This window comes from Ranitomeya variabilis, chromosome 1, assembly GCF_051348905.1.
Source record: "Ranitomeya variabilis isolate aRanVar5 chromosome 1, aRanVar5.hap1, whole genome shotgun sequence".
Taxonomy (NCBI): domain Eukaryota; kingdom Metazoa; phylum Chordata; class Amphibia; order Anura; family Dendrobatidae; genus Ranitomeya; species Ranitomeya variabilis.
In genome coordinates this window covers 854,879,497-855,123,289 of record NC_135232.1, presented here as the reverse complement: position 1 = coordinate 855,123,289, position 243,793 = coordinate 854,879,497, and the positions used below count along the sequence as shown (strand labels likewise).

General features: G+C 43.7%; 2 protein-coding genes across 2 annotated transcripts; one reads left to right on the top strand and one right to left on the bottom strand.

The window, feature by feature from the left end:
* The first annotated feature begins 22,665 nt into the window (after positions 1–22,665).
* RASSF6 (Ras association domain family member 6) lies at positions 22,666–128,463 on the top strand. The gene is made up of 11 exons (XM_077276997.1): positions 22,666–22,839; positions 39,665–39,754; positions 60,735–60,813; positions 69,813–69,961; positions 76,207–76,304; positions 96,315–96,505; positions 98,850–98,951; positions 119,625–119,676; positions 125,714–125,832; positions 125,919–126,016; positions 127,541–128,463. The coding sequence occupies exons 2-11, from the start codon at positions 39,690–39,692 to the stop codon at positions 127,614–127,616; spliced, it is 1,029 nt and encodes a 342-aa protein (XP_077133112.1). The 5' UTR covers positions 22,666–22,839; positions 39,665–39,689; the 3' UTR covers positions 127,617–128,463.
* A 42,801-nt stretch (positions 128,464–171,264) lies between these two features.
* Positions 171,265–235,800, bottom strand: LOC143787863 (albumin-like). The gene is made up of 15 exons (XM_077276985.1): positions 235,691–235,800; positions 234,805–234,868; positions 234,133–234,265; positions 231,599–231,804; positions 205,408–205,540; positions 204,961–205,061; positions 204,112–204,241; positions 202,716–202,930; positions 180,787–180,919; positions 177,474–177,571; positions 176,948–177,086; positions 174,255–174,484; positions 173,839–173,971; positions 171,821–171,875; positions 171,265–171,396 (listed from the first exon to the last, which is right to left on the bottom strand). Exons 1-14 carry the CDS (start codon positions 235,767–235,769, stop codon positions 171,831–171,833), a joined length of 1,839 nt encoding a protein of 612 aa, XP_077133100.1. The 5' UTR covers positions 235,770–235,800; the 3' UTR covers positions 171,265–171,396; positions 171,821–171,830.
* Positions 235,801–243,793: the final 7,993 nt, after the last annotated feature.

Sequence of the window (243,793 nt, the reverse complement as noted above, 5' to 3'; positions counted from 1 at the left end):
CTCAATCAGCACAGCAAAACGAGTTTCTGTGTTGGAGACCTGACCCCCCTCCCCCTTTCTGAGAGCCCAGACAGATGATCAAAACACAGAAAGCTTTACCAGAGATTTAGAGTCTGTATAATTATCGGACTTCAGTATCGCTGTAAGCTGCAGACTGCCCATTTGATAATAAATTGTTATCAAAGTGTCAGCAAAATGTATTAAATTGCTTACTGATACTCTTCCAACAAATTGATAATGATATCAAAAGTGTATTATTTTATTTATAGTCCCAATAATATTTATTCTCTTTTATTTATGTTTTCATACACCTATAGTACCAATAATATTTATTTGACCAGCAGATAATTAATTAAAATCGCATATAGTTCACTGATAATTGTTACAGTATTTTATTTTCCTGATGCTACTTTTGTTCGTGTATTATCGGCGTCTTCTTCAGTTGTGATTCTTACCTTTTCTATATAAATATGGGTAAATGAATTGTCCAGTGCCAGCATAATTTTTCAGCGTGTCCAGGGGTTGTGTTTAACTATCCTTTTAGAGTGTCTAGTAGTTTTATATTCTTTGTCTGATATATTTCTACACAAAGCTTCAAAACTATTTTGTAATTTATAATGTATCACAGTAGTTTCATATGAAGTTACATCTTAGGCTCTGTTCAGACTATTGTAATATTTGTAGCTTAAAATAGAGCCAAATAGCTACTTTCAAATCCGGACATACACCATTGATTTTAATGGGGTCTAAGGGGATTCTATCAAGCTTTTCCACATAATAGTTATGGAAAGAATAATGCTACAGAATTGGCCGCTCCAGTTATAAAACAAAAATGATGAAAATTATCCTTGATGATAATGTGAAAAAGGCTTATGCAGCGGGTTTATGGATCTCTACAATAAACACCATGTGTAGAAATTTGGTTCTAGAACTTGTTGGATTAGTGAATATAATAACGCTTGGCATATTTTATAACATTCAGCTAATGATTCTTGCTTTTAACTTGTATGTAACTGGTTAACGTTACTAATACCGTCTAACATGGGGTCATGGTTCTGCATTTTCTGAAGAGCTGAGCTTCATCTCCATCTTTCTTTAATTCTACATTATTTTATCACATATTAATTTCACAGCTGTCTGTGCTGGCTATTTACACACAGCCTTCTTGAATTCAATGTTTGTAGATTTTTCTGTCATGGAAAAAAAAAAAAAAAAACGTGTACAAAGTTAAAACATAATTAAAATAAAGAATAATGACCTAGCTGGTTGTTTGGATGATATTGTAAAATCACTTATTGTTTCTACTACTTGGCAATTGTTACACTCTGTTATTTTTATTTATTTATTTATTTATTTATTTTTATTTTTTTATTTTTTTTTTCCTTGGATTTTGTTAGTCATTACAATTATTTTTGCTCCCAAGATAGGGTTTTAGAGTCACCAAGTAACATAAACGTGCAGACTCCTGAATATTACAATTACAAAACATTCAAAGTTTGTTTCTCCACTTTTTGCAGATAATAAATCTTAATTTCTTTATAATTTGACTTTTAGTTATAGTTTGTTTCAGCTCTTTGTCGTTCTATGTATACCGTAAATTTTGCTTCCTTTCAGCGAATAATATAAGACAAATTATTTTTATACAAAGACATCTAACTTATGTATACTTTTAAAGCTTTGTTACATTTCTATCCAGTCTACACCATGCTGTGTAACATAAAAACATGTGGTCTTGTAGTATGGTTTTTGGTTTCTCTGAACTGCCGCAAACAAAACATATAAGGTAGTATGGCACAAGATGTGAGCGTACCCGCAGCTCACTGAGCATTACCGCTGCACTCATGGCCACTTCTCTTTGCAGCTTCTGAATGTACACTATTCTCACCCATGGAGAGTTTTCCTTTAAAAATATGAATATTATTGAATATAATGTTTTACATATGTTACAGTATTTTATTTTCCATGCAAAAATCCATCTTTGTGATTCTTGCGTTGTGTGTGTTCTGTATGTTGCGTGTGTATGTTTGTTGTGTGTGTTGCATGTGTTGTGCGTGTGTTCTGTATGTTGTGTGTGCATGTTTGTTGTGTGTGTTTGTGATTCTTGTGTTGTGTGTGTTCTGTATGTTGTGTGTGTATGTTTGTTGTGTGTGTGTTCTGTATGTTGTGTGTGTATGTTTGTTGTGTGTGTTGTATGTGTTGTGTGTGTTCTGTATGTTATGTGTGTTTGTTGTGCATGTGTTCTGTGTGTTGTGTGTGACTGCCTCCATCAGCACAAAGATGGATTTTTGCATGGAAAATAAAATACTGTAACATATGTAAAACATTATATTCAATAATATTCATATTTTTAAAGGAAAACTCTCCATGGGTGAGAATAGTGTACATTCAGAAGCTGCAAAGAGAAGTGGCCATGAGTGCAGCGGTAATGCTCAGTGAGCTGCGGGTACGCTCACATCTTGTGCCATACTACCTTATATGTTTTGTTTGCGGCAGTTCAGAGAAACCAAAAACCATACTACAAGACCACATGTATTTATGTTACACAGCATGGTGTAGCCTGGATAGAAATGTAACAAAGCTTTAAAAGTATACATAAGTTAGATGTCTTTGTATAAAAATAATTTGTCTTATATTATTCGCTGAAAGGAAGCAAAATTTACGGTATACATAGAACGACAAAGAGCTGAAACAAACTATAACTAAAAGTCAAATTATAAAGAAATTAAGATTTATTATCTGCAAAAAGTGGAGAAACAAACTTTGAATGTTTTGTAATTGTAATATTCAGGAGTCTGCACGTTTATGTTACTTGGTGACTCTAAAACCCTACCTTGGGAGCAAAAATAATTGTAATGACTAACAAAATCCAAGGAAAAAAAAAATAAAAAAATAAAAATAAATAAATAAAAATAACAGAGTGTAACAATTGCCAAGTAGTAGAAACAATAAATGATTTTACAATATCATCCAAACAACCAGCTAGGTCATTATTCTTTATTTTAATTATGTTTTAACTTTGTACACGTTTTTTTTTTTTTTTTCCATGACAGAAAAATCTACAAACATTGAATTCAAGAAGGCTGTGTGTAAATAGCCAGCACAGACAGCTGTGAAATTAATATGTGATAAAATAATGTAGAATTAAAGAAAGATGGAGATGAAGCTCAGCTCTTCAGAAAATGCAGAACCATGACCCCATGTTAGAGGGTATTAGTAACGTTAACCAGTTACATACAAGTTAAAAGCAAAAATCATTAGCTGAATGTTATAAAATATGCCAAGCGTTATTATATTCACTAATCCAACAAGTTCTAGAACCAAATTTCTACACATGGTGTTTATTGTAGAGATCCATAAACCCGCTGCATAAGCCTTTTTCACATTATCATCAAGGATAATTTTCATCATTTTTGTTTTATAACTGGAGTGGCCAATTCTGTAGCATTATTCTTTCCATAACTATTATGTGGAAAAGCTTGATAGAATCCCCTTAGACCCCATTAAAATCAACGGTGTGTGTCCGGATTTGAAAGTAGCTATTTGGCTCTATTTTAAGCTACAAATATTACAATAGTCTGAACAGAGCCTAAGATGTAACTTCATATGAAACTACTGTGATACATTATGAATTACAAAATAGTTTTGAAGCTTTGTGTAGAAATATATCAGACAAAGAATATAAAACTACTAGACACTCTAAAAGGATACTTAAACACAACCCCTGGACACGCTGAAAAATTATGCTGGCACTGGACAATTCATTTACCCATATTTATACAGAAAAGGTAAGAATCACAACTGAAGAAGACGCCGATAATACACGAACAAAAGTAGCATCAGGAAAATAAAATACTGTAACAATTATCAGTGAACTATATGCGATTTTAATTAATTATCTGCTGGTCAAATAAATATTATTGGTACTATAGGTGTATGAAAACGTAAATAAAAGAGAATAAATATTATTGGGACTATAAATAAAATAATACACTTTTGATATCATTATCAATTTGTTGGAAGAGTATCAGTAAGCAATTTAATACATTTTGCTGACACTTTGATAACAATTTATTATCAAATGGGCAGTCTGCAGCTTACAGCGATACTGAAGTCCGATAATTATACAGACTCTAAATCTCTGATAAAGCTTTCTGTGTTTTGATCATCTGTCTGGGCTCTCAGAAAGGGGGAGGGGGTTCAGGTCTCCAACACAGAAACTCGTTTTGCTGTGCTGATTGAGGAACCATGTGTGTGCTGATGAACTTCTTACACATTACATGTTGCAGACAGAAACACTGGGTCTAAAATACACTGCTCTGATTACGGGAGCAAATAATACACTTTGATACGATAATCTAGCAATTATAGTATCAGACTCATTCAATTCATACCGTATGATGTCTATTTAACACACTTTATGCGCTTTTATTTAATTAACTGCTGGTCAAATAAGTATTATTGGTACTATAGGTGTATGAAAATGTAAATAAAAGAGAATAAATATTATTGTGACTATAAATAAAAGGACTTATGTAATAATAGCTGTAATGATAGGTGTAATAATACACTTTGATACGATAATCTAGCAATTATAGTATCAGACTCATTCAATTCATACCATATGATGTCTATTTAACACACTTTATGCGCTTTTATTTAATTAACTGCTGGCCAAATAAATATTATTGGTACTATAGGTGTATGAAAACGTAAATAAAAGAGAATAAATATTATTGGGACTATAAATAAAATAATACACTTTTGATATCATTATCAATTTGTTGGAAGAGTATCAGTAAGCAATTTAATACATTTTGCTGACACTTTGATAACAATTTATTATCAAATGGGCAGTCTGCAGCTTACAGCGATACTGAAGTCCGATAATTATACAGACTCTAAATCTCTGATAAAGCTTTCTGTGTTTTGATCATCTGTCTGGGCTCTCAGAAAGGGGGAGGGGGGTCAGGTCTCCAACACAGAAACTCGTTTTGCTGTGCTGATTGAGGAACCATGTGTGTGCTGATGAACTTCTTACACATTACATGTTGCAGACAGAAACACTGGGTCTAAAATACACTGCTCTGATTACGGGAGCAAATAATACACTTTGATACGATAATCTAGCAATTATAGTATCAGACTCATTCAATTCATACCGTATGATGTCTATTTAACACACTTTATGCGCTTTTATTTAATTAACTGCTGGTCAAATAAGTATTATTGGGACTATAGGTGTATGAAAATGTAAATAAAGAGAATAAATATTATTGTGACTACAAATAAAAGGACTTATGTAATAATAGTTGTAATGATAGGTGAAATAATACACTTTGATACGATAATCTAGCAGTTATAGTATCAGACAGGGGCGGATTATAAGAGGGTCAATATGGGCGGTAGCCCAGGGCCCAGTGGTGTGGGGGGGGGCCCTGGGCTACCGCACAGATTGACCGCCCGAGTACTGTGAATGCCCGCCGCCGCCGGCATTTACGTGCCCCCAGACCCGGTGGGCAGAGAGAGGGGGCCGGCATCGGGCCCCTTCTCATCTGCTCACCAGGCCCCTTCCGGCGCTGCGGCGGTTAACAGCCGCCAGCCAATTGGAGACTGGCAGCTGAAGTCGGCCGCAGCGCACACGTCGCCGGCGTCTGACGTCATTGTCAGTCGCCGGCGAGTGTGCGCTGCTGGAGGGAGCTGCTCGCCGCTGGAGCGCTGGTCAGGTGAGGAGAACTCTTTTTTTTTTTTTTTTTGCGAACGGCAATGCTGAAGACACCGGGGGCAATGCTGGAGACACTGGGGGCAATGCTGGAGGCACTGGGGGCAATGCTGGAGGCACTGGGGGCAATGCTGGAGGCACTGGGGGCAATGCTGGAGGCACTGGGGGCAATGCTGGAGACACTGGGGGCAATGCTGGAGGCACTGGGGGCAATGCTGGAGGCACTGGGGGCAATGCTGGAGGCACTGGGGGCAATGCTGGAGGCACTGGGGCAATGCTGGAGACACTGGGGCAGATTGCTGGACACTGGGGGTAATGCTGGAGACACTGGGGCAGATTGCTGGACACTGGGGGCAATGCTGGAGACACTGGGGCAGATTGCTGGAGACTGGGGGCAATGCTGGAGACACTGGGGGCAATGCTGGAGACACTGGGGCAGATTGCTGGAGACACTGGGGGCAATGCTGGAGACACTGGGGCAGATTTCTGGAGACACTGGGGGCAATGCTGGAGACACTGGGGGCAATGCTGGATACACTGGGGGCAATGCTGGAGACACTGGGGCAATGCTGGAGACACTGGGGCAATGCTGGAGACACTGGGGCAGATTGCTGGAGACACTGGGGCAGATTGCTGGACACTGGGGGCAATGCTGGAGACTCTGGGGCAATGCTGGAGACACTGGGGCAGATTGCTGGACACTGGGGGAAGATTGCTGGAGACACTGGGGCAGATTGCTGGAGACACTGGGGCAGATTGCTGGAGACACTGGGGCAATGCTGGAGACACTGGGGCAGATTGCTGGACACTGGGGCAATCCTGGAGACGCTGGGGCAATGCTGGAGATGCTGGGGCAGATTGCTGGACACTGGGGGCAATGCTGGAGACACTGGGGCAGATTGCTGGAGACACTGGGGCAATGCTGGAGACACTGGGGCAGATTGCTGGAGACACTGGGGCAGATTGCTGGAGACACTGGGGCAGATTGCTGGAGACACTGGGGCAGATTGCTGGAGACACTGGGGCAGATTGCTGGACACTGGGGGCAATGCTGGAGACTCTGGGGCAATGCTGGAGACACTGGGGCAGATTGCTGGACACTGGGGGCAATGCTGGAGACACTGGGGCAGATTGCTGGAGACACTGGGGCAATGTTGGAGACACTGGGGCAGATTGCTGGACACTGGGGCAATCCTGGAGACACTGGGGCAATGCTGGAGATGCTGGGGCAGATTGCTGGACACTGGGGACAATGCTGAAGACACTGGGGGCAATGCTGGAGACACTGGGGCAGATTGCTGGAGACACTGGGGCAGATTGCTGGAGACACTGGGGCAGATTGCTGGAGACAGTGGGGCAGATTGCTGGAGACACTGCGGGCAATGCTGGAGACACTGGGGGCAATGCTGGAGACACTGGGGCAGATTGCTGGAGACACTGGGGCAGATTGCTGGAGACACTGGGGCAGATTGCTGGAGACACTGGGGCAGATTGCTGAAGACACTGGGGCAGATTTCTGGACACTGAGGGCAATGCTGGAGGCTCTGGGGCAATGCTGGAGACACTGGGGCAGATTGCTGGACACTGGGGGCAATGCTGGAGACACTGGGGCAGATTGCTGGAGACACTGGGGCAGATTGCTGGAGACTCTGGGGCAATGCTGGAGACACTGGGGCAGATTGCTGGAGACACTGGGGCAGATTGCTGGACACTGGGGGCAATGCTGGAGACTCTGGGGCAATGCTGGAGACACTGGGGCAGATTGCTGGACACTGGGGGCAATGCTGGAGACACTGGGGCAGATTTCTGGAGACACTGGGGCAATGCTGGAGACACTGGGGCAGATTGCTGGACACTGGGGCAATCCTGGAGACACTGGGGCAATGCTGGAGATGCTGGGGCAGATTGCTGGACACTGGGGGCAATGCTGGAGACACTGGGGCAGATTGCTGGAGACACTGGGGGTAATGCTGGAGACACTGGGGCAGATTGCTGGACACTGGGGGCAATGCTGGAGACACTGGGGCAGATTGCTGGAGACTGGGGGCAATGCTGGAGACACTGGGGGCAATGCTGGAGACACTGGGGCAGATTGCTGGAGACACTGGGGCAGATTGCTGGAGACACTGGGGCAGATTGCTGGAGACACTGGGGCAGATTGCTGGAGACACTGGGGCAATCCTGGAGACACTGGGGCAGATTGCTGGAGACACTGGGGCAGATTGCTGGACACTGGGGGCAATGCTGGAGACTCTGGGGCAATGCTGGAGACACTGGGGCAGATTGCTGGACACTGGGGGCAATGCTGGAGACACTGGGGCAGATTGCTGGAGACACTGGGGCAATGCTGGAGACACTGGGGCAGATTGCTGGACACTGGGGCAATCCTGGAGACACTGGGGCAATGCTGGAGATGCTGGGGCAGATTACTGGACACTGGGGGCAATGCTGGAGACACTGGGGGCAATGCTGGAGACACTGGGGCAGATTGCTGGAGACACTGGGGCAGATTGCTGGAGACACTGGGGCAGATTGCTGGAGACACTGGGGCAGATTGCTGGACACTGAGGGCAATGCTGGAGACTCTGGGGCAATGCTGGAGACACTGGGGCAGATTGCTGGACACTGGGGGCAATGCTGGAGACACTGGGGCAGATTGCTGGAGACACTGGGGCAGATTGCTGGAGACTCTGGGGCAATGCTGGAGACACTGGGGCAGATTGCTGGAGACACTGGGGCAGATTGCTGGACACTGGGGGCAATGCTGGAGACTCTGGGGCAATGCTGGAGACACTGGGGCAGATTGCTGGACACTGGGGGCAATGCTGGAGACACTGGGGCAGATTTCTGGAGACACTGGGGCAATGCTGGAGACACTGGGGCAGATTGCTGGACACTGGGGCAATCCTGGAGACTCTGGGGCAATGCTGGAGATGCTGGGGCAGATTGCTGGACACTGGGGGCAATGCTGGAGACACTGGGGCAGATTGCTGGAGACACTGGGGGTAATGCTGGAGACACTGGGGCAGATTGCTGGACACTGGGGGCAATGCTGGAGACACTGGGGCAGATTGCTGGAGACTGGGGGCAATGCTGGAGACACTGGGGGCAATGCTGGAGACACTGGGGCAGATTGCTGGAGACACTGGGGCAGATTGCTGGAGACACTGGGGCAGATTGCTGGAGACACTGGGGCAATCCTGGAGACACTGGGGCAGATTGCTGGAGACACTGGGGCAGATTGCTGGACACTGGGGGCAATGCTGGAGACTCTGGGGCAATGCTGGAGACACTGGGGCAGATTGCTGAACACTGGGGGCAATGCTGGAGACACTGGGGCAGATTGCTGGAGACACTGGGGCAATGCTGGAGACACTGGGGCAGATTGCTGGACACTGGGGCAATCCTGGAGACACTGGGGCAATGCTGGAGATGCTGGGGCAGATTACTGGACACTGGGGGCAATGCTGGAGACACTGGGGGCAATGCTGGAGACACTGGGGCAGATTGCTGGAGACACTGGGGCAGATTGCTGGAGACACTGGGGCAGATTGCTGGAGACACTGCGGGCAATGCTGGAGACACTGCGGGCAATGCTGGAGACACTGGGGCAGATTGCTGGATACTGGGGGCAATGCTGGAGACACTGGGGCAGATTGCTGGAGACACTGGGGCAGATTGCTGGAGACACTGGGGTAGATTGCTGGAGACACTGGGGCAGATTGCTGGAGACACTGGGGCAGATTGCTGGAGACACTGGGGCAGATTGCTGGAGACTCTGGGGCAATGCTGGAGACACTGGGGCAGATTGCTGGACACTGGGGGCAATGCTGGAGACACTGGGGCAGATTGCTGGAGACACTGGGGCAGATTGCTGGAGACACTGGGGCAATGTGTGGAGACACTGGGGCAATGTGTGGAGACACTGGGGCAATGTGTGGAGACACTGGGGCAATGCTGGACACACTGGGGCAGATTGCTGGACACACTGGGTGCAATGCTGGACACACTGGGGCAGATTGCTGGACACACTGGGGGTAATATGCTGGACACACTGGGGCAGATTGCTGGACACACTGGGGGCAGGACTGGAGGCATGGGCAGAATGTAGACACGCGGCATGATTGGAGACACGGGGCAGAATGAAAGACATGGGGCAGGATTGGATCATGGGGCAGGATGGATACGATGGAGACAGATGGGGCAGGATGGGGAGATCATATGGTGTAGAATGGACACTCATGAGGGCAGGATGGGAGAACATATGGCTGGAGCCAGGAATGAGACACACGGGGCCAGGGTGGGGAATATTATTACCATAGGGGCTAATTAAGGGATATTATTACTGCAGTGATGTATTTATTTTATTTATTGAGTATACTGTTTTAAATGGGAGGGGGGGCGGTCCTGTTACTGTGCAGAGTGACTCTATATCGCCTTTTTTTCTCCATGTGGTGTAATGTAGAAGTTGTGAAAAATTAAGTAATGTGTTCTGCGAGCGGAGCTCGAGATAACTGTGTTATTTCCTGCAGAAATGAGTCCTGGGTGGAAGAAATGATGGCGGTCTGTACTGGATGAAAGATGGAGGACTTCACCCAGAGACGTCACTGGTGAGTCAGTGTTACCTATACACTGACACTATACACTGTATACTATATACAGAGGTCCTGTGTACAATATCACCAGTGATCACTGTATTACCTGTACACAGACACTGCATGCTAAGTACAGATCTCCTGTGAATACTGGCACTTGTGATAGTATTGTGGTTTTTTGTTTTTTTAATTACTAATCAGTATTGTAGTATTCAGTCACTATGTGGTGGTAATATGTGGTCTGGAAATGGTGTGGTATTTGTCCCTTGAATGTGCTATTTGGTTACCAAGTGGTGGTAATATGTGGTCTTGACATGGTGCGGTGGTATTTGTTCCTTGTATGTGATATTATTCGATCACTGTGGTTGTAATTTGTGGTCTGGTCATGGCGCGGTGGTATTTGTTCCTTGTATGTGATATTATTGGTCAAAATATACCTAAATTGTATTGCAGATTTCAACAAATATTTAATAGGTTACAGTAGAGTAGGGCCATTTTTCCGGAATAATCTGGTTCGGGCGTCACATGACCCCCGTCACATGACCCCCGTCACGTGACCGGGGGGGCCCACAGTGTCTGAACAGCCCGGGGCCCTGGCTACCCTTAATCCACCCCTGGTATCAGACTCATTCAATTCATACCGTATGATGTCTATTTAACACACTTTATGCGCTTTTATTTAATTAACTGCTGGCCAAATAAATATTATTGGTACTATAGGTGTATGAAAACGTAAATAAAAGAGAATAAATATTATTGTGACTATAAATAAAAGGTGATAATAATCACAACATCAAATTATTTCTGTGTGGTTTAAGGAGTGCTTGTGTGGAATGTTTGTATCTCCAACACAGAAAGTCTGCCTGTCTAGTTAGTGGTCAGTACAGATACATTTTAACAGCTGCTAGCAAGTGGAATGTTTGTATCTCCATCACAGAAACTCTTAGGGTATGTTTCCACGGTACGTAAACGCTGCTTGTTTGACGCTGCAGCGTCAAACAAGCAGCGTCCAGATGTTCCAGCATAGTGGAGGGGATTTTATGAAATCCCGTCTCCACTATGCGTGGAAACCCGCACGCGGAGGCCCTGCGACTCCGGACATGCTGCGCGTCTTTTCAGAACGCAGCATGTCCGTACACCTTGCGGGGACGCAGCGTCCCCGCAAGGCATATCACAGGGCCCTATGGCGAGGGGTGCGATGATCCCGGATGTGTACTGTACACATCCGGCACCATCGCGTCCCATTAAGGGGGCGGGGCTTAGCGCCGAGCGGCTTCGCCGCTGCGGCGATCCCGCCGGCAAAACGGACCGTGGAGACGTACCCTTAGCCTGCTTGTCGTTTCTGCAATTAGAATGTGTTCAGTGATAATGAAGCACATCTTATAGTGGATAAATGACTTGTAACAACATATTATTTTGTAAGAAGTTTGTTGCTGTATATTCAAGCGATACTATTTATTTTGTACGATGCAGCATTGATATTTATTTTGTAAGAAGTGTGTTTACAATAAAAAATCAAAATCAGTGATACTATATCTTGTTAAACTCAGAAACTCTGTCTTGAATGTATGTCATGCAGACACACAGATGTTTTGTGTTTATTTAAGGAATAGAGGAGACTCACACATTTTTCTGACTGCATCCCTGCATCCTGTACACAGACTCATTCAGAATAGACAGCGAGTTGAGATAATCTATCAAATATAGTATCAGACTCAATAATCCCAAACCAGTAAACGAAAGATCTAATATAAAAAACACTTACTGTGATAATAATCACAGTCATACTTGCGGGTGTTGTAATATGCCCACATACATAATATGCGCATTATAAAACACATATAAATGAGAACACCACTAGCCATTAATACTACAGAAACACAGCCTCACTCTCCCTAACAGCGGATTATCAAATAAGACTACTCTTAATATAGCATATAATCAACTAATATAAAACAATTACTGGGATAACATTCACTGTATTAACAAATTAAACTATATCAAAAACTGACAGCCAGACAAGGAGGGACAGCTGGCTGACAGGGAGGGGAGGAGGGGTTACACACTTTTGATACACTTTGATAGGGGCGTGTCCACCTGTCAAATTGAGTTTGACGAAAGGGCCCTATGCTCTACTACTTATATATATATATATATATATATATCTTTTTTCCCACTTGTTATATGATTTTCTGACGCCCCTGATGAATCCCCCTTATTGGGGAAGAAACGCATAGGGAGAATACATTTTGGAGTGATGGTGGGTAACCCATAGCAGCACACACTTGGGGACTGTCCTTGTGAGGACAGGAGCACTACAGGGGCAAGACAGGGAATAATAGAAATATTTTCCTCTCCAAGAAAAATATTTTGTATTATACAGTGGGGAAAAAAGTATTTAGTCAGCCACCAATTGTGCAAGTTCTCCCAATTTAAATGATGAGAGAGGCCTGTAATTGACAACATAGGTAGAAGGCAACTATGAGAATCAAAATTGAGAAAACAAATCCAGAAAATCACCTTGTCTGATTTGGCAAGATTTATTTTGAAAATTATGGTGGAAAATAAGTATTTGGTCTTTAACAAAAATTCATCTCAATATTTTGTTATATAACTTTTGCCGGCAATGACAGAGGTCAAACATTTTCTGCAAGTCTTCACAAGGTTGGCACACACTGTTGGTGGTATGTTGGCCCATTCCTCCATGCAGATCTCCTCTAGAGCAGTGATGTTTTGGGCATGGCGCTGGGCAACACAGACATTCAACTCTCTCCAAAAGTTTTCTATGGGGTTGAGATCTGGCTAGGCCACTCCAGGACCTTCATATGCTTCTTACGAAGCCAATCCTTCATTGCCCTGGTGGTGTGCTTGGGATCATTATCGTGCTGAAAGACCCATTCACGTTTCATCTTCAATGCTCTTGCTGATGTAAGGAGGTTTGCACTCAAAATCTCACGATACATAGCCCAATTCATTCTTTCATTTACACTGATCAGTTGTCCTGGTTTCTTTGCAGAGAAAGTGTCCCAAAGCATGATGTTGCCACCCCCATGCTTCACAGTAGGTATGGTGTTCTTTCGATGCAACTCAGCATTCTGTCTCTTCCAAACACGACAAGTTTTGTTTCTATCAAACAGTTCTACTTTGGTTTCATCAGACCATATGACATTCTCCCAATACTCTTCTGGATAATCCAAATGCTCTCTAGCAAACTTCAGACAGGGCCGGACATGTAGTGGCTTAAGCAGGGGGATATGTCTGGCACTGCAGGATCTGAGTCCCTTGGCGGCATAGTGTGTTACTGATGGTAGCCTTTGTTATGGTGGTCCTAGCTCTATGCAGGTCATTCACTATGACCCCCCATGTGGTTCTGGGATTTTTGCTCACCGTTCTTGTGATCATTTTGACCCCATGTGGTGAGATCTTGCATGGAGCCCCAGATCAAGGGAGATTATCAATGGTCTTGTATGTCTTCCATTTTCTTATTATTGCTCCCATAGTTGGTTTCATCACACCAAGCTGCTTGCCTATTGCCGATTCAGTCTCCCCAGCCTGGTGCAGGGCTACAATTTTGTTTCTGGTGTCCTTCGACAGCTCTTTGGTCTTCACCATAGTGGATTTGGGGTGTGACTGTTTGAGGTTGTAGACAGCTGTCTTTTTTACTGATAACAAGTTCAAACAGGTGCCATTACTACAGGTAATGAGTGGAGGACAGAGGATCCTCTTAAAGACGAAGTTATAGGTCTGTGAGAGCCAGAAATCTTGCATGTTTTTAGGTGACCAAATACTTATTTTCCACCATAATATGCAAAATAATTCATATTTGTGGTCCACCTATGATGTCAATTACAGGCCTCTCTCATATTTTTAAGTGGGAGAACTTGCCCATTTGGTGGCTGACTAAATATTTTTTTCCCCACTGTATATCTTGCTCCTGACTATGGTGAACCTGCTACAGAAAACGTCTATTGGTGAGACTAAACCAATTTTTAATTGAGCACTGGTATGCACGAGCACTTTATATATGTGGTAATATTGTTTAGTGTCACTTGATCCACTGGCCCGGAGGAAATTTTAGAATTAATAAATAAAAGTTATATTTTATTTTATTAAAGGGGGACTCTCCTAGCTATACTTCTTTAGTACCATGAGGATAATAAAATAGTGGTTCAAAAATAAATCACTATAGCTGATCTTATACACCTGATCTGTCATAGATGTAGATGAAATATCAGATCGCTCACTTTGAGAGGAGATGGATGTATTAGAAGGTGCACGTTGTATATTTTGAGGCAACTTTATCCTCCACTGATACACTTGTTTTCGTTGGTAATCTCTTTGATCTCTTAAATTTGGATAATTGTGATTCATGAATTTGCTTGACAGTAGTGTCCATTAGCTTTCCTAAATCGGTGTCAAAGGTCTGAATCCTCTCCTTGGGACAACCAGCACGAATCTGTCTATGCTTTATCTATAAGCCCATCAAGCTCACCAAGATTCTTGGTATTCAGATTAATCAATAATTGTATGAGAGCAAAGGAACAGCTGCTGAATGCCTCCTCCCAATCAGCAAAAAATTGCTCATCCTCAACTAGGAATGTGGGGATGACCTGGACCCTTAGACCCCTAGGAATCATCTTGCATGTTAAATATTTCTTGAGGAATGCTCTGTTCCACCATAATTTTGTACGCTTAATAAGCATACTTTGAATGAAAAAAATAACTCATCCATTCTTTGGTCACCAGACTGCTGCGGAATAGCCCCGACCTCTCCAAAAACATGATCCATTTGACCGAGCCAGGATTTTTCTTTTGCCCTAAAGTCCATCTTGTCATAGACGAGACCTGTGCAGAACACAGTAATGCAGACAGCTGAATTCCAGCACCATTAAATGACAACGTGGGATATGGCATGCTGAATCACGTTTGTAATAGAAAAAAAAGTTTTTTTTAAATCTGCATGAGCTATGCAGACAGCTGAATTTCACTGCCACTAAATGACAAGGTGGAATATGGTGTACTGAATCATATTAGCAACAGCCCCCCAAAAATATTTTTTTTCTGTGCAACAGCTCTACACACAGAACAATTTCACTGCCACAAAATTACAACATAGGACATGGCTGGCTGTATCATGTTTAGCAACAGAAAATTTTATTTTTTAATGTGCATGAGCTATGCAAACAGCTGAATTTCAGCGCCACTGAATGACAAGCTGGGATATTGCGTGCTGACTCCCGTTTGTAACAGAATTTTTTTTTTCTAATCTGCATGAGCTATGCGGACATCTGAATTTCACTGCCACAAAATGACAAGGGGGATATGGCATGCTGAAATGCGCTTGCAACAGCCAAAAAAATATTGATAAATGTGCAGCAGCTCGACACACAGAACAATTTCACCGCCACATAATTACAGTGTGGCATATGGTGGGCTGTATCACATTTAGCAACAGAAAAAATTGTGTTTTTTCTAAATCTGCATGAGCTATGCAGACAGTTGAATTTCATGGCCATTAAATGACAAGGTGAAATATGGCGTGCTCAATCATGGTAGCAACTGCCAAAAAATTATTTTTTTCCTGGCCAACAGCTCAATCATAAAACAATGTCACCAACACTAAATGACAAGGTGTCATATACCTTGCTGTACCATATTTAGCAACTGAAAAAATAAGATTTAGAAAGGTTTGCTTGTGCATAGAGAACAATAGAAAGAGTGCACAACACACCTCTATAAGGCTATGTGCCCACATTGCAGAATGGCTGCAGAATTTTCCTGAGCAAAACCGGACTCCCTGCACAGGAAATCCGCTTGCGTTTTTTTCATGTTTTTTCCCGGACCTTCCCAGTGCAATATATATTATATATTATATTGCAGCAAAATCGTGAAAAATCCGCAAAATTAATGAACATGCTGCATTTTTTTTCGCTATGCGTTTTTTTCACGGAAAAAAACGCAGTATGGGCGCAAAAATTGCAGAATGCATTAAACTGATGTGATGCTTTTTTAAGCGCTTTTGCAGCAGAAAGCCGCTGCAAAAACGTGAAAAAAAACACTAAAAATCCGGAACGTGGGCACATAGCCTAAAATGTGTCCTGCTGTCTTTGTCTGCGGACCTCTGTAACGGCACAAAAAAAATATGCTGGAAGATCGATTTTACAGCCACACAGGACACTAGCTATCTAAACTATCTGACTTCGAAATAATCGCCTAGCTAACTACCTAAAATCTAGTAGCACCCAGGCCCAGCGTCACAAGTAGCCTCTCTGCACTGTTATAATTGAGAAAATTGTGCTAAAACAAAATGGCCGCTCTTTATATAGTGAGGGACATGCGGTTTCAGCAGCCAATGACAGAAGCCATTGTGTCTGGACATTGTGGTTGTTTCCTGCATCCTGATTGGCTAGCCGCAATGTGCATACATAATGTTAGAACACAAAAAAAGCAAGCACGCAGCTCCTCTGGGCTCTCCTCATCCCTGCCCCTCATCAAACACATGCCCCACGCCCATCATACACCACCACTATCCTAGCCAAAGTGCCCAAAATACTTTAGTGGCAGCGCAAATATTTTCCCGCACTTTTTGCCGAATGTTACCGATTTTTCCAGATTTGATAAAAATCTCCTTGGTCCGTGTCCATCCACTGGGAAGATGGATGAGGAAATGACCTGTGCTCCCAGTTCCTTTACTTTCCAGTCTAGGTCTTGAAAGTCTCTGCATATATTTTCTAGGTCCTTTTTTGCTGTGTCATTTGTTCCTACCTGTATTAGTAGACATGCATAGTCATCTGTAGCACTGAAGAGTCTTGATATACTATCAGACACATCTTTGATTTGGGCACCTGGAAGACAGCACACTTCTCGTGATGTAATGTCCAGTCGGCAGATAGTGGCTTATGTTCCTGTCAGTCAGGAATCCACCACGACCACCACTCTCCTTTTCTTCTTCACCACAGCACTTTTTTTTCTCCCTTCAAGAGGCTTCTGATTTCTTACTGGGGTGTCTTTGTGGCAAAGCACTTTTTTGATGTACATCTTACTTGTCCTGCATGAGAGTCATCCTTCTGCTTTCATTCACATTTCACATGCTTCCATTCCTCTTCTTCTGCAGGTACAGGCTCGGACTGGCCCACCGGGGAATCGGTGGATCCCTCGGTGGGCCCCTCCCCCGGTGGGCCCCTGCCTCCGACAGTCTCTCTGAGCATTGCTGCATGCTTAATTTAAGCTCCGCCTCTCCCCGCCCATCAGAAGAGGAGAGAAAAGCTGTGCTCCTGCATATGCCTGGTATAATGGTGGGGATCATTGCCTCAGACTTCAGCATTAGAGAGCAGTGTGGGGGCTGGATCTCTTCCCTCCCCGGAGTCTCTGGCTAGGATGGGAGGAGGGAGGCTCAGACAGCCACTTACCTGCACTCAGACACTGCTCCTGGAGCCTGACAGCAGTAAGCCCCGCCCACCAGCATGGACCGGGTCAGGCTGCTGCAACCTGCAGCCAGGAGAGCTGTGCAGCCGCTGAAGCTACTAGCTAGCAGTGATGAAAGTGCTAATGGAAGTGAAGAGGCGTCTGCGGCTCCTGCACTGCTCCAAGCTCTGAGCTCTGTCGTCGGTACAGGCAGGAGGGGGAGGGGAGGCCCCAGAGGAACACAGTGCTGACCTGAAGTGAGCACTGGAGCTTCCTGTTTATGTCTGTCCTGACTGTCTCCTGGCCTCCACACCAACAAAAGCTGTTTTTTTTTTCTGTTTGCCCCTCACAGCTGCACTCTTTCTGCCCCCTCTACCCTTTCTGCCTTCTAGTTGTTAATATTGCTTTACCTTCCCCCACTGCTCAGCTGTGATGGTGACAAGAGTGTCCCCATCATCTTCATGGCACTTGCCCGAAATCTTATTTCTGTGTGTGTATGAGGTGTGTACACAAATCATAATATGTACACTATCTAGAGATGTACAGTGTGTATGTCTGCAATGCATTTATGTCAATAAGTGAATGTGTGTGTACATGTGACATTAAAAAGCGCCGCAACAAAACACATGTACCTTTTAAAAAGATACCTGGCATTTTTATATGCAGAATGAACAATGAATATATTTATAATGTCATTTATCACAAAAATATAACAGTAAAAAAAAAATGCCATCTCTCCAGTTTGCATTGGGTGCTCTATAACAGTGATCAAAAGGAAAGAATAGGAAAAATGTCCTATTGTTGCTGGGTAGCGGCTGGCAGATCTTGGGGGCGATAACAGCAATCACATGATCGGACAGCAGAAAATCCGGCCCTGATCATGTTCTCCGGGGTCTCGGGTACCCCTGGTAGCCGAGACCCTGGAGATTTTCCGACTCTGGGGGGCGCTACAGCCTTATCCCTGATTGCCATTTTAAAACAGCGATGAGGAAATAAGTACACTTAGCTTAATGAGTATCGGCGGTTGCTAAAGGTTTAAATTAAGGCTACGATCATGCAATGAGTATTTGGTCAGTATTTATAAGCCAAAACCAGGAGAGGAACAGTCAGAGGGAAAGTAAAAGGCCGGGGTCATATTTGCGAGTGCAATGCAAGCGACTCGCTCGAGTCTCTCACCTCAGTACCCGGCACTGCCGCCGGCATTCGGGATCGGAGTGTGCGGCTGCATAGAAATACAGTGCCGGGTATTGAGGCGAGAGACTCGTGCGAGTCTCTCGCATTGCACTCAGAAGTGTGACCCCGGCCTAGGGCTAAGTTCACACTGGGCATTTTTGCTGTGTTTTAATGCATTTTTTATACTAATTTTCAGCTGCTTTTTACAGTACCAGCAAAGCTAATGAAATTTCAGAGATCTCATGCACACACATTGATTTATTTTTTATCAGTATTTTGTGCTTTGCATGTTTTTTTGGATGTAGAGCATGTCACTTTTTTCAGCGTTTTTTAGTGTTTTTCACCCATTGAATTGAATGGAAAAAAATGCATGAAGAAACGCACCAAAAATGCAGTGGAACCTGCCAAGCACTCAGGTTTTGCTGCAGAAACGTAAAATACTGATAGGCTGTGTGCACACGTTGCGGATTTCCTGCGGATCCGCAGCGTTTTTTCCGTGCAGAACCGCTGCAGAACCGTAAGTGATTTACAATACACTGTAAATCAATGGGAAAATAAAAGTGCTGTGCTAATGGTGCGGAAAAATCCGCACGGAATCCGCAGGGGATTAAAAAAAGGACCATGTCAATTCTTTGTGCGTTTCTGCACTCATTCCATTACAGAAATGCGCAGGGCTAAAAACGCATAAAATCTGCAAGAAAAACGCGCAGATTTTGACCTGCGTTTTCTGCCAAGAGATGCAGAACCGCACAGAAAATTCCAGAGGCAAATCCGCAACATGTGCACATAGCCATAGTGTGACCATAGCCTTAAAGAAATGGATCTGTCAAAAATAGACAAAAATGGCGATGGAGAGAACCAATTAAATACAGTAATCAGGTCTTTGTTGTTTCTGTTAGTGTTCATTTTTTTAGCAGAAAAAAATGTGCAGCATGTTGTACCTGTACTAGTGAATATGATGAATCTTACTGCTGAGCCTCCTAACACATACTACAACACAAAGGTGAACCTAGCCTGGGTATTGAAGTTTAGAGTGGGCCCCTGGAGTCAGTTACAATGGTGGGCCCTGGCCACCCCAGTCCGACACTGCGCAGGTACATTGAAAGTTGCTTCTCTTCGAATATTCTAAATAGTTATTTCTACTTTGTTATTAGTTTCTGCAGCAACACTGAAAAGTTATTCTCTTGCAACATTCTGAAGACATTCTTCTGCTCTGTCAAGAAAATTCTCATCTTTGGTGAGCTTCAGTGTAACTATTTTCTCCTGAACACTTTGCACCTTTTTCTCTAAGGCTAGTTTCACACTAGCGTTCGGCAGGGCTGCGGATGGCGGCCTTCTTCCTCTGTTAAGCTCCACCCACTGCAGCACCTCTTCCTTCAGCTCCGCCTATGTCTGCGTGCGTCCTGCGTACCCTATCTTTAACATTGGGTATGCAGGTCATGCGTATGTATGCAGATGCCTCCACATGCGTCGTTTTGACACTGCGCCAACCGCAACAAAATGCAACATGTTGCACTCGATGCAGGTCAGCGCAGCATCGAAACGACGCATGCGGACACATCCGCATACATACGCATGACCTGCATACCCAAAGTTAAAGATAGGGTACGCAGGACGCACGCAGACATAGGCAGGTCTGAAGAAAGTGGTGCGACGGTGGGCGGGGCTTAACAGAGGAAGAAGGCTGCCATCCGCATGCCCTGCCATCTGCAGCCCTGCTTGCATTTCTTGCACTTGCAGTTTGCCTTTTCCTCTGGCAAGTCTGTAAACATATAGCACACATTGCAACACACCATATGTTTAATCTCCTTCTCCATGTTGAACAAAACAAATTTCTGTTGAGTTGAGTGTTATGACCCCAATGGCGAGGGTCTCAGAGGAACGTAGAAGTCTGCAGAATACAAAAATCCAGCTCATAGGGCAGTGGTAACTGGGTTGACCATATAAGTCTTCCTGGGCAGTCTCCTGTTATGACCCCAATGGCGAGGGTCTCAGAGGAACGTAGAAGTCTGCAGAATACAAAAATCCAGCTCATAGGGCAGTGGTAACTGGATTGACCATATATCTACTCCTAACGCCAACACTAGAAGTAGCCGGGGATCATTCCTACGTTGATTCTAGATGACACGCTCCAGCCGGAGAATCTAGCTACCCCTAGTAGAGGAAAACAAAAGACCTTTCTTGCCTCCAGAGAAGGGGACCCCAAAGCTGGATAGAAGCCCCCCACAAATAATAACGGTGAGGTAAGAGGAAATGACAAACACAGAAATGAACCAGGTTTAGCACAGAGAGGCCCGCTAACTGATAGCAGAATAAAGAAAGGTAACTTATATGGTCCACAAAAACCCTATCAAAATCCACACTGGAAATTCAAGAACCCCCGAACCGTCTAACGGTCCGGGGGGAGAACACCAGCCCCCTAGAGCTTCCAGCAAAGGTCAGGATATAGATTTGGAACAAGCTGGACAAAAATACAAAACCAAAACAAATAGCAAAAAGCAAAAGGCAGACTTAGCTGATATAACTGGAACCAGGATCAGTAGACAAGAGCACAGCAGACTAGCTCTGATAACTACGTTGCCAGGCATAGAACTGAAGGTCCAGGAAGCTTATATAGCAACACCCCTAACTAACGACCCAGGTGCGGATAAAAGGAATGACAGAAAAACCAGAGTCAAAAAACTAGTAACCACTAGAGGGAGCAAAAAGCATATTCACAACAGTTGAGTTGAGACAAGGGAATGATTTTCTACTTCTCAGTGATCCAATTTTTGTGCTTTTTTGACCATTATAATCTTATATCTTTTCCTCAGGACCCATATAGAAATATGGTCTTAGCTGTTTGCTGCGATTTTGGTAAAACACTTTCATCTGCTGCAGATCTACTAGTTTTCCAAATGCTGAGGTCTGTATAACCCACCCACACCACTGATTGACAGCTTTTTGTGTATACTGTGCATAGACATAAAGCTGCCAATCAGCGGTTGCTGTAGGGTTATAACAAAAGCTCATGAACACGGAGGACTACATTGCAGCAGGTTTACTAGTCCTCTCGTGATAATCTCTTGGTCATAAAACAGTAATTTTAATAAAACTACAGCAAGCAGCCCAGTCATTTACACATCACTGAAATCGGGTTCTCTGCCTCTATATTATGTTGCTTTCAGATTAGTTGACAAAAACCTGGTGATAGATTTCCTTTAAAGTGGTTGAGATTTTAAGGAACTATAGGTGACAGCATGCTGGGAATTATAGTACCACAGTAGTTACGGAGCCACTGTTTGGCTTTCTTGGACATGCTAAAATGATGTAAAGTAATACTGGGATTTAGTAGTGAGTGATCTATGTGTGACAGCATTTATTATCACAGGTTTTTTTTCAGAGGAGTGATTATTTGGGGATTAATATATCTCTAGTTTTGGTTTCTACCACATGCTTCCATTAAAAATCCCCGCCATAAAGTTTCTCTTTCATTTTCTAACATAAGTAGAAGTAATTCCCAGTCTTGAGTAATTTTTTTTAGACCTGCCATAATTATTACTTTAATTAAGAAGAACATATGTTTCATTGCAAGGAGACATTAATGCTTTATATCTATTCAATTCAACTATAAGTAAAGCTACAAATCGTATGCAGTCTTTATGCCCTGCAGCGCTATATCTTTCCTTACAAGAGCAGGATCACACCCCTTCCTCAGGTATGGATGAATGTGCACAGAGGAGTGTTCCTGTCAGCTGTCAGGTCTGGTAAACACTCCCGAAATGCACTGAGGCTAAAAGGAGTGGCTACGATTTCTTATACCTGTACGGCTGGAGGAGTAATAATTAACTTTCCTTTGTCTCTTATAGACTACTCAGGTGAGCCGTCAGGTCATTCCAAGACTGTCATGTTTTCTTGGAGAAATAGCAGATCAGAAAGTGAAATGCCTGGCCATGTTCTTCAATCAAGGTAAGTAGGATCTGCTGATCTTTCATGGTTCACTCCTTCACCTTGACCAGGCAGTAGGCGTTCTCAGGATTGTCTTAAGCATGAAATAGTATATCTAGGACAAGTCTAAATAGATAATTTAGTTTACTAAAGGTTGTGTACGGTGATTTACTGATCCTAATGTACTGAGCAGAAGACATTTTGGTCATACGTGCCATAAGCAAAACCAGGATCTGAGGATAAATCCGTTTTTGCTTTATGTACTCATCGAAGAATTCCGCTTCAGTCCTATTGAATGTTTAACTAAGCGAGCCGTTCCAGAATAGAGATGAAAGTCTGTACTGTGTCTTTTGCCGTGAAGCCATGCGTAAAGTGTGCTGACTTACTGACTGTGCTCCACACTTTCACAGGATCCAATGTTTTGCCAACTGTAGCTTTGGTTGCAATGGAAAATGTACATTACAAAAACAAGCTTAAGTGTGGGGAGTGTTGGCACAATGTAATAATTTATGCTAAATAACTTTTTTATATTATGGTTTTTCAGTAGATATAAAAAAAAGTTTACATACCCTTGTTAACAACATTTCAGGTTTTTGTCATGTAAAACAATATCATACTAATAGAATCATTTCAAAACTTTTGTCACATTTAAGCTGCATAAATCAACTGAAAAAACAAAAAATATTTTTGGGTGTAAAAATAAATAAAAACTAAAATAACAGGGTTTAAAATAAATATGCACACCCTTAAACTAATATATTGCTTACATAGCCTTTAAAATATGACATAATTCAGTCTTTTTGGGTAGGAGTCTATCAACGTGGCACATTTAGAATTGTCAGTCTTTGCTTGCTCTTCCTCCGTCAGATTGCGATGGCATCTCTTGTCTAGAGTCCTATACGGGTCAACTTACTGGGCTTTGGTTGGGCTATTCCAAATCTGTGCTCTTATTATGGCAAAGCCATTCTTTTGTTGATTCGGAGTTATGTTTAAGGTTGTTGTGCTGAAGAGTGAAATTCCTCTTAATCTTCAGTTTTCAAAAGATGCAAAAACTGACTAATATTTGGATCATTTCATAATTCCCTCCACCTTGAATAAAGCCCAAATTCCAACTGCTGAAAATCCACCCCAAAGCATAATGCTACCTCCACCATGATTCAGTCTGAGGACGGTATTTTTTTGGTGATGCGCAATGTTGGTTTTGTGCAAAATATATATTTTTGAATTATGGTCAAAAAGTTTGCCTTGGTCTCATCAGACCATGGCATGTTTTCCACTTACCTTTATCAGGTTTGATGTGGTTTTTGTTCAAACACAGCCAGGCTTACATGTTTTTCCTTGTAAGAAAAGACTTCTATCTTCCTTCCCTACCCTACAGGCCAGAGATATAATGACTATGAGAAATTAATGCCACGTGCCGCACTCCAACAGTTCTTGGCAGAAATTCCTGCAGCTCCTTTCATGTTGCTGAAGGCCTCTTGGCAGCCTTCCGCACCAATTTTTTTTGTCTTTTCAACAATTTTTGAGGGATTTCCAATTCTAGGTAATGTCACTGTTGTGTCAAATGTAATCCACTTCTTGATGACCGTCTTCACAGTGTCCCATTGTATATATAATGCCTTGGAATTATTTTGTACTCTGCCTGACTGACACTTTTCAACAATGAGATCCCTTTGCTGTGTTGTAAAGTGTTTATGAGCCATGGCTTTTGCTGTAAAATGCAACTAAGAAAATGTTAGGAAAATTCTACTAAAATAGCTAAACTATTTATGAGGTTAATCAAAAATCACTTTAGATCATGGCAGCTGCGTACTGACTACTATTTATCGAGACTTTAAATGTGATAGGTTAATTTTGAATACAGTCACATGCTCAATTATGAGAGGTTGTCCACATATATGCAACCACATTATTTAGTTTTGTTATATTTATTTTCCCACTCAAAAAGAATTAAAATTGTCTCTCATTGGATGTGTATAGGAGGAAAAGTTCTGAAATTATTCATCTTGGTATGTTTTTTCTTTAATGCCAAAAACAGTCATTTTACCAGGGGTGAGTAGATTTTTTTTTATATCCACTGTATATACACGCCAATAATTAAATTTATTCACATTGATTTAAGAGGGTTTCATCATGGTTTAGTATGTGGTCTTTATGGTATTCTTGAAGACAACAATAATGGAAACCAATAGTGCAGTCTACATTTGCTATTCTTGCCATCAAAAATAGTGGAACTTTGATAAAACCCTGACTGAGCTCATTAAAAATCAATGGACAGCACAAGAAAAAGGATCCAGCACATTTGTCTTATCTCTGCTATAAATGGAGGACGGTGTAAACCGAGCTTTCCTATTTCCAAGTATCTACTGAAAACACTTTCTAGAATGATTCGGATAGAAGTAGATGACACTTCCTCAGGACGTATCGAGAACGATGCTTTTCTATGCGGTAAATGAAGGGGGGACTCACAGGCAGCCTCAAAAGGCTGTGGCCGATTCGTGCTAGACAGTGCTTCATCTGGTCTTACAATGTCATGTCACTTTTATGAGTGCCATAAAGGCTAAAGAATAGCAGGTTTCCAAAAATATGTTTAAAGGGGTTGTACAAGTTTGGAAGTTATCCCCTATCCCAAGAACTGGGGCTCTGAAAAGTTATCCCAAGTCAAACACAGGATAACTTGCAGAACACTGGGGCGATCCGACCACTGAGACTCCCACTGATCCCAGGAACTGGGCTTTGAAATACCTTGTTGGAATGGAGATGTTGCCGTACAGCACTCAATTATTTCCAAGAGTCCCAAAGTCAATTAATGGCCTACTAGTTCTCCATGCCTTCACGACATCTTAGATACCTGTTCTTTGTATTGATTGCACCTATAGCGATCAATGCATTTAGCCAATCTTGCAGATTGGTGAAAATTTGGCCAATAGGGAAGAATCCCTAAGAGGGATTCTCCATGCTTTAAATGAACTTCTGTAGTCACATTATGTGACTGCCCGATGCCCGAGCTTAACCAAGCACTGTGGGAAGAAAATGAACTTTCTTCTCCCCTGCAGTATTCTAGTTTCAGTCAAGGAAGCGGTGCCAGTGCAGGTTCAGTCATCGTTTTGAGGATACAGAGTGATGGCTGTACCCGTGCCCCTGTCCCTGACTGACACTAGCTCTGCATCTATCTTTCTATCGCACCACAGATTACAAAGGATGTGCATGTGAAAGCTGTCACCACATGTACACACTGACGTGTGAAGGAGGCCTCAAAGACTTTAAAAAAAAACAAAACAAAGCATGTTTTTGCATCGCCATATTTTGAAAGCTGTAATGTTTTTATATTTCTGCCATCATGTGAGACCTTGTTTTTTGTGGGACAAGATGATGTTTTCAGCTATACCATTTTTATTTACATTTGTTTTTATGATCATGTTTTATTCTACTTTTTGTTCTACGGTATTATGAATAAGCCTAGTTTCTTTTTTTTACGGTGTTCACTGAAGGACCTAACTAGTGGTACAGTTTTATAGATCTGGTCATTCTAGATGCAGCAATACCAAATATATTTACATTTTTTATTTTTGTTTATACATAAAAATACATATCTATGGGTTTTTTTTTTAATTTTTTTTTTACTATTTTATGATTTGTATAAAAAAAAATTTACAATTTTTTTTACTTAGTTATTAACTTTTATCACTCTGATCGCTGGTATAATGTATTTTTTTTTCACTTGAAAAAGACGCGGGTGCGGCATGGAAGCGAGTTGTGAATAAAAAGCCTTTTCCTCATCATCATTTCTGAAGAATTGATTCACTCTAGCAGCACAGTCCACCTACATGTTCATCCAACTGGATCTAGTGCTTTATACCTGTCAGTGTTAGGCCGGGGTCACACTCAGCGTAGGGAAATACGGTCCGTATTTTACATGCGTAATACGCAGAAATTATCCCAAAACAGTGATCCGTATGTCATCCGTAGGCAGGGTGTGGCAGCGTATTTTACGCATGTCATCCTCCGTATGTAATCCGTATGGCATCCGTACAGCGAGATTTTCTCACCGGCTTGCAAAATGGACATAGAATGGATCCACGGGCTCAAATATTCGTGAAAGCATATATACAGTATATATATATATATATATATATATATATATATATATATATATATATATATATATATATATATATATATATATTTTATACAGCGCTAGATAGCAGAAAAGCCGGTAATTCAATTGCCGGCTTTTGCTATCTCCTTCCTAAACCCGACATGATATGAGACATGGTTTACATACAGTAAACCTTTTCATATCCTTTTTTTTTTGCATATTCCTCACTACTAATGTTAGTAGTGTGTGTGTGTGCAAAATTTGGGGGCTCTAGCTGTTAAAATAAAGGGTTATATCGTGGAAAAAACTGGCATGAGCTCCCGTGCAATTTTCTCCGCCAGAGTGGGAAAGCCAGTGACTGAGGGCAAATATTAATAGCCTAGAGAGGGACCATGGTTATAGGACCCCCCCTGGCTAAAAACATCTGCCCCCAGCCACCCCAGAAAAGGCACATCTGGAAGATGCGCCTATTCTGGCACTTAGCCTCTCTCTTCCCACTTCCCTGTAGCGGTGGGATATGGGGTAATAAAGGGTTAATGTCACCTTGCTATTGTAAGGTGACATTAAGCCAGGTTAATAATGGAGAGATGTCAATAAGACACCTATGCATTATTAGTCCAATAGTAGTAACTGGTTAATAAAACACTCACACATTAAGAAAAAAGTATTTTAATGAAATAAAGAGACACAGGGTGTTGTAATAGTTTATTATACTCTGAATCCAAATGACGACCCTCGTTCTGTAAAAAAGGAAAAATAAAAAAACAACAATATCCCATACCTTTCCGGAGCTCAGTCATGTCCCACGCTGTAAATCCATCTGAAGGGGTTAAATAATTTTACAACCAGGAGCCTGCTAATGCAGCTGTACTCCTGACTGTAAAATCTGGGGAATGAATTGAAAGCAGGGGAACGTAGCTACCTAGACTTGCGGTGCTGCGCTCCCTGCTGGCATAACCTCATATGACCTCAAGCGTGGGAATTTTTAATAATGAAGTCTGCCCCCTGTACAGCTTCCCTATACACAGTATGATGCTCTTATACACAGTATAATGCCCCGTCACTGTATAGTACCACCCACACAGTATACTGACCCCTTAGTAGCCTCCAAACTGTTTGATGGCTCCAACACTGTATGATGGCCCCTTCACTGTAATCCCTACACTGTACGATGGCCCCCTCACTGTAATCTTCACACTGTATGATGCCCCCCTAGATAGCCTCCATATAGTATAATTCACCAGATAGTCCTCAATATAGTATAATGCACCATATAGTCCTCAATATAGTATAATGCACTACCCATAGGTCTACTCTATATTGTATAATGCACCCCACATTTTCAAACTCTATAGCACAAGGCAGCACCCATAAGCAGACTCTGTAGTATAAGGCAGCACTCCATAGGCAGACCCTGTACTATAAGGCAGCATCCCTATAGGCAGATCCTATACTATAAGGCAGCACCCCTATAGGCAGACCCTGTACTATAAGGCAGCATCCCTATAGGTAGACCCTGTACTATAAGGCAGCACCCCTATAGACAGATCCTGTAGTATAAGACAGTACCCCCATAGGCAGATCCTGTAGTATAAGGCAGACCCCCCTATAGGCAGACCCTGTACTATAAGGCAGCACCCCTATAGGCAGACCCTCTACTACAAGGCAGCACCCCTATAGGCAGATCCTGTAGTATAAGGCAGACCTCCCTATAGGCAGACCCTGTAGTATTAGGCAGCACCCCATAAAAAAAAATACTCACCTCTCTTCTTTCTGGTTCCTGCGCTGCTCTGAGCGCCTGCTCATCTCCTGACAGCTGGCGCCAGGCAGTGATGTCATCTCGCCCGCTGTCAGCGTCGGCGATGTCAGACGCTGACAGGGGGATGATGGGGGAATGAGCACAGTGCTCCTTCCCTCATCATTGTGGTCAGCTGTATCGGCTAAATGCTGGTACAGCTGACCTTGCGATGACAGGCGGGGGGCCCACTGCTGGCACCGGGCCCCCCGCCTGCTCAGGGGCCCCATAGCAGCCAGCGGCAGAGCAGGGAGATCGATTCTCCCTACTCTGCCCCAGAAGGTAACTGTATCATTACACTACTGTAAGGTTACAGTAGCATAGCTCTGGGTGGGCCCCCTCTGAGCGCCCGCACCCTCTGCCCCCCGGTAGCTATGCTACTGGGGTGAAGTGAAGACCACCATAACACAGCAGGAGAGTAGTAGGAGTCTGTAGATGTCAACCATGTTTCTGTGATGCACAGGAAGGATAGGTTGTGAGAAGCAAAGAGATTGTGAATGACCTGGAACTTATTGCAGATGAAATGGGCGTTCCAAGATGCTCCAGAGAGAGGCAGCAGGGAAGTGGGAGTCAAATCAATTGATTTTATGTTGGTGAGATTGCAGTAGTATGTAGCTAGAGAGTGCTAGAAGAGATGGAGGGGTATTATCTATGGAGGTCCGGGATTGGAAGATGCACTGCATTGCCGGCAGAGAAAGAAGAGAAGCAAAGTGTTGTGTTTTAGAAGGAGGGATAAAAGGTTTAGGAGCAAGTTGGCAGATGAGGTCAAAAGGTGGATAAGAGGAAAGGAGAAATAAATATGTGAGATGGGATTTGGGGATAGCAAAGGAGGGTAGGGATTAGTGGAGCAAGAACTGAAGGGGCATATGTAAGCACGTTGAAAAGTAATTGTGCAAAAATGGAAAGGCAGGTGCAGTACTAGCTCTTAACATCTGTTCATTGTGTCCGTCATTCTACCTAAGGTATCTTATCGCATAGATGAACTGAAATGTTTTTGTGCCTCCTGTTTTTTAGGCTAGGTGAACAAAAAATCGAATAGTATACGTGCACATGGCCTCTTTTATGCAGATGCTCCTGTTGAGGTTGTGTTCTCCAGAGAACAGACAGTAGTGCTCTAGGCCAGTGTGAGAAGTGCCCAATCGTGTGCTGATATTATTGTTTCTTTTCTGTTATTCCATAAGGAACAGTAGCGACCTTCACATACGCTTTTCCTTGAACTATAGTTACATCTGCAAAGCTATTGAAATGTAGAGTTGTCCTGGACATTGTACAAACCAGTTTTACCCTGGCGATGATTGGAGTAGACTGGGCAATATATGCATAATGACATTATATTGTGAGATATTTCATATTTGCTGTAGCTATGCTGATAACGTGCAGGAAATGGTGTAAGATGACAGGTCGTGCAAGCATGAAACAAACAATAGGATAACTGACAGAATTGGTGGGAATATCAGCGTAGACTAGACCAGAGATCCTGAACTTGTGGATTCTTGTACACACAATATATACAAACTATTCCTGGGATATATGACTGAAGTGAACACTGCTATATAATTGGTGATTTTAGCAGTTTTCCACATAGATTTGAATGACAGAGCCGCGGTTGTAGTCTCTATATTGCTCATTCGCCTCTTCCATGCTACTTATATCACACAAATGTGTGGAGGTAACTGTGACTTCCGGCATACTCTATACGGTGATCTGCCTATGTGCCACTGCCCTGGCGTCACACTGTACAGACCAATCACTTTTCTGTGTGATCTCACAGCAGATGTGATGCCCCCTGCCGTGTTACAATGCCAGGGTCGGACTGGGGTGTCTTGGGCTCACAGGTGGAATAGACTCTAGAGGCCCCACCTACAGCTATACTTAAATATCTGTTAGTCGTTATCCCCGATATAGTGGAGCGTTGATGGTAAAATGACAGGGCACTTTTATCCCAATTTGATCCCCATTTTAAAATGGAACAGCAGATGGGATGTCTGACCGCAGCTTCTAGAAAAAGCCAAGTGCAGCCTCTTAGGGAATGAATTGATCAGTGGTCGAGTATTACATGACGCTCCATACTAATGGGGATAAATGATGCACATTCTGCTGATCGCTGCAGGTCCCAGCAGTTGGACTCCCACCAATCAATAACTGATTATCACTTTATCCTTTGGCCACCTTCACACGTTCAGTATTTGGTCAGTATTTTACATCAGTATTTGTAAGCCAAAACCAGGAGTGGAACAAGTCTGAGGAAAAGTATTATAGAAACACGTCACCACTTCTGAATTTATCGCCCACTACTGGTTTTGACTTACAAATATTGAGACAACAAACTGACCAAATATTGAATGTGTGAACATGGCTTTAGAATAGGTGATTACTTGTTTTTACTGTAGAACTCCGGTAAGCTCATATTTGCTACTGTGTAATAGTCACAGGACAAGGAAAGATTAAACATCTAAGTATTTAATCTCTATTGGAAATTAAGAATCATTCCCTTATTGATATCAGAGAGAACAAGTGACCTCCATACACAACACAATCCACTATACCAAGACCAATAATACAAGGAACAAATACCGCCACACCATGACCAGACTACATATTATCACCACACAGTGACTGAATAATACCACATACAGGGGATAAATACCACCACACCATGACCAGATCACATATTACCACCACATAGTGACCAAATTACCATATTCAAGGAACAAATACCACCACACCATACTATCTATAGCTGATCACTTCTAGAGCACATTCTCCACTTCTTTCACCCCCTTCTACACTACGTCAGGTGAAGGAAAAAGCAACATAGTGCCGCCCTGCACAGTAACAGGACCCCCCTTTTGTCCCCCCTATGGAAGACAGTATCCTCAAAAGTAAATTAAATTACAGTAGTAATAATGTCCCTTGATTGGCTCCTACAGTAATTATGTCCCCAATTGCCACCATAAACCAATAATGTATGTTCCTCATCCTGATCTCCATACAGTAATTATGTCACCCCTTTATTTAATAAGGTCCCAGATCCTGGGCCTCTTTATTTAATGTCCCCATCCTGGGCACCTTTATTTACTGTCCCCATCCTAGGCCCTATGTTTCCTCCATCCTGGACCCCAATGTCTACTTTAATAAGGTCCCCATCCTGGGCCCCTTACAGTAATAATGTCCCCATCCTGGGCCCCTTTATTAATTTCTCCCATCCTAGTCCCCTATGTTACCCCGTCCTGGGCCCCTATGTCCACTTTAGTAATGTCTCCATCCTGGGCCCCTTTGTCAGTCCCAATGACCACAACCCTGCCCAGGGTGGCACATGTTAAGGAGCTGAAACTCCTAAACCCTTCATCCAATTTTAATGTGGATATCCTCAAATGAAAGCTGAAAGTCTGAACTTCAACTGCATCTGAATTGTTTTGTTTAAAATTAATTGTGGTAATGTCTATATATTATTATTATTATTTATTATAGCGCCATTTATTCCATGGCGCTTTACATGTGAGGAGAGGTATACATAATAAAAACAAGTACACAAATCTTAAACAATACAAGACACAGCTGGTACAGGAGGAGAGAGGACCCTGCCCACGAGGGCTCACAATCTACTATAACCAAAATTAGAAAAATGTTGTCTCTGTCCAAATATATATGGACCTAACTATATTGCTCCATACAGTATAATAAGCCCCATATATTGCTCAATACTGTGTAATGGGCCCTGTTTTTTATTGCATACCATCCTGTCTTGCTAGCTGTATAATGCAATGATGGCTGACAGAGCATGGGAAAGCTTCTTTTCCAATGGCGGAGCTGATGGACTGGTAGTCTGGTCACCGACTCATCAGTCAGCATTCATTTTATATCTAATAAGAGAGGGGGACTAGGTAATAAAAGAGGGAGCTGTGACTAACAAAAATAACAAGAATACACTATGTAAGAGACACCACTACATAATAGCAGAGGAAGCTATATAATAAGGGACGGCATCATGTATGTATGTCTAAAGGGGATGGTACGTAATAAGGCATGGTGTTATTCATAATAAAAGAGGAAACTTTGTAACTAAGGATGTTGTTATACATAATAAGTGAGTACACTATATACTAAGGGACTGTGCTATACATAATTGAGTACACTTTATACTAAGGGACTGTGCAATACAGAAAAAGTGACAACACTATATACTGAGAGATGGCGCTATACATAATAAGCGAGTACACTATATACTAAGGGACTGTACTATGTATAATAAGTGAGTACACTATATACTAAGGGACTGTGTTAGACATAGTAAGTGATAATAATGTCTTCCTCCACCTCCCCTGTTCCTAAATCCATTATAAATCCCCCTTCCTCCCATCAAAATCCCCCACACCCCTCAATGTCCTCCACTCCCCCATCCCATTATTGCTCTCTTCACCACCTCCATCATTGTCCTCTCCACCACCTCGTCATTGCCTTCTCTGCCACCACCCCATCATTGCCCTTTCCACCACATCTATCATTGCTTTCTCCCCCACCACCCCATTATTGCCCATTCCACCGCTTCCATCATTGCCTTCTCCCCCAACACCCCCATCATTGCCCATTCTACCACATCCATCATTTCCTCCTCCCCACCACCCCATCATTGCCCTTTCTACCATCACTGTTCTTTCCCCTACCACCATTATTGCCCATTCCACCATCATTGTTCTTTCCCCTATCACCATCATTACCTTTCCCCCACCACCCCTACTATTGCTCATTCCACCACCTCCATCATTTCCTCCTCCCCCACCACCCCCCATTATTGCCCTTTCCACCAGGACTATCATTGTCCTTTTCACCACCACCATCATTGCCTTTTCCCCTCCAACCCAATCATTGCCCATTCCACCACCTCCATCATTTCCTCCTCCCCTTCCACCACCACCATTGCCTTCTCCCCCACCACCGCATCATTGTCCTTTCCACCACTTCCAACATTGCTTTCTCCCCCACCACCCCATAATTGCCCTGTCAATCACCCTATCGTTGCCTTCTCCCCCACCACCCACAACATCATTGTCCATCCCACCACCTCCATCATTGCCTTCTCCCCAACACCCCCAGCATTGCCCATTCCACCATCATTGTCCTTTCCACTACCACCATCATTGCCTTTTCCACACCACCTCCATTATTGCCCTTTCCACCATGACCATCATTGTCCTTTCCACCACCACCATCATTGACAATTCTACCACCTCCATCATTTCCTCCTCCCCACCTCAAAGCCGCGACATGTCAGCTGTTTTAAACAGTTGATATGTGCCCGCAATAGGTGCCAGCGGAATCGTGATCTGCTTGTGCCTATTAACTAGGTCCGGAAATATGCACACCACTGACCCCCATCACGTGATCGGGGGTCATCAGTTCATTGCCATCACAATCACAGGTCTCCTCGAGACCTCTATGGTTGTTGATGACGGATTGCTATGAGCGCCACTCTGTTGTCGGCGCTCATAGCAATGCTGTAATTCAGCTACATAGAGGTCATCTGTGCATCACCTCTATGTAGCAGAAGCGATCGAGTTATGGCAGCTTCTAGCCTCCCATGGAGGCTATTGAAGCATGTCAAAAAATTTAAAAAATGTTTTTAAAAATATGAAAAAAAAATAAAAAAACATAAAAGTTCAAATCACCCCCCTTTCGTCCCAATCAAAATAAAAAAGTTAAAAAATCAAACCTACACATATTTGGTATGACCGCATTCAGAATCGCCCGATCTATCAATAAAAAAAAAGGATTAACCTAATCGCTAAATGGCGTAGCGAAAAAAAAATAAAAATGCCAGAATTATGTTTTTTAGGTCACCACGACATTGCATTAAAATGCAATAACGGGCGATCAATAAAATCCCAACAACCATGGATGACCATAAAATACCAGGCAAGATTGTACTGATAAAATATATGCCTTTATTAATATAAATAGCAGTAGAGATACTAATTTAAAAACATGCACACATAGGACATATTAAAATATATAAAAAAAAAATGACATGATTAAACAAGCCCTCACATGGCCATATTGACGGAAAAATAAAAAAAAGTTATGGCTCTGAAAAGAAGGAGTGAAAAACGAAAACAAAAAGCCGAAAAAAGCTCCGGGGGTTAAGCGCCCATATTCCAGTGCGTGGACTACTGGAGATCTTCAGCTGCTGCAGCTGCTGTGTGTGGAGAGTGCAGGGAGAGATCAGGAAATCCAGTGTTGTACTCTTTTCATTCTATCCCATCCCTGTTCATTAAACGTTAGTCCCTGTTGGACAACAGTTGCCTTATTGGACTCTATTTCGTCTAGCCTACCGTGGCCGGAGAGAGAACAAGGTAAACTGTGGGAAAAGCTGTGTCGGTCTTGTCTATTCATGTGCAAGTGGCCGGGGGTACTCACTGAATGTTTGCTCGGTGGACTCTGTCTGTGAACTGTGCCTTTAAATAACTCGGCCACAACTACCCCACCCCAATTGTCCTTGTTACACATGCGTAGTAGCCGCTGCCACCATGCATTTGTGTGATATAGGAAGCCAGGAGGTGGCATTGGGGCACTACAGGGACTATAACCACACGGTCCACACCTCTGTGGGTATAGTATCGGCTGGCTGGGCTGGACTGATCAGCACTAAATGCTCACCTTTCCGACTGGTCTAACTATTTACAATATGCTAGAAATCATCATGCAATGAGGAATGCAGAGCTATAGTTAGCTAAAACGCATAAATCCTGCTGTCAAATTCTTTTGAAAACATTTTTCAGTCAGTAGCACTATATAGCCCTAATATTTATGGCAGTGGTAAGTCGTCAAACACATTGTTGACTTATATAAACTTTTAGACATATTCTCCATGTTCCCTCTATAATGCCGTGGGGCGGGATGATTATTCTCTTAGTTTAAACATAATTCTCATGCTTTCGAACAGTAATAGGCCAGCAATTAAATATTTGCTCATTGGATCAGCTTGTGTTTTCTTAGTATTATCATCAGACAGAACAATATAGAAATACACATGCATCATTAGAGATACAGCTGCTTCTCAGTGAAGTCTCATATTTTTTGTAGCTGATATTTAGGTGAGAAAACTACTAATTTACATGTGATCATGAATAAAGATAATTTATTTTCTAATTTATACTGCCCTTCATATATTATTGGTCATATTTATTATGCAAGCATTTATGATCAGTTTTAAACTTTCTCATTCCTTTGATTTTTTTTTTTGTTTGCTTTCCTTTGCATTTGGTTTTCTCATTCAACACATATTCTTTGTTTTTTTATACAAAATTTTCTGTCATTTATTAAGTGAATTAAAACTTTAAACAAATTAATGTATAATCCAAGGGAAATTACTGCTAATACAGCGTAATTAACGTAAAACACATGCACGGGATATAAATATGATTGAGAAATACTGAGAAAATATAATAATAATCTTTTATTTATATAGCGCTAACATATTCCGCAGCGCTTTACAGTTTTTGCACACATTATCATCACTGTCCCCAATGGGGCTCACAATCTAAATTCCCTATCAGTATATCTTTGGAATGTGGGAGGAAACTGGAGAACCTGGAGGAAACCCACGCAAACACGGAGAGAACATACAAACTCCTTGCAGGTGTTGTACTTGGTGGGATTTGTACCCAGGACTCCAGCGCTGTAAGGCTGCAGTGCTAACCACTGGGATTCCAAGGATCAAAAACGTTCCTGATATCTTAAAAAATGCCTGCGCACTCCATACAAAATGCCTGAGTGGTGTGCAACAAAAATAGTGATCCTATGTGATAAAGTAGCATTAAGCGTGATATTGCCAACTACAGCCAGTAAAATTGTGTAAGAAGCAATGCGTGTAAATAGAGTAAAGATTAAAAATCAGTGATGAAAAAGTAAGATGTCGACGAATGTTGAAAAGTGAATTAAAAAAAAGGAGGAAATAACAAAAGGATTGTGCTTTATTGGTACTGCAGCCTCCCTTGTTTCGAAATTGATAACAGTTCCAGAGATTGCATGCTCTGGTCAGTAAATTATGGTATGACCTAACTACAGTATATGCTATAACCTGTTATCTTTGGAAAACACCAATAATTTAATAAAATACCCCCTCTTGCTCTCAGTATGAGGCATGATGCATACAGCAGAGTCCTCCAGAGCTGTTGGCATTACTTGTTCCAAAATCTCTTTAGAGGCAATACTGTAAGGACAAAATAAATTCTAACTATGACCTCCGATGAAGCACAAGTGAAAAAAAAACTTCCTGAGGCTATGTTCACACGATCCTTTTTTTGATCCTTTTTTTTCAGGTCCTGATTTGGAAAATCCGCAGTGCAAAACAGCACTGCTGATTTTCCGACTGTTTCTTCTGCGGATTCCTCTGCGGGTTTTCAACAGCACTTTCCTATTGGTGCATGTTGAAAACAGGAGCGGAATCCACAGAAAGAATAGACATGGTACTCCGCGCGGATTTGCCTGGGGAAAAAAGGATAGTGGGCACAGCGGATTTTGTTTTCCATAGGGTAACATTGTACTGTACCCTGCATGGAAAACGGCTGCGGATCCGCAGCTGAAAATCCGCTGCGGATCCGCAGCAAAAAAAGGATCGTGTGAACAAGCCCTTATGGCTCTAATGACTCCTTAAGAAGGTTTTAAAGATGCTTAAGAAGGTTTTGATGGTGCATGAAAGGGTGATCAGTTGGAGCTGGAAGTTCCAAAATATAGACATGCACATGAGAACTATTTGGATAATTACGTGAGGAGCAGACATGAGGAGCACAAAGAAGAAAGTCTTGTGAGGATCAGATATAACATGTGGGGAACTGGGACTTCCTGTCAGTGTAAATATTTTGAACAAGGCTCTCTGAACAATGGTTACCTATTGAAGGGATTGATAGAGAGAAGAGAGAGATTTGCAATGAGGGAAACAGGCAAAACAGAGGTCAGTTTGAATTTCTAGTTAGGAACAGTGTTAGAAGAGAGTCCATTGACAATTATTTTGGCTTAGTCTTTGAGGAAGATGATATGCACTAGAATTTTTGCTGACTCAAAGTTAAGAAAAAACATATTTGAGAAATGTGTTTGAGCTGGAGACGTTAGGAGTTGATAAGGGCTTGTGAGAGCTGTGGTTGAAAGGTCAAGTGAGAGGATGACAATGGTGGAAAGATGATGAATTCAGGTTACTCGATATTGAGTTCTAAAAATCAATATGAGAAGGACATACTTAACCCACAGCATGTAATTCTAGGTAGCAGAGAGGTAAAATTTGTCAAAGAAGGTAATTTGAGCATCATCATAGGAAAAGTGGTCCTGAAAGCCAAGGGATTCTATGAGGCTGCTGATGGAGGTGTGATAGAGAAGACTAAGGGTCAATGAAAAGAGATTTAAGAAACACAAATGTAAAGCAGGTGAAGAGGCGGTATGACAGCTGCGGATATTACATGTCTGCTTGGTGAGTTATGAGAAGATCCATGATATAGCTGTGACGCCCGGGAGACCGAGGTACCCAGCACCAGATCAAAGAGGTCCGTCTCTTGAGGGGGATTTCACTAGTGGCTTGACCCAGTGCTGTGGCCTCAGGCGATGCACAATGTAAGGGATATCATGAAGGAACAGACACTTACTTGATCAGCAGCAGGTCCTCTCAGCTGTGATGACCCCGATCCTGGATCGATGGCTATTGTCCAAATGAAAGACTGAGGCGCTGAAACGTTTAACCAGTTTACTTCAACAAAAAGGGATTTGCAACCAATACTGTCACCGGAGTCTGTTTAAGAACTCTGAATTACTTTGACCCTGTCAGGATTTCCACCTCTTATTATGCGCAGTTTCTGTATGGCCCTGCTGCTGTTTGTGAACTGGCTGCCGACCCAATCTGTCTCTTCTGTGCTCTGGTTCGACGGACAACCCGAGTCCTTTTTTTGTCGGCTTACCCCCTCTGGGAGTACCGCTGAACTCTGTGTCTGTTGCTGCGTCTTACCCTGGTGAAGCTGATGTCACCTCACTTCCTTCCGGTTGCTGTATTACATATAATGAATATAGCCACGGATCCGGTATCTGTCTCTGCACCTATTCTGGGTAGAGGTTATTGCTACCCGGTTCTCACAATGTCCTTTTTCTCTATTCCTCTTTTCCTACTATGGGTATCACGGGCCTATAATCCGTCATAGGGCTGTTAGGAGTTCAGTTATACGACCTCTCACTTTCAACTCCTCAGCCCAACTGCCAGTCCTTTTCTCAGACCAGAATAGATCAAGGGGAGTCTCTGGAGCTCCCCCTTCTGGCCGGAGATGGTAGTGCAGTCTTGCTATTTTAATATTTGTATTTGGTGTCAATAACTATTTTTATGGCAAATACCCCTAGGGGCGCCACATAGCCAAGTCTATCATCTTAATAGATAAGAGATCTTGTACAAGGAGAGAATTGATTGGACAGTGGACTGTGTTGGAGGCAGACAGTACTGTAAGTATTGCCAGTTACATCATTAGTGACTTTGATAAGGCTTTTTCAGTGGTGGCGGGGTCTGAAGCCAGACTGTAGTTGAATAAGAAGATGGAAAAGTTTTGAATGCAAGATTTTAATAATGTCTACCAGGCTGGCTGATATATACAACTATCAGGGCTACATGTTCTAAAATGAGGTATCAGATTTAAAAATCATGTTAGATGAGGTACAGATAAACATAAAGATGTAGTAAAATGTTTGCAAATGCGAATAATTTAGTCACTTTATTTCTAATATCTTTTAAGTTGACTTCAAGATGGAAGATTCTATGTAGACATTATCTAGAGAGAGTACCAGGACTTTACAGGTGGAACATTTGCTGTGAACTGTATATAAAATATATCATGGCTTATGATTTCATAGAAATAGAAAATGTATGCAGCTCTGTTACCAAACATCAAGGCTTATAACTAAATTTTTGCTTTTCTCTTTCTTTGTAGGATTGTAACTGACTTGTGAGTTACTATGGCCAAAAATTCTGGCTTGGAATCTCCATTAGCATTCATTAAAGGATCAAAGTCTGTCACTAGGTAAGTAATGGACTTGTATAGGAGAGACACAATGGGCCTTATTTATGGAAACTTTCTTTGTTGCCTATAACCAACAATAAGTTGAGGTCAATTTCCATTATTTCACAGAACGTAAAGGGTTGTCCAGCCTAAGATGAAAAGTATGGATTCACTTTGTGTGACGGCAGACTGCTGAATCGTGACAGTGTGCATATATTCCCCTGTATTCTCTGTGCAAATGGCAGTCACATGATCGCATATGTGAGATTTGCATACCTGCGGGTTACGTGCTGACTAAACTCTCCTTAACTAGAACATTGAGATGCAATACAGAGTCTAGTTGGCTTGTGACCGCACGTATGCAAATCACATTCAAGTGGCCACGTAACCACTCACTCATATTCAGCAGGCTGCAATCACACAGTGACTACAGACTTTTCTATATAGCTTGTCCACATTGTTTAATGATGGGTCAGGTGGTCCCCTCATTTACCTAGAACAATGATGGTTTTTCTAAGTCTATATATCCTAACTGTGATTACACAATTGGGGATTGCTTTCATGGTCAGTAATGCTAGATATATAGGATAAAGTTTCTCCCTTGCTCTATGTGGTCATATAGTTCATGCACTAGCCCTTTATAAACTGATCCATACGAAGTTTCTATGATATTGACCGCGTATATGGTGTCAATATATGTTGATATTTGACTTACATTTTCGCCTGAATTCCTCTTGATTTGATATAGTGACATTAGTACTTTAGGTTACATATATTGAGGGCCTACATTACCCTCGCCTGTAACGTTATTGTGGATCTGCAGACACAAACACCTGTGTCTTTGCAACCGACTTTCTTAAAGGGAACCTATCACCCCGTTTTTTTCGGTATGAGATAAAAATACTGTTAAATAGGGCCTGAGCTGTGCATTACAATAGTGTAGTTTGTGGACCCCGATTCCCCACCTATGCTGCCAAAATATGTTACCAAAGTAGTCGTTTTCGCCTGTCAATCAGGCTGGTCAGGTCGGATGGGCGTGGTTTCTTCCCCCAGATATTGCGTAGTTTTCCGTTGGTGGCGTAGTGGTGTGCGCATGTCCAAGGTCCCGAATCCTGCACAGGGGTGTAAAAATAGCAGCGATGTCCGTTATTCCATTGGTGATCGGTGGGCGCGGCCATCTTGCTTTGGCCGCGCGTGCGCAGAAGCTGCGCTCTGCTGGCCGCGGCTTCAGGAAAATGGCCGCGGGATTCCGCGCGTGCGCAGATGGATATCGCGGCGGCCATTTTCCTGAAGCCGCGGCCAGCAGAGCGCCGCTTCTGCGCACGCGCGGCCAAAGCAAGATGGCCACGCCCACCGATCACCAATGGAATAACGGACATCGCTGCTATTTTTACACCCATGTGCAGGATTCGGGACCTTGGACATGCGCACACCACTACGCCACCAACGGAAAACTACGCAATATCTGGGGGAAGAAACCACGCCCATCCGACCTGACCAGCCTGATTGACAGGCGAAAACGACTACTTTGGTAACGTATTTCGGCAGCATAGGTGGGGAATCGGGGTCCACAAACTACACTATTGTAATGCACAGCTCAGGCCCTATTTAACAGTATTTTTATCTCATACCGAAAAAAACGGGGTGATAGGTTCCCTTTAATATTGATATAATGTAATTTTGCCTGTTTTTTTTTTTTTTAACTTTCAATAAACTGTTCTGCATTTTACGTGCTGGGGGACTTTGACTCCAAGTCTATTGTAAGAAGTAGACTTTTCTACTTAGACTGGACAACCCCTTGAAAGGAATGAGAGCTGAAACCTGATTGCTTAGTGTGAGCAACAAACACAATTTTACTATTCATTTTAATAATGATGCCTTGATATTTGAAAATCTTCTTTTTGCTCAAGGATTTCTCTGACTTTCAAAGCATATTCAAGCTAAGACTGAGAATACACTTGCTTTCGGGAAAGTCAGAGAAATTGAATTAATGTCCAAAACAAATCCATTGCATTATGTATGCAAACTGAAGCCGAAGAAACCATTGACTAGTAATGGATCCATCTAGGTTCCATTATGTGTCAGTTTTAAGAAATTTTCAGCTTGCCCCTTATCGATCATCTCTTGAACTCTGGATTCACCACCTGTGCATGGATTTGCCTTGGGCTCCAGGTGAGAAGTCAATGACCCAGAAAAAAAAGTGGTATAAATTCAGCGACTATGGGCAGCAGAAGATAAGTAAAACTTTCAGTTTACTTTATAAATATTAAAATACAATGCAGCATGTTGCAGCCAAAGGGCTAAACTAAAGGAGCAACCATCCTACGCGTTTCAGCTATAGGAAGCCTTAACCATGAAACACGTAATGAATAAAGATTTACAATAGGAATAATTCATTCAGTGATATCTAGGATGTGGTATTTTAGTGTTCCCTTTATTTTTTTTTGAGCAGTGAAAGTATAAAACCACAAAAAATGCCTGTGTTGTATATCTTTGTAATTGCTACAGCCCATACAAATAAAGGTATAATATAATTTTTAAGTGTTTGAAGAACTACATAAACCCACAACAAAATGGTGGAATTTAACCTTTTCTATATTCTGCTTTTAAAAAAATTATATAAATGAAAAGCTAATTTTATGCACAAAAACATTACAACACTAAAAGTAACACTCTGAAATGAAAAATAATGGGTTATTAAGGAGTCAATCTTGTCAGTTTAAATTATGATTTCTCTTTCAATATTAATAAAGAGTAATCTAGTTCTAAAGTGTTCCTATTGTTGGGCTTGTGAATCGCTTACTGTTAAAGCAAATCAGTTGATTGTGGTGAGAGCTATTTACAATGCAAAGATGTTGCCATGGTTCATGCTTTGCATGCGATCCTGGTAACTACTCTATTTCTAAACACAAAAGAGTTTGCAGGGAACGTCCATGAAACTTATTTGGGTGTGGATTCATGTAAATAATCTGGGCTGGAGGTGACCAAATAAGCAGCAGGATCAGAGTTTATTTGTCGGGGGACGCATTGTATTCTTTCTTGTATACACAGCCCATACACTTTCCTACAGAGGGTTGTCCTCTGGTATTATCTGATTCAGCGCTCTGTCCTGTATGTGAAAGACAAATGAAACCTTATACTGTATGGAAACTGGAGCATGTGGATTTGAATACCAAACAGCATGCATTTCAGTCATTTAGTGGATGGCAATAGCAAAGCTTTTGGAGTACTTCCTGTGGATTCTGCAGAGACAAAGTCCTCAGTTCTAAGTCCTAAGTTCACATTAGCATTCGGAGGCTTTGCGGAGGGCTGCATACTTCCTCCGTTAAGCCCGCTGTCCGCACAAAACACAACTTGTTGCGTTCCTGTGCGGTCGATGAGCGTGTCAAAACAATACACCTGCATACATCCGCATGTCCTGCGTACCCAATGTTAAAGATAGGTATGCAGGACACATGCAGAAGTGTGTGGAAGTAGGTGGAGCTTAATGGAGGAAATACGCAGCCCTCCGCAAAGCCCCCGAATGCTAATGTGAACTTGGCCTAAAATTGTACAGATTTATCCAAGATTTTAACTGTTGTATTGCAAATGTGAACATCTGCAACATAAACTGAAATGCTGTAGATGTCAAAATAGAAGCTCTGAAAAAGCTTTGAAAAAAATACTCATATCCTGTGAACTTTTTGATTTTTTTTCCCACGTTACCCCCACAAACTTTAAATGTATTTTATTGAGATGTTATGTGATATATCAACACAAAGTAGCAAGTACTTGTGAAGTGTAAAGGAAATGATACATGATTTTCTAATTATTTAAAAAATATAAATTTGAAAATTGGGATGTGTATTTGTATTCAGTTCCCTATAGGTTGATATCCCTAAATAAAATCCTGAGTGACCAATGGCCTCCAGAAGTCACATAATTAGTAAATTTAGTAAATTTATTCTCAGTATAACTACAGTTGTTCTGTAAAGACCTCAGAGGTTTGTTTGAGAACATTAGGATTCAAACAGCATCAAGTGAGGACGGACTAGGCCGCAGGCCTTTAAGGGAGGACAACATGATAGGGTTGAGTGGGCCTATAGGGAGTGAGCAGAAAGGTGGGGGCGATAATGTGGAGGGAGGAGAGGATATTATTTGAATCGGGGCTTATGGATTGGTTGGTAGGCGAAATGGGCAGGAAGGAGGGGGCGACAGGGGGGGTTGACTATAAAAGGGGGCACCCATCTTAGAGGAGCAACCATTTTGGTGCCCCTCTGAACAAAATAGCAAGCTCTGTGGGTTTAGAGATAATGGAGGTAGAGGCAATTTTACAGCACCTCCGTGATGCAGCTAGAACCAGGGGTGCAGGCTGGCTGCAGGCGTCCCTACAAGGCCTACTTCCTGAAGGGGGATCCGGGTCATCTCCTTCCATGACTGAGGGCCGCCGGCCTTGGAGGTCTCGGCCTCCAGAGCGCTTGAGTCCTGAGGTCACCCCCAGGGCCCGGCGCCGTATGAGGAGCCCCTCAGGGGACCCTCCGGCTTCAGCAGCTGACCGCGGCTATAGCGGGCGCTGCCAAGGAGCCGGGAGGAATCCCACAAATCGGCGGGGCCTGCAGCGGGGGGAGGTGTCGGCCTCCCCTTCATCTGAGGGAACGTCTGCGCCACAGGATCCGGGTAGGGGAGTGGCCGGTGCCCAGCCAGGAACGGGCCCGGCTCAGCAGCGACGGTCGGTGCAGAGGAGCGGGCGGGGCCCTGCACGGTGGGCACCTCCACCAGCGGTGCAGCGTGGGAGGGCTGCACACTTACCGGGGACATCCGGTGAACAGGAGCCAGGTGCAGGAGCGGCGGTGAGCCCATCCATCCGGGCCGCCGCTCAGCGTGATGTGAGAGGCTCTCAGGCGGCAGCGGCACAGGCCCCAGAGCGCAGAGCGGTCAGTCATGGGCGACGGCTTAGCTCCGCCCACTCACTGGCTGCTGCTGCTATTAACTCTTACAGCACAGAAGGCGCTGTGGATTCTCCGGATTCCTGGGGATCTAGTCAGGGGGGGTACATACAGGGGTAATGTCGGCTGCAGAGGGGCTGAGGGCAATAGAGCATGGGGGGGTAATTCATCAAGCGGGGGCAGGTCGGCGGAGTAGGGTCGTCCTGCTGCGCGCCTTGAACTGCCGTGGGCCCCATCCGTGGAACGGGACCACTCCGTGGGTCCTATTAGTGCAACAGCATCACAGGACTGGCCCATGGAGGCTCGTGGAACAGCGAGCCCGCACTGACAAGGAGGACCACGAACAGACGGATCGCATCTGGATGCAGGATCAACGGCTGCTGGGAACACAGCACCCAGGCTGCCAGGTGAGAGTGCCGTTTTTTCTTCTTTATTGCCATCACTAGCTCATAATGTTGATTCGTGTAGAGGGGAGGTTTCTGTGGGGGGGGGGGGGTAGTTTTGGTGCGGGTATTTTAATGCAAGGGTTAAAATATTTGTTCCAAATGTGGGAGACGAGGGGTAGACAGATGGAACCGTCGCTGTTATTGGCGTGGCTGGGTAGCGTTGGGGAGAGAGGGGCCCTGGAGGCGGAGGGAGTCAGGGACTCGTTCAGGTCAGGATCTAGTATTTCACAAGGGGCTCCATTGGTGACTGGGATGGCATCGGTGGGAGGTAGTGAGGTATTGCAGCAGGTGAACACGGCAACGGCGGAAAGTGGGGATAAAGAAAAAGATGAGTCGGCAAGGGTAGATGATTCGGCTAGAGGGGAGGTGTACATGTGTTTTGAAGGGCCTTTAGGGGCACATTTGAAACCTGAAGTGAAAGAGAGAATTTGGAAAGGGGAGTACGTTGAAATATTTTCACTGCTCCCATTAGAGCGTTTCAATTTGGATAAAGCCCGTAGGGACGATTCCAAAAAAGAGGACGAGGAGAGGAGAAGGTTTAGGTTGATCCCACATACTTTTTCTAACTGGTTACAGGCTTTTGCAATTTTTGCCAGTGTAATAGGGGAAAAATCACTGGAGACTTATGCCCCCTTGTTTTGTTATTTAGACATCATCGGGGAGGCTTACAGGGTTTACGGGGCCAAGGGTGGATTAGATATGACGAGCAATTCCGCCAACGTAAAGCAGTACGTCCAAATATTCGGTGGGACCACAAGGATATTTCCTTGTGGATGAGGGTGACAGCACCGGTCAGGTCAAGTCAAGGACCGCAGTCATTTCTTGGAGGCACCGGGGGTTCAGGACAGTCGGGGCACTTGGTGGTCATGCAGAGGGGAGTGTGTTTCGCCTTTAACGAAGGGACCTGTAGGTTCGGGGCAAAGTGCAAATTTAAACATGAATGCTCATCATGTGGAGGTACTCACGGGGCAGCGAGATGTTTTAGGGGAGGGAAGCAGAAAGGGTCAGACAGAATTGACAAAAGGGGTGACGCCAGTGCGTCTAGCAGAGATGGAACGGTTCCTAAATAGATACCCTGACAAAGAGGCAGCGTCAACTTTAAAAAATGGTTTTAGGGATGGTTTTTCAATACCTTTTGTGGACGTTAAGGTGCAGTGGTCCAAAAAGAATTTAAAATTGGCCTACGAATTTCCGGAAGTGGTTACGGAAAAGTTGAACAAGGAGGTATCACTTGGGAGAATGGCCGGCCCATTTCAGTCTCTCCCTATGGAGGGCTTGAGAGTCTCTCCATTGGGGGTAGTGCCCAAAAAGGAGGCTAACAAATTTAGGCTAATTCACCATCTTTCGTTCCCAAAAGGTTTGTTGGTTAACGATGGAATTGACCCACAGCTGTGCTCGGTTCTTTATACATCATTTGACACAGCTATGGAGTGGGTTAGGCATTGTGGGCAGGGAGCTTTGTTGGCTAAAACCGATATTGAGGCCACGTTTCGTTTGCTTCCCGTCAATCCGGATAGTTTGCATTTGCTAGAGTGTTTCTGGAATGGGGGTTTCTATGTGGATCGTTGTTTGCCGATGGGCTGTTCTCTGTCGTGTGCATATTTTGAATTGTTCAGTACGTTTTTAGAATGGGCTGTGAAAGATGTATCTGGACTCCGGTCCTGCATCCATTATCTGGATGATTTTTTGTTTGTGGGCCCAGCGCATTCCGCAGACTGTTCAATTTTGCTTCACTCAATGGAGAGTGTGTCAAGAAGGTTCGGTGTTCTGTTGGCTGCTGAAAAGACGGTAGGTCCGATGACGTCTCTGAGTTTTTTGGGCATTGAGATCGATACGGTTGCAATGGAATGCCGGTTGCCTGATGACAAGTTAGTGGGCATGAGAATGGAGGTGAAGAGAGTCTATGAATTGAAAAAGGTAACGCTGCGTGAGATTCAATCACTGCTGGGGAAGTTGAATTTTGCATGCCGTATCATGCTGATGGGTAGGGCTTTTTGTCGCAGGTTGTCTTTGGCGACAGTGGGAGTTCGGTCCCCGTCTCATTTTATCAGGCTTCGGAAGGCCTTGAAAGATGATCTGAAGGTATGGATGCTTTTTCTGGACTCATATAATGGGAGGTCACTATGGATTGCACCGGTGGTGCCTGCGGAGGATATGGGATTTACGATCGGCCAGGTGGACGAGCACGGTTTTTGTTTGTTCTTTAAAGAGAGTTGGCTAGCGTGTCGGTGGCCACCGTTGTGGGTTGACAACGGTTTATCTTCTAATCGATTGCTGTGTTTGGTGTTCCCCATTGCAGTTGCTTTATCTTTATGGGGAACGGAGGTTCGTAACACGAAGATTTGTTTTGGTTGTGAATCTGAGGGTGCTGTGAGAGCGATAAATTCACTGACATCCGCAGATCCGGCATTGCTAAGAGTCTTGCAGCATGTGGTTTGGTTAGGTCTATGGTATAATTAATTTATGGGTCACTGCTGAATTCCACCCGTTTAACTACTCGATGGGTTTTGACCCTATTTCTCATTCACAGTTGGATCGGGTTCCGGATGTCGTGCGTCAAGTGGATCTCATGCGAGTGTTCTGCCCAGAGGACTTATGGAAGCTTCTGTTGGGGCAGTAAGAGGGTTATGATCCAGGTCACTGGCGCCAGGGACTTGGTCTCACTATGTTAAGGCATGGAATACTTGGGTGGATTGGGGGTCGGCAATGGAATCAGACGTGCACGATGATGAAAAATTGTTGTTGCTCCTGGGTCAGAAATGGAATTCAGGTTGGTCGGTATCTAAGGTTAATCGTTTTTTGGCTGGTTTGGCATTTGGATTTAAATTTAGGGGGTTACGTGACGTAACTAAATCGTTCATGGTCCTTCAGGTGATGAAAGGGTGGCGGAAGGGTTGGAAAAGTTTAGATGGACGACGCCCTGTCTCTTATGAGATTTTACTGTGGTTAGGCGAACAATTGCCGGGGGTTTGTTCTAACCAATCAGAGGTTATCCTGTTTAAGCTGGCATTTGCTCTAGCATTTTTTGGGGCTTTTCGTTTGGGTGAGTTGGTCAGCCCCTCCAGGCATAAAAAAGGGGGGCTGCTGGGCCGGGATGTGGTTTTGCACGGGGATAGGTTGGTGATCTGGCTGCGTCAATCGAAAACGGATTTGGTTGGGAAAGGATGTAAAATTGTGCTCTTTGAGGTTGCGGGTTCCCCGTTATACCCCGTATTATGTTTTAAGGAATTTTCAAAGGGAGAGGTCTGGGATGATGAGCCACTGTTGTTACACGGAGATGGGTCGTTTTTATCTCGGTATCAGTTCGTTACTATATTTAAGCGCTGCTTGATGTGAGGGGGCATTTTGGCAGAGAATTTTTCGGGGCATTCATTTAGGATAGGTGCAGCTACGGAAGCAGACAGACGAGGTTTAGGCGAGGACGTAGTGCGAAGGATTGGTCGTTGGGAATCTGTGAGGTTTAGGTCATATATTCGCCCGTCCTTGGTCTGAAGGGTGTTTTTTGTATTGGGAGATGATTTAAGCGGGTTGTGCTTTGCGGTTATTATGTTTTGGCTTGTTGTCTTTTTTCTTTTCAGGGAAGAGGCCTTTACTTGTATGGATCATGGGCCACTCATTCGTCTTTTGGGCGGCAGTGCGAGCGGACGTTCGCCCTGAAGGGAGACAGCTCGGTGTGGAGAAGTCTCCGGAAGTCATACGTTGGATCGGAAAACGTGGAATGTATTGAAAGCAGCTCCTGTCGGAATTTCACAAGTTTGGGCGTTTGGACCGGGCGCCGGATTTATTGGTGATCCATTTGGGGGGCAAAGATCTCGGTAAATGCCCTTGTAGAGAATTGATCAACGACATCAAGTTCGATGTTTTAAGGTTGTGGGCTATGTTCCCGTGCTTGTTGGTGATCTGGTCGGATATCGTTCCTAGGAAAGTTTGGTTCAGGGCACGGTCGGTGCAGGGTATCAACAGGGCCAGAATAAAAGTTAACAGGGCGGTTTCCCGTTTTATGGTGCGGAATGGGGCCCTTGTAATTCGCCATTTGGATCTAGAGTCGGGAACGGGTGAGTATTGGAGAAAGGATGGTGTCCACTTGAATGCCATCGGTTTGGACTTATGGTGTCTAGTGGTACAGGAGGGTATTGAAAAAGGGCTGCTGGTGTGGCGGGACACAAATGTCTGAGGTGTCAGGACATTGGTGTTGGTGGCGGGGGGGAAAGAGGTCCTCGAAGTTGGTGGTGCTAAGAAATGGCGGCTTGGAGGGGGGGGATTTGTGAGATCCTGGACTCCCCCTGGTGTGGCTTAGAGAATGAATTGGTAATTGGTGGTTATACAGTTGAGAAGACTGGGGCCGTGGGATTCTGGCGGATATTGGCCGGGCGAGTCTTTAAGTGTCTCTGAGCTGGTGCCTAGCAGCTAGAGGCAAGGACACGACCTGGAGGCCAAATTATGGAAATTGGATATGAGTTGTTGATTCTTGGGGCTTCGAGGACCGCCTTCCCTGGGGTTTTAATGTTAAGAAATTAAACTGTTATGTTTGAATGTTAATAAAAAGGCTGCTGTGGCCAATTTATCCGAACGATTGATGTGTAATTATTAGGGTACGGGTTAAAAGAGTGTGGGGAGCAAGTAGTCGGAAGAAATTAAGGTTAATGGTCAGTGGTAAGTGAAACTCACGGGCATCATGAATACCCAATGTCAAGTGAGGACGGACTAGGCCACAGGCCTTTAAGGGAGGACAGCATGACAGGGTTGAGTGGGCCTATAGGGAGTGAACAGAAAGGTGGGGGCGATAATGTGGAGGGAGGAGAGGATATTATTTGAATCGGGGCTTACGGATTGGTTGGTAGGTGAAATGGGCAGGAAGGAGGGGGCGACAGGGGGGGTTGACTATAAAAGGGGGCACCCATCTTAGAGGAGCAACCATTTTGGTGCCCCTCTGAACAAGATAGCAAGCTATCACACACCCTCCCTTTTTTTGAATGTGGTAATTACTGGGTTGGGACAAAGGTTGGGGACCTTAGTGTCAGGCTTTTTAGAGAGATTAGCAAGGGTTGGATTCGTTGCACTACAGGTGAGGTAGGTATGCTTCGTCGCGGCAGCAGGGCGGGGGGAAAGAGGTCCTCGAAGTTGGTGGTGCTAAGAAATGGCGGCTTGGAGGGGGGGGGATTTGTGAGATACTGGACTCCCCCTGGTGTGGCTTAGAGAATGAAATGGTAATTGGTGGTTATACAGTTGAGAAGACTGGGGCTGTGGGATTCTGGCGGATATTGGCCGGGCGAGTCTTTAAGCGTCTCTGAGCTGGTACCTAGCGGCTAGAGGCAAAGACATGACCTGGAGGCCAAATTATGGAAATTGGATATGAGTTGTTGATTCTTGGGGCTTCGAGGACCGGCTTCCCTGGGGTTTTAATGTTAAGAAATTAAACTGTTATGTTTGAATGTTAATAAAAAGGCTGCTGTGGCCAATTTATCCAAATGAACGATTGATGTGTAATTATTAGGGTACGGGTTAAAAGAGTGTGGGGAGCAAGTAGTCGGAAGAAATTAAGGTTAATGGTCAGTGGTAAGTGAAACTCATGGGCATCATGAATACACAATGTCATGAAAACTAAGGAATACACCAAACAAGTCATGGGTAAAGTTATGGAAAAGCGTAAAGCAGGGTTGAGTGATAAAAAAAATAGCCCAAGCTCTGAACATCTGACAAAGCACTGTTTGATCCAAAAATGGAAGTATGGCACAACTGCATACCTAGAAAAAGGAGAAAGAGTTCTAGCTTTTGGTAAAATATCAAATGTCTTTATTCCAAAAATCAAAGACAGGAAGGTCAGCAAGCAACCCCTTTTCAAACAGGGTTGTCGACAAAGAGCAACCATGTTTGAAACGCGTTGCTTGCCGACCTTCCTGTCTTTGATTTTTAAAATTCTGATGGAATAAAGACAACATTTGATATTTTACCAGAAGCTGGAACTCCTTCTTCTTTTTCTACATTGCCAACATGAGTGGTCGACTCGTGGTTCTGTGCACACTGGATCCTCATTTACTTCAATGGCGAGCTGGCATTACCTTCTTTTTGTTGCGTATAACTGCAAACTTATCAAGAAATGGCCATCCACCTAAACTGAACAAAACTAGGAGGAAAAAGACACTGCAATAGGGTTTTATCCAAGGTAGATAAAGGTGTTTAAATAAGGTTATGGTAACCTGATTTAGTTGTGTATACACATCATTTCAATCACTTATACATCCAGCGTCTGCAGGTCCAGCAGGTCATCAAAGTGGGAAAACACAGATAAGGAGGATTTGCAGATAATCTGCAAATCCAGACATGACCTGATGAAGTCTCTAGTACTTCAAAATGCGTTGACTACATAAAGAAAAACCGCATGTACTTTCTGTTTGGATTTGGATTTATTATATTGGATACCAGCAGTGCAGATTATCTTCAAATCCTCCTGACATCCCAAGCAAGGAGAGCACTAATTAAAGAAGCAGTCACTCTGGAGGAGCTGCCAAGTTTCACAGGAGGACAACTATTATTCGTATACTCCACAAATGTAATTGTGGCATAGCTAGCATGTGAAAGAAGGTGCTCTGGTCAGATGAGAACAGAGTAGAAAATTTGAGGCAAAATGCTATGCATAGTGGAAAACGAACACTTCTGAATCCCTCAATGTCTATCCACTATTTCATCCTTCTTCTCTGCTAGATTTCTGAAACTTAACATGGACAAAACAGAATTCATCTTTCCCCCATCTCACGCGACCCCTCCCAATGAGCCTATCCATTACAGTAAATGGCTGCCCACTCTCCCCAGTCCCACAAGCTTGCTGCCTCGGGGTAATCCTTGACGCTGATCTCTCCTTCAAACCACATATCCAAGTCCTTTCCACTTCCTGCTGACTTCAACTCAAAAATATTTCACGAATCCGTACATTCCTCAACCAAGAATCTGCAAAAACCCTAGTCCATGCCCTCATCATCTCTCGCCTTGACTACTGGAACCTCCTGCTCTGTGGCCTCCCCTCTAACACTCTCGCACCCCTCCAATCTATTCTAAACTCTGCTGCCCGACTAATCCACCTGTCCCCCCGCTATTCCCCGGCCTCTCCCCTCTTTCAATCCCTTCACTGGCTCCCCATTGCCCAGAGACTCCAGTACAAAACCCTATCCATAACGTACAAAGCCATCCACAACCTGTCTCCTCCATACATCTGTGACCTCGTCTCCCGGTACTTACCTACACGCAACCTCCGATCCTCACAAGATCTCCTTCTCTACTCCCCTCTTATCTCCTCTTCCCACAATCATATACAAGATTTCTCTCGCGTATCACCCCTACTCTGGAACCCTCTACCACAACACATCAGACTCTCGCCTACCATCGAAACCTTCAAAAAGAGCCTGAAGACCCACCTCTTCCGACAAGCCTACAACCTGCAGTAACCACCGATATACCAAACCGCTGCATGACCAGCTCTATCCTCGCCTACTGTATTCTCACCCTTCCCTTGTAAATTGTGAGCTTTCGCGGGCAGGGTCCTCTCTCCTCCTGTACCAGTTATGACTAGTGTTGAGCGATACCGTCCGATACTTGAAAGTATCGGTATCGGAAAGTATCGGCCGATACCGGCAAAGTATCGGATCCAATCCGATACCGATACCCGATACCAATACAAGTCAATGGGACTCAAGTATCGGACGGTATTCCTGATGGTTCCCAGGGTCTGAAGGAGAGGAAACTCTCCTTCAGGCCCTGGGATCCATATAAATGTGTAAAAGAAAGAATTAAAATAAAAAATATCGCTATACTCACCTGTCCGACGCAGCCTGGACCTCAGCGAGGGAACCGGCAGCGTTGTTTGTTTAAAATTCGCGCTTTTACTTGGTTACGTGAAGTCCCGGCTTGTGATTGGTCAGGGCGGCCATGTTGCCGGGACGCGGACCAATCACAGCAAGCCATGACGAAATTACGTCACGGCTTGCTGTGATTGGTCCGCGTCCCGGCAACATGGCCGCCATTAACCAATCACAAGCCGGGACGTCACGGGAGGCTGGACACGCGCCCATTTTAAAAAGCGCGCGTGTCCAGCCTCCAGTGACGTCCCGGCTTATGATTGGTCACGGCGCCATGTTGCCGGGACGCGGACCAATCACAGCAAGCCGTGACGAAATTACGTCACGGCTTGCTGTGATTGGTCCGCGTCCCGGCAACATGGCCGCCATTAACCAATCACAAGCCGTGACGTCACGGGAGGCTGGACACGCGCGCTTTTTAAAATGGGCGCGTGTCCAGCCTCCCGTGACGTCCCGGCTTGTGATTGGTTGACCGCGGCGCAACCAATCACAAGCCGGGACGTCACGGGAGGCTGGACACGCGCCCATTTTAAAATGCGCGCGTGTCCAGCCTCCCGTGACGTCACGGCTTGTGATTGGTTGCGTCTCCCATGTGACTGCGACGCAACCAATCACAAAGCCGGGACGTAATTTTAAAATCCTTAAGGACCTGAAATTACGTCACGGCTTGCTGTGATTGGTTGCGTCTCCCATGTGACTGCGACGCAACCAATCACAACGCCGGAACGTAATTTTAAAATCCTGAAGGACCTGAAATTACGTCACGGCTTGCTGTGATTGGTTGCGTCCCGGTCACATGGGCGGCACGCAACCAATCACAAGCCGGGACTCACGTAAAGGAAAGAAAAGCGCGAATTTTAAACAAAGAACGCTGCCGCTTCCCTCGGTAAGGTGCAGGCTGCGTCGGAGAGGTGAGTATAGCAATATTTTTTATTTTAATTCTCTCTTTTACACATTTTTACATTAATGTTGTTTCGATACCGATACCCGATATCACAAAAATATCGGATCTCGGTATCGGAATTCCGATACAGCAAGTATCGGCCGATACCCGATACTTGCAGTATCGGAATGCTCAACACTAGTTATGACTTGTATTGTTTAAGATTATTGTACTTGTTTTTATTATGTATACCCCTCCTTACATGTAAAGTGCCATGGAATAAATGGCGCTATAACAATAAATAATAATAATTCTGAAAAAAACGAAAAACGTCCCCACCGTCAAACATGGTGGTGGCAGTATTATACTTTGAGGATGCTTTTCTTCAGCATGGACAGGAAAGCATGTCAGAGTTTATGTGAAGTGTTGTGAATCCGCTTTTTGGGCTCCCTGGTGGTTGCTGGTGGTACTGGTGACTTGTGTGTGCTTTGCTGTCTCAGTTCACCTGCTCCCATCAGTGTTTGGGAGTTTCCTATTTAGCCTTGCTCTCCAGTCATTTCCTTGCCGGTCATCATTGTAACCAGAGCCTTCGGTTGCATGTTCCTGCTACTAGTCTGCTGATCAGCTAAGTGGACTTTGTCCTTTTGTTTTGTATCTTTTGTCCAGTTTGCAGTTTTTGTTATTCTCTGTAGCTGGAAGCTCTTGCGGGCTGAAATTGCCACTCCTGTGTCATGAGTTGACACAGGAGTCTTAAAGTAATTTCAGGATGGTTTTTTGAAAGGGTTTTCAGTTGACCGTGAAGTCCTCTTTTGTATCCTTCTGCTATCTAGTAAGTGGACCTCTCTTTGCTAAATCTACTTTCATACTGTGTATGTCTTTTCCTCTTAACTCACCGTTATTACATGTGGGGGGCTGCTATCATCTTTTGGGGTATTTCCCTAGAGGTAAGCCAGGTCTGTTACTTCCTCTACCAGGCGTAGTTAGTCCTCCGGCTGGCGCGCGGCATCTAGGAAGTCGTAGGTATGCTCCCTGGCTACTATTAGTTGTGTGGTAGATTTAGCTCACGGTCAGCTCGAGATTCCATCACCCAGAGCTCGTCCGTTATTTTTGTGTTCTGATGTTTCCTTGCCATTGGGAATCATGACAGTGCAGCCCCCCGTCCGGTCATACTGTCATGATTCCCAATGGCAAGGAAACATCAGAACACAAAAATAACGGACGAGCTCTGGGTGATGGAATCTCGAGCTGACCGTGAGCTAAATCTACCACACAACTAATAGTAGCCAGGGAGCATACCTACGACTTCCTAGATGCTGCGCGCCAGCCGGAGGACTAACTACGCCTGGTAGAGGAAGGAACAGACCTGGCTTACCTCTAGGGAAATACCCCAAAAGATGATAGCAGCCCCCCACATGTAATAACGGTGAGTTAAGAGGAAAAGACATACACAGTATGAAAGTAGATTTAGCAAAGAGAGGTCCACTTACTAGATAGCAGAAGGATACAAAAGAGGACTTCACGGTCAACTGAAAACCCTTTCAAAAAACCATCCTGAAATTACTTTAAGACTCCTGTGTCAACTCATGACACAGGAGTGGCAATTTCAGCCCGCAAGAGCTTCCAGCTACAGAGAATAACAAAAACTGCAAACTGGACAAAAGATACAAAACAAAAGGACAAAGTCCACTTAGCTGATCAGCAGACTAGTAGCAGGAACATGCAACCGAAGGCTCTGGTTACAATGATGACCGGCAAGGAAATGACTGGAGAGCAAGGCTAAATAGGAAACTCCCAAACACTGATGGGAGCAGGTGACCTGAGACAGCAAAGCACACACAAGTCACCAGTACCACCAGCAACCACCAGGGAGCCCAAAAAGCGGATTCACAACAGTGAAGATGGATGGAGCTAAATACAGGGCAATCCTGGAGGAAAACCAGTCAGAGGCTGCAAAAGACTTGAAACTAGAGTGTAGGTTCACCTTTCAGCAGGACAATGACCCTAAGATACTTCCAGAGCTACAATGGAATGGTCTAGAGCAGTGTTTCCCAAACCATATTCTCGCAGCCCCTAAGGCCGGCCTCACACTCAGCGTATGTAAATACGGTCTGTTTTTTACGGCCGTAATACGCAGAAAAGTCCCCAAAATAGTGATCCGTATGTCATCCGTAGGCAGGGTGTGTCAGCGTATTTTGCGCATGGCATCCTTCGTATGTAATCCGTATGGCATCCGTACTGCGATATTTTCTCGCAGGCTTGCAAAACCGACATCTAATGGATTTATGTGCTCAAATGTTCGTTAAAACATATATACAGTGTATATATATATATATATATATATATATATATATATATATATATATATATATATATATATATATATATGTCATTGAGACACATATATATATTCTGTATTTATATTTAATTCAGCGCGATATATGTGAAAAGCCGGTAATTCAATTGCCGGCTTTTCATTTCTCCTTCCCAAACCCGACAGGATATGAGACATGGTTTACATACAGTGAACCATCTCATATCCCCTTTTTTTTTGCATATTCCACACTACTAATGTTAGTAGTGTGTATGTGCAAAATTTGGGCGCTGTAGCTTGTAAAGTAAAGGGTTAAATGGCGGAAAAAATTGGCGTGGGCTCCCGCGCAGTTTTCTCCGCCAGAGTGGTAAAGCCAGTGACCGAGGGCAGATATTAATAGCCTAGAAGGGGTCCATGGTTATTGGCCCCCCCTGGCTACAAACATCTGCCCCAGCCACCCGAGAAAAGGAACATCTGGAAGATGCGCCTATTCTGGTACTTGGCCTCTCTCTTCCCATTCCCGTGTAGCGGTGGGATATGGGGTAATGAAGGGTTAATGTCACCTTGCTATTGTAAGGTGACATTAAGCCAGATTAATAATGGAGAGGCGTCAATTATGACACCTATCCATTATTAATCCAATAGTACTAAATGGTTAATAAAACACACACACATGATTACAAAGTATTTTTATGAAATAAAGACACCTGTTGTTGTAATATTTTATTAGACTCTTAATCCATCTGAAGACCATCGTCCTGAAACAAAGTTAAAAAAACAAACAACAATATTCCATACCTTCCGTTGTTATGCCCCACGAAGTAAATCCATCTGAAGGGGTTAAATCATTTTACAGCCAGGAGCTGTGCTAATGCACTCGCTCGTGCCTGTAAAACCCCAGGTACTGAATGGAAAGCTGGGTGATCTGTATTTACCTTGAGTTGCGGTGATGCGCCCTCTGCTGGATGTCCTCATATGAACTCGAGCGTGGGAACTTTTCCAAGGCTCCAGTTCATGAGGACATCCAGCAGAGGGCGCCTCACCGCAACTCAAGGTAACTACAGATCACCCAGCTTTCCTTTCAGCACCCGGGGGTTTACAGGCACGAGCGAGTGCAATAGCACAGCTCCTGGCTGTAAAATGATTTAACCCCTTCAGATGGATTTACTTCGTGGGACGTGACAGATCATTGGAAGGTATGTATATTGTTGGTTTATTATTTTTCAGAGCGAGGGTCTTCAGGTGGATTGAGAGAGCAATAAAATATTAAAACAACCTGTGTGTTTATTTCATTAAAATACTTTTTAATAATGTGTGTGTTTTTTTTTAACCCTTTCATACAAGTGGATTAATAATGGATAGGTGTCATAATTGACGCCTCTCCATTATTAATCTGGCTTAATGTCACCTTACAATAGCAAGGTGACATTAACCCTTCATTACCCCATATCCCACCGCTACACGGGAGTGGGAAGAGAGTGGCCAAGTGCCAGAATAGGCGCATCTTCCAGATGTGCCTTTTCTGGGGTGGCTGGGGCAGATGTTTGTAGCCAGGGGGGGGCCAATAACCATGGACCCTCTCTAGGCTATTAATATCTGCGCTCAGTCACTGGCTTTACCACTCTGGCGGAGAAAATTGCGCGGGAGCCCAACCCAATTTTTTCCGCAATTTAACCCTTTATTTTACAAGCTACAGCACCCAAATTTTGCACATACACACTACTAACATTAGTAGTGTGGAATATGCAAAAAAAAAGGGATATGAGATGGTTTACTGTATGTAAACCATGTCTCATATCATGCCGGGTTTGGGAAGGAGAAATGAAAAGCCGGCAATTGAATTACCGGCTTTTCACTAACACCGCTGCGTATTTCTCGCAAGTCACACTGCTGGTCCATGTGGAATCCGTATTTTTCTTGCCCCCATAGACATTCATTGGCGATTTTTTTGCGCAATACGGTGACAAACGCAGCATGCATACAAGACCGTATATTACGGATGCGTAATATACAGCAGATAGGAGCTGGGCCATAGAGAATCATTGGGCCATGTGTAATGCGTATTTTACGGACGTAGTTTATGCGCTCATACGTCCGTAAAACTCGCTAGTGTGAGGCCGGCCTTACACATCATGTTGTCAGGATTTCCTTAGTATTGCACAGGTGAGATAACCTGTGGCAGTTTCAGGTGCCTTACTAATAATTCCATCGCCTGTGTTATACTAAAAAAATCCTGAAAACATGAGGAGCTGCGAGGAGGACTGGAGTTTGGAAAACATTGATTTAGATCAAAGCATATTCATATGTTTGAATGGCCCAATCAAAGTCCTGACCTAAATCTCATTACGAATCTGTGTCAATACTTGAAAATTGCTTTTCACAGACGCTTACCATCCAAAGAGCTATTTTGCATAGAAAAATGGTCAAAAATGTCAGCCTCTAGATGTGGTGCAAAGTTGGTAGAGACATACCTCAAAAGACTTTCGGCAGTATTTGCAGCAAAAGGTGGTCCTACAAAGTATTCGCTCAGGGGGGCTGAGGGGCTGAATACAAATGCACAATTTTCAGATTTATATTTTAAAAACAATTAGAAAACCATACGTTATTTCCTTTACATTTCACAAATATTTGCTACTTTGTGTTAGTGCATCACATAAAATCCAAATAAAATACATTTAAGTTTGTGGGTGTAACATGAAAAAATGTGGCAAGGCACTGTATGCTGCAGATTGTTTGTATGCAGCATGTAGATAAAATTTGGTGAAATCTCATCCACAATCCTGCTACTGTAATACACATGGGTATAGATAGTTTGCCTATGTAACAAATCTCATCCTGAGCCGTCTGCAATGCAATATTCTGCTAAATCCATTTACCTCTTGCATACAGGTCTAATACATATTGAACATCTGTGGTGCATTTGGAAAAAAGTTTGACAGATGGATCATGATGCAAGGTTTAGCATGTTAAATTGGTCACATTATGTAATAGTGGCTGCAGAGCTGAATAAATCATAGTTTTTAATTTCTTATCTCCATTGCGGAGAAACTACCTTGTGAAGTTAAGGTTATAATTTTTAATAAATGATTAACAGTGCAGTATCAGAGATGTGTGCACTTTTCCCCCTGTATGAAGCAGCCCAATCACAAGCATGAGGCATCATGCAGGGAAAATTGAACACGCCCCCAGATACTTGGAAAGAATAAGCCTTCTCCTGTGAGACATGTAATGACACACAGCTCTTCTCTCAGTCCTGAGCTCTGCAGCTACTGTGTGGTATAGAGCAGAGCTGAGTATCATTACACCTATACAGATTTTGACTGCCCGTGCTATCTAACTTTTGACTGCCCATGCTATCTAACCCATGCCCTCTGATAAAAGCTCCCTCAATGTACACAAGAGCATCAAAAATGGAATATGAAACAGCAGAAGGTGGCCTGATTTGTTGAATCAAAATGGGGAATATATTTCTAAATAGTTTATTTCTTAGAAAATGCAAGAGGAGACTCATAAAATACGCCAAATTTATCAAAGTGGTTCATGCTATTTGATAAATCTGTCTAACTTTAAGACTGTCCATTCTTACAGTTTACATTAACTGTTAGCTGGCTTACTTTGTGTCAAAAATGGGTGCTACAATTTTGGTCCACTTATTTGCACATTGCGTTGTAACATTGTAACATAGTAACATAGTTATTAAGGTTGAAGGAAGACTTTAAGTCCATCTTGTTCAACCCATAGCCTAACCTAACATGCCCTAACATGTTGATCCAGAGGAAGGCAAAAAAAAACCCATGTGGCAAAGAGTAAGCTCCACATTGGGGGAAAAAATTCCTTCCCGACTCCACATACGACAATCAGACTAGTTCCCTGGATCAACGCCCTATCAAGGAAACTAGTGTATATAACCTGTAACAGTATGCTCTTCAAGATCTCTCCTTTCTTCAAAGTCAAGTCCCTAGTTAGACAAGTTGTAAAAAATGTCTGAAACACATCATAATTATGGTGCAAGTTATGAAAGACAGTTTTTGGCACAAATTACACCACAATTCTTACATATTTATCTGGATAAATACTTCCCATTTTCTTTTATGTAATGTGGATGGCCAGGTGTGTATGTTCCACTTACTTGGAATGGCACAAGAATGGGAAAACGGGCAAATAAGCGAAAATGGTGTGAATGTCCATCTGGTAAACCATGAAACCTGGCATTCAGGTGGATATTACTTTGTCATTTACCAAGTACCTGGTTATTACAATTACAACACTCTTACAGATACATTATACACCTTTATTGACAGTGGCATTTCCTACTGTCAGTGGCTTCTGTCTGCAGAATAGCCTGCAACAATTAATCAGGAATAGTTTGTATAACATGAAAGGTAATGACTTGATAGTCCAATTTCCTTGTATATCTCAAACTGATTGATCATCTTTGAGATGTGCTGGAAAATCAAGTCTGATGTCTTGACAGGTCAGAATTGTTTTGGTATCACTCTAGTGACCTACAAGATATGTTTTAATTAAGGATAATCGCTGTAAATACCATGTTCATATATATTTTGTTATTTTTGCTTGTATTTTAGAAGTCAGCTTAATTCACTTCTTAAGTCATATAACTGTTATTTCAAGGACAAAAAGAACCTACAAATAACATATCACCAGGTAAGTAAACAAATTGTCAGTACTAACACAAATTTACATTTTCATACATGTTTTTGTTGCAATTCTAGATAATTTAATTTGATATGGTGATAGCAATAAATAGAGATAAGCTGTGTCGTAGCATGTGAGGGGAGAGGGTAATCACATGGGCAGTTACCCAGGTGGCATATTCTCTGGGGATGCAAAATTTTGCCTCCTTCCCTGCCCCTACTGCCCACCTGACTGCTGACAAACTAGAACATTAAAGCAGCTAGAGGCTGCCTTGACATCTAGGTCAGTGCCACAGGTTCCTATGCAAACTTTTCACATTTACATTTTTATACTGTTTTTATAGTTGTAGTTCTATCTAGATAATTAAATCTGATGTGGTGAAGGCAATAAATAGGCGTAAGCTGTGGCATAGCCTGGAAGGGGAGGGGCATCGCAGGGGCAGTTACCCCGCTGTCACATTCTGTGGGGCCACAACATTTTTCTCCCTTCCTTGCCCATACTGCCGCCTCTTCTTAGAGCGTTACAGCGGCGCAGCGAGTGTTCACCCAGCTGCCAACAAACTAGTTGCTTACAGCATTTGACCTCTAGGTCAGTGCCTCACATTCCTATGTAGAAAGCAGCAGTTTAAATTAATTTGTCTTATAATGACCCCCAGGCCCTGCAACCATCTTTATAGACCACTTCACCGCTTGGCTTTTACACTTTTTCTTTGATATCCCCACCATCATCATGAGTGATTTAAACATTTCTATTGACACTCACCAGTCACCAGCCTGAAAGCTCTTGTTGATTTGCTTCATCTTTTGGTCTCACACAATAATTCTTTGAAGTTATCTGTAAAGACAAACATACTCTAAGATGTTATTTTCAGTATCTAACCTCATTAACTCACCACTCCCCCTATTTCAACACTATCTATTTATATTATCATCCCTGCTCTCATCAATGGCCCTCTAATGCCTCAACATTCACACACTCTCTTAACTTTCTTCTACCTCTGTCCACCATATCTTCACTCCACAGCTTAGCCACTGCTTTCTATAATGCCATACTTGAATCATCTCTTGACTTGGTCACACCTCTAGTACATACCAGAATGCAAAGATTCAATAGAAAACTCTGGCACACAAACCTCATAAAAAAGACTGCGATTGCAGAGCAGCACTGGAAGAAAACACCCTTATAGGAAGACTTTAACAAATTCTTTCAAGCGGTTTTCAAATCCAAGTCAACCCTCACCTCTGCTAAACAGGACTATTTCACTACCTCATATCTTCTCTCTCTCAAAATCATAAACAGTTATACAACATTTTTACTTGCCTTGTCCATCCCCCATTTTCTCCTCCCACTTCCCTCATTCGAGCAGAAGACTTTACCTCACATATCAAAAACAAAATTGACCAAATTAGAGAAGGCTTGAAAGTACAACTCCAACAGGTCAATGCTCTTCCTCCATAACCTTCTTCCCCACCAAGAAAAGCTTGTTAATTTTGTCTCCATGTCACACCTCACCATTCGTGTACTTGACCCTACCCTATCTCACCTCCTTATAACCTTACCACTATACTTTTCCAACCCAAAACACATCTCTTCAACCTTTCATTAACCATTGATGTCACCAGTTCCTCTTTCAACCATGCAACCACCACACCTATTCTGAAGAAACCATCCCTTGACTCCCATTATACTCGTTGCTCGAAATGAGCAATTGAGCATCAGGGATTGCTCGGTTCGAGTAACGAGAAATCAAGCATTTTAGTGGTCATTCATCTCTATTAAGTCTTAAATCTCTTAAACTCAACTTTATCTCCTTCCAAAATTACTTTAGTTCAGGGCAGAGCCAGAAAATATGGTAAAACAAACATCTATGGAAGTTGCGTCTACAGCAAAGGTTAGATTCTGTTAAAGGGAATCTGTCTGGTCATTTTTGCCTATCTAACTCTTATTGTTGTATATTATTTCTTTGTGTTGCTGTAAGAAAAATGTATGCAGAAAATTTATGGTCGCATGTTGGCTAGTCAAATGTATGTTAATGCCAAATGAATATTCACCATTTTCCCTGCCCATAATCCTGCCCATCTGTCTGCTGGTGCCAGTGATTCAGTTAGACTTCCCTATGACTGAGGATCTCATCGCAATCCTCAGACTTACTGTCTGCACTTCTGACCCGAGCATGACAGCTGCATGTAAATAAATACTGTCACGCTCATGTCCGAAGAGAAGACTGCCAGTCTGAGAATTGCAATGCAATCCTTGGGCGAGTAATACGGCAGTCCGACTGAATCGGTGACACCTAATCAACAAATATTGGCTCCACAGCACCTCATGGAAACAAAGGGTTAACGCACGTCATATCCAAGAAGTCCTTCTTGGAATACGTCCAAACACCAGATAATGAATAAGGACAGCGCCTCACAAGTTGGTGAATTTGCATCACATTTATTCTACCTCCTGTTGCGATGTTTCGATCAAAAGATCTCTTTATCATTATCTGGTGTTTGAATCAGTGACACCAGCGCAGAGGGGTTGACGGGGGGAGGGATAAATATTCATTTTACTAATCATTCTTGTCCAGTCCAATATATATTAAATAAAAAATATATATTTTATTTATACTATAATTATTTGGTCTTTACAGGATTCTTGTAGGTGTTTTCATGTTTTAGTATTTTCCAGCTGACTACTGGTAGTTTGTTTCATGCTTGAATACTACACTCTTATTAAATGTTAATACATCCCTTAGACTCTGTAGCCAACAGAGAAGTCGGCCCATTTCTCCAGGAACCAATAAAACCCCCACAAAAAAACTAATAAAATAATAAAAAGTAAAAACAACATAACAATGTATTACTTATATACTACAGTACAGTTCATGGGTGGTGGGGTAAAAATTACTTGCCTTGCCCCGTTCGGTGGCAATCCTGTTATGACCCCAATGGCGAGGGTCTCAGAGGAACGTGGAAGTCTGCAGAATACAAAAATCCAGCTCATAGGGCAGTGGTAACTGGGTTGACCATATATCTACTCCTAACGCCAACACTAGAAGTAGCCGGGGATCATTCCTACGTTGATTCTAGATGACACGCGCCAGCCGGAGAATCTAGCTACCCCTAGTAGAGGAAAAACAAAGACCTTTCTTGCCTCCAGAGAAGGGGACCCCAAAGCTGGATAGAAGCCCCCCACAAATAATGACGGTGAGGTAAGAGGAAATGACAAACACAGAAATGAACCAGGTTTAGCACAGAGAGGCCCGCTTACTGATAGCAGAATAAAGAAAGGTAACTTATATGGTCAACAAAAACCCTATCAAAATCCACACTGGAAATTCAAGAACCCCCGAACCGTCTAACGGTCCGGGGGGAGAACACCAGCCCCCTAGAGCTTCCAGCAAAGGTCAGGATATAAATTTGGAACAAGCTGGACAAAAATACAAAACCAAAACAAATAGCAAAAAGCAAAAGGCAGACTTAGCTGATATAACTGGAACCAGGATCAGTAGACAAGAGCACAGCAGACTAGCTCTGATAACTACGTTGCCAGGCATTGAACTGAAGGTCCAGGGAGCTTATATAGCAACACCCCTAACTAACGACCCAGGTGCGGATAAAAGGAATGACAGAAAAACCAGAGTCAAAAAACTAGTAACCACTAGAGGGAGCAAAAAGCAAATTCACAACAGTACCCCCCCCCTTAGTGAGGGGTCACCGAACCCTCACCACGACCACCAGGGCGATCAGGATGAGCGGCATGAAAGGCACGAACTAAATCGGCCGCATGAACATCAGAGGCGACCACCCAGGAATTATCCTCCTGACCATAGCCCTTCCACTTGACCAGGTACTGAAGCCTCCGCCTGGAGAGGCGAGAATCCAAGATCTTCTCCACCACGTACTCCAACTCGCCCTCAACCAACACCGGAGCAGGAGGCTCAGCAGAAGGAACTACAGGCACAATGTACCGCCGCAACAAGGACCTATGAAATACATTGTGAATAGCAAACGACACAGGAAGATCCAGACGAAAAGATACAGGATTAAGGATTTCCAATATCTTGTAAGGCCCAATAAAACGAGGTTTAAATTTGGGAGAGGAGACCTTCATAGGAACAAAGCGGGAGGAAAGCCACACCAAATCCCCAACGCGTAGTCGGGGACCCACACCGCGGCGGCGGTTGGCAAAGCGCTGAGCCTTCTCCTGTGACAACTTCAAGTTGTCCACCACATGATTCCAGATCTGCTGCAACCTATCCACCACAGAATCCACCCCAGGACAGTCAGAAGGCTCCACATGACCCGAAGAAAAGCGAGGATGGAAACCAGAGTTGCAGAAAAAAGGCGAAACCAAGGTGGCGGAACTAGCCCGATTATTAAGGGCAAACTCAGCCAACGGCAAGAATGTCACCCAATCGTCCTGATCAGCAGAGACAAAACACCTCAAATAAGCCTCCAAAGTCTGATTGGTTCGCTCCGTCTGTCCATTAGTCTGAGGATGGAAAGCAGACGAAAACGACAAATCAATGCCCATCCTACTACAAAAGGATCACCAGAACCTGGAAACGAACTGGGATCCTCTGTCTGACACAATATTCTCAGGGATGCCGTGCAAACGAACCACGTTCTGGAAAAACACAGGAACCAGATCGGAAGAGGAAGGCAGCTTAGGCAAAGGAACCAAATGGACCATCTTGGAGAAGCGATCACATATCACCCAGATAACGGACATGCCCTGAGATAGCGGAAGATCAGAAATGAAATCCATGGAGATATGTGTCCAAGGTCTCTTCGGGACAGGCAAGGGCAAGAGCAAACCGCTGGCACGAGAACAGCAAGGCTTAGCTCGAGCACAAGTCCCACAGGACTGCACAAATGACCGCACATCCTTTGACAAGGAAGGCCACCAAAAGGACCTGGCCACCAGATCTCTGGTGCCAAAAATTCCCGGGTGACCTGCCAACACCGAGGAATGAACCTCGGAAATGACTCTGCTGGTCCACTTATCCGGGACAAACAGTCTGTCAGGTGGACAAGACTCAGGCCTATCAGCCTGAAATCTCTGCAACACACGTCGCAGATCCGGAGAAATAGCTGACAAGATAACTCCATCTTTAAGAATACCAACAGGATCAGCGACTCCAGGAGCATCAGGCACAAAGCTCCTAGAAAGAGCATCGGCCTTCACATTCTTTGAACCTGGTAAATACGAGACAACAAAATCAAAGCGGGAGAAAAACAATGACCAGCGGGCCTGTCTCGGATTAAGGCGTTTAGCAGACTCGAGATACATCAGATTTTTGTGATCAGTCAAGACCACCACACGATGCTTAGCACCCTCGAGCCAATGACGCCACTCCTCAAATGCCCACTTCATGGCCAACAACTCCCGATTGCCCACATCATAATTTCGCTCGGCAGGCGAAAACTTCCTAGAGAAAAAGGCACAAGGTTTCATAACAGAGCAACCAGGGCCTCTCTGCGACAAAACGGCCCCTGCCCCAATCTCCGAAGCATCCACCTCAACCTGAAAGGGAAGTGAGACGTCAGGCTGGCACAAAACAGGCGCCGAAGTAAACCGGCGTTTCAACTCCTGGAAAGCCTCCACGGCAGCAGGAGCCCAGTTAGCTACATCGGAGCCCTTCTTGGTCATATCCGTCAAAGGTTTCACAATGCTAGAAAAATTAGCGATAAAACGACGGTAGAAGTTAGCGAAGCCCAAGAACTTCTGAAGACTCTTAACTGACGAGGGCTGAGTCCAATCAAGAATAGCTCGGACCTTGACTGGGTCCATCTCCACAGCAGAAGGGGAAAAAATGAACCCCAAAAAGGGAACCTTCTGTACACCAAAGAGACACTTTGAGCCCTTGACAAACAAAGAATTTTCACGCAAAATCTTAATGACCAACCTGACCTGCTCCACATGCGAATCCCAATTATCAGAAAAAACCAAAATATCATCCAGATAAACAATCAAAAATTTATCCAGATACTTCCGGAAAATGTCATGCATAAAGGACTGAAAAACTGAAGGCGCATTGGAGAGCCCAAAAGGCATCACCAAGTACTCAAAATGACCTTCGGGCGTATTGAATGCGGTTTTCCATTCATCACCTTGCTTAATGCGCACAAGGTTGTACGCACCACGAAGGTCTATCTTGGTGAACCACTTGGCACCCTTAATCCGGGCAAACAAGTCAGACAACAGCGGTAAAGGATACTGAAATTTGACAGTGATCTTATTCAAAAGCCGATAATCAATACAAGGTCTCAAAGATCCGTCCTTTTTTGCCACAAAAAAGAATCCCGCACCAAGAGGGGAAGAAGACGGACGAATATGTCCTTTTTCCAGAGACTCCTTGATATATGAACGCATAGCGGTATGTTCAGGTACCGACAGATTAAACAGTCTTCCCTTAGGAAATTTACTGCCTGGGATCAAATCTATAGCACAGTCACAGTCCCTATGAGGAGGCAGTGCACTGGACTCAGACTCACTGAAGACATCCTGATAATCAGACAAATACTCCGGAACTTCCGAAGGCGTAGAAGAAGCAATAGACACAGGCAGGGAATCCTCATGAATACCACGACAGCCCCAACTTGAGACTGACATAGCCTTCCAGTCCAGGACCGGATTATGGGTCTGTAACCATGGCAGCCCTAAAACAACCAAATCATGCATTTTATGTAAAACCAGGAAACGTATCACCTCGCGGTGTTCAGGAGTCATGCACATGGTAACCTGAGTCCAATACTGCGGTTTATTTGCTGCCAATGGTGTAGCATCAATACCCCTAAGAGGAATAGGATTTTCTAATGGTTCAAGAGTAAATCCACAGCGCTTAGCAAATGAGAGATCCATGAGACTCAGGGCAGCACCTGAATCTACAAACGCCATGACAGGATAAGATGACAGTGAGCAAATCAAAGTTACAGACAGAATAAATTTAGGTTGCAAATTACCAACGGTGACAGGACTAACAACCTTAGCTATACGTTTAGAGCATGCTGAGATAACATGTGTAGAATCACCACAGTAGTAGCACAAGCCATTCCGGCGTCTATGAATTTTCCGCTCATTTCTAGTCAGGATTCTATCACATTGCATTAAATCAGGTGTCTGTTCAGACAACACCATGAGGGAATTTGCGGTTTTGCGCTCCCGCAACCGCCGGTCAATTTGAATAGCCAGTGCCATAGTATCATTCAGACCTGTGGGAATGGGAAAACCCACCATAACATTCTTAATGGCTTCAGAAAGGCCATTTCTAAAATTAGCGGCCAGTGCACACTCGTTCCAATGTGTCAGCACGGACCATTTCCGAAATTTTTGGCAATACACTTCAGCCTCGTCCTGCCCCTGAGACATAGCCAGCAAGGCCTTTTCTGCCTGAATCTCAAGATTGGGTTCCTCATAAAGTAAACCGAGCGCCAGAAAAAACGCATCAAGATCAGCCAATGCCGGATCTCCTGGCGCCAGCGAAAAAGCCCAATCCTGAGGGTCGCCCCGTAAGAACGAAATCACAATTTTAACTTGCTGAGCAGAATCTCCAGATGAACAGGGTCTCAGGGACAAAAACAATTTACAATTATTCACGAAATTCCTAAACTTAAACCTGTCTCCGGAAAACAGTTCAGGAATCGGTATTTTAGGTTCTGACCTAGGATTTCTAATAACATAGTCTTGTATGCCCTGCACACGAGTAGCCAGCTGGTCCACACTTGTAATCAAGGTCTGGACATTCATGTCTGCAGCAAGCATAGCCACTCTGAGGTAAAGGGGAAGGAGAAAAAAAAAACTCAGAATCTTCTTTCTTATAATCCCTCTTCTGCAATGCATTAAACATTTAATACTGGCCTGGCAAACTGTTATGACCCCAATGGCGAGGGTCTCAGAGGAACGTGGAAGTCTGCAGAATACAAAAATCCAGCTCATAGGGCAGTGGTAACTGGGTTGACCATATATCTACTCCTAACGCCAACACTAGAAGTAGCCGGGGATCATTCCTACGTTGATTCTAGATGACACGCGCCAGCCGGAGAATCTAGCTACCCCTAGTAGAGGAAAAACAAAGACCTTTCTTGCCTCCAGAGAAGGGGACCCCAAAGCTGGATAGAAGCCCCCCACAAATAATGACGGTGAGGTAAGAGGAAATGACAAACACAGAAATGAACCAGGTTTAGCACAGAGAGGCCCGCTTACTGATAGCAGAATAAAGAAAGGTAACTTATATGGTCAACAAAAACCCTATCAAAATCCACACTGGAAATTCAAGAACCCCCGAACCGTCTAACGGTCCGGGGGGAGAACACCAGCCCCCTAGAGCTTCCAGCAAAGGTCAGGATATAAATTTGGAACAAGCTGGACAAAAATACAAAACCAAAACAAATAGCAAAAAGCAAAAGGCAGACTTAGCTGATATAACTGGAACCAGGATCAGTAGACAAGAGCACAGCAGACTAGCTCTGATAACTACGTTGCCAGGCATTGAACTGAAGGTCCAGGGAGCTTATATAGCAACACCCCTAACTAACGACCCAGGTGCGGATAAAAGGAATGACAGAAAAACCAGAGTCAAAAAACTAGTAACCACTAGAGGGAGCAAAAAGCAAATTCACAACACAATCCATGCTAAATCACTGAGCATTGAGACTGAAATGTGCACGAGTAAGTGTCTGCAGCATTTTGGGAACATTAAAGACAAAAATAGAGGCAGCAATAATACATAGGCTATGTGCACACGTCAGGATTTTGTCAGGATTTTGTCAGGATTTTGTCAGGCTTTTTCATCAGGTTTTGTAGCCAAAACCAGGAGTGGGTGATAAATGCAGAAGTGGTTCATATGTTTCTATTATACTTTTCCTTTAATTGTTCCACTCCTGGTTTTGGCTACAAATCCTGAGGAAAAATCCTGACAAAATCCTGACGTGTGCACATAGCCTTAGAATAAGCAAATAGATGGGTCTTTACTGCTTATGTGTCCGCTTAACGCAAAGCTCTTTATCTTATCACAGGATGATGGGAAACAGATTGTTTTATCTGGACTCATTGAGATATTCTGGGGAGTCCAACGACCCATTAGATTTCAAATGCAAGACGAAAAATGTGTTTCTTCAGAATGTATCCAACTGCCCGAAGTTATTGGATCAAGCATAACAAAGAGGTATTCTTCATGCGAAGCGACAACTTAGAACAAGCTGTATTTTCAGTGTTTCATTTTTTCATAATACTTTTTTTGCTAGTGGAATCTTCACAGTATATTCTAGTTGTGAGGATACTGGATTTCTAATTAATGTAATATCCATTAATATTAAAGGTTTCCAACTGATCATTTATAGGATCTTCTGCAACATGAGTCACATAAGTTACACAAGAGCTTACTCCCTAATTTACTTTAATGAGAAACTCCATACGTACAACCTCGAAAAAACAATGAAATTCATTGCTACAATGTTTTATTTCCTTCTAAATTATTTCTGCATGATCTAGTTCCATGTTCCCTACTAAAAGACTTTCATCATGGAGACATGCCCGGTCCATCTAAACCATTGGGGAGCCAGAACAAATACTGTAATTGCTATGTAAATCCAGTTCCCACAATAACAAACTTGAGCTTCCCATGTATATATGATCATTGACAGTTTGCTTGGGGTGCCGGGAATTGAACCTATCTATATTAAAATCTAAACTATCTACATTAAATAAAAATTAGCAATCTTGCAATTCTCACCCCAGATGCAAAGCTTACGACTAGCCTCATGGTTCTTGTTTTGTAAGATGAAGATGACTGTTCGACAGTCTCATCATCATTACTGTCAGAATTATAAAATAAAGTCTGTAACCTCTACACTCAGTAGGTAACACAGAATACACTATTCATAGGTGATGCTCTCCTCCAAACATAATGATTAGTGATGAGCGAATATACTCGGTACTCGAGATTTTCCGAGCACGCTTGGGTGTCCTCCGAGTATTTTTTAGTGCTTGAAGATTTAGTTTTCATCACAGCAGCTGAATGATTTACATCTGTTAGCCAGCATAAGTACATGTGGGGGTTCCCTAGCAACCAGGCAACCCCCACATGTACTTATGCTGGCTAAGAGATGTAAATCATTCAGCTGCGGCGCTGAAAACTAAATCTCCCAGTACTTACAAATACTCGGAGGTCACCTGAGCGTGCTCGGGAAATCTCGAGTAACGAGTATATTCGCTCAACACTAATAATGATCTTTCCTCGGAGCTTGCCTTGAAAGGTCTTATGTAGAAGTTAATGAACAAGAGCCAGTTTATTGCTGTCTATGTTCATGTGGCTTCCTATCCAGAATGGAAAGTATGAGTCTAGTATTAGGCTTAGGCTAGTTTCACACTAGCGTTAACTGCAATACGTCGCAAATGCGTCGTTTTGCCGAAAATACGCATCCAGCAAAAGTTCTTGCTGGATACGTTTTTTCGTCATAGACTAACATTAGCGACGCATTAGCGACGCATTGCAAAACGTCGCGTCCGTTTTGCGACGCTTGGGCGTGTGTTAGCGGACCGTCGGGAGAAAAAAACGTTACATGTAACGTTTTTTGCTCCCGACGGTCCGCTTTTTCCGACCGCGCATGCGCGGCCGGAACTCCGCCCCCACCTCCCCGCACTTCCCCGCACCTCACAATGGGGCAGCGGATGCGTGGGAAAAATGCATCCGCTGCCCCCGTTGTGCGGCGGAGACCACGCTAGCGTCGGGAACCTCGGCCCGACGCACAGCGACGGGTTGTTCCCGACGCTAGTGTGAAAGTAGCCTTAGTGATCATTGTAAAAAATTACAAGATTTTATTTATAATGTAGACTATAATATGAAAAATAAAAAAAGTTAGAGAAAACGTTTAAAAAAAATTTAAGCATAAAATCCTGGTTTAAACAATGGGTAATTTTCGAATGATACATTTCCTTTAATTCAGCATAAAAAGTGAAAACAAAAAGTGAAGGCAGTGGTATAAGTGCAATTGATGCAGACCATGATACTTATGTAGGAATATGTGATTTAAAGGGAATCTGTCACCAGATTTTTGCTACCTCATATGAGAGCAGCACAATGAAGGAAGAGACCTGACTCCAAATAGGGTGCAGCAGTTGTGACACATTCAGAGTTTGTAGATGTAGCATGTAGCAGAGCTAAGAATGCTAACCCCGCCTACACTGCAGCTCTCTGTACATTCTGTTGGGAGTGAGCTGCTTATCAAGGAAGGGGTGTGGTCCGTCTAGCAGGCGCATGAGCTGCAGTCCAGTAAGTAAACAGTATACAGTCAAAAAAGAGACACATCACTGAAACATGAATTTCATCCCCTATCTCGTGCTGTGCTCAGATTACATAGCAAAAACCTACTGACAGATTCCCTTTTAGTGTTCTTTGCTTTGTTATTTGGCCTGGTTGCCAATAAAACAAACAAACACACATACATAGATACCACAAAGATGTGTGGAATATCATATACACACGTGGTCAAAATTGTTGGTACCCCTCGTTTAATGACAAAAAACCCACAATGGTCACAGAAATAACTTGAATCTGACAAAAGTACCATATATACTGAGTATAAGCTGAGATTTTCAGCCCATTTTTTGGGGCTGAAAGTGCCCCTCTCGGCTTATACTCGAGTCATGGTCGGCGGGTGAGGGGTGTCACATACTCACCTGCTAATGGTGCTCCTGGCGTGGTCCCTGCATGTCCCATGGTCTCCGGCGCCCGCAGCTCTTTCTCTGTTCAGCAGTCACGTGGTACCTCTCATTAAAGTAATGAATATGAACCCCACTCCCATATGGGTGGAGCCGCATATTCATTACTGTAATGAGCGGTACCAGTGACCGCTGAACAGAGGAAGAAGCTGCCGGCGCCGGAGACCATCTGTCCAGGAGAAACTGCCAGGGACCGTGCCGGGAGCAGGTGAGTATTTCATTATTTCATATTCAACTTTCCCCGTTCCACCGCCGTTCCATCTTCCGCAGTGGCTGTTCAGGTCAGAGGGCGCGATGATGTATTAGTGTGCGTGCCACCCTCTGTCTGAACAGTCACTGTGGAGAGACGGGACGCTGAGGAGCAGCGGGCAGTAATGAGAGGTGAGTATGTCATTTTTTTTTATTGCAGCAGCATTATATGTGGCACATTTTTATATGGAGCATCTTATGGGGCCATAATGAACTGTATGGAGCATTAAATGTGGCACATTTTTATATGGATTATCTTATGGGGCCATAATGAACTGTATGGAGTATTATATGTGTCACATTTTTAAATCGAGCATCTTATGGGGCCATAATGAACTGCATGGAGCATTATATGTGGCACATTTTTTTATGGAGCATCTTATGGGGCCATAATGAACTGTATGGAGCATTATATGTGGAACATTTTAACACTTAACCTTCTGATGTCTCAATCAATTTTACTTTTATTGGTATCTATTTTTATTTTTGAAATTTTCCAGTAGCTGCTGCATTTCCTACCCTAGGCTTATACTCGAGTCAATAAGTTTTCCCAGTTTTTTGTGGCAAAATTAGGGGTCTCGGCTTATACTCGGGTCAGCTTATACTCGAGTATATACAGTAATAATAAATAAAAGATCCATGAAAATGAACAAATGAAAGTCAGACATTGCTTTTCAACTATGCTTCCACAGAATAAAAAAAAAAAAAAAAAGTCTGGACAGAAATTATGGTAAAAACTTGATTCCAGCTCACCTAGTAGCTCTGTGCTCATCCACCTGGGGCTCAGACACCAGCCTTGCCCTGGCCTCACATCAAGGAAAATAGGAAAAATTGGAGTCTGGCTCGACAGGACTGGATTTTCCTTTTATTTTTAATTTTTAAAAAGAAAATATAGTGCATACAAAAGAAAAATTTACATGGTCGACATGACCCAGTCGACAAGTTTTGACTGCACTAAGCAGCCTTACTCTTGAGTCATGAGTAAGACTGCTTAGTGCAGTCGAAACATGTCGACTGGGTCATGTCGACCATGTACATTTTTCTTTTGTATGCACTATATTTTCTTTCGAAATAGAAAAGGAAAATCCAGTCCTGTTGAGCTGGACTCCAATTTTTCCTATTTTCCTAGAAATTATGGTACCCCTGAAAATAATGTGACAAAAGGGACATGTTAAATCAAGGCGTGTCCACTAATTTGCAGCACAGGTGTCTACAATCTTGGAATCAGTGGGCCTGTATATAGGGCTACAGATACTCACTGTGCTGTTTGGTGACATGGTGTGTATCACACTCAAAATGGACCAGAGGAAGCGAAGGAAAGAGTTGTCTCAGGAGTAGTGTTGAGCGATACCGTCCGATACTTGAAAGTATCGGTATCGGATAGTATCGGCCGATACCCGAAAAGTATCGGATATCGCCGATACCGATACCCGATACCAATACAAGTCAATGGGACACCAAGTATCGGAAGGTATCCTGATGGTTCCCAGGGTCTGAAGGAGAGGAAACTCTCCTTCAGGCCCTGGGATCCATATTACTGTGTAAAATAAAGAATTAAAATAAAAAATATTGATATACTCACCTCTCCGGAGGCCCCTGGACATCACCGCTGGTAACCGGCAGCCTTCTTTGCTTAAAATGAGCGCGTTTAGGGCCTTCCATGACGTCACGGCTTCTGATTGGTTGCGTGCCGCTCATGTGACCGCCACGCGACCAATCACAAGCCGTGATGTCATTCTCAGGTCCTAAATTCCGAATTCTAGGAATTTAGGACCTGAGAATTACGTCACGGCTTGTGATTGGTCGCATGGCGGTCACATGAGCTGCACGTGACCAATCAGAAGCCGTGATGTCATGGAAGGTGCTGAACGCGCTCATTTTAAGCAAAGCAGGCTGCCGGTTACCAGCGGTGATGTCCAGGGGCCTCCGGAGAGGTGAGTATATCAATATTTTTTATTTTCATTCTTTATTTTTTACATGGATATGGATCCCAGGGCCTATAGAAGAGTTTCCTCTCCTTCAGACCCTGGGAACCATACACTGGGAACTTCCGATTCCGATTCCCGATACCACAAAAGTATCGGATCTCGGTATTGGAATTCCGATACCGCAAGTATCGGCCGATACCCGATACTTGCGGTATCGGAATGCTCAACACTACTCAGGAGATTAGAGAGAAAATTATAGACAAACATGTTAAAGGTAAAAGTTATAAGACCATCTCCAAGCAGCTTGATGTTCCTGTTACTGCAGTTGCACATATGATTCAGAAATGTAAGATCTATGGGACTGTAGCCAACCTCCCTGGACGTGGCTGCAGGAGAAAAATTGATGACAAATCAAAGAGATTTATAATACGAATGGTAACAAAAGAGCCTAGAAAAACTTCTACACAGATTATAGGTGAACTTCAAGCTCAAGCATCATCAGTGTCAGATCGCACTATACGTTGTTGTCTGAGTCAAAGTGGACTTCATAGGAGATGACCAAGGAGGCCACCATTATTGAAAAAAAAATTATAAAAAAAGCCAGACTGGAATTTGCCAAACTACATATTGACAAGCCACAAAGCTTCTGGGAGAAAATGGACAGATGACACAAAAATGGAACTTTTTGGCAAGGCACATCAGCTTTAAGCTCACAGATGGAAAAATGAAGCATATCAAAAAAAGAACACTGTCCCTACTGTGAAACATGGAGGAGGATCTGTTATGTTCTGGGGCTGCTTTTCTGCATCTGGCACAGGGTGTCTAGAATCTGTGCAGGGTACAATGAAATCTCAAGACTATCAAGGGATTTTAGAGAGAAATGTACTACCCAGTGTCAGAAAGCTTGGTTTCATACACCGATTATGGGTCTTGAAACAGGATAATGACCCAAAACACACAGCTAAAAACACCCAAGAATGGCTAAGAGGAAAACATTGGACTATTCTGAAGTGGCCTTCTATGAACTCTGACCTAAATCATATTGAGCATCTTTGGAAAGAGCTGAAACATGCCGTCTGGAAAAGGCAACCTTCAAGCATGAGAAAACTGGAGCAGTTTGCTCTTGAGGAGTGGGCCAAATACCTGTCAAGAGGAGCAGAAGTCTCATTGACAGTTACAGGTTTTGTTTGATTGCAGTGATAGCCTCAAAAGGATGTGCAACAAAATATTAAGTTAAGGGTACCATCATTTCTTTCCAGGCCTATTTCATGAGTTTTATAATTTTGTAAATTCTGTGGAAGCATGGTTGAAAAGCAATGTCTGACTCTCATTTGTTCATTTTTATAGATTTTTATTTATTATTACTTTTGTCAGATTCAAGTTATTTCTGTGATCATTGTGGGTTTTGTCATTAAACGAGGGGTACCAACAATTTTGACCACGTGTGTATAAATCTGTAACCCTCATTTTACTGTATTCAATGTCAAATATAGACACTTGCTTTTTTTTTTAGTGGAATGATGCGCTGGGGTGAATTTGATGATCTTTATCACATTGAAGAAATAGATGAGCCTGTCACAAATTCAGATTTTGAGTTGGACTCAAAAGACGGTAAAATTGTTTCAATATTTAACCCCATAATGCACTAAAAGACTTAATGGAAAGATGTAATGTCATTGTCTACATGGTAATAAAGTCATGGAGGGATTTATTATATAAAACATTATAAATATATACATTTGAAACCAGAAGTTTACATACACTATATAAAATGACACATAAGCTTGTTTTTCTGAATATCTGACATAAAATCAGAATAAATCTTTCCCGTTTCGGTCAATTAGGATTACCATTATTATTTGCCAAATGCCAGGATAATGAGAGAGAGAGAGAATGTTTTAAGGCATTTTTATTTACTACAAAGTCAAAAGTTTACATACACTAAGAATACCATGCCTTTAAACAATTCTGGACTTCCCATATGATGATGTCATGTGTTTGGAAGTTGTTTTGGCAACATTTGAGTTAATCAGAGACACACCTGTGGATGTATTTTAATGCAAACCTGAAACACACTGCTTCTTTGTGTAGCATCATGGGAAAGTCTAAAGAAATCAGCCAAGATATCAGGAAGAGAATTGTGGACTTGCACAAGTCTGGTTCAATTTTGGGTACAATTTCTAGATTCCTGAAGATGCCTCGTTCATCTGTACAAACAATTATATGCAAGTACAAACAAGATGGAAATGTCCAACCATCATACCGCTCAGGAAGGAGACTGGTTCTGTGTCCCAGACATGAACATGCTTTGGTCCTACATGTGCATATCATCCCAAGGACAATAGCAAAATACCTTCTGAAGATGATGGCAGAAGCTGGTAAGATTGCGTCAATATCCACAGTGAAATGAGTACTGTATCAACATGGGCTGAAAGGCCACTCTGCCAGGAAGAAGCCCTTACTCCAAAAGAAGCATAAAAGGCCAGATTAATGTTTGCAAATGCACACAGGAACAAAGATCTTAATTTTTGGAGATATATCCTGTGGTCTGATGAAACTAAAATTTTAATTTTTGGGCATAATAACCATCGTTACCTTTGGAGTAAAAAGGGAGACGCTTGTAAGCCTAAGAACACCATCCCAACTGTGAAACACGGGGGTGGCAGCATCATGTTATGGAGTTGTTTTGCTGCAGGAGGGACTGGTGCATTTCACAAAATAGATGGCATCATGAGAAAAGAAGATTATGTGGCAATACTGAAGCAACATCTCAAGATATCAGCCAGGAAGTTAAAACTTGGCAGGAAATAGGTTTCCAAATGGACAATGACCCTAAGCATACTCCCAAAATGGTGACAAATTGGCTTAAGGATAACAAAGTCAATGTTTTGGAGTGGCCATCCCAAAGCCCTGATCTCAAGCCTATTGAAAATTTATGGACAAAGCTGAAAAGGCAGGTGAGAGCAAGGCTACCAAAAACCAGTTACACCAGTTTTGTCAGTAGGAATGGGCCCAAATTCCGACTAATTAGTTGAAGAAGTTTGTGGAAAGATATCACAAACGTTTGACCCAAGTCATTCAGTTTAAGGGCAATGGTACCAAATACTAATGAAATGTATGTAAACTTTTGACTTTGCAGTAAGTAATAAAAATGCTTTAAACATTCTCTCTCGTTATTCTGGCATTTGGCAAATATTAATAATTATGGTAATCGTAATTGACCTAAAACAGGAAACGTTTATTCTGATTTAATTAACAACAACAAGCTATAGTATATAATGCCAATAAAAACAGAATTTATTTAATCATGATTAAAATTTATACATAACACCAATGTATTCAAGTTAACTGCATACCAAGTGGAGAGAGCCAGCACAATTTGTATAATACAGTGACAAGAGTGCCTGCAGACTGCAGTGTAATTAAAGCCACTAATACATAACATTTAATAGAGGGATATACTGTTCCCTGTAGAATTATTAGGCTAATGGTACAAGGGAAAGGGCAGCACTTAAATAAATGTAGGACTTGTGTGCGGCGTCCCCACTGCCCCAACGCATGTTTCGCTTGAAGATTTCATATCAGATATTGAGAAAAACATGCATATGTGTCTTTTTATATAGTGGATGTGAACTTCCGGTTTCAACCGTGTATATATATATATATATATATATATATATATATATATATATATATATATATATATATATATATATATTCCTCTCTGTCCATATAGAGAAACACAGTACATCTTACAGTTATATATACAGTACACTGCTCAAAAAAATAAACAGAACACTTTAACAACACAATGTAACTCCAAGTCAATCACACTTCTGTGAAATCAACCTGTCCGGTTCTAAAGCACCACCAATTGCGAATCAATTTCTCCTGCTGTGAGCGTACTAGTAATAGGTATGTGTACAATGGCAGAAGGCAGGCAGCAGAGTGCTTCACAGATAGTGTTGTGACTGGACTAGTAATAGGTATGTACAAATGGTACAAATGGAACAGACAACAGGTAAAAATGATAGGCAATTAGCTAGATAACCTCTATTAACCCCTTCATGACCCAGCCTATTTTGACCTTAATGACCTGGCCGTTTTTTGCAATTCTGACCAGTGTCCCTTTATGAGGTAATAACTCAGGAACGCTTCAACGGATCCTAGCGGTTCTGAGATTGTTTTTTTCGTGACATATTGTGCTTCATGTTAGTGGTATATTTAGGTCGATAATTTTTGCGTTTATTTGTGAAAAAAATGCAAATTTGGCTAAAATTTTGAAAATTTTGAAATTTTCAAATTTTGAATTTTTATTCTGTTAAACAAGAGAGTTATGTGACACAAAATAGTTAATAAATAACATTACCCACATGTCTACTTTACATCAGCACAATTTTGTAAACAAAATTTTTTTTTTGCTAGGAAGTTATAAGGGTTAAAATTTGACCAGCAATTTCTCATTTTTACAACGAAATTTACAAAACCATTTTTTTTAGTGACCACCTCACATTTGAAGTCAGTTTGAGGGGTCTACATGGCTGAAAATACCCAAAAGTGACATTCTAAAAACTGCACCCCTCAAGGTACTCAAAACCACATTCAAGAAGTTTATTAACCCTTCAGGGGCTTCACATCAGCAGAAGCAACATGGAAGGAAAAAATGAACATTTAACTTTTTAGTCACAAAAATGATCTTTTAGTAACAATTCTTTTATTTTCCCAAGAGTAAAAAGAGAAACTGGACCCCAAAAGTTATTGCACAATTTGTCCTGAGTACTCCGATACCCCATATGTGGGGGGGAACCACTGTTTGGGCGCATGACAGGGCTCGGAAGGGAAGGAGCGCCATTTGACTTTTTGAATGAAAAATTAGCTCCAATCTTTAGCGGATACCATGTCGCGTTTGGAGAGCCCCTGTGTGCCTAAACATTGGAACTCCCCCACACAGGACCCCATTTTGGAAACTAGACCCCCCAAGGAGCTCATCTAGATGCATAGTGAGCACTTTGAACCCCCAGGTGCTTCACAAATTGATCCGTAAAAATGAAAAAGTACTTTTTTTTCACAAAGCATTTCTTTTATCCTCAATTTTTTCATTTTCACATGGGCAACAGGATAAAATGGATCCTAAAATGTGTTGGGCAATTGCTCCTGAGTACGCCGATACCTCATATGTGGTCACAAACCACTGTTTGTGCACACGGCAGGGCTCGGAAGGGAAGGAGCGCCATTTTACTTTTGAATGAAAAATTAGCTCCAATCGCTAGCGGACACCATGTCGCATTTGGAGAGCCCCTGTGTGCCTAAACATTGGAGCTCCTCCACATGTGACCCCATTTTGGAAACTAGACCCCCCAAGGAACTTATCTAGATGCATAGTGAGTACTTTGAACCCCCAGGTGCTTCACAAATTGATCCGTAAAAATGAAAAAGTACTTTTTTTCACAAAAAATTTATTTTATCCTCAATTTTTTCATTTTCACATGGGCAACAGGATAAAATGGATCCTAAAATGTGTTGAGCAATTGCTCCTGAGTACGCCAATACCTCATATGTGGTCACAAACCACTGTTTGTACACACGGCAGGGCTCGGAAGGGAAGGAGCGCCATTTTACTTTTGAATGAAAAATTAGCTCCAATCGTTAGCGGACACCATGTCGCGTTTGGAGAGCCCCTGTGTGCCTAAACATTGGAGCTCCACCACATGTGACCCCATTTTGGAAACTAGACCTCCCATGGAACTAATCTAGATGTGTGGTGACCACTTTAAACCCCCAAGTGCTTCACAGAAGTTTATAACGCAGAGCTGTGAAAATAAAAAATCATTTTTCTTTCCTCAAAAATTATTATTTAGCCCGCAATTTTTTATTTTCACAAGAGTAACAGGAGAAATTGGACCCCAAAAGTTGTTGCCCAGTTTGTCCTGAGTACACTGATACCCCATATGTGGGGGTAAACCACTGTTTGGGCACACGTTGGGGCTCGGAAGGGAAGTAGTGACTTTTGAAATGCAGACTTGATGGAATGGTCTGCGGGCGTCATGTTGCGTTTGCAGAGCCACTGATGTGCCTAAACAGTAGAAACTCCCCACAAGGGACCCCATTTTGGAAACTAGACCATCCACGGAACTTATCTAGATATGTGGTGAGCACTTTGAACCCCCAAGTGCTTCACAGAAGTTTACAACGCAGAGCCATGAAAATAATAAAAAATAATTTTTAATTCCTCCAAAATTATGTTTTAGCAAGCAATTTTTTATTTTTGCAAGGGTAACAGGAGAAATTGGACCCCAGTAATTGTTGCCCAGTCTGTCCTGAGTATGCTGTTACCCCATATGTGGGGGTAAACCACTGATTGGGCGCATGTAGGGGCTCGGAAGGGAGGCAGCACCATTTGACTTTTTGAACGCAAGATTGGCTGGAATCAATGGTGGCGCCATGTTGCGTTTGGAGACCCCTGATGTGCCTAAAAAGTGGAAGCCCCTCAATTCTAACTCCAACACTCACCCCAACACACCCCTAATCCTAATCCCAACTCGAGCCATAACCCTAATCACAACCCTAACCCCAACACACCCCTAACCACAACCCTAACCCCGACACACCCATAACCCTAATCCCAACCCTAACCCTAATCCCAACTTTAACCACAACCCTAACCCCAACACACCCCTAACCCTAACCATAACCCTAACCACAGGCCTAATCTTAACCCTATTTCCAATCCTAGCCCTAATTCCAACCCTAACCCTAAGTGTTGTGAAATTGGATTCTGGGCTCCCCCGGTGGCCACTTGTGGAATTGTACTTGTGTGCATCATCCCCTCTGTTCACCTGCTCCTTTCAGGATGTGGGAGTCGCTATATAACCTTGCTCCTCTGTCAGTTTCATGCCGGTCAACAATGTAATCTGAAGCCTTTCTGTGCATGTTCCTGCTACTAGACAACTCCCAGCTAAGTTGGACTTTTGTCCTTGTGTGTTTTTGCATTTTGTTCCTGTTCACAGCTGCTGTTTCGTTACTGTGTCTGGAAAGCTCTTGTGAGCGGAAATTGCCACTCTGGTGTTATGAGTTAATGCTAGAGTCTTAAAGTAATTTCTGGATGGTGTTTTGATAGGGTTTTCTGCTTACCATGAAAGTGCCCTTTCTGTCTTCTTTCTATCTAGTAAGCGGACCTCGATTTTTGCTAAACCTATTTTCATACTACGTTTGTCATTTCATCTAAAATCACCGCCAATATATGTGGGGGCCTCTGTCTGCCTTTTGGGAAAATTTCTCTAGAGGTGAGCCAGGACTGTCTTTTCCTCTGCTAGGATTAGGTAGTTCTCCGGCTGGCGCTGGGCATCTAGGGATAAAAAAACGTAGGCATGCTACCCGGCCACTTCTAGTTGTGCGGCAGGTTTAGTTCATGGTCAGTATAGTTTCCATCTTCCAAGAGCTAGTTCTCATATATGCTGGGCTATGTTCTCTCGCCATTGAGAACCATGACAGTTTGACCGGCCCCAAAAAAAAGGGTTAAATTACTGGCTGAGAAAGGAGAGAAAAAAGAAGTCTGCTACAATTTTTTTTTTTTTTTTTCCCTCTAGTTCTGAGTGTGCTCTTAATTGAATCACTTGCTAGTCTGCCTATACTGCAGCCTTCCTCTCTTTCTCTCCTTCTTATCCTTGAATGGCTTTGTGTTCACCTGTTTCAAATGGATCTTCAGAGTGTAGCTACAGGTTTGAATAATCTCGCCACAAAGGTACAAAATTTGCAAGATTTCGTTGTTCATGCACCTATGTCTGAGCCTAGAATTCCTTTGCCTGAATTCTTCTCGGGGAATAGATCTCACTTTCAAAATTTTAAAAATAATTGCAAATTGTTTTTGTCCCTGAAGTCTCGCTCTGCCGGAGACCCTGCACAGCAGGTCAGGATTGTAATTTCCTTGCTCCGGGGCGACCCTCAAGACTGGGCTTTTGCATTGGCACCAGGGGATCCTGCGTTGCTCAATGTGGATGCGTTTTTTCTGGCCTTGGGGTTGCTTTATGAGGAACCTCATTTAGAGCTTCAGGCGGAAAAGGCCTTGATGTCCTTGTCTCAGGGGCAAGATGAAGCTGAAATATACTGCCAAAAATTCCGCAAATGGTCTGTGCTTACTCAGTGGAATGAGTGCGCCCTGGCGGCGATTTTCAGAGAAGGTCTCTCTGATGCCATTAAGGATGTTATGGTGGGGTTCCCTGTGCCTGCGAGTCTGAATGAGTCCATGACGATGGCTATTCAGATCGATAGGCGTCTGCGGGAGCGCAAACCTGTGCACCATTTGGCGGTGTCTACTGAGAAAACGCCAGAAAATATGCAATGTGATAGAATTCTGTCCAGAAGCGAGCGGCAGAATTTTAGACGAAAAAATGGGTTGTGCTTCTATTGTGGTGATTCAACTCATGTTATATCAGCATGCTTTAAGCGTACTAAGAAGCCTGACAAGTCTGTTTCAATTAGCACTTTACAGTCTAAGTTTATTCTATCTGTGACCCTGATTTGTTCTTTGTCATCTATTACCGCGGACGCCTATGTCGACTCTGGCGCTGCTTTGAGTCTTATGGATTGGTCCTTTGCCAAACGCTGTGGGTATGATTTGGAGCCATTGGAGGCTCCGATACCTCTGAAAGGGATTGACTCCACCCCATTGGCGAGTAATAAACCACAATACTGGACACAAGTGACTATGCGTGTTAATCCGGATCACCAGGAGGTTATTCGCTTTCTGGTGCTGTATAATCTACATGATGTTTTGGTGCTGGGATTGCCATGGCTGCAATCTCATAACCCAGTCCTCGACTGGAGATTCTTAACCCTGTGTCCTTCCGTTTGGACCTCCCTGCATCCTTTTCGATTCATAATGTTTTTCATCGGTCATTGTTGCGCAGGTATGAGGTACCGGCTGTGCCTTCCGTTGAGCCTCCTGCTCCGGTGTTGGTTGAGGGTGAGTTGGAGTACGTTGTGGAAAAGATCTTGGACTCTCGTGTTTCCAGACGGAAACTCCAGTATCTGGTCAAATGGAAGGGATACGGTCAGGAGGATAATTCTTGGGTCACTGCCTCTGATGTTCATGCCTCCGATCTTGTCCGTGCCTTTCATAGGGCTCATCCTGATCGCCCTGGTGGTTCTGGTGAGGGTTCGGTGCCCCCTCCTTGAGGGGGGGGTACTGTTGTGAAATTGGATTCTGGGCTCCCCCGGTGGCCACTTGTGGAATTGTACTTGTGTGCATCATCCCCTCTGTTCACCTGCTCCTTTCAGGATGTGGGAGTCGCTATATAACCTTGCTCCTCTGTCAGTTTCATGCCGGTCAACAATGTAATCTGAAGCCTTTCTGTGCATGTTCCTGCTACTAGACAACTCCCAGCTAAGTTGGACTTTTGTCCTTGTGTGTTTTTGCATTTTGTTCCTGTTCACAGCTGCTGTTTCGTTACTGTGTCTGGAAAGCTCTTGTGAGCGGAAATTGCCACTCTGGTGTTATGAGTTAATGCTAGAGTCTTAAAGTAATTTCTGGATGGTGTTTTGATAGGGTTTTCTGCTTACCATGAAAGTGCCCTTTCTGTCTTCTTTCTATCTAGTAAGCGGACCTCGATTTTTGCTAAACCTATTTTCATACTACGTTTGTCATTTCATCTAAAATCACCGCCAATATATGTGGGGGCCTCTGTCTGCCTTTTGGGAAAATTTCTCTAGAGGTGAGCCAGGACTGTCTTTTCCTCTGCTAGGATTAGGTAGTTCTCCGGCTGGCGCTGGGCATCTAGGGATAAAAAAACGTAGGCATGCTACCCGGCCACTTCTAGTTGTGCGGCAGGTTTAGTTCATGGTCAGTATAGTTTCCATCTTCCAAGAGCTAGTTCTCATATATGCTGGGCTATGTTCTCTCGCCATTGAGAACCATGACACCTAAGGCTATGTGCCCACGTTGCGGATTCGTGTGAGATTTTTCTGCACCATTTTCGAGAAATCCGCAGGTAAAAGGCACTGCATTTTACCTGCAGATTTACCGTGGATTTCCAGTGTTTTTTGTGCGGATTTCAGCTGCAGATTCCTATTGAAGAACAGGTGTAAAACGCTGCGGAATCCGCACAAAGAATTGACATGCTGCGGAAAATACAACACAGCGTTTCCGCGTGGTATTTTCCGCACCATGGGCACAGCGGATTTGGTTATCCATAGGTTTACATGGTACTGTAAACCTGATGGAAAACTGCTACGAATCCGCAGCGGCCAATCCGCTGTGGATCCGCAGCCAACTCCGCACCGTGTGCACATAGCCTAATTCTAACCCTAGCCCTAACCCTAGCCCTAACCCTAATGCTAACCCTAGCCCTAACCCTAACCCTAATGCTAACCCTAGCCCTAACCCTAACGCTAGTGCAGAAAAAATTTTTTTTCTTTATTTTATTATTGTCCCTACCTATGGGGGTGATAAAGGGGGGGTTCATTTACTATTTTTTTTATTTTGATCATTGTGATAAGTTTATCACAGTGATCAAAATATACCTGGAACGAATCGGCCGGCAGATTCGGCGGGTGCACTGCGCATGTGCCCGCCATCTTGGAAGATGGCGGCGCCCATGGAGAAGACGGACGGACTCCGGGAGGCTCGGTAAGTATGAGGGGGGTGGATTGGAGCACGGGGGGGGGGGTGGATCGGAGCACGACGGGGTGGATCGGAGCACGGGGGGAGCGGGCATGAGAACGGGGGAGCGGACAGGCGGACGGAGGGGACTACGGGACAGATCGGAGGACTGGGGAGGCGATCGGTGGCTGTGGGGGGGCACATCAGGGTTTCCAGCAATGGCCGATGATATTGCAGCATGGATTGTAATATTTCACCACTTTTTATAGGTGAAATATTACGAATTGCTCTGATTGGCTGTTGCACTTTCAACAGTCAATCAGAGCGATCGTAGCCACGAGGGGGTGAAGCCACACCCCCCCCCTGGGCTGTAGTACCACTCCCCCTGGCCCTGCAGATCGGGTGAAATTGGAGTTAACCCTTTCACCCGATCTGCAGGGACGCGATCATTCCATGACGCCACATAGGCGTCACAGGTCGGATTGGCACCGACTTTCATGACGCCTACGTGGCGTCAAAGGTCGGGAAGGGGTTAAGGAGTAGTTCAGCAGGGAGTGACCACAGAACATTTCTCTGTTCTCATCCTTTTTGTCTGCTGTTTTGGTCATTTTTGCATTTTGTCATTTCTCTTAACCCTAGAGGTACTGTACAGTAGCATGAGGTGGTGTTTACAACCCACAGAAGTTGCTCAGGTAGTGCAGCTTATCCTGAATAGCACTTCAATGTGAGCTGTGGCAAGAAGGGTAGCTGCGCCTGTCAGTACAGTGTCCAGAGCATGGAGCAGATACCAGGAGACAGGACAGTACACCAGGAGACGTGGAGGATGCTGTAGGAGGGCAACTACCCACCAGCAGGACTGCTACCTCCTCCTTTGTGCAAGGAGGAACAGGAGGAGCAGTACCAGTGACCTGCAAAATGACCTCCAGCGGGCCATTAACATCCATGAGTCTTGCTCAAATTGTCAGAAACAGACTCCATGAGAGTGCTATGAGGGCCCGCGACCTCAAGTGGGTGTTGTGCTTACAGCCAAATACCGTGCGGAGAGATTGGCATTTGCAGAGAACACCTAGATTGGCAGATTCAAAATTGGCGCCCTGTGCTCTTCAAGAAAGAGAGCAGGTTCACACTGAGCACATGTGTCAGATGTGACAGAGTCTGGAGACACTGTGGAGATTGTTTTGCAGCCTGCCAAATTCTCCAGCATGACCGGTTTGGAAGTGGGTCAGTAATGGTGTGGGGAGGCATTTCTTTGGTTTGCCGTACAGCCCTCTATGTCCTGGCTACAGGTACCCTGACTACCATTAGGTACCAGGATGAGATCTTCAGACCCATTGTGAGACCATATGCAAGTGCAGTGGACCCTGGGTTCCTTCTGATGCATGACAATGTCAGACCTCATGTGGCTGAAGTATGTCAGCAGTTCCTGCATAATGAAGGCATTGATGCTATGGGCTGGCCTGCCCATTCCCCAGACCTTAATCTAATTGAACACATCTGGGACATCATGTCTCTTTTAAACCACCAACGCCACGTTGCACCACATACGGTCCAGGAGTTGATTGATGCTTTAGTCCAGGTCTGGGAAGAGATGCCTCAGGAAACCATCCGCCGCCTCATCAGGAGCATGCCCAGGCGTTGTAGGCAGGTTATACAGGCAAGTGGATGCCACATACACTACTGAGCATCATTTTCTTGTCTTGAGACATTTCCACTGAAGTTCGATGAGCCTGTAATTTATTTCTTCTTTGATTTTGAGTATCATTCCAAATCCACAGCTCCATGGGATATTATTTTTTTATGTTTTATTGTTCAGTACTGTATAATGAATAACGATTTGCAACTGGAATATTTTATTCGGTGATATCTAGGATGTGGTGTATATATGTATATATTGTAACTGTCAGAGAAAAGAAAATAATTATCTGGGTGTAAAGGCAAAATGAGCAATTGTAAGTACACAGTGCTAAATAATATGCTTTGGATATGATTACAATATACTAACCCCTACACAACCTTTGACGTACCTATACATCATGGTCAGGTAAGTTCCCGACGTATAGGTATGTCATGATGATCACCGAGAGCTCGGCTTTCGTGATAGTTGAACTCTGGCTGTTACTGCCAGGAGAAGTATCTGCACTGCACTCAACTGTATAACCTCATAATTTAAATGCTGCTATCAATATAAATCACAGCATTTGGAAGGCTAGGAGAGGTGGTTCCTTCTCCCACCTGATCGGCGCCCCCGCAACTCCAGCGAGAGGTCCCAGTTGTTGTCATGGCAACCAGAGGTCATCATGGCGACCCCTGGGTCTGTCTGCGTGCTTAGACCATGCCAGGAGCATGGCCTAAGAGGCTCCTGTCAGTGTAATACTGAAAGGAATAATACATTGCAGTACTGGTGCACTGCAATGAATTATACCAGCGATCAGAGTAATGCATGTTAAAGTCTAATAGAGAGAATAAGTAAAAAAAGTAACAAAAAAGTTTTAAAAAAATTGAATGAAAGAAAATGAATAAAATATTCTTCCAAAAATATATGTATATTTGTGTAAAAAAAAAAAAAAAAAAAATTAGAAAAGTACACACACTTCATATGGCTACATCTGGAATGACCCAACCTATAAAACTGTCAAACAAGTTAACCCCTTCAGGGAATACCATGAAAAAATAAATAAAAAGCATGTAAAAAAACTATGCCATTTCATCATACTGCCAAACAAAAGGTGAAATAAAATGCAATCAAAAAGTCAATTGGAGATAAAAATAGTATAGCTGAAAAATTCATCTTGTCCTGCAAAAAACAAAACCACCATACAGCTTCCCATAAGCGAAGAAATAAAAAACTATAGCTGTCAAAATGTAGAAATAAAAAAAACTTACTTTTTTCAATAAAATAGTTTTATTGTGTAAAACACTAAAAAAAATAACCTAAATGTGGTATCGCTATATTCATACTAATCCGAAGAATGAAGCTGTCTAATCAGTTTTACCATATTGTGAATGGCGTAAAAAAACAAAGCAAAAAAACAATTCATGGATTTCTGTTTTTTGTTCTTTTTGCCACCCCAAAATTCAGAATAGAAAGCAATAAAAAAAAGTTATGTGCCTGAAAACAAAAATATCAATTTGTCCTGCAAAAACCATCTCTCAGATTACTCTGTTAGCAGAAATATTGAAAAAAATTATAGCTTTCAAAATAAGCGTTTTTTAGTGTGTGATAGCAGCCAAACATAAAACATTAAAAATATATAATTCTGAGAACGCTGTAATCGCAACTACGCGAAGAGCAAAATAATATAATCACTTATACCACACAAGGAACAAATAAAACAAATAAAACCAATTATTGACCTGCTATTGATTTGTTTATTCTGCCTCCCAGAGATCATAGTAAGGCCGGTTTCACACATCCGTTTATTTCCGGTACTGCATCAGTGCTGCAAGGATGGCTGGCAGGGAAGAAGCGCTACAGTAAGTGCTGTTCCCCGGCGCCGGGTGCTGAAGACGGCTCTCATCATTCTCCCCCAGCTGTGATTTTTGCCTGGCTTGTTAGGAAAAATAGGGGGAACCAGCGCCAGGTTTTTCATTCATTTATTTAGTTATAGTGCAGGCGGCGGGTGATGAATATCCCCGTCATCCGCTCATGCTGTCACTGTTATTAGCAGCAGCAGGTGTAGGTTGATGGGAGTAATAGTCCCAAAAGCCCCAAACTGCTGTCATTGTTCTGACTTGAATATAACTCTCATTATTCTCCTCTGCTCACATCGATCACCGGCAGAGCAGGGGAGAATGACGAGAGCCGTCTTCAGCACCCGGACATGTCTACTTGTGGGGCACACGGATACATGGTCTGTGGAAGCACACTGACGTGCACAGACCCACTCATTTGAAAGGGTCTCTGTGCGTCAGTGTCTCCAGTACGTGTGAAAACTGCCACCGCACGTACCGGAGATACGGCTGTGTGAAAGAGGCCTTAGGCTCACAATTATCTTGCACTCTACTCTGAGTGCTTACACTGGAGTTGTAAATATCTGTATAAATCCCTGAAATATGTGATTCAGACACAGAACTCCTAGTGGAAGATTCCTTCTAATGAGGCAGATGGAGGCACTGTGGACGCCATCTAGCCTATTATTTGATGGTGTCCCTCTTTTTAAGCATGCATAAAACCACGGTTGGCCATAGGTTTATGAACTTCTGAAAAGAAAGACACCATTGAACAGAGGCCAGACAGAGTTCAGAGTATCTTTGCTGCCTCATTATAGTGAAAGCATCCCTCAGGCTGCCATCACACTAGCAGTATTTGGTCAGTATTTTACATCAGTATTTGTAAGCCAAACCCAGGAGTGGAACAATTAGAGGAAAAGTATAATAGAAACATATGCACAACTTCTGCATTTATCACCCACTCCTGGTTTTGGCTTACAATACTGATGTAAAATACTGACCAAATACTGCTAGTGTGATTGCAGCCTTAGGGGAAACGCCAATGTTCAGTGGGGAAATATGTGTTTGATACACTGCCGACTTTGCAAGTTTTCCCACCTACAAAGGATGGAGAGGTCTGTAATTTTTATTATAGGTTCACTTTAACTGTGAGAGACAGAATCTTAGAAAATTCCATGAAAATCACATTGTATGTGTTTTAGATAATTAATTTGCATTTTATTGCATTGAATAATTATTTGGTACAATAAAAAACAGAACTTAACATTTGGTACAGAAAACTTTGAGTGCAGAGGTCAGAAGTTTCCTGTAGTTCTTAACCAAGTTTGCACACACTGCAGAAGGGATTTTGGCTCACTTCTCCATACAGATCTTCTCCAGAAATGTCAGGTTTTGGGGCTGTCACCGGGCAACATCGAGTTTCAGCTACCTCCAAAAATTTTCTTTTGGGTTTAGGTTTGGAGACTGGCTAGGCTACTCCAAGACCATGAAATACTTCTTACGGAGCCACTCCTTAGCTGCCCTGGTTGTGTGTTTCTGGTCATTATCATGGTGGAAGACCCTGCCACGACCCATCTTCAATGTTCTTACTGAGGGAAGGAGGTTGTTGGTCAAAATCTCGTAACACATGACCCCATCCATCCTCCAATATGCAGTCATCCTGTTCCCTTTCCAGAAAAGCACCCCCCAAAGTATGGTTTCCCCCACTATGCTTCATGGTTGGGATGTCACTCTGGGGGTTGTACTCATCCTTTATCTTCCTCTAATTGCAGTGAATAGAGTTGACCACAAAAAGTTTTATTTTGGTCTCATCTGACCTTATGACCTTCTCGCATGCCTCCTCTGGATTATCCAGATGGTCTTTGGCGAGCTTCAAATGAACCTGGAGATGAGCAGGAGGACCTTGGGTGCCATGCAGTATTTTAATCCATGACGGTGTGATGTGTTACCAATGGTAATATTTGAGACTGTGATCCCAGCTCTCTTCAGGTTATTGACCAGTTCCTCCCATGTAGGTCTTGGCTGATTCCTGATTTTTCTCAGAATCATTCTTACCCCACGAGGCGAGATCTTGCATGGTGCCACAGACTGAGGGAAATTGACAATCAACTTGTGTTTCTTCCATTTTCTAATAATTGTACCAACAGCTATTGCCTACTCACCAAGCTGCTTGCCTAATGTCCTGTATCCCATCCCAGCCTTGTGTAGGTCTACAAGTTTGTCCCCGGTGTCCTAAGACAGCTCTTTGGTCTTGGCCATGGTGGAGATGTTAGAGTGTGATTGAGTGAATGTGTGGACAGGTGTCTTTTATACAGGTCATGAATGCAGAATAGGAGGGCTTCTTAAAGAAACACTAACAGGTCTGTGAGAGCCAGAATTCTTGCTGCTTGTTAGGTGATCAAATACCTATTTCATGCAATAAAATGTAATTTAATTATTTAAAAATCATACAATGTGATTTTTTGTTTTTTTATTTTTAGATTCTGTCTATTACAGTTGAAGTGTACCTACGATAAAAATTACAGACCTCTCCATTCTTCCTAGGTGGGAAAACTTGCAAAATCGGTAGTGTATGAAATACTTATTTTCCCCCAGTGTAAGTGCTCAGCGTAGAGTGCAGGAAAATGTGATTCAAAATGTTATGTAAAATGTTCTCAATAAAAGCTTCCAAATCCACAAAAAAACACTCAGGTCTTTCATCTGTCAATGGAAATACAGGCGATTATGGCTCCTCATCCCCCAAAAGAAAGTGGTTCTGCTGTTCTGGCACCTCAGGGGCTCCCCCAGTGGATCATGGCACCCACAAACTATAAAATGAAAATATGCACTATAATCTGGCGCTTTCTTTCTGAGCGTTCCTCTGTGCCTGAAAAGTATTTCTTGATTACATGTACTGTAGTGTATTAGCGCAGTCAGGAGAAATTGCACAACAAACTGTAGTCCATTTTTTACTATTAGCCCTTATATAAATTAAAAACTTGGGGCTAAAACAACATTTTAGTGGTAAAAATGTTACCTATTTTTTCTTCATCGCCCAGTGGTATAAAATTCTGTGAGGCACATGTGGTGTCAATACGCTCACTCACCCCTTATTGGATTAATTGTGATGTGTAGTTTGTAAATGGGGTCATTTATGGGGGGTCTGCTGTCCTGGCACCTCAGGGGCTCTGCCAATGTGACATGGCACCCTGAAACCATTCCAGCAAATGGTCTCCACTACGGCTTCTTCCCTTCTGAGCTTTGCACTGTGCCTCAAAAGTAGTTTTTGACCACATATGGTGTACTCAGGAGAAATTATGTAACAAATTGTATGGTCCGTTTTCTCTTATAACCAGTTTTGAAAATTGAAAACTTGGGGCCAAGGCAACATTTTAGTATAAAAAATGGTAATTTTCCATTGATTCAGCACAATGTTAAAAAAAATCAGTGAATCGCTTAAGGGTTAAAAATGCTCACTACACCCCTAGATGAATTCTTCAAGAGGTGTTCAAAACAGCTGACATGTCCCGGCTTTGTTGCGGGCTCACCGCCGGAGCCCTGCATCAATGCGCGGTATCTGACCTCGGACGTACTATCCCGTCCGAGGTCAGAAAGAGGTTAAGGAGTATAGTTTTTAAAATGATGTGATTTTTGGGTATTTTCTGTCACGTAGGCCCCTTAAAGTCACTTCAAATGTGATGTGGTCCCTCAAATTGGTTTTATAAACTTTTTTACTTCCTAAGAAAAAACAATTATGGATGTGGATGTGATTTCAGTAGATGTGATTTCAGAAAAACGTCTGCCCGCGATGCGTCTAAAGGCGCTGTTGTACTGTGCAGTTTTAGTACGTTTTTTCTCTATATGCTACTAGTGTGTAGCTTAAAAAAACGCATGTATAAAAAGAAGCAGAGTTACATGTTTAAGTGCAAAATTAAAGTTTTTCTGTAATATTAAAAAAAGCGTTAAAAGTGCTGCTTCAAATTTGAACCAAAACTGCATCAAATGCTTAATATGCAGCACAACACACAATAATCAGTGAAGATTGTTACTTCATCATGTGGTGCAGACACCCGCAGCAAAAATCAATAGAAAAAAACACAGTATTTGCTCTACATGTGAACATGGCCTCAGTGTTTCTTTTCATTATGGTTTTAATAGAGACTAAAATGCAATCACACCATTTTTTTTGTGCCATTTACCAATCACCATAAATAATCTGACCACTGTGTTGTGTGGTTTGTTATGATTACACCAAATATATTATTTCAGATTTGTGATGTTTATTACATTAAAAATTGCATTTTTTTAGTAATTTTATAGGGAAATTATAGGGACATACTTGTAGAAATACACTGCCATTTACAGATATACTGTATCTTTATGTACCAGTATAATCTGCCTCTAGGATCAAATCCTGCATTGCAGCTTCAAGTCTAGAAAATCCTCATGAGATGTCAGTGGATGCTGTGGCTTAGGCTACTTTCACAGTAGCGTCGTATGACGCACGACAAATTGCATCGTTGCGACGTACCAACGCAAGCAGTGAAAGCGCCACACAACGGGGGCAGCGGATGCTGTTTTTCAACGCATCCGCTGCCACATTGTGATGTGCAGGGAGGCGGGGGCAGAGTTCCGGCCGCGCATGCACGGTCGGAAAAGACGGTCTCGACGCACCAAAAAACGTTACATGCAACGTTTTTTGGTGGCGACGGACCGACGCAACACGACGCAACCGTCGCACGATGGTTGCGACGTGTGGCAATGCGTCGCACTGCGTCGCTAATGCAAGTCTATGGAGAAAAAACGCATCCTGCAAGCACTTTTGCAGGATGCGTTTTTTCAACAGAACGACGCATAGCGACGTGCAGTGCACGACGCTAGTGTGAAAGTAGCCTTATATTTTTGGCTGCTGCCTGCAATGATGTAGGCTGTGGGTTCATTTCCAGAGGAGATCGGATCTCACAAAAAGGCGAACATTACAATTTTGTAATTGTTTTTCATTATTTTTAGTCGTTTTATAGGAACTGACTTATTCTTCGCCTTTTTCATACACTGCTCTGTACAGATGTATCTCTATGTATCAGTAGAAATATCTGCTTCTGGGTTCAGAGCCTGCAATGCATCTTCATGTAAATTAAATCCTTGTATCTTCATCAGTGTAGGCTGTGGTTCATAGTTTTAGCTACCGCTTGCAAAGATACAGGTTGTGGGTTTGAGTCACGGAGAGACTAGATCACAAGAAGAGAATTATTTATTTAATTAGTGTAAGTATATGTAGCGATGCCAGCCCCGCCGGAGGAGAAGGAGCTACGTAGCAATGAAGACGTTGAAGAGACTGAGCTGAAGCCCGGACAAAACCCTGACATAGCGGGACTGATAGTCCGGCTGAATCTGGGACGGTTGGGAGCTATGGATCTGTATTTATAGGGTCTACTCTGCAGTAGTTTAAGGGTTTCTTGGGTTTGTAACTGTATAAGTTTTGGTGGTCAGGTTTGGGGTCTATATTAGTTTAGAGGGTATGAATGTATGAACAGGAGTATGTATTTAAGGGGTGTGCCTGATCTGATGTAGTATTTATTTTCAGATCTAGTTGGGGTTATTTAATTATAGGGCCTGATCCATGGTAGTATTTATTTTGAGTCTGTTCTAGGGTCTGTATTTGCTTACAGGGCCTGATCCATGGTAGTATTTATTTTATGGTCTGCTCTAGGGTCTGTATATGTTTTAGAGCCTGATCTAAGTGGATGATTGAGTTAGACTCAATTGTCCTGAAATTTGCAGTTTGACGCTAATTCGAACGTTTTGAGATTTGATTAGAAAAAAAATAAACGAAAATAAGAGAGCCGGTAAACCTCATTTTGCATTGTTGTGTGGGTTTCGAATTATCAAACCTTCTACAGTGGTGGTCAGTACCTGGGTCATTGACAGATCACCGGTTTCCATCGGAGCACAGTTTGTATAGCAGCATCGTTTTCCATCTCCAGAGTCACTGGGCCTGTCTCTTCTGTAGAGTGTAAGCTCTTATGGTCAGCTGGGGGCCTCTCTGTCCTGCAGAATGTAAGCTCTTATGGTCAGCAGGGTCCTCTCTCTCCTGTAAAATGTAAGCTCTTATGAACAGTGGGGTCCTCTGTCTCTCCTTTCCCCATGTGTATTTTATGAGCAATTACAAGATTGCCAGTATTGAAATTTCAAATGATCCACTCATCTCTAATGGTAGTATTTATTTGGGTGCTCTGCAGTTTAGAGGTTTAGAGCTGTTGGGTCTGTTCTGGAGTCTGTAATTATCCCTAGCTCTAATTACTACGTTTAAGGTCTATATTGATTCAATTGACTGGTGTGGAGAACTTTGGGAAACAGCCCAGGGTTCTATGGTCAACGTAATCCACTACTGATTGTCTATTTTCTTTGCTATTCACAGAACTCTTAAGGTACCTTCACACTGACCAACTTTCCAACTATAACGATAGCGATCCATGACGTTGCAGCGTCCTGGATAGCGATATCGTTGTGTTTGACACGCAGCAGCGATCTGGATCCTGCTGTGATATCGTTGGTCGGAGCTAGAAGGCCAGAACTTTATTTGTTCGTCAGATCGGCGTGTATCGTTGTGTTTGACAGCAAAAGCAACGATGCCAGCAATGTTTTACAATGGTAACCAGGGTAAATATCGGGTTACTAAGCGCAGGGCCGCGCTTAGTAACCCGATATTTACCCTGGTTACCATTGTAAAGGTAAAAAAAAAAACAGTACATACTCACCTTCTGATGTCTGTCACTTCCCCCGGTGTCCGCGCTGCTGCTCAGAGCTTCCTGCACTGACTGTGTCAGTGCCAGCCGTAAAGCAAAGCACAGCGGTGACGTCACCGCTGTGCTCTGCCGGCCCTGACACAGTGCAGGGAAGCGGACGCCGGGAGACGCGACAGGCACCGAAATGTAAGTATGTAGTGTTTGGGGTTTTTTTACATTTACACTGGTAACCAGCCCTGCGCTTAGTAACCCGATGTTTACCCTGGTTACCCGGGGACCTCGGCATCGTTGGTCGCTGGAGAGCTGTCTGTGTGACAGCTCTCCAGCAACCACACAACGACGAAACAGCGACGCTGCAGCGATCGGCATCGTTGTCTATATCGCTGCAGCGTCGCTTAATGTGACGGTACCTTTATTTCACATTATACTGAGAAGTAGATAGCATTGTAGTATATATTTAGAAAAGTTGGAAATGAGGCCTAAGTTGCAACTGATACAGTATCTCCTCAACAATAGGTATTGCAATGTAATATAGGAACAGAAGTTTTTGGCTTACTTAGGGGTTTATTGAAGTGCTTATTGCAAGTTTATGCAGGTTACCATTTGCTATGCCCTGGGAATTTTTTTTTTAACAACCTTATAGCTTTTTTACTATTATTAATACACTCCTTTAGTTTTTAAATCCTAGTCCATCACTATATCGAAATGTATTAATTATAAATATCTATTAAAAAACATAAATTTATTTTTATGAAATGGAAATCTGTATATCTATTTATTCACTATATTCGTTATTTGGCTTTTTTTCCAGTTTAGTCACAAATAAATGAATCTGTTTACAATCCACAGACTATACAAAATATGACTACGACACAAGCACTCTCAGACCTAATCTTAAAGATGACATTCCGGATTCACCTTTGTATAGAACCGTTAGTGATGCTGCATTAGTCAAAAAAAGGATTCGACACAACACTCCCGACAGATCTCATCTAGAGCAGCATCGGTTTTCTATCAATGGACACTTCTACAACTTTAAAGTAAGGAAAGTTCAACCTTTCCTAGAGCCTAACATCAAAAAATATTGACGTTGAATACTGATGAATTTTTTTTATTGAAAAATGTAGAATTTTTTGCATTGCATGTTAGCTGACAGTAGTGTATCTAACTGATCTTTCCACAATGCTGAGCATACCTATACATGTCCTTGTTATTATACCCTCAGGCTGAATTTTCAATGACAGAATTTTAGCTCCAGCATTTATTATGAATTCCAGCTATCTAGAGAAGACCACTTTTTATTGCAATTTGGCGGGCTGACTCCTTCAGCAGAATAACCTAAAAATATGCACTAAAAGTGTTATCCCCAATGCTGCATGATCATTAGGGGTTTCACTGTGGACCCCTATTTATTCGAAGAATAGGACTTTGAAATGCTCACCATTGACTATGGGAATGCTTTAGGTAGTCGACTGTAGGACTCAAAAGCCTTTTTGTTGAGTTGTTTGTTTCTTGCGTAGAATTCATATAGGTTCCTTTGTGTACAGTGTGCTCTCTATGTAAGTTGTGTTACATTTTACCCCAAATACATGGCTAATGAGATCAGTGAACTGCAAAAGAACTTATAATTGCATATGATACGTGGGCATGTGATTACACACTAGATACATGCTTTAGCTTCTTTTTTACGCTAAATTACAGCTTTGGTGTGACATCTGTTGTTTGTAATGTGAATCACATATAGTAGTGTCAGACCACTTCTATACATGTAAGGGGAGTCTGCCAGATGTTTTCACTCTAGAAAACTGTTGACAGTGCTAAATAGGCGACCTATTAAAACATACATTTATATTTGTAAACTATTTTAGCAATGGTATAAATTAGAAAATAAAGTTTTATTTTGGTTTTCCCTCCCTTAAAGGAGTTGTTCCCTTTAATTAAAATTTAATCCCTGTTCTATTATGAAGAAACAAACCCTGCTATACTCACTTTCCCCAGGTCCATTGACGAGAGTCGTTGTTGCACCAGGTGTCTGGCTTTGAATGCGACGCTGACATCATGTCGACAGCAATCATTGAGCTCAGGAGCTCTGAGCTCTAAGAAATTATGGGAGAGTCCAACACAAAGCCACTAAACTCACTGGTGGTCTGCAAAGTTGTCCAATTAACTTTAACTGAACGGGAACAAACCGTTTCAGTGCTAAGGCTTAAAAGCTCTCAGCACTCAAAACCTCACCTGAGACGAGCATCACATCTAACCCAGATCGAGTAGGATAGTCCCTGCTGTTGAGCAGTCTCTCTGTCCTAACTAAAACAGATAAAGTTGAATATAATAGTAGAGGGGGGAGCTGGCAGGTTCATGCGTCATCATTCAGCTGTGTCATCTGAAGCTCAGTGCAGTAGATACAATTTTGTCACTACAACACACCTGATGCGCGCAGCCACACACCACTCCAAGCGGAGATTTGCCCCGCTCATCCTAGGAATAAGGCTGTATGAGTTTTGCATTTGCCAGAAGTCAGGAGGGTCACCATACTTGGGAGAATGTTTCACAGTGCTCACATCATAATGTTTAGAAGAACATCATACAGTGGGGGCATTATAATGTGTGTGGGGGAAATGTGAGGGCATCATACTGTGTGTGGGGGTCCTGGTGGCATCATAATGTGTGTATGGGGGGGGGGGGCAGTGTGAGGGTATCTTCCTGCGTGAGTATTATAAACTTTTTTGGCACCATACTGTGTGGAGGGAACACTAAGGGCATCAAAAAGTGTGAGTTGGATCTGTGGGATCATCATTGTGTGGTAGTCAGTATTTGTAGGAGTCATTGGGAAGGCATCATAATGTATATAGGAGGTACAATGAGAGCCATATGTGGTCAGATGCTGTCGAAGCATTTTACTGTGTAAAGAAACACTGTTGGGCCTGTGTGTGAAGGGCACTGCAGCAGTATAAAGTGTGTGGGGTCATAATCATAATGTCTGGGAGGACATCGTTATGTTTAGGGAGTATGGTTGGAGCATCATGTTGCTTGCGAGTCATAAAAGCTGCAGCAAGCTATGAGATAAAAAAGGGTCTTAACTAGGAACACTTTTTCTGTGTGGCGCACAAAATGGATTTAGTGGAGTTAGGTGTGTGGTTTAGAAACAAACAAAAAAACATACGGTAATACAATCTACTAAAATAAGTCACTCTTTCCTGTCTTTCAAAGGTGCATGGTACATGCTGGGCTCTTCATGGGTTCATGGTCAGACACTATATCCGTGTGAATATTGAGCACGTTCGTGTTACAGAGCTCACACAAATCACTTGCAGGAGTGACAAGTCAGGTTAAAATTTCATTTTTCAAATCAATATTTCCTAAATTCTTCTTTCTTATTCTTAGACCTCAATTTTCACGCCAGCTTTTGGTTCAGAGACAAAAGTCATGATTAGCAGCAATATGAAAACAAAAGAAGTAATTGAGCAGTTACTACATAAGTTCAAGGTAAGCAGGTAATGAATGTTCACTGGTCTGGTTTTTCTAATACTTTATATAATCTATTTTACATACCCCAGCAGAATTTTTGTTTTCTTGTCCTTTTTTCAGAGAATATAAATGATGACACCAAAACTTTTTCACCACTCATGGTTAGTGGTTGGGTGAAGCCATTTATCGTCAAACTACTGTATTTTCTCTTTTTCAATCATATTGACAACTCAAAACACCCAAATGACCCTTATCAAAAGTTTACATACCCTGGTGATTTTGGCTTGATAACATGCACAGAAGTTGACAAAAATGGGTTTGAATGGCTACTAAAGGTAACATTCTCACCTGTGACCTGTTTTCTTGTAATAGTGTGTGTGCATAAAAGCTGAGTGAGTTTCTGGGATCCAGACTGACTCTTGCATCTTTCATCCAGCCACTGACGTTTCTGGATTATGAGTCAAGGGGAAAGCAAAAGAATTGTCAATGGGTCTATGGGAAAAGGTAGTTGAACTGTATAAAACAGGAAAGAGATCCAAAAAGATATCCAATGAATTGATAATGCCAGTCAGCAGAGTTCAAACTGTGATTAACAAATGGAAAAAAAGGGGCTCTATAAAAATAAAACCACGGTCAGGTAGACCAACAAAAATGTCATTCACAACTGCCAGGAAAATTGTTCGGGATGCAATGAAATACCCACAAATAACATCAGCTGAAATATAGGACTCTCTGAAAACTAGCGGTGTGGCTGTTTCAAGATGCACAATAAGGAGGCACTTGAAGAAAAAAGGGGTGCATGGTCGAGTTGCCAGAAGAAAGCCATTACTTTGCAAATGCCATAAAGTATCTAGCCTACAATACATAAAACAGCACAGAAACAAGGCTGAAAACTTCTGGAACAAGGTAATTTGGAGTGATGAGACCAAAATTGAACTTTTTGTCCACAACCATAAACATTACATTTGGAGAAAGGTCAACAAGGCCTATGATGAAAGGAACACCATTCCTACTGTAAAGCACGGAGGTGGATCGCTGATGTTTTGGGGATGTGTGAGCTACAAAGGCACAGGAAACTTGGTCAGAGTTGAAGGAAAGATGAATGCAGCACGTTTTCAGCAAATACTGGAGGCAAATTTGCACTCATCAGCCCAGAAGTTGCGCATGGGATGTACTTGGACGTTTCAACATGACAACAATCCAAAACACAAGGCCAAGTAAGCTGTCATTGGCTACAGGAAAACAAAGTGAAATTCTGGCGAGGCCATCTCAGTCTCCTGACCTCAATATCATTGAGCCACTCTGGGGAGATCTCAAGAGCGCAGTTCATGCTAGACAGCCCAGAAATTTACAGGAATTGGAGGATTTTTGAAAAGAAGAGTGGACAGCTTTACCATCTAAGCAAATAAAGAACCTCATCCACAACTACCACAAAATACTTCAAGCTGTCATTGATGTTAGAGGGGGCAATACACGGTATTAAGAAATGGGGTATGTGAACTTTTGATCAGGATCATTTGGATGTTTTGGGTTGTCATTATGATTTAAAAAGAGAAAACACAGTAGTTTGACATTAAATGGCTTCACCCAACCACTAACCATGAGTGGAGAAAAAGTTTTGGTGTTATCATTCACATTCTCTGAAAAAAGTCCAAGAAAGCAAAAATTCTGCAGGTGTATGTAAACCTTTGAGCACAAGTGTGTGTGTGAATGTATATGTATATACAGTACATATTATATAATATATATATATATTCAAAAAAGAAGGCAGCACTCCTTTCTTTAGGTGAAATTCTGTGGTTTACTTCGGACCCACACATCTGATAGGTATTGTCAATAAAGTGCAGTTGATAAATATATTTAAATGAAACTCACCCTGTTGGGGTATATATTTTAGCACAGCTGCACTTTATTAACAATACCTATCAGATAATTGTCCTGTTCACATTGTATAGCGCACTGTATGCAAAGGGCACTTTTTAGGAATCTTCACATTATACTGCACATTGGATCCATGAACATAATGTAACATTGTAAGCTTGCTAAAAACTATTTTTAAATAACTTTTTGTAAAGATTATGAGCAATTAACGCATGTATTTAACCTTACTGTTGTAAATGATTCACTGCTTGAGAAAGGCACAACAGAACCCGAAATGTCACCTGCCGTGTAGGTCTGAATTAAACCACAGAATTTCACCTAAAAGAAAAGAGTGCTGCCCTCTTTTTCTAATGTTATTGGCTTTTTTGCATAGTGGATGGATTGCAGTAAAAGCTTGTGCACCCGACAGTGCACATATATATATATATATATATATATATATATATATATATATATATATAGGCTGGTGTGGATCTTAGAGTATGGCCTTATTTACCTGTTGGCAGATGTTTGCTACCCCATATGAGAACAGCATGTTGTGGAACAGAGACTCTGATTCCAGCGATCTATCAACTTCAGGGCTGCTGCTGCAGTTTTGATAAAATACAATCACTGTTTTCCAGGGGCGTAGCTAGAGCTTTTGCCGCCCGGGGCTGTTCCCGAGTTTGGCGCCCCCCCCCCCCCCTAGAACGTATGCGATTTTCACACTTAGTCATGTACCGACGAGCTCCTCTCCCTTAAGCTCCCAATGTTCAGTGAAAAACTGAGAGAAGCAGAAGAGAAGCTCGTTGTTACAGGACCATGAGTATGAAGATCGCATATGAGTGACGTGTCCATGTGTCGACGACTGGAACCTGCAGAGGTGAATCCTGACATCGCAGCTTCTGAATTCTCACAACTAATGCATTGCACACTTTTAGGATTCTCCCTGGCCGGTGGACAGTCATGTCAGCACAAGCATGCGATTTGTATACTTCCGACCACATTCCGACTAGACGTGCCTGGCCTCGCTCAGTTCATTTTCATAGAGTGAGGCCACACATGTCTAGTCAGCACGTGACCGCATGTATGTAAATCGCCAGCACCAGAGAATCCTGACAGTGTGCAGGGTGCACTGTGAGAACTCAGAAGTCTGCAGTCACAAAGAATGACTGCAGACTCATTACAAACCTGGACATCCCCTTTAATGCTCCTAACATAAATAAAAACATGAGAGTTAGTCAGTATCACAAATAACATTTACATCCAGGTACCTTATAGATGACGTCGCCTCTGGAGCCGTTCTTCTTTTCTTCATCTTGTCCAGATCCCATGATGAGTTTTCTCATCCACAGCCGTCTCTGCAGACTTCCATCTTCTCCATTCTTTTGCAGAAAGTCTCCACATGACGCCCTTAAAGATACAAGTGTCATTATAATGCTCCTGAATAAAAAATTTCCCCGCACTATATTGTCTGCATAAAATATGACCCCCACACTGTCTGTCTTATGGTACTTGCTCTTCACACTGACCTCCCCTTTCTATACCGGACCCCTCTTCACACTGACCTCTCACACTGTGTCCCCCCTATAGGGCCCAGTATTTATACTGTACTCTCTCATCACACTCCCCCTCCTTTGTATCATATCCCCTCCTGGCTGTGCCCTTACACTGTCCCCCATGCTACGCATGCACACATCCCAACACCCTCACTCCCCGTACTCTGTCCACATACGTTTTTCACATCGCTACTCATACTGTGTCCGCATACATTCCCCTGTTTGACCCCAAGCTGTCTGCACCCATCCCCCATACTGTTTCCTCATATATGCCCCCCCATCTCCCCCTTTGCTCTTCATTTTGTGTCCTCAGATCTCCCCCACACATTAAATCCCCCCATCCCCATGACAAATCTCCCCCCACACACAATAAATACCCCATCTCCACTCACATTAAATCTCCCCCCACAATAAATCCCCCCATCTCCACTCATATTAAATATCCCCAATCCAATAATATATCCCACTATCCCCACTCACATGAAATCCCCCCCCATCCCCACTCACAGTAAATCCCCCCCAGAATATATGCCCCCCATCCCCACTCACATTAAATCCCCCCCACAATATTTTCCCCCATGCCCACTCACAGTAAATCCCCCCCTGCACCTGCGGTGTCTTCAGCTCCACTCACAGTAAATCCCCCCCACAATAAATGCCCCCATCCCCACTCACAGTAAATCCCCCCCACAATAAATGCCCCCATCCCCACTCACAGTAAATCCCCCCCACAATAAATGCCCCCATCCCCACTCACAGTAAATCCCCCCCACAATAAATGCCCCCATCCCCACTCACAGTAAATCCCCCCCACAATAAATGCCCCCATCCCCACTCACAGTAAATCCCCCCCACAATAAATGCCCCCATCCCCACTCACAGTAAATCCCCCCCACAATATATGCCCCCATCCCCACTCACAGTAAATCCCCCCCACAATATTTTCCCCCATCCCCACTCACAGTAAATCCCCCCCTGCACCTTCGGTGTCTTCAGCTCCAGCCTCCACTCACAGTAAATCCCCCCCACAATATATGCCCCCCTTCCCCACACAGTAAATTCCCCCCCTGCACTTTCGGTGTCTTCAGCTCCATTGGAGCACTTACCACCGCTCTGCATCTCCTGCTCTGCCGCGCAGGTGAGTGACGTCAGCAGCGTGATCACATGACCTGATCACGCTGCTGGCATCGCTCTGACCCGGCAGTCAGAGCTTCAATTGTACTCGCATCACAGATACGAGTACAATTGAACACTGGGAGCCGGCACGCTGCAGCTTCTCTGTGCCGGCTGTCAGCTTGACAGTCGGCACAGAGAACAGCTGACTCCCAGCGTGGGGGGTGACAGAATGCAGCCGCCGGGGGAGACACTGCGGACCGCCGCTTTAGGCGGCCCGACTGCGCCCCCCTGCCGGCTGCTCCCCCCCTAGATACGCCACTGACTCACCCCCGCATTGTGCCGCCCCCCCGCATTGTGCCGCCCGGGGCGGCCCGCCCCCCCCGCACCCCCCTTCCTACGCCACTGCTGTTTTCTCTGCTGCTGAGCTACCAGTTCACTGAATGGTGTGCTCTGTATAACCCTTCCCACATCACTGATTTGCAGTTTTCTGTGCATTGGCAGAAATCTGAAGTAAAAAAAAACAACCTTATTTTAACCAATCAAAAATAAAACATAACTTTAAATTGTTGCATTAATAATGAGTAACTAGTATAAATCATATGTTAAAGTGCATGTTAAAATTATACTCTGTTTCTTCTTGGTCCTACCTATATTTAACCCCTTCAACCCCCGAGCTCGTTTTCATCTTTCTGACCAGGTCAAATTTTACAATTCTGATCAGTGTAACTTTATTAGGTAATAACTCTGGAACGCTTCAACACATCTCAGTGATTCTGAGACTGATTTTTTGTGACATATTGTAGTTTATGTTAGTGGTAAATTTAAGTCAATGTTGTTTTTGCATTTATTTGTGAAAATATTGGCATTTTGGCAAAAATGTCACAATTTTCTACATTTTATTTTTATGACCTTAAACCAGATTGTCATATTACAATTCATAAATAACAACTGCCACATGTCTTCTTTACATCAGCATTTAGGGACCACATCACATTTGAAGTGACTCTGAGGAGTCATTTTAAACACTGCACCCCTCAAGGTGCTCAAAACCCTATTCAGGAAGTTTTTTAACCTTACAGGTGCTTCACGGGAATTAAAGCAATGTGGACTAAAAAAATAAAAGTTTAACTTTTTCCCATAATATGTTTTTTTGGCCCAAAATTTTTTATTTTCACAAAGGTAACAGGAGAAAATATACCATACAAATTGTTTTGCAATTTCTTCTGAGTTCACCTATACCCCATATATGATGGAAAACTACTGTTTGGGCACACCGCAGGGCTCAAAATGGAAAGAGCTAAATTTAACTTTTGGAGTGCAAAATTGACTGGAATAGATAGTGGACGTAATGTCACGTCTTCCTGCCAGGTATCACAAACCATACACCACACTTCACACTCCAGTCCACCAGGGGGAGCCTTACTCCTATCTACTAGGGCACTCCTCACAATTAGGTAAAACTGGTGGGCTGTATAGAAAGTTAGTCAGAAGCTGGCTGGGCTTCGCCCAGGTAGCATCGAGTCAGAGGCTGACTGGGCTTTGCCCAGGCAACATCCTGTTAGGCAGACAGGGGGAAAGGAGGAACATCTGAGCTGCAGACAGAGAGGTCCCTGACAGGGGTGGGATCCTGTCAGGGGCCTAGACCGAGGGTCACGGAGCTGCCCCTGCCCCATGTGTGGCAGCATCCTAAGGAAGGACATGAAGAGAATTGTATTGTAGCAGGTGAGAAACGAAGTCATAGCACAAGGAGAGAAAACCAGAGGGAGTTCTGCCCTGCGGAAGGCAGCCTCCTTCTGAGGCGCAGAAGCCGGTGGCCGGAACACCGAGGGAGCAACCGTCTCCAAGCCTTGCTCCAGAGACCGGCAGGACAGTCAATTCCACGTTGGCTGCCCGACCATACACCCAGGAGGCATGGTGGCAACTTGTGGGGGCAGGGGCATCTCTAGGGTCCCTGTAAAAAGCCTCAGGCCACCAGTCATACGGGTTTGTCCTATCCATACCCTCTGGGGGACAGAGAGGAAGACATAACATCTAGAACATCTACAACAGTTGTGAGGACCTTACCGAGAAGCTCAGCAGGGAGGTACTACAACACACAGGCGCTAGAGGAAGGCTACTGATTTCCGCCTGGTTAAGGCGACTCTGGATTTGCCTTCAGACCGACCGGATACTGCCTACCCTGTGATCTGGTGCTCTGGACTGTGGATGCTGAAGCCTTCAGTAAAGGTAAAGAGACTGCAACCTTGTGTCCTCGTTATTCACTGCGCCTTACACCATCCACCATCACCACCTACACTTCTGGGAAGCCCTGGGGATACACTTCACCTGTGGGAAGGTGTACCATCTTGCTGCCATAACATCACCCCAGCGGATCCCTAAGCAGCGTCGGTCACCCTGACCGAATACCACAGGTGGCGTCACGAACATTTCCCCTTTAAAGACCTTTCCCCATCTATCAAACGGACATTCCCCTAGGGCCACAGACCCGGTCAGTCACCGTGACATCCCCTGAACTGAAGGACCCGGTGCCGAGTACCCTATTGCCCTACTCTGGGGGCAATCCACTAGCCTATCAGGCTAAAACTAAGCTAAAGGTAACAAGTTAAGGATCCACTCCTCAGTCTCCAAGGTAACAGGCCGAATGGATAAACAGCTAGCCTCATAAGTCACTAGGTTACTGCTGGTAAGTCCGGAGCTCAGGCCCCACTACAGAGATCCCGGTGGGAGCATGCAGAGAGAATTTGTCTTGTAACTAGTGTTGAGCGATACCGTCCGATACTTGAAAGTATCGGTATCGGAAAGTATCGGCCGATACCGGCAAAGTATCGGATCTAATCCGATACCGATACCCGATACCAATACAAGTCAATGGGACTCAAGTATCGGACGGTATCCCTGATGGTTCCCAGGGTCTGAAGGAGAGGAAACTCTCCTTCAGGCCCTGGGATCCATATTAATGTGTAAAATAAAGAATTAAAATAAAAAATATTGCTATACTCACCTCTCCGACGCAGCCTGGACCTCACCGAGGGAACCGGCAGCGTTCTTTGCTTAAAATGCGCGCGTTTACTGCCTTCCGTGACGTCACGGCTTGTGATTGGTCGCGTGCCGCCCATGTGGCCGCGACGCGACCAATCACAGCAAGCCGTGACGTAATTTTCAGGTCCTGAATGCCTAATTCTAGGCATTCAGGATTTTAAAATTACGTTACGGCTTGTGATTGGTCGCGTCGCGGTCACATGGGCGACGCGACCAATCACAAGCCGTGACGTCACGGGAGGCAGGAAACGCGCGCATTTTAAAATTACGTCACGGCTTGTGATTGGTTGCGTGCCGCCCATGTGACCGCGACGCGACCAATCACAGCAAGCCGTGACGTAATTTTCAGGTCCTGAATGCAGAATTAGGCATTCAGGACCTGAAATTACGTCACGGCTTGCTGTGATTGGTCGCGTCGCGGTCACATGGGCGGCACGCGACCGATCACAAGCCGTGACGTCACGGAAGGCAGTAAACGCGTGCATTTTAAGCAAAGAAGGCTGCCGGTTCCCTCGGTAAGGTGCAGGCTGCGTCGGAGAGGTGAGTATATCCCTATTTTTTATTTTAATTCTTTATTTTACACATTAATGTTGTTTCGATACCGATACCCGATACCACAAAAGTATCGGATCTCGGTATCGGAATTCCGATACCCGCAAGTATCGGCCGATACCCGATACTTGCGGTATCGGAATGCTCAACACTACTTGTAACGCAAGTTCTCAGCTAGAGACATTGGTTGCTACTAGAACTGTATAACCAGAGCTACATACTCATCTCATTACGAAGAACTTGTATACATACAGCATAACAAAATTGTAAACTTAGAGAATTATTACGTTTTTGAATCTCTGAGATACACCACTGCAGGGACCACAGCTTGCACCCATCTAATTTTTCTTTTGCCTTTGGTTAATTCTCGGTTACCACATTAGGCTGAACCACAGGTCAGGGAAGTTATAGTGTATCCGATAGAACATTGTGGATCTATCGGTCGTGTAGCGCAGGGGTTTTAGCCGACCCAGCCTAGGTGTGTGTGAAATTTAACTGTGTTTCTTTCATGTATTGTCAAGGTAATGCAGGTTCTGTTTTTAGTAAAAAGTAGTTCCTTGACAAATTGTTTGGTCATGAGCTTTGTCCTCGGCATGCTGTATTCTGGGAGAGACCACCCCGGTACACGGTCATGTTGGTATAGTTGGCAGGATACAGCTATTGCCATGGACAGGAACATGGAGGGAAATGATCCCTTATTGCCAATGGTCCTGGCTCAGGTGTCAAACCTGCTTGCCACAGCATTGGATCCAACGGGGTACCTTTTGGTCAGGGTGCTATTGCAGCATTTGCCAAAATATGACTGCAAAAATATGTTATTACAATACTGGACAGAAAGGATGAAGAGTTTTATTAAAATGTGCAACTTGGTCCCAGAGTTGTGTGCAGAAATAGTACTGAATGCCCTGGAATGCAACACCAGACGGACATTAATGGAATGGCCCGAGTCCGAAAGGGACACCTTAGACAAAATACTAGTGCTTTTGGAAGGAATCCAGAGGGGCTTGCCAAAGTGATTCAACTGCAAAGTTTCTTTTTCAACTGGCTACAGTGGGAAGCCAAGACTCTAATTCAATACTTCAATGCATTGCAAGAAATGTTGAATGAAGTACAGTGGCGGTATACCAAAGCTATGGGAGTTTTCCAGGAGGTGAATAGTCTGCTGCAGGATCAGTTCATAGCTGGGTTAGCCAAGAAATTCCTATGGGACAAGTTGTAAGAGATGACCTGGATGACAGCTGACCTGACGTTTTACAATGTCTACCTTGCTGCAATAAAGAGGGAAGAGAAGTCCATGCCTGTGGTGGAGAAAGTAGTGAGTAGTGCTCAAGTGATGAGAAGCTGGGTGAGGTCTGAAGACTCGGAGACTCTCTAGGATGTGGTTCAGGCTCTGGGAGCAGAACTGAAAGACCTTTGACTGGAAGTGTCCCAGATACGAATGAGACCTGTCAAACCTCTGGAGACAGGTCTGTCTCCCCAAGCTCTTTCATCTGTCTCAACTTGGGTGCGGAGGCCACACAGATGAAACGCGTCTGGTACTCAGAGACTCAGGAGACTCCTGTGCGGAAATTGTCAGCGAGTTGGCCATCTTGCCAGAGAATGTGACCCTGAGACTCACCTCAAGATGATAGGGCCAGCTTTAAACTACCAACCGCTACAGTAGCTGATTTGTCTCCCCAAGCTCTTTCATCTGTCCCAACTCGGGTGCGGAGGCCACACAGATTAAATGCATCTGGTACTCAGAGACTCAGGAGGCTCCTGTGCAGAAATTGTCAACGAGTTGGCCATCGAGCCAGGGATTGTGAAGCTGAGACCCACCTCAAGATGATAGGGCCAGCTTTAAACTACCAACCGCTACAGTAGCTGATTTGTAAAGCCCACAGCATGGAGAACAAGATTTGTATTCATGCAGTCCAGTGCTAGAGGCTGATTTTGAAGGACAGAAAGTAGAGATCTTTGAGAGCAATTTCGGCCATATGATGGAACCCTAAGATGGGAGGTTTTCTTACAGCAGCTAACAATGGCCAGTTGCTCATGAAGGGAACCATGTGGATGAGAGTGAAGCTATGTGGCCAAGACATTGTCACGGAAAGAGTGGTTCTGGTGGATCAACCCCAAGGTGGAGAATAATTGTGATTTTGGGAATGAACATATCACGTGATCTGGATCACCATCTGTTTGCCAAGGAAGGGCCACGGTACTGCAAATGCACAACAACCACCAGCCAACCCAGAGGGTCCTGCAGCAGGTGGTGAGAAGTTGCAGCTTTCAGAAAAGCACCTCATCCGGTCGTCTTGTGGGCCTGGTGAAAGTTCCTTCACGTATACCAATGGTGATCGCACTGAAAAGCGAACAGCTGATGATGTTATTTGTGGAGGCCTATCAAAGGCTGAATGGGCTGGCGATGCAAATTGAGCAGATATTCTAGGAGGGGTCCCAGACAAGACCATTGATGGTCCATGTGCTAGCAACTGTGAAAGATGACTGTGTGCCCATCCTTTACATTAACATGCTGGATAGTGCAGTCACTATACCAGGGGGTACACTGCTGGCTGGTCTATTTGCCTAATGGAGAGATACTCCGAAGAAAAGAGCTCAACTTCAAGCCCAATCTTATCTTAGCCTGTACTCATGCTGTTGAAGTGGCCAGGAAAGAAAACCAGACTACTGAGTGGAATGGCTGAATGATAATGGATCGGATGAGAGTGGATCAGAGGACACTGACCCCTGTCCAGCAGAGGCTTCTGGAAGATTTCAGGAAGCCTTCTCTTGTCATAGGAGAGATTTTAGTTGCTCCTCTACCACCGAGCATGAGATTCCATCCGGGAATACTCCTCCTATCTAGGAACACTATTGCCAGATTCCTTCAAAAGTGTGCTAAGAAGAAAAGAACATGGTGGCCAGCATGTTGGACAACGAGGTCATACTAGAGAGCCAGAGTCCTTGGGTGGTGCCAGTGGTATTGGTAAGTAAGGAGGATGGATCCCTCCGCTTCTGTGGCGACTACAGAAAATTGAATTGTCACACACCACGTGACACCTACCCTCTCTGCCGGATCATAGAATAACTATCTAATCTGGTTCAGGCTAAGTACTTCTCCACCCTTGATTTAGCAAGTGGATACTGGCAAGTTCCAATAGCAGAGAAAGACAAGGCAAAGACAGTGTTCATCCTCCTTATGGGAATCTACGAGTTCAACAGAATGCCGTTTGGTCTTTCAAATGCACCTAGGACATTTCAGCAGGGAATGGAACATTGCCTGGGCAACTTGAACTTCGAGTTCGTGTTGATCTAGCTGGACGATGTGGTGGTGTTGGGGACATTATTCGAGGATTATCTACAGAAATTACGGTAGGTCCTGCAGGGACTTCGAGACCATGGACTGAAGATCAAGCTAAAAAAATGCCATTCCTTCTGAGAATGTATAAAATACCTGGGTCATTTGATGACTCTCGAAGTAGTACAGCCAGCTGCCAGTAAGGTTGATGCTGTGCAGAAGTGTCTTCAGCCGAGAACCTTGCAAGAGGTGAGAGCCTTTTTGGGATTGGTGGGATATAACCTGCGGTTTATCCCAAGTCTCTGCAATTTGGTTGGTCCTTTGAACGAGCTGCTGAGAGGCACTTCTTGAGGGCCCAAGAAACTTCCCATTCAGTGGGGTCCTCAACAATGAAAAGCTTTGAGCCTTTAAGTCCTCAGGAGTCCAAACCAAACTGGGCTAGATGTGTGTGAAATTTATTATTATTATTATTATTAATATTTATATAGCAACATTAATTCCATGGTGCTGTACATTGGACGGTGTTACATCAAAATACAAATATCACATACAGTAAGCAAAACTAACAATGACAGACTGATACAGAGGGAAGAGGACCCTGCCCTTGCGGGCTTAGATTCTAAAGGGGAAGGAGACAGTATATCAGGGGTAGCAGTAGTTCCGATGGTGTTGAGGTGACCATGTGGTCATTACAAGATGTAAGCTTATTTGGAGAGATGGGTTTTCAGGTTCCATTTGAAGGATCCAGATGTGGTGGATAACCGGACGTGTTGATGCACAGAATTCCAGATGATGGAGGATATTCGGGAGCAGCCTTGGAGGCAATTGGGTGAAGAGCGAATAAGCGTGGAGGAGAGAAGGAGGTCTTGGGAGGACACGCAGAGGCCATGATTGAATGATTGATGGCTGTGAGGCGTCTGGATTAGGGGGGAAAGACCTGCCCCCGTGGCGATTTCATGGCATGAGGGACACATTTCAAAAGCGATTCTTTCAGCAGTGCCAGGGACCGAACTAATAGAGCCACCTTGTCAGAATGCAGCATTAGTGCTGCATAAGATGGCTCTTTTAGTTACAAATGCCTGGGGGAGGTGACAGGTTCCCTTTAAGGATGGACTGGAGGGGTGCGAGAGTGTTAGAAGGTAGGTGTCCCGATGAGACTAGGTGGGTGAGAGCTTATAACCGGGCCCCTGCAATTTCCCTAAGACTAGGGAAATACTGACTGGCCCTCTACCTGAAGTTTACACTGAAGGTGTGCATGTCCAGGCCTCGAACCTCACCCTGCCTCCTGATACAACCCTGAGCTGGAAACCTCCGCCCTCCACCCAGTGAATGCAATACACCAATACCCACATTTAGCACAGACAAGGATAAAGGAAAATATACATCACGCTGCAGTCACTCAGGAATACACTATAAATGTGCAGGGCAAAATAAACACAAATATAGGAAGGAGTAAATAAGACAAAGGAAAATACACCACCAGCAACGATACTCCAACGACCAGCTCTCCACTCCAGACCGAGATAACAAATGCACAAGACAGAAGCTATAATCGGTGACGCCCAATGGTCAGGAGAGCTATTTAAAGGCAATGGGCATGGCTCAGCTTCCAATCCGAGGATCAGGTAAATTAACCCCGGAACAGCTAGACAAAATCTAGCCGACGCCAATGAGCAAATAGTGGTCAAAAACGGAACTACCGCTGTCTGTCGGACGACCTGGTCTGAACAGCGTCCGACATGACAGTACCCCGCCTTCTACGAGGGACCCCAGGGCCCTCACAGCTTATAGGACCCGGCTTGTCCGGATGGCGACAATGAAGAAACCTGACCAGCCGATCCGCATGAATGTCCGAGGCTGGTACCCAGGACCTCTCCTCAGGCCCATAACCACGCCAGTGTACCAAGTACTGCAAAGTGCGGCGCACCACACGAGAGTCAACCACCTTGGAGACTTCAAATTCCAGGTTACCATCCATCAAGACTGGAGGTGGCATAGGTGCTGCATCCACAGAACCCACCACCTTCTTCAGAAGAGACCGGTGGAACACGTTGTGTATCTTATACACCGTAGGGAGCTCCAGTCGGTACGCTACTGGGTTAATGACGGCGGTGACCCTAAATGGACCAATAAACCGTGGACCCAATTTAAGGGACGGTATTTTGAGTCTTATGTTTTTTGTGGATAACCACACCCAGTCATCCACACTCGGGTCCGGACCTGGCACATGCCTACTGTCAGCCACACGTTTGTACCTAGCACCCACACTCAACAGGCGCTGTTTAACTCTCCTCCAAACTGATGACAATTGTGCTCCTAACTGGTCCTCCTCCGGAACGCCGGAAGAGCCCCTCTGACTCAAAGTACAAAATTGAGGATGTAGCCCGTAAACACAAAAAAACAGAGACTCCCCAGACGACTCCTGGCGGTGATTATTGATGGCAAACTCAGCCAAAGGAAGAAAGGTAGACCACTCCTCCTGGTTATCAGAGACAAAGCAGCGTAGGTACTGTTCCAAATTTTGGTTAATACGCTCAGTCTGACCATTTGACTGAGGATGAAACGCCGAAGAATGGGACAACTTGATCCCCAGCCGTGAGCAAAATGCTTTCCAAAATTTTGCCACAAACTGAGACCCCCTATCAGACACGATGTCAGACGGAACCCCATGAAGTCTGACCACCTCCTGCACAAATACTTGAGCCAGAGTCTTAGCGTTAGGCAACGAAGGCAAAGACACAAAGTGCGACATTTTTGAAAACCGATCAACAATCACCAAGATGACCGTGTTCCCAGCTGAGGAGGGCAAATCAGTGATGAAATCCATGGAGATTTCCGTCCATGGCTTACTAGGTACCTCAAGAGGAAGTAGTGTGCCAACAGGACGGGAGCGGGGCGTCTTAGCCCTAGCGCACGTGGTACAAGCTGACACGTATGAGACCACGTCCTGTCGGATCTTGGGCCACCAAAACCGACGTGACACCAACTCCAAGGTACCTCTAACCCCTGGTTGGCCAGCCAGAACAGCATCATGATGCTCCGCCAAAACCTTTAGGCGGAGATGAAGCGGTACAAAAGATTCGTTGATAGGAAGCTCAGATGGTACCTCCTCCTGAGCCTCGGCAATCTCAGCCTCCACCTCGGTAGTGAGAGCCGAAACCACAACACCCTTTTGGAGGATGGGTACTGGATCCTCCCGAGGTTCTCCCCCCAGAAAACACCTGGACAGAGCATCTGCCTTAGTGTTTTAAGACCCCGGTCTGTAGGTGACAACAAAATTGAACCGCGTGAAAAACAATGCCCAGTGAGCCTGCCTGGGGGACAGACGCTTGGCTGACTCCAAGTAAAGCAAATTCTTATGGTCGGAAACAACAGTGACCTGATGAATCGACCCCTCCAAGAAGTGTCACCATTCCTCAAAGGCCAATTTCATTGCCAACAACTCTCTGTTGCCGATATCATAGTTACGTTCGGCGGGCGACAATTTCTTGGAAAAATAGGTGCACGGACGCAAACCGCTCAAGGATGAGCCTTGTGACAGCACCGCCCCAACACCAACCTCAGATGCATCGACTTCCACCACAAAAGGTTTCGATACATCTGGCTGCACCAGAATGGGGGCCGAAACAAACCTGTTTTTAAGAGATTCGAATGCGCACACAGCAGCCTCAGGCCAAACGGAGAAATTGGTACCCTTTTTAGTCATGTCAGTTAGCGGTTTAGCAACGGTGGAAAAATCCTTGATAAATTTCCTATAGTAGTTAGAAAACCCAAGGAACCGCTGAAGTGCTTTCAGGTTATCAGGCCGTTCTCAATGCAACATCGCTTGCACCTTAGTGGCGTCCATTTTAAAACCAGAAGCAGACACGATATAGCCCAAGAAAGGCAACTCCTGTACCGAAAACACACATTTCTCCAGTTTTGCATACAGCTTATTCTCTCTGAGAAGCTGTAACACCTGCCTGACATGATCTAAATGAGTGTCACGGTCGCAAGAATATATGAGAATGTCATCAAGGTACACAATAACGAATTTCCCCAAAACATGCGAGAACACATCATTTATGAAATGCTGAAACACTGCAGGTGCGTTAGTCAACCCAAATGGCATCACCAAATTTTCAAAATGGCCCTCAGGGGTATTAAAAGCCGTCTTCCACTCATCACCTCTATGGACTCTTATGAGGTTGCACGCCCCCCCTGAGGTCAAGCTTGGTAAACCACTTAGCACATACCACCTGGTTGAACAAATCCGGTATCAATGGCATAGGGTATGGATCACGAACCGTAATCTGGTTTAACTCCCGGAAATCCAGACACGGTCGTAGTCCACCATCTTTCTTCTTAATGAAGAAGAACCTCACTGCCACCGGAGAGGATGAAGGCCTGATGTGCCCATTGCTCAAACTTTCAGCTATGTAATCCTTTAGCGCTTGTCTCTCCGGACCGGAGATGTTAAACATCCTAGCTTTGGGCAATTTAGCCCCTGGTTTAAACCTGATAGTACAGTCATAGGGATGATGTGGTGGCAACTCTGAACAACCCTTCTCAGAGAACACATCCACAAAATCCAGAAGTGACTCAGGGACACTTGAAGTCACAGCAGCAACACATGTGGCCAAGCAATTCTCCTGGCAGAAATCACTCCACTGAATTATGTCCTGAGTTTTCCAGTCTATCACCGGGTTGTGTGTAGACAACCATGGAAAACTCAGAACCAATGGTGCCGGAAGACTCTTAAGCACCTTACATGTAACCTGCTCAGAATGAAGAACCCCAATGTGGAGTTTAATCTCAGACACAAACTCAGTAATCTCCCCCTGTGGGAGAGGAGCAGAATTGATACCGACCACGCGGATATGATGAGGCAGTTTTTCGATCCTAAAACCAGCAGTGCGCGCAAACTCCTCATCAATGAGATTTGTGGCAGAACCACTATCCACAAAAACAGTGATTGGCAGCTCTCTGCCAGCAACAACAACCTTGGAAGGGAGCATGCACTGAGATACCATCATGGAGGACATACACAAGCTCAGATTGGACTCCTCCACACCCTCTGAACTTAGAAGTCTTTCCGCCGTTGCATTCTTCTTTGACAGCAGAGGACAGATATTAATAAAATGACCAGTTTTACCGCAGAAAAAGCAGGCTCCCTGCCTCCCATGTACAGGAGCTTGATGCTTAACATGTGATACCCCTGCGATTTGTATAGGTTCCATGGGCTCACCTGCAGCAACCTCACGTAAACCCAAACCTCCTCCCACAGAAGACGTCACATGCTCTCCCAGACGCAAACGGTGATCAATACGGATAACAAGACTCATAGCGGAATCTAGAGAAGTAGGAGTCTCGTACATCAGGAGGGCTTTTTTAACCCTGTCAGAAACTCCATGAATAAAATGAATCCGCAGCGGGAAATCATTCCACTGAGTGTCGACCGCCCAGCGGCGGAATTCAGAACAGTAATCCTCTGCTACTCGCTCCCCCTGGCAAATAGTGCGTATCTTAGATTCTGCTAGAGCCATTCTGTCAGGCTTGTCGTAGATGTTTCCAAGTGCAGAAAAAAAACTCTCCACAGAGTCAAATGCAGCTGACTCAGAAGGCAAAGAAAACGCCCATGCTTGGGGATCCCCGCTTAATAATGACAACACCAGGCCCACACGCTGAGCCTCATTACCGGAGGAGGTCGGACGCATCCGAAAATATAGTTTGCAAGCCTCACGAAAAGTAACAAATTTACTGCATTCCCCAGCAAATTTTTCAGGCAAAGGATACTTAGGTTCAGCAACTTTATCTGTAACAACGGCTTGCACATTAGATACTGCTATTCCCTGTTGCTGCACTGCCCCCCTCAACTCAGTGACCTGTAGGAACAGCGCCCTCAACTGGCGGTTTATGGAAATCATGGGATCCATGGAAATAATGTGGCCGATTATAATGTCACGATGAGACTAGGTGGGCGAGAGCTTATAAGACTAGGGAAATACTGACTGGCCCTCTACCTGAAGTTTACACTGAAGGTGTGCATGTCCAGGCCTCGAACCTCACCCTGCCTCCTGATACAACCCTGAGCTGGAAACCTCCGCCCTCCACCCAGTGAATGCAATACACCAATACCCACCTTTAGCACAGACAAGGATAAAGGAAAATATACATCACGCTGCAGTCACTCAGGAATACACTATAAATGTGCAGAGCAAAATAAACACAAATATAGGAAGGAGTAAATAAGACAAAGGAAAATACACCACCAGCAACGATACTCCAACGACCAGCTCTCCACTCCAGACCGAGATAACAAATGCGCAAGACAGAAGCTATAATCGGTGACGCCCAATGGTCAGGAGAGCTATTTAAAGGCAATGGGCATGGCCCAGCTTCCAATCCGAGGATCAGGTAAATTAAACCCAGAACAGCTAAACAAAATCTAGCCGACGCCAATGAGCAAATAGTGGTCAAAAGCGGAACTACCGCTGTCTGTCGGACGACCTGGTCTGAACAGCGTCCCACATGACAGTAGGCCACAGAGGATGATGTTGCAGTAGTCGAGGCAGGAGAAGAATAGGGCATGCACAAGGATTTTGGTAGAGTGAGAGTTGAGGAAAGGATGGATTTTGGAAATATTTTTGAGCTGGAGGCGACAGGAGGTGCCGAGAGCTTGGATGTGTGGTTTAAAGGACAGGGCAGAGTCAAGGGTTACTTCGAGTTAGCAGATTACTAGGACAGAGGAAAGTGTGAATTAATTTATTGTGATAGATAGATCAGGTAAGGAAGGTGTGCGAGATGGAGGAAGGATAATTAGTTCAGATTTGTCTACATTGAGTTTGAGGAAGCGAGAATAGAAGACAGAAGATATGGCTGATACACGCTCTGGGATTTTGGAGAGCAGAGAGGTGACATCTGGGCCAGAGAGGTAGATCTGAGTGTCATCAGACACTATAGATGGTACTGGAAGGCACAGGACTTTTTGAGTTGTCCCAGGCCAAGGGTATAGATTGAGAAGAGAAGGGGTCCTAGGGCAGAGCCATGAGGGACTCCAACAGAGAGGGGGCGAAATGAAGAGGTAGTAAGGAAGTAGGAAAGTAGGAAGTAGGAAATGTGCAGTTGGTAAGGTATGAGGAGATCCAGGATAGGGCAAGGTCTTTGACAACAAAGGAAGACAGGATCTGTAGTAAGAGGCAGTGGTCAACTGTGTCGAAGGCGGAGGACAGGTCTAGAAGGAAGAGTATAGAGAATTGTCTGTTTGCTTTGGCTTTCTTTCTTGCATTGTCAGGGTAACTCAGGTTCCATTGTTAGTAAAAAGTAGTTCTGGGAGAGACCACCATGGTACACAGTCTATATCTGAATAAGATATTTCAGAAATTGATATGGAAAGCCTCTGTGTAGAGCGTAGGTTAAATGTGAGCTGAGCCTAAGGCCGGGGTCACACATGCGAGAAATACAGCCGAGTCTCGCATGTTAATACCCGGCCCTGCCGCCAGCACTCAGGAGCGGAGCATGCGGCTCCATGTATTGCTATGTGGCCGCACGCTCTGCTCCGGAGTGCAGGCGACAGGGCCGGGTATTATCATGCGAGATTCGGCCGTATTTCTCGAATGTGTGATCCCGGCCTTACGGTGATCTTTGGGAGGCAGAATGAACCATTCAGCAGCAGGTCAAAAATTGGTGTTTATTTTTTATGCCATTCCTGGAGCGATATCAGTGATTAGATGACTTTACTCTGCGGGTCGGTGCGATTACTGCCATACCAGTTTTATATTGTTTGTTATGTTTGGCTGTTGTCACATGCTAAAAAACACTTTAGATTTTTTCAAAATGAGTTTTTACATTGCCATATTTGGAGAGCAATAATTTTCTGATATTTCTGCTGACAGAATCAAGTAGAACATGTTTTTTGCAGGAAAAGTTGATGTTTATATTAGTACCAATTTGTGGCATTTTTGATTTTTGGGAGACAGAATGAACAAAAGTCAGCAATTTGTTTTCTTTTTTAATACTGTGTGATAAAAATGATAGCGCATTTTAATTTTTCGGGTCAGCGAGATTTCAGTGCTACCTCATTTATATAATTTTTTAAATGTTTTGACACTTTTACACAATAAACTATTTTATAGAAAAAACATTTTTTTTGCATACCTGTATTCTGAGAGCTATAACTTTGTTATTTCTCCGCTGACAGAGCTGTATGGCTGCTTGTTTTTTGTGAGACAAAATGATGTTTTCAGTGTTACCATTTTATTTGCATCACTTTTATTCCATTTTTTTGTGCAGTGTGTTGAAAAAGCATAGTTTTTATGCCATTTTTGTTGCGATGTTCACTGAAGGGATAAATAGCATGACAGTTTTATAGATTGGGTCGTTCCAGACACGGTGATACCAAATATGTGTACTTTTGTTTTACATAAATATATGTATTTATTGTTATATTTTTTTTAAATGTTTTATTTAACTTCTTTTGTGTTTTTTTTTTTTTAAGTATTTTTACAATTTTTTTTAAAAACATTTTTATTTAGTCCCTCTATGGAACTTTAATGTCACCATGAAAACTGTCACAACACGTACCGAAGACACTCACATGTGAAGAATGCCTAAAAACTACACCCGCATTGTCGATCAAAAGAAAATAAAAAAACAGCATAATGAAGAAAGTCTAAAAATAGTACAAATTAAAAAATAAATAAGGCTAAAATTTTAAAAAGTCACCATTAGAACCATTTTTACTCTGGAAAAAAGGTCCAAAAACAATGATGAATTGAGGCTTTAACTTTATACCACATCTTGGTTGGTTAGCTTTCTTTACAATTTTGAGCCTACATTTTTGTGCAATATGCTACATTTTAGCCACTGCCATTTTAAGCCCCACCCATTTCCTGTTAGCCACACCTCTCATCTAGCCACTCCAAAAAAGTTCCTAAAGCACAATAAGTACTATGCAAGTGCAAGACGGTTTTGGGTGCAAATTGAGCAAGAAATCTGATGCAATTTCCTTGTGCATTACAGTAATTTTGCCCTACTGAGTCCAATAACAATTCCACTTGTTTGCAGGGAATGTACCGTATGATTTTTCTACTCTATTATTTCCAGAATTCAAAGTTTCCGTGTATTTTTTTCAACAATAAACTGGGAATTATTAAAAAGACTAGCAAAGAAAGATCAAATTTGAATGCTGTCCGCCACAACCCCTTATTAGTGGATTATATTGATTGTGGAAGTCATAAACACTCTATTTTCTAATCTTTTATAATAATTATCTTTAATATTAATCATAGTAATGTTTTTGCTTGACAGATTGAAACGAACCCAAATGAATTTGCACTGTACATTATTCATGCCTCAGGAGGTGAGTATTTTTCTTTCACCTTACTGATATAATTTCAATTGGAATAAATAATATTCAGTATATATATATATATATATATATATATATATATATATATATATACATACACACACATATGTGTATGTGTGTGTGTGAAGGTCCTATGCGACTTTTTACAGAAATAAACAACTTTTCGAGTCATTGCCATCATGAAACACAAGTGTGATCTATAAACTACCATATATACTCGAGTATAAGCCGAGATTTTCAGCCCAATTTTTTTAGGCTAAAAGTGCCCCTCTCGGCTTAGGCTGCTTTCACATTAGCGTCGGTACAGGGCCGTCGCGCTGTCGGCCCGACGTACCGACGCATACTGTGAAGAAAATGCCCGACGTTGGCAGCGGAAGCAGTCTTAAGACGCTTCCGCTGCTTCATTGTAAGGTCCGGGGAGGAGGGGGTGGAATTTTGGCCGCGCATGCGCGGTCAAAAATGGCGGTCCCGACGCACAAAAAACGTTACATGTAACTTTTTTTGTGGCGGCGGTGCGCCAAAACACGACTCAACCGTCGCACGACGGTTGCGACGTGTGGCACTGCATCGCAATGCGTCGCTAATAAAAGTCTATGGAGAAAAAACGCATCCTGCAGACAACTTTGCAGGATGCATTTTTTATCCACAACGACGCATTGCGACGTGCAGTGCACGACGCTAGTGTGAAAGTAGCCTTAAACTCAAGTCATTGTCCCAGGTGGTCGGCAGGGGAGGGGGAGCAGCAGGAGTGGCGGCTGTCACCTCATACTCACCCGCTCCCGGCATGGTCTCTGCACTGCCATGCTTCTCCAATGGTTTCCGGTGCTTGCAGCTCTTCCTGTGTTCAGCAGTCACGTGGTACCACTCATTAAAGTACTGAAAATGGAAGCGACTCCACTTCCTTAGGTGGATCGCATATTCATTACTTTAATGAGCGGTACCATGTGACTGCTGAACACGGGAACAAGCTGCTGGCGCGCGCCGGAGACCATTGGAGAAGCAGGGACATTCAGAGAGACCACGCCAGGAGGGGGTGAGCCATGCGATATTCACCTGTCCCCGTTCCACCGCGGGGCTCTGTCTTTCGTGTCCTCTGGCTGTGATGTTCAGGTCAGAGGGCATGATGACATGGTTAGTGCGCGCCCTCTGCCTGAACAGTCACTGCAGAGACCCGGAAGACACAGCGGTGGAACAGGGACAGGTGAATATCGCAAGTGCCGGTGTCCTGAGCCAGCGACGACTCCCGCACCTGGCCCCCATAGCGCGCCGGTGTCCCCGCCTTCTCTGGCAGCACTCGACACCCAGCGACGCGAGGTGAGTATGTCATTTTTTTTTTTTTAATCGCAGCAGCAGCATAAGGGGGATGTTATGCTATGGAGCATCTTATGGGGCCATGAACCTTTATGGAGAAGCATATGGGGCATAATATGCTATGGAGCACCGTATGGGGCCATCAACCATTATGGAGAATTATATGGGGCATAATATTCTAGGGAGCATCTTATGGGGCCATCAACCTTTGTGCAGCATTATATGGGGCATAATATTCTATGGAGCATCTTATGGGGCCATCAACCTTTGTGCAGCATTATATGGGGCATAATATTCTATGGAGCATCTTATGAGGCCATCATTAACCTTTTATGCAGCATTATATGGGGCATATTTTAATATGGAGCATCTTATGGGGCCCATCATGAACTTTATGGAGCATTATATGGGGCTTCTGATTTAATATGGATATTCAAAAACACTTAACCTACTGATGTCTCAATTAATTTTACTTTTATTGGCATCTATTTTTATTTTTGAAATTTACCAGTAGCTGCTGCATTTCCCACCCTCGAGTCATTAAGTTTTCCAAGTTTTTTGTGGAAAAATTAGGGGTCTCGGCTTATACTCGGGTCGGCTTATACTTGAGTATATACGGTAAGTGATTTTTTTACTTTTGTTATTGGTGAAATATCAGCAAGTGAACTCACTCAACGTTTGAAAATAAAGTTCACACAACCAGGAGCAGACAGGGACAGAAGAGGTTCCCTGTGCTAGAACCATGTATTGGCTCCTTGCAGTCCATTAGGTCATCATAATGAACAATTCCTCATGCTTTGATTTAACATTCCACCTGCCTCATGATTCTCTCACTGACTCTGTCTTCTTGGTTTTGACCTTGGTTACCACCTTTACCTCGTCCTTGCCACCTAATTGTGTCTTGTATCGGCCCTCTATGACTTTGACCCAGCTTGTTGACTATATTCTGCCAGTTCAATTGACCAGCTATCAGCTGTGGATGCATTCTAGGTGTTCCTCTTGCAAGTCCAGATCCCTTTAAAGGAATTGAAGGGTGAAAACCAAGATAAGTGTGGGACCTGCTAAATGGAGAGTCTCATGAAAAATATATTTGTGAAAGCACAATTAAAGAGAACCTGTCAACATGATTTTGTAATGTAAAGTAAAGACAAGGCTGTGTTGGCTCTCTAATGCAGATTTGATTGATACATTTGGTGAAGAAATTCGCTTTATTCTTCTTGTTCAATCACCATTTGAAGTTTTCTGCTAATTACATTTCGGTGCACAGGGGCCAGACCGTGCACTGGGTCCTCTTCCTGCCTATGATTCCCTGACTGTCTGCCTGCATCTGGTCTCTAAATGACCTGCTTCCTCTGTTTGCAATCTCAACGGTGACCTGTTATTCAAAGACTGAAGGAAGGTGGAGAGGCTGGGGAAGAAGACAGAGCGAAGACTCAGTGTACAGTCCAGCCCTTGTGCACCAGCATCTAATCAGCAGAAAAATGATGATTAAACATGTATAATAAAGAAGATTTCTTTACCAAAGGGTTTAATCAAATCAGTATTACAGCGCCATTACAGCCATGTCTTTACTTTACGTTACAAAACCGTGCCGACAGGCTCTCTTTAAGGGTAAAATTACAGCAGTTTTTCACTATGCAACATGAGAGCAGCATGATGTAAAGGCTGAGAACCTGATTCCAGTGAAGTTTCACTTACTGAGCTGTGTGCTGTTGTTTTAATAAAATCAGTGTTTTATCATCAATAAAATATCTCTAGAACAATATACATACAAACCTGTCAATCATTGGTGTGGGCAGAGCTCTAAAGGACTCAGAATATAAAGTACTGCTACATCTGCAGTAGAGAAAACTGTGATTTCTATCACAACTGCTAGAATCAGAGTCTGCACTTAATTGCCTGCAGCATCTGTCGCTCCTTCTGGAACAAGACATCATCAGGAAAGCGTTGCCGTCTGAAGATGTCCTGGATCCATGATGATAGACTCTGTGATTCTATCTCTGGTGCCATCATAGCTTTTTTGGAAGAAGACGTCGTCGGGGTGCAGGGATAGAAGCAGTGAGTGCCGGCACTGCTCTCATAACTCTTGCAGGGGAGCAGGGATAGAAGCTGTGAGTGCCGGCGCTGCATTCATAACTCTTGCAGCGTCTATCACCAGGGATCCAGGATGTCTTCAGATGGCAGTGGTACAAGAAAATGTAGAAGGAACTGCAATACCACCCTCTGATGACGTGCTGCTCTAAGAGTGGCGATAGTTGCTGCAGAGAAGTGAGTGCAGCTGTAAAGTGACCGAGGCGGTAACCGTGGACAAGCTGCTGCTCCATAACGCACTGGCACTTTACAGGAGAATAGCGTCACAGTCCCAATGTACTGTCTAGTGTGGGGTGCATCACACTCAATTGTAGGCAGCAGCCTCCGCTTTCTCTAGGCCTCATCTTCAGGAGTGGCTGCACATAACTCAGGGGACATGCAGTGCTTTTCAGCACGTATCAGTTTACTGGACAGTTCAAGTTCAGATTGCAACATGCAGTTTCGGGCACAACACTTCTTATTCCTTGTTTCCTTAGTACAGTTCATTTCCAGCATTACTCTCTGTTCCTCCTGGACGATCTCCACGCTAGCTGGTTCTGCAGTGCATTTCAGCCTCAGGAATTTCCTGTCCAGTTCTGCAGTGCACCCGGGATCCATTACTTTCTCTTAACGCAGTTCCACATCCTACTTCCTCTCTACGCCAGAAGATAAGGCACTCTTTGTAGTATCTGTACCGAGTCCTAGGCTGCAGACATTGTAGGAATGTCTGCAAGGGATTCCAATTAGGCTTCCCACTGCCTTAAACGATAGCTTCCTGCCCACTGCAGCTTGAAATTGACCTTAGTTACTGAACTTCCCTATCTGACTATCAAGAAGTACAGTAGTTCCCTTTTATTGGGGTTTGCTCCTCCCACTATGGGCTAGACCCAAACTTTAATTATATCTGTCACTACAATATGTAGCTGGGAAAATCTCCATCTCCAAGACCTTCCTCTCCTTAGCTTTGTTTCTTAACGTAGTATGTCTTCAGGCTACTACAGCACTACCTGTTTTTCTGAATTTAGAGTTCACAACAACCGTTTTGGGATACTTTCACAGAGCAGTAGTTTGGTCGTTATATAACAATCATATTTAAAATCCAAATCCAGGGTTACAAAGTAGACTGAGAAAAAGTTTAAAAGAAAAATAACACTACCTTTTTGATTTTTTTGGGCACGCCCTTAGTTTTGGTTTAGACATAATAATGTAAAATATTAAGAAAAAACTGTCCTGTGAAAGTGGTCATAAGTCGCGAAGCATGGACTCTCTGTCATTACCTTCACTTGATCTGGGTGCACTGTAAGACCAGACAGAGCCCATGGACTAAAGTATCATTGTATTTGAAAATTGAGCAGACCCCCTTTCTAGTTTCTTACAACAGTATGTGGAACAAGCCTTTTAAATCAGGCGTCTAGCAAGAAGACAAACCATAGAGCAGTATGTGCCATGTAGGTGCTGAAAATGCTGCCATTCATATCTTGTCATAATTTACTGTTACAGCCGCCAAGAGAGAGACCAAATTGGGCAACCTGTTATACTTGGTCAGTTTTAGGATCTTCTTAGGCTGCATTCATCCCCTTAGGTTAAAGCAAAGACAGAGAAAAGCTCTCAGTGTAAATGTTCCCATATTGTCATGTCGGACTCTGTTCAGACCAGGTCGTTCGACAGACAGAGGTAATTCCGCTTTTGACCACTATGTGCTCATTGGCGTCGGCTAGATTTTATCTAGCTGTTCCGGGGTTAATTTACCTGATCCTCGGATTGGAAGCTGGGCCATGCCCATTGCCTTTAAATAGTTCTCCTGATCATTGGGCGTCGCCGATTATAGCTTTTGTCTTGTGCGTTGTTATCTCGGTCTGGAGTGGAGAGCTGGTTGTTGGAGATTCATTGCTGGTGGTGTATTTTCCTTTGTCTTATTTACTCCTTCCTATATTTGTATTTATTTTGCCCTGCACATTTATAGTGTATTCCTGAGTGACTGCGGCATGGTGTATATTTTCCTTTATCCTTGTCTGTGCTAACTGTGGGTATTGGTGTATTACCACTGGGTGGTGGGCGGTGATTTCAGCCTAGGAGTGTAAACTCCAGGTAGAGGGGCAGTCAGGATTTCCCTAGTCTGAGGGAAATTGCAGGGGCCCGGGTTATTAGCTCTCGCTCACCTAGTCTCCCCGTGACACATATCCCCTATTTATGAGACAGAGGCGAAAATGGTTCTTTTCCATCTCTGTCTAGGCAATATCTGTTTGTATACAGCTTAACTGTATAGAAAAACCAAGCAGATTGCAATTTACTATACAGAGGTTCACAGCAAAAAAATGTACAATTTTTAGCAGTGTGTCCCTATGGTGGATAGATGCTTACACACTGTCGTCAGACGTATACCTCCTGAGTGTCATCATTTATGATACATAGATCTGTACATGTGATATAATATAAAAGAAGAATTGTTGTAGTTCCACTAGGGGGCAGTATAGTTGTAAATATGCAACTGTAACTCCAAGGGCTTGTCCTTCTCTATGTACCAAGACTAGAAAAGATGGAAGACAATGAAGATATATTGTTTTACCTTCCTCAACTATATTTCTTTTTTAATTTAAAATATTAGTGAATTATTTTGACCCACTAAAATATATATTTTTTCATTTAGAAAAGAAAAAATTGAAGAGCACAGATTGCCCGCTCTGGGAAAGACTCTTACAGGGGCCTTCTGGAAACATAGCAAGGATGTTCCTCATGGACAGAGAAGCAGAAGAGATCAGCGGCGATGTATAAATACTGAACATTTGTAGCATAGTTTTGTCTATTGTTTGAATGATATTGTGTCACTTATATTTGGTTTTCTTGCTTAACAGGTGGCACAGTATATTAAATTCAGCCTTCCACTACTGGAAAACATTTTGCAGAAACTGAATGAAGAGGAAGAGCGAGAAATCCAAAAGACAATTTCTAAGTAAGCATCATCATCATCTGTGAATTATGGGGGAGATTTATAAGCTGACATCAAGCCCAGGGGTTAGTAATGGAGAGGAGTCTATCAGGCGACCCCATTGCTAACCACGTAAGTTTAAGTTAAAAAACACAGTACTCCTGACCTGTCTGCTGATAATCCACATGTCCCATGATGAACAGCTACATCTGGAAGCTTTGCTGAGCGGTGCCATGATGCGATCGCTCAGCCCTGCATCTAGGATACAACTTCAATGACCTACCAGGCGACAATGATGACAATGGTCTTCAGTACCCGGCTCCTTGGAATAGCGCTACATGTACGGTTTTCCCAGGCGCCCGTATGTGTCACATTGATGACACACGGATATGCTCCGTGTGTCTTCAGTGTGCACATGTGCGTTTTGAGATCCTCGCTGCTGGTAAAAACCAGACATGTCAGCCTGTTTTGCCCAAGGGCACGTGGTCCATGGAAACACACTGACATGTGTGCAGACCCACTGTTTTAAATGTATCTAAATGTGTAAGTGTCTTCTGTTCGTGTGAAACTGTCACCACCCATGCTGGACATACTGACCTGTGAAGGAGGCCTAATGGTATATTAGGTGTTTGGTCTGTGCGCCCACGATGACCTTTTGGTGCATTTTTAAAGCTACAAATTTTTGTGGTGTCAAAAATGCAGCATCTTACAGTTCCAGAAAAGTGGATGGGATTTATAGAAATCTCCTGCCCACTGTGCCTTTTTTAACTCAGTGTAAACTGACCTGCGGTGCGTGTTTCAAATCCGCAACATGTCAATTTCTCTTGCGGGTGCGCTGAGTTTTATGTGTAGATTCTTCTCATAGACTTCTATTACGTGGCGAAAATCCTCATCTAATGTATATGCGTCTTTAGTGCATTTCTGAAGCAAAAAAAGCATCAAAAAGGCATGTGATGTACTGGAAAACAGGAAAAAAATTCCAAGTACTGAAAATTTTGCATAAAAAGCACAATACCGCAAGTATTATTTTTATTTACCTTATTTACCATACAGTAAAACTGACTTGGCAATATGATTCTCCAGGTCAGTGCAATTATGACGTTACAAAACGTATATATTTTTTTTATTTAGGTAGTGAAAATATGTTTTTATTTATAACAAAAGGAAAAAAAACGTTTGCTTCTGTCACCATAAAATTTTACATGTTTGGTTGATAGTGCTGTGTGAGGGATTGTTGTTTTTGCACCCAGAACAGACATTTTTACTGGTACCATTTTGGGGTAGACATGATGAAAATCGTAATTCTCAGGAAAGCACCAAAAATAAAGCAACAGCAGGAACTCGCCACTTTTTACCTAGTTACAGTTCCTCTCTAATGAGCAATATCTGAATATTATGAACCTGGACTTTATATTTGCAAAAAAGTCTTCTTTTCTTATTTCAATATTACATTATAAAGTAGGTTGAACTGAATGACTTTGTGTCTTCTTTCAACATTATATCTATGTTACTAGAATTTAATTTTCTGTGTGTGTGTGTTTTTTTTAGGTATCTACAAGAGAAAGACATATTATGTCAATACCTTAATTCAAAAACTACAAAGAAAACGGAAACCACAGTGTAATAATTTCAGAATTATTTTAGACACAGGGACAAGATGATGATGAAATATTCAAAGATTTGGATAACAGGAGACTACAGAGATCAATTTTCTCTTAGATTGAAACTTATACTTTACAATGGACGACATCTTGACAGCTGGGAGCTGAGCTGTCCCATCATCAGGCTCTTTGGAAACATCAGCAGAGATAATGACTTCATTATTTATTTTTTGGTTTGAAGAAATATTTGAATACTAATTCTAAATATGAAGTGCTGGCAATACTGAGACTGTTAGGGTATGTGCAGACGATCAGTAAATCCTGCGGGTTGGACGCTGCGTACTTGTGCAGTGTCCAACCCGCAGTGTCAAAATGTTACAGCATAGTGGATTGGATTTCAAGAAATCGCATGTCCACTATGCGTCCGGAAACGCCCTCGGCTCAGCCACGAAGACGGACATGCGGCGCGTCTCTCCACACCGCAGGATGTCAATTTCTCTTGTGGAGACGTGAACCTCCGCAAGAGAAATTTCACTCATAGGAAGTATTAGACACGGTGATTCAGCACGGTTCAGTGAATACCTGTGGATTCACCTCTATTCAATAGACGGCAACACTTTAGACGCAGCAAACATGCACTGCATCCAAAGCGCTGCTACTTCCAGATCGTCTGCACATACCCTTAGTATAGCAAGGAGGAGTATCATGATTCAAATGGAGGAGGCTCAATAACTGGACCACTTTATGTGTTATCTGATTAGAAATGAACTGCCTCCATTCTTTCCAGGCATTTAATGTAAACGTCAAAGTTCATAATAACTGTAAAATAACATTTCAGTCTTAAAATAAATACTCTAATCTTGTTATTTATTTCTGAGTGGAAGGGCAAGTTTGGATTGGGTAGGAATATTGCTTGTCAGAAATATTCGTGCTGTCTTGTTGACCTGGCTGAGGTTCTGTACCCCTATCTCTTCCCAAGGTATAGGGGAACAGAAGCCAACAGAAGAGGAAGAGCATGATCTATTAACAGGAGAGATGCAAGAGGATTAGGAAGATGCACAGTTTGATGTCCCTGCCTCTTACCCCTCTCAAGTGGTTTGAGTAGTAGTCATGTGATCTCTCAGTATGAGCGATCCATACATGACATCTACAGTGGGTGAAAAAAAGTATTTAGTCAGCCACCAATTGTGTAAGTTCTCCCACTTAAAAAAGATGTAATTGACATCATAGGTAGACCACAATTATGAGAGTCAAAATGAGAAAAAAGATCCAGAAAATCACCTTGTCTGATTTGGCAAGATTTATTTTGCAAATTATGGTGGAAAATAAGTATTTGGTCACCTAAAAACATGCAAGATATCTGGCTCTCACAGACCTCTAACTTCTTCTTTAAGAGGCTCCTCTGTCCTCCACTCATTACCTGTAGTAATAGCACCTGTTTGAACTTGTTGTCAGTCTAAAATACACCTGTCCACAACCTCAAACAGTCACACTCCAAACTCCACTATGGGGAAGACCAAAGAGCTGTCGAAGGACACCAGAAACAAAATTGTAACCCTGCACCAGGCTGGGAAGACTGAATCTGCAATAGACAAGCAGATTGGTGTGATGAAATCAACTGTGGGAGCAATAATAAGAAAATGGAAGACATACAAGACCACTGATAATCTCCCTCGATCTGTGGCTCCACGCAAGATCTCACCCCGTGGGGTTAAAATGATAACAAGAACGGTGAGCAAGAATACCAGAAACACACAGGGGACCTAGTGAATGACCTGTATAGAGCTGGGACCACCGTAGCAAAGGCTACCATCAGTATGCCGCCAGGGACTCAGATCCTGCAGTGCCAGACATGTCACCCTGCTTAAGCCAGTACATGTCCGGGCCCATCTGAAGTTTGCTAGAGAGCATTTGGATTATCCAGATGAGTATTGGGAGAATGTCATACGGTCTGATGAAACCAAAGTAGAACTGTTTGGTAGAAACAAAGCTCGTCGTGTTTGGAGGAGACAGAATACTGAGTTGCATCCAAAGAACACCATACCTACTGTGAAGCATGGGGCTGGCAACATCATGCTTTGGGGCTGTTTCTCTGCAAAGGTACCAGGACAACTGATCCGTGTACATGAAAGAATGAATGGGGCCATGTATCGTGAGATTTTGAGTGCAAACCTCCTTCCATCAGCCAGGGCATTGAAGATGAAATGTGGATGGGTCTTTCAGCATGATAATGATCCCAGGCACACCACCAGGGCAACGAAGGAGTGGCTTCGTAAGAAGCATATGAAGGTCCTGGAGTGGCCTAGCCAGTCTCCAGATCTCAACCCCATAGTAAACCTTTGGAGGGAGTTGAAAGTCCATGTTGCTCAGCAACAGGTCCAAAACATCACTGCTGTAGAGGAAATCTGCATGGAGGAATGAGCCAACATACCACGAACAGTGTGTGTCAAACTTGTGTAAACTTACAGAAAACGTTTGACCTCTGTCATTGCCAACAAAGGATAAATAACAAAATATTGAGATGCACTTTTGTTAATGACCAAATACTTATCTTCCACCATAATTTGCAAAATAAATCTTGCCAAATCAGACAAGGTGATTTTCTGGATTTTTTTTCTCATTTTGACTCTCATAGTTGTGGACTACCTATCATGTCAATTACAGGCCTCTCTCATCTTTTTTTAGTGGGAGAACAACTGGTGGCTGACTAAATACTTTTTTTCCCCACTGTATTTAAGTATGATGTCCATAGTCATGAAAATCATACATAATTAGAAGTCAATAACTTTATTTATGGACATCTATGGTTTGATTTTTTTGCCTGTGGATTGGATGGGTTGATACCGACATCTGGCGAGAATTTCAGGTCAATAGCACCTTTAGAAATATATTTATTTAGAAAATTGGTGACATGTTCAATCCTTATTTCACTCGCTGTATGTGATTTGCACAGTTACAGTTATGTGCCTACGAGCAGCTTTTTCTAATTCTCTCATTCATATTAATTGAAAATTGTAGCCCATGCTTTACTGAGAGAAGCAAACCACATGACCGTAAGTATAAAAATCGCATATTACTAATCATGTAATGACTAGTGTTGAGCGATACCTTCCGATACTTGAAAGTATCGGTATCGGATTGTATCGGCCGATATCCAAAAAATATCGGATATCGCCGATACCGATACCCGATACCAATGCAAGTCAATGGGACACAAGTATCGGAAGGTATCCCTTATGGTTCCCAGGGTCTGAAGGAGAGGAAACTCTCCTTCAGGCCCTGGGATCCATATTCATGTAAAAAATAAAGAATAAAAATAAAAAATATTGATATACTCACCCGTCCGGCAGCCCCTGGACCTTAGCGGTGTAACGGTCCGTTCCTAAGAATGAGCGCGTGAAGGACCTTCGATGACGTCGCGGCTTGTGATTGGTCGCAGGTCCTACACACTGCATTCTTAGGAACGGAGGCTGCCGGTTAACACCGCTAAGGTCCAGGGGCCGCCGGACGGGTGAGTATATCAACATTTTTTATTTTTATTATTTATTTTTTACATGAATATGGATCCCAGGGCCTGAAGGAGAGTCTCCTCTCCTCCAGACCCTGGGAACCATACACTGGGAACTTCCGATTCCGATTTCCGATATCACAAAAATATCGGAACTCGGTATCGGAATTCCGATACCGCAAATATCGGCTGATACCCGATACTTGCGGTATCGGAATGCTCAACACTAGTTATGACTGCTGAAAGTGACAAGCATAGCCAAATCCTAACAGTAAGTGTATTACACACTGTTAGAATTGGTCATGCTACAAAAAAAACAAACAAAAAAAACGGGATATCCACCAATCAAAAAAAAAAAACCTCAGCCACCCACGACTCAGTATCAACCCCTCTAGCTAAGAAGCCAGCCATGCCCCAAAATAAATAAAAAAAAAAAAAACGGGATATCCACCAATCAAAAAAACAAAGCAGGGTGTGACTAATATATAAAAAATAACTTTTAATGTATTTTAGCTAAAATTGGTATAACCAACCACATAAAAATAAGAACATGAAGGACTCACAGAAAAAAAATTCCCATACAAAGGGAATAAACCAATCACTAAATCCCCGAGACCTTCTGGACAACACTTCAATGTCAGTCTCTTAAGGGAAAGAATCCACTCCTATGAGGGAGCACGTGACACGTATAAATCACAAACCGCATATCTAAATCACAAACCGCATATCTCTTGTCTCCATCAATCATATGGCGATGCAGTGACCGTGATTTGTGTGTAATAATTGGAACGATCTCACCTCCGGACTTCCCTTTTCGGTAAGGGTAAGACCACTCACATCCTCAGCATCTGGGAGGGGGGGGGGGCCCACGATTCTGGCCACACACATACCCGTCCACGCTGTCAGGAAAGTAATTTCAACCCCAAAATACCAGACATATTTCCCTACGCGTTTCGTTGTATCTAACTCATCAGGGGAAACTAATGTATAGTCCCTCCAACTCCGTGGGGGACCCTAAATATGGGGGTATACAGGTAATCTCTATGGAACAGCGTTCCTCGTTCTTAAATAGCCCGCCCAGTGTTACCTAGGCTAACTGGATGACGTAATGTCCCGTGCGCCCCGCGTGGAACACAACTCTTGGACCGCACGCGTCACTTCCGGTGGCGCGTGCTGTTTGGTTACTATGGCAACATACTGCCCAATCGCATCGCGGACCATGGGGCGCCCAGCCGTGCGCTTCACTTCCGGTGATGTGTCCCAGTCCGGTTACCATAGCATCGCGACGCCCGACCGTATCCTCAGGTCCAGGCGCTCCTGCTACTCACTGATTTCCGGAGTCCCGGAACCATGCTGCATCAGACTAGCTGGAGTCTCAGATGCCGCGTCATGTAAATGAGAAGTGTATTAACCTCTACACAGTTGCTAAACACGCTAATAATAGCGTATTGCACCGTTTGTAAAACAGGGCCATTTCTCAGCTCACTACTACTGATCCTGATCCCACGGGTATGTACTGGCTGTATCTCACAAGGGGGGAAGAAACCGAAATCAGGGGCCAGAGAATTTTTAGAAAAATGACCAAGCCCGTGCGTGCAGTATTCAAATCAATAGGCTTGTGAAGAGGTTCCTATTTGGAACTAAATAAAAAAAAAAAAGGAAATTGAATAATATATACATTTTGTTTTGTGGAGAGGACTGTTGTGAATTCTGCTCTTGGGCTCCCTCCGGTGGTTGTTAGTGGTAGTGCAGTTGTCTTGGAGTTGTAATCCAGTTCAGGTGTTTTTGCTGATTGCAGCTCTATTAGGTATTTAGGTGTGCAGGATCCATTACTCCTGGCCAGTTGTTCATTGTTCTTGGAGGGATTGCATCTCTCTTTGGTTCCTCATGCTCTGCTGCCAATTCAGCTAAGATAAGTGCCTGTTTTTTTGTCTCTGTGCACACATGCAGTGTGCTTTGCAATTCAGTGCAATTCATTGTGTTTTTGTCCAGCTTAGACTTTGTTTTGATTTTTCAGTCATGCTGGATTCTCAGGAGATGCAGATATACTTGCTATGTCTTTAGTTAGATGTGGAACATTAGTATTTTCTGCTGTGGATATTTTTAGGATTTTAATACTGACCGCTTAGAATTCTGTCCTATCCTTTTCTATTTAGCTAGAAGTGCCCCTTTGGCTAAATTCTGTTTTTCTGCCTGCGTGTGTCTTCCTCTTATACTCACAGTCAATATTTGTGGGGGGCTGCGCTATCCTTTGGGGTTCTGCTCTGAGGCAAGAGAGAATTCCCATTTCCATCTATAGGGGTATTTAGTCCTCCGGCTGTGTCGAGGTGTCTAGGACATGTCAGGTACATCCCACGGCTACTTCTAGTTGCGGTGTCAGTTTAGGGTTTGCGGTCAGTACAGATACCACCTACTCCTGAGAAAGTCTTTCATGCGGCTCCACAGTCACCGGATCATAACAGAGGACCATATGGAGACATGGAGGGGGTAGAGAAGATATTAGGATTGGTGCACAGAAATGAAGCAGACAGAGAGATAGTATCATGTGTATGCCCAATCTCCCTATATATGATCCTATCCTCCATCACCTGCCTAGCAATGGAGGTTGGCACCCTAGGATAGAAACGCAAGATTGGCACCCCCATTCCACGACGGCTGTCCCTATTGATGGTCCTATTGAGCCCTAATGGAAATATAAAGGGGGGAAGGAAGGAAAGAGTCGATGTTTGTGTTTTTCGGTTACTTGATCTAGCTTTCCAGGAAACAGCTATATGTTAGGATTTCATTCAAACCTCCTGTGTTTGTGTTTTTAGGCGGAAAATCCATCTTGTCTCGCATTGTTGTAGCATTTGATCCCAGTTCCCTCCCCTCTTGGGTGCACCAATCCTATCAATCCCCATAAATTTAAACCCTCGACTATCGCCACTATGTTCAGTGTTGATATATCTAGCCAGGGGTGTATCCCTATTCAGGGCAATATCTCTCAGATGTTCCCCCACACGTCTTCTGAATTCGCGTATTGTTTTGCCAATGTACTCAAGGCCACATTGGCAAACTGCTCTGTAAATCACTCCTTTGGACCTACAATTTATGAAGTGATAGATTTCATATTCTTTCCCCGTCACTCCACTTTGGAACCTCGGTCCTACTGCAATTGCAGGACATGCTACACAACCACTACACTTATGACATCCCTTTGGTGGTTTTGGGAGCCATGTATCCTTCACCGGCGGGGAGTAGTGACTGTGTATAAGTCTGTCCCCAACAGATCTACCTTTCTTAAAAGTGATTTGCGGGAACTCCCCCTCCATCTCTCCAATGTCCTCATCCATCTTCAAAATGGACCAATATTTATGCAATATTGTCCGTATCTTTTGAGCCCCATTGTTGTAAGTAGTGATGTATCTGCAAACCGGCATTTCTTCTCTTTTTGGAGCTGGCACCAGTAAACTATTTCTATTGATATCTTTTACCTCATTGTATGCCTTCCTTAAGATACCATCAGGGTATCCTCTGGCCAAAAATCGTGTTTGTAGATCGTCTGCCTGTATCTTATACTCCTCATTGGAGGAGCAGTTGCGTCTTGCTTGTAGATATTGGTCTTTAGGAATGCCCTTCTTCAGGGGTACCAGATGATGGCTATCTGTTATGAACTATACTTTTGGGCTCCCTCTTGTGGTCACTTGCGGTATGGCTCTTGGATACTCTTTCCCCAGGTTGGTAGTCACCTGGTTCGTTAAGACTCTGGGTGTTTCTATTTAAACTTCCTGGAGTCTTAGTCCATTGCCTGGCATCCATGTAATCAGTCCTTGTCTGGTTGCTCTTGTCTACTGGTCCTGATTTTTGCAACATAAGCTAAGTCCTGCTTTCTTGTTTTTTGTTTATTTGTATTATTCTGTTTTTTGTCCAGCTTGTTCATAATGTGATTCCTGATTTTGCTGGAAGCTCTTAGGGGGCTGATATTCTCCCCCCATACTGTTAGTCGGTACGGGGGTTCTTGGATATTCAGTGTGGATATTTTTGTAGGGTTTTTCGCTGACCACATAAGTCCGCTTTCTATATTTCTGCTATTATTTAGTGGGCCTCTCTTTGCTGAATCTAGTTCATACTTACGTTTGTCCTTTCCGCTTACCTCACCGTTATTATTTGTTGGGGGCCTGTATCTACTTTGGGGTACCTTTCTCTGGAGGCAAGTGAGGTCTGTATTTTCTCTGAAAGGGTTAGTTAGATCTCCGGCTGGCGTGAGACGTCTAGAACCAACGTAGGTACGTTCCCCGGCTGCTATTAGTTGTGGGCTAGGATCAGGTATGTGGTCAGCTCAGTTACCACCTCCCTAAGAGCTAGTTTTTATGTTTGCAGACTTTGCTGAAGACCCTGAGATCCTCTGCCATTAGGATCACAACAGCTATCCCATCTGAGAAGGGCATTCGTTGAGGTAGGCTTTCTGTAAGTCTTAGTGTCCAGATGTCCATCTGGCATTTTTTGGATGTATAGGTCTAAAAATGGTAGTTTGTCTCTATGATATTCAAAAGTAAAAGACAGTCCCAACTGGTTATTATTGAGTTTAGACACGAAGTTAGTCAAAGTCCCAGCATCCCCATTCCAAATTAGTAGCACATCGTCTATATAGCGGGACCAAAAGGCTACAATAGCCTGTTCCTCCACAAATGAGTCCCCAAAAACCTCGGTTTCCTCCCACCAGCCCAGGAACAGGTTTGCGTACGCGGGCACACAGGAATTGCCCATAGCGGTGCCCCTGAGCTGGTGGAAGATAGAACCGTTGAATAGGAAAAAATTCTTTGTTAGGCAGAACTCAAGTAGGTCCAGGATAAATTTGTTGTGTCCCGAATATTGTGGGCCCCTGCTTCTGATGAAATACTCTACCGCCCTTAGGCCGTCACTGTGTCTTATGGACGAATAGAGTGCCTCCACATCAATGCTACAAAGTAGGGCCTCCGGTTCTAGGATTAATCCATCTATTTTCCTCAATAGGTCCATTGAATCTCTTGTATACGAGTTCAGTGATGTTACATATGTTTTTAGGACCTCATCAAGGTAGATCCCCACGTGATGAAAGAGACTGTTGATTCCTGAGACTATGGGTCTCCCCCTGAGTGGGACTAAGCCCTTATGAACTTTTGGGAGGCAATAGAAAGTTGCCACCTTTGGGTACTGTGGGAGCAGGTATTCAAATTCGTTTTTTTGTCAATCAAACCGTTAGTTAGCACTCCATCTAAGACCACTTTAAGCTGTTTTTTGTATAAAGAGGTGGGATTTGAGGAGATCTTTTCATAATTTTCTGGGTCTTTGAGGATCTTTTCACACATGTCCACGTAATCCTCATGATTCATAAACACTGTGTTTCCCCCCTTATCCGAGGTTTTGATTATGATCTTGGGGTCCTTCTCTAGACACTTTAGAGTCTCCATTTTTGATCTGGATAAATTGTACTTCCCCACCATTGGTTCGTTTTCCAACTTCTCCAGATCTCTGGTCACCAGCTCCTCAAAGATGTCAATTGCAGATCGATCACCCTGTACCGGGGGCATTTTTTTACTCATACTTTTAAGTTTGGTAAAAGGACCCTTCCCCGTATTTTCCGGAGTTGAATCTGCCAAGTCATACAAAAATCTAACATCTGCTAGTAGTGTGTCTGGTATGTCCATGTCTCTGCACATCCTCTTGTCCTCTCTCACAAAAAACTTTTTCCACTTAAGTTTTCTTGTGAAAAAGTGTAAATCCTTAACACTCTCAAATGTTTGAAAATTGGATGTGGGTATAAAATTGAGACCTTTGTTCAGAACCCCAACTTCTAAGTCATTGAGGTTTCTTGCTGAGAGGTTAATCACTTGTGGGGCCAGAGGTTGCGTTAGTTCCCATTGGGGTTGGACCGGTTCCTCAGGAAGTATTCTTGGTCTAAAAAACGAGTCCCTCCCGATCTATCGTTAGGCCGCCCCCTATGTCTCCCTCTAGTGTTTCTTGGGCGTGTATCAGAGTCGGATAGATCTGTATCCGTGGACGAGATATCAGTTTCAAATGTCCTAGTCGGTTGTCTATTCTGTGGGAGTTGGTATGCCTTATTGTCTTTAAACTCTTGTAAGTCCCTAACAAAGTTTCGGTGCTTCCTCTCTTTCAGATGGAACTGATATCGTTCCATGGAATTCTGTAGAACTGTCTCCTTGGAAGCAAAATCGGGTTCAGCAGAGAACTTTTTTGTAATATTTATTTGTTCTCTGAGACTCTCATTCAAATTTGTTAGTGTCTTTTTTTCTTCCGCCAGGAGAAGGTTCATAAACCTTAGGGAACTCAGGGTAGCCTCCTTTTCCCACTGTTCACTTAAACTAGGGTTTCTATACCTGAATCCAGGTTGTAGTGTGATCCTTAAGTGGCGGGGGACTATGCCCACCTTAATATAGTTATCAAGGCTTTGTACCTCCCACCAACTGCAGATTTTGTTTTTGTAGACTTTGGTCAGTTCTTTAAAGGCATTATTGTATGTTGGTGTATATTTAGGCTGCACAAAGTTGCGGTCCGAAAAAACCTCTTTAGCCTCAGCCACCCACGACTCAGTATCAACCCCTCTAGCTAAGAAGCCAGCCATGCCCCAAAAGAAATAATAAAAAAAAAAAACCGGGATATCCACCAATCAAAAAAACAATATATCAAAGCAGGGTGTGACTAATATATAAAAAATAACTTTTAATGTATTTTAGCTAAAATTGGTATACCCAACCACATAAAAATAAGAACATGAAGGACTCACAGAAAAAAATTCCCATACAAAGGGTAATACAGGGCCATTTCTCAGCTCACTGCTACTGATCCTACCATAACCTTCTCGCAGAAGGGATCGTACCCACGGGTATGTACTGGCTGTATCTCACAAGGGGGGAAGAAACCGAAATCAGGGGCCAGAGAATTTTTAGAAAAATGACCAAGCCCGTGCAGTATTCAAATCAATAGGCTTGTGAAGAGGTCCCTATTTGGAACCAAATAAAAAAAAAAAGGAAATTTAATAATATATACATTTTGTTTTGTGGAGAGGACCATATGGAGACATGGAGGGGGTAGAGAATAGATATTAGGATTGGTGCACAGAAATGAAGCAGGCAGAGAGATTGGGCATACACATGATACTATCTCCCTATATACGCTCCTATCCTCCATCACCTGCCTAGCAATGGAGGTTGGCACCCTAGGATAGAAACGCAAGATTGGCGCCCCCATTCCACGACGGCTGCCCCTTTTGATGGTCCTATTGAGCCCTAATGGAGATATAAAGGGGGGGAATGAAGGAAAGAGTCGATGTTTGTGTTTTTCGGTTAAGAATGTTAAGGACTCACAGAAAAAAAATCCCATACAAAGGGAATAAACCAATCACCAAATCCCCGAGACCTTCTGGACAACACTTCAATGTCAGTCTCTTAAGGGAAAGAATCCACTCCTTTGAGGGAGCACGTGACACGTTTAAATCACAAACCGCATATCTAAATCACAAACCGAATATTTCTTGTCTCCATCAATCATATGGCGATGCAGTGACCGTGATTAGTGTGCAATAATTGGAACGATCTCACCTCCGGACTTCCTTTTTCGGTAAGGGTAAGACCACTCACATCTGCAGCATCTGGGGGGGGCACGATTCTGGCAGCACACATACCCGTCCACGCTGTTAGGAAAGTAATTTCAACCCCAAAATACCAGACATATTTCCCTACGCGTTTCGTTGTATGTAACTCATCAGGGGAAACTAATGTATAGTCCCTCCAACTCCGTGGGGGACCCTAAATATAGGGGTATACAGGTAATCTCTATGGAACAGCGTTCCTCTTTCTTAAATAGCCCGCCCAGTGTTACCTGGGATAACTGGATGACGTAATGTCCCGTGCGCCCCGCGTGGAACACAACTCTTGGCCTGCACGCTTTACTTCCGGCGGCGCGTGCTGTTTGGTTACTATAGCAACGTACTGCCCAATCGCATCGTGGACCATGGGGCGCCCAGCTGTACCATGCGGTTCACTTCCGGTGATGTGTCCCAGTCCGGTTACCATAGCATCGCGATGTCCAACCATATCCTCAGGTCCAGGCGCTCCTGCTACTCACTGATTTCCGGAGTCCCGGAACCACGCTGCATCAGACTTGCTGGAGGCTCAGATACCGCGTCATGTAAATGAGAAGTGTATTAACCCCTACACAGTTGCTAAACACGATAATAATAGCGTATTGCACTGTTTGTAATACAGGGCCATTTCTCAGCTCACTATTACTGATCCTACAATAACCTTCTCGCAGAAGGGATCGTACCCACGAGTATGTACTGGCTGTATCTCATAAGGGGGGAAGAAACCGAAATCAGGGGCCAGAGAATTTTATATATATATGATAGGATTGGTGCACCCAAGAGGGGAGGGAACTGTGATCAAATGCTACTGTGTGGCCTATTAATAAAAAAACAAACAACATAATCAGGTTACTCCATCATGATCTCATACCCTTTTTGCAGTTAATAGCCTCTGTGTCTGTACTGCTACATACTTAGGCTGTTAACTGGTTCATGCAGCTTTACATGAACACCCGAGCCTTACACTATGGCTGGTCCAAATAACTAAAGCAATTGTTACCATCCACCTCTCGTGTCTCCCCTTTTCCTCATAGTTTGTAAGCTCGCGAGCAGGGCCCTCATTCCTCCTGGTATCTGTTTTGAACTGTGATTTCTGTTATGCTGTAATGTCTATTGTCTGTACAAGTCCCCTCTATAAGTTGTAAAGCGCTGCGGAATATGTTGGAGCTATATAAATAAAATTTATTATTATTATTATTACTACAATGCGAGACAAGATGGATTTTCCACCTAAAAACACAAACACCAGGAGGTTTGAATGAAATACTAACATATAGCTGTTTCCTGGAAAGCTAGATCAAGTAACCAAAAAACACAAACATCAACTCTTTCCTTCCTTCCCCCCCTTTATATTTCCATTAGGGCTCAATAGGACCATCAATAGGGACAGCCGTCGTGGAATGAGGGCGCCAATCTTGCGTTTCTATCCTAGGGTGCCAACCTCCATTGCTAGGCAGGTGATGGAGGATAGGAGCATATATAGGGAGATTGGGCATACACATGATACTATCTCTCTGCCTGCTTCATTTCTGTACACCAATCCTAATATCTATTCTCTACCCCCTCCATGTCTCCATATGGTCCTCTCCACAAAACAAAATGTATATATTATTAAATTTCCTTTTATTTTTATTTGGTTCCAAATAGGGACCTCTTCACAAGCCTATTGATTTGAATACTGCATGGGCTTGGTCATTTTTCAAAAGATTCTCTGGCCCCTGATTTCGGTTTCTTCCCCCCTTGTGAGATACAGCCAGTACATACCTGTGGGTACGATCCGTTCTGCGAGAAGGTTATGGTAGGATCAGTAGTAGTGAGCTGAGAAATGGCCCTGTATTACAAACGGTGCAATACGCTATTATTATCGTGTTTAGCAACTGTGTAGGGGTTAATACACTTCTCATTTACATGACGCGGCATCTGAGCCTCCAGCTAGTCTGATGCAGCGTGGTTCCGGGACTCTGGAAATCAGTGAGTAGCAGGAGCGCCTGGACCTGAGGATACGGTCGGGCGTCGCGATGCTATGGTAACCGCACTGGGACACATCACCGGAAGTGAAGCGCACGGTACAGCTGGGCGCCCCATGGTCCGCGATGCGATTGGGCAGTACGTTGCCATAGTAACCAAACAGCACGCGCCACCGAAAGTGACGCGTGCGGACCAAGAGTTGTGTTCCATGCGAGGCGCACGGGACATTACGTCATCCAGTTATCCCAGGTAACACTGGGCGGGCTATTTAAGAAAGAGGAACGCTGTTCCATAGAGATTACCTGTATACCCCCATATTTAGGGTCCCCCACGGAGTTGGGGGGATTATACATTAGTTTCCCCTGATGAGTTACATACAACGAAACGCGTAGGGAAATATGTCTGGTATTTTGGGGTTGAAATCACTTTCCTGACAGCGTGGACGGGTATGTGTGTGGCCAGAATCGTGCCCCCCCCCTCCCAGATGCTGCGGATGTGAGTGGTCTTACCCTTACCGAAAAAGGAAGTCCAATTATTACACACTAATCACGGTCACTGCATCGCCATATGATTGATGGAGACAAGAGATATGCGGTTTGTGATTTAGATATGCGGTTTGTGATTTATACGTGTCACGTGCTCCCTCATAGGAGTGGATTCTTTCCCTTAAGAGACTGACATTGAAGTGTTGTCCAGAAGGTCTCGGGGATTTGGTGATTGGTTTATTCCCTTTGTATGGGAATTTTTTTCTGTGAGTCCTATATGTTCTTATTTTTATGTGGTTAGGATTGGTCATGTTACAATGCTTAATGTTGTATGTTAAGGGTTTGTCCATGTTTGTGATGTAAATCTGCAGACTTCTGAATTCTCACAGTGTGTACCGCACACTTTCAGGATTCTCCCGTTCTAGAGGCAAGAGTGGATGGTGTTAGGGTTTGGCGGAACGCACCGAATATATATTTATGAAAGAATAGATGCGTTCGCAACCCGGGGTCCACCGTGCAGGAGACAAACCTGCTGCTAGTAAAAGGCAGTACTAAATGGCGGTATAAGCGAACTCTGTTAATTCACAGAGTTGCTATAAAGAGAGTGCTGTGCTCTGTTAACCTCACAGAGGGACACAGCTACCTAATAGAGCAAACAGTGGTCATGCAGTCAGCCTAGCACACACACAGCTCCTCTCCAGTGGAGCGGGAATTCTAATGGCAATATGCCAGCCCTGAATCCACATACAAAAACTCCTCACCGGAAGTGCCTGTATTCTAGGGGCTTACTTCAGCCAAACCCTGACCACAAGCAAACACGACCACACTGGCGCTGAGCTCATAGTATAGGTAACATAAGTTGATACTAGCGCATGGCCGTGCAGCCATGCAAACCTTTTATAGCTGCAGCAACTTCAGGACCTTCCTAGAGGACCAATGGGAGCTGCCACAGTACCTGAGCAACTTCAGGACCTTCCTAGAGGACCAATGGGAGCTGCTGCAGTACCTGAGCATGTGACCCCTGACCTCCAATGAGAAGTCTTACCCTGGGCATGCTCAGAAGGGGAAAAGCAGGACTTAGTCCCAGAGACGTCTGCTCGCCGCTTACCAGAACTGGCTACAATGGCTGAGCCTGGAAAGGCAGCAGCAACCATCCGCAGAGTATCAGGCCGAGCCAGACGCTGAGACCGACGTCTCCGCTGAGCAGGCTCCACTGCGGCTGGAGAAGAATGGGAGACCGCAGCATAGGTGGTTTGAGATTCCCCCTGTGCAGAGGTGGGAACTCGACATCTAACATTACCCCCCTCCTAGGGCCCCCTCCTCCTTGGACCTCGCTACGCTCGAAGGCAGCAATGAGCTGCGGAGCTCGGATGTGCTCAGCAGGTTCCCAGGACCTGTCCTCTGGGCCATAACCATTCCAATCCACCAAATAAAATTTTTTGCCACGTACCACCTTGCACCCTAAAATAGCGTTCACCTCGTAATCGTCCATAGACAAACCCGATGTCCCAGCAGATGACTCGGAAAACCGGGACATATATATGGGCTTCAAGAGAGACACATGAAAGGTGTCGGTGATACCCAGGCGTGGAGGAAGGGCCAGAAGGTAGACCACAGGGTTAACCCCTTTGAGGACCTGGAAGGGACCCAAGTAGAGAGGTGCAAACTTAGTGGACTCAACTTGCTGCCTGATGTTACAGGCGGAGAGCCACACTATGTCGCCAGGAGCAAAGATCGGAGCGGGGCGCGGATGTGCATCGGCGGAGGACCTCATTCTCTCCTTGGAGGCCCGTATGGCATCCTGAGTCCCAAATGTCCCGTGCCTCCACAGCCCAGTCTGCCATCCTGGAGTCGGCGGAAGACACGGGCATGAGCACAGGGACATTCGGATACTGGCCGTAATTAAGGAGAAAAAGAGTCTGACCGGTGGAGTCGGCTACGGCGTTGTTAAGTGCAAACTCCACCCACGGTAGCAAAGATGCCCAGTCATCCTACCTGGCAGAAACAAAATGTCGTAAATATGTGACCAGGGTCTGGTTGGCCCTCTCTACCAACTTATTCATCTCGGGATGATATGCTGAGGAGAGATTCAACTCAATGCTGAGTAGACGACAAAGCTGTCTCCAGAACCGATACGCAAACTGGGGACCCCGGTCACTGACAATTTTGTCCGGCATACCGTGTAGGCGAAAGATATGCTTGATAAACAATGCTGCCAGGGCCCATGCAGAAGGTAACCGTGGAAGAGGCACCAAATACACCATTTTGGAGAAATGGTCGGTGATCACCCAAATAATGGTGCAGCTACGAGATTTGGGTAAGCCCACAACAAAATCCATCCCGACCATCTCCCAGGGCTTGTCTGCCACCGGCAGGGAATAAAGCAACCCAGCTAGCCGTTGACGAGGAGACTTGTCTGCGACATCACGGGCCATATGCGGCCACCAGTATGTCCTCGGCAGCAACTCAGATGTCCTTTTGGACCCGAAATGTCCACCCACCCTGGACGAGTGAGCCCAAGAGAGAACCTCTGGACTGGATAGTACAAAAGTCTTGCCCGGGGGCTCAGACTCTAGCGAGACCAGGGCCACAGTTCTCAGGCTCTCAGTAGGGACAATAAGCCGAGGCTCCTCTTCCTCCTCCTCAGATGACACAACGGAGGGAGAGAGAGCGTCGGCACGAATGTTCTTCTCCCCGGAAAGAAAATGGAGGGTGAAATGGAAGTGGGAGAAGAAAAAGGACCATCTAGCCTGTCGAGAATTTGACCGCTGGGCTGTCTGAAAGAAGACTAAATTCTTGTGCTCTGTGAATACTTGGAAGGGAAAGCGAGCCTCCTCCAAAAGATTTCTCCACTCTGAGAAAGTCAACTTGATTGCTAGCAACTCCCTGTCCGCGATGGAATAATTCCTCTCCGCTGGTGTGAAGGTTTTGGAAAAGAAGAAGCAATGAGGGATGAACTGGCGATAGTAGTTAATGAACCCCATAAAGCGCTGCACCGCTTTCAGAGAATGGGGTTCTTGCCAGTCCATCACCACCTGTAGTTTGGCAGGATCCATAGCCAATCCCAGGGTAGATATGTTATAGCCCAGGAAAGGTAAGAACTCCTGCTCAAACACACATTTCTCCAACTTGGCGTAGAGGGAATTAGCTCGAAAGAGGTCGAAGACTTTGCAAACATCTCTCCGGTGGGAGTCAATATCTGGAGAGTAGATGAGAATATCATCCAGATAGACTACGACCGAGGTGGAAAGCATATTCCGGAAGATATCGTTTACAAAGTCTTGGAAAACGGCTGGGGAATTACAGAGCCCAAAGGGCATCACTAGATATTCATAGTGCCCATCCCTGGTGTTAAAAGCCGTCTTCCAATTGTCCCCCTCACTGATGTGAATCAGGTTGTAAGCACCCCGCAGATCTAGTTTAGTAAATACCCTTGCTCCCCAAAGCCTATCAAAGAGCTCAGATATCAGGGGCAGTGGGTATTTATTCTTAACATTGATGACGTTAAGACCCCTGTAGTCTATGCATGGACGTAGTTCCCCATTCTTCTTCTGCACGAAGAAAAACCCGGGCCCTGCTGGTGACACTGAGTTCCTAATGAATCCCCTTGCCAGATTTTCCTGAATGTACTGTGACATTGCCTCCATCTCCGGGAGAGATAACGGATAGACTTGACCCCGAGGAGGCTCAGCACCAGGCAAGAGGTCTATAGGACAGTCATAGAGGCGGTGAGGCGGTAGGGTCTCCGCAGCCCTTTTGGAAAACACATCCGCATAGGGCCAATACTGCTTGGGGAGAGAGGATAGATCTGCGGGTACTTCAGTAGTAGCAACCTGAACACATTCCCTCTGACATCTACCCCCACAAGATTCACCCCATCCCAAAATTCTGCCTGTGGACCACTCAATATGAGGAGAGTGATACCGTAACCAAGGTATCCCTAACAGGACCTCATCAATTCCCTCAGGACAATTTGGAGGCAAACGTCGCCATGTCCAGTGCACCTCCACCTACTACCACTAGACGCTGACGTTTCCTCAACCGCTGGGGACATCTGGAGGCAAGATCTCCTGACTGCTGGCAATCATGACAGACCTTGAGTGTACGAGCGGACCAGGACTTAGATCTCGCTTGTGACATCTCCATGGCCTCATGTGACTCAGGGACCAGGACCGGAGATTCCAAAGATCTGGCGAAGGTGGGAGCCAGCCGAAACCTCTGCCTACACTGGGCTCGCTCTAACCTCCGCTTGCTAAAACGGAGGTCAATAAGAATGGACACAGCTATTAGCTGCTCCAGTGTGGCAGGTATCTCCCTAGTGGCCAGAACGTCCTTCACGTGGTCAGCCAGCCTCCTCCAAAATATTGGGATAAGAGCTTTATCTGACCACTCCATCTCAGTGTCATGTCGGACGCTATTCACACTAGGGCGTCCGACAGACAGCGGTAATTCCGCATTCATCCACTATACGCTCAGTGGCGCCTACTAGATTTTATGTAGGTTGTCCGGGGTTAATTTAGCTGGTACTCGGGTTGGAGGCTGGGTCTCGCCCACTGCCTTTAAATAGTTCTGCTGGACTTTGGGCGTCGCCGATTATAGCTTGTGCCTCATGCCTTGATTCCGGTCTGGAGTGGTGGTCTTGGAGTAGAAATATCATATCTGGTGGTGTATTATCCTTTGTCATATTTCTCCCTCCTATATTTGTATTTGTTTTGCCCTGTGCACGTTATAGTGTTTTCCTGTGTGTCTGCGGTGTGGTGCGTTTTTAGTTTTCCCTGTCTGTGCTTTCTGTTGAGGTTGGTATGTGGTCTAATCACTGGGTGGCGGGTGGAGGTTTCAGCATATGGCTGAAACAGGAGTCAGGGTCAGGCCTGGTGGCCCAGACAAGCACACCATTAGTGTAAATTCTGGGAGAGGGACAGACAGGGTTTTCCCTATTCTGAGGGATATTGCAGGGGCCCGGGTAACCAGCCTTAGTCTACCCAGTACCCCCTTGACATTATAATCGGCCCCAAAATTTTGTATTCCATGGATCCCATGACTTCCATAACCCACCAGATGGAGGCACTGTCCTTACAGGTCACTGAGTTTAAGGGGGCGGTTCAGCAACAGGGTCTAGTAGTATCTAATGTGCAAGCTGAAACTGCAGGTAGAGTTGCAGAGCCAAAGATCACTTTACCTGAGAGGTTTGCTGGGGAACGCAGTAAATTTGTTGTTTTTCGTGAAGCTTGCAAATTATTTTTTCATATGCGCCCGATTTCCTCAGGTAATGAGGCTCAGCGTGTGGGCCTAGTATTGTCCTTACTGAACGGAGACCCCCAAGCTTGGGCATTTTCTTTACCATCTGATTCAGCTGCATTTAACTCAGTGGAGAGTTTTTTTTCTGCTCTTGGGCTCATTTATGATGATCCTGACAGAATGGCTCTAGCAGAATCTAAAATTCGCGCTCTCCGCCAAAGGGAGCTAATGGCGGAGGATTACAGTTCTGAATTTCGCCGCTGGGCAGTGGAAACACAATGGAATGACCCCGCGCTGCGGAGTCAGTTTGTTCATGGGGTTTCGAGAAGGGTTAAACAAGCCCTCCTGATGTATGATACTCCTGCTGCTCTAGAGTCTGCTTTGAGTCTTGTTGTCCGCATTGATCGCCGTTTGCGTCAGGGGGTGCAAGAGACGCCACCTATGGGGGAGGGCGTAGGTGCACGTGAGGTTGCTGCAGGTGAGCCCCCGGAGCCTATGCAAATCGCAGGGGTGTCACATCATCGAGCCCCCTTGCTCAGGAAGCAGGGAGCCTGTTTTTGCTGTGGTTAAAATGGGCATTGTGTAAATGCTTGTCCTCTGTTATCTAAGACAAGCGCAACGGCTGAAAACTACTAAGCTCAGAGGGTGTGGAAGAGGCTAATCTGAGCTTATGCATATCTTCCATTGTGGTCTCTCAATGTATGCTTCCTGCCAAAGTTATGGTCGCTGGCAGAGAGCTGCCAATCACTGTTTTTGTGGATAGTGGTTCGGCCACTAATCTCATTGATGAGAAGTTTGCGCGCATGGCCGGGTTCACGGTTGAAAAACTGCCTCATCCTATCCGGGTGGTCACCATCAATTCTGCTCCTCTCCCACAGGGGGAGATTACTGAGTTTGTGGCTGAGGTGAAACTCCATATTGGGGTCCTACATTTCGAGCAGGTTACATGTAGGGTACTCAGTAATCTTCCTGCACAAATGGTTTTGGGTTTTCCATGGTTATCTATGCACAACCCGGTGATTGACTGGAAAACTCAAGACATAATCCAGTGGAGCGGATTTTGCCAGGAGAATTGCCTGGCCACATGTGTGTCCGCTGTGACTCCTAGCATTCCTGAGTCACTGCTGGATTTCGCGGATGTGTTCTCAGAGAAGGGTTGCTCAGAATTGCCACCACATCGCCCCTATGACTGTACTATTAGGTTTAAACCAGGGGCCAAATTGCCGAAAGCAAGGATGTTTAACATCTCTGGTCCTGAGAGGCAAGCTTTAAAAGACTACATTGCTGAAAGTTTGAGCAAAGGGCAGATCAGGCCTTCGTCCTCGCCTGTGGCAGCGGGGTTCGTTAAGAAGAAAGATTGCAGACTATGCCCGTGTCTGGATTTCAGGGAGGTAAACCAGATTACGGTTCGTGATCCATACCCTATGCCACTGATACCTGACTTGTTCAACCAGGTGGCTGGTGCTAAGTGGTTCTCCAAGCTTGACCTCAGGGGGGCATACAACCTCATAAGAGTCCGTCAAGGTGATGAGTGGAAGACAGCTTTTAATACTCCTGAGGGTGATTTTGAAAATTTGGTGATGCCATTTGGGTTGACAAACGCACCTACAGTATTTCAACATTTCATAAATGATGTGTTTTCGCATGTCCTGGGGAAATTCGTTATTGTGTACCTAGATGACATTCTCATTTATTCATGCGACCGTGATATTCATTTAGAGCATGTGAGGCAGGTGTTACAGCTACTCAGAGAGAATAAGCTCCATGCAAAACTTGAGAAATGTGTATTTTCGGTTCAGGAGTTGCCTTTCTTGGGTTATATTGTGTCTGCTTCAGGGTTTAAAATGGACGCCGCTAAGGTGCAAGCGGTGCTGCATTGGGAACAGCCTGATAACCTAAAAGCGCTTCAGCGGTTCCTTGGGTTTTCTAACTATTATAGAAAGTTTATCAAACATTTTTCTACCATTGCTAAACCGCTTACTGACATGACGAAAAAGGGTACCAATTTCTCCGCCTGGTCTGAGGCTGCTGTGCGCGCATTCGAATTTCTGAAGAACAGTTTTGTTTCTGCCCCCATTCTGGTGCAACTGGATGTATCAAAACCATTTACCATGGAAGTCGATGCGTCTGAGGTTGGAGTGGGGGCGGTACTGTCACAAGGCTCATCCTTGGGCGAGTGGCTTCCATGCGCCTATTTTTCCAAGAAGCTGTCACCCGCCGAACGTAACTACGATATCGGCAACAGGGAGTTGTTGGCTATCAAATTGGCTTTTGAGGAATGGCGACACTTCTTGGAGGGGTCGGTCCACCAAGTTACAGTTATCACCGACCATAAAAATCTGCTTTATTTAGAGTCAGCCAAGCATCTGTCTCCCAGGCAGGCTCGCTGGGCGTTGTTTTTCAAGCGATTCAACTTTTTTGTTACTTACCGACTGGGGTCTAAGAACAATAAGGCAGATGCTTTATCCAGGTGTTTTCCGGGGGGAGAACCTCGGGAAGATCCGGTACCCATCCTCCAAAAGGGTGTAGTGGTCTCGGTTCTCACGACAGAGGTTGAGGCTGAGATTGCTGAGGCTCAGGAGGAGGTACCACCAGAGCTTCCCATTAACAAATCGTTTGTACCTTTCCATCTTCGCCTAAAGGTGTTGGGTGAGCATCATGATACTGTTCTGGCTGGCCATCCAGGGGTTAGGGGTACCTTGGAGTTGGTGTCGCGTCGGTTTTGGTGGCCCAAAATCCGACAGGAAATGGTCTCGTACGTATCAGCATGTACCACGTGTGCTAGGGCTAAGGCGCCTCGCTCCCGTCCTGCTGGCACATTACATCCTCTAGGGGTACCAAGTAGGCCATGGATGGAGATCTCCATGGATTTTATTACAGACCTGCCCTCCTCAGCTGGGAACACGGTCATCTTGGTGGTTGTTGATCGGTTCTCAAAGATGTCGCACTTTGTGTCCTTGCCTTCGTTGCCTAACGCGAAGTCTCTGGCTCAGGTATTTGTGCAGGAGGTGGTCAGACTTCACGGGGTTCCATCTGACATCGTGTCTGATAGAGGTACTCAGTTTGTGTCAACATTTTGGAAAGCATTTTGCTCACGGCTGGGGATCAAGTTATCGCATTCTTCGGCGTTTCATCCTCAGTCAAATGGTCAGACCGAGTGTATGAACCAGAATTTGGAGCAGTAATTACGCTGCTTTGTTTCTGACAATCAGGAGGAGTGGTCGACGTTCCTTCCATTGGCGGAGTTTGCCATAAATAATCACCGCCAGGAATCGTCTGGGGAGTCCCCGTTCTTTTGTGTTTACGGGCATCATCCTCAATTTTGTACTCTGCGTCAGGGGGGTTCTGCTGGCGTCCCGGAGGAGGACCAGTTAGGAGCACAACTGTCGTCTGTCTGGAGAAGAGTGAAACAGCGCTTGCTGAGTGTGGGTGCTAGGTACAAACGTGTGGCTGACAGTAGACGGGTGCCAGGTCCGGACCTGAGTGTGGGTGACTGGGTGTGGTTGTCCACAAAAAACATAAAACTCAAAATACCATCCCTGAAATTAGGTCCAAGGTTTATTGGTCCATTTAGGGTTGCCGCCATCATTAACCCGGTAGCATACCGATTGGAGCTTCCTACGGTTTATAAACTACACAATGTGCTCCACAGATCGTTATTAAAAAAGGTGGTGGGTTCTGTGGACGCGACACCGATGCCATCTCCAGTTTTGGTGGATGGCAATTTGGAATTTGAAGTCTCCAAGGTGGTTGACTCTCGTGTAGTGCGCCGCACATTACAGTACCTGGTACACTGGCATGGTTATGGGCCGGAGGAAAGGTCTTGGGTACCAGCCTCGGACATTCATGCAGACCGGCTGGTCAGTATGTTTCACCGCCGCCATCCGGACAAGCCGGGTCCTATAAGTCATGAGGGCCCTGGGGTCCCTCGTAGAAGGCGGGGTACTTTCATGTCGGACGCTATTCACACTAGGCCGTCTGACAGACAGTGGTAATACCGCATTCGTCCACTATACGCTCAGTGGCACCTACTAGATTTTATCTAGGTTGTCCGGGGTTAATTTAGCTGGTACTCGGGTTGGAGGCTGGGTCTCGCCCACTGCCTTTAAATAGTTCTGCTGGACTTTGGGCGTCGCTGATTATAGCTTGTGCCTCATGCCTTGATTCTGGTCTGGAGTGGTGGTCTTGGAGTAGAAATATCGTATCTGGTTGTGTATTATCCTTTGTCATATTTCTCCTTCCTATATTTGTATTTGTTTTGCCCTGTGCACGTTATAGTGTTTTCCTGTGTGTCTGCGGCGTGGTGCGTTTTTAGTTTTCCCTGTCTGTGCTTTCTGTTGATAATGGTATGTGGTCTAATCACTGGGTGGCGGGTGAAGGTTTCAGCATATGGTTGAAACAGGAGTCAGGGTCAGGCCTGGTGGCCCAGACAAGCATACCATTAGTGTAAATTCTGGGAGAGGGACAGACTGGGTTTTCCCTAGTCTGAGGGATGTCGCAGGGGCCCGGGTAACCAGCCTTAGTCTACCCAGTACCCCCGTGACACTCAGATGCTAGGGTACGGAAGTGGACGGCAAAATGGCTGACCAAGGATGAGCCCTGAGTCAATGCCAACAGTTGGAGCGCCATATCATGGGTGACTCGAGGTCCTAAAAAGACCTGTCTCAGAGTGCTCAGGAACAGTGGAGCACTCTGCACCACATGATCGCTACACTCCCACAGCGGCGTAACCCACTCCAACGCCCTGTCCGACAAAAGAGACACTATAAATCCCACTTTAGCCCGCTCTGTAAGGAAACATATGGTCAGAAGCTCGAAATGTATAGAGCACTGGCTCACGAAACCCCTACAAGATTTACTATCTCCAGAAAATTTTTCTGGCAGCGGGAGGCGAGATAGAGTTGGAACAGGAGTGGCAGTGGACAAGGTTGCTGCAGCCACGATAGCAGCCTGTACAGCAACTGTGGTAACATTCACAGCTGAGGTTATGTGGTCGAGAGCCGCCAACCTACCCTCCAGCTGCTGGATGTATCGCAAGGACTGCTGTATGACTCCTATATCCAGGAGACAAACCTGCTGCTAGTAAAAGGCAGTACAAAATGGTGGTATAAGCAAACTCTGTTAATTCACAGAGTTGCTATAAAGAGAGTGCTGTGCTCTGTTAACCTCACAGAGGGACACAGCTACCTAATAGAGCAAACAGTGCTCATGCAGTCAGCCTAGCACACACGCAGCTCCTCTCCGGTGGAGCCGGAATTCTAGTGGCAATATGCCAGCCCTGAATCCACATACAAAAACTCCTCACCAGAGGTGCCTGTATTCTAGGGGCTTATTTCAGCCAAACCCTGACCACAAGCAAACATGACCACACTGGCGCTTAACATAGGTAACAAAAGTTGATACTAGCGCATGGCCGTGCGGCCATGCAAACCTTTTATAGCTGCAGCAACTTCAGGACCTATCTAGAGAACCAATGGGAGCTGCCATAGTACCTGAGCAACTTCAGGATCTTCCTAGTGGACCAATGGGAGCTGCTGCAGTGCCTGAGCATGTGACCCCTGACCTCCAATGAGAAGTCTTACCCTGGGCATGCTCAGAAGGGGAAAAGCAGGACTTAGTCCCAGAGACATCTGCTCGCCGTTGACCAGAACTGGCTACAATGGCTGAGCCTAGAAAGGCAGCAGCAACCATCCGCACAATATCAGGCCGAGCCAGACGCTGAGTCCGACGTCTCTGCTGAGCAGGCTCCACTGCGGCTGGAGAAGAATGGGAGACCGCAGCATAGGTGGTTCGAGATTCTCCCTGTGCAGAGGTGGGAACTCGACACTTAACAGATGGTCATATGATTTACATACTTTCAGACACATTTAGACAAGACGTGTCCGGCTTCACTCAATTCACTTCTATTGAGGGAGACAGCACATGTCTAGTCAGCACTAGCCTCCCACTCTCACCGCAGGCACAAAAGAATCATGACAGCGTGCAGTGCATATACTGTGAGAATTCAGAAGTCTTCATCTTAATCTTGGAGAACCCCTTTAAAGCTTCTAACATAAATAAAAACATAATAACCCTTAACTTGTCAGACCTGTTTGAAGGACTAGAAGTGCCATGTAATCCAAGCGAGTGCTGCTGAAAGGTGAAAGGGCTGCAGGTAAGTACATAGTTAAACACAATATCATAGTTTAACGCAAGAGCATAGTTTGGTGTTTTTCTGCTTTTATTTGTATGGTTTATCACCATTGGTATGTGCTCCATGGAAAATGCTAACTGGTGTGCGTCTTTTGAGATCTATGCAAGCCTTGAACACCTGTTTGAGGGTGATTATGTCTGCACTCGATGTCAATGAGTTACATGTTTGGAAGCCCAGGTAATTGATCTAAATGTGCAGCTTGCAACACTCAGGAGCATTGCAAACCTGGAGAGGAGTTTAGAGCTCACTGAGCTTGCGCTGGCTGGGACCAGTAATGTGAAGGAGGGTGGAGGTGGGGAAGATCAGGACAGAGAAGTACTTGGCTGGGTAAATTTTACAAGAAGGGGTAGGGGGAAAAGTACCAGGTAGCCCTGTCCTGATCTGGCACAACCTAGTAAATATGCCTGTTTGACTGATATTAGGAATGCAAGCCTAGGACTGGAATCACTACAGCAGGACACTGCTCCTTGCAACTAGGAAAATTATTGCTGTAGGAAGAAAGGACGTAGGCCAGATAGTTGTTGGTGGTAGGGCACTCTATAATTAGGAGGACAGACAGGGTCATCTACCACCGAGACCGTGAATGCCGAACAGTGCTTTGTCTGCCGGGTGCTGGAGTTCGGCATATTGTGGTTCAGATAGACAGACTGCTGGGAGGGGCTGGGAAAAACCCAGCAGTGATGGTACGCACTGGGACCACTGACAAAGTTAGAGGGAGGTGAAAGGTCACTAAAAATGCTTACAGGGAACTAGGAGAGAAGCAGAAGGACAAGACCTGCAAGGTGGTGTTTCAGCAACACATTGTTATGACCTGGTGATTACAGAGCAGCACTGAGATGACCTGGTGGGTAAAACAGATCATGAATAAGCTCCGGTGAGGTGGCAGCTCCACCGACCGCAATCACTATTATGACCTGGTGATTACGGAGCAGCACTGAAATGACCTGGTGGGTAAAACAAATAATAAACGAGCTCTGAGGTGGTGGTAGCTTTACTGACCGCAATCCCTACTCCTAGCACCAACACTAGAAATAGCCATGGAGCGTTCCTATCTCTGCCTAGATGGCTCGTCACAGCCTAAGAACTAACTACCCCTGAAGAGGAAACGGAAAACTATCTCGCCTCAGAGAAACCCCCAAAAGGAAAGATAGCCCCCCACAAATATTGACGGTGAGTGGAGAGGGAAATGACAAACTCAGAAATGAAAATAGATTTTAGCAAAGGAGGCCAATACTATCTAAATAGACAGAGATAGAAAAGGATACTGTGCGGGCAGTATAAAAACTAAAAAATCCACGCAGAGTTTACAAAAATAGCCTCCACACCGACTCACGGTGTGGAGGATCAAATCTGCTACCCCAGAGCTTCCAACTAGCCTAAGTATTTCATAATGACAAGCTGGACAAAAGAGACATAACTTAAACCTGGACAGAAGGTCAAAAGCAGTGAACAACCCAAGACTAGCAAAACTTATCTTACGCTGAAATGGACTGGCCAACAGAGAACTTCCAGGAGTGAACTGAATCCAACAGGAAAACATTGACGGCTGGCATTGACTACAGACTAGAGCCAAGTTAAATAGGCAAGGCCAGGGAACCGATTAGTGAAAGCAGCTGCTAAGTTCCACTCGAAACCACCAGAGGGAGCCCAAGAGCAGAACTCCCAAAAATACCATTCATAACCACAGGATGGAGCCCAAGAACGGAATTCACAACACACATGGACTGAAGGAAAAGGGATCCTAACAACAAAGAAGATGTCAGACTGGACACCTCCACCTAAACGCAACCCTCATTTGGATAAATATAGACTCCTTCAGACATTTGATAAAATCCACCATCATAGATACTAACAGGAGACAAGCATCCAACATCAGTGCCCAGGAGAGAAAGGCCATACAGTCTCTGAAAACCAACAAAGAAATCATCATCAAATCTGCTGACAAGGGAGGTGCAATAGTCATGATGAACACATCAGACTATATGAAGGAAGCAAACAGACAACTTATGGACACATGCTACTACAAAAAATTGGAGTCGGATCCTACACAGGACTATTACAAGGGACTAAACAAGTTGGTATCTTGTCTGCCTGACAAATCCACAAGAGCCGATGACCCGATACCAGAAAGTCCAAGACCAGGGATATTCTACATGCTTCCCAAAATCCACAAATCTGGAAATCCAGGAAGACCAATTATTTCATGTGTGGGCACCCTTACTGAGCAGGTATCTGGATGGGTAGAGGGTATTCTTAAACCCCTGGTAAAGGATACATCCAGCTTCATTCAGGACACAACTGACCTATTGAATAAACTATCAGCAATAGGTCCTCTACCAGAAGGATCATCCTGGCCACCATGGATGTGGAATCTTTGTACTCCAATATCCTACACCAGGAAGGATTAAATGCCTGCAAATTCTTCCTGGAAAACACAGGGATTGTTGCAGACTTTGTGGTGAAACTTATAAAATTCATCCTCACCAACAATTACTTTGAATTTGACAACAAGATCTATCTACAGGAGACTGGCACAGCAATGGGAAGTAAAATGGTCCCACAGTATGCAAATCTTTTCATGGCCAAGCTTGAAAGTGACTTTTTGTCCTCATGTCCCATCAGGCCTCTGGCCTACTACCACTACATTGATGACATATTAATCATCTGGATGGAGTCTGAATTCATGAATTCATCTAAGGGTGCAGTGATTATACTGACACCACAGGTGTGTCACAGACTTTTATACCATTGAGCAGTGAAGATAAAATAGTTTACATTTTTACCACCAAAATTGTGTTAGCTCAGATTTTCCTAGAATAGTTTGTGGACTTCGTATACAGAGCCCCTAAGAGCTAGAAAAGCAGAATCCCCTCTCAAATTACCCCATTTTGGAAATTATACCCCTTTGGGAATTTATCTACAGGTGTAGTGATAGTTTTGACTCCATGGGTGTTTTCCAGAAATAAGCAGCAGTGGATGTTGCTGAGTGAAAATTACTGCCATTGCAGTCACCAGTACATTATGCCCAGCTCATGCTTCTGGAAACACACACCTGTCAATTAGGTGGGCTCTCATCACTACAAAAATGCCAAACATGTGGGCGCTAAATGTGGTTTAGGCACACTGGGGCTCAGAAGGGAGGGAGGCATTTGAATTTGGGAACTGAGAATTTGCTGGATTTCTTTTGGGGAGGAGGAGCCATTTCGTTTTTCCAGAGCGTTTATGCTACCAGTAACATGGAAGCTCCTATATTTCTGATAACAGATGACAGACCTGAGTGGGGACTTGCTTTTTTGTGGATTGAGTTGCAGCTTTTATTGGGAACATTTTACATAACATTTATGATCACATTTATCCGGCACTCTACGCTGAGCACTTACATCGGGGTTTCCATCTCTGACGTGACAGATGAAACCCCCGATGGATCCATTCACTACAATGAGGCAGCAATGAGTTACTCTGGACTCTGTCTGGCCTCTATACAGTGGTGTCCTTCTTTTCAGAAGTTCACAAAACTATTCCTGACGGCACTTTTATTATATCGTAAAAAGATGGACACCATCGGATCAAAGGTCCTATGGCATCCACAGTGCCTCCATCTGCCTCATTATAGGGAATTTCAGCTAGGGGGTTCTGTCTGAATCACGTATTTCAGAGATTTACACGGAAACCCCGGTGTAAGCGCTCAGCGCAGAGCGCAGGATAAATGTGCGCTGAGCCTTACTTCTATGTTTGTGAGGTAGAATGAAAAAAGTCAACAGCATGTGAAGAATTGGTTTTATTTATTTTTTACACCAATCCTCATGCGGTATAAGTGATTAGGCGATTTTATTCTTCGGGTCAGTGTGATTACAGCGATACCAGATTTATATTGGGTTTTTGTGTTTGGCAGCTATCACACACTAAAAGACGCTTTTTATTGCGAAAACTAGTTTTTGCATAACAAAATTTTGAGAGCTATAATTTTTCCATATTTCGGTCAACAGAGTCATGCTATGGCTTTTTTTTTGCTGGACGAGCTGACGTTCTTATTGCTACTATTTTCAGGCACATGACATTTTTTAATCGCTTTCTATTCTGATTTTTGGGAGACAGAATGAACAAAAGCAATTCAGGAATTGTTGTTTTTTTTTTTTAATACTGTTCCACGTGTGGTAAAATTGATAAGGCTGCTTTATTCTTCGGGTCAGTACAATTACAGTACAGTGATACCCAATTTATATTTTTTTTTATGTTTTGGAGCTTTTACACAATAAAAACTTTTATAGAAAAAATAATTATTTTTGCACACTTTATTATGAGAGCTATAACTTTTTTATTTTTCTGCTGATGGAGCTGTATGGCAGCTTGTTTTTTGCAGGACAAAATGACATTTTCAGCGGTTAATTTTTTTTACATTTGTCTTTTTGATTGTGTTTTATTGCACTTTTTGTTTGGCGGTATGATGACAAAGCATTGTTTTTCCTCTTTTTTTATGGTGTTCACTGAAGGGGATAACTAGTGGGACAGTTTAAGGCCATGTTCACACTTTGCGGGTGACCTCTGCGGGTTCCCCCGCAGCGGATTTGATAAATCTGCAGGGCAAAACCGCTGCGGTTATCCCTGCAGATTTATCGCGGTTTGTTCCGCGGTTTCCGCTGCGGGTTTCTGCCTATACTATTGATGCTGCATATGCAGCAATATGCAGCATCAATAGTAATGTTTAAAATAATAAAAATTGGTTACCTCACCCTCTGATGTCCGGATCTCCTCGGCGCTGCACCCGGCGGTCCGGTTCCAAAGATGATGTGCGAGAAGGACCCTTCGTGATGTCACGGTCATGTGACCGCGACGTCACGGTCATGTGACCGCGACGTCACCGCAGGTCCTGTTCGCACAGCAACTCTGACCGGCCGGCCGCGTGCAGCGCTGAGAGGTGAGTATAACATGATTTTTTATTTTTATTCTTTTTTTTACCCCAAATATGGTTCCCAGGGCCTGGAGGAGAGTCTCCTCTCCTCCACCCCGGGTACCACCCGCAGATTATCCGCTTACTTCCCGCATCGTGGGCACAGCCCCATGTGGGAAGTAAGCGGTTCAATGCATTCCTATGGGTGCAGAATCGCAGCGATTCTGCACAAAGAAGTGACATGCTGCGGGTTTTAAACCGCTGCGTTTCTGCGGTTTTTCCTGCAGCATGTGCACAGCGGTTTGCGGTTTCCATAGGGTTTACATGTAAATGGAAACGCTATGGAAACTGCTGCGGACCCGCAGCATCAAAATCGCGGCGGTTCCGCGGTAAAAACCGCAAAGTGTGAATATGGCCTTATACAGCGGGTTGTTACAGACGCGACGATACCAAATATGTGTACTTTTATTGTTTATTTTTTATTTATGTAAATAAATGTATTTATTGGAAAAATGTTTGATTCTATTTTTTTTCTTTATTTGACAATTTAAAAAAATACATATTTTTTACGCTTTTTTTTAATTTTTTTACTTTTTTACATTGTCCCATCCTGGGATATCACTGTATGGTGTCAAATCGCTGAAGAGTATCACATCACCATATGACAGGCAGGGAAGGAGGCATGTCAGCGCCTGCTCTCAACAGATGCTCACTAGCCACCTTCCCTGCAGGAACCTGAAGGACCACTCAGCCATCTTGCGGCTGGGGGCCTCCTTTGTCCTAATGGAAGCGCGCAGGGAGCTGATTCCCTGTGCAATGCTCATCTATGCTGCTGACAGCGGCATCAGATGGGTTAAATGACCCACCGATTGTGGGTGTTGCTGCGTGGGGGTCAGCTCTCAAACAGAGCTGACACCCCCACCCGATCACCACGGTGCTCAGCGTGAGGCAGCGCGATCAGTGCTCCGCACCTGTACTGCTTCTGCAGGGCAGTACAGGTATGGCGCATGTCGGGAAGAGGCTAAAGCTATTAGGCTGAGCAGTTTTATATCCATGTACGAGACAATGGTTCAAGCTGATGGGACTGGGTGGTGGCTTTAGTCTGGCCACACTACATCGTATTGAAACTATCCTGCTTCTATTAGAGGACAATGTGCAAGAGTCAATGCACTTTATTAGGCCGGAGTCACACTAGTGTATAATACAGACGAGTGCTAGGCGACATTGCATTGCACTCGGACCAGTGTTAATCTATGGGGAAGCTCACATCACCGTTTTTTTCTCAGGCGTATACTATGTGCCAGTGAAATCGCAGCATGCTGTGATTTTACGCGTATATCGGCCGAGTCTCGCCAATGCAAGTCTATGGGTGCGAGAAAAAACGCACAGCACTCACAGCATGCAAGTGCTGTCCATTTTTTACGCACCGGTGTCCTTTGAAAAGCCAGTAATTCATGTGCGGTGTACAGTAAAATCACACTAACAGGTTAGAATAGAATATATAGAATCTAAATATACACATAGAATACATACATGTCAGTTACACACACATATATATATGTATTTATATTGCACAGAAAGATAGAAGAAAAGCCGGTAATTCATTTGCCGGCTTCTGTAAAATCACTGCAGGAGCCGACAGGATAGAAGAGATGGATTACATATAGTAAATACATATAGAATAGGTAGATATATAGAGGTCAGCGACAAATACAATTAGTACAGTGTATGTGCAAATTACTGGACATGTACTTAATTAATAAAATAATAAAAGATTATTTTACAGAAAAAAAGGGCGTGGGCTCCCGCACAATTTTCGCAACCAGCAAAGGGAAAACCAGCAACTGGGGGCAGATGTTTATAGCCTGGGAAGGGGGTGATACCCATGGAGCTTCCCAGACTATTAATATCAGCTCACATCTGTATACTTAGCCTTTACTGGCTATTAAAATAGGGGAGCACCCTCAAAAAATGACGTGGGGGGATGGCTAGAATTAATAACCAGCAAAGACTATGCAGACAGCTGTTGGCTAGTATTAATAGCCTAGGAAGGGGCCATGGATATTGCCCCCCAGTTAAAAACATCAGTACTCGCTAAGATGCGCCAATTCTGGCACTTAACCTCGCTCTTCCCACTTTCCCTTTAGCAGTGGCAAGTGGGGAAATAGTTGTGGGGGTTGATGTCATCTTTGTGACATCAAGCCCCAAGGTGAGTAATAGAGAGGTGCCAATAAGATGCCCCCTTTACTAACCCCACAGTGAAATTGTTAAGAAAACACAGACACCCAATAAAAAAATCCTTTAATTGAAATAAAGACACAGACTCCGTTAATGTTCTAAATTAAATCATACTTACTGCCACACCTAATTCCCCGACAATATACCCATACCTGTCCGTCGTTGTGTCCCACGCAGTAATCCATATCTGGGGAATATACAGTTTTCAACCAGGATGGTGCCAAGATGCGACTGCCCCGGCTGAAAACCACTGGTGAATGAGGAGATGCTGTGAGCAGAGCTTCAGTGACTAGCAGTGACGTCACTGAAGCTGCGCTCCCTCCCAGCCTGAACTGCACTGAACTCTGGAGCGTGGGAAAATGAACTGGCATTTGAAAACTGTATATTCCCCAGATATAGATTACTTCATGAGAAACAGCGACGGACAGGTATGGGTATATTGTTGGTTTGTTATTTTTATTTTTATTACAGGAGATTGAGGGCGTCGCATGGATTAGGAGTAATAACAAAATGGGAAAACTGTGTTGTGTTTTATTTCATTAAAAGACTTCATTCTGGCTGTGTCTTTATTTAACATGTAAAAACTATAGGATTAGTGATGGATAGGTGTCTTATTGACACCTCTCCATTACTATGCCGTGGGCTTGATGTCACCTTACAATGCAATGGTGACATCAACCCCACAGCTATTACCCCACTTGCCACCGCTACAGGCCAAGTTGGATGAGCAGGGCTAAGTGCCAGAATTGGTGCATCTTAGAGATGCGCCTTTTTGGGGCCAATAACCATGGTCCCTTCCTAGGCTATTAATATCAGCCCCCAGGTGCTGTCTTTCCCTCTGCTGGTTCTGAAAATTGCACTGGAGCCCACGCCATTTCTTACTCCAAAAAGAATCTTTTATTAATTACATACATGTCCCAGAATTTGCACACACACACTACTATTGGTCACTGACATCTATATATCTACCTATTCTGCATCTATTTACTGTATGTAAACCTTCATTGTCCTGTCAGCTCCTGCAGTGATTTTACAGAAGCAGGCAGATGAATTACCGGCTTTTCTTCTTTCTATCTTTCTGTGCAAAATATATATATATACAGTATATATATATATATATGTTACTGACATGTGTATATATATATATACATATATATATATACAATGTGTATATTTCTATTCTATCTATTCTATTCTAACCTGTCACTCTGTGACTATACTGTACGCAGCAGATCATCTATCTATCTATCTATCTATCTATCTATCTATCTATCTATCAAATACACACTGCTCAAAGAAAATAAAGGGAACACTAAAATCCCACATCCTAGATATCACTGAATGAAATATTCCAGTTGTAAATCTTTATTCATTATACAGTAGAATGCATTTAGAACAATAAAACCAAAAAATGATCAATGTGAATCACAACTAATATCCCATGGAGGTCTGGAGTTGGAATGATGCTCAAAATCAAAGTGGAAAATCAAATTGCAGGCTGATCCAACTTCAGTGGAAATGCCTCAAGACAAGGAAATGATGCTCAGTAGTGTGTGTGGCCTCCACGTGCCTGTATGACCTCCCTACAATGCCTCGGCATGCTCCTGATGAGGTGGCGGATGGTCTCCTGAGGGATCTCCTCCCAGACCTGGACTAAAGCATCCGCCAATTCCTAAACAGTCTGTGGTGCAATGTGACGTTTGTGGATGGAGTGAGACATGATGTCCCAAATGTGTTCAATCGGATTCAGGTCTGGGAAACGGGCGGGCCAGTCCATAGCTTTAATGCCTTCATCTTGCAGGAACTGCTGACACACTCCAGCCACATGAGGTCTGGCATTGTCCTGCATTAGGAGGAACCCAGGGCTAACCGCACCAGCATATGGTCTCACAAGGGGTCTGAGGATCTCATCTCAGTACCTAATTGCAGTCAGGCTACCTCTGGCAAGCACATTACTATGTAAGTATGTAACTATGATGGAGGTCATTTTGCAGGGCTCTGGCAGAGCTCCTCCTGTTACTCCTTGCACAAAGGCTGAGGTATCGGTCCTGCTGCTGGGTTGTTGCCCTCCTACGGCCCTCTCCACATCTCCTGGTGTTCTGGCCTGTTTCCTGGTAGCTCCTCCAGCCTCTGGACACTACGCTGACAGACACAGCAAACCTTCTTGCCACAGCTCGCATTGATGTGCCATTCTGGATGAGCTGCACTACCTGAGCCACTTGTGTGGGTTGTGTGGGTTGTAGAGTCTGTCTCATGCTACCATGAGTGTGAAAGCACAACCAACATTCAAAAGTGACCAAACATCAGCCAGAAAGCATTGGTACTGAGATGTGGTCTGTGGTCCAAACCTGCAGAACCACTCCTTTATTGAGTGTGTCTTGATAATTGCCAATAATTTCCATCTGTTATCTATTCCATTTGCACAACAGCATGTGAAATTGATAGTCAATCAGTGTTGCTTCCTAAGTGGACAGTTTGGTTTCACAGAAGTTTGATTTACTTGGAGTTATATTCTGTTGTGTAAGTGTTCCCTTTATTTTTTTGAGCAGTGTATATGTGTGTGTGAGTTTTGAAGAATATTTCGTTTTAAAATGATGTGTAAATGACAAAGAACTGCTGTATGTAAAAGCTCATGTTAAAACCGCATTGCATACGGATTGCATACAGATGTCATACGGATACATAGATGCGAGGAAATCGCATCATCGCATTGCAAACGATAACACACGGATAGTGTTGAGCATTCCGATGCTGCAAATATCGGGTATCGGCCGATATTCACTGTATCGGAATTCCGATACCGAGTTCCGATATTTCTGCAATTTCGGAAATCGTAAGTTACCACAGTGCAAAAATGCACTATAATGGAGTGTGGACGGTGCGTGGGTGGAGACTGCTTGTCTCTGTGCGGGCAGGGTCTGTGTGGGACCGTGGGTGGTCTGTGCGTGCCTGCCGGGGGGTCTGTATGGCTTGCCGGGGGGTCTGTGCGGCCTCTCCAGGATCTGTACGGCCTGCCGGGGTGTCTGTACAGCCTCTCCGGTGTCTGTGCGGCCTCTCCGGGGTCTGTGCGGCTTGCCGGGGGGGTCTGTACGACCTGCCAGGGGGGTCTGTGCGGCCTCTCCGGGGTATGTAAGGCTTGCTGGGGGGGTCTGTGCGGCCTCTCCGGGGTCTGTACGGCCTGCTGGGGGGTCTGTGTGGCCTCTCCGGGGTCTGTGCGGCCTCTCCGGGGTCTGTGTGGCCTCTCCGGGGTCTGTGTGGCCTCTCCGGGGTCTGTACGGCTTGCTGGGGGGGTCTGTACGGCCTGCCGGGGGGTTTGTGCGGCCTCTCCGGGGTCTGTAAGGCTTGCCGGGGGGGGTTGTGCATCCTCTCTGGGATCTGTACAGCCTGCCGGGGGGTGTGTGTGGCCTCTCCGGGGTCTGTGCGGCCTGCCGGGGGACTTTGTGCCTGTGCAAGTCCCATCGGGCTATGCCTGCTACAATGACAGTGATTGACACATTAGCCAATGATGGGACAGTAGTAGTCCCATCATCCGGCTAATGTGTTGAATGTAAAAAAAAATACTCCACACATACATACTCCATACATGCTACATACATACATGCTACATACATGCATGCTACATACATGCATGCTACATACATGCATGCTACATACATGCATGCTACATACATGCAAGCTACATACATGCTAGCTACATACATGCTAGCTACATACATGCTACCTACATACATGCTACCTACATACATGCTACCTACATACATGCTACCTACATACATGCTACATACATACATGCTACATACATACATGCTACATACATGCTACATACATACATGCTACATACATACATGCTACATACATACATGCTACATACATACATGCTACATACATGCTACATACATGATACATACTACACACATGCTACATACATACATGCTACATACATGCTACATGCTACATACATGTTACATACTACATACATGCTACATACATGCTACATACATACTGCATACATGCTACATACTAGATACATAGGGACTTTTTTTTACAGCGGCGGAGGAATACCTTCCTCCCGTCATTGTGTTTCTGGGGCCCCTGGAGAGCGGTTGCAACAGCTGGTGCTGCCGTTCTCCTTGGGAAATCGTCGTGGGACACTCGTGGATTTCTGCGGACAGGGAGTATATTGGTTGTTTGTTTTTTTCATATTTTTTACAGATGACACTAGCTTCGGGGATCAAAATGACAAGTAATGGTGAGTATGTAATCTATGTTTAATGTACTGCATCTCTGTATGTATGTCATGTATGTAATGTATGAATGCATTGTATGTAGTATGTATGTATGTAGTATGTATGTATGTAGTATGTATGTAGTATGTATGTATGTAGTATGTATGCAGTATGCATGTATGTAGCATGTATGTAGTATGTATGCATGTAGTATGTAAGTATGTAGTATGTATGTATGTATGTAGTATGTATGTATGTAGTATGTAAGTATGTATGTAGTATGTATGTATGTATGCAGTATGTATGTAGTATGCATGTATGTAGCATGTATGTAGTATGTATGCAGTATATATGTATGTAGTATGTATGTAGTATGTATGTATGCATGTAGTATGTATGTATGTAGTATGTATGTATGTATGTAGTATGTAAGTATGTATGTAGTATGTATGTACAGTGGGGCAAAAAAGTATTTAGTCAGTCAGCAATAGTGCAAGTTCCACCACTTAAAAAGATGAGAGGCGTCTGTAATTTACATCATAGGTAGACCTCAACTATGGGAGACAAACTGAGAAAAAAAAATCCAGAAAATCACATTGTCTGTTTTTTTTATCATTTTATTTGCATATTATGGTGGAAAATAAGTATTTGGTCAGAAACAAAATTTCATCTCAATACTTTGTAATATATCCTTTGTTGGCAATGACAGAGGTCAAACGTTTTCTGTAAGTCTTCACAAGGTTGCCACACACTGTTGTTGGTATGTTGGCCCATTCCTCCATGCAGATCTCCTCTAGAGCAGTGATGTTTTTGGCTTTTCGCTTGGCAACACGGACTTTCAACTCCCTCCAAAGGTTTTCTATAGGGTTGAGATCTGGAGACTGGCTAGGCCACTCCAGGACCTTGAAATGCTTCTTACAAAGCCACTCCTTCATTGCCCTGGCGGTGTGCTTTGGATCATTGTCATGTTGAAAGACCCAGCCACGTTTCACCTTCAATGCCCTTGCTGATGGAAGGAGGTTTGCACTCAAAATCTCACGATACATGGCCCCATTCATTCTTTCATGTACCCGGATCAGTCATCCTGGCCCCTTTGCAGAGAAACAGCCCCAAAGCATGATGTTTCCACCACCATGCTTTACAGTAGGTATGGTGTTTGATGGATGCAACTCAGTATTCTTTTTCCTCCAAACAGGACAAGTTGTGTTCCTACCAAACAGTTCCAGTTTGGTTTCATCAGACCATAGGACATTCTCCCAAAACTCCTCTGGATCATCCAAATGCTCTCTAGCAAACTTCAGACGGGCCCGGACATGTACTGGCTTAAGCAGTTGGACACATCTGGCACTGCAGGATCTGAGTCCATGGTGGCGTAGTGTGTTACTTATGGTAGGCCTTGTTACATTGGTCCCAGCTCCCTGCAGTTCATTCACTAGGTCCCCCCGCGTGGTTCTGGGATTTTTGCTCATTCTGACCCCACGGGGTGGGATTTTGCGTGGAGCCCCAGATCGAGGGAGATTATCAGTGGTCTTGTATGTCTTCCATTTTCTAATTATTGCTCCCACTGTTGATTTCTTCACTCCAAGCTGGTTGGCTATTGCAGATTCAGTCTTCCCAGCCTGGTGCAGGGCTACAATTTTGTTTCTGGTGTCCTTTGACAGCTCTTTGGTCTTCACCATAGTGGAGTTTGGAGTCAGACTGTTTGAGGGTGTGCACAGGTGTCTTGTTATACTGATAACAAGTTTAAACAGGTGCCATTACTACAGGTAATGAGTGGAGGAAAGAGGAGACTCTTAAAGAAGAAGTTACAGGTCTGTGAGAGCCAGAAATCTTGATTGTTTGTTTCTGACCAAATACTTATTTTCCACCATAATATGCAAATAAAATGTTAAAAAAACAGACAATGTGATTTTCTGGATTTTTTTTTTCTCAGTTTGTCTCCCATAGTTGAGGTCTACCTAGATGTAAATTACAGACGCCTCTCATCTTTTTAAGTGGTGGAACTTGCACTATTGCTGACTGACTAAATACTTTTTTGCCCCACTGTATGTATGCAGTATGTATGTATGTATGTATGTATGTATGTAGTATGCATGTATGTAGCATGTATGTAGTATGTATGTAGTATGTATGCAGTATGTATGTATGTAGTATGTATGCAGTATGTATGTATGTAGCATGTATGTATGTAGTATGTATGCAGTATGTATGTAGCATGTATGTAGCATGTATGTAGCATGTATGTAGCATGTATGTAGCATGTATGTATGTAGTATTTTTTTTTTCATTCAACACATTAGCCGGATGATGGGACTATTACTGTCCCATCATTGGCTAATGTGTCAATCACTGTCAGTGTAGCAGGCATCGTCCGATGGGACTTGTAGTCCCATCGGACAATGCCTGCACACACACACAGAGCCCCAGCACGCTGCACAAAGACCCCCCACGCTGCACAGAGACCCCCCACGCCGCACAGAGACCCCCCCACGCCGCACAGAGACCACCCCACGCCGCACAGAGACCACCCCACGCCACACAGAGACCCCCCCACGCCGCACAGAGACCCCCCCATGCCGCACAGAGACCCCCCCATGCCGCACAGAGACCCCCCCATGCTGCACAGAGCCCGGGAAGCCCACATACAGCCCCGGCATGCAGCATAGAGCCCCGCAGAGAATTAGATACCTGGCAGGCCCGCACAGACCCCGCCCGCAGACACTCACAGTGTCTGCCCGCACACTGCCCACGCACCGCCCACACTCTTCCCCCCTCCGACACAGCATACAGAAGGACAGAAAGGTCTTATTTACGTTCCGATATTTGTGTCCCATTGACTTGCATTGGTATCGGGTATCGGTATCGGCGATATCCGATATTTTTTGGATATCGGCCGATCCAATCCGATACCGATACTTTTGAATATCGGAAGGTATCGCTCAACACTACACACGGATGATCATACAGAGAACACACGTGCGACTCTTGGCCGAGAGAATCAGACCGATTTTTTTATACGTTAAGTTTGACGCCGGCCTTAGGCTGATGATTTCACCTTTAGGCCGGGGTCACACTTGCGAGTGTGATGCGAGAAACTCGCATGAGTCTCTCGCATCAATAACCGGCACAGCCGCCGGCACTCAAGACCGGAGTGTGGGGCTGCATGTATTTCTATGCAGCCATACGCTCCGGTCCAAGTGCAGGCAGCTGTGCCGGGTATTGATGCAAGAGGCTAGTGTGAGTTTCTCGCAACCCACTCGCAAGTGTGACCTCGGCTTTAGTCAGAATCTTATATCAGGGCTTTCTAGAAAATTAAATCATTGGCACACCATCAATAATCAATTTCCTTATAAAGGGCAAAGTGCAATTCTCTACAATATGTCGTAGTTACAGTGTGGGAGGCCTTTTTTCTGTATCAATATCCCTTCATAGGATTTATTACTGGATTCATTCATTCTATTATCCTTGATATCCCAGTGTCCTATTTTTATTCATATTAGTGTCCATTATAACACCCTGGCACACACGCCCGGTGGATCGGTTATTACCGTATATACTCGAGTATAAGCCGACCCGAGTATAAGCCGACCCCCCTAATTTTGCCACAAAAAACTGGGAAAACTTATTGACTCGAGTATAAGCCTAGGGGGAAAAATGCAGCAGGTACCGGTGAATTTCAAAATTAAAAATAGATGCTCCATACCGTTCATTATGGCCCCATAGATGCTCCACATAAAGCTGTGCCACATATAATGCTCTGCACCGTTCATTATGGCCCCATAGATGCTCCACATAAAGCTGTGCCATATATACAATGCTCTGCACCGTTGCCCCATAGCTGTGCCACATATATAATGCTCTGCACCATTGCCCCATAGCTGTGCCATATAGTGCTCTGCACCGTTGCCCCATAGCTGTGCCATATATATAATGCTCTGCACCATTGCCCCATAGCTGTGCCATATAGTGCTCTGCCCCATTGCTGTGCCATATAGTGCTCTGCCCCATAGCTGTGCCATATAGTGCTCTGCCCCATAGCTGTGCCATATAGTGCTCTGCCCCATAGCTGTGCCATATAGTGCTCTGCCCCATAGCTGTGCCATATAGTGCTCTGCCCCATAGCTGTGCCATATAGTGCTCTGCCCCATAGCTGTGCCATATAGTGCTCTGCCCCATAGCTGTGCCATATAGTGCTCTGCCCCATAGCTGTGCCATATAGTGCTCTGCCCCATAGCTGTGCCATATAGTGCTCTGCCCCATAGCTGTGCCATATAGTGCTCTGCCCCATAGCTGTGCCATATAGTGCTCTGCCCCATAGCTGTGCCATATAGTGCTCTGCCCCATAGCTGTGCCATATAGTGCTCTGCCCCATAGCTGTGCCATATAGTGCTCTGCCCCATAGCTGTGCCATATAGTGCTCTGCCCCATAGCTGTGCCATATAGTGCTCTGCCCCATAGCTGTGCCATATAGTGCTCTGCCCCATAGCTGTGCCATATAGTGCTCTGCCCCATAGCTGTGCCATATAGTGCTCTGCCCCATAGCTGTGCCATATAGTGCTCTGCCCCACAGCTGTGCCATATAGTGCTCTGCCCCATAGCTGTACCATACAGTGCTCTGCCCCATAGCTGTACCATACAGTGCTCTGCACCGTCCATTATTGCCCCATAGCTGCTGCTGCAATAAAAAAAAAATAAAACACATACTCACCTGTCTTGCAGCTCCTCGGCGCCATCTTCCCGGCGTCTCTCTGCACTGACTGATCAGGCAGAGTGCGGCGCGCACACTATATGCGTCATCGCGCCCTCTGCCTGAACAGTCAGTCAGAGCGGAGAGAGAGACGCCGGGAAGATGGCGCGACGCCCGGCGTGTGGAACCAGGATAGGTGAATATGCGATACTTACCTGCTCCCGGCGTCCCGCTCCTTCCCCCGGACAGCTGGTCTTCGGTGCCGCAGCCTCTTCCTCTGTCAGCGGTCACCGGCACCGCTGATTAGAGAAATGAATTATGCGGCTCCGCCCCTATGGGGGGTGGAGCAGCCTATTCATTTCTCTAATGAGCGGTCCCACGTGACCGCTCAGGGGAAGAGGCTGCTGCACCCGGAGACCGTGTAACAGGCAGGGGGAGCGCCAGGATCGCCGGGACTAGGTAAGTATATGACAGTGCTCACCCGCCGACCCCACCACCGATCATGACTCGAGTATAAGCCGAGGGGGCACTTTCAGCCCAAAAATTTGGGCTGAAAATCTCGGCTTATACTCGAGTATATACGGTATATTTTTATCAAGTTAATATAATTAAGTTATATTTTATTATGTGTTAATATGGTGCCCACTGGCCATCTAGCATCTGGCAGTGCCTGTAGGTTTTTTCAAGCCCCCTCAAAAAATGTTTCAGATCTGCGTCCTTGACCATAACAGGAAAATGCTCAGGATGGGGTTTAAAAGCATTAACATTACTGACTGTTCAGTGGGATTGATTGCTCCTTCTGGAGTAGTATTAATTCCAACTGGTGCTCTCACTCGGCTTGTCACTCAGCAGCCTCTCGCTCGGCCTGGACCTGCCACTCGGCCCCGTAAGCCTGTTGCTTTGCGGCTTTTCGCTCCACTTGGGCTTGTTGCTCTGAAAACTCACACTCTGCTCTGCTTTCTTGTGCAAAAGCAGCATCCACATTTGAGGGTCACATCTTCCCATTTGCTGCAGAATGAGTAGCAAGCAAGAGTCTATTCCAGTCTGGGAGTTATAGCTGCAGCTGGCCTCCTGAGTCAGACAGTTCTGGAACTGGGTCCACAGCTGGGCATCCTGGTGCTAAACTGGTCCCTGGCTTTGATGCCACATCGTGTTGGTGCCTGGCAGCATCTTCAACCAAGGCACAGATCAACATATTTTTGGTCTTTTTTGACCCTTTGAGACCTCGCTCCTCACACAAATGAATCAGCACAACTTTCTCGTCCTTCTTCTAAGCAGCTTCCATCTTAACAGTCACTCTCCAAATTAAGGATAGAGCAGAAAAACAAGCCAGGGGGAGGGATGCAACGGCTACATGTACAGTATTGTTTCCTGTATAAATAAACACTGAGTCCGATCCATAGAACTCTGGACAGAGTCGTCGCATGGACTGTGCAACCTTTTAGTGACAGGGATGAATTTTCACCCCAGATTACTAATGCTCTGTGCTATCCCAATGCTTTCCACCAGTTTGTCAAGGATACGCAGCCAGGGGGTCGCGCAAATCCCATCGCTGCCACCAGTTTGTTACAGATAAAGCCGGTGAGATCACAGAGATCATGGTCCTGACAATCACACAATTGACAGACGAGTGATGGGACCTCTGCATTCCATAACTTAATTATTTTTCCTTCTTAGTGTTGCAATTTCAGAGTTGAGGAGCCTATAAAGAAATTATCTGCATAAAGTTTTTTTGCAGGGTACAAGATATGAATTTTGTTATGTTGTCCATCAATGTGATGTCCATAAATCAACCAAAAATACATTCTCCATACTTTATGGAAAATGTGTTCTATTTAAAAAATATTATAGTGAATAAATAACTGTTAATCCCTAGATGAACCATATTATAAATAAAATATATAGTTGTAACTGATTCTGTTTGTAAGTTTCATGTAATCCTTAGTTTTCTTTTACCCCCTCCTCTCCCATGTGACCACAAATTTACAGTTCGTCTAAAAATTAATGTAAAAATAATTCCTTATGAAAATTACAATATAGCCCCGTTGACATGGTATTTAAAGGGAAATGGGTTTTTGCTATGTAATCTGAAACTAACTAAATGCTGTAGGAACACAGACCCTGATTCCAGTGATGTATAAATTCCAAAGCAGTGTTCTACTGATTCAATGCAATCAGTGTCTTATCAGAAGTAGACTATCACTGCAGGACAACTGGCCTTGTGCATCCTAGTCCAGCCACATTCTCAGCACTGATTAGCAGCTCTGTCACTATACAATGTACACAGAAAGCTGTGGTGTGATCGGGGTTATCTACAGCTCAACAACTGAGCTCTGCTATCTGCAGCAGAGAATACTGTGATTCTATCATATATGCTGCAACCAATATACTAAGTAATACATCACTGGAATCGGGGTCTCTGCCCCTACCTCATGGGGCTGTCAGATTCTTAGCAAAATCAGATTCCTTTTAATATACATGCAGTATATTACAGTTTATTGTGCTCTTTGTACATGAACTTTTTGCTGTTTTCTATAACCTCTAGGTATCTTCTTCTTATGCCTTAATTTATCACATAATTTATTTTATTACCCCAACAAAGAAAACAAGAGGCTGAACTTTAATTCACAAGATCTTTTATTTCAAGTTGTAAAATAGCTCTTTATACTTTATTAGTTTGAGTCTTCTGAAACTTGTACTAATGATCGAATATCAAAAGTTCCAGGTCTTGTTCCTCAGTGAGACTGCAGTCTGTGGAAAGAATAATTAGACTAATTGGCACAAATGCAATTAAATCAACAAATTCAAGATGTAATCATACAAGGGACACATGGGGCATTGGGCTGCTTGTGAGTTGCTGTAAAATCATAGAATAATATCATCTGTGCACCTTAAAAAGTCCAACGTGACTAAAGTTTGTGTTCTTTTTGCTAATTGAATACAGACAATGATGAACGGAGGATGAAAGATATAAAAATAAATAAATAAAAGCGGGTCAACAGATTCACAGATAAATATAGAAGTTACTGTATATTAATGTTCTATATAATATTATAATAATGTATCGGTGTTTCGCTATTATTGCCAACTCACGATTTTACCATGGCAAAACCATCTTGTTCTTTTAGGATCTACTTTCTGGTATGGCTATTTGTGTAGAATTTCACATATTTACCTCCTTTATACTAGTGCGATAGCAAAGTCTTCAACTGTACATGAAAATCTGGTCTCTGGAAGGAAAAAACCCCAAATGTAAATATCAAGAATTAATCCATCAAAAATACAAGGGACGTTTACAGAATAGACATCCCTTCTTGAAACTCATTTTCTTCAGTTTTCTGGTCTCATTTATAAATACAAATTTGCCAAAACTCTGGTTTATTTTTCATCAAAAGTTCAAAACTGATCTACATCTATCATTTGTTTTGGGCACTTTTAGTTACAAATAAACATTGCTTGACGTGGAGGGAGAGGGCTTGAATTAAATGCAACAACGTGAACCTCAATTGCACCAAACATTGTCTCAAAATATTGGTGTAAAAAAGCTACTCAATAGATGGCATAAAGTTATACAAAAGTGTCTGAAGATATGCAACAATTCTTATTTATATTTGGTATATTTTCCCACTAAACGTACATGTAAATATTAGCCAGGAGTAGTAAATTTGTCCAACAACTTGGGTAAATGTTAGTATTATGTTTTATCACTGACCATACATAATTTTTTCCTTCATGTGATGATTTTCATCTAATTTGGTGGGGATTGACAGAGAAACAACTTAAGCCACTGATCAGACAGGACACATATTGGCAGCACGGTGGCTCAGTGGTTAGCATTGCAGCGTTGGGGTCCTGGGTTCAAATCCCACCAAGGACAACATCTGCAAGGAGTTTGTATGTTTTCCCCGTGTTTGCGTGGGTTTTCTTCAGGTTTTCCGATTTCCTCCCACACTTCAAAGACATCCTGATAGGGAATCTAGATTGTGAGCCCCATCGGGGACAGTGACAATAATGTCTGTAAAGTGCTGGGGAATGTGATGGATATATAGGAAAGCCTAATAAATTATATGACCCGAGAGTTGCTAGAGTGAGCAGACATGTACCACGTGATTCACGTTCTCTCTATTTCTTTGCACTCTCTAATTCCTAGTCTTGTACAGTGTCCCTTGCCGCAGGCGACATGCACAGTAGACCCTCTTATCCTTTGGTATTTATTATGATGTCTGTCCCAATGCACTTATACTGTATCTTTTCTGTTTTACAGAGGAAGAGAATGACATTACATTTGCTCAATATCTCCTCTGATCAGCAGAAAAGTCTGTATTGAGGCGAGCTGAGCTCAAAGCAAAAAAATACGTCAAATACATAGGAGGAAACTGCACATTACACTTTAGTTAGTTTAAAAGTCCTAAATCTAGAAACAGAAACTTATTAATGGGCTTAAATACAAAATATGTCATGATTTAATGATTTATTTAAGTCCACGATAGTCTTCACTTACACTGCAAGATAATTGTGAACGAGTGTTTTTAAAAAAGCGATTATCTTGCCGTGTAAACAGGCTGCCGATCACCAAATCAAAAGTTCTCATTCCTCCGGTGAAATGATCTTTTGTGCACAGTAAAAGATCACCATTTTCGGTGTTGCGTAGTCCTGTGTAGCCTATGTGGACTAAGCAATCTAGTATACGGTATCTAGCCAAACCAACGCCGATCGGTAAATGTTTACTCATCCGCGATCTTTCCCTGTAAACAGACCTTAACTCACCTTAACTCACCTTAGATCTAAAATAGCTTCAATTACAGTAAAGTAAAGCAACCTATTTAATAGGTCTGTTCACATGGACTGACCGGCAGCACTGAGTGACCGCTGATCGGTAAAGCTTTTCTAATCGGTGGTTGTTTATTAGCTTGTTTACACAGGCAGACTGTGGTAAACGATGTGCACTGAAATAAGTTTCCATATTTCTTATAAGTGGACGATACATTGACAAGAACAGTGATGTTATGCAAAAGATCACTTCACCCAATGAATGCTTTTATTACAAGGGAGCAGGAGCCTATGCACACTGAAAAATTATAGCAAATTATTAAAAACTCTCGTTCACTATAATCTTTCAGTGTAAATGCAGATTAATTCACGCTAGATGTAAAATAGCTGCAGTCACAGTGAACAATAATACATGAAACTTACTTCACTGTCAAAGCAGGCTTGCTGATCTTCTGCTTCACAGCACTTCACTCTTATTTCATTGAATTTTCCCATAATCTGATGTCTTTTCTCATGTGGGGTATCAGGCTTGTCTTTCAGGACACGAATCAACAATCTGCAATTTATTTATAAAAGGATGGAACAATAAAGGCAACAAGAACAAACTAAAAGAATATCTGTACATTGCATGTTTAGCATCGCCCAAGCCTAAAAAACTGCTAGGATATTTGGCATCCCGACTCATCTACAATTCGAGATCTTTTTCTACTATAATAGAATTTATGAAATGTAGTATCACTCAAGAATTGGATGTTACTTATCTAGTTAGCTTTTTATCAAAGGGTAAAGGGAACATAAGCAATAATAACATTGGCTCCAGATGTAATTAACGAACTTACCCAAGCCTCTTGTGTTTCTGCTCCTCTTCTGTCCCATGACAGATATCGATATCAGCACCATGTTTGTAGTGAGTTACATCAATCTCTGGTGCTTTGTAAGATGGGTCAAGACCAAGTTTTGAAAAGCATGGTCTTCTGTCCGAATGAGAGTCAAAGCAACAACGATGAACTTGGTCGTTTATGAATGTTTGTGATTCTATTTCACATATTTCTCCTAGAAATATGTCCATCTGGAAATGCAAAAATAAGTATATTTTAATTGATGAAAAACTGTTATCAGTATAGATTATAGCCAAAAATCTAATAAATTGTGCCTTCTGTATTCAGTATCAATTGTTATTAGCAAAGCAATGCCAACTGGTAATTAGCCTTAGAGTGCCTTCAAGCACAGCGTTTGTGATAATTTTGGGGCATTTTTTGGCATTTTATTAACAGGGTTTTCTACTATCTAAATGTCTCTAATTTATAAGGTGGATTATGTGCACTGTATTCAAAAGGGCCATAACTCTGTCGCTAAATTGCTTGATTGTTACTCACATTTTTGCACAAATCAATGTTACTTAAAAATGTTTGATTTCTGCCATTTTTTTGCCCGTTCCAACTATTTTTTGAAAAGTGGGCAGAAACTGGGGGCAGGGTCAAGCGCGACCAACAAACTCATCATAATTTAAACAACAAAAGTGGCATAAATTACATAAGAAATGTATGTCGGGCCCTGGCTGGCATAGGTTTCTAAAGGTAGTGCAGGGCAGTTGCCAGATGCGCCAAAGTCAATAAAAGGAGCACACCTGGTATGAACGCGATGCATTTTACTCCAATGTTTCCGTCACTGATACTAGCATACAAAATACCAGCCTGAAAGAATTGGGGCCAAAGCGTTTTGATAAGTTTTTGGGTTGTGCATGAGACAAGAATTTATATAATTTGCAAAAAGAGGAAAAAAAGAACCACTGTAGGATATGCACACCACCAATGTTATGTTAAAAGGGAAAAACTTTATTAACAATTGAAGGTTAAAACATAATTAAACCATGTGGGTCCCCCCCATGCAATAAACATACCACATTGGTACCACGTGACTTCTGGTTCCTGCCATGACACGCCGACGCTCACTGGCACACACTGACCATTAATGATTTAAGGTATTTAAAACGTGCATTAACTGCTAGTGCTACTTCTCCTGACGAAGCCGTTCTGTTGACGGCGATACGCGTGGGGTACTGGTCTCCTCCTCCCTTGCTCCTCTTCTCCATTGATCCCCGTGTCAGACGGGTTCCAGGTGGCCAGGCATGTTTTTCTCATGCAGGGCCCATGTTGCAGGTTCAGTGAGGTGCGATTTTGGCACCTTCATCTATTTATTTAGCTTACACCCTAGGGATTGTCTGTTGCCCAGCAGTATAGGTATTGCTGTGATAGGCAATTGCTTGGTGTTATTTATTTAATTGAGTGTGTTGCCTGGTCTACTCTATAACATCGTGATACATATATTTAAAGGGATAAGTATTGTGTTTACAACATCCTAGGATTTTGATCATTATTTTCTATTTGATCATGCTGCTGTATTTATTGTCATGTTTGATGCATTAGGGGCATGTATTTTTTAGGGCCCATGAATTGTTACCAATGTGGTATGTTAATTGCATGGGGGGGACCCACATGGTTTTAATTATGTTTTAGCCTACAATTGTAAATTTTTTCCCTTTTAACATAACAGTGGTGATGTGCATATCCTACAATGGTTCTTTTTTTCTCTTTTTGCATGTTACACTTTCTCCACTGATATTGCACCCCGTTGTTTATAATATTTATAATTATTGAGTAGTGCGCCTTGTGCTTGGTTTTAATCTTGGAAGAATTTATATAATTGACTTTAGGAAGGACTCGTATGGTCCCTTTAGAAGTGTCAACTGCAGTCATTAAATAATTGCCAATCGACTATATATTAGCCAATCGGCTCTCAACATAGGCCAACAAACATTCTATATGCACAGAAAGATCATGAAAGCTATCATTCTGTCCCCATAAAGCCACTTGTTATTGGCAGGGTGAATGTGATGCCAATACATATTTTAAGCCTGTTTAAAAATCATTGCACACGATGAACAAACATTTTCTAGTTAATCAGGAGTTTGGTGGAATATTTGGATGGTCCTAGACTAAGGAACGAGTGCTCTTATGAACACTCATTCCCTGATTATTGTTTCGTCAAAATGGGCCATTTCTTCTATATAGCCAGCAGAGTTCTGCATATGAAGGCTGCACTTAGCTGTATGGCATCCATAAGTGGCTGTTGGGCACTGTCGGTATAAACTGATTAACTGCTAGAAGCATAATTTTGGAGTCTGAATGAACCTGACATATTTTTCTGTACGATTTGTATGTTGGTAGACACCTATGGAGCTCTTTGGCAGCCAATATACATATCCAAGTTTCAATTAAAGATTTATTTCTTTATTTGAAAATCAATGTGTGCACGAATGTTGAGGGGACATTCTGTATTATTTCTATAAGATTGTGAACATTTTGTGCAATGATTTTCATGGACCCTTCACAGTATCTACGCCAATTCAAGTGGTAAGGTTTAAAAGCTTTTTTTGGATTATTATTTTCTAATGTGACCTGATCCATGAAATTAAAAGAATCAGTACCTAGGACCGCACCTAGGACTTTAGGACAGAACACATGAAACATACCTTGTCTTCTAAACAAGACAGTCTTTGGTTCTCAGGAAGTGCACAACACTCGCCAGGAACTTTCGACATTTCACCAATGGTTCTAAGAAGAATTTCATGTGACATCTGTGGCATTGTTGGTACCATTATTCCTAGCAATCTGACAAGCACAAAAATATCTCCTACATTAGGAAACTTTCTTATCAAATTACTTAAAACTAGGATTCATGTTTTTAGACAGTATTTGTACAATCATACAGCAATCACTTACAATCACTTTGATTGACTCTAAGGTCAAATCAATAAATTCAGTTTAATGCTCCATACAATAGACTCTTGGGCTTTAATCACAGTAATTAAACATTCAGCATATAGAATTATTCATATATTCCACAGAATACAAGTGCATATCTAAATATCAACCAGGTCAAAATAATACCTACTGTATAATCACTATGTATTCTATTAACAGAACAATTTTTTGTATCTTTTTTGTCTGACCCCAACAATAGTTAAGTTAGTCACAGAATTACTGATGGAAACTTACTCAGCATGAAAAACATGAGGTTCAACATTTGCAAAAGCGTCACAATTTTGCTTTGCTAGAGCTTGGATTTCTTTGATTCTGGCTTCAAACAGTTGAGGCTGTGAAGAAACCAAAAGTAGATTATTTCTATAACCTGTTTTTTACTTTGACAGGTGATTGTCTAGGTAAGGCCGGTTTCACATTTGCGGTTGTGTCCGCAGCGTTTCTTCCGCAAATATCCGCATGCGTTATGTATTCCTATCTTTAACATTAGGGCCGCATGCGTTTGCGATCGTTCGCGTTTTACCGCGTTTGACGCCGCATGCGTCGTAACGTCGTCTGCGGCTTGTCGCGGAAATGCAACATGTAGTAATTTTTAGAGGCGTCAATTTGCCGCCTGGAATCGTATGTGGTTGATTGCGCAAGGAATGCGCCAAAAAAACACATTGCTGTCTATATGAACGCATGCGTTTACAAGCACATTCGTTTACTTGCGTTCGTGAACGCATGTGTTCCACAAGAGAAAAACATGTCTAAACACTGATAAGCCACCCCACACATACAAGGTGATAAAGGGAGGGAGTGGACATATAAAAGGTCACTACTCAGCAGACACAGAAGCAGACGAGACACAGGCTACATCCTTGGAGGAAAACAGGACACTGAACAATGTGAGAATATCCTATCCAATGCCTTTATTTTCTATTTTCTGTCTCTACATGTCCTAATTTCTGCTATTTCTTTCTTTCTGCATGCATCAGAATGTCTTCTTCTTCTGATGAGGAGCAACGTCCTGGGCCTTCTGAAGTAGAACATGTCAGTGAGGTGAGTACTTGCCTCCTCAGATTGGTAAGTATTCACTGTCACATCTACACATATGACAATTTTGGTTTTCCATTTTTTTAGAGCTCTTCTTCTACTGCGGCTGAGACTGGGCAGGAGCAGCGGAGTCACGGTCGGGTGGCAAGGCGGCAGCGTGTATTTATACAAGGCTGACTGTTTACTGTAACCTCACTTTACTATTCTTGAATCTTCCTTTCTTTACTTTCCTCTTTTTTTAACCAAATTGAGCAGGGCATGTCGGAACACCTTACTCCTGATCTCCAGCTGAGTGTCATGCAGGCCTGCAATGCTGCTTACGTGCAGGCTATGCAGCAGAGTCGGTATTTTCAGCAGACAGTGGCGGCATATCCACCTGTGCCTTCACTGTCACAATTATCCTCAATGCCGACCTCTGCTGCATACCACGGCATGGCCACCTCTATTCCTAACAGTGCTGGACACCAGTACAGCACCACCACCATGCCGAGTGCTGTTGGACATCCCACCGCCACCACCACCACTATGACAACTGCTGCTCCTGCTTGGACCTCCTCCACTGACACCATGATGCAGCAGGACCCTTGCATGGCCTTCCGTACCGTCACCACCACGATGCAGCAGGACCCTGGCATGGCCTTCCGTACCGCCACCACCACGATGCAGCAGGACCCTGGCATGGCCTTCTGTACCGCCACCACTACGATGCAGCAGGACCCTGGCATGGCCTTCCGCTCTATGAGCATTATGGACTCTGGCATGGCTGCATGCTCTACGAGCAACAAGAGGACATTTACACAACATTGTCCTGCCATGACACATGTCCAATATCAGAATCAAAAAAGGCAGCAAATTGGTCCCACATGTGACCAACTTCAGCAGTTGACCGCAGCAGGTGATGCTGATAATCGGGCAGTGGGTGTGCAACTGGTTCATCCAGTTCAGTGTTGGGTTTCTCCTTTGCCATTGTATAATTGTGCAGAATCACACAGGCTTTGACCACTTCGTCGACTGTCTCCATTTTTAGATTAATGGCTGATGCAAGAATGCGCCATTTTGAGACTAGAATGCCAAAGGTACACTCTACTGTTCTTTGGGCCCTGGTCATTCTGTAGTTAAAGATCCTTCTAGTGTGGTTCAAGTCCCGACTGGAATATGGCTTCAGTAGGTTTTCACACATCTGAAAGGCCTCATCCCCAACCATAACAAATGGCATCGGTGGACCTTGAGTGCTGGGGAGCGGTTGTGGCCGTGGAAAATTAAAATTTTTGCCATACACACGGCGGCCCATATCAGAGTTCTTAAAAGTCTGGGAATCGTTGCCACGGCCAAAAGCTCCAATGTCCACGGCAATGAAGCGACAGTCCGCATAGGCTATTGCCATGAGCACAACAGAAAAATATTTTTTGTAATTGAAGTACTCCGATCCTGTTCTGGTTTGATAATGCAAATGTGCTTTTCATCCACCGCTCCCAAACAGTTGGGGAAATCACACACATTCCAGAATTTTTCCGCAATTTCAAGCCACATTTCCGCGGTGGGTAGGGGTATAAACTCTTCCCGGAGTACATTCTACAAAGCCCGGCAGGTGTCCGCAACTATTCCGGACAGGGTGGATATTCCGAGCCGGTATTTGAAGTGGAGGGATGATAAACTGTCTCCGGTTGCCAGAAATCTGTAAGAAAAACAAACCAAAAAAAAATTACAATCTATTTTCTATTTATGGTGTGGTTACGCTAAAGACAGAAAGGAAAATACCCAAAAAATACATGTCAGAACACCAAAAATTTGGACTGTCATTGGTTTAGGTTTGGAACGTACCTTAATGTAACCAGTAGACATTCCTCGGGTGGAATCGCTCTACGGAGCTGAGTGTCCTGTCTCCGTATGGCTCCTTGGACACGAGCAAGCAAATCCCGGAACGAGTCTTGCGACATCCTTGTATATTCATGGAATTTCTCTGGGTTGGCATTAAGCTCGCCATACAGCGTGTGATAGGCTCCACGGCTTTCACGTAGTTCGATAATGGGGTGTCTCCAAAAACGCCTATGATGTCTCCTTCTCCATCTTTCGCGATTTCTGTCTTGCTCCCAAGCAAACGCACAGGCAAGAAACAACTTGATGCTTAAATCCAGGTTGAAATAAAAGCTCTCCATGCGAAGATCCATTCTGACACAGCACACAGGAGCAAAATCTGAAGATTTCAGCTGTTCAAGGGTCTATATATTGAGATCCCATAATACATGCCCTCTGTAGTCCCATTGGCGGTTTCTGGTTATCTCGATTTTTCACCCTGTAAAATTTGTCACCATGCGCACCAAAAATGCAAACGCAGGAAAAAACGCATAGAAAAGCATGCAAACGCGACATTTTTTTAACCGCATGCGTTTCCGCATGCGTCTAAAAAACGCCGCGTTTGTACGCGTTTCCAAGATTTTTTTCCTGCACTTGCGGAAGCGGATTAAACGCTGTGGATTCGAACACCAATGTGAAACTAGCCTAAAAGACATCTTACCGCAGCCTTGTAACAATCCGCAGGATGTTCCTCTGCACAGCACTTCTTGAGCAGGGCTTCATAGTCTTTAGCAACTCCTATACAGAATAGGTCAGATAATTCTGGATGCCTTTTCGCATATTCAAAAAGGAACCTACAAGAGAGCATAAATATTAAAACAATATTAGATGCTGTAAACTACATTATCATGACAATTATGGACATATATGTCACAGTAAAATTTCCTTCAAGTAGATTTAAAATAAAAAAATTATTGGAATATATTTATAAATATGACAACTGAATACAGAGTGATCGATTTCTACTGTAGTGTTTATTTCTGTTAACGTTGATAATTATGGCTTACAGCCAATGACAACACAAAAGTTATTATCTCTGTAAATTAGAATGCATTATAACATCGGCTTGAAAAATGATTTTCCATCAATTACTGCATCAATGTGGCGTGGCATGTAAGTAATCAGCCTGTGGCACTACTGAGGTGTTATGGAAACCCAGGTTGCTTTGATAGCAGCCTTCAGCTCGTCATCATTGTTGGGTCTGGTGTCTCTCATCTTCCTTTTGACAATACCCCATAGATTCTCTATGGGGTTAAGGTCATGCGACTTTGCTGGCCAGTCAAGCACAGTGATACTGTTGCTTTTAAACCAGGTATTGGTATTTTTGGCAGTGTGGACAGGTGCCAAGTCCTGATGGAGAATAAAATTTCCATCTCCAAAAAGCTTGTCAGCAGAGAGAAGCATGAAGTGTTCTAAAATTTCCTGGTAGACGGCTGCGCTGACTTTGGTTTTGATAAAACAGTGGACCTACACAAGTAGGTGACATGGCTCCCCAAACCACCACTGATTGTGGAAACTTCACACTAGACCTCAAGCAGCTTGGATTGTGTGCCTCTCCACTCTTCTTCCAGACTCTGGGACCTTGATTTCCAAATGAAATGCAAAATTTACTTTCATCTGAAAACAACACCTTGGACCACTGAGCAACAGTCCAGTTCTTTTTTCTCCTTTGCAATAGAAGCTTCTGGCGTTGTCTGTTGGTCATGATTGGCTTGACACAAGAAATGTGACACTTGTAGCCCATGACCTGGATACGTCTGTGTGTAGTGGCTCTTGACGCAATGACTCCAGCAGCAGTCCACTCCTTGTAAATCTCCCCCAAATTTTTGAATGGACTTTTGGGTTTTAATTGACTGTAAGCCATAATCATCAACATTATCAGAAATAAACACTTGAAATAGATCACTCTGCTTGTAGTGACTCTATATAATATATGTTTGACTTTTTGTATCGAAGAGCTGAAATAAATTAACTTTTTGATGATTATTATTATTATTATTTATTATTATAGCGCCATTTTTTCCATGGCGCTTTACATGTGAGGAGGGGTGTACATAATAAAAACAAGTACAATAATAATAATAAGTATATACAGTACAGACCAAAAATATGGATACACCTTCTCATTTAAAGATTTTTCTGTATTTTCATGACTATGAAAATTGTACATTCACACTGAAGGCATCAAAACTATGAATTAACACATGTGGAAATATATACTTAACAAAAAAGTGTGAAACAACTGAAAATATGTCTTATATTCTAGGTTCTTCAAAGTAGCCACCTTTTGCTTTGATGACTGGTTTGCACACTCTTGGCATTCTCTTGATGAGCTTCAAGAGGTAGTCACCGGGAATGGTCTTCAAACAATCTTGAAGGAGTTCCCAGAGATGCTTAGCACTTGTTTGCCCTTTTGCCTTCACTCTGCGGTCCAGCTCACCCCAAACCATCTCGATTGGGTTCAGGTCTGGTGACTGTGGAGGCCAGATCATCTGGCGTAGCACCCTATCACTCTCCTTCTTGGTCAAATAGCCCTTACACAGCCTGGAGGTGTGTTTGGGGTCATTGTCCTGTTGAAATATAAATGATGGTCCAACTAAACGCAAACCGGATGGAAAAGCATGCCATGCTGGTTCAGTATGCCTTCAATTTTGAATAAATCTCCAACAGTGTCACCAGCAAAGCGCCCCCACACCATTACACCTACTCTTCCATGCTTCACGGTGGGAACCAGGCATGTAGAGTCCATCCGTTCACCTTTTCTTCGTCGCATAAAGACACAGTGGTTGGAACCAAAGATCTCAAATTTGGACTCATCAGACCAAAGCACAGATTCCACTGGTCCAATGTCCATTCCTTGTGTTCTTTAGCCCAAACAAGTCTCTTCTGCTTGTTGCCTCTCCTTAGCAGTGGTTTCCTAGCAGCTATTTTACCATGAAGGCCTGCTGCACAAAGTCTCCTCTTAACAGTTGTTGTAGAGATGTGTCTGCTAGAGTTGAGCGACTTTTACCTTTTTTCGGATCAAGTCGGGATTCGCGAAACCCGACTTTGTCAAAAGTCGGGTCGGGTGAAATCGGCCGATTATTACGTAAAGTTGGGGGCCGACTGAAACACGAAACCCAATGCAAGTCTATGGGGAATCAAAGTCGGCAGTGAGTGGAGGACAGGAAAACACCTACAGTGCCCATTTTAATGCCAAAAACATCAATTCTTATTACTGAAGCTTGTCAATCTTAATTTACTTTATAATAATAGTTAGGCATTGAAAACTGGGGGTCATTTGGCTGAAGTTGTGGGGGGGTAGGGCTGGCTCAAGATTTTCGTGGGCCCAGGAAACGCAGAATACGTCACGGCGGTGGAGCAGTGAGAGGTAAGTATTTCAACTTTGGAAGTGCTGTGATCCTGAGCAAGCAGTGGGGGCCCACTCATTGGCATTGGCACTGGCACAGGGCCCCTCATAGTACAGCGGTGTGTTTGACGGCGGGTGGCGCCTCCCACCGGCAGAGACACTTTTATGTACTGTAAGGGGCCCTGTGCCAGTGACGTCATCAATGAGTATGCCCCCCCACCTGATGAAGGAACCTGCACTTTCATCTGCATCTTCCTCTTTGTCCCGTGTAAGGTGGCATAGTATGCGGGAAGGGGAACCTGACTTTCAGCAGGGTCAGATTCTGGCCATGTAGAGTGCAAGGGGAATGTAGTGGTCTGGGTCAATGTACCAGCAGACTCATCTAGCAGTGGCTGGGCAATGGGCAGGATGAGGAGGAAACACAGATATAGGCCCAAATAATAAAGTTTGCTAAATGCAGTTCAAAATTGGTAACAGGACTAAACAGGCGGCATTGCTTTGCTCAGCGGAGGACAATTGTAAGGAGTGGCTGACATAGTGAGTAGGCCCAAATAAGCAAGTAGGCTAAATGCAGTTCAAAATTGGTAACAGGACTAACCAGGCGGCATTTCTTTGTTCAGCGAAGGACAATTGTAAGGAGTGGCTGACACAGTGAGTAGGCCCAAATAAGTAAGTAGGTTAAATGCAGTTCAAAATTGGTAACAGGACTAACCAGGCGGCATTGCTTTGTTCAGTGGAGGACAATTGTAAGGAGTGGCTGACACAGTGTGTAGGCCCAAATAAGCAAGTAGCCTAAATGCAGCTCAAAATTGGTAACAGGACTAACCAGGTGGCATTGCTTTGTTCAGCGGAGGACAATTGTAAGGAGTGGCTGACACAGTGAGTAGGCCCAAATAAGTAAGTAGGCTAAAAGCAGTTCAAAATTGGTAACAGGACTAACCAGGCGGCATTGCTTTGTTCAGCGGAGGACAATTGTAAGGAGTGGCTGACACAGTGAGTAGGCCCAAATAATAAAGTAGGCTAAATGTCTGCCAAACTTTTTTTCATAAATAACCAGGTGGCATAGCTAGGTACAGGGGTGGGCTCCTCTGCTGAGTAGCAGACAGTGGTGGGTGCAAAGTGTTAACTGGTCTAAATGGAGGCCAGGGCCCCTGTATATTTTAACTATCATCTATCATTTCAACAAATTTGAATTGGCAGTGCCATTGAAGAATTTAACAGCACAGACTACACAGTGGTGGAGCAGGGAGAGGCAAGTATTGCAAGTGGTAGAACACTGTTCGAGCTGGGGGAACACTCTCTCGTGAGCTGCGGTACTGGCACAGGGCCCCTCATATTACGACGGTGTGTCTGACGTTGGTTGTGCACTACCACCATCAGAGACACTTCATTGTACTATGAGGGACACTGTGCCAGTGCCGTCGCCCAAGAGTGGGCACACCAACCTGTCCAGGCAAATGGCACTCGCACGGGTGCTTGCGCCAGGTGGTGACCACGGCCCTGTGGGGGGTGTCAGCCCATTTAGGGAGGTATAAAAATGGTCTATGGTGGACAGTCAGCAGCTGTAAATGGAGGAATTGGAGAAGTGAGTAAGAGGAGGCCAAAAGCAAGACATTTTTCAGGCATGCTATGTGTCAGCAGGGGAAGGTGGGGCCAAATAATTAGAAATCCATGATTGGTTCATTTTAATGAAGGTTAGATCATCAACATTTCGGGTAGCCAGATGTGTCCTTTTTTCGGTCAGTATTGAACCAGCAGCACTGAAGACTCTTTCTGATAGCATGCGAGCTCCTGTAATGAATATTCTGCCAATTCAGGCCAGGTGTCTATTTTAGATGCCCAGTAATCAAAGGGGAATGACCTGTGAGGGAGAACATCGATAAGGGAGGAAAAATAGTTTGTAACCATACTGGACAAATGCATTCTCCTGTCACTTTGAATCGATGCAGCAGTACCTGTCGTGTCAGCGGTCGTTGCGAAATCACTCCACAACCTGGTCATAAAACCCCTCTGTCCAACGACACTTCGGATTTGTGCACCTCTAACACCTCTACCATGTTGCCTCCTACGGCTCGTGTGAGAACCATCACCGCTGCTGTGTGCTGGGAATGCCTGAACCAAACTGTATACAAGAGTTGCTTGTTTGGTAGCCAATATTTGCTCAAGGTTCTCATGTGGCATGATATTTTGTAATTTTCCTTTATATCGTGGATCCAGGAGGCAGGCCAACCAGTAATCGTCATCGGTCTTCATTTTGATAATGCAGGGATCCCTTTTTAGGATACGCAAAGCATACTCAGCCACTTGGGCCAATGTTCCAGGTGTCAATTCACTGCTTGTGCTGGGTCGAGGAGCACTTTCTTCCAAATCAACATCACTTGTGTCCCGCAAAAACCCTGTACCTGACCTTGCAACGCCACCAGTTTCTATTGCCCCCTGAGAAGCATCCTCCTCCCATAAATATTCATCCCCATCATCCTCCTCCTCTTCGTCCGCCACCTCGTCCAGGAGAGTTCCCTGAGCTGACAATTGCTAGCTGTCATCAAGGCTTCCCTCCTCTTCGGCTGTAGATGCATGCTCCTTAATGTGCGTCAAACTTTGCATCAGCAGACGCATTAGCGGGATGCTCATGCTTATGATGGCATCGTCTGCACTTACCAGGCGTGTGCATTCCTCAAAACACTGAAGGACTTGACAGAGGTCTTGTAGCTTCGACCACTGCACACCAGTCAACTCCATGTCTGCCATCCAAGTGCCTGCCCGTGTATGTGTATCCTCCCACAAATAAATTACAGCATGCCTCTGTTCGCACAGCCTCTGAAGCATGTGCAGTGTGGAGTTCCACCTTGTTGCAACATCGATTATTAGGCGGTGCGGGGGAAGATTCAGCAATCGCTGATGGTTCAGCATACAGCTGGACTGTACGGGCGACCGGCGGATGTGCGAGCAAAGTCTTCGCACCTTCAGGAGCATGGCTGGTAACCCCGGATAATTTTTCAGGAAGCACTGCACCACCAGGTTCAAGGTGTGAGCCAGGCAAGGTATGTGTTTCAGTTCTGAAAGGGCTATGGCAGCCATAAAATTTCTTCCGTTATCACTGACTACCTTGCCTGCCTCAAGATGTACACTGCCCAGCCATGACTGACTTTCTTGCTGCAAGTACTCGGCCAGTACTTCTGCGGTGTGTCTGTTGTCGCCCAAACACTTCATTTGTAACACAGCCTGCTGACGCTTACCACTAGCTGTTCATTAATGGGACACCTCGTGTGCAACACTGGCAGCTGCGGATGGAGTGGTTGTGCGACTGCGCTCTGTGGACGAGCTTTTGCTTATGGAGGAGGAGGAGGAGGGGTGGCGAACGCCTACAGACAATTGTTTCCTAGACCGTGGGCTAGGCAGAACTGTCCCACTATGGCTGTCCCCAGTGGACCCTGCATCCACCACATTAACCCAGTGCGCAGTGATGGACACGTAATGTCCCTGGCCATGCCTACTGGTTCATGCATCTGTTGTGAGGTGCACCTTTCCACTGACTGAATGGCCTCAGTGCATGGACAATGCAATCTTTGACATGCTGGTGGAGAGCTGGGATGGCTTTTCTCGCAAAGAAGTGCCGACTGGGTAGGTCATAGCATGGTACTGCATAGGCCATAAGGTCTTTGAAAGCTTCGCTTTCAACCAAACGGTAGGGCATCATCTCTAACGAGATTAGTCTAGCAATGTGAAATCCCTGTGTACACGGATGAGAGGATGAGTACTTTCTTTTCCTAATGAGAGTCTCTTGTAGGGTGAGCTGGACTGGAGAGCTGCATATGGTGGAACTAGTGGTGGTGGTGGTGGTGGTGGAGGATATGGCGGATTGAGAGAGGGTTGGTGATGGTATTCTTGATGTTGGCCTACATACAGTGTTTCCTACCAATAACCTTGTGATTCCCGACTGCTTTGGCCTTGTGACGATACCTCCACATTTGTTGCTGGTGGTGTCCTAACCGGTGGGCTTACAGTGAGTGAAGCAATGTAGCGTTGCTGACTACCTTCATTCTGAGCAGGTGCACCAACGGTACGTGACGTTTTGTAGTTAGTCCAGGCTTGCAAGTGCATGCTGGCTAAATGTCTACGCATGCACGTTGTATTTAAATTTTGAAGATTCTTCCCTCTGCTAAAGGTCTTTGAGCAGTTCTTAGAGATAACTTTGCACTGATCATTCAGGACTTGGTTAAAAAATTGCCACACTGCGCTCTTCCTACTATCGAATACCTTTTCAGGCATTGCTCGCTGTGCTACTTTCACCGGATGGCCACGCTGTCCTAAAACTGTTTTTGTTTTTGACACACATTTTTGGCCTGATACGGGCCTGCCAGATGACAGCTGTTGCGATGTAGATGGCTGCTGCGGATCATCCTCCTCCACTTCTGAGCTACTGGCAGCGGCACCCTCTTCCCCCAATGGCTGCCAATCTGGGTCAACAATTGGGTCATCTATCACCTCCTCTTCAATGTTATGTGCACCTTACTCTGTGTCACCGGGTAAGGTGATATAGCTTTTGGGACGGGGCACCATAGTCTCATCAGGGTCAGATTCTCGCTCAGTACACTGCGAGGGCAATGTAGTGATCTGAGTCAATGGAACAGCATAATAATCTAGCTGTGGCTGTGCATCAGTGCACTCCATGTCCGATTCATCTTGTAATGGGCAGTTAACAATTTCCCTTTCTAACCCAGGCACGGTATGTGTAAAGAGCTCCATGGAGTATCCTGTGATGTCGCCTGACGCATCCTTCACTTTTGGTTTGGGTGAAGGACACAAGGAAATGTCTTGTTCCTGACCGGGAGCATCCACTGATGACTCGCTGCTTTTATATTTGGAACTTTCTGAAGAGGAGGCGAAAAGGCTAGAGGCTGAGTCAGCATGGAAAGCCAAAACTTGTTCCTGCTGCTCCTGCTTTAAAAGCTGTTTTCCTACTCCTAGATAAGGGAGCCTTCAAGGCCTTGTGTAGCCAGACGATGACGCTGGCTCAACACCTCCAGCCTGAGGTGCTATTTTGCTTTTCCCACTACCACCAGATGCTCCACCACCACCATCAGTATCAGCTGACAACGACCGCCCACGGCCTCTTCCACCAGAAAGTGGCTGGCTGATATACGACAAACTAAGAGGACTGAAATATATCCACTTTGTGAGAATTTCAATCTCACTTTTTTTTTGGGACACTGAACCAAAACTCACGCACAGTGTATAAAACAACACAATGGAAGTGGCAGAAAGTGGCTGGTGTCACGGGAAGCCTAGGAAGGCAAGAGTTAATCCAGGCCCCTGCGATCTCCCTCAACTCTGGGAAACCCTGACTGACACTCTCCCAGAGTTTACACTGATGGTGTGCATGTCTGGGCCTCCACCCTGACCCTATCTCCTGTTCCAACCCTAGGCTGAAACCTCCACCCACCACCCAGTGACGAGTCCACACACCAATACCTACAGTTAGCACAGACAAGGACAACAGAAAATATGCACCACGCCGCAGTCACTCAGGAATACACTATAAGTGCACAGGGCAAAACAAATACAAATAAAGGAAGGAGAAAATACGACAAGGGGAAATACACCACCAGATACGAAACTCCTTCTCCTAGACCACCACTCCAGACCGAGATAACTGAGCACAAGACAGAAGCTATAATCGGCGATGCCCAATGTTCAGAAGAACTATTTAAAGGCAGTGGGCGTGACCCAGCTTCCAATCCGAGCACCAGCTAAACTAACCCCGGACCAGCTAGATAAATACTAGCCGACGCCACTGAGCGCATAGTGGACAAAAGCGGAATTACCGCTGTCTGTCGAACGCCCTAGTATGAACAGCATCCGACATGACAGTACCCCGCCTTCTACGAGGGACCCCAAGGCCCTCACGACTTATAGGACCCGCTTTGTCCAGATGGCGGCGGTGAAACATACTGACCAGCCGATCCACATGAATATCCGAGGCTGGTACCCAAGACCTCTCCTCAGGCCCATAACCACGCCAGTGTACCAAGTACTGTAAAGTGGGGTGCACTACATGAGAGTCAACCACCTTGGAGACTTCAAATTCCAAATTACCATCCACCAAGACTGGAGGTGGCATCGGCGCCGCGTCCACGGAACCCACCACCTTCTTTAAAAGAGATCTGTGGAACACGTTGTGTATCTTATACACCGTAGGAAGCTCCAATCGGTACGCTACTGGGTTAATGACGGCGGTGACCTTAAATGGACCAATAAACCTAGGACCCAATTTAAGGGATGGTATTTTGAGTCTTATGTTTTTTGTGGATAACCACGCCCAGTCATCCACACTCAGGTCCGGACCTGGCACACGCCTACTGTCAGCCACACGTTTGTATCTAGCACCCACACTCAGCAAGCGCTGTTTAACTCTCCTCCAGACTGATGACAGTTGTGCTCCTAACTGGTCTTCCTCCGGGACGCCGGAAGAGCCCCCCTGACTCAAAGTACAAAATTGAGGATGTAGCCCGTAAACACAAAAAAACGGAGACTCCCCAGAAGACTCCTGGCGGTGATTATTGATGGCAAACTCAGCCAAAGGAAGGAACGTCGACCACTCCTCCTGATTATCAGAAACAAAGCAGCGTAAGTACTGCTCCAAATTTTGGTTCATACGCTCGGTCTGACCATTTGACTGAGGATGAAACACCGAAGAATGAGACAACTTGATCCCCAGCCGGGAGCAAAACGCTTTCCAAAATTTTGCCACAAACTGAGTACCTCTGTCAGAAACGATGTCAGACGGAACCCCATGAAGTCTGACCACCTCCTTCACAAATACCTGAGCCAGAGTCTTAGCGTTAGGCAACGAAGGCAAAGACACAAAGTGCGACATTTTTGAGAACCCATCAACAATCACCAAAATGACCGTGTTCCCAGCTGAGGAGGGCAAATCAGTGATAAAATCCATGGAGATCTCCGTCCATGGCTTACTAGGTACCTCGAGGGGAAGTAGTGTGCCAACAGGATGGGATCAGGGCATCTTAGCCCTAGCGCACGTGGTGCAAGCTGACACATATGAGACCACGTCCTGTCGGATTTTGGACCACCAAAACCGACGTGACACCAACTCCAAAGTACCCCTGACCCCTGGGTGGCCAGCCAGAACAGCATCATGATGCTCCGCCAAAACCTTTAAGCTGAGATGAAGCGGTACAAACGATTTGTTGATGGGAAGCTCAGATGGTACCTCCTCCTGGGCCTCAGCAATCTCAGCCTCAACCTCGGTCATGAGAGCCGAGACCACAACACCCTTTTGGAGGATGGGTACCGGATCTTCCCGATGTTCTCACCCCGGAAAACACCTGGACAGAGCGTCCGCCTTAGTGTTTTTAGACCCAGGTCTGTAAGTAACAACAACATTGAACTACGTGACGAAAAAATTTGCCCAGTGAGCCTGCCTGGGAGACAGACGCTTGGCAGACTCCAAATAAAGCAAATTCTTATGGTGGGTAATAACAGTAACCTGATGAACCGACCCCTCCAAGAAGTGTCGCCATTCCTTAAAGGCTAACTTGATTGCCAACAATTCCCTGTTGCCGATATCGTAGTTACGTTCGGCAGACGACAGTTTCTTGGAGAAATAGGCGCGAGGACACAAATCGCTCAAGGATGAGCCTTGTGACAACACTGCCCCCACACCAACCTCAGACACATCGACTTCCACGACAAAAGGTTTCGATACGTCTGGCTGCACAAGAATGGGGGCCGAAACAAAACTGTTCTTAAGAAATTCAAATGCGCGCACAGCAGCCTCAGGCCAAACGGAGAAATTGGTACACTTTTTAGTCATGTCAGTTAGCGGTTTAGCAATGACAGAAAAATCCTTGATAAACTTCCTATAGTAGTTAGAAAACCCAAGGAACCGCTGAAGTGCTTTTAGGTTATCAGGCCATTCCCAACGCAACACCGCTTGCACCTTAGCGGCATCCATTTTAAACCCAGAAACAGACACAATATAACCCAAGAAAGGCAACTCCTGAACCGAAAATACACATTTCTCAAGTTTTGCATAGAGCTTATTCTCTCTGAGAAGCTGTAACACCTGCCTGACATGATCTAAATGAGTCTCACGGTCGCAAGAATATATGAGAATGTCATTAAGGTACACAATAACGAATTTCCCCAAAACATGCGAGAACACATCATTTATGAAATGTTGGAACACTGCAGGTGCGTTTGTCAACCCAAATGGCATCACCAAATTTTCAAAATGACCCTCAGGGGTATTAAAAGCCATCTTCCACTCATCACCTTGACGGACTCTTATGAGGTTGTACGCCCCCCTGAGGTCAAGCTTGGTAAACCACTTAGCACCTGCCACCTGGTTGAACAAATCTGATATCAGTGGCATAGGGTATGGATCATGAACCGTAATCTGGTTTAGCTCCCTGAAATCCAGACACGGGCATAGTCTGCCATCTTTCTTCTTTACGAAGAAGAACCCCGCTGCCACAGGTGAGGATGAAGGCCTGATGTGCCCTTTGCTCAGACTTTCAGCAATGTAATCCTTTAACGCTTGCCTCTCCAGACCGGAGATGTTAAACATCCTTGCTTTAGGCAATTTGGCCCCTGGTTTAAACCTAATAGTACAGTCATAGGGGCGACGTGGTGGCAACTCTGAACAACCCTTCTCAGAGAACACATCCGCAAAATCCAGAAGTGACTCAGGAACGCTTGAAGTCACAGCAGACACACATGTGGCCAGGCAATTCTCCTGGCAGAATTCGCTCCACTGAATTATGTCCTGAGTTTTCCAGTCAATAACCGGGTTGTGCATAGACAACCATGGAAAACCCAAAACCACCTGTGCAGGAAGATTCCTGAGCACCTTACATGTAACCTGCTCGAAATGTAGAACCCCAATGTGGAGTTTCACCTCAGCCACAAACTCAGTAATCTCCCCCTATGAGAGAGGAGCAGCATTGATGGTGACCACACGTATAGGATGAGGCAGTTTTTTTCCTAAAACCTGCTGTGCGCGCAAACTCCTCATCAATGAGATTTGTGGCAGAACCACTATCCACAAAAACAGTGATTGGCAGCTCTCTGTCAGCGACAATAACCTTGGCAGGGAGCATGCATTGAGAAACCACCATGGAGGATATGCATAAGATCAGATTGGTCTCCTCCACACCCTCTGAGATTAGAAGTTTTCCGCCGTTGCGTTCTTCTTAGACAGCAGAGGACAAATGTTAACAAAATGACCAGTTTTACCACAGAAAAAACAGGCTCTCTGCTTCTTGAGCACAGGGGCTCGATGCTTAACATGTGACACCCCTGCGATTTGCATAGGCTCCGTGGGCTCACCTGCAGCAACCTCACGTGAACCTAAACCCTCTCCCAAAGGCGGCGTCTCATGCTCCCCCTGACGCAAACGGCGATCAATGCGGACAACAAGACTCATAGCGGAATCTAGAGAAGCAGGAGTCTCGTACATCAGGAGGGCTTTTTTAACCCTTCCAGAAACCCCATGAATAAACTGACTCCGCAGCGCGGGATCATTCCACTGTGTGTCGACCGCCCAGTGGCGAAATTCAGAACAGTAATCCTCCGCTACACGCTCCCCCTGGCGAATAGTGCATATCTTAGATTCTGCTAGAGCCATTCTGTCAGGGTCATCGTAAATGTTTCCAAGAGCAGAAAAAAAACTCTCCACTGAGTTAAATGCAGCAGAATCAGAAGGCAAAGAAAACACCCATGCTTGAGGATCCCTGTTCAGTAATGACAAAACCAGGCCCACACGCTGAGCCTCATTACCTGAGGAGATCTGGCGCATACGAAAATATTGTTTGCAAGCTTCACGAAAAGCAACAAATTTACTGCGTTCCCCAGCAAACCTTTCAGGCAAAGGAAACTTAGGCTCAGCCACTTTACCTGCCGCTCCAGCTTGCACATTAGATACTGCCAGTCAATGTTGCTGCACTGCCCCCCTCAACTCAGTGACCTGTAGGGACAGCGCCTCCAACTGGCGGGCTATGGAAGTCATGCGATCCATGGAATTCAAATAATGTTTGGCTGATTATAATGTCACGGGAAGCCTAGGAAGGCAAGAGCTAATAACCGAGGCCCCTGCGATCTCCCTCAACTCTGGGAAACCCTGACTGAACCTTTCCCAGAGTTTACACTGATGGTGTGCATGTCTGGGCCTCCACCCTGACCCTATCTCCTGTTTCAACCCTAGGCTGAAACCTTCACCCACCACCCAGTGACGAGTCCACACACCAATACCTACAGTTAGCACAGACAAGGATAACAGAAAATATGCACCATGCCGCAGTCACTCAGGAATACACTATAAGTGCACAGGGCAAAACAAATACAAATAAAGGAAGGAGAAAATACGACAAAGGGAAATACACCACCAGATATGAAACTCCTTCTCCTAGACCACCACTCCAGACCGAGATAACTGAGCACAAGACAGAAGCTATAATCGGCGACGCCCAATGTTCAGAAGAACTATTTAAAGACAGTGGGCGTGACCCAGCTTCCAATCCAAGCAACAGCTAAATTAACCCCGGACCAGCTAGATAAAAACTAGCCGACGCCACTGAGCGCATAGTGGACAAAAGCGGAATTACCGCTGTCTGTCGAATGCCCTAGTATGAACAGCGTCCGACATGACAGCTGGCTGATATACGACAAACTAAGAGGACTGAAATATATGCACTTTGTGAGAATTTCAATCTCACTTTTTTTTTTTGGACACTGAACAAAAACTCAGGCACAGTGTATAAAACAACACAATGGAAGTGGCAGAAAGTGGCTGGCTGATATACGACAAACTAAGAGGACTGAGGTATATCCACTTTGTGAGAATTTGAATCTCACTTTTTTGGGGGAGAGACTGAACCCATACTCAGGCCCACTGTATAAAACAATGCAATGTGAGTGGCAGCAAGTGGCTGGCTGATATACGACAAACTAAGAGGACTGAAATATATCCACTGTGAGAATTTCAATCTCACTTTTTTTTTGGGACACTGAATCAAAACTCAGGCACAGTGTGTTAGCGGTTGAGTTCCCGTCTCTGCACAGGGAGAATCTCAGGCCATCTCCACTGTAGTCTCCCATTCTTTTCCTGCTGCAGTGGAGCCTGCTCAGCAGAGACGTTGGTCCCAGTGTCTCGCTCAGTCTGACTCTGTGCAAAGAGTTACTGCTGCTTTTCCAGCTTTTGCCTTTGAAGCCAGTGCTGGGCAGCAGCGAGCAGACGCTTTTGGGACTAAGTCCTGCTTTTCTCCTTCTGAGCATGCCCAGGGTAAGATCTCTCATTGGAGATCAAGGTTCACATGCTTGGATACTGCAGCAAAGCCCATTGGTTCTCCAGGTAGGTCCTGAAGGTGCTCAGGCTCTGTAGCAGCCTCTCATTGGTCCTTCTAGGAAGGTCTTGTACTTGCTGCAGCTATATAAGGTTCGCATGGCCGCACGGCCATGCGCTAGTATCAATGCAAGTTATGTGTTTTGTGCCAATGTGGTCACGCTTGTGTGGATTCAGGGAAGGGAACCTGCTGAAATAAGCCACTTAGAATACCGGCACCTCCGGTGAGGAGATTGTTTGTATGGTTTCAGGGCCCCGGCTGAAATAAGCCACCTAGAATACCGGCTCCTCCGGTGAGGAGATTGTATGTTTGCCTCCTTGACTGCGTGACCACAAGCTGCTTTCCACTCAGCAGTTACTGTGTATTTCTCTGAATTTTAACAGGACACAGCTCTTTCTTTGTAGCGACTCTGTGAAGCAACAGAGATCGCTTCTACCGCCATATAGTGCTGCCGTTTGCCAACAGCAGGTTCTTTTCCTGCACGGTGGACCCCGGGCTGCGAACGCACCAAATAATATCTCTATATTTACTCGGTGCATTCCGCCAGCCCTAACACAGTGTATAAAACAACACAATGGAAGTGGCAGAAAGTGGCTGGCTGATATACGACAAATTAAGAGGACTGAAATATATCCACTTTGTGAGAATTTCAATCTCACTTTTTTTTGGGGACACTGAACCAAAACTCACGCACAGTGTATAAAAAAACACAATGGAAGTGGCAGAAAGTGGCTGGCTGATTTACGACAAACTAAGAGGACTGCGGTATATCCACTTTGTGAGAATTTGAATCTCACTTTTTTTGGGGGGAGACTAAACCCAAACTCAGGCCCACTGTATAAAACAACGCAATGTGAGTGGCAGCAAGTGGCTGGCTGATATACGACAAACTAAGAGGACTGAAATATATCCACTTTGTGAGAATTTCAATCTCACTTTTTTTTTTGGACACTGAACCAAAACTCACGCACAGTGTGTTAGGGGTCGAGTTCCCGCCTCTGCCCAGGGGGAATCTCGGGCCATCTCCGCTGCAGTCTCCCATTCTTCTCCTGCTGCAGTGGAGCCTGCTCAGCGGAGACATCGGTCCCAGCGTCTCACTCAGTCTGACTCTGTGCAAAGGGTTGCTGCTGCTTTTCCAGCTTCTGCCATTGAAGCCAGTGCTGGGCAGCGGCGAGCAGACGCTTTTGGGACTAAGTCCTGCTTTTCTCCTTCTGAGCATGCCCAGGGTAAGATCTCTCATTGGAGATCGAGGGTCACATGCTTGGATACTGCAGCAAAGCGCATTGGTTCTCCAGGAAGGTCCTGAAGGTGCTCAGGCTCTGTGGCAGCCTCTCATTGGTCCTTCTAGGAAGGTCTTATACTTGCTGCAGCTATATATGGTTTGCATGGCTGCACGGCCATGCGCTAGTATCAATGCAAGTTATGTGTTTTGCGCCAATGTGGTCACGCTTGTGTGGATTCAGGGACCCGGCTGAAATAAGCCACTTAGAATACCGGCACCACCGGTGAGGAGATTGTTTGTATGGTTTCAGGGCCCCGGCTGAAATAAGCCACCTAGAATACCGGCTCCTCCGGTGAGGAGATTGTATGTTTGCGTCCTTGACTGCGTGACCACAAGCTGCTTTCCGCTCAGCAGTTACTGTGTATTCCTGTGGAGTTTAACAGGACACAGCTCTTTCTTTGTAGCAACTCTGAGAAGCAACAGAGATCGCTTCTACCACCATATAGTGCCGCCGTTTGCCAGCAGCAGGTTCTTTTCCTGCACGGTGGACCACGGGCTGCGAACACACCAAATAACATATCTATATTTACTCGGTGTGTTCCGCCAACCCTAACACAGTGTATAAAACAACACAATAGAAGTGGCAGCAAGTGGCTGGCTGATATATGACAAACTAAGAGGACTGAAATATATCCACTTTGTGAGCATTTCAATCTCACTTTTTTTTTTTGGACACTGAACCAAAACTCAGGCACAGTGTATAAAGCAACACAATGGAAGTGGCAGAAAGTGGCTTGCTGATATGCGACAAACTAAGAGGACTGAAATATATCCACTTTGTGAGAATTTCAATCTCACTTTTTTTGGGGGGGAGACTGAACCCAAACTCAGGCACAGTGTATAAAACAACACAATGTAAGTGGCAGCAAGTGGCTGGAAGATATATGAAAAAATACAAGGACTGTAGTACAATTTCAATCTCCCTACAATGATCTCAGGACAAGTATGGCAGCAATAAAAAGGACTGCTGCACACAAGTGTGGACAAATAAACAAGATAACTGTGCAGAAAGGAGGAACAGGATTTTTGCTTTTAAAAAAGCAGTTGGTTTGCACAGCAGCGGTGCAAACAGCAATGCAGCTATCAGGGAGCCTTATAAGGCAGCCTAATAAGCTACAGAGCGGATGCACAAAGATATAGCCTCCACTGTCCCTGCAAAAAAAGGTGGTGTTGGACAGTGAAAATCGCTACAGCACAAGCGGTTTGGGGGTTAATCTTCTCTCCCTAACTATAACTCTTCTTCTGACGAAGCTGCAGCAACCTCTCCCTATGCTAAGATCGGCAGAAGTAAGATGGCGGTCGGCATGCATGCCCCTTTATAGCCCCTGTGAGGCCGCAGAAAGCAAGCCAATCACTGTCATGCCCTTCTCTAAGATGGTGGGGACCAAGACCTATGTCATCACGCTGCCCACACTCTGCGTCCTCCTTCATTGGCTGAGAAATGGCGCTTAACGCGTCATACGAAATGTGACTTTGGCGCGAAGATCGCCGACCTCATGGCCGATCCCACACTAGGATCAGGTCGGGTTTCATGAAACCCGACTTTGCCGAAAGTTGGCGATTTTTGAATTTGTCCGATCCGTTTCGCTCAACCCTAGTGTCTGCTGCTAGAACTCTGTGTGGCATTGACCTGGTATCTATTCTGAGCTGCTGTTAACCTGCGATTTCTGAGGCTGGTGACGGATACACTTATCCTTAGAAGCAGAGGTGACTCTTGGTCTTCCTTTCCTGGGCGGTCCTCATGTGAGCCAGTTTCTTTGTAGCGCTTGATGGTTTTTGCCACTGCACTTGGGGACACTTTCAAAGTTTTCCCAATTTTTCGGACTGACTGACCTTCATTTCTGAAAGTAATGATGGCCACTCGTTTTTCTTTACTTAGCTGATTTTTTCTTGCCATAATACAAATTCTAACAGTCTATTCAGCGAGACTATCAGCTGTGTATCCACCAGACTTCAGCACAACACAACTGATGGTCCCAATACTATTTATTAGGCAAGACATCCCACTTATTAAACCTGACAGGGCACACCTGTGAAGTGAAAACCATTCCCAGTGACTACCTCTTGAAGCTCATCAAGAGAATGCCAAGAGTGTGCAAAGCAGTCATCAAAGCAAAAGGTGGCTACTTTGAAGAACCTAGAATATAAGACATATTTTCAGTTGTTTCACACTTTTTTGTTAAGTATATAATTCCACATGTGTTAATTCATAGTTTTGATGCCTTCAGTGTGAATGTACAATTTTTATAGTCATGAAAATACAGAAAAATCTTTAAATGAGAGGGTGTCCAATCTTTTCGTCTGTACTGTATATATATATACTCTTTGCCCACCCTGTATGTATATATATATATACTGTATATATATATATATATACAGTATATATATATATATATATATGTGTGTGTGTACAGTCATCGTATTTATAAACATATATACACTGCTCAAAAAAATAAAGGGAACACTTAAACAACAGAATATGACTCTAAGTACATCACACTTCTGTGAAATCAAACTGTCCACTTAGGAAGCAACACTGTTTGACAATCGATTTCACATGCTGTTGTGCAAATGGAATAGACAACAGATGGAAATTATTGGCAATTATCAAGACACACTCAATAAAGGAGTGGTTCTGCAGGTGGGGACCACAGACCATATCTCAGTACCAATGCTTTCTGGCTGAGGTTTTGGTAACTTTTGAATGTTGGGTGTGCTTTCACACTCGTGGTAGCATGAGACAGACTCTACAACCCACACAAGTGGCTCAGATAGTGCAGCTCATGGCACATGATGGCACATCAATCGCCAAAGGACCGCTACCTGAGCCTTTGTGCAAGGAGGAACAGGAGGAGCACTGCCAGAGCCCTGCAAAATGACCTCCAGCAGGCCACAAATGTGCATGTGCATATAGGGTTAGAAGTCGACTCCATGATGATGGTCTGAGTGCCCAACGTCCACAGACGGGGGTTGTGCTCACAGCCCAACACCATGCAGGACACTTGGCATTTGCCACAGAAGACCAGGATTGGCAAATTTGCCACTTGGTGCCCTGTGGTCTTCACAGATGAAAGCAGGTTCACACTGAGCATATGTGACAGATGTGACAGAGTCTGGAGACGCCGTGGAGAGAGATCTGCTGCCTGCAACATCTTCAGCATGACCGGTTTGGCAGTGGGTCAGTAATGGTGTGGGTGGCATTTATTTGGAGGGCAACACATCCCTCCATGTGCTCGCCAGAGGTAGCCTGACTGCCAATAGGTACTGAGATGAGATCCTCAGACCCCTTGTGAGACCATATGCTGGTGCGGTTGGCCCTGGGTTCCTCCTAATGCAGGACAATGCCAGACCTCATGTGGCTGGAGTGTGTCAGCAGTTCCTGCAAGATGAAGGCATTGAAGCTATGGACTGGCCTGCCCGTTCCCCAGACCTGAATCCGATTGAACACATCTGGAACATCATGTCTAGCACCATCCACCAACATCATGTTGCACCACAGACTGTCCTAGAGTTGGCGGATGCTTTAGTCCAGGTCTGGGAGGATATCCCTCAGGAGTCCATCCACCGCCTCATCAGGAGCATGCCCGCACATTGTAGGGAGGTCATACAGGCACATGGAGGCCACACACACTACTGAGCATCATTTCCTTGTCTTGAGGCATTTCCATTGAAGATGGATCAGCCTGTAATTGGATTTTCCACTTTGATTTTGAGTGGAATCCTAAATCCAGACCTCCATTGGTTAATAAATTTGATTTCCATTAATGATTTTTGTGTGATTTTGTTGTCAGCACATTCAACTTTGTACAGAACAAAGTATTCAATAAGAATATTTCATTGATTCAGATCTAGGATGTGTTATTTGAGTATTCCCTTTATTTTTTTGAGCAGTGTATATACGGTATATACCGTATATACCTGAGTATAAGCCGAGATTTTCAGCCCACTTTTTTGGGCTGAAATTGCCCCTCTCAGCTTATACTCGAGTCATACCGGGGGTCGGCAGGGGAGGGGGAGCGGGGGCTGTCTAAAAATACTCACCTAGTCCAGGCGCAGTCCCTGCAGGTCCCTGGCTTCCCCGGCGCCGGCAGCAGCAGCTTCAGCTTCTTCCTGTACTCAGCGGTCACATGGTCCCGCTGATTACAGTAAATGAATATGCGGCTCCACCTCCCATTGGGGTGGAGCCGCATATTCATTACTGTAATCAGCGGTACCATGTGACCGCTGAGTACAGGATGAAGCGCTCCGGCGTCAGGGAAGCAGGATCTACACAGCGGCAGGACCAGGTGAGTATACGGGGAGGGGAGCGCTGCGCTGCGCGATAGTCACCTGCTCCTCGTTCCGGGCGCCGGTGACGTAGTCAGTGCGCGCCCTCTGCTGAACGTCAGTGCTGGAGACAGATCGGCGCCCGGAACGAGGAGAGGTGACTATTGAAAGTGCCCGGGGCCTGAGCGACGGAGAGGTGAGTATGTGATTTTTTTTTTATCGCAGCAAATGGGGCAAGTGTCTGTATGGAGCTTCTATGGGGCCATAACGTTCCTGCAGCACTATATGGGGCCATAACGTTCCTGCAGCACTATATGGGGCCATAACGTTCCTGGAGCACTATATGGGGCCATAACGTTTCTGCAGCACTATATAGGGGCATAATGTTTGTGCAGCACTATATGGGGCAAGTGTCTGTATGGGGCCATAATTAACGTTTGTAGGGCACTTCGGCATATGGGGCAAGTGTCTGTATGGAGCATCTTATAGGGCCATAACGTTTGTGCAGCACTATAAGGGGCAAATATCTTTATAGAGCATCTTATGGGGCCATAATCAGCATTTGTGCAGCATTATATTGGGTAAATGTGACTATGGAGCATCTTATGGGGCCTTTATTAACCTTTATGCAGGATTATATGGGGCATATTTTAATATGGAACATCTTATGGGGCCATAATGAACAGTATGGGGCATTATATGGGGCTCCTGATTCAATATGGATATTCAAAGACACTTAACCTACTGATGTCTCAATCAATTTTACTTTTATTGGTATCTATTATTACTTTTGACATTTACCGGTACTACATTTCCCACCCTAGGCTTATACTCGAGTCAATAAGTTTTCCCAGTTTTTTGTGGCAAAATTAGGGGGGTCGGCTTATACTCGGGTCGGCTTATACTCGAGTATATACGGTATATATATATATATATATATATATATATATATATATATTGCAATAAGTTTTGTTTATACAGTGGGTACGGAAAGTATTCATACCCCTTTAAATTTTTCACTCTTTGTTTCATTGGATCCATTTGATAAATTCAGTAAAGTTCATTTTTTTCTCATTAATGTACACGCTGCATCCCATCTTGACTGAAAAAAAACCAGGAATGTAGCCATTTTTGGAAATTTATTAAAAAAGAAAAACTGAAATATCACATGGTCATAAGTATTCAGACCCTTTGCTCATTATTGAGTAGAAGCATCCTTTTGAGCTAATACAGCCATAGGTCTTTTTGGGAATGATGCAACAAGTTTTTCACACCAGGATTGGCACTGAGGAGAGGCTTCCATCAGGCCACCCTGCCATAAAGGCCCGAGTGGTGGAGGGCTACAGTGATAGTTGACTTTGTGGAACTTTTTCCAATCTCCCTACTGCATCTCTGGAGCTCAGCCACAGTGATCTTGGGGTTCTTCTTTACCTCTCTCACCAATGCTCTGCTCCCACGATTGCTCAGTTTGGCTGGATTATGGAGGCCACTGTGCTCTTAGGAACCTTGAGTACTGCAGAAATTTTGTTTTAACCTTGACCAGATCTGTGCCTTTCCACAATTCTGTCTCTGAGCTCCTTGGGCAGTTCCTTTGACTTCATGATCTCATTTGGTCTGACATGCACTGTGAGCTGTGAGGTCTTATATAGACAGGTTTGTGCCTTTCTAAATCAAGTCCTATCGATTTAATTAAACACAGCTGGACTCCAATGAAGGAGTAGAACCATCTCAAGAGGATCACAAGGAAATGGACAGCATGTGACTTAAATATGAGTGTCTGAGCAAAGGGTCTGAATACTTATGACCATGTGATATTTCAGTTTTTCTTTTTTATTAAATTTGCAAAAAATTCTACATGTCTGTTTTTTCAGTCAAGATGGGGTGAAGAGTGTACATACATTTTTTTTTTAAATGAACTTTTTTGAATTTACCAAATGGCTGCAATGAAACAAAGAGTGAAACATGTAAAGGCGTATGAATACTTTCCGTAACCACTGTATAAGTCTGTAACCTACATTTTACTCTATTCATTGTCAAATATAGACCCACTGCATGTGCATATATAATGTATAGGAATATATAAATGTATATATATGTATATATATATATATATATATATATATATATATATATATATATATATGTGTGTGTGTATATATATATATATATATATATATATATATATATATATATATATCATTAGTAAATAAATCTCCTATGTTTTGTGGAGTTTCCACCATTACCCAATCTGAGTTTGCTTAACCAAAATAGAGATTGCTATTAGCATAGAATTGTATAAATATGCTACATCTGAATCTAAGTATATTTACTTTGCTAAGAAGACATCTTTTTCATCCGCATAATGTTTGCATACATCCTCGGCCTCTACAAACTCTTTCATTTCTTTAGGTAGATCAGCTGGGATGTCGTCCTTAGGCAAGGCAATCATGCAGGGTTTGCGCTCAAGTAGACTCTTTTCACAGCAAGCTTTCAAGTTGGGTGATATCTTTTCCTGATTGTCACAGATATGCTGGATGTATTCCATCTGCCAGATAGAGACATAAAGGATTAGTCCTATGGCTGAACTTTACCCACTTACAGTGGTCTAGAAGAAGACATGTTCTGAAATGCTGTGCCCGGGATCTGATCAAAGTTTACTAGTTTTATTAGTGGGTGAGAAGAATAAGAGGCTTCAGGAGCGGCAAAATAACTTTAATAACTTTGTAAGTCTGGCAAAAGATATCCCTTTCCATGACTTACAAGGTTGAGGGCTTTGTCCTTCTGTTAGTGCTTAGGTGCTGTGATAGGACTCTTGCTATGGAGTCCCATGATTTATATGTACGGCCCTGCATTATTAAAATAAAGAAAAATCAGGGATCATTATTATAAGGAGGCACATTGGACAATTGTTATCATTATAGGGAAAGCATAGGAGGCATTGTTATTATACTAAAGCACAGGGGTGTTTGCATTATTGTAAGGAGGTTTGGGGTCATTATTATTAGAAAGAGTAAAGGAGTATTATTATTATAAGGTGGTCCAGGGGACATTATTTCTATAGGATGCTGTATAACTGTTAGGAGGCAAGGGAGCATTATTACTATGAGCAAGTACAGAGGGAACAGGGGCACAGAATGGGCACTGTTACTGTGTAGTACACAATAGGTGGGTACTCCTAGTATATAGGGCACAGGAGGGATATTATTACTGTCTCGATCACTGGTTATAGCACTTCAAGGCTTGTGAAGAGGTGGGTAATGTAACAAGGGTTCTGGAAAATCAGTAAGTCATGGGTGTCTCTGTGTTACATTTTTACTACTGTGTATGCTGATCATACTTGATTATGGTCTGGTGGTATTTTTTACTTTGCAATATTATAATTGTGGTGTTATTATTATTATGTCTTATAACCAAGGTATTATTGGAAATATTGGTCTTGTAGTAAATCTTGATTTTCTAAAGGCAGGGTAATACTGGTAATAAAGACCCCAATTTGGGGTTGGTCAGGGAGCCGGCATGGGCCTCTGTGCATTCAAATGCTAGGGCTGGATTTTAGTCCCAGTCTGTCCCTTCATACAGGCCTGTAATATGGACATGTTGGAAATCAAGGTGTCGTCATATATTGTCTGTATACATGTCTAAGCCCTTATATACTATCCTACAAAACCTATCCATAATCTCAAAGTTTTTATCTTTGCTGTAGCATTTGTGTCTTTCTCGTCTTACCTTCTCAGTCATACATTCGACCACATCATCCTTACAGCAGTCCTTACTCAAATGCACCGATTCAAGAGTGAGCTTATGTATAACATCAAAAGAAGAGCCAGGGAATTTCTGAGCGTATTTAACAAATTTTCTGAAGTAGAGAAATGCAAATTAGGAAATATTAACAGGTTATAGGTGTTTTCTCAAGATCGCAGATTTTCACCTATCTTCACAATGCATGATAAATGTTTGGATGCTGAAGATTCCACCACTAGGACCTCCACCAAACATGAGAATGGGAGTTTTGTGTTCCCCATTAGATTGAATAGGATATTGTGAAAACACCATGTGATTCTATTTAAGGATTATTTGGAAATATTTGAAGGAAGCAGGGGACGCATATGTGCACTGATACTCGAACTAGGAACATGGGAACCCCGTTCGCCCGGTTGATGTGAGTCCCAGTGATATGACCCTCGTGTTAGGACACTTATCATCTAATCTGTTTATAGGTCAGAAGTTTGTGATGTCTAAAAAGTTCCATATACTATTAAGTTTTACAAAGTTTGTTGTAGATGCAGTTCACATTTATGTCACCCCTGTAGTATTTTCTGGTGGTTTTTCTGGGTACACGATATCACATTATGACAAATTATGAAAGAGCAAATAATAAATAAGAGACATTGCAGACTCTAGGTAGTGGCTAACTGGGAAAGTGGCTCTTTTTCCTACGGCCTACTTGATCCCTTCCTGGCACTCAGCCCCTAGGTGCCCTACTAGCCCCCTACTAGCTAAACCCTTGAATTATGAATAAATAACAATCAATAAAAAACAGTCAATCAATAATCCAGTAGATAGTCTGTGACTTACTTGGCATAGTAGGCTCTCTCTGGTGGGAATATTTTAAGAACATGACAAGTATGTTTCTGTTGATATTCTAAAGAAAGTGTGGTTTTTTGAACGTCAGTGAACTGGAAAATTACAAAAACAAAATAATGAGAAAAAAATAGGAAACATATTACAAAGTCTTGTGAAATTTAAATGGGTTCTAGCATTTTGTTTTCTCTCAAGCTACTTGATTCTTGATAGTCTATTTCCTGGACTGCAGGGAAGTGCTCCTGGACGAGTTTACTTAGAGCTTTCTTTGTCCACATTCCCCTTCCTCGGAGATCTCCATGTAAACAATCCAAAGAGCATGGAAAGAAGAACACTGATGTATACAGAGCACACAGGGTATACAGGGGTCAGGTCCTTACGGTAGATATGGTTGTGATTATAAATTAATACAATTTTACAGTAAAACGTTGCATACCATACCCTGGCATCGAAACATTTCTCCTTCTCTTCTTCTGCACAGCAGTCATTCATAATAAAGCTGTATTGTTTAGCAAGCCCCAGAACTGCCGGGGGGTAGAGAGATGGGTGTCTCTTAGCAACAGTATCAGTGTAGCTGAAAGTAAACAAACCATATGGTTAGGATAGCCATCTACATCCTAGCTAGTAGTGTATAAGAGGGTGGTCTCGTCAAACTCAAATCTGACAGGTGCCCCGCCCCTATCAAGATGTATCAAAAGGGTGTAACCCCTCCTCCCCGCCCTGTCAGCATCTGCCTCTCCTTGTCTGTCTGTCAGCTTGTGATATAATATGAATTGTTAATTGGATCCGGGGATTATTATCCTAGTATTTGTTTTAATTAGATTTTTACATATTGTTAATTGGATACATTAACACAAACAGTTGTTTTGTGGCACATATGTGCAAAATTGTGTTTTTATAACACACTGTGCCCCGTTATACAATTATATCCTAGTTGTTTTGGGTCTTCTGTAAGATGTATTTTAGAGACAGCTGGCCACTGCACATTTAGAGTGAAACAGCATATTTTTCAGCTTATAACGCAGTTTCTCATTTTCATGAGTTTTAAGAGGTCATGTTATGTGTGATAAGGGGGCTACATGCTCGGAGTGGTTAACAGATAAAATACAGATAATATAAGCACATTTAGAAGCCACAAGCACAGAGACGCCCCACCCTGCACACTTTGCAATGACAGCTAATTCTCTGCATGTTGGCATAATTCTCAATATTATCAAAAGATGACAACCACTGTATGGGTTTTAAAAGGCTTTATTAAAGTATGTATCAGACACAATACACTGTATGTGGATTACAGCGTGATATACACAGCTTGATAATGTTAGCTAAATCTCATGGATCCAGGGATTATTATCCCCAGTATTGTTTTTTATATATTAGATTTCATATGCAGTTGTTTTTTAAATTAAATTTTATTTATTTTTTTTTTTTTATGGGGCCTCTGTAATCAGATTAATGCTCAGTAGAGTCAAATTTTTTAACATATCCCCACAATTTCAGCGATCTCTTGATTTTATCAGACTCGGTATTCACATATAATAATAATAATAATATAAAGAAACAGCACCTCACATATGGCTCCATAACCCCTTTATAGCCCGAGGTATTTTTGGTTTTGCATTTTCATTTTTTTTTTTTTTTTTTGCTCCCCTTTTTCCAAGAGCCATAACTTTTTTATTTTTTTATTTTTTCTTTGTCAAAATGTCCATGTGAGAACTTGTTTTGCTGGACGAGTTACATGTCTATGTTATAGTATGGCAACAGATCTAGCACAACAGTGCACAAAGACACATACATTTTTGATCATGTGGTTATGTTATGTTATTTCATCTAAACAGAGTAGCTGTCTATGCCCACTGACCACAGCTCCTAGCAGTAATAGTTTGATGTTGTGACATATCTAATAGATTCAGACATGCAGTTTTCTAGAAGAAAAAAAAAAAAAAGAAAAAAAGGGTAAATTTGACTGAAAGAGCCTATTTGCTGTAAAGTGAACATTTTAATGATACTGGAGCCGACCATAACACTGTTCTAATGTATAAAAGCTTTCATAAAAAGAACAGTCTGCTTAGCCACAATGAGGACAGGCATTTATCAGTCTTTCATATGTATCACAGAAAGATTTTAGTTTGATCTGTGCGAGCTTGATATGGACATACAGAGCCCATGTTACAACACCCGCAAGTATGAAGCGGTGTGTTTTTATACGTTTATAAAAAGCAAAGACACAATATTGTAAAAAAGTTTAAGTGGCTTCTGTAATCGCTGACCGCGACGATGTTGGCAGCTGTTTATTTTGTTTAGATACAGTGATTATTATCACAATTATTACCAATGAGCACATACATGATTTAATTTTAAAAGCATATTGCTAATTTGATGACACAATTTTTATATGTATATTATTCCAGGCTGTCAACTTTTGATATAGTCTGATATTGTTAATTGGATACCGTGCTTATTATCCCAGTATTTGTTTTATAGTAACTATTATTTGGGGCACTGTACAGTCTGATACATTGGTTTCTGTAATCGCTGACCGCGACATATTTAGAATGAAAGCAGCGGCAGCTTATAACGCAGTTTCTCATTTTCATGAGTTTTAAGGGGAATGTGTTAAGTGTGATAGCGCCCCACCCTGTACAGATAACAGCCCATATTTGTGGCTTCTTTTTGTATTTGCAGCTGTAAGTTGTATTTTTCTGTCTGCAGTCCATAATGACCGTATTTTATATCCTATATTAAGGCTCATATTTTTATTACACTCACCCCATGCATCATGCTTATATTAGATTTTGATAATATCCCATTAGATGGAGCAGTTATATAATTATATCCGAGGATTAGTATCACAACTACAATGAACACACAGCATTACACTCCGCTGACCAGGACACATTTAGAATGAAGCATGCCCAGAGATGCCCCCACCCTGTACAGATAACAACCATACTTGTGGCTTCTTTTTGTATTTGCATCTGTAAGTTGTATTTTTCTGTTTGCAGTCCATAATGACCGAATTTTATATCCTATATTAAGGCTTGTATTTTTATTACACTCACCACCTGCTGTATGTTATTGTATATCAATATGAATATCAAAAGTAAAAATCATCACGTGTACAATTAACATACACCATTACACTTCTTACAAAATAGAGTATATTATGTATATTCTGTGTTTCTGCACTATTATTTGATAGTAGCAGTATGTATCAGACTGCAATGTTAGCAGCTGTTTATTTTGTTTAGATACAGTGATTATTATCACAATTATTACCAACGAGCACATGCATGGCTTAGTTTAAAAGCATATTGCTAATTTGATGCGCCAATTTTTATCATTTCAATACTATATTATGAAAAATTACCGTTATAACCACCAAAAGCAAATTGGTATAACCATCCACCTCTGCTTGCTGTCTATTTTATCATTTTAATACTATACATTAACTAAATGCTAGAGTTGCTGTAACAGAAACTAGTGACCCTTAACTAGATGCTAAGTATAATTCTCAATATTATGAAAAAATGACAGTTATAACCACAAAAAGCAAATTGGTATAACCATCCACCTCTGCTTGCTGACTCATATCACAGCTGCTGCAGCAGACTCTAACAGGGGGAGTCAAACACTGGTAATATTACGGTGTCAGAAAGGTGTTAACCCCTTCACCCCCAAGGGTGGTTTGCACGTTAATGACCGGGCCAATTTTTACAATTCTGACCACTGTCCCTTTATGAGGCTATAACTCTGGAACGCTTTGACGGATCTTGGCGATTCTGACATTGTTTTCTCGAGACATATTGTACTTCATGTTAGTGGTAAAATTTATTCGATATAACTTGCGTTTATTTGTGAAAAAAATGGAAATTTGGCGAAAATTTTGAAAATTTTGCAATTTTCCAACTTTGAATTTTTATGCCCTTAAATCACAGACATATGTCACGCAAAATACTTAATAAATAACATTTCCCACATGTTTACTTTACATCAGTACAATTTTGGAACCAACATTTTTTTTTGTGACGGAGTTATAAGGGTTAAAAGTTGACCAGCAATTTCTCATTTTTACAACACCATTTTTTTTTAGGGACCACATCTCATTTGAAGTCATTTTGAGGGGTCTATATGATAGAAAATACTCAAGTGTGACACCATTCTAAAAACTGCACCCCTCAAGGTGCTCAAAACCACATTCAAGAAGTTTATTAACCCTTCAGGTGTTTCACAGGAATTTTTGGAATGTTTAAATAAAAATGAACATTTAACTTTTTTTCACACAAAATTTAATTCAGCTCCAATTTGTTTTATTTTACCAAGGGTAACAGGAGAAAATGGACCCCCAAAGTTGTTGTACAATTTGTCCTGAGTACGCTGATACCCCATATGTGGGGGTAAACCACTGTTTGGGCGTATGGCAGAGCTTGGAAGGAAAGGAGCGCCATTTGACTTTTCAATGCAAAATTGACTGGAATTGAGATGGGACGCCATGTTGCGTTTGGAGAGCCCCTGATGTGCCTAAACACTGAAACCCCCTACAAGTGACACCATTTTGGAAAGTAGACCCCCTAAGGAACTTATCTTGATGTGTGGTGAGCACTTTGACCCACCAAGTGCTTCACAGAAGTTTATAATGCAGAGCCGTAAAAATAAAAAATCATATTTTTTCACAAAAATGATCTTTTCGCCCCCAATTTTTTATTTTCCCAAGGGTAAGAGAAGAAATTGGACCCCAAAAAATGTTGTGCAATTTGTCCTGAGTACGCTGATACCCCATATGTGGGTGTAAACCATTGTTTGGGCGCATGGCAGAGCTTGGAAGGGAAGGAGCGCCATTTGACTTTTCAATGCAAAATTGACTGGAATTGAGATGGGGCGCCATGTTGCGTTTGGAGAGCCCCTGATGTGCCTAAACATTGAAACTCCCTACAAGTGACACCATTTTGGAAAGTAGACCCCCTAAGGAACTTATCTAGATGTGTGGTGAGCACTTTGACCCACCAAGTGCTTCACAGAAGTTTATAATGCAGAGCCGTAAAAATAAAAAATCATATTTTTTCACAAAAATGATCTTTTTGCCCCCAATTTTTTATTTTCCCAAGGGTAAGAGAAGAAATTGGACCCCAAAAAATGTTGTGCAATTTGTCCTGAGTACGATGATACCCCATATGTGGGTGTAAACCATTGTTTGGGCGCATGGCAGAGCTTGGAAGGGAAGGAGCGCCATTTGACTTTTCAATGCAAAATTGACTGGAATTGAGATGGGACGCCATGTTGCGTTTGGAGAGCCCCTGATGTGCCTAAACATTGAAACTCCCTACAAGTGACACCATTTTGGAAAGTAGACCCCCTAAGGAACTTATCTAGATGTGTTTTGAGAGCTTTGAACCCCCAAGTGTTTCACTACAGATTATAACGCAGAGCTGTGAAAATAATTTTTATTTTTTTTCTGAAAAATGATTTTTTAGCACCCAGCTTTGTATTTTTACAAGGGTAACAGAATAAATTGGACCCCAAAATTTGTTTTCCAATTTGTCCTGAGTACGCTGATACCCCATATGTGGGGGGGAACCACTGTTTGGGCGCATGACAGAGCTCGGAAGGGAAGGAGCGCCATTTGGAATGCAGACTTAAATGGATTGGTCAGCAGCCGTCACGTTGCATTTGCAGAGCCCCTGATGTACCCAAACAGTACAAACCCCCCACAAGTGACCCCATATTGGAAACTAGACCTCCCAAGGAACTTATCTAGATGTGTTTTGAGAACTTTGAACCCCCAAGTGTTTCACTAAAGTTTATAGCGCAAAGCCGTGAAAATAAAAATTCTTTTTTTTTTTCACAAAAATGATTTTTTAGCCCCCAGTTTTGTATTTTCACAAGGGTAACAGGATAAATTAGACCCCAAAAGTTGTTGTCCAATTTGTCCTGAGTACGCTGATACCCCATATGTGGGGGGGAACCACTGTTTGGGTGCATGACAGAGCTCGGAAGGGAAGGAGCGCCATTTGGAATGCAGCCTTAAATGGATTGGTCTGCAGGCGTCACGTTGCATTTTCAGAGCCCCTGATGTACCCAAACAGTACAAACCCCCCACAAGTGACCCCATATTGGAAACTAGACCTCCCAAGGAACTTATCTAGATGTGTTGTGAGAACTTTGAACCCCCAAGTGTTTCACTACAGTTTATAACGCAGAGCCGTGAAAATAAAACATCTTTTTTTTCCCACAAAAATGATTTTTAGCCCCCCAAATTTTTATTTTCCTAAGGATAACAAGAGAACTTGGACCCCAGAAGTTGTTGTTCAATTTGTCCCGAGTACGCTGATAACACATATGTTGGGGTAAACCCCTTTTTGGGCGCACGGGAGAGCTCGGAAGGGAAGGAGCACTGTTTTACTTTTTCAACGCAGAATTGGCTGGAATTGAGATTGGACGCCATGTCGCGCTTGGAGAGCCCCTGATGTGCCTGGACAGTGGAAACTCCCCAATTCTACCTGAAACCCTAACCCAAACACACCCCTAACCCTAATCCCAACGGTAACCCTAACCACACCCCTAGCCCTGACACACCCATAATTCTAATCCCAACCCTAATCCAAACGTAAATGTAATCTAAACCCTAACCCTAACTTTAGCCCCAACCCTAACTTTAGCCCCAACCCTAACTTTACCTCCAACCCTAGCCCTAACCCTAACCCTAACCCTACCCCTAACCCTAAACGTGACTGAAATACGTGGCACTGAAATACGTGGCACTGAAATACGTGGCACTGAAATACGTGGCACTGAAATACGTGGCACTGAAATACGTGATACGTGGCACTTAAATACGTGGCACTGAAACACGTGGCACTGAAATACGTGATACGTGGCACTGAAATACGTGGCACTGAAATACGTGGCACTGAAATACGTGGCACTTAAATACGTGGCACTGAAATATGTGAAACGTGGCACTGAAATACGTGGCACTGAAATACGTGGCACTGAAATACGTGGCACTTAAATACGTGGCACTGAAATATGTGATACGTGGCACTTAAATACGTGGCACTGAAATACGTGGCACTGAAATACGTGGCACTGAAATACGTGGCACTGAAATACGTGCAACTGAAATACGTGGTACTAAAATATGTGGCACTGAAATACGTGATACGTGGCACTGAAATACGTGATACGTGGCACTTAAATACGTGGCACTGAAATACGTGGCACTGAAATATGTGGCACTGAAATACGTGGCACTGAAATACGTGCAACTGAAATACGTGGTACTAAAATATGTGGCACTGAAATACGTGATACGTGGCACTGAAATATGTGATACGTGGCACTTAAATACATGGCACTGAAACACGTGGCACTGAAATACGTGATACGTGGCACTGAAATACGTGGCACTGAAATACGTGGCACTGAAATACGTGGCACTGAAATACGTGGTACTAAAATATGTGGCACTGAAATACGTGATACGTGGCACTGAAATACATGGCACTGAAATACGTGGCACTGAAATACGTGGCACTGAAACACGTGGCACTGAAATACGTGATACGTGGCACTGAAATACATGGCACTGAAATACGTGGCACTGAAATACGTGGCACTGAAATACGTGGCACTATGACTGTCAGAAAATGTTCATTAAACGGTTAGGGGTGAGGTTAGGGGTAGAGTTAGGGTTAGGGTTTGGATCCCTTTATCACCTTGATGGTGGTGGGTGGCTTTTCAGTGTGTTTTGTTTTTTTTTCCATAAAAATGCATGCGTTTTTAACGCAAACAAACGCATGTGCTTAAAAACGCAAGAAAATACTGCAGGTTGTATTTCTGAAAATGAACGCATGCAGAAAAAAACCGCATGCGTTTGAAAACGCGACCAAACGCGTACAAAAAAACCGCATGCGTTTTCAATGTTAAATATAGGGAAAAAACGCATGCGTTTTTTTGTGCAAAAAACGCTGCAGACAAAAACGCAAGTGTGAAACCAGCGACGCTTTTTATAGCAAAAAAGTTTTTGCGTCTCCACATTTTGAGACCTATAATTTTTCCACATTTTGCTCCACAGAGTCATGTGAGGTCTTGTTTTTTGCGGGACGAGTTGACGTTTTTATTGGTAACATTTTCGGACACGTGACCGTTTTTGATCTCTTTTTATTCCGATTTTTGTGAGGCAGAATGACCAAAAACCTGCTATTCATGAATTTCTTTTGGGAGAGGCGTTTATACCGTTCCGCGTTTGGTAAAATTGATAAAGCAGTTTTATTCGTCGGGTCAGTACGATTACAGCGATATCTCATTTATATCATTTTTTTATGTTTTGGCGCTTTTATACGATAAAAACTAAAATATAGAAAAAATAATTATTTTGGTGTTGCTTTATTCTCAGGACTATAACTTTTTTATTTTTTTTGCTGATGATGCTGTATGGTGGCATGTTTTTTGCGGGACAAGATGACGTTTTCAGCGGTACCATGGATATTTATATCAGTCTTTTTGATCGCGTGTTATTCCACTTTTTGTTCGGCGGTATGGAAATAAAGCGTTGTTTTTTGCCTCGTTTTTTTTTTTTTCTTACGGTGTTTACTGAAGGGGTTAACTAGTGGGGCAGTTTTATAGGTTGGGTCGTTACGGACGCGGCGATACTAAATATGTGTACTTTTATTGTTTTGTTTTTTTTATTTAGATAAAGAAATGTATTTATGGGAATAATATATATTTTTTTTTATTATTTATTTAGGAATTTTTTTTTTTTTTTACACATGTGGAAAATTTTTTTTTTTTACTTTTTTACTTTGTCCCAGGGGGGGACATCACAGATCATTGATCTGGCAGTGTGCACAGCACTCTGCCAGATCGACGATCTGCTGTGCAGGGCTGCAGGCTTACCAAGTGTCTGCTCTGAGCAGACACTCGGTAAGCCACCTCCTTCCCTGCAGGACCCGGATGCCGCGGCCATCTTGGAAACGGGACCTGCAGCCAGGAAGGAGGTAGGAGACCCTTGCAGCAACGCGATCACATCGCGTTTCTCCGGGGGTCTCAGGGAAGCCCGCAGGGAGCCCCCTCCCTGCGCGATGCTTCCCTATACCGCCAGTACACTGCGATCATGTTTGATCGCGGTGTGCCGGGGGTTAATGTGCCGGGGGCGGTCCATGACCGCTCCTGGCACATAGTGCCGGATGTCAGCTGCGATATGCAGCTGACACCCGACCGCGATCGGCCGCGCTCCCCCCGTGAGCGCGGCCGATCGCGTATGACGTACTATCCCGTCGGTGGTCATACGGGCCCACCCCACCTCGATGGGATAGTACGTCTGATGTCAGGAAGGGGTTAATATTACCATAATTTTCAAATATCCCTTTCTTTTGTTTGGGTGTTAGAAATGCTACATTTTGCAGCAATTTTTCACTTCTTTTAAAGGAAACTTACAAATTCTATCTTTACAGACCTATTCAGTTTTGAACTAACTTTTTAGAGCCTATAACTCATACATTACTGCCTTTACTCTTGTTTTTTTTTTTACTAGTTTTGTGCTTTTGTTGTTTACATGCAATTCATTATTCTAGTTGTGCCATTTTGGAAGCCTATCATATACACTCACTGGCCACTTTATTAGGTACACCTGTCCAACTTCTTGTTAACACTTAATTTCTAATCAGCCAATCACATGGCGGCAACTCAGTGCATTTAGGCATGTAGACATGGTCAAGACAATCTCCTGCAGTTCAAACCGAGCATCAGTATGGGGAAGAAAGGTGATCTGAGTGCCTTTGAACGTGGCATGGTTGTTGGTGCCAGAAGGGCTGGTCTGAGTATTTCAGAAACTGCTGATCTACTGGGATTTTCACGCACAACCATCTCTAGGGTTTACAGAGAATGGTCCGAAAAAGAAAAAAAATCCAGTGAGCGGCAGTTCTGTGGGCGGAAATGCCTTGTTGATGCCAGAGGTCAGAGGAGAATGGGCAGACTGGTTCGAGCTGATAGAAAGGCAACAGTGACTCAAATCGCCACCCGTTACAACCAAGGTAGGCCTAAGAGCATCTCTGAACGCACAGTGCGTCGAACTTTGAGGCAGATGGGCTACAGCAGCAGAAGACCACACCGGGTATCACTCCTTTCAGCTAAGAACAGGAAACTGAGGCTACAATTTGTACAAGCTCATCGAAATTGGACAGTAGAAGATTGGAAAAACGTTGCTTGGTCTGATGAGTCTCGATTTCTGCTGCGACATTCGGATGGTAGGGTCAGAATTTGGCGTAAACAACATGAAAGCATGGATCCATCCTGCCTTGTATGGAGCATCTTTGGGATGTGCAGCCGACAAATCTGCGGCAACTGTGTGATGCCATCATGTCAATATGGACCAAAATCTCTGAGGAATGCTTCCAGCACCTTGTTGAATCTATGCCACGAAGAATTGAGGCAGTTCTGAAGGCAAAAGGGGTCCAACCCATTACTAGCATGGTGTACCTAATAAAGTGGCCGGTGAGTGTATGTGTGCACTGTTTTTTTTTTTTTTTTCTAGCTTTGTGATTGGAGTTTAGCATAGCAATTCCACATGCTTTTGCCTTACGCTTTTTAAAGAATTTTGCACAACTTCACGCCAGTCCCGCCTAATGTATTGTAGGTATACCTGTATTTTGGTGCATATTTCTGTGACATCTCGCAAAACATGCAACTTTTTGAGCTAAAAAGTCATAAAAACTTTTCAACACAGAAAAAAATTAATATTATGCAAATTTTATGAATTGTGTGTGCCATTTTTAAGACTTTGACAGTGTATCCAGGGGTTGTGTTATGTGTGATAGCCAGCTACGTGCTCGTGTGGTTAAGATAAGATAAAATAATGAGTAAGGGTACTGTCACACAGTGCAATTTTGATCGCTACGACGGTACGATTCGTGACGTTCTAGCGATATCGTTACGATATCGCAGTGTCTGACACGCAGCAGCGATCAGGGACCCTGCTGAGAATCGTACGTCGTAGCAGATCGTTTGGAACTTTCTTTCGTCGCTTGATCACCCGCTGACATCGCAGGATCGTTGTGTGTGACAGCGATCCAGTGATGTGTTCGCTTGTAACCAGGGTAAACATCGGGTAACTAAGCGCAGGGCCGCGCTTAGTAACCCGATGTTTACCCTGGTTACCAGCGTAAACGTAAAAAAAACAAACAGTACATACTCACATTCCGGTGTCTGTCCTCCGGCATCTCAGCTTCTCTGCACTGTGAGCACCTGCCGGCCGGAAAGCGAGCACAGCGGTGACGCGGTGACGTCACCGCTCTGCTTTCCGGCTATGGTGCTTACACAGTGGAGAGAAGCAGAACGCCGGGGGACAGACACCGGAATGTAAGTATGTACTGTTTGTTTTTTTTACGTTTACGCTGGTAACCAGGGTAAACATCGGGTTACTAAGCGCGGCCCTACGCTTAGTAACCCGATGTTTACCCTGGTTACCCGGGGACTTCGGCATCGCTCCAGCGCCGTGATTGCAAAGTGTGACCGCAGTCTACGACGCTGGAGCGATAATCATACGACGCTGCGACGTCACGGATCGTGCCGTCATAGCGATCAAAATTGCATTGTGTGACAGTACCCTTAGAGATATCCTACAAATAGAAACCTTTTCCCATTTCATTTGACCTGCGATATTCCACATTTTTTTCAGTGTGCATGAGAAAGATTTAAACAAGTAAGTAGAGCTTTTTCTTAACTATATATTAAATGTAAACACTTGCCCTATTTATAATACTCTTTATATACTCTATATATGTGTACCAGTACGCATGTGTAAGAATAAATTTAAATGTTAGCCAGAAATCTAAAAAAAAATCGAGTGTTTTTATAATCACTAGTATTCATATTAATAGTTACTTTTAACTATCCTTTTAGAGTGTCTAGTAGTTTTATATTCTTTGTCTGATATATTTCTACACAAAGCTTCAAAACTATTTTGTAATTTATAATGTATCACAGTAGTTTCATATGAAGTTACATCTTAGGCTCTGTTCAGACTATTGTAATATCTGTAGCTTAAAATAGAGCCAAATAGCTACTTTCAAATCCGGACATACACCATTGATTTTAATGGGGTCTAAGGGGTTTCTATCAAGGTTTTCCACATAATAGTTATGGAAAGAATAATGCTACAGAATTGGCCGCTCCAGTTATAAAACAAAAATGATGAAAATTATCCTTGATGATAATGTGAAAAAGGCTTATGCAGTGGGTTTATGGATCTCTACAATAAACACCACGTGTAGAAATTTGGTTCTAGAACTTGTTGGATTAGTGAATATAATAACATTTGTCATATTTTATAACATGCAGCTAATGATTCTTGCTTTCAACTTGTATGTAACTGGTTAATGTTACTAATACCCTCTAACATGGGGTCATGGTTCTGCATTTTCTGAAGAGTTGAGCTTCATCTCCATCTTTCTTTAATTCTACATTATTTTATCACATAGTAATTTCACAACTGTCTGTGCTGGCTATTTGCACACAGCCTTCTTGAATTCAATGTTTGTAGATTTTTCTGTCATGAAAAAAAAAAATAATAAAAAAAAAAATGTACAAATTTAAAACATAATTAAAATAACGAATAATGACCTAGCTGGTTGTTTGGGTGATATTGTAAAATCATTTATTGTTTCTACTACTTGGCAAATTGTTACATTCAGTTATTTTTATTTATTTATTTATTTATTTATTTTCCTTGGATTTTGTTAGTCATTACAATTATTTTTGCTCCCAACATAGGGTTTTAGAGTCACCAAGTAACATAAATGTGCAGGCTCCTGAATATTACAATTACAAAACATTCAAAGTTTGTGTCTCCACTTTTTGCAGATAATAAATCTTAATTTCTTTATAATTTGACTTTTAGTTATAGTTTGTTTCAGTTCTTTGGCGTTCTATGTATACCGTAAATTTTGCTTCCTTTCAGTGACTAATATAAGACAAATTATTTTTTATTCAAAGACATCTAACTTATGTATACTTTTAAAGCTTTGTTACATTTCTATCCAGTCTACACCATGCTGTGTAACATAAATACATGTGGTCTTGTAGTGATTTAATATAGTGCACCAAACATGATATGGTTTTTGGTTTCTCTGAACTGCCGCAAACAAAACATATAAGGTAGTACAGCACAAGATGTGAGCGTACCCGCAGCTCACTGAGCATTACCACTGTACTCACTTCTCTTTGCTGCTTCTGAAAGTACACTATTCTCACCCATGGAGAGTTTTCCTTTAAAAATATGAATATTATTGAATACAATGTTTTACATATGTTACAGTATTTTATTTTCCTGGTGTTACTTTTGTTCAGGTGTTACTGGCTTCTTCTTCAGTTGTGATTCGTACCTTTTCTATATAAATATGGGTAAATGAATTGTCCATTATAGAACCATTTTGAATCCATGTTTCGTAGACCTTAAACATTTTGTATAACAGATGTGTTTCTCCTGATTTTTTCTTGGTTAAGGGATCACTGATGTTTTAATAAACTTTGAATAAATAACTGGTCATACATAAGAAACCTTGCAATATATCTTTATAGAAATAATACTTCTGCACTCATGGCCGCTTCTCCTCCACCTTTGCCTCCTGAACTCATCATTCACTGTGAAATAATGCAAAAATCCATCTTTGTGCTGATGGAGACATCAACATTTTGTAAAAGTATACATAAGTTAGATGTCTTTGAATAAAAAATAATTTGTCTTATATTAGTCACTGAAAGGAAGCAAAATTTACGGTATACATAGAACGCCAAAGAACTGAAACAAACTATAACTAAAAGTCAAATTATAAAGAAATTAAGATTTATTATCTGCAAAAAGTTGTAGAAACAAACTTTGAATGTTTTGTAATTGTAATATTCAGGAGCCTGCACATTTATGTTAGGGCTGTCCCACACGTCCAGATAATTCCGGTACCGGAATAAATCGGTACCGGAGTTATCCGTGTCCGTGTCCGTGTGCCTGGGAACTCACGTAGGCCATACGTGCGGCACACATGTGCCGCCCGTATGGCGAGTGGGTACCACACGGAGCGTGTGGTACCCAATCTGCATCTTGCTGAATCCGCGATTCATATGTTCCCTGCAGCAGCGTTTGCTGCAGAGAAAATATGAATAATAGTGTTTAAAATAAAGATCTATGTGTCCGCCGCCCCCCCACCCCCTGTGCGCCCCCCCGCTGTTCAGAAAATACTCACCCGCTCCCTCGCTGCTTCCTGGTCTGGCCGCGGCTTCCACTGTATGCGGTCACGTGGGGCGGCTCATTTACAGTCATGAATATGTGGCTCCACCTCCCATAGGGGCGGAGCCGACTATTCATGATTGTAAATGATCGGCCCCACGTGACCGCATACAGTAGGAGGCGCGGGGCAGAGAGGAAGGAGTGACAGCCAATGAGGGAGCGGGTGAGTATTTTCTGAACAGCGGGGGGGGGGCGCACAGGGGGTGGGGGGGCGGCGGACACATAGATCTTTATTTTAAACACTATTATTCATATTTTCTCTGCAGCAAACGCTGCTGCAGGGAACATATGAATCGCGGCTTCAGCACCATGTGGGGGGGACAGCGCTTACTGTAGCGCTGTCTCCTGCACGCACACGGACCCCAGACGGAGAACGTCCGTGTGAGGTCCGTGCTTTACACGGACCCATTGACTCTATTGGGTCCGTGTAATACGTGCGCTCCCACGAACACTGACATGTCTCCGTGTTTGGCACACGGAGACACGGTCCGCAAAAAATCAATGACATCTGAACAGATGCATTGATTTTTATGGGTCTACGTGTGTCAGTGTCTCCGGTACGTGAGGAAACTGTCACCTCACGTACCGGAGCCACTGACGTGTGAAACCGGCCTTACTTGGTGACTCTAAAACCCTATGTTGGGAGCAAAAATAATTGTAATGACTAACAAAATCCAAGGAAAATAAATAAATAAATAAATAAAAATAACTGAATGTAACAATTGCCAAGTAGTAGAAACAATAAATGATTTTACAATATCACCCAAACAACCAGCTAGGTCATTATTCGTTATTTTAATTATGTTTTAAATTTGTACATTTTTTTATTTTTTTTTTTATTTTTTTCATGACAGAAAAATCTACAAACATTGAATTCAAGAAGGCTGTGTGCATATAGCCAGCACAGACAGTTGTGAAATTAATATGTGATAAAATAATGTAGAATTAAAGAAAGATGGAGATGAAGCTCAACTCTTCAGAAAATGCAGAACCATGACCCCATGTTAGAGGGTATTAGTAACATTAACCAGTTACATACAAGTTGAAAGCAAGAATCATTAGCTGCAAGTTATAAAATATGACAAATGTTATTATATTCACTAATCCAACAAGTTCTAGAACCAAATTTCTACACATGGTGTTTATTGTAGAGATCCATAAACCCGCTGCATAAGCCTTTTTCACATTATCATCAAGGATAATTTTCATCATTTTTGTTTTATAACTGGAGCGGCCAATTCTGTAGCATTATTCTTTCCATAACTATTATGTGGAAAACCTTGATAGAAACCCCTTAGACCCCATTAAAATCAATGGTGTATGTCCGGATTTGAAAGTAGCTATTTGGCTCTATTTTAAGCTACAGATATTACAATAGTCTGAACAGAGCCTAAGATGTAACTTCATATGAAACTACTGTGATACATTATAAATTACAAAATAGTTTTGAAGCTTTGTGTAGAAATATATCAGACAAAGAATATAAAACTACTATCAGTTCTCATGCTTCGCACTGACGAGGGCCAACAGCCCGAAACACCGTGTCTGCGAATTGAGATACTGATTTGGCTTTTATCCTAAGTCATATTGCACGACTCGTTAAAGGGTTGATTGTGACTTGTAGGATCGCTACTTCCAATAGGTGGCGCTGTAGAGTTTAAGTCCTCTTTTTCTCAGCAGAGGCAATTTGCATATTTAAATTCCCAGAGGAGCATTGTACGGCAAATAAGCCTCCTTACCTTGACAAGCCAGAGATGGTATGTCACTCTCCATAAGGAGAAACGATACCCCTTAGACCCCATGTCCAGAGCCTCTCACCTAGCCAAATCAGTTCTCATGCTTCGCACTGACGAGGGCCAACAGCCCGAAACACCGTGTCTGCGAATTGAGATACTGATTTGGCTTTTATCCTAAGTCATATTGCACGACTCGTTAAAGGGTTGATTGTGACTTGTAGGATCGCTACTTCCAATAGGTGGCGCTGTAGAGTTTAAGTCCTCTTTTTCTCAGCAGAGGCAATTTGCATATAAAACTACTAGACACTCTAAAAGGATAGTTAAAAGTAACTATTAATATGAATACTAGTGATTATAAAAACACTCGATTTTTTTTTTAGATTTCTGGCTAACATTTAAATTTATTCTTACACATGCGTACTGGTACACATATATAGAGTATATAAAGAGTATTATAAATAGGGCAAGTGTTTACATTTAATATATAGTTAAGAAAAAGCTCTACTTACTTGTTTAAATCTTTCTCATGCACACTGAAAAAAATGTGGAATATCGCAGGTCAAATGAAATGGGAAAAGGATTCTCTTTGTAGGATGTCTCTTAAGGCCCCGTCTCACTAAGCGATTTACCAACGATCACGACCAGCGATACGACCTGGCCGTGATCGTTGGTAAGTCGCTGTGTGGTCGCTGGGGAGCTGTCACACAGACCGCTCTCCCCAGCGACCAACGATCAGGGGAACGACTTCGGCATCGTTGAAACTGTCTTCAACGATGCCGAAGTCCCCCTGCAGCACCCGGGTAACCAGGGTAAACATCGGGTTACTAAGCGCAGGGCCGCGCTTAGTAACCCGATGTTTACCCTGGTTACCAAAAAAAACAAACACTACATACTCGCCTTTCGGTGTCCAGGTCCCTTGCCGTCTGCTTCCTGCTCTGACTGAGCCGCCGTACAGTGAGAGCAGAGCGCAACGGTGACGTCACTGCTGTGCTCTCACTTCTCACTGTACGGCCGGCAGTCAGTGAGAGCAGGAAGCAGACGGCAAGGGACACCGAAAGGCGAGTATGTAGTGTTTGTTTTTTTTTACATTTACGCTGGTAACCAGGGTAAACATGGGGTTACTAAGCGCGGCCCTGCGCTTAGTAACCCGATGTTTACCCTGGTTACCAGTGAAGACATCGCTGGATCGGTGTCACACACACCGATTCAGCGATGTCAGCGGGGCCTCAACGACCAAAAAAAGGTCCAGGCCATTCCGACACGACCAGCGATCTCGCAGCAGGGGCCTGATCGCTGGTACGTGTCACACATAGCGAGATCGCTATGGAGGTCGCTGTTGCGTCACAAAACTAGTGACTCAGCAGTGATCTCGCTAGCGATCTCGCTATGTGAGACGGGGCCTTTACTCATTATTTTATCTTATCTTAACCACACGAGCACGTAGCTGGCTATCACACATAACACAACCCCTGGACACACTGTCAAAGTCTTAAAAATGGCACACACAATTCATAAAATTTGCATAATATTAATTTTTTTCTGTGTTGAAAAGTTTTTATGACTTTTTAGCTCAAAAAGTTGCATGTTTTGCGAGATGTCACAGAAAAATGCACCAAAATACAGGTATACCTACAATACATTAGGCAGGACTGGCGTGAAGTGCAAAATTCTTTAAAAAGCGTAAGGCAAAAGCATGTGGAATTGCTATGCTAAACTCCAATCACAAAGCTAGAATAAAAAAAAAAAACAGTGCACATGCGGCGCGCCCCCACACCGCCGCAGGGCCGAGGGGCTACCTGAAGCCGGGCCTCTGGGATCTCAGTCCTGGGGTTGTCACGGTGGCTAGACCCGGTCCGTGGCCCTGTCCGTCAGTGGGGGACGTCCGGTGTAATAGGTGGTAGTAATGATAGCGGTGGAGCGGTGCAGTTGTGGGGTGTAAGTCGCGGTAAATAACGAGGACACCAGGTTGCAGTCTCTTTACCTCTTTACTGGAGATCTCTGAGTCCTCAGTCCAGAACACGGTTCACCAGGCTACGCAAGTCCGGCCGGTCCAATGGCACCTCCAGAGTTCTCCTCTCAGGTGGAAATCTGTGCCTTCCTTCTAGCGCTATGTGTTGTAGTCCTTCCCTGCTGTGCTTACGGAAAGTAACCCCACAACGGTTGTGTCTGTTTCTTAAGTTCCCTCACAACTCGATTTGATGTTCCTCTGTAATCCACCCCTTCCCTGTATTCAGGTTGGAATGGCACCCGTTTGTCAGGTAGGCCTGGAGTTCTTCCGGGACCCTAGAGTCGCCCCTCTCCCGCAATTGCCCCCCAAGACTTCATAGGTGATATGTGGTAGACAGCCCGCCTGAGACCGACTGTCCTGCCGCTGTTTGGAGTATGGCTTGAAGCTGTATTCTAATCCACTCCCTCGGCGTTCCGGCCACCGGTATTGCGCCTCAGCAGGGTGCTGCCTCTTTCAACAAAACCCCTGCTGGTATTCTCCTTCTGCTTGATCTCGTTTCTCACTCAGCACAATCTATCTCGCTTCTAGTCCTTTCTTGAGTCCCGCCGCTTCCAGGAGCCTGCGCGGACCCGTTACGTTCTTTCAATGCCAAGCCTCTGCCAGGATCCCACCCCTGGCAGAGACCCTACAGTCTCTCCCTTCACAACACCCCCTGCCACAGGGTGTTGCTCCGTTCAATCCCGTCAGCGTTCTCTCCTAACTTCCTGCCTGACCCCCAGTTTACCCACTATGGTGGGGAGTGGCCTAATGAATAGCACCCTTAGCTCCCCCCGGAGGCCCAGCTGTGAAATATATTGGTGTCTGTGATACCTGATTGGAGGAACTCCTTCGGTGCCATCGAACGTACCATGACTCCCCTTAGCGGCGAAGCCACAGTACTGCAACGACCAGAACTCTGGGGCGCTGCACTCCCCCCTGGTTAAACACAGTACTCCGGGACTGGGAAGAAAAACAACAATACAGATTAGTAAACAGACATACAATTTTGTTGAGTGCAAAACAATAAGTATACTTGAACAGGCTTCCCTTTATGGGAGGTGAGGACACTTTTAACGTTACAAACATGGTCAACATTATAAATCACAGGCTATGCATAACTCCTGTTACCCAACCGGGTATTCTACTTAGTGCAAATTCTGGAACAATAAATTAACATTGCCTTTAAGAAACATACACTCTTAGTTTACCAAAGGCCTTCCTATAATCACATTACAGGGTAAGGTAACTTCACATTCTCCTACTTTGAACCTGCAGGACCGCCTGTCCCTATGGCACCAGACCTACTGCCTCTCCTTTCTTTTACAGGACCGCCCTGTTCATCCAGGGCCTACTGCCTTTCTCTACTATACATGGTATAGACATAACATTCCTTTCGTTTTAAGAACTCTGAGCCAGCTCTACTCGGCTCCTTTAAGGACTCACTCTCTAACCCCTACGGGTCACTCTCTGTCCTTAGTAACAAAGTAACTTTCAATGGGGACGCGGGGTTTACCTTCTATCCTCACCTTCATTATTACTTTGCTTACTTTCAACTATGCAGACCTCTATCTCTACCCCTACGGGCTCTCTGCATCTTTTCTTTCTGCAAAACATTATTTAGACATTTCAACAAATTCAACACATATAACTTAGCATGTAAAACAGTTACATTTCTTTTCAAGGCATCATTATGGCATTACTGTTCTGCAACAGTATCTCTCTCAAGTTCAGTTTCTCACATCCCCTTTAAGAGGAGACCAAGTCTTTCTAAGGTAGCTCGTCTTCTCAGCCTACCAGCCCACGCAAAGGTTCCGGTATGGTATCTTCGCAAAGTGTCTTTAACTAGAACCGGTAGGAAAGGTATCTTCACAAAGTGTCTTTGGCTCAAACAAATAGGGCAAATATCTTCGCAAAGTGCCTTTGGCTAAAACCAGTAGGGAGCACCTTTAAGAAGGTGCAAACTATTTACAAGGGAAGTTCGAATCATGCACAGTCCATGATTTCTGCAGTTCTTTAAACTTGTGCAAAAATTTTAGGAAGACTCAAAACAAACACAGGGATCCTGGGTCAACAAAGGGATCCATTAACCCGGGGTGGGTTTAGCAGCAACAGGAACAAAAGAACAAACAGTAACTATTTACATTTTCAAGTTTCCGAGGTTTACTCTTTTTCAGGCGGCTCGGGCTCCTGCCCCCCAGCCACCGTGGTGCCAGCGTCCGCGGTTCGAACGTGAAGATGAACTCGACTGGCCAACTCGGTGGCCGCAACCAGGCGCACCGTTGCGATGGTGACAAGATCGGGTGCTCCTGGGACCAGGTCCGAGGCGGTAAGGGTCGCGGCTCCAGACATACACCGCCGAACATTCCGTGCATACCACCCGAGCAGGTTCTGGTGGCGGCTGTAGGTCACCGAATCCCCCTTTTGCAATGGTTCTCCACTACGGCCACAGCAGGGAGCCCTCACGTTACAATGCGCAACAAAAACGTCAGTATCCAATCCTGGCTCGTGTATGAGGCCCCACCCTCTTCTTGCATGGTAGGCCAACACAGTGCCCCGCCTTGTCACGTCTCTGTCATCCCATGCCGGAGGGGGTTGTTGTACTTTCGATGGGCCCACCGACTCGGCCTCTTTCCGGCCTTTCCACTGTAGAATCAAGCACTGTCTATATTGTTCCCATGTAAGCACCGCAAGAGTGGACCCGTTCTCCCGGGATCCATCTGCTCTAAACCAGGGGGTGTCCCACCGAAGAACTACTCCATCTAAGCTCACATCCACAGGCTCCCCCACTCCAGTCGACAGCGGTGGCACCATCCTTCCCAGGTCATCGGGGGATAGCACCATTAGCCCTGCCGAGATAAGTCGCTCCCTACTGCAATAGAGGTGGGTCATGGAAGCGGGCTCGCGGAGGGGAGCAGGGACGCCGGCCATACCTGCGCCCAATATGGTTCCATCGGTGTCGCTCCGGTCCGTTAACGAGGACGCTAGAGTCTGCTGCAGCCCGGACCGGGGCTCCTCCAATGGGATGCTCGGATTCGGCTCCGCTGGCCGTGGTTCCTCCTCCTCTAACTCCGAGGTCGGGATTGGTGGACGCAACTCCGCTGTTGGGTCCGCAGGCTTCCGGTCCATCTCCGGTGAAGAAGGGCAGGCCTGAACCGCTTCTTCCTCGCTCAGGCACTCGCCGTTCATCATCGCTGCCTGATAGTCGGTGGCAGTGCATGCACCTAACTCCGCCATTTCTCCGAGGTCGGGCTTCTCCGTCACCAGCCTCTCGCCGTTGCATATCAAGGGGTGTTTCTCTTCTGCTTTGGGGCAGGTCATTCCTCTGCAGCCAGAAGTGCAGGGGGCGGTAGCCATTTCTCGCGCCACACTGGGAGTCTCCGCCCATAACACGCCCTCCTTCCCCTTGGGTGTAGCAATGGCGGCGCCTTTTGGCGGGAACTTTTGGCGGCTAATGGCGCAGCACAGTCTTACAATAAAGTACAGTTCAAGTACAGTAAATCACAGTCTCTAGGCACACATGACCTGATTCTTCAGGCTTAAGTAGATCCTGTTCGTGACGCCAAGTTGCAGCGCGCCCCCACACCGCCGCAGGGCCGAGGGGCTACCCGAAGCCGGGCCTCTGGGATCTCAGTCCTGGGGTTGTCACGGTGGCTAGACCCGGTCCGTGGCCCTGTCCGTCAGTGGGGACGTCCGGTGTAATAGGTGGTAGTAATGATAGCGGTGGAGCGGTGCAGTTGTGGGGTGTAAGTCGCGGTAAATAACGAGGACACCAGGTTGCAGTCTCTTTACCTCTTTACTGGAGATCTCTGAGTCCTCAGTCCAGAACACGGTTCACCAGGCTACGCAAGTCCGGCCGGTCCAATGGCACCTCCAGAGTTCTCCTCTCAGGTGGAAATCTGTGCCTTCCTTCTAGCGCTATGTGTTGTAGTCCTTCCCTGCTGTGCTTACGGAAAGTAACCCCACAACGGTTGTGTCTGTTTCTTAAGTTCCCTCACAACTCGATTTGATGTTCCTCTGTAATCCACCCCTTCCCTGTATTCAGGTTGGAATGGCACCCGTTTGTCAGGTAGGCCTGGAGTTCTTCCGGGACCCTAGAGTCGCCCCTCTCCCGCAATTGCCCCCCAAGACTTCATAGGTGATATGTGGTAGACAGCCCGCCTGAGACCGACTGTCCTGCCGCTGTTTGGAGTATGGCTTGAAGCTGTATTCTAATCCACTCCCTCGGCGTTCCGGCCACCGGTATTGCGCCTCAGCAGGGTGCTGCCTCTTTCAACAAAACCCCTGCTGGTATTCTCCTTCTGCTTGATCTCGTTTCTCACTCAGCACAATCTATCTCGCTTCTAGTCCTTTCTTGAGTCCTGCCGCTTCCAGGAGCCTGCGCGGACCCGTTACGTTCTTTCAATGCCAAGCCTCTGCCAGGATCCCACCCCTGGCAGAGACCCTACAGTCTCTCCCTTCACAACACCCCCTGCCACAGGGTGTTGCTCCGTTCAATCCCGTCAGCGTTCTCTCCTAACTTCCTGCCTGACCCCCAGTTTACCCACTATGGTGGGGAGTGGCCTAATGAATAGCACCCTTAGCTCCCCCCGGAGGCCCAGCTGTGAAATATATTGGTGTCTGTGATACCTGATTGGAGGAACTCCTTCGGTGCCATCGAACGTACCATGACTCCCCTTAGCGGCGAAGCCACAGTACTGCAACGACCAGAACTCTGGGGCGCTGCACACACATATATGATAGGCTTCCAAAATGGAACAACTAGAATAATGAATTGCATGTAAACAACAAAAGCACAAAACTAGTAAAAAAAAAACAAGAGTAAAGGCAGTAATGTATGAGTTATAGGCTCTAAAAAGTTAGTTCAAAACTGAATAGGTCTGTAAAGATAGAATTTGTAAGTTTCCTTTAAAAGAAGTGAAAAATTGCTGCAAAATGTAGCATTTCTAACACCCAAACAAAAGAAAGGGATATTTGAAAATTATGGTAATATTAACACCTTTCTGACACCGTAATATTACCAGTGTTTGACTCCCCCTGTTAGAGTCTGCTGCAGCAGCTGTGATATGAGTCAGCAAGCAGAGGTGGATGGTTATACCAATTTGCTTTTTGTGGTTATAACTGTCATTTTTTTCATAATATTGAGAATTATACTTAGCATCTAGTTAAGGGTCACTAGTTTCTGTTACAGCAACTCTAGCATTTAGTTAATGTATAGTATTAAAATGATAAAATAGACAGCAAGCAGAGGTGGGAGGTTCTGCCATTAGAGTCTGTTGCAGCAGCTGTGATGAGTCAGCAAGCAGAGGTGGATGGTTATACCAATTTGCTTTTGGTTGGTATAACGGTAATTTTTCATAATATAGTATTGAAATGATAAAAATTGGCGCATCAAATTAGCAATATGCTTTTAAACTAAGCCATGCATGTGCTCGTTGGTAATAATTGTGATAATAATCACTGTATCTAAACAAAATAAACAGCTGCTAACATTGCAGTCTGATACATACTGCTACTATCAAATAATAGTGCAGAAACACAGAATATACATAATATACTCTATTTTGTAAGAAGTGTAATGGTGTATGTTAATTGTACACGTGATGATTTTTACTTTTGATATTCATATTGATATACAATAACATACAGCAGGTGGTGAGTGTAATAAAAATACAAGCCTTAATATAGGATATAAAATTCAGTCATTATGGACTGCAAACAGAAAAATACAACTTACAGATGCAAATACAAAAAGAAGCCACAAGTATGGTTGTTATCTGTACAGGGTGGGGGCATCTCTGGGCATGCTTCATTCTAAATGTGTCCTGGTCAGCGGAGTGTAATGCTGTGTGTTCATTGTAGTTGTGATACTAATCCTCGGATATAATTATATAACTGCTCCATCTAATGGGATATTATCAAAATCTAATATAAGCATGATGCATGGGGTGAGTGTAATAAAAATATGAGCCTTAATATAGGATATAAAATACGGTCATTATGGACTGCAGACAGAAAAATACAACTTACAGCTGCAAATACAAAAAGAAGCCACAAATATGGGCTGTTATCTGTACAGGGTGGGGCGCTATCACACTTAACACATTCCCCTTAAAACTCATGAAAATGAGAAACTGCGTTATAAGCTGAAAAATATGCTGCCGCTGCTTTCATTCTAAATATGTCGCGGTCAGCGATTACAGAAACCAATGTATCAGACTGTACAGTGCCCCAAATAATAGTTACTATAAAACAAATACTGGGATAATAAGCACGGTATCCAATTAACAATATCAGACTATATCAAAAGTTGACAGCCTGGAATAATATACATATAAAAATTGTGTCATCAAATTAGCAATATGCTTTTAAAATTAAATCATGTATGTGCTCATTGGTAATAATTGTGATAATAATCACTGTATCTAAACAAAATAAACAGCTGCCAACATCATCGCGGTCAGCGATTACAGAAGCCACTTAAACTTTTTTACAATATTGTGTCTTTGCTTTTTATAAACGTATAAAAACACACCACTTCATACTTGCGGGTGTTGTAACATGGGCTCTGTATGTCCATATCAAGCTCGCACAGATCAAACTAAAATCTTTCTGTGATACATATGAAAGACTGATAAATGCCTGTCCTCATTGTGGCTAAGCAGACTGTTCTTTTTATGAAAGCTTTTATACATTAGAACAGTGTTATGGTCGGCTCCAGTATCATTAAAATGTTCACTTTACAGCAAATAGGCTCTTTCAGTCAAATTTACCCTTTTTTTCTTTTTTTTTTTTTTCTTCTAGAAAACTGCATGTCTGAATCTATTAGATATGTCACAACATCAAACTATTACTGCTAGGAGCTGTGGTCGGTGGGCATAGACAGCTACTCTGTTTAGATGAAATAACATAACATAACCACATGATCAAAAATGTATGTGTCTTTGTGCACTGTTGTGCTAGATCCGTTGCCATACTATAACATAGACATGTAACTCGTCCAGCAAAACAAGTTCTCACATGGACATTTTGACAAAGAAAAAATAAAAAAGTTATGGCTCTTGGAAGAAGGGGAGCAAAAAAAAATAAAAAATGAAAATGCAAAACCAAAAATACCTCGGGCTATTAAGGGGTTATGGAGCCATATGTGAGGTGCTGTTTCTTTATATTATTATTATTATTATTATATGTGAATACCGAGTCTGATAAAATCAAGAGATCGCTGAAATTGTGGGGATATGTTAAAAAATGTGACTCTACTGAGCATTAATCTGATTACAGAAGCCCCATGAAAAAATTAACTAATGATTATAACAACTGCATATGAAATCTAATATATAAAAAACAATACTGGGGATAATAATCCCTGGATCCATGAGATTTAGCTAACATTATCAAGCTGTGTATATCACGCTGTAATCCACATACAGTGTATTGTGTCTGATACATACTTTAATAAAGCCTTTTAAAACCCATACAGTGGTTGTCATCTTTTGATAATATTGAGAATTATGCCAACATGCAGAGAATTAGCTGTCATTGCAAAGTGTGCAGGGTGGGGCGTCTCTGTGCTTGTGGCTTCTAAATGTGCTTATATTATCTGTATTTTATCTGTTAACCACTCCGAGCATGTAGCCCCCTTATCACACATAACATGACCTCTTAAAACTCATGAAAATGAGAAACTGCGTTATAAGCTGAAAAATATGCTGTTTCACTCTAAATGTGCAGTGGCCAGCTGTCTCTAAAATACATCTTACAGAAGACCCAAAACAACTAGGATATAATTGTATAACGGGGCACAGTGTGTTATAAAAACACAATTTTGCACATATGTGCCACAAAACAACTGTTTGTGTTAATGTATCCAATTAACAATATGTAAAAATCTAATTAAAACAAATACTAGGATAATAATCCCCGGATCCAATTAACAATTCATATTATATCACAAGCTGACAGCCAGACAAGGAGAGGCAGATGCTGACAGGGCGGGGAGGAGGGGTTACACCCTTTTGATACATCTTGATAGGGGCGGGGCACCTGTCAGATTTGAGTTTGACGAGACCACCCTCTTATACACTACTCTAGCTAAAGCGCCATCCTCATCTCCTGAAAATTATGCAACTTTCTCTATTAGTTATTAATTAGATTCAGGATCTCTACTTGCTGTCAGCAGATATTGAACATGATGAGGACAGGTTTGGGGAATTGTTTCTGTTCATTGATAGGAAGCAGAGGTCTTAAAACTGTGGGGAACTGAAATACAAAGTATATTGTAACATTTCATAACTTTTTATAGCTAATTTAATTTCTGTCTAGATATAATTTCTCATGCAGATGTCCAAGAGGTAGCAATAGTGGGTGCAGATGCTTTAGTTGCACACAGGCTCTCGGCAATATATGAAGCCACCTATATGTGGTTTTGAGGGAGGTTTTTTGCAGATTTTGACTTACTGCTCCTAAGCTTCAAATTACACTTCTGGGCAAAGATGTGCCATTGTGAAACATGTTATGATAGATTTATATGGTGATCTGAACGACTGCACCAATAGGTATACTACATATACACATTACACACAAATGACAAAAGGAATAAGAAAATTCATTAAAAAAATGAATGCAAACACCTACTAGTGGAAAGCTTCATGAGGGTCTTCTGTCTGTAGTTTACAAGCAGCAGCAGCATCTGGTTTCTTAAATGGCTCAATGTTGGTATCTCTATGGTCATGAAAACACTTCTCTCTTTCTGGGTCTTGCTTTCCACAGCAATCAGCTTTCCAGGGATAAGATTGCATTTCGTCTGATGCTGTACATACTTTATCATAGAAAATTGTATTCTGCAAAAGCATGAAAGAAAATAAATCAGATGTGTCATTTGAAGAAGACAATGTGAAAAAACCCTCTGCAGAATGCTTATAGGGGTTGTTCTACTGATTAAGTACATTTTAGTCAATGGATCTTGGAATAATAATAAGTTCCACCATTAGATGTGTTAAAAAATGTTCCTGTGCCGAGATAATCTTATTAATGTGCCCCTGCTGTGTACTGTGTAATGGCTGTGTCTGACCGTGCAGGGACATGGGCTGATCATACCACAGCTCCTGGGCAGAGGAGGAAGCAAAAGAGAGGATACAAACAGGACAACATGGGAGCACAGCGGATTCTTATTTTGTTAGGTAAAACATTACACTGCCTGTTTTAATCACAAGAGAGAGTGTTTCTTGCCATGTCTCCCTCACTTTGAGCTCACATAAACCAATTCCATGACAAGTGAGCTCAGCATGATCCGCAGCTCCTACGTCACTGATTTGATTTATGATGAGCTCAGGGGACTGGAGACGTGGCTGAAACACTCGCTCCTGTGATAATACAGGCAGAGTAATGTTTTAACTCACAGTAAGCAGCAGCTGCAAGCCATTCCTATGTCATCTGTATAATGGCTTATTCTTTATTCCCTGGTCAAAAGATGTATTATGTGAAGACCATGTCCCTGCATGGTCAGAAACATTCATTACACCATACATAGCAGGGGCACCTTTATAAGATCACAGGGGGGGAAAATAACATCCAATTGTGTAGCTTATTATTATTACAAGATCTATTAATTAAAATCATCAAAGTATTATGCAACAACAATGCCTTCTCGACGCTTCCAACAGGAATCAACACATCAGAGAAGAGCAATAGGAAAGCTGTATGCCGTAAAAATATACAAATTTTATTGATTACATAGTTTGAAAGAACAATTATATGCAGGTTAAAATTCAATTAGATGGGGGTAACAGTGCAAAAGAACGCAACCGTATAAGGAAAGAGTAAGGGCCCCTTCACACTGTGCAATCAAAGTCTGAACGAGCGTTCGATTTGTGACGTTTATCCGTCCTCGTTCCGAGGTTGCAAAGTGTGACATGGCGTTACGATTTGCGACGCAGCCCAGCATCGTACGATGTGAAAGAAAGAGCAGAACTTTCTTTCGTCGTAAATGTCTCGCTGTGGCGGTCGAAATCGTAGTATGTGACGGCGGTCATACGAGCTCGTAATGCGACTACGTGGGTTGGGCTTCCGCATACCTGTCTCCTGATTGGGCGTGACGTTTTAGCACGCCCATGCTGGTAATACGTCACGCTCGGAGTCGTAGGACTATGGCGGTGTGAAGGGTAGCGTACGATTGCGACGCGTGACGTTCACATCGCAACTACGTCAGAAAAAGCGTTAACATCGTAGAGTGTGACCGCTGGCTACGAGCTCGTACTGCGATGTCGAATATGACGCAAATGCGTCGTAATCGTAGCAGAATCGACCAGTGTGAAGGGGCCCTAAAGTAATATAGCCACAACATAAAAATGTCCAAAAGATATGTTGCAAAGAATCAAGTACTTAAAGTCAAGATTTATCTATGCGCGTTTCGCGTTAGCTTTTTCAAGCTGTTTTTTTTTTTACACACCTCCCCTCGAAAAAGCTAACGCGAAATGCGCGTCAGGGTGTTAGCGCCATCCAAGGTACAGTACCCATGGATTACCTTTGACTTTTTCTCAGTAATATAGCTGATGCTATTAGTTTATACTTCCTAAAAACTGGCTTAATTCTTTTAGGGCCTTACACACTTAGCACTTTAAAACCCCATTTGGGCTTATGCATATCTGCACATTCTTGGGACATTCCCCATTGAAGCAATCTTGCTCATACATAAATCTTGACTTTAAGTACTTGATTCTTTGCAACATATCTTTTGGACATTTTTATGTTGTGGCTATATTACTTTACTGTGGTACTGTGATTTCTTGTACGGTTGCGTTCTTTTGCACTGTTACCCCCATCCAATTGAATTTTAACCTGCGTATAATTGTTCTTTTAAACTATGTAATCAATAAAATTTGTATATTTTTACGGCATACAGCTTCCCTATTGCTCTTTTCTGATCTATTAATTAAAATGAATTTTGCCTGTGGGGCAACCTTTTATTTTTTTAAACAAACCTTTTTACATCAAACAGATTTGTTTTTCTGTAGAAATCCAGCCAGCTTGTGACATGGAAGCTGACTCCAATCTATATGTAAAATATGGAAGATTACTTTGGATCTTCATGCTATATGATTATAACTTTCAATGTGGGGGTTTCAGTGTAAAATCTATGTTGTGGAATTATCGCTAGCAAACATTCATACCATTGGTTTCTTGCAATCTGCTTCATCTTTGTGATCTACACAATGTTCAGCAATGGTGGAAAGTTCTTGAACCAGTTTCATGTGTTGTTGAAGTGAACATTTCTGGAAGTTCTGAGCGGTCATAACAAGCAGTCTACAAAATAATAGTGTGATGTTAATGACTCTCAAAATGGCAGCACATTAAAGGAATCAGCTTTGAATACTTCTTTATTCTTATGATTGTTGCTACTATTGCATATATATTTGCAGTATGAAACCCAGGAGGGCGTACATTTATATGGAAGTTATTATTGTTATCCAGACTACTGAGACACAAATACTATGTTTCCTCTATGGCATACTAAAAAGAAACTTGACAGCATTTCCTTGTTTTTAGTAGATTGCAAATGAGTCAATAATCCTAACTGCTGGTGGGTTGTGATTCACCAGACGAATGACAAAACAATGAATTTGTTATGCAGCCAAAGGAAAGGAAAGGTAGTGTAGGACAAACCCATTAGTAGAGACAAATTAAATGATGAGATGTATAAAGGCCATATAATTTAATGCCTAATTTTGCTGCCCACAGTCACCCTGCTTCAATGATTATTTTAGGTTCCCATAATACAGTGGATAAATTATGCAAAGCTAAAAAGATAGAAAACTGTGGAAAAACAGATCAAAAATACTTACATGTGTTTAAAGTTGTCTGGGCCGAGAGTAACATACATGCTACCAATAACCCTGGGAAGATGCTCTAGACAAAATGAAAAGACAGAGAAGAATATAAATATACATTTCATGCAAATTATAATTCTCATCAGTGGAAAAGTAGACATTTGGCACGTCTAAACAGAGATAACTTAAAATATCTAAAATATCTTAGTCTTTATGAGAAGTTTATAAAATAACGAACGAGTACTGGTGACATGTTAAGAACTGACGCGTTTCTGGCAACAGCTATTAGTCACATACAGTAACTGTGAAGATAAATTTGCATCAACCCTTAAGATAATAACAAAATACAATACATAGTTTGGACTACAAAACTTGTAAAATTGTACATGTGGTCTTTTCAGGATGTAATGTAACAGTATAAAACTCCTGAGAACAGATGGAAGTTTAGTATAAAAAGTGAACAAACTTTATTTTATATCCATACGAACAATTTAAAAACAAGCACATGTCAAGTAATGAGAGTGCTAACAACACAAAAGACACCAGATATTGAAGGTCTACAGCACAATCATTAATGTGTCAGAGTGGGACACTCTCATTACTTGACATGTGCTTGTTTTTAAATTGTTTGTATGGATTTAAAATAAAGTTTGTTCACTTTTTATACTAAACTTCCATCTGTTCTCCGGAGTTTTATATGGCTAATTTATGGAAGTATATGTTACTATTTGGTGGCTAAAAGCAGTCACAAAATGAATCTGGAAATTTTGATATTTGTTATGTAACAGTGCAGCACATACTATTTTCTGTGTGTTGGACAAAGAATAGTTGAGTGAAGTTTTGTTTGTCTGCATTGATAATAATTACATATTCGTTAGTACTTAGTACAATCCTCACCTACCTACATCCCTCTTTTGCAAATGTCTTGACTCAGTTGCTATTGTGCAGAGGAGCACACAAATCAGAGAGACCCACTTCATGGCTGCAGCTCTTAGGGGAGGACCTCTCAGAAGCCTGGAGAATATGTGAAAATCTTGTGAATATATATGGTGTCTGGCTCCATTTACAAATAATTAACCAGACTGGTTCTGTAAATTATTAATATTTACCTTATGATTGAAATAGGGGGATGGCAAAAACACACTTTATTTGTTTTTGTTTGTAAAATTAGGTTGATACTGGCACCCATCTCTTTAAAAGTCCTTGTATATCAGGTAGATGTCCACAGATGAATTACATCAGTCTTAGGTTATTACTCAATGAAACTACAAACAAAAGGTTAAGTAAAGTGATCCTTGATTATGACAGCTGCTCAGGCTCTGTTCATTGTCTACTCCAAATGTGTACAAAGGTAAAATAATAAAAAAGACATAATACTTCTATGTTGATCCTCTATATTTTACTCATATATCCAGTGGTTTGAGAAAGTATGTACCCCCCTTGACTTTTTTTTTGTTTATCTACCTCACAACCTGGAATTTCACTGGTTATTTTAAGGGTTTGCATCAGTTCATGTAAAGAATATGCCTACAACTGTGATTTTTTTTATTTTATTGTGAAGCAACAAATAGGAAAAATAGCTGAAAATTTCAGTATGTATAACTATTCACCCCCCAGTATTTTGTAGCACTTCCTAGAAAGTCAATTACTTCTCCATGAGCAAAACTGCTCTAGCTCCTTCATCAAGTTATGTGTTTTCCTATGTGAACAGCAATCATCAAGTCTGACCACAGATTCTCATTTGGATTACAGTGTGGGCTTTGACTAGGTCACTCCAAAACATTTAAACTTTTCCCCTTAAACCACTGGAGTGATGCTTAAGCAGTATGCTTTGGGTCACTGTCTTCTTGGAAGGTGAATTTCAATCCCAGTCTCAAATCACTGACAGACTGAAAGAGGTTTTGCTCAAGAATATCCCTGTATTTCGCACCATCCATCTTCCCCTCAACTTAGAACATTTCCCCTGTCCCTGCTGTCGAAAAACACCCCCAAAGCATGATGCTGCCATAACCATGTTTCTCTGTGGTGATAGTGTTCTTGAGGTGATGAGCTGTGTTGATTTGAAATAGAAATAGCATTTACCTTGGTGGCCAAAAAGTTTTGGTCTCAGCACCTTCCTCCATACATTTGGGGAGTCTCCCTCATGTCCTTTGGCAAACTTAAAATGAGCCTTACAATTATTGTGTATAAGTAAAGTCTTTTTTTCTCTCCACTCTTCCATAAAGGCCACCTCTATGGAGTGTACGGCTTTTTGTGGTCATATGGAGAGATACTCCAGTCTCTGCTTTTAAACTCTGCAGCTCCTTCAGGGTTACCTTTGGTCTCTGTGCTGCCTCTCTGATTAATGCCCTCCTTGTCTGGGCTGAGAGTTTTGGTGGGCAGCCCTCTCTTGGCAGGTTTGTTGTGGCACCATGTTATTTCCATTTGATGATAGTAGAATTGATGGTGCTCTGAGATTGGGTTTTTTTTTTTTTATAACCCAACCCTGACTTGTACTTCTGAACAATTTTGTCCCTTACTTGTTTGCAAATCTCCTTGGTCTTCATGGTGTTTGATTGTGGTGCCTCGTTGGTGTTGCAGCCTCTGTGGCCTTTTAGAAAAGGTGTGTATATACTGACAGACCATGTGACAGATTACACACAGATGGTCTTCCTTTCACTAAATATGTGATTTATGAAGATAACTGCTTGCACCAGAAATTTTTAGAACATATGCACATGCCAATTTGTATTTATTTTATCCCATAAACTTAATTTTTGCCTATATTTTTCTCTTTTTACTTCACTAACTCAGACTATTTAGTGCTGATGCATCACACACAAATCAGATTTCAAAAAATGTTAAGCACATATTGTAATGTAAAAAAATAGCTAAAATATACAAAATTTACTTTATACATCTATTCACACCCAAAAAAATTGAAACCATGCTAAAACTCTTCAAAAACAATAATTGATACTGTTATAATAAGGCTAGGTTCACATTCATATTGTGAAAACCCCTTTGAAAAAGCTGATGCCAAATGTATGTTATGGGTGGTTTATCCTAAGTCATGTGACAAGGCTTGTTAAAGGGTTGACATTGACTGTTAGGATTGCTACTTCCAATAGGTGGCACTAGAGTTCTAGTCCTCTTCCTCTCTGAAGAGACAATTCGCATGTTTCCCAGAGAAGCATTGCGGCTGTAAATCTCCTCATCTCGACATGCTTAACATGTCACTCTCCGCAAGGAGAAATGATACTTCTTGGATCCCAGAACTTGAACAAACAAACACTGCATATAATGAGATATTCCAATGTAAAGGAATTAGTAGCTCTATTTCAAAATGAATAATAGCGAGTACGCTATGCATGTTACAAACAATCACTTTTCCTCAGCAAAAAAAAAAAATTGTAGGAAAAAAATTATTGGATTTTTTCCCTTTTTTTTATTTTTTATTGATTTATATATTGACCTAAATAGTGTAGCATAATGTTTTCCTAAGATTTAAACCATGTGGGAGTCTGGTGTTTAGTTTGAAAAATACACCAAGCTTCCCTATTTTTCATTATTTCTTTCCTATCTCCTCCTCTATTGCTAGACTGCATTTGCTCAATGGACTACACCGTCATTGATGCGGTATTTCCCTGGTGGTAATCAATAAAGTGTTTTGAAGCTTGTGAAATCCTTTTATTTGTACTACTGTAATTATTAATGTCATAACTAACTATGCCCACCTCCAGCTTCTGTAGTCTGGTAGTACCTCTATCCATTGTAGAGATACTGTACCATTTGAGCAGATTGTTATGGATCTAGTCAGGCCAATAATAAAGTACGCTCACGGCCACTACACATATTGTTGGGACTACATTATGCCACCCGTTACCTGCAGGCAATTCTGCTTCACCAAACCTTGGCTAAACTTATCGCTCATGAGCTATTTGCAATGATCTGCCGCCTTGGGCTACTTAAGGAGATCATTACTAATTGGGAACTCCTTTCATGTTCAAGGTGACAAAGGAACTGTGTAAGCTGCTCCAGATAAAACAATTGTGGACGTCCAATGGATTAGTCAAAATGTTTAAAAAAAACTCCTAAATCCATGCCAAAAAAGGTTGTCGCCAAGGATGGTAGGGATTCGGACATGTTACTGCTTTATTTAATGTTTGCCATCCACGAGGTCCCGCAGAGTACAAGGAGATTCTCACCCTTTGAGCTATTATACAGCAGGTATTTAAGGGGGGCTCCTGGAAATAGCCAAAGAGATGTGGGAACAGGACCCTACTCCACATAAAAGCATAATAAAGTATGTTGAAAGTATGCAGGACCGGATCATGTGGTCATGCCTATAGTGAAAGAACATTTAGTGGATGCCAAGGCAGCGCAGAGCCGAGCGTATAATAGAAAGGCCATGGTCAGGGATTTCAAAAAAGGGGATTATGTATTAGTTTTACTGCCCACGGCAAAAAGTAAGCTCATGGCCAAGTGGGAAGGGCCATATGAAGTCTGAGAAGAGGTAGGGGAAAAAAATTACAGAGGATACCAGCCCGGGAAGAGAAAACCCGCACAACTGTATCATATAAATCTGCTAAAAGCATGGGAAGACTGGGAGTGTTTGATTATGGATGCAACTTTGGTCATATCATCTGTGGACTCTCCAAACCGGCCAGGGAGGAGGCTGGGAGAGAAGTAATGATAAGTGATGCTTTCTCTAAACAGCAGTGATTGGAGGCTTAGAAATTGATGCAGCAGAATGCGTACATATTCTTAGAACTGACAGCCGTACATCTGTAATCCAACATGTCATAGTCACCGAGCTTCAAGTAAGGGTACGAATGAAACCATTTCATGTACTGGAGGCCCGGAGGCAAGCCATCGTGGCTTAAGTGAAACCAATGCTGCAGCTAGGATTTATTGAGAAGTCCAGGTGTGAGTGGGCTAGCCCCGTTGTACTAATTCTGCAGTTGAACGCATCATTACGATTTTGTAACAACTTCTGAAAATTGAATGAAGTGTCCAAATTTGACCTATGTCCAATGCCCCAGGTGGATGAGCTGATTGAGAGACTTGGTCAGGCCCAGTACTTTATGACACTCAATCTGACCCAGGGTTATTGGCAGGAGCCTCTGACAGAGTCGGCAAAATAAAAGACCATTATAACGCTGGAGGGTTTTATCAGTATGTCATCTTGCCTTTTGGGTTACATGTTGACCTGGCCATGTTCCAAAGCTGATCGACATAGTGATAGAACCCCATCAGAAGTATGCGTCAGCGTATTTGGATGACATTATAATCTTTAGTACTGATTGGCATACCCACTTGTCCCAAGTACAAGCGGTTGTGGATTCACTCAGAGCCGCTGGCTTTACATCGAACCCAAAACATGTGTGTTAGGTCTTGATAAAGCCCAGTACTTTGGGTATGTGATTGGCCATAGGGTTATCAAAGTGCAAATAAGCAAGATCGATGTCATTCAAAACCGGCCCTGGCCTCTTACTACAAAACAGTCAAGAGCGTTCCTCTGCATCATTTGGTACTACCTGAAAGTTTATACCTAATTTTTCTGGGAGATCATAACCCTTGACCAATCTCATAAAGAGAAGGTCATGGTTCGGTGGAACCCACAGGTGGAGGAAACATTCCAATCCAGCAAGTTAGCATTATGCTGATAGCCGGTCCTCACCAGCCCGAACTTCAAGAAAGGATTTATCATACAAACGAATGCCTGTGGGGTAGGTCTAAGATTCTGTCATAGAAGGTGAAAGGAAAACATCCGGTCACCTACTTCTACCCCAGAAGAAAAGAATAATAGCATAGTGGAGAAGGAGTCCTTGGCCATTAAGTGGGTCTTGGAGTCTCTATGTTATTATTTGCTCAGGCAACAGTTTCTATTGGTAACAGACCATTCACACTTGGTCTGGATGAGAAATACCAACGAGAGCAATGCTCAAGTCACCAGATGGTTCACCTCACTGCGAAATTTTAACTTCATGATTGTACATTGAGCTGAGAAGTCACAAGGGAATGCAGATGTCCAGCCGTTGGTACCGTGTATGGTGACAGATGTTCAACCCCACAAGTTTGAATGGGGGGTATGTGAGACAGTGAGGAGAATCATATACAATGGCCGGTATGTGTCCTCCAGGATGCACATAGAGACATATTGAATGCCCTGCAGTGCATTGTGAGTATGTTAGGAGGAAGAACGGGCTGCGGGCACCTGTACCAAACCGGGTCCAGAACTGTTGAGGCTGCCTCCCATGTTGCCTGGGGGAAGGTATGAGGAGACACCAGAACAACCTCATGATCCGGTTAGGAGGGGTCCTATAAAAGAAAAAGTGCATGCAGCGGCAGGCAGTTTGGCGCGAACAGTGTGCAGCAGGGTAAGCAGTGAGCTCCACCTGCTGAGCACCGGCGCTGCGATAGGCTGCGGCTGTCGGCTCCTGTCGCAACCAGCAGGGCCGAGAAGGAGAGAAATGTTGCGCACTCAGAGACAGTGAGTACTGCACATGTGCGGCGAAGAGATGGCCGAGTATAGGACATTCGTTTGCGGCCTACCCTGCCATTTGCTGGACGACAACCCACGTTCCACCCCGAGAGTGCTGCGGCCTGGTTTGCTCTGGCCACACAAGTTGATGGACTAATGGCTCGGCGGAAGGTACTGGAAACCAACCGCTGCCACCAGAAGACGGATCATTGGTCAAAGGACCCCTCTGTGGACCTCTTCCCGGCCTTTGCCGGTGCTACAACCCCTGCGGGATCATCTGCGGTGGAGGAGCATTAAGAACACGATAAGTTTAATAACTGGACTGCTAATATTTCATACTTGCTGTTTCTTCTACCTATTCTTTAACCATTTATCTCCCTGCAAGGAGTTAATATCCTGTCTAAGTAAATTCTGAAGTTTGTTAACCCTTTCTCTGCCTCCTGTCTGTCACTGCATCCTGCAACCTGCTTACAAGTACAGCAACGCCTGTGGTTACAATGCGGAATAAAAGCAAGCGTGGATTTGGTCAAACTACTTGACCAAGTCAGATTTTAAGAGAGATTTGCAGGTTTTGCAGTGGTGCCAATGTCTCCCTACACTCCAGGTTTTGGGAGTGGCCCGTGTCCACAAAACCCATTTAAACCTCAGTTTTGGTTTGGATGTGTCAGTGTGTTGTTTGCAAGCATTTGAGCAGGGAGCTCTGTGCAGGACAGGTCTGTGTGAAGACTGACCACAGGCCGGAGAAGGCAACACAATTGACACACCCACAAGTGGCACGGCAACAAGTTTGGTACAGACTGTATTGGATGACCCGGCTGCAAACTGGAGAATAACGTTTGCCTTTAATTTGTGAGTTTTGAAAATAAAGACTTTTTAAGTTGGACTAATCTGTCTATTTACTGCTCTTGTGTGAACACCTCTATGTTACACTGCTTAAGCCACCTGAGTGTTGCTTTAGCAGTATGCAATTTGGGTCATTGTCTTGTTGGAAGGTGAACCTCAGTACCAATCTCAAATCACTGACAGACTGAAACAGGTTTTGCTCAAGAATATCTCTGTATTTTGCACCATCCATCTTCCCCTCAGCTCAGACCATTTTCCTTTTCCCTGATGACAAAAAAGATCCTCAGAGCATGATGCTGCCAGTGCCACCACCATGTTTCACTGTAGGGATCGTATTCTTTGCGAGATTAGCTGTCTTAGTTTGACACCAGACATAGTGTTTACCTTGGTGGCTAAAAAGTTCAATTTTGATCTCATTTGATCACAGCACCTTCCTTCATACATTTGAGGAGTTTCCCACATGGTTGTTGGCAAACTCAGACAGAGCCTTACCATTTTTGTGTGTAAGTAAAGGTTTTTTTATGGCCACTCTTCCGTAAAGGCCACCTCTAAAGAGTATACAGCTTATTGTGGTCATATGGACAGGTAATCCAGTCTGTTGTGAACTCTGTTAGTAGGCTCCCTCTTGTGGTCACAACTGGTATTGTGTGAGTGTTGTCTTTGGGCTCCCTCTGGTGGTTTGTTTATCTTCCTGCGGGCTTGTGGCTGGATCAGCTGTCTCGTTATCCACCAGGGAGGTTTTCTATTTAGCCCAGCTGCAACTTCATTTGTTGCCGGCTGTCAATGTGTTCAGACCTATTCTGATTTCATCTGACTTCGTTTGGTCTCAGTCTTTCCAAGACAAGCTAAGTTTTTGCTTTTCAGTTTTGTACTCATCTGTTATCAATATTTGTTCTGTGTATGATGAGTTTAATCCAGCTTGCTAACATGTGATTTTCTGCTTGCTGGTAGCTTTGGGGTTCAGACTTGCTCCCCTCACACCGTTAGTTGGTGTGAGGGCTCGCGCATGCTCTGAGTGGATTTTTAGAGGGTTTTTCACTGACTGCATAGACCCCTTTCTATTTTCTGCTATCTAGTATTAGCGGGCCTCCTTTGCTGAATCTGATTCATCTCTGTGTTTGTACTTTCCCCTTAACTCACCGTTATTATCTGTGGGGGGCTTTTCTATACCTTTGGGGTCATTTCTCTGAGGCAAGAGAGGTCTTGATTTCTCTTTAGGAGTAGTCAGTTTCTCAGGCCGTGAAGAGACGTCTAGGATTTTAGGCACATTCCACGGCTACCTATAGTTGTGTGTGGTTAGGATCAGGTATGCGGTCAGTCCAGTTACCACCTTCCCAGAGCTGGTTTATGATTTAGTACTTAGCTGGTCAGATTTCGGATCCTCAGCCACTGGGATCATAACACCAGTCTTTGCTTGTGAATTCTGTATCTCCTTCAGGGTTACCTGTAGTCTCTTTGCAGTCTCTCTGAATAATGCCCTCCTTGTGCTGATAGTTTTTATGGGCGGACTTTTCTTAGGTTTGATGTGGTAGCATGTTCTTTCCATTTGATGAAAATGGATTTGATGGTGCTTTTGGGGAGCATCAGAGATTGGGATATTTTTTTTTTTATAATCCAACCCTGACTTGTACTTCTCAGCAACTTTTCCTCTGACTTGCTTGGAGATCTCATTGGTCTTCATGGTGTTGTTTGACT

Coding starts and splice junctions, on each gene's coding strand:
- LOC143787863 (XM_077276985.1), bottom strand. CDS start 235,769: ATGAAGTGGGTCTCTCTGATTTGTGTGCTCCTCTGCACAATAGCAACT. Junction 234,266..234,804: donor CCAGACAACTTTAAACACAT/GTAAGTATTTTT, acceptor ATTATTTTGTAG/ACTGCTTGTTATGACCGCTC. Junction 177,087..177,473: donor CCTCATGTTTTTCATGCTGA/GTAAGTTTCCAT, acceptor TGTGCTTGTCAG/ATTGCTAGGAATAATGGTAC.
- RASSF6 (XM_077276997.1), top strand. CDS start 39,690: ATGGCCAAAAATTCTGGCTTGGAATCTCCATTAGCATTCATTAAAGGA. Junction 69,962..76,206: donor GGATCAAGCATAACAAAGAG/GTATTCTTCATG, acceptor TTTTTTTTTTAG/TGGAATGATGCGCTGGGGTG. Junction 126,017..127,540: donor ATCCAAAAGACAATTTCTAA/GTAAGCATCATC, acceptor TGTTTTTTTTAG/GTATCTACAAGAGAAAGACA.